General features: G+C 40.6%; 2 protein-coding genes across 28 annotated transcripts; one reads left to right on the top strand and one right to left on the bottom strand.

The window, feature by feature from the left end:
* The first annotated feature begins 30,782 nt into the window (after positions 1-30,782).
* On the top strand, positions 30,783-86,143 carry FBXO38 (F-box protein 38). 9 transcript variants are annotated; one of them, XM_014852574.3, is made up of 24 exons: positions 30,799-30,901; positions 36,281-36,357; positions 36,668-36,774; positions 39,740-39,930; positions 43,702-43,835; positions 46,722-46,885; positions 47,091-47,256; positions 50,011-50,148; positions 51,355-51,492; positions 53,971-54,064; positions 55,077-55,207; positions 58,689-58,859; positions 60,697-60,839; positions 61,650-61,860; positions 68,181-68,300; positions 69,711-69,890; positions 71,407-72,141; positions 77,324-77,424; positions 77,896-77,998; positions 81,231-81,397; positions 83,023-83,168; positions 83,808-83,911; positions 84,407-84,520; positions 85,265-86,143. In XM_014852574.3, exons 4-24 carry the CDS (start codon positions 39,803-39,805, stop codon positions 85,441-85,443), a joined length of 3,567 nt encoding a protein of 1,188 aa, XP_014708060.1. In that variant the 5' UTR covers positions 30,799-30,901; positions 36,281-36,357; positions 36,668-36,774; positions 39,740-39,802; the 3' UTR covers positions 85,444-86,143. The 9 variants fall into 9 exon arrangements, with proteins under 9 accessions (XP_014708066.1, XP_014708061.1, XP_014708069.1 ...); XM_070517228.1 differs by having other exon boundaries at positions 30,806-30,901; positions 71,407-71,916; XM_014852577.3 differs by lacking the exon at positions 36,668-36,774.
* A 116-nt stretch (positions 86,144-86,259) lies between these two features.
* Positions 86,260-258,912, bottom strand: HTR4 (5-hydroxytryptamine receptor 4). Of its 19 annotated transcripts, XR_011505780.1 has the most exons (11): positions 258,314-258,652; positions 234,333-234,405; positions 167,000-167,125; positions 165,499-165,699; positions 148,317-148,470; positions 147,348-147,389; positions 145,540-146,108; positions 91,461-94,410; positions 90,846-91,050; positions 90,229-90,353; positions 86,959-88,169 (listed from the first exon to the last, which is right to left on the bottom strand). XR_011505780.1 is itself a non-coding variant. In XM_070517238.1 (10 exons), exons 5-10 carry the CDS (start codon positions 167,056-167,058, stop codon positions 120,547-120,549), a joined length of 1,164 nt encoding a protein of 387 aa, XP_070373339.1. In that variant the 5' UTR covers positions 167,059-167,125; positions 168,915-169,093; positions 171,092-171,249; positions 234,333-234,405; positions 258,314-258,653; the 3' UTR covers positions 116,415-120,546. The 19 variants fall into 19 exon arrangements, 12 of the variants coding, with proteins under 12 accessions (XP_070373336.1, XP_070373339.1, XP_070373340.1 ...); XR_011505777.1 differs by adding an exon at positions 86,260-86,938 and having other exon boundaries at positions 87,789-91,050; XR_011505778.1 differs by having other exon boundaries at positions 86,954-90,353.
* Positions 258,913-267,989: the final 9,077 nt, after the last annotated feature.

Below are 267,989 nucleotides of genomic sequence, written 5' to 3'. Positions count from 1 at the left end.
AATCTCCTATGAATACTCTTTGAGAATTCAAAGAAATGGAAGAAACCATCCTGACTTTATGGAGTTTGCATTTGGGTTTGGGAGCCAGGTATGTAGAAGGTATTTGCAAAAACAAACAAATAATACAGGAATCCACAGGATGAACACCAAAGAACAGACATTAAATCTCACAGGCGATGTGAGCAGAAAATAATTACTAGGCTGGAACACTGTGAGAATGCTTTTGAAGTACCTGGGCCTTACCCTGTAAATGTGACTAAAGACTTCTTACCCATCCTTCAGCTAGAGCCCCTTCTTTGGTGATTTCTTGGCTCACTCTCCTCCAACTATATTTCCTTTTTCCATTTTTGATGTTACCATTACACGTTATGTATTCTTCTACGTCATTTGCTGCATTGAAATGAAATTGTCTGCTGATAGGCAAAACTCTGCCACTAGAGTATGGACCTCTTGAAGACTGAGATTGTGTCTTAATTATCTTCTGCCCTCATGGCCTAACAGAATCTAAACACACATATAAGTCATTTAATAAGTAAGTGTTGAACTAATGTTGAAGGTTACCCTAGAAAACTCACCATGAAACCACCACAGTGCATCACTGAACCCAGCTGTTTATTCAATATCCTGATAAAATAATCTCTCCCTCCCTCCATAATGGTTTCCTAAACAGTGGTCCCGGGTAAAGAACAAGCTTTAGTTGCTAAAAGGACTAAGAGTGTGATTTTTTTTTTTACTTGATTTCCCCACAGGCAAGAAATTGATATCAGAGTCTGTGATAAGGCAAGGTCTCCAGAATTACGGTAGGTCTAAGAAAAAATAATAGCTAGTAGTATTTCCTTCTTACCATTTGTCATGTACCATGCATGCAAAAACTTTTCGTGCATAAATTACTTAATTTGTAGAGCAATTCTAAGAAGTATATACTATTATTACCTCTATTTTTAGATGAGGAGAATGAGGCTTAGAGAAGAGATTTACCCAAAGTCACAATACCAGGAAGTGATCTAGTCAGGGTTTTACTTAAGGGAATCAGACTCCAGAACCCACCCTCTTAACCAGTACACCAGCCAAGTCAGCGGCCAAGCATGAGAATGGGGAAAATTTGTTGTAGCTGCATCTGGTGCATAATTCTACTCTGAGTGGGAAACATTTCCAAAGTGTCAAATAAATATTAGATGCAGCAACCACCAACTTTTTGGTGGGCTATTTCTTTTCTCAGTCTTTCTCTTCCTTCTCCAATATCCTTAGGGCTTTGGACTCTCATCTCAGAAGGGGTGGAGACTTTTCTGAGGTTTTCCTATATTGACCAGCAGCCAAGATTTCTCCTTAGGAAAAATGTGGTCACCTCAGGCTAGAGAAGCTTACTGTGAATGATTTGGGGTCAAGCAATAAACAGATGGCACACTCAAATGGTTTACTGTGAGGAGAACTGAATTAGGGGATTGTTTACTAAGGTGCGGCATAGTGTACAGAAATCACAGGGAACATTCCAATAATCTGGAGCTAGCGACCATTACCAGCCCGAGGCCCAAATAGGAAACAGGAGGGAACCCAGAAAGAGGGAGGCCTATGTAGAGAGGATGGCCTGACAGAACCTGGCATGCTGAGGTTTGTGGAGACCCTACAGAGAGAGAGCCTCCCTCCTTGATCCTCTGCCTGTACTCCCCACTGGACAAATTAAGCACTAGCTACAGGGCAAAGGGGCAAAGGATCCCTTTGGTGGAGTCCATGCCGCTAGTGTCCTAGGGCACAAAGCAAGTGAAGAAGGGAGGAGTGGACTGAGGATATCCAATGCAGCCCCTGAAGCTGCTTGGATTTTTCCACTTACCCTGGAGGTAGTCTTCAACTAAAGGTCATTTGGTTACAGAATCAGAGTATTAGAATTTTTTTTTTTTTGAGGAAGATTAGCCCTGAGCTAGCACCCACCACCATCCCCCTCTTGTTTGCTGAGGAAGATTGACCCTGAGTTAACATCTGTGTCCATCTCCCTCCACTTTATATGTGGGATGCCTGCCACAGCATGGCTTGATAAGTGATGTGTAGATCTGCCCTGGGAATCCGAAATGGTGAACCCAGGGCCGCCAAAGCAGAGCATGTGAACTTAACCACCACACAACCGGGCTGGCCCTGGTATTTTGAATTTCTAGAAGGGATTTCAGAGAACCCTGAGGCATCCAGACTATGAATGCAGAAATCCTCTTTACAACATCCCTGACAGCTTCTGCTTGGACACCTCTAGCAATAGAGAACTCATTAACTTGACATGGACACAACTGAAAGCTTCTAATGGTTGGAAAGTTCTTCCTTATGTTGAATCCCAATCTCTCCCTTTAGCTTGTACCCATGGGTTCTAGTTCTGTCTTGCAGTGCCTACACAGGCCAAGTCTGTTTCTTCTTCCCAGTGACAAACTATCATAGATTTTTAGATGACTTTCAAGGCTCATTCTCAGTCTTGTCTTTTCCAAGTTAAACATTCTTGGAAATATTCCCATCATCTCAGCACAACATGTGACAATACTTACCACTTTGAGCTCTTGACCTTTCTAAAAGTTACTTATAGAACAATGGAAAGTGTATTAGACTTGGAGCAAAAGGATGAGTTGATGACTGCTGTGCCATAGGACCTAGGATCAGTTATTTCAGCTCTCTGAGTCACAGTCCTTATCAACTTGAAAAAATGGAAATGGAAGTGACCTCACTTGACAGAACTGAAGTGAGGGTCATGTCAGAATATATGTGAGAGGAAACATGGCCTGGTGGCAAGGGCACAGACATTCATATTAAAGACTGCGGGCCTCAAATCTAGTCTCATTTTTTCATCATAAGCCAGTCACTTGTCATCTCAGAGTTGTTAATACATTTTTTAAATCGAAGTAATATCCGGGCCCATGCATAATATTTGGGGGCTCAGGGCAAAAACTAAAATGGAAGCCCATGTACTGTATGTCTATGATTTATTTAGTCCAACTACTCAAAATTTATAGCTAATTCACTTTTAAATAAAATTATATCCTCCCACTTTGGCAAATATAGCTTCATTGCAACATGAAAGTCCAGATTGAAATTTAAAATTCTCAGACTCCTCAGAGTTCCTTGCTAGAATGTAGTCACATGCAAGAGGTTGGTGCCAGGGAAGTGCTCCCTCTCCTGGCCTGCAGTCTCTCCTCTCTCCACCCCCAGTTCTGGCATGCCTCATGAAGAGCTTTGTGCACATGGACCTGCCTCCCAAAGCTTGTATGTCCAAACATCACTTAAGCCCGGTCAAACAGTCACCCCTAGGTCACATCTTCAGATGAAGGGTGTGCCAACCAGCAACACAGGCTGCCTTGAAGGAATGGACCTGAGGAAGAAGTTTACATAGGCCCTGTAAGTGGGATCAGGTCTGCTTGGAAAGGCAATTCAGAGCTTCAGTGTTCCATGGTATAGTCTAGAAGGAGATTATAAATTGTTCAGGACAGAGATCTTTCACCTACAAGCTCCTAGCACTATGGGGAGAGGCATGGCTAGAGAAAAGCCAGAAAGAAGCCCTCTAAAACTTGGGGGTCCAGGGCAAAGGAGACTGCTTTTGCAAATATTTAAAGATGGTACCAGTGATACCTACTTTTCAAAACTATTATAAGGATTAACAGACAACATATGAAAGGGATGTGCCCAGAACATGTAACAATGTTAAATTATATAAATGTTGTTGCTGCTGTTATTATTATTATTATTATTAGAATATGCTTGGAAAACCATTAAGTGCTACAGGAACATTGGTAGTATTTGGTAATGCTGACTCCTTTGAGCCTTATAAGACCTTTTCATTGATTACTATATCAAGGAGAGTCCACATTTGTCATGAATGTGAGTTTGAAGAAGCTCTTCTGGGCTTATGTGTTTTAAAATCAAGACCAGCCATATTGGGGGTATCCCTGAGGGGTCTGAGGTCTTATATCACTATTTCTACTTTCTGGCTCCAAGTCTTTTTTTGCTAAATGAAGCCTTCTCACAGCTCATCAAATGTTTCCACCATGCTTTTACCATCTCAGATCACTAATAGATGATTTAACAATCAAAATGAATTGTCTTGCTTGAATATAATGCAAGTACAGGTGACTCAGCAGACACCACTACATCACTTGTCTTGACTCCACCTCACTGCCCTTGGTCATCTCAACCCCACGAGAACAGCACTTGCCTCTTGTCCCTTTGTCCTTGCTTTTGCCTTCCTCTTCAGGGTATATCTCCCTTTCACCGTTGCCCTTACCTGTGCCCCAGGCAACAACAGCCCCATGACCATCTTCGGCCCAGAGAATTCTGAGATACTGTCACCTCACAGATGGGCGGATATACTTTTCACCTGGAAGATGGTTGTGACAATGCCTTTTTAGGACTATCAAGAAATCGTAGAATCACAGAATCTCAGAGCTTGCAAAAGACAGAATCTTTTTCTTCAATTTTCCATTCAGAGAAGAATCTTATCCATATCCCTGAGAGATTGTCATTCAACTTTTGCTTCTGTCTGGATAGCTCTGAAGATAGGGAAACTGGGACTCAAAAAGGCAACCTGTTTCATTGTTAGGCACCTTGAGTTTTCAGAAAATTGTTTTCTCACCATCTTTTAACCAACGTTTATCAGTGTATCATGTACCCAGCACTGGGCTAGGGGCCCAAGATGCAATGATGAGTAAGATCATCCTTATCCTCAATGAACTCTTTATGTTGAAACAAAATGCCGATTAATAGAGTGGTTAAGTTAGTGAGTTCTGGAGTCAAATTTCCCAGGCTTGAATTCCGCCAAAAATACAAAATTTCAGCTGTAAGATGGATAAAGCGTGAGGAGCTAATAATGTAAAACACAGCGACTACAGTTGATCACACTGCGTTGTATAATTGAAATTAGCTAAGAGAGAAGAACTTAAATGTTCTCATACACACAAAAAAAATAGATAAATATGTGAGGTGATGGGTATGTTAACTAACTAGATGGGAGGAATCCTTTCCCAATGTATACGTATATCAAATCATCACAAAGTACTTTTTAAATATCTTACCATTTGATTTGTCAATTATACCTCAATAAAGCTGAAAAAAAATTTATTATCTGTGTGTTCTTGAAGAAATTCCCCCACTATTTTTTTACCTCAGTTTTCTCACCTGTGGAGTGGAGATACTAATAGTACTAACTGACAGAGTTTTCATGAGGAATAATGTAAATGTTCGCTATTATTAGTCCTATTCTCTGTCCGGAGACATAGAAAACAAGTTTCTTCTTCTACTGCTTGAAAACCCTAAGGAACTTAAGGACACTCATGTCTTCCTGAATCTTCAATTTTCCGTAGCAAATCATCCCAGTTCTTTTATCCATTCATGGGATTTGGTATCCAGATCCTTTACCACCCTGGTCTCCCTACAGAGTCCCACTTCAAGTGTGATATCTAGAACTTAACATAGTAGCCCCAACTCTGGTCTGACTAGAGGATCTTTTCCTAAGTGTTCTGTACCTTATGCCTTAAAATCTAATAAAAAGGACCCTTGGGGTCTTTTAGGGTGGCTGTTTGTTTCAAAGGTGGAAAACTGAAGCCCTGAAATAAAGCAGGACTTTCTTGTCCCATGAAGTACTACCAGCAGAGACGGAAGAAGAACTCGGGTCTCTTGACTCAGTTTTGCTTTTTATTCCACTGCTTTTGTCAAAGAAAAACCAGACCTAGAAAGTGGTTAAAGTGGTAAAAACAGATTTTGTTCAGGAATATTGCAATAGGGGAAAAGAGACCTCAGTATAGAAATGGACTCAATTTTGAAGGCACCATGGGCAAGTGGGACTTTATAGCCAAGGACGAGGGCAGGGGGCAGTGGATGAAAAATTCCTTAGAGGAAACATCACGGGTAAGGGGGATTCTGGCTAAACTGATCTAACAGGATTCTTGCGGAAGGCAGGCCAAGGTGATCAGACATCACCTGAGGCATGGTGGAGGATAAGGAACCTGATCAGATATTTAAGGTGATCAGATATCACAGAGGCACAGGGGATTCTGATCAAACTGATTTGGCAGGGTCCTTGCCAAAACTAGATTTTACAAGGAATTACACAGACAGACCTAAAAGAAAGTTCACGAGCCTGACTAAAGTTTAGTCACAAATCTTTGTCACTCTATAGAAAGAATTGTCTGTTCTAAGACTGTCCATCTTTCTTATTCAGACTCTAGCACTGAGAAGAATCTGGTGTCCCTGGGAAATCTGAGAACTGGTGGTACTTTTTCAATAAGACTTCCTTCCTTAAGAGTTGGGCCTAATTTTCTCATGTCTTTGTTTTGGTAACAATATGTTCTAAGCCCCACGCACCTGGTCGTAACACAACCTACAGTATAGAGTTACTGATTTTTTATGATCTCCAGGCCCCCTCCCTGTTATGCAAGCTAGATATTATCATAGAAGTCACACATAATGGACTTGAGTTTCCATGTATGCCTCCTGGTTATTTCTTTACGTTTTATGTTAAATATGAGATAGTAGATGCTATGATTACAGAATTAGGACTAGGGATAGTAATAATAAAGGATAAAGAGATTGTCTAACAGAATAATTGCCTTTAAGGAGTATGGGAGGAAAGGACCCAAAAAATTAGCCCTTTAGTATAAAATTGTGGTCTCTTAACCCATTGGTTCCCAGCTAAAAAGGTGAATTAGACTCTACTATGCAATTTAAGTGTGTGTGTATGTGTGTGTGTGTTTTATATGTCTGAGTCACACTCTGGATCAGAATCTTTGGGTTGAGGGGAGCAGGTGTTGAAGGCAGACATGTAAATTTTGAAAAAGTTCCCCAGAATTACTCATTCCCAATTCATCTTTTTCACATTTGTTTCTTCTTGCTAGTTAAAAAAAATAGAATGCATTTCTACAGAACTGAATAATAACAATCAAAAAAAAAAATGTTAAATCATGCCATCATGCTACACTTCGACAGCCTGTTAAGAATGAAATATTTTCCCTTCAATGTCTTCTTGGTCTTTGGTGACCTGCTGACTTCGCCCTTGGTGTCACATGTAAACAGACCACTTGCAAAGTGACTTCATAATGGGGTCTGAAGTTCTCACAATGGGGCCATAGGCCTCAGTTCATCAAGAGAACTGAGCCTTTGAGGATTTGCTAGGAAACTCTTGACTGAAGGGACGCCGGTGGATGAATCACTTTGTTTCTTATGGAAAAGATGAAAACTTTCTTTGTGGTTATCTTGGCTACTGACTATTTCTTACGTAAGAATTTGTCAAAGAACCTTGGGGAGGGAGTAAACATTTGATCTTCCAAGGGAAGGAATAAGCCAACAATAACTGTTTTCTAGTTGTAGAGATTTTTGAAAGTTTGAAGTTTCTTTTGGAGATAAAGCAATCATTACCCTAACTAAAATGAATGTCTAAAACTAAAATGAATGGTTGAATACGTTTTTTAATATTCTAAGAACTCTGCCATAGACGAGTTCTGACTTGAGATTTTGTAAGGGATGATCTATGAAGGGTGTAACCAATATTTGACAAATAATTTGGCCTTTAGAATTGATAACCAATTCCGTTTCATCTCCCTCTTCTTCCTAATACTTTCCCCCACACACTGGTATTCTTTATGTGTGCACACACACAAATTCCTTCTATACAAAGCAGTGTCAGCTTCTGACATGGCTTACTATTAGAGCACAACCCAATCTTATCAAATCTCAAGAGAGGGCTCAGCTCTTCCTGATTAACTCCAGCAAAACGATACCAACAAGAGAAGCCCATGATGTGAAACTAAATCTGCTGGCAGGATGGCACAAGTAGACGGGAGGCCGGGAGGAGGCTCAGTTGCAGCAGCTGAAAGAAGTCAAGGCTGTGAAGTAGAACATAAAATATGAAGGTAATAGGAATCAGTAACAGTTTGGGTAAGCAATTGTTGACACAGAGATCAAATAAAGGAAGAGGCTTCCTTAGAAACAGAGTTTGGAAAAAGAGTATATCTAAGACAGACAATAATCAAAAATGAAGGCAGGTTCTGTCAGCAGGTAGCCAAGATGACTATCGTGAGCTAGACATTTCTCTAAAATGGTTCTACACAAAGTCTAAGCAGCCAAGCAGTGGATGACATGCTGAGCTCCAGAGGATGAAGCTTGAGTTCAAATCTCTCTTGCCTAAGGTCAGCATGAAACCTAGGAATGGTCTAAGGTTGAATTCTCAGGTGGGACATTGTGTCCTAGGCATGAGGAGAGGAAGGAAATAGTATTTGAGAATCAGGCATGCCAAGACAAACCTTGTGTGAAAGAGCCACATGTTTTTCGATGACTTTCATGGTTATCAATTTATATGTGATTACTTAATTGGGTAATTAACTGTTCATATTTCAACACTACATTGTTTGATCCTTTTTTCTAAACATTTTTGTTTCAGATATTTCTGGTAACAATCCATATGCGGTAAGTTTTCTACTTTTTGCATAAGAATACTTTTCCAATATGAGGTTTACAGTATTTCTATTAGGTTGAACCATATTAAACCCTATGAAACCTCTAATCTTCGACCATAATGGCGAAATGGCAATTCACATGGTCCAATCTAAACCACTTTGTCAAAATAGATCCTGGGGAAAGCCAAGACTCATTCCTGTCTCTTACTGCTCCTTCATCTCCTTATATACTGCCATCAATTAAACCTCCTAATTTTTGTTTTTTAATTTTTTTCCTCCCTCTAAATTCATTGTGTTGCCTCCATTCAAGCCCTTCTTACTTCTTGCCCATATTATTGCAAAATCCATCTAATGGTCTCCTTGCATTGAGTCTGACCCAAGGATTGGCAAATTGTGGCCACCTATTTTTGAAAAACAGAGTTTTGGTGGAACACAGTCATGTTCATTTGTTTATATATTGTCTGGCTGCTTTCTGGCTATAACAACAGAGTTGAGTAGTTGCAACAGAGACTATATGGCTTATAACAAATTATGAACTATTTACTACCTGCTTCTTCATAGGAAAAATTTGTTAAAAATTTGCACTAATCTTCTCCACAACCATAAAATGCAATCTGATTGAGACATGTTCCTCCATAAAACAGTGACTACTGGTACCTTCAGGATAAACTTTTTTGCATGCCTTACAACACCCTCCTTATCCCAGCCTCTTTCTCTCTCTAAAAGAAGAACTCCTCTTTTCTCACCTTAGGTCCTAGTTAACTTAAATTATTTTGGGGTACATGCTATTCTAGTTTTGTCTTTGTGCATATAATTCCCTCTAATCAAATTATCCTTCTTTCCATACTCATATCCAATTTTGGAAGTTATTTTCATCTTTTGAGAGCTCACTAAAGAAATAATTCTTTGGTAAAACCTTCCCAAACAAACTGTGTAGGCTTAATCACTAAAAGAGGAGATAAAAAACATAGTCTTTCTCAAAGAGTGATTGGGGTACCTTCTAATAGTATTAGTAATTATTCTAGTTAATATGCCAATACATGTCTTTTATTGCAATAATCATAGCTTTTCTTTAATGTGTGTTAGAAAAAAATAATTACAACTTCAAATCCAAGATATCATGGATATCCATGCTTAGGACAATCTAAGGTGAGTAGTTAAGTTTAAAAAGGCAGCCAATTGAACAAAAAATATTTTTAAAGAAAAACGCCACATGAATTTGGAAGGAAACATGAACCAACAGGAAACATTGCTCTAAGTAATAGGAACCATTAAAGTAGGGCACTAGCCTGATAACCTGGATGTAGGGTTATACTGTGATCTGAACCAATGGAGTAGGAAATTGTGACATTTCATTCTTAATCTGCTCATTACACGATCGATGTTCATGAATTTGCCAAGCCCTCCTTCTGCCTGTAGGCAAATTACTCTGTCACTCAAGGTCCTGAAAGTCCAGTTTACTCCAAGTCTGGTAGTATTGAAGAAAGAAAGATGAAATGGGGAGATGTGGGGAAAATCTGAACCTGGTAGCTTCTTCCCTCACTGTTCCAGCCTCCTAATCCCCAGAGGTCTGACCTATAGTCAGTACCAGAGTGGGACCACACAGGTTGTCCTGATCCAGGAACCACTGTTAAAGGGGGGGTTTGATGAACTGAAATTATGCCAGAGCTCCCTGGACAGTGGTTGTCATCATTCTCATACAGTAGTTATAGACATTTCTGCTACTTCCCAGAATGGTCTCTTTCTCTTCTAACAAGTGACAGGTATATTTTCCACTGTCAAGGATCCAGGCTACACAGTCTCAGCTGCCTTTCAAAGTGGAAATCCCAAAGACTCTGGCTGCTGAATTTAAGACAAGGAGTTTTGATGTTTAAAGTTTAAAATAAGATATATTTTATAATTATCTCCTCTCTGCATAAAATAAAACATCCAAGCGTTTATATTAGAAACCATTAAGAGATCATTACAGGATAGAGAGTTTGACCTGTGAGTTTTGTTTTAGGACATTACATGCGGTTATTATCGAAGGAAGTCTGCACAGGAGAACCGAATATGCTCCCTAACAGTCTACCCATTATGTGCCTCTAATAATGTTACATACTCTAATGCCTGCATGTTCTGCTTCGCTAACATGTAAGTGAAAACACCAAACTCAAAACAGAACCCTCTTTTGAGAATCTAATGTGTAGCTGACTGATAACACTTCTACATATTTTGGAAAATCTGTGTGAACTCTTCAAGACGTGATTCTCTAAACTAAAAACAATGTCTCTGGAGTTTCAGTTCCACTGGCTGAACCCAAGGAGGGTGAGGGTCACAGGGAGTCATCGAGATTCTGTCTCCTCCTTCCAGCTCCAGCGGAGAAGGCTCCCTTTATCTGTTTTGAACATTAGGTTCAATATGAGATGTTATGTAAGAAAAGGTTCTGTTCCTAAAATCTTTGAAAATTACAGCTGTAAGAAAAATCATCCTTTTCAGGACAAAACTAAAGCAACAATTCTCAGCACTCAGTCAGAAGACCTTGGGTTGAGTCCTGCCCCCATGATTTAGTGCTAATGGGAAGTCTCGTAACTCCCCCAAACCTCAGGTTCTTATCCACAAATCTGAGATTATATTTCCTGCTTCACTTGCTAAAGATGCTCTGACCACACTGACTCTTCTTTCCTGACATTTTCAAATATACAAAGCTCTTTCCTGCTTCAAGAACTTTGGGCAAACTGTCCTCTCCTACAAAATGTTTTCCCCATGCTTTTCACAGGGCTAGCTCTTCTTCATCATTCAAGTTTCAGCCTAAATATTTCTTCCTTACAGATGCTTCTCCTGACCTACCGAAATCTACCTAAAATAGATTTATCTCTGATATTTTCCATGTTAATATGCTTCCATTTCCTTCATAATTCTTATCATAATTCCCAGATATTTTGCTCTGTCTTTATTTTTGGCCCATCACCAAACCTAAGCTCCATGAAGTCAGAATGTAGGTTTGTGACTTATTCCTAGCACTTAACATAGTGACTGGCACCAAGTAAGCAGCATCAGTATTTGTTGAATGAGTACATAAATGAGTTCTTGGGGGGAGTGAATTGATACTGGTATCAAAAACATTTTTAAACTTAAAGCATCCTTTATAGGTAATTTTTTAAAAACCATTACTTGTTGTATTGGCTCAATCTCTCAGAGTTGAGTGCTTGGTTAAGAGTGAAGGCTAGGATCTGATAGACTTGGATTGGAATTTCAGCTCTTCTGTTTAACTACATGACCTAGGACAGATAACTTCAGTAATTACCTGAGAGGTTGGCTGTGAGAATTGAAGAAGATAATACATAAAGGGGGCTTAGCACAATGCCTGTCACATAGTAGGTCCTTAGTATAAAATAGCCATAAATGCCCTTTTGAGTTGCTTCCAACTAGAGGACCGACCCTCTCCATTTGCCTGCAACTGAAGGTTCTCCTGGGATGTGAGACTTTGAGTGCTAAAATAGGACAATCTCAGACAAACCAAAATAGTTGGTCACCCTACCATCAACATGCCTTCATATCTGGCCCATAGTTCTCTTTCCATATTTACCAACTCTTTCTTTCACTTAGACCTTATAACCTATGCCATAATTATCCTCAACTAGTACAATAATATCTTCCAGATCATCTCAAAGCCTCATCTCCTGGGCCTCAAATGTAGTGTCATGGTAATTCTATGGCACACTGAGGTTCCTTAGAGGGAAAAGAAACTGTACAGATGAGTGCTATTCCTCTCAAAATTATTATTAGCTCTCCACTTCCATCCTTTCTTCAAACTTGCTGTCTATCCTCTTCCCTAGGATCCCAAGCTTTCAGGGAAATGAAAAATAACTTCTCAATGTTAAGAATTTATCCTTAAGGTTTTAAATTAAAAGCAGAGCGAGTGATAAATTCATTCTTTAAAGTATACAATCCAGTGGTCTTTAGTACATTCACAGAGGTGTGCAACCATCACCACTACCTAATTTTAGAATAATTTTCATTAAAAATAAACCTGTATCCATTCTACCATCCCCCTAGTATCTGGAAACCACTAGCCTACTTTCTGTCTTTATGGATTTGCCTACTCTAGACAATCGATATAAGTGGAATCATTCAACATGTGTTCTTTTGCTTCTGGCTTCTTTCACTCAGCATAAGGTTATCAAGGTTCATCCTTATTGTAGAATGTATCAATTCCTCATGCCTTTTTATGGCTGTGTAATATTCCATTGTACAGCTATTCTACATTGCTTTTATCTAGTTGTCCATTAATAGACATTGAGTTGTTTATACTTTTTGGCTTTTATGAATAATATTGCTATGACCATTCATGAACAAGGTTTTGTTTGGACATATCTTTTTATTTCTCTTGGACATATGCCTGAGAGTGTTGTTTCTGGATCATATAGTAACTCTATGTTTAACATTTTGAGGGATTGCCAAACTGTTTTCCAAAGCAGCTGTAACAATTTACAATCCCATCAGCAACGTATGAGGGTTCCAATTTCTCCACATCCTCACCAACACTTCTTATTGTCCATCTTTCTTATGATAACCATCCTAATGGGTGTGAAGTGGCATCTCTTGCTCATGATTTGCATTTCTCTAATAACAAATTATGTTTAATATCTTTTCATGGACTGATTAGCCATTTGTACATCTTCTTTGGATAAATGTCTATTCAAATCTTTTGCTCACTTTTTAATCAGATTATTTGCCTTTTTATTGTTGAGTTGTAAGAGTTCTTTATATATTCTGGACACAAGTTTCTTATCAGATATTGACTTGCAAATATTTTCTCCCATTCTGTGGGTCGTCTTTTCACTTTATTGATGGTATCCTAAGAAGCACAAAAAAAATTAATTTTAATGAAGTCCAATTTATCTATTGTTCATTGAGCTTTTGTTGTCATATCTAAGAAACCATTGTTTAACCCAAGGTCACAGAGATTCACTCCTATGTTTTCTTCCACGAGTTTTATAATTTTAGCTCTTACACTTATGTTTTTGATCAATTTTGAGTTAATTTTTGTACACGGTATGAGGTGAGAGATCTAACTTCATTGTTTTGTATGTAGATAGCCAATTGTCCTAGCACCATTTGTTGAAAACTATTCTTTATCTGTTGAATTATCTTAGCACTCTTATTGAAAATCAATTGGTGATAAATATAAAGGTTTATTTTTGGACTCTAAATTCTGCTCCATTGCTCTATATGCATATCCTTCTGCCAGTACCACACTATCTTGATTACTGTAGATTTGCAGTAAGTTTTGAAATTAGGAAGGGTGGATTCTTCAACTTTGTTCTTTTTCAAATTGTTTTGGCTATTCTTGGTCCTATCCTTAGAAAGTATTAAAGGTATTGTCATAGAATGATGTACAGATTTGTCCATCATAATAGTTCTAAGAGTAACATACTAGGAAAAAATTAAATGTTCTAATAATGGATGATTGGTTTCAATAATGTATAATATATCTATAATTACTACTGCCTGGGAAACAGTTAGGGAAAGTAACCATGCCACTGTTTATGGTAATACTACAAATATCAATGCTCCAAAGCCCTCTGACTTTACAGGCAAGAAATTTAGTATTTTCCAAGGCTTCCATGTCCCAAATAGTTTTCAGCATTGCCAAAGACAATAGCAGGACTAGAGGGAAGTGCAGCGTTCTCACATAAAATCTGCTCCTTTTCCCATTGTAGTACTATCGCTTAAATATCCTTGTCCATGCCTCTCACTGATGTTTCGTACACCTACGTCCTACCGTAAATCTTCTTTCTGTCCCAGGCCAGTTGAGAAATCCATTCCGCTTCTCGTGCTCAGCCATTTCAGAGAGAGTTCACACATGAGAATTATCTGAGCCCCCAACTTTCACATTTATCTTTTTTAGTCTGCAGTTGCTTCCTTCTCAGACTATCAAGGCATTCCAAATGTAGGGCAGGGCATGCTCATGACAAGATGACAGGGCCAAGCACATTCTTACACTAACAGCCCATGTCCTCCCTCCATCCTTCAGGCTTCAATTCAGGTTCTGCCTGGTACTTTGTTTCTGCATCCTGGGGCAGTCAGAGGTTGATCTTCTTGAGCACACCAAAAACCTCCAACTGAACGTTTTGCTTGAAGGCTCACCCTTTCAAAGTCACATATGATTAAAAAAAGAGATCCTGCTAGACATTACATATTAAGTTTTCTAAACATAATCATGACACCATGCTAAGTTAAAAAAAGGAAAATATAAGGATATAAAATGATGTATGCAGTATGATCAGACTTTTGAAAAATATATTTATTATATATTCACAGAAATGTAAAATATTAAGGAGACTACATGATGAGGATATTTTGAAAACTTATAAATACATCTGACTTTAATTTAGTGCTCATTATATGCCAGGCACTGTGCTTGATGCTAATAGAAATGACCTCATTCAATATTAAAAACAATCCTGTGAAGTTGGTATTGGTATTAACTGCCATTTTATTGAAAATGAAATTGAAGCTCAGAGAAATTTAGGGACTTATCCAAGATATCATAGCTCATGAAGGAGAAACCAAGAAACAAGTGCAGGAATCTGACATCCAGAACCCTCAAGCTTAACTTCGCATTATCTTATCTCATGATTAGAATCTCATGTTTGGCTAGAGTTTTTAGGATTTTTCAAAACAATTTATCATATTTATCCCTTTGTCCCATGAATGTTTAATGAACATTCAGTAAGTTGCAGACACTGTGCTGGGTTCAAGGAAAGCAAAGAAAAAAAAATGAGAGCGAGAGAAAGAGAATAAGATACTATTACACTCAGACTATTCCTATAAATAATATGTGACCATAAGCCTGTTATAGCTCAGAAAGTTCTGTCTCAAACAGGGCACCTATGAGACCCATACCAATACTGCAAGGAAGAGAGAACTGAGATTATTTCCTATTTACACAGAAAAAGAAAAGACTCCAAAGTTAATTGCTTTCCTAATGTCCTATAGTAAGTATTTACAGAACATGAATAATGTTTTTATTATTTCAAAGTAGCTCTTATGTGGCTATTGTTAAATTTTTTAAAAACTGGACCACTTTTCCATGAAAAATGTAATAGCAAAAGTCCATTGACTATAAGTTAGCACAAAATGTAGTAATTGGCTTGCAGTTATTATTACCTTTCTGCTGCAGAAGACAAATATTTTCACTTATGTTTTCCATACTACTATATTTATCTTACTCTTGACCATCACGCTCTTTGCCCCCAACAATAAAAATGCCTCCTGGCTGCAGTTCATAGAGCACTTTCACAGTGAGCCTCCAACAGCCCATCTCAGTAGGTACCATAATTATGGTCATTTTACAGATAAGGCAATTCTGGTTCTGAAAAGTTAAAAGATTTTCCCAGGATTCCTCAGCAAGTCATTGTTTCCCCCTCCCTCTACTTCTTAACATACATATTTACACATTCGCTAAAAGCTTTAATAATTTTTGACGATGATTAGAAAATAGAGGGGTCCCCAGGGTGAAAGGAGTAGGGAGGGGAGAGGCAAAGTTTTGGAGCTATGGTCCATTTGTAAGTTAGGGGTTTACAGATCAAGAGCTCTCTTTCCTTACAATCCCTATTAAAGTACAACCAGGCTAGGAGGAAGAAAGGTTATATTTCATACAAATGGTCTCTAAATATTTATATCAATTTCTCTTAGAGCTATGCACCTCTCTCTTAAAATTCGATACGATGGAAAATGCGGAAAGGCCAAAAGTCCTGAACAGAATTTGATTTTCCTTCCTTCATCATAAGTGAACTCATTTGAATTAAGCATCATCCTTCCTTCAAAAAGCAAAATTCATTATATTACCTTATTTTTTAAAGATCAATAAATTTTATTCTACAGAAAGCTCTTCTTTAACTCAAGACATATTTAATGACATGCGCCAGAGTTGTGTTTGGTTCTAGAAATGCAGAGTTGAGTAGGAAGTGACCCCTGACTTTGTGCAACTCACTGTCTGATAGGCTAATTGGACAACTCTTTCATTTATTCAGTAAATATTCTTTAAGGACTTACAAGACTGAGAGACTTGGATAGACTCTGTGTCCTCAGTAGTAATCAAAACAGGTCTGTGCCCTTGTGCAGTTTACAATCCAGCGAGGGAACAAGAAAACATATGATTATTAAAAAATGTGATAAAATGTGAGAAAGAGAAAAACAATCCATGACATCCAGGAGCCAACCTCGGCACTGTTACAGGTTGGCCTCCTACTCACAGCCAGGCCTTGATGTTCTCCTGTTTAACGAAGACAACTTCACATTAACATCTGAACACTAACATCCAACAAAGCCACTCTATAAACATGATGAATCAAGACAAAGACAATACCACTCCAGAATCATCTCTGAACACATGGCAAAGTGTCAATATTATCCAAACTACAAAATGTCAAACATATCCTTCCTATGCTAATGTGAGTGACCGCTGCTTCTTTCTCAGTTACAACTTTAGCATTTGGCTATTTTTCCCTCCTCCTAAATAAGACTTTTTAAGATACCAAATCACAGAATTACTACCACTTCCTGAGGGCATCCAATCCAGAGCAAAGCCAGTCTTCCTTAAATTTTCCCCAAATTAACCTAACAATCCTACATCCTACAATGAATCCTTTCTAATGTCCTTTTACTGAGATGCCCTATGACTTCTGATGTGTGTTCTCCCTCATGGCAATGAATAATAAACCCAACTTGTTCAACTAAAGTGCTCCTAGTGGTCTTTGGCTGGAGGGAATGGACAAATGCCAAACTAAAAAGTAGGAACAGTATCAGGCCTGTTGTTCAAATCTTCTTTTCTCCTTCCTCTCTTCAGGGGCATTGACAGGGGCATGAGGAATATGAAAATAGGTGATACTTAACTCTTAAGGAGTAGGCAATATTTTATTCATTTATTTATTCATTCATTGGCTCATATGCTACCTCCAAAAATAATTTAAAATTGCCATCATTATTCAGTGGCTTCAGAGGTACAGTGTGAAGGGCACCTCTCTGAGAATTGTCATATAAAGAAAACACTCTGGTCAGAGAAACACCTAAAGACAATGGCATCCTCAAATGACACCGATGTTTAACAGACACCCCTTCCCCCACAGCTGAGGCTCCCTGTACATTTTCCTCAACCAGGGATGACATATTAATCACCTGCTGTCAGGTTCTACCTGACTCCCTGTCCCCATAAGCATCTCCTTCCCTTTGCTGGAGACTTTTCATTCCCATCCCCATTCTCAATTCCTACCCCCTACTGATGGAAAACTCAGTCTGGTTTCAGAATCTAAAAACAAATCTTCGTTTTTTTCCCTTAGTCTTGAAGAATTTAAGAAGTTCTAGTTCAATCCTCAGGTAAATCCAAATTAAGTCACTCTTGGCAAAACCTAATGATTTTCAAGTAGAGCAGTACTATTCTCATAAAAGGCATTTAAAATATGTGGGGACTTGATTTTTACTTGTCGTAAAGACTGAAGTGGTGTTACTAGCATTCAGTGGACCAAGGTCCTGCAATGCACAGGACAGTGAAGAATTGACCCATCCAAAATGCCAATAGTACTCCTATTGAGAAACATCTCACCCGTAGACAGAAATTATCCACCACATCCAACCAGCCTACTTCTCCCCATACCCATACCATATATCAGTAATCAATGATAGCACACTCCACTGAGCTGGATGTGGCCTCAAAATCTTTCTCAACATAACAATGCAGGTGTGTCTTGTCAATCCAATTTGGCATGGAAGACAAAACCTACTTGCCATTCCTACCCTTATCTTTTTCTTTTTAAGACAAGGAAGCTTCATGGTTATTGAGATGAAGTCTTCACCCGGCACATTAATCCTGTTCCATTTCCTATGCCTTGTCGCAATACCTAGGTCATCTGATTGCTCTCCCAGTCCTTCTAGACAAGGGCCCTATCAGGGACATGAGCTCTGTGGCTGGGACCCTGTACCACACCAACAGGTCTGACAGTAAATACTTGCCTGCCAGTATTAGTCTCTGAACAATGCTTGCTCCTAGTGCATGAGTAAGCTACACCCTCTAGTGGGAAAACCACACATAGCATATTGAACTTCTGTGAAAGAATAATACCCCAAAGAAAATCCAACTCAAAGTGATTGAAGTAAAAAAAGGGGAGGGGGAGCAGATTTCCCTGGCTCTTGTACCTGAAAAATCCAGAGGAATCTCTGAATTCAGGCATGGGTAGATCCAGAGTCTCAAAATGTTGCCAGAAATTTTTCTCTCAATTTTTTGGATTCATCCCTGTTTTCCTTGAGGTTGTCTTCATTCTCAGATGGGCTTTGACCACTCCACCCGACTCACATCCCGGGGGTAGACCCTGCTAGCTCTAGAGTTATGATTTCAGTAAAAGAGAGCTTTCCTTTACCAAAACCTCTAGCGAAAGATTTGAGGCTTATTAGATCAGTTGGGATAAGATTCCTAAATCACTTGTTATGGCTACAAGCATGCTGAAATCTCACTGAAATCAACTGAATTACAAGGCACAGCAGGAGCCAGAGGTGAGGCAGCCCTACCATATGGACTAGAAGAGGATAAAGAATTGTTCCCCAAAGGAATACTGAGGCACTATTGCCAGGAGAAATGAGTGCAAGTCAAGCAAAAACAACAGACACTTTGACACTCCCCTCTCTGGATGCCATCTTTCCCTCCTCTGAATCTGAGGTTGTCCTCAGGCCTGCCCAAAGCTCAATCTCCAGCCATTTTTCCTGCCTTTACTACAATTAACCATATAGCCTACTTATATCACAATAAGTTATGATACTCCCAAGAGCCAAAACACTCTACTATCTTGGTAGAAAACAAGGAGATATCACCGAGAGATCTAAGCTTTCTGGAAAACACACGTTCATACCCATACAAAATGATTTGACTTCCCATTGCACAAACCATGGGAAGTCTGGTGTCCTCTCAATTTCAGAGGACCCCAGAGCATTTATGCACTCATGGTTACTACTTGGTCTGTATCCCTAATTTACTGTTTTCCACCAGCCTCTCATTTCATCTTCTGATACCAATGCCTCACACTCTACCACTTTGGTGCATGTTAGACTCTCCCCATCTTCCTTCATTGCTCAAGCACTTTCAAGGTTACTCAGGGTAACAAACACTTTCTGAAAGTTTGGGACAATAGAGGAGGATAATGGCTAACACAGCATAGGAAATATATCAGGATTCTTTTGGTCAAGAGTGATGAAAATCCAACTAAAAGTTGGCTTAGACCAAACAAGAAATACGTGGGTTCATGCAATTAGGAGGATCCAGGGTGGTTCTTAATCCAAGCACAGCAGTATCCACAAACTTAAGCAATACCAGGAGTCTTACTCTCCACCTCTGCCCTCTACTAGTCTATGAATTTCATTAAATGCTGGTTTCATCATCTCCCGTACAGACTCCATCTACATGATGAGATAATGGCTGCTATCACTCTAGTCGTGCATCCTTAAAGCTCATGAGCCAAAAGGAAAAGCATTAGGGGTGGGAAGAAGGGAATCCTGGGGCCCAGTCAAACATCCCTCCAATCAATACACAACTGCAATCCCCAGATATGGAAAACAGAATAGTTTGTTAAGTGATTGTCTTATAACCTCTAAAAGATTAAATTTAAGCATAGAAATGAGGATTGAATCACATCTATATTATTTTGTGTTAAGAAACAGTACATAAATTATTTTCATTTAAAATATGTCATATTTTAAGAAAATAGATCATATTAAAGAATATGATTCCAATTTGAAAATTTTAATTGAGAATTGATTTAAACTTAGAATTTTAAGTTGAAAGAATAAGAATTTTATTAAGACTGCAAATTCACATTTTGAGAAGTTGTCATTTGCCATATTTATACATTTAACTGAAGAGAGTTTTAACATTTACTTATTTGGGAAAGTTTCGTTTATGAAACAATTGATGTGTGTAAAAAGAAAAATTTAGTATATTGGATTTATCCATTCATTCATTAATTCCTTCATTCAACAAAACTATGTGTCCACCTGTTTATTTTTGAGAAATTGATTCACCTGTATGGTTATTTGATTGTCTGTCTCCTCTTACCAAACTGAAGGTAGACACATACCCACTTCTCAACACAATCATTTCCTTGCACCTAGTCCAGTGCCTAACCCCAGAGCAAGCACTCAGGAAATATTTGTTGAATGAATGAATGAACCATTTAAGGCTCAAAAGGCAACCAGCTTTTGAAAACTACAACTATTTTCTCCCTGTTACTTTCGGAATGTAAGGTCCATCAGTTTCTGTCCCAGTATTAGGCTCACCTACATGCGCCCAATTCACCAGCATCTTCCATTTCTTTCCTTGTAATAGGTGAATGAGGTTGATTCAACTTCTTCCTATAGGGGGTAACTTGTTCACTCAGCCAAGGGCAGGAGAGTCATACAGAATGTGAGGGGAAACTGAGTCCTGAGTGCAGCCGGGACATGCTCTTTGTGGAGGAATATGAGACTGAAATGGTGGGCTGCAACCAATGAATATTGGGCCTTGGGAGTCAGATTAACAAATTACGAATGTACGCTTTAAGGTTTAAAGTTTAAGCAGAAAGGAGCCATTCTCACAATTCCCAGAGTGATTAAGGAAAATTAATCAGATTGTCAATTGGAGGAATAATTACAAGAATGCACAATTTAGTAATTAAAAATTGGCTTTCGAAGTCAGATAGTTCAAATTTCACAATGATTCTCTGCAATTTACTGGCTGTGTGACCTTTAGCAAAATACATAACCTGTCTTAACCTGAGTTGCATCACCTATAAAATGGAACAAGTAATACTTATCTCACAGAGTTCATAGTGATTAAATCTGATGATGCATTTAAAATGATTGGTAGAGTGACATAGTGAATAAAAGAAGGCAAACAAATAAACAAACACAACAAAAATAAGAATTTGCAAGGGAGAGGCTAGAACTAGTTTGATGAGACAGAGAGACAATTAAGAAGTGGTGACAAAATCGGAAAACTGCAGCTCTCAGTCAGAAAAGGTTAGCAAACTCTTAATTATAACATTAAAGATAAAGGGAAGGAAAGCATGAAAAACAACTATAGTCACTTCATTTTAATCACAAACTCACAACAAAATGGAATAAGTTGTGACAATAATTTAGATGAGGAAGAGGAATGGGATGGAACCTGCTCAGGCCAAGGAGATAAGAGACTATCAGAAAATGAATGGTCTCATCTACTAGATATTTTATACAAACCTCACGGTAACCACCACACAAAAAATCAGAACAGAGACACAAATGATAAATAATGAGAAAGCCATCATAGCAAATCACCAAACTGAATTGGCAATCAGAAATACATGGGACGAGAAACGAGCGAAATACAGAACAACCAGAAAACAAGAGAATGGCAGTATTAAGCCCTCATATCTGAACAATCACTCTGAATGTAAATGGATTGAATTCTCCAATCAAAAGACACAGAGTGGCTGGATGGATTAAAAACCAAGACCCAACAATATGCTGCCTCCAGAAAACACATCTCAGATCTAAAGACAAACAAGTCTCAGAGTGAAAGGATGGAGGATGATACTCCAAGATAACGGCAAACAAAAACAAGCAGGTGTTTCCATACTTATATCAAACAAAGTAGACTTCAAGATAAAAAAGGCAATGAAAGATAAAGAGGGGCAGTATATAATAAAAGGGACACTCCATCAAGAGGACATAACACTTATAAATATATATGCATCTAACACAGGAGCATCAAAGTACATAAAGCAATTATTAACAGACCTAAAAGAAGAAATCAACATCAACACAATAATAGTAGGGGACCTCAACACCCCACTGTCATCAATGGATAGATCATCCAGACATAAAGTCAACAAGTAAATAGTGGAATTAGATGAAAACCTAGATCACATGGACTTAATAGGTATATATAGAACATTCCATCCAAAAACAGCAGAATACACATTCTTCTCTAGTGCACATGGAGCATTCTTAAAGATAGACCATATGTTGGGAAACAAGGCAAGCCTCAATAAATTTAAGAAGATTGAAATCATATCAAGCACCTTTTATGACCATAATGCTATGAAACTAGAAATCAGCTACAAGAAAAAAGCTTGGAAAGTGACAAATGTGTGGAGACTAAACAATATGCTACTGCACAACCAAGGGACCAATAAAGAAATTAAGGGAGAAATCAAAAAAATATCTGGAGAAAAATGAAAATGAAAATACATCGTACCAACTCATGGGATGAAGTAAAGGCAGTCCTAAGAGGGAAATTCATATCAACACAGGCTGACCTTAACAAATAAGAAAAATCTCAAATAAGTAATCTCAAACTACACCTAACAGAACTATAAAAAGAAGAACAAATAAAGCCCAAAGTCAGCAGAAGGAGGGAAATAATAAAAATTAGAGCAGAAACATAAGAAATAGAAGCCAAAAAACAGTAGAAAGGATCAATGAAGCTCAGAGCTGGTTCTTTGAGAAGATAAACAAAATTGACAAATCCTTAGCCAGACTCACTAAGAAAAAAGAGATAAGCTTCAAATAAATAAAATTAGAAATGAAAGAGAAGAAATTACAATGGACAAAACAGGAATACAAAAGATTATAAGAGAATAATATGAAAAACTATATGCCAACAAATTGGACAATCTAGAAGAAATGGATAAATTCTTAGACTAATACAAACCCACAAAAATGAATCAAGAAGAAATAGAGACCAAACACAAGTAAGGAGATTGAAACAGTAATCAAAAGCCTCCCAAAAATAAAAGGCCAGGAAAAGATAGCTTCTCAGGAGAATTCTACCAAAGATTCAAAGATTGAATAGCTATCCTTCTCAAACTATTCCAAAAAATTGAAGAAAATGGAACACTTCCTAACTCATTCTATGAGACCAACATCACCCTGATCCCAAAGCCAGACAAGGACAACACAAAGAAGGAAAATTACAGGCCAATATCTCTGAGGAACATAGATTCAAAAATCCTCAACAAAATATTGGCAAACTGAATACAGCAATACATTAAAAGGATCATACGCCATGATCAAGTAGGATTCATACCAGGGACACACGGATAGTTCAACATCTGCAAATCAATCAATGTGATACACCATATTAACAAAATGAGAAATAAAAATCACATGATCATCTCAATAGATGCAGAGAAAGGATTTGACAAGATCCAACATCCATTTGTGTTAAAAATTCTCAATACAATGGGTTTAGAAGGAAAGTACCTTAACATAATAAAGACCTTATATGACAAACCCACAGCCAATATCATCCTTAAGGGTGAAAAACTGAAAGCCATCCCTCTGGGGACAGGAACAAGAAAAGGGTGCCCATTCTTGCCACCCTTATTCAACATAGTACGGGAGGTTTTGGCAATTAGGCAAGAAAAAGAAATAAAAGGTATCCGAATTAGCAAAGAAGTGAAACTCTTGCTGTTTGCAGATGACATGATTCTATATATAGAAAACCCCAAAGAATCCACTAGAAAACTGTTAGAAAAAATCAGTTACTACAGCAAAGTTGCAGGGCACAAAATCAACTTAGAAAAATCAGTTGCATTTCTATACTCTAATAAGAAACTAACAGAGTACTCCAGAATACAATCCCATTTATAATCACAACAAAAATAATAAAATATCTAGGAATAAATTTAACCAAAGAGGTGAAAGACCTATGCAATGAAATGTATAAGACATTATTGAAAGAAATCAATGATGACATAAAGAAATGAAAATATGTTCCATGCACATGGATTGGAAGAATAAACATAATTAAAACGTCCATATTACCTAAAGCAATCTACAGATTCAGTGCAATCCCAATCAGAATCCCAATGACGTTCTTCACAGAAATGGAACAAAGAATGCTAAAATTCACATGTAGCAACAAAAGACCCTGAAAATAGCCAAAGCAATTCTGAGAAAAAAGAACAAAGCTGGAGGCATCACAATCCCCAACTTCAAAATATACTATCAAGTTATAGTAATCAAAACAGCATGGTACTTGTACAAAAACAGACACACAGACCAATGGAACAGAATTGAAATCCCAGAAATAAAACCACACATATACAGACAGCTAATCTTTGACAAAGAAGCCAAGAACATACAATGAAGAAAGGAAAGTCTCTTCAATAAATGGTGTTGGGAAAACTGGACAGCCACATGCAAAAGAATGAAAGTAGACCATTATCTTACGCCATACACAAAACTTAACTCAAAATGGATTAAAGACTTGAAGGTAAGACCTGAAACCATAAAACTCCTAGAATAAAATAAGATGGTACGCTCTTTGACACGGGTCTTAGAAGGATCTTTTCAAATACCATGCCTACTCAGGCAAGGGAAACAAAAGAAAAAATAAACAAATAGGACTACATAAGACTAAAGAGCTTTTGCAAGGCAAAGGAAACCAGGAACAAAATGTACAGACAACTCACCACCTGAAAGAAATCATTTGCAAATCATATATCCGACAAGGGGTTATACTCCAAAACACATACAGAACTCATACAACTCAACAACAAAAAAGCAAACAACCTGATTGAAAAATGGGCAGAGTCTACGAACAGACATTTTTCCAAAGAAGATATACAGATGGCCAACAGGCTCATGAAAAGATGTTCAACATCACTAATCATTAGGGAAATGCAAATCAAAACTACAATGAGATATCACCTTATAGAATGGCTATAGTTACCAAGAAATATAATAACAAATGTGGAAGAGGATGTGGAGAAAAGGGAACCCTCATACACTGCTGGTGGGAATGCAAACTGGTGCAGCCACTAGGGAAAACAGTATGGAGATTTCTCAGAAATTAAAAACATAAATACCATATGACCCAGCTATCCCACTGCTGGGTATTTATCCAAAGAACTTGAAATCAACTATTCAAAGAGACATATGCACTCTTATGTTCATTGCAGCGTTATTCACAACAGCCAAGACGTGGAAGCAACCCAAGTGTCCTTCTACGGACGAATGGATAAGGAAGATGTGGTATATATACGTATACAATGAAATACTACTCAGCCACTAAAAAAGACAAAATTGTCCCATTTGCAATGACCTGGATGGACCCAGAGGGTACCATGTTAAGCGAAATAAGCCAGACAGAGAAAGACAAATACTGCATATTTCACTCATATATAGAAGAAAAACAAACACATGGACAAAGAGAACAGATTAGTGAGTGATTACCAGAGGGGAAAGGGGTTGGGGGTGGGCACAAGGGGTAAAGGGGCATATATATACATGGTGACTGACAAACAATAAAGTACACCTGAAATTTCACAGTGTTATAAACTACTATGACCTCAATAAAATTTAAAAAAAAAGAAACGGTGACACAGAATGCCATGCGGGGAGGAAAAGTGCATTAAAGAGGGTGCTTGCAATTATTTAAAGTGTAGCTGCATAGAGCGTGGACTCATTCAGTGCTGCTCGGGCAGCAGCCTGGCATTCTACTGTATCGGGATTTCCCAAATTTCCCTCAAGTGTTCTTTGTAGATGATGTCTCCCAGACAGCCTAGGAGCAGAGACTGTTTCCTAATCACCTCTGTATCGCTGGTGTCTAACATATTCCCAGGTCCCACAGACTCTTTTAGTAAATGTTGGCTTATGGTAAATAGCTCTTGGCATTTTGAATGATTTTCTTTTTTAAAGAGTGACTTCTTAACTCTCATATCTCTAGAGACCAGGCTAAAAGATCTGCACTAGTGACAGGGAAAACACAATAAGGTTGATCATTAAAAAGAAAGCTTGTTGAGTGTCCTAAGTTTCATCCTTAATCTTTTCACTTTCTTGTGATATAACCTTGATCTTGTGCATTATGGTCCAAATTAAAAATGGAAAGCAAAAGGCCTTGTTCCTTAATGCTCACTCAGAGCTCATGTTTATAAAAAGCTTCCCATGTTGGTTTTTCTTTCTTTGTTTGCCTAATCTACCACCTTGTGTTTGGTTTTGAAACTGCAATTCTCTACGCATACACCGACATACAACATCCTTTCACAGGATTTCCTTCTGTAACTTGAGAAAACTTAAGATGCTTTGAAAGTGAACTTCAGAAATATCACGTGTTCATAATCCAGCCCTTGTAACTTCAACTATAGCTGGAAAAATAGGAAAGTGAAGAGACCGCTGATCAATCAAATAATAACAACTAAACTTTGTGGAGTTTTTGCTGCATGCCAGGTACTGTTCAAATAGATTACAAACATTGCCTCAGAAAAAAAAATACAAGAGCAAGAATGTGGAGAAACTGGAACCCTTGTGCACTGTTGGTAAGAATGTAAAATGGTGCACTGCTATTAAAAAATTAACAATAGAATTACCATACGATCCAGCAATCTCACTTTGGGGTATATATCCAAAAGAATGGAAATCCAGATCTAGAAGAGATGTTTGCACACTCATGTTCACTGAAGCATTATTCACAATAGCTAGGAGGTAGAAGCAACCCAAACGTCCATTGATGGATGAATGGACAAACAAAATGATGTATATACATACAATGGAATATTCTTCAGTGGTAGAAAGGAAAAGTATTCTGACACATGCTACAACGTGGATGAACCTTAAAGACTATGCTAGGTGAAAGAAGCCAAACACAAAGGGACAAATATGCATGATTCTACTTATATGAGGTACCTAGAGACAGAAAGTAAAATGCCAGCAGCTGAGGGGCATTTAGAGAATGGGGGTTGTTGCTTAGTGGGTGTAGAGTTTCAATTCGGGAAAATGAAGTTCTGAAAGTGGATGGTGGTGTAGTTGCACAACAGTAGAAATGTACTTAACGCCATTGAACTGTACACTTAAAAATGGTCAAAATGGGGGGCCGGCCTGGTGGCATACTGGTTAAGTTTGTGCACTCTGCCTCAGCAGCCTGGAGTTCACAGATTCGGATCCCAGGCACAGAACTAGTGCCACTTGCCAAGCCATGCTGTGGCGGCATCGCACATAAAAAATAGAGGAAGATTGGCACAGATGTTAGCTCAGTGCCAATCTTGCTCACACACACAAAAAAGTGGTTAAAATGGCAAATTTTATATTATGTATATTTTGCTGCAATTTTAAAAAGTCATGTAAAGAATCATTCATGTGCAGACCCAAGACTGTACTTGTGGGGCTATCAGTCTTCCTTTTTTTTTTTTAAAAGATTTTATTTTTTCCTTTTTCTCCCCAAAGCCCCCCCCAGTACATAGTTGTGTATTCTTCGTTGTGGGTTCTTCTAGTTGTGGCATGTGGGACGCTGCCTCAGCGTGGTCTGATGAGCAGTGCCATGTCCGCACCCAGGATTCGAACTAACGAAACACTGGGCCGCCTGCAGCGGAGCGCACGAACTTAACCACTCGGCCACGGGGCCAGCCCCCCCTTTTTTTTTTTTTGAGGAAGATTAGCCCTGAGCTAACTACTGCCAGTCCTCCTCCTTTTGCTGAGGAAGCCTGGCCCTGAGCTAACCTCCATGACCATCTTCCTCTACTTTATGTGGGACACCTACCACAGCATGGCATGCCAAGTGGTGCCATGTCTGCACCCGGGATTCGAACAGGCGAACCCTGGACGCCGAGAAGTGGAACGTGTGAACTTAACCGCTGTGCCACCAGGCCGCCCCCTGGTCTTCCTTTTTTTAACCTGTGCTAATAAAATCTACATACGCTCAAAAAAATTTAAAAAACAAACAAATGAGGTAGTGTGGTAAATCAAATTCTTTGCTGCTCCTTCAATTAAGAGGTGGAGTCTTATTCTTCTCCCCTTGAATCGGGGCTGGCTTAGTGGCTTCCCTGACTAACAGAATGTGGGACTTCTAAGGCTAAACATAAGAAGTCCTGTCGCGTAGCTTCCTCCTCTACTGCTTGGAACTGCTTGCTCTCTGCACTCTCTAACTCTTGAGTGTTCCCTAACAGAACCCAAGCACTTTCCTGTGAGAAACCTAAACCAGAGGGAGAGGCCACGTGTAGGCAATCTTGATGGAGCTAGAGGACTTCCAGCCTAAACTGCCAATAACCTAACATCCATTTGAGCCTGAAGTTAACTGCAGTCTCAGCTGACATCTGACTGAAAATACCTAAGACACCTCAAGCTAGAACTGCCCAGCTGAGTCCAATCAACCCATAGAATGATGACAGATCACAACAGATTGTTGTATTAAGCAAATAAATTCTTCAGTAGTTTGTTATGTAGGTACCATAATAATGCCCATTTTTCCTTGACAAACCTGAAGCTTAGTTGAAGTGCTTGCCCATAGTCTTTCTGCCAGTGCATGGAGGAACTCACACTTGAACCAGATCTTTCTGGTTCTAAAGCCTACATTGCTGATCACTAAATACACAGTTTCTCACTCAAAACAGCTGTAATAGGATTTTTTCTTTAAAAACCCTGTAGTTAAAGTCATCGTTGAGTCCTCCCACATTACTCAACTCCAAGGGTAACGATACCAACGTGCATGGCGGCCCCTCTACTTGTGCATTGCACAGGCCCCATAGCCATAGAAGTGACCCAACAAACCCCAACCCCAATCCTCAACCAGACCCTGTTCTGTTAAATGTCAGACCTTCTAAAAAAGGGATTATCTGTCATCCAAGGGCCTAAGAAGTTTCAAGGGAGAAAAGAGGCTTGTGCTAGAACCTATGAGAGCATGAGAAGTAAGAAGTATTTAAAAATTTCATTAAAAAGTGGGGATTAAGAATTCAAAAAATCTCACAGTGGTTTGGGGCCATTTAGTGTAGGGCAAATTTCTCTGTAGAGCTCTGTAGAGCTCAGAGCCCCCCTCATGATGCCACTGTATGAGGGTGTGGAACACTAACTCAGAACCCTAATGAAAATCCACATCACAGGGAACAAAAAAATCTTGGAGATAAAGGGACGCACCTTATATATTCTACCTAAAACGTTTAAACTAGTTTTATGCCTCATTATACACAGCTGGCACTCATAGCGCTCAGAATCTCTCTTTAGCATTTATTAGAATGATTTGTAGGTATGTTTTTGCTTCGCTTTCTAAACTTAAAGTAGGAAACAGATCTTATTTGTATTTCTAGCCCCACCTTAGTGCTTTTTACCAAAGGAGGAATACTAATCAAATGAAGGAATATATTCAATTAAAGATTCAAACCAATTACACTGAAATAAACCTTATCACGTGCCTTCTATCTATGCCAAGCCCAGTGCTAGACTTTCCTATACAATTCCTATTTCTTCTTCAGAACAATCTAAGAAACAGAAAAAGCCAAGAAACTGCTTCATTTAAGTTCAAATATGAAAGAAATTGACAAAAGCAAGTAACATGGGAATAGGAGTTTATCTTCCCTTACAAGAAGAATGTAATATGAAAGCTGCGATTAAGGTGAATAGTACATAAACATGATGAGGTTTTGTTGCTGTTGTCGTTGTTTTGATTTTCTTCTCAGAACCCCAAATCAAGATATATGGTTTGACATATGGAATGAAATGGCTAGAACTGTGACTGCCTAAGGCAAGCTGAAACCTGTGGCACCAAACCATAGTAGAGAAGGAGGGAAAACCAGTGGGTTTGATATCAATCAAGAAAAGAATAGGAAGGACCAGGGGAACCCAAGCCACCGTCAGTCCTTTGTACAGCAGAATCGTCTAGTCACCCGTGTCTTGTCAAATCATGTCTTATGTAGCTTCAATGCACACTAATGCACACTAAGTTTCCTAAGAGGTATTTGTATCATTTCAACACAGATATTTTGCCCATTTTAATTACATGTATTGTAGGGGCAAGAAGGCGGGATCTGGAGGGTAAAAAATCTGGGTTTCAGTCCAGCTGTGTGACATTGAACAAATCATACCTCTGAAGATGGTTTTCATCCCTCAAAAACAAAAACGATTAAGCTGAATCCTGCCCATATGTCAGAGTGCTAGGGAGTTTTTAATGAGACACTGATGTGAAAGCCCTTTGGAAACGTTAAAATACGTTAATTACCTGCACAGAGTTCCAAATGTAGAGAAGAGCTGATTTAACATTATCATCTTACTGCCCTCCCTGCCCCTCAACCTAAAGAAAAAGAAAAAAAGTTTTCTGTTTTTAGCTGGGTGAATTCTAACGACGTCTCTACGGGAACCGGGCCACTTTGCAAATCACAAACTCGAGGTCCCAAAGCTTATCCAAGGCCAAAGAGCATCAGCGGAGCCAACCACGAAACCACAAACCCTTGGATCAAACACAGCACTTCCGGCGCGGCGACGCCCTTACGTAAAAGAAAGCCCAGCCCCAGCCCTTCCCGAAACGCCACGCTTAACATGGCTGCCGTGTCTCGACGCCTCCTTCCCACACTCAACATGGACGCGGGGTGCGCGCCCGGCCCCGGAAGATATCTCTCCGGAAATGCCCGAGCGGCGGCGGAAGCGGAAGCGGCTCGGCGGTGGGGGCGGTGGGAAGTGTCTGTCGCGTTTCTCCCTCCCTCTCAACCACAATAACAGACGGAGGGCCGGCGTAGGTGAGGCGGCGGCCGAGGGCCGGGGGGCCGTGCGGTGGGGCGGAGGCGGCCGGATGGGGGCTTCGGGTCTCCCGACCGCCTGGGCTCTGGATCTCGGGCCTTCTTCGGGCCTAGAGCTCCCGGGAGAGAGAGATTGGGCTTGTGGTTCTTGGCCTTTTAGGCCCTGGTTGCGGGGTTTGCCAGTCTGAACCCTGTCTGAACCCTGGCCCCGGATTCCAGTATACAGAACCCCTTCTGGGCCTCGCTTTCCTCAACACAATGGGGGGTTTGGCCTGGGTACCTTCTGGGACCCCATCCCACTCCGGGCTTCAAGAATTCCACGATTTTAACGTAAGTCAGTGTTTAAGGCAGTAAATTGAGGAAGGCCTGTAGTCAGCGTACTGAGGGGATGTCCCTGAGTAAGACGCCGTGAATACTACGTCTTTGAGAGGCCGCCAGCCCTGGGATCAGGAGCCCCATTTTCTAGTCTTTCCTCATTCACCGACGCACTGTGTGACCTTGTCTAAGTCCATTACCCTCTCTATGCCACAATTTGCGTATCTGTAAAATGAATGTATTTGATGCCTCTGATGCCCCTCGCCCTGAAAATCTGATTCCAAACTCCCTTACAAAAAGTCTTTCCTTAGAGACAGACCTGAAAAGCATGTCTTCCCTGCATCCTGCATAGCCAGGAGTTGACTGACAAGAGATGTGTACCATGTTCCTTTCCAGACACCAAGCCGGCCAAGGGCAGCTGGGCACTTGGGAAGATTCTTGTGCTTCCTGAGCAGTGGGAAGCTCCGTCCCAAAGCCTTTGTTATATAAACCCACACCAGCCGTGTAAAACACCCCACTGTGAAAAATAGACCTTGTTTTTTATCCTAAAGCTGCTGTCAGCTTGCTGGTTCTCTTTGAGCAAATCCTTTCCTCTCTCTGGATTTAAGATTTCTCATCTGTCAAATAAAGGAGCTGGATTAGGTCACTGGTTCTTAATTCCCTTTCCCATCCTCCCAGCACAACTGAAGAATAAAATAACGGCTCTATAAGGCCATGATTTTCTCGGTGAGGGAAAAGGTGGAATGTGGAGGGTACGTATTATGTATCTAGTTGTATAGGCTGAAAAATCTGTGCTTGTAATTTTTAAGTTTCTTTTTGACAATTACTGGTTTAGGTGATCCCTAAGTCTCCCTCCCTCTCTAAAATTTGTGATGCTGTAATTCTGATGCACCCTTTGGGTAAAGAATATAGACGTTTTTATGTGTGTTTGTTTAAATGACTGTGTGCCTAGGGGTACACACTTTAGGAACAAAGATACTAAGGCACAGAGTAGGAGAAAAAGGAAAAACCAGATTTCAGTAAGGTACAGCGATAGAGTGAAATGAAATTGGACTGGAACTGGAGTTGAAGACCGGAATCCTTGCTTCAGCTCTGGTACTTTCTGGCTCTGTAATTTTGGACAAACCAGCTTACCTCTCTGGGCCTCCGTTTCCTTATCTGGAAAATGAAGAGTTGGACTGGATGATTCCTAGACGCTTTCAGCACTGTAATTCTGGGAGGTTTTTTTGCCTATTTATTTATCTGAACAGCTTGGTGGGTGTGGTGGGCGTTTCTTGAGGCAAGAGAGGCCGTCCTGTCATAGATGTACAACATCTGTGATGTGAGGAATGGGGTCATGTTAAGTGGCATGCAAGATTACTTTGCTATGAGCAAGCTGAAGCCATAGAAGCTAAAAAAAGGCATTAGAAACCTGAAGGGCAGGGAAGCCCTTGACCCTAGGATGATTGAGGACATTGGGAAGTTTTAAATGGAAGAGAGCTATTTTTGGTGAGGGTAGTGAGAGGTAATTTAGGTTTTAGTAGTTGAAATGACTGACTTGTAAGAAACTGGTGGTGGAATCTGTCTCCACTCTGAGACTGTGAACTTCATGGGAAGAAAGACTGTCACCGCCTAGCACTTAGTAGGCAGTAAATAAATAATTGAGTGAGGGAATGGATGGATGGGTGAATAGATAATAATCAGGAAAAGAAGGAGTTTCTCCAGAGAATTGTTATTAGATATAGAATGAAAAATTGATTCAGAATTGTGAAAATTTTATAAGAGGTCCCTAAGTTTTCTGGTTAGTTGTAAGAAAAGTTGGTTCATCTCTGCCCTATAAAGTGTGTTAATAAGAGACAAACACATACTCTGGAGGGCCTGGTGTGATCCTAGGAAGGGAGTAATTGGTAGAATAAGTCAGGGATGGAGGAGGATGTTGACAGGATGGAACAGGTATAGGAAGATTTTTAGTTGTGACATTTAGGGAGTAAAGGAATGGATTTATATACGACTTTTGTAGGTATCAGCAGCTGTCAGCATTGTGGGCAATAAGTGTTAAAACCTATATCGTGGAAATAGAGGATTAAAGGGAAAATTACTTGATTTTGCAAGCGAGGAAATATTGGTGCTATCTTACAAGAGGTGGAGACAACCATGAAGGTTAAGGATGAAAAGATAAGGGTAAAGCTGAGAGCAAGCAGAAGGAATTGAATTAGTAGAGGATAGTGTTGTTTTGTTTGGAATGGGAGGAGATTTTTACTGGCAGGTTGGAAGAGCATGCCTAAGAGAAATTATGTTGTGGAAGGACCCTGATTTAAAGAATACTAACAGACAATTCAGGCTTGTTACTTAGAATGTATGGGCTGCCAGGGCAAAAATGATGCTTCCTGTGGCTAAGGTCTGCTAAACAGAGTCACAGGATGACTGGAGGATACCCAGGGCTGCTATAGGCTAGTGTGTGGGAGCCTAAATTAGATGGACCACAAACCCTATTTTGTGAAGGAGGGTGCGGTCAGCAGCAGTTCTGTCAGCATCCAGAAGCCTGTCTCCGGCGCTGGGTATAGCTCTGGAATGCAGGGAGACAGCCCAGGTACAGATGACTGGCCTGATGATGGGGTGTATAGCGTAGGCTGGGAAGTCTGGATCCCAGCCTGAGCTCTGACACTTGATATGTGCCCTTGGGCAGGTGACTTGTCCTCTCTGCTTCTGTTTGTCCCTATGAAGGTTGAGGAGCCAGTGTTGGACAGGGAACTGTGCATGAGCATTGATGGGTCTGTGAAGCCCCTGAAATTGTATCTGTAATATATGTAATTCCATGTGCATGAGTCTGGGTAGTTTTGTTTTTCTCTTGGAGAGATGATGTGCAGCTTTCATCGTAGTCTCAGGTGGGTTCATAACCCACAAAAAATTAAGACTGTATGACTAGATAGTCCCTGGGGCCCTCTTCAACTTTTAACATTCTGGGATTCTATAATTTGATCAGACTGACATTTCTTTGAGCTTTACAGTCTGAGTCTCCAGAACTTGCTTACCCTAGGAATAACCTAGTGCTGCAAAATAAAATCTTCACGTATTTATTTTTTGTTGTTAGTGCTGTCAAGTCGATTCTGACTCCTAGTGACTCTGTACAGCTGAATGGAACCCCGCCCGGTCTTTTTGCACCATCCTCTCATCTTCTGGCACTGTATCAGACAATGCTCCACTGCTTCATAGGGTTTTTATGGCCAGTTTTTTCAGAAGTGGGTGGCCAATTTCTTCTTCCTAGTATGGAAGCTCCACTGAAACCTGTCCACCGTGGATGACCCTGCTGGTATTTGAAATACCACTGGCATCGCTTTCAGCGTCACAGCAACACGCAGCCACCACAATATGACAGCTGACAGATGGGTGGTGTGGTTCCCTAACTAGGAAAAGAATCCGGATGGTGGTGCCGAATCTTAACCACTAGACCACCAGGGCTGGCTCAGATATTTATACTCACCTGTTATTTATACTCACCTCTCGCTTACCCTCCATGACTCCTCTGTTGGGCCCATTTCAACCGGTTCATCTTTATCTACTGCTGATAACTGGAATTTCCCTCCTTTCCCCCTTCCCTTCTAACCTGCTGCTGCTTTGGACTTTCCTTACCTTGTTGAGTTTCTTAGGTGACAAACGGTGATATTTTAGAGATGGGGTAGGAAGAAAGCAAGACATAGAAGGCTAGCCATGGCAATTTTTTGTTCTTGTTGCTTTTATCCTTCATCCCACTGAAAGAAAGTTGGTTGAGAGAAAGAGTGCACATAAAAGAGAGATACCGTCGTCACTTGGGACTTTGCATGTCTTGATTGCTGGGTTTTTTCCCATGCAGGGATACCAAGCCTCTGTTACTCAGTGGCCAGGATGAAATGGTCAGCATAGCCTAGCTAGATATTTCACTTAAATGAAGATGAAGCCAACTTTACTGAAACAATTTTGTTGTGCTTTATAGAGTTTGAGTGGCGGTGAGGGAAAATAAATGAGTTCTTTAATGAGGAAGCTTTTTATCTGCCAGACATTTCCGGGGGCACCTACTTGGACTGGAAAGAACTGATGGATTTCCCCTGGCTATAGGTCCTGAGGTGTTAAGCCCCTAGATGTAAGATGGAGATCTTACCTTTTACCCCTATGTTCATCCCCACAAGCCCTTCCCCACCAAAGGCTTAGAGCAGGGGAGTCACTACCAAATGAACAGATCTTCATTTGTAGGCATGATATGGGAAATATGTATACAACTTCACCTAAAATTTTGTTAGTTAGTCCTGCTAATTTAGGCCCTTTGGTAGTTAATATTAGTGCATATTGTAGGTTAAATGGATTTGTGTGGACTTGTTGGAGACCCAACCTCAGATAATGTTGTATAATGTCATATCTGTAAGTAAATATTTTTCCGAGTTCTAAACAAGTGAACTTTTATAAACTCAGTGATATTTAAGGTGCAGTCTGTTTGGTTTAAAACTTCAAGCATAGGTTGTACACTGGGGCTACTAAGTCTGATTCATACAAAACCACAGCATTGCAAAATAATAAGGAATACTAAAAGGTGGAATCATAAAATGAGGGTGTAAATTATTAAGTGATGTGGTTTCGCTTTAGAAAAACAAGGGAGAAAGGTTGACAAAGAATTTTCCTTGACTGCATGAAAAGTCAAGAACATGGTATCCATAAATAGTTGGAGTTGTCAAGATTCTTAAAGGTGAAGCCTGTGCTAAAATGTGATAGCTGGAGAATTAATTTGTGGTTGGATTGTTCTATACTGGTTATAGTCTTGTTGAGGCATTTGCATGCTACAGGGTAACTGTTATGTGTTCTTATTGGAGTAAAATCTGATGGCATTTTTGCCAGGGTTATTGGCTTGGTGCTGCGATCACTGAGTGCTGTGGTAGCAAAAGCAGTGCTCAGGGGAGCATGAAATGGTTCTTAGCAGCCTCGAAACTACTGGATGCATATGGAATAATGGAAAGACTGAGGGATGTTCATGCATCAGACACTGGAAGACTTATTATGAGCAAGGACTTGTTACCACCTGGAGGCAGGAGACTGAGATTCTTTTCCTTTTTCTGGCAGAGACATGACCGATAAGATTCTACACGAGGCGCTGTAGTAGAAGCGTATGTTAAAGCTCACAGGGAGCTCCGAAGGGGGTGAGTAGGAGTTTTTCACAGAGGACTTAACATTTAAACTAGATTTTGAAGGCAGATTAGAGGTTTCCAGGCAAAAAAGGGAAGGGAAGGATGTTCCAGTCCGAGTTAATAGCTTATTAGGAATGAAAGATCCGTGTTAGTTTGGGGGAACAGAGGATACTGGTGCAGCCGGAGTGAGTGTCCTGAGGGGCAAGTGGTAAGGATGGAGAGATAAGATTGGAAAGGTGGCCTGAGACTGGATTGGGAAGATGTTATCCTCTGGAAACTAGAATTCCTTGTAGGCTTAATTGGCTTTTGATGTTTTTTTTAGGAAATATAATATACATGACCAATCTAAAATCTTCAAACAATGGAGAAGGATAAGAAAAGTAAAAGTCTCCTTTCTACTTTCTTAAACCTCTGTTCTCACTGCCCAAGGTAACCACTGTTAATGTTTTGTTGTGGATCCTTCCAAAAATTTCCCATGCAAACACAAGCATATTTCTCCTTTTTCTTTTATGCAAATGGGATAATACTTTTGGTGTATCATACCTCTTGCTTTTGTCACTTTATATGCAATCAGAGGAATGCTTTAAAAAGTTAACTCTACCTTCAATGTGGAGTGTGGTATGGTAAGCATTTATTCAGCAAATTACTTATTGTGGGCCTACTGTGTGGTAGGCTTTGTTCCAGGCCCTGGGGATACCGTGGTGGACATCATTTAGGAAGCCATTGCAGTAGCCCGGATGAGGGTTGATAAAAGCCTGAAAGCCAGTAGGAATGGATGCAAAAGTAGTATCGTGATAAAATTGATAAGAAGAGCCAATCAAGTGGCTGTGGGAAGTGAGAGATCATAATATGTTGAGGCTGATTTCAAGATTTCTAATTTGGGAATCTGGTAAACTACAGTAGGGGAAACAGGTGTGTGTGTGTGTTTTGGAAGGGGGGCAGTGTTTGTGGTCGTGGAGACAGTTCAGTTTGGACATAATATTTTTCAAGGATGTTCAAGGTTTCTCATAGCTGGAGGAAATAAAGGTCGGAGCTCAGGAGAGAGAGGAACCAGAAGTGGATATCTTTTTTTAGTGTATTTGTAGTAGCCGAAGCCTTGAGAATGGATACGATTCGCCAAGGAGAAGGAGGTTGTAGGGTGAATTGGCAAAAGAGGCTAAGGAGTAGTTATGGAGGAAGGAAGAGGACCGAGAGAAGATCACTTTAGGAGCCAAAAGATGAGAGGTTTTCACAGGAGTGGTCAGCAATGTCCCCTACTACAAATGGGTCAGATGGGGGAGCACCCAAGAGAGGCTATTGGGTTTGATGCTTAGGAGGTCAGAATAACCTTAGAGCAGTTTCAGGAGCCATCAAAAATGGAAAGATCCATTTGCAGTTTCAGGAGCCATCAAAAATGGAAAGAGGGAAGTAAGTAGGAAAAGATGGGCAACAATATAATCAGAAGCAGACGAGTATAGTTATAACTTTTTTTGTGGAGAATTCTGAGTATAAACTTTGTTTCTGCAGAGGTCTGTTAGCCAAAATGTGCTGGACAACATATAAATAAGCTTCTGAGAAGGTAAAATGGGTGTCACAAATTCAGTGCACTGTAGCTCATGTACCTACTCTTTGCAGAATTCCTTCGGCCCATGGTACTAGGTACCTGTTGATACTAATCCACACACAATTCTAAAAACTTACTTCTTTGGTTTTCCAGGTGATAGCTGATTAGAAGTAAGAAATTAGAGGTGGTAGGGGTGGGTGTTTCTGGGTATGGGTGGAGTACAGGGAGAAGCAAGCATGCTGACACCTGCCAGAAGTAACAGCACATAACCTTTCAGTGAGGGAAGAAGAGACCAGAACACACACACAGCACAAGAAATAGGAGAATTCACTTAGCTTTGTAGTTTTCTCCCATTTACTGCTGACGCAAAGGAGCCCCAGGAACTCTGCATACTTCGGTAGCCCCTGAGGGGAGGCATCACAGAATATAATGTATATTCATATTTATAACCGGGTCATCGAGGAAAGGTTAAGCTTTTATTGAGTCAACTCTGTAAGAAAATAGAAGCCTGCAGTCCGCTTCAGAAAGCTTTAACAGTAAGGATTATAGTCAAGAAAAAGAAAAAAATTGGTGCATAAAATGGAGCAAACACTATTTAATCTAGAGATCCACTGATCTGGAACAGCAGTTCTATGCCTCACTATCACATGGTTAAGTTTAAGCTCTCAACTAAAGTTCTCTGAGTTTGAGTCCAGATACTTTTTTGTTTTAGGAAGATTAGCCCTGAACTAACTGCTGCCAATCCTCCTCTTTTTGCTGAGGAAGACTGGCCCTGAGCTAACATCCGTGCCCATCTTCCTCTACTTTATATGTGGGACACCTACCACAGCCTGGCTTGCCAAGCAGTGCCATGTCCGCACCCGGGCTCTGAACCAGTGAATCTCAGGCCGCCAACGTAGAACGTGGGTGCCTAACCGCTGCTCCACCAGGCCGGCCCCGAGTCCAAATACTTTTTCAGAATTTTACCAGTGATAATTGATAATGCTATTTAAAGGACATTATTTTCACTTAGTTTTCTCTTAACCTGAGCAACAAAATAAAACAAAAAGCCTCTGGGTCCTGGCTCATCTGACTTGATCTCTTCCCCTCCCCTCTCCACTCCTCCCGCTTTCTCTCTCCTTCCCTCTCTTCCTCCCTCACTAAAGCTTATTTTAAAAATAAACAAAATGTACATTTGACACAAAGTGAATTAACCTCTGCTCCTTAGTATTTGCAGGAGAGGGAGAAGGAGAAGGCTGGTTTTATTCTCCCTCTGAAATTGCACATAAAATTCTTTCTTTTTTGAGGAGAAGGTCTATAGTTTTATCAGATTCATAAAGGGGTTTATAACCCACTAGTGGAGTTTAATCCCCTCATTTTATAGGCAGGAGAATGAAGAATTTAAAAGGTGACTCAAGTTCATAGAAGTAGTTTGTGGCAGATCCAGGAGTCCTCTTCTCCCTTTTGCTGTGTTAGGAGCAGTCCTAGAATCACAAGCTCCTGGAGTTGGGAGGGGGTTTGTTTACTTAGTTCAATGATTTTGCTTTACACACGAAGAAATTGATGCATGGAGAAATTGAGTGAGTTAGCTGGGAAGCAACAGAGTACAAATTAGAATCCAGGACTCCTGATTCCTTGGATTTTTCACTCATTCTGCATAATGCATTTTTATAGTATTCTCTATTGCTCTTCAGAAAAAGATGTTCTGTGCCTTTTATGTAATATTTTTATTCATTTGAGTATGGTTTGTACTGTTGTAATAGCATTACCTTTGTATTTTAAAATAAACATTGTTTTACCTAGGTTTTATGGGGATGATTTCTGTCTGGGCTTGGTGTGCTTTAGTCTACTCTGTTCTCTGTTTGCCTTCAGGTGCTTTGAACTCAAGTAACCAAGAGGGGAGATTTGGTCTTTGATACTGGAGATAACGCAGCAATGGGCCCAAGAAAGAAAAGTGTTAAAACATGTCTCGTGAATAGTGAACTCCCTGAGGAAGCAATATCAGATGAAACGAAGGACTATATGAATCAACTTTCCCATGAAGTGCTTTGTCATATTTTTAGGTAAGGTTTTGTTTCATTCACTTTACCTACCTGGAATGTGTCAGTAGGAGCAAATCCTAGAGCTGTGCTGTCCAGTATGGTAGTCACTAGCTGCATGTGGCATTTAAGTTTAAATAAAATTAAAAATCCAGTTCCTCAGTTGCACTAGCCATATGTGGTTAGTGGCCACTGTATAGGACAGCACGGACAATGAAATTAGAGAGCATTTCTTTTGGTGCAGAAAGTTCTATTGGACAGCCATCTTCTAGACTGTCTTAACATTCCAGGCTTCTTGGAATTCTTATTGACTAATAGATTTGTTGACTCTTGTTACTACAGTACAGTGCATGTATAACATAAGGCAGTGTTTCTGAGTTTTTTGACTACAACCCACAGTGAGAAACACATTTACTCCATCTATACATATATGTAAGTGATTGAAACAAAAGTTTTGTGAAATAATATCTATCTTTAGTATATGCAGTGCACACATGAAAATTGTTTTGTGATAAATTTTTTCAAAATCTTTTTTAAAATTATGTTTTTATACAAAGTGCATTATAACAATGGTTAAATGAAAAAAAAAAACCCACAAAAAAACCCAGAAAATCCCTGTCGTTCCAGTTTCCTCTGTTCTCTTCTTTCCTTCATTATCCATTCAAATAAACAAATCCTAACATACTTTGTCTCTGGAGTTAGAGACCTGAGTTTGAATCCTGAGTGTTTTTACTAGCTGTGGACCAATGATAGATATAAAGATATTATTATAAGGATTCAATGAGATAATGCTTTTAAAGCACTTAACATGCTACGTGGCGTAAATGCTTGGGAAGTGTTAATGGCTATGATTGCGTTCTGCCTTTTTTCGTATTGGTATGTTGTCTTCATAGTTATCCTTTTAATCATTGCTTTCTATTTCGTTGAATATGACACCGTAATTACCTTTTCCCTTGTAGGCTGACTTCTGGGTTGTTTCCAGTTTTCCTCTTATGTAATTGCAATTATCTTTTCTAAGCGTCTGGATTTTCCATTAATTTAGATTATTTACCTGGGGGAAATTTTCATATATAAAGTTCTTAAAAATATTTTGAATTTTTAAAAATTATCAAATATTTGCAGATTAAGAAGTTTTAAAATAGTGATAGCAGAGTTACTTTAGGGAACCACGGGCACTTTATTTTTCCTTTCTAATGTAAATTTGTATTGGTCTTTTATCTTCTGTAGTTTGTTATTCTGTGACCTAGTGTAGTTTTTGTTAGTTCAGTTCTGTCTGGGAATAGAAGGCCCAACTAAAACAACTTTTTTTTTAACGTAACAAAATGATACTAAAGTTCATTTGGCAGAAAAAAGTCTTCCAGAATAGCCAGAATTTTTCAGAAAAAGAATTTAACCCTACGAGATGTTCAAATATATTCTAAAGTGTACAATAATTAAAGATTTAGTGCTGGAGAAAATAGTCAGACAGTTGGGTAGAACAGGCAAACTCCATATGTAGGCTCCTTATGTGGATTCAGATATATTTGGGGATCTAGTTTATGATAAGCTTGGTATTCACATCGATGAGGACAAGCTGAGTGAATTATTCAGTGATGATGTCACAACCTAAAAACCATTTGGAGAAAATAATAAAAGCATGTTCTTGTCTCTCATATCTGATGACTAAATTCTAAATGCATCAATGAATTAAACAATAAAGCTATTAAAATTTTAGAGGAAAGCATCGGTAAAATTGTCTCTAGAGATGTGTGTTAGATGTTTGTTGAATAATGGTAAGACATACTGTGAACAAATCCGACTGTTTTAAATGGAGAGAGGGTCAGATAACATTTGGCAGTTCAAACAGAGTATTCAAATTGAAGGAGTGGAATCAAGTAGAAGGCTGTTACCCTGATTATAATGAAAAAATGAAAAAAACATGCAGCAAACTGGCAGAATGTAAGAAGACCTGTGAACCAAGCAGAGTACTTGAATTTGGTATGAAATATTTCCTCTAAAAATAAGGTGTATTAGGCTTCTAAAATTTTTATTTGAGGACCCCTGATGTAGTCGTGTAGTAACTACTTGGCATGTTTTCTAAAATGTATTTGATCTGTCTTTTGTACTCTGGCTCTTTGACTATATACTTATGAAGAAAAAATACATTTCTTTTTCTGAGGGCAAGTATGATGTAAGATCGTCTTCATGTGGTTACTGAACTGTTGGTATTTAAAGGGAGTGTGATATTAACTCAGGCAAATACTTTGGATAACAATGATTTGGGGAAAAAGTGTTTTAGTGGCAAAACTTGATTTAGAAAATAAATTCAATATTTTTCATTGTTTATAAAATGTGTAGTCATGTGTTTCTGAAAATTATCCTATTTATATCTAAGTTATGGAGACTGTAAATTAAGTTAGTAATGCTGGTTTTTGTAGGAAACTTGATTTGATTCTCTTTATTTAATTAGTTTTAAAGGGGAAGGGAGAGGGGCCAGAGGCAGAAAAGAATGGAGCAGGGAAATATTTAGCAGGCATACTTGCATTTTCTTTTTAGAGTTAGCTTAACTTTGAGGAGTTAGAGTCAGACCCAACTGCTCTTCCTCCCTCTTACCTAGCTGTTGACTTTTTGCAGGTTAACTATTCTGAGCCAATTTCACCACTTGTAAAATGGAGTAATAATAGCACCTACTATAGCAATGGGGATTCTAGCCGGAAACAAGGTACACTTGGCTGGAATTTGAAGATAATTAAATGAGGGGATAATTTAGAGAGGCGTAGGTAGGGTTAAGGGAACCAATAAGGGATGTTGAAGAATTCAGCTAGGGGACTAGAAACAGCAGAAAGCCTTTGTTCCATCGCCAGTCAGGTGCCAGCCTGAGGGCAGGGAACAGCAGCGCAGAGAAGGGAAGAGAGGATGGAGGGAGGGCTGCGTGGCAAACAGAACAACCTGCCGGGAAAGCTGTGACACAACGACTGCAGCACAGTGTCTGTGACAATACTGCAGTCTAGGGTAGCTTCTACCTTTTTTTGTTTTAAATTAGGTGTGCACAGAGGGATGTTGAGAGAGAGAGGAGATTTTCTGATCTTTGAAAATATATATTGGTGTTATTGGAAACAGAACAGAGGTAGGGGTTAGTTGAAAAGTTTCAGGAAGGAAGAGATACCAGGGGAGGTTGGAAAAGAGGAAGTTGTAATTTAGATGAGGTGTTCTCACTTCATGCTTATGCAATACTTTTATCAGAGTGTGTGACCTAAAAGATAAAAGATTTAGGAGAAAAATTGTACACTATAAAATTAGTATACATATTTGTTGACAGAGAAGGTACTATAGTTTCTAGAACAGGGATGGTGTTGAGAGGGACCAGAGAGAATTTGTTTAGCACTACAAGAATGTTTTCTATAAAAGCTATGAAATATTATTGACCATGTTCAAATTGATCAGTTCTCTCTTGTCTTTCCCACATTCCCTTATCAACATACCTTGAAGTACACTAAGATTTTTTTTCTTTCTGTTTCTTTGTTTTTGTTTTCGAGATTTCATTAGTCCACAAAAACTTTTTAAAAGGAGCAAGGCAGGTTTTATCAAATGCCCTATGGATGGAGCTCAGTACTTTATTTGGATATTTAAGTATTTGCTGACTTACCTGTTTTTAGTAAAAAGCTACGTATGCATGTTAATCTTAAAACCCTGTGAATATTCCTAAAGTCTCATTTCATTTGAGGGGTGGGTGAATGGAGGAAGGAAAAACATAACCTGTCAGTGAAAGGAAGTACTTACCCACTTGATAAATATAGGTTTCTTTCTCTCATAAAGGTACCTCCCTCTGCAGGATATCATGTGTATGGAATGTCTTTCTCGGAAGCTAAAGGAAGCGGTGACCCTATATCTGAGAGTTGTGAGGGTTGTGGATCTCTGTGCTGGGCGGTGGTGGGAATACATGCCAAGTGGTAAGTGGATTTAGCCTGTAAGGTACAGTGGAGCCCTGCCCGAAACTAATAATAATGTTCCGTCAGACGTTACTTGCTGTCTTGAGATAGGCAATCTGTCACCTTGTAGATCAGAAGGCAGGATTTTATCTAAATTATTTAGGTTGGTTTAGGTTGATAAAACGCATTTTGCCTGAGGCTTTACTATTGTAGTAGTGTGTTGTTTTCATTTCCTCCTCCTTAAGAAACTGCATCAGCCCAGTAGTCCACAAATATATCATTAGAGAATACTTATTGATTAACTAAATATATATCTGTCACATTAAACCAAGTGTCATTTGTCCTACGATGCAGGTTGTCATAGTTTTCCTGTACCCCTTAATGGCACTGTCTAAGTAAACAAATATTTATCTAATTTTGCAGAGCTGTTCTAGTAGGCCACAGAAATTACAGTTCTGGAACTTTCATTTATTTTAAAAGGCCTGTACGAGGTCTTGGAGATTCTTAAACAAGGCATTGGCCTTGCAGGTGAAGAACTGAGAGTTAGCGGCCTAACCACAACAAATGGATCTCAGGGAAAGAGACCATCAGAAAAGAAAGTTGATGACTTTAATTAAGTAGAACACACCTGAAATGGATTACTCTTCTTTTCAGTTAACACCAGTCATTAATTAGTGCCCTTTAGTTACAGTTGTTTAGCAATTTTAAATGTCTTTTTTAACCACCTTTGTTAACAATATCTAGATCCTGATATTTCGAAAATGTGATGAGTCTGGGTGGGGGGTGCTTAATAGAAATGAAGAAATGCTGAGGAGATCATTGTTCTGTTCTGTTGTGTGGAACAGGACAGACTACCTCTGGAATAGTGGAATATTACAGTTTGGGTTGCTATAGCCTTTCAAGAGGGTCTTCAGTCAACTGATAACTCTTATCTGTTGGCCAGAGTTAGTTATCAATATATACCTTTTTGTGAAGAATATTGCAAAGACCTGAGGCTAGAACTTAGCTTGGTGGGAAACAAACCACAGTTGTCTTCAAATTTTTTTTAAAAAAAACTGTCCTAAAGGAAAAGGATTCATCTTATTCCAGAGAGTGATCATTTATAGCAGGAAAGAAAAAAATTAGAGCAGTGTGAAAATGACTGTCATTCCTTATATTAGATTTCCTATAACAGGTTATGCCAGCAGGAATTCTGGAGGTGGGATTAATGCACTAATAAAGAGGCAGGATAGCAGACCTCCCCTGTGATGCTATCTTAGCATTAACATCTCTGCCTCTTATCAAATTAGCGAAGAATTTGTCTACAGGTTGCTGACTTCTTTTAGACTGTGATACATATTTGTGAGCCCAAGCCTTCCCATCCCTGCAATGAACATAAAAGGGAATCAAAGCAAAGAGTCTCTAGCCTAGAGTAAGATCTCACTAACGCTGCTTACTAATGCTGCCTGGCCCGTTCTCTAGTCAAACCCTGATTCGCTGTATGGTGATGCTAACTAAGGTTTTTATGTAGTACTTTATGGTTTACATATGTGATCTCTTTGGATTCTCACACTATCTCTGAAAAGAAGGTGGAAATTTACCCACTTTTTGGTGACAGGCAATGTGTAATGTACAAGAAAAGAGCATGGACATTGGCGGTGGTCAGACTTGGTTTTGAATTCTGGCTCTGCCACTTGGTAGCTTTTAAACTCTTTCAAGTTCATTTTTTACATTTGTAAATGGGTGATAACCTTTTTCGTTGAGTTGTGAGAAAAGATGAGAAAACATGTAAAATGGTTAACACGTTGAATGGCTCAGTCAGTAAAGGTTACTATACAAGATATTAAGAAGAACTGTTATTATAATTAGAGACTGAGTAGTCTGAAGTCCCTTCTTACTCTTCAGTTTTGTGATTCTAAAGTTAACATATCTGAACTAGCCCTATACAAATAGAACAACTTTTGAAAACTTTAGTGATTTGGGGCTTTATTTTTAGCTTGAGAGTTAATATTTTTATTTGTCATTAGTGAGCAGATAGTTGGCTTTCCGACAGCCTTCATTAAAAACAAAAAGCCCCAGTGATAGATAAAGCGTCATCTGGATGAAACTTGTCTTCCTCTTTATCTCACCAACAGCTCCTGCTGTGGAAGTCACCTGCCTCTCTCTCTTCCCATCTGGTTGATTCCCACTATGGAGCGCAACTCCCCTCTCAGATAAAGAACTTTCTGTCAGCTCAGCATCCTCTCAATTTGGATCACTTATGTTCTGTTAACTAGTTTACATCTATCTCTTTCGGAAGAATTAATTGTCTAAAACGTCCAAGAAGTGATAGTTAAGCAGAGGATAGTAATTGTTAGGAAATGGATGGACTAAGAGAACCTAATTTGAGATGGTTTTTAGATTATAACTGTGAGCTTCCTGAAGATGAGGATCATATCTTCCTCATTTTTTTTAGTTGTGTGCAGAGCCCTAGAGGTTTTATGGACCAGAGAACATCTTTAGGGGAGGAGGAAGTTGGTGTTGATTAGGTAGGTAGAGGAAGGTGGTGTTGATTAGGTAGGTGGTCCATCCTCACCCACCACTCAAATAGGTCCAAGTTATCTGGATTACAAATGTATTGTTCCTAGTCAAAGATTTCAGTGCCTTAAAAGCAGCAGCAGCAACAAAAAAGGCAATAATAAATTAAAAGCCTCAGTTGTAAGGTATTAACTCAGATTCTAAGTGGAGTTTCTGACATATTTCCTCTGTCGCTAAAGGGATATATTTTCTTTTTTAACCATTTGTTCAGCTGTAGTGTCAGCCTTATGAAAATTTTAAAAAGAAACCTCTTTTTTCGTTGTTTAAACTTTTCATAAAAATTACAAGTGCCTAGTAAATGTTGATGAACAGAAAGATGAACTTGGCTCTAAATACTTTTGAACTTCTCAGGCTTCACAGATTCCAGTTTTCTAACACTATTGAAGAAGATGCCAGACGTCGAACAGCTATATGGCCTTCACCCTAGATACCTTGAGAGGCGAAGGGTACGGGGCCATGAGGCTTTTAGCATTCCAGGAGTTCTGGAAGCTTTGCAGGCGTGCCCAAACTTAGTGGTGAGTGCACCTGGTTGAACATTTGACGTTAACTGATTGATAAAATAATAAATCAAAAGAATGATAGAACATGTTCACTCACATGCACATCTCATCCATAACAAACTTAAGTTCCATTGCATACTTAGCATCTTTTATACAGAAATAGAAGCTTTGAATGCTAAATTAAAGCCTTTCTTATGCTTGCTTTGACATTATTTTCTAGGGTGTGGAAACTTCTCATTTGGAATTGGTAGAATCCATTTGGACATATATGCCACATGTTCATATTTTGGGGAAGTTCCGTAATCGTAATGGAGCATTTCCAATTCCTCCTGAAAATAAACTGAAAATTCCTGTAGGAGCCAAAATACAAACTTTACATTTAGTTGGTGAGTAGATGTTTCTTGGGTCACTTGTGACTCCTTGAAATGCCCTATAACAGAATATTCAGTGAAAGGGAATGAGAATTTTAGCAATGGCTTTATTGATTGATTGATGATGGCAAAAGAAATGCTTGTGAGACTTGTATAAAAATTTAAATTTCTCATTAAAGAGTCCTGGCAGGGGGGGAGGGGTGTATTTGAGAGAAATGCTGCTTCACAACCAGTCTGTTCCCTTTTTGAAGACAGTTTGAGTGGTTTTGAAAGTTGTTGGGTTTTTCTGTTTTTTACAGTGAGCCAGAATCCTGCTCTGTTCTCTAATATCCACTTTTGGTCCTACTTCTGCCCTCTAGAGGAGAGTTCTCCAATACAACTTTCTGTGATGATGGGAATGTCCCATATTTGTACTATTCCTTATAGTACCTACTGTGGCTAGTGAAACAGAGGAACTGAATTTTTTATTTTATTTTATGTTAATTTATCAAATAGCCACATGTAGCTGGTGGCTACTTTATTATATAGCTCACCTCTAGAACATTGCAGAGTGAAAAATCCTAGATAGCTCTTAGTTTAGTTGTATTTTCTCCAAACAGAAAATTCCCCTTTCTTCTACAAACCAGATCCAACGGAAAACTCTGCTACTTCTCTTTTTCCCTGAGAGATGGGGATGGGGTGGTCTTTTTCCAAAGCCACCTTATTTGCAATGGTCACAGTGTGCATTCTCCATCTAAATATTCTCTGAAATTATATCCCAATAATTCCAACCTAAGTAAATGATAATTGGAGATATTTTTTCAAATTTAATGTCATCTTTGGCTTAGATTGCTGAAAGGAATTTGGGGGGAATCCTGATACTATCGTCTGAAGTTTTATATTTATTTATTAAATATTTTATTCAAAATATGCATATTGAGTGTCTGCTATGTTCCAAGCATTATTCCGGGTATTGGGGATGGTCCTGAAGAACTGGAAATTTCTGAAACTGAGTCAGGTTGTGAAGGGAGAGCAGTGGGGATGATAAGGAGTAGGTCTTAAATCAGACTTCTGTGCACCATTATGGGCGAAGAGTGGAGCTCTCTAGCAGCCCTTCATTTAGAAGATCAAAGAGTGGTTCTGATTAGGGACTTGGATATCTACTTTGAAATTGCATTTTTAGTTAATAAAGGGATTCTGTAATATCTGAAGTTTATAATATAAGCTCTGTAAAATCCGAGACTGTTTTTGTATCTTTATATTTTCCATGATGCCTGTCACAGTTCATTGCAGATATAAGTACTTGGTAAATTTTGTTGAAATGCATTAATTCAATTTGATTAATTCAACAGTTTTAACACTGTGATGGTGATACAAACATGTATAGTAAATTAATGAACATGCTGGGGAAGACAGGTAACTGTGTCCTTTGTTTACAGAATGGATTTGGGGCAAACTGTGGATTGGGCAATAGGATATAACTGTCTTGTCTGGGTGTATCTCACCCTTGGTACATTGAGTTTCCCAGTCAGAACTACCACCATCATAGTAGACGCTAAACGTACCTTTGTGAGTTCTTCATCTTGAGTCTCAATCTCTATCTTGCTTCCTATACTTTTCCTCCTTTGATTTCATCCCCAGTTTTACTTCCCATCTGTTGCTGTACAATGTGTATGCTTAGGTCAAAGCTAAAGTTAACTGTACTGTTTGGGGAGGACCAGGGTAAAGAGTAATCCTTGTAGTAGAAGCATTCTGCAGAATTTAGCTTTTAAAGGACCAAACATTCAAGTACTCCAATTTTGCTTTCTCTAGTTGCTGTTGCTAACAGGACTACTGATTCAAGTTTAAAAGTTACATTAAACTGGTTTTACCAGCTACTTCTTGTTAAATGCCACCACCCTGGATCCTTTGATTTCTCTCAGAGACTTGTGTCGCTTGCTTGGCTTTTCTGTAGCCCATAGTGCTTAGAGTCTTAGGCAAGTTCCTCAAACTGCTTCCTTTCATTTAGAATTTACAAGTCACTGGTCGTCTGTCTTCTTCCATATCTCCTGACTTTCCTCCCCCTCTACTTCCCCTTTCTTGCAGACGTAGTCCTCTGTGGATCTGATTCCTAGTGTTAAGCCACTTTTGGATCAGAAGGATAAAATACCTTTACCAATTTGAAATATTAAAATGGATGACTGATATGTTTCTCACTTTCTCAGAGTCATGCTGACTAGCTTCTACCACACACTTACAAATCTTAAGATTCATATATTTGTTGAAACAGCTTTAATCTCTGTCTCTGAATAGCATCCAGAAACCATGATATTTAAAGCCAGCTAGCCTGCCTTTGTGCTGAGAAATTTAGTTTTCCCACTGGTGGGACAGTGGGCGTTGGTAGCCAAATAGTAATTTTGTGTATTCTTTCCACATCTTCATAATTTTGATTTCAGTAACCTATTTTCATTTTACATCTACTGGGGAAATACATCCTGGAAGAGTTATAGAGATATGAGAAAGACTTATGTTTATAAAATGTAGAAATACTTTTAAAATCTCATCTTCCCGTGTGTCTTTTCTAAAGAAATAACAAAGTAGTCTGTTTATAATTTGCTTAAATTGTTCTTTACATGCCTATTTTAAATGAGCCAAACTTAATAGACTTTAGGTAATTTGTTCTGATGAAGATATCCACGAAGGATAAATTATCACCTTGAAAAATAGACTCTTGAACTTATCTACAGAATACAGAGTCTTTCAGTGATTTTCTTGTTTGTTCTTTTTTTTTTTTTTGTATATATGTTTTAGGGGTGAATGTTCCTGAAATTCCTTGTATCCCAATGCTAAGGCACCTTTATATGAAATGGGTAAGACTCACTAAACCACAGCCATTCAAAGACTTTCTTTGCATCAGCTTACGAACTTTCGTCATGAGGAACTGTGCAGGTAATGGTACATAGTTGTGGTGGAATTATACATATGCTATTTTGAAAATATTCTAAAGCAAACTCCATGGCAACATTTGTAAATGAAGTTGTATTATGCTATTATTACTATTTATGTTTTGTAACTTATTCACCTTGTGAAGGTAAATGTACTTTTTGTTTCTAAAAAAGTAGACACATGATTTGTGTTTGTTAGGGAAAAAAGAAAAAAGCATCACAGTATCTCTATATATTTCTTATAGACGCTTTTGATTTTTTATAGAGTTGTTTTAATAGATTTCTGTCTTCTGTCTTTGTCTCTGTTCTAATCATTCTGCATGTAAGTAGTTGTCTGACTTGATCTACCTTAAAGCATAAAACACTGAGTTATGATACAACTATTCTGGTGAGAAATCGTCAGTGTCTCTGTTGCCCTAGAGTGGCAAATGGGAATTCTGCTTCAAAGTTTGAAATAGCTTTGATATCTTTATTTCTTGATATCCTTATTTCTGATTCATTTCTGAGATACACCTTTTATCATCAGGCCTGCCTCTTCACTGTCCCCTAGGCAACCATATCAGCTTTCACCTCAGTGTCTTTCCTTATGTTATATTATTGTTTCCTGGTCCTGAGATATACACTTCCTTCCTCCTTTTTACTTGTATACATCCTTCAAGTACTGCCTGTTCCAACTTAACTTGCTCTTCTCTTTCTTTTTTATGTCATACAGCAAATCTTATTTTTGTACTTGATATATTCTGCCTTTTTATCTTTTTATAATTGAGGTTAGTTTTATCTCTGTGTCAATTACAAGCTCTTTGAGGGATAGAACCTTATCTTTTGTGATCTTCCATAACATCTAATACAACACTGGTCACATACAGAGATGTTTAAATGATTGAGCTGTTTACTTGAGTGAAGGATCGAATTTTCAACTTGGCTTTTCCCTTTCAGTTATTTTGAGCTCAAAACTATTGAGACTTCAGGGAATTTACAAAAAATACTAAATCTCTCTCCAACAGTACTAAAAAATCCTTATGCTGAGTAAGTATATGGTTAACAGGCTAAGGCTTTCATTTCTTATAGGAAGTGTAAATTGCAGAGAGCCAACTACTTGGCTGTCATTTTCAAACACAGAATTTCTACGTTATTCATTTCAGCTGGTGATTTGCAAATTCATTTTTAAGGCAATTTACATTGTTTCATTGAAGTTTCTTTTTCCCCCCAGGACCCACAAACTCCTTGAAATACGTCCCTTTAGTAACAGGTTTGGCCTCTGCCAGAAACTTGGAACATTTGGAAATGGTTCGAGTTCCCTTCCTTGGAGGTCTTATCCAACATGTAGTTGAAGACAGTTGGAGATCAGGTATTTGTTTTTCTTTAAGGTTACTGAATATTTTAAAAATCAGTTTAAAACATTCATTAAGCTTTTATATAGTTTCTCTTACGAGTCTTTTTAAAAGAAAATGCTTGTTAGTAATTGCACTTTCTGTCTGGTGTATTTGGTGGAGAATAAGTAACCATGAGCATGGGCTAGTATTCATTTCCTTTTATGCAGTGTTAAACCTTCTCAAAATAAATAGCAGAGTGATAAGGCATGTGTTCTGGCTTGTTAGTACTTTTTACTTAGTTAATAATTCATGTGTTATATTTGGAATCTTTATGAGAAATGCTATCAGGGATTTCTAGTGCCCGTTGATGATAAGATGTGTTTTTTGACTTGGACATCTTAGGCCTACAAAAGAACTTAGGCATTAGGACTGTTAATATTTAACATTTGTTTATTACTTTACAGTATATAAAATTCTTTCATGTTTATCACTTGGATATTAGATACATCTATCAGATGATGGCTTTTAAAAGAAAAAAATATTTACTCTCTAGGTCCCTTAATTATAGTTTAAATAATGGTATGTAATAGAATGCACTCCACGTTAATCATTTCCTCGTTGCAACAGAAATACCAAGAAGTTTAGCTAGATAGATAATTAATAGTTGAGAACTAAAAATCTAACATTGGATATCTAAAATGTAAATGGAAATCATCAAATACCATTGGTAACAAATAGACATTGTCATTAACACCATTAAAATATGACTCGGCACTACATTTTTAGGTGTTTTGTTAATGAGGTCTGGTGTAAGTGCACTTAGTTACATTGTGTGAAGGGGCTGGAACAGGCTCCCTCACGATCAACAGCATTATTTTTATTCCATGACTGTAGCTAACAGGATAAAGTCAGAAGGGAAAAGAAGACCACAGTGGAACTACTCATTAGGGAGAAGACCTAGAGAGAGGTGCCAAAAGCTAAGAGTTTGTATAATGGTCCTAAAAGAGAAACAGAGACTTTTCTTCTCTAATAAATGTTTAAAAATGACTCTGCATTATATTTTACTTACAGAGTCAACATACCTCACACAAAAAAGCTAATTCCAGATGGATCATAGATCCAAAGTGAAAAATAAAAAATAAAATTTTTGAAAGAAAAGTTATGAGAATGTCCTCTTGACCTTCGGTACACCAAGATTTCTTAAACAGGATACCAAAAAGCCCTTACCATAAAGAAAAACATTGATAAACCCTACTAAATTAAAATGAAGATTTTTTTGTTCACCAAAAGGCATAATTAAAAGAGTGAAAAGCCAAGCTACAGAGTAGGAGAAGCTATTTGCAATACAGATATCAGATAAAGGACTTGTATCCAGCATGTGTGAAAAACTCCTAAAATTAATAAGAAAAAGGCAGACAACTCAATAGGAAAAATGGGAAACAACTTGAATAGAAAAGACTTCACAAAAGAAGATATCCAATTGGCCAATAAATGTGAAAAAATGAGAAATTTCACTAATCTTTAGGGAAGCACAAATTAAAACCACAGTATGATACACAAGCACTGAAGTGACTCCACCTCTTCATGACTAATATGAAGAAGACAAACAATAGTGTTGGCTAGCCTGTGGAACAGCAGGACCTTTCATACACTGCTGGTGAGAGTATAAATTAATAACACCACTTTGAAGTATTATTTAGTATTTATTAAAGTTGACCATACACATATCAACAGTTGCATTCCTGGCTTTAAACTCAGCAGAAGTGCATACATATCTTCACCAGGAGACTGTTCAAGATTGCTCGTAGTAGCACTGTTCATAATAGCCCCAAAATGGTAACAACCCAAATGCCTGTCAGCAATAGCATGGATAATTAAAATATGGCATATTCATTAATGGAATACTATGCATCAATGAGAATGAACAAACTACAGCTATATGCAGCAATGTGGATGAATCTCATAAACAAAATACGAAAGCCAAATACACAAGTGTACATGCTATGTGATTGCACTTAGAAAAGTTCAAAACAAACAAATTAATCTTTTTTGAAAATTCATTGATCTGTATACCTTAATAATTTGTATACTCTTTTTCTCTGTATGTATGTTTCAAGAACTTGGGGAAAAAGGTGAAGTTAAAGTAATGCTGATCTCATTTTATATGATATATTGGAGGTTCAAACTTTGGCCAGAAAATATCAGGATGCCTTCTTTAGAATTTCCGCATGAGCTTCTGGCTGTCTGAAAATCCTTACTTAAAAGTCTAAATAATTTGGAATAATTTTCAGATGCCATCAGAATGTCTTTTTAGTGTCAGTATCTGTTTCATCTCTTTTTAGGAAATGACTAGTAGTCATAATTCATCTTGAGATATTAATTTGAATGGAAAACAACTTAGATTTACTTTTAGACAAATAATTGTCGTCTAGAGGGTGAATACATGCTTTACTGAAAGTGCTGTAGTCAAATGAAATGCTTATTGCTTTTGCCCCTTTCGTTCCTTCTCTTAGGTGGTTTTAGAAACTTGCACACTATTGTTTTGGGAGCTTGCAAAAATGCTCTTGAAGTAGATCTTGGTTACCTCATCATCACTGCTGCCCGTAGGTATGTTTCCTCTTCACATTTTGTCTTTTGTGCTAGAATTGTATGTTTTTTCTTGTTTTACAGAAATCTGGAGGAATGTGTATATGAACTTTGATCATGTCTTGTTCAGCTCTAAAATATAGAGGAGTTGTTTAAATATCAGTGGGGCATCACTTAGTGTAGTCCTGTATTATAATGATAACCAATTGAGCTCTGCTCCAGACCCAGCAAGCTCTGAAAGGCTGTGGTCTCATGAGAGAAAAGCAGTCAACTCTCTGGAAGTGCCTGAGAGTCCAACAGAAGTCAGCATCAATGGTCTGGTCCATGCAGCCCTCTCAGAAACCAGTGTCTCAACCTCTACAATTTTCTAAATTGTTTTAGTTAGTTGGTGATATTTGCTATTCAGAAATCAGTATTTTAAAACAGCGTTTTCAGAGTCCTGACCTTGTAACACCTTTCTATTTTTAACACATCTTCATATTACTTTATACCACATTTAGTTTCCTATGTATCAAAAGTCTACCTGTACTTTTACTTTTGTAGTATCTTATTTAAATTGAATTAAACATTTTTTCAATTTATTCAAAAACAAAACTCCTACTTTCCATCAATAGAATATTAAGAATATAAATAAAACAAAACTGTTTCTGAGTTTAAGTAAGTAGATGTTGTTACCTACTATAGTACTATACTCTGTTAAATTGGGACTTAGCTCGGATAAAAAAGATGTTAAAGAAATAGCAGCACCAGATGCAGATTCTTACCTTGACTTAATCAGGTTAAAAAAGCATATAACATTCTTGCTGTATAATTCATTGTTATTTAATGTAACTTAATGTACTGCCTAAGATGTGCCCACACTTTGCAAAATGCTCCTTTAAAGGAAAGATCTCTGATATTTTTTAATGGAGGGGGGAGTAGTAGTTTGTGTATGACACTTCAGTAAGATGAACTTCTTTCAGAGCCTTACATTAGGAAGAACCTTTGATTCTGAGGGCTTTCGTTTTACTCTGATATGTATCTCTGTTCATAGGTTACATGAAGTTCGGATCCAGCCTTCCCTAACCAAAGATGGCGTCTTTTCTGCCCTAAAGATGGCAGAGTTGGAGTTCCCCCAATTTGAAACCCTTCATCTGGGATATGTAGATGAGTTTTTGCTGCAGAGTAAGACTTATCCCATTTTATTCCCTAGAATTGCTGAAGGGAACTTACTTGACAAACTGAAAGCTGAATTGGGCTGTGCTGTGTTTTCCTGGCGATAAGACAACTTAAAATCTTAGGTGCTCTCACTTCCTGAAAAAGAAACCTTTAATTTAAACTTGAAGTGTCAGTGATTTTTCTTTCCATTATTGCCTCTGATTTAGCATATTATAGAAAATATAGTGATTAACATATACCAAAAAGGATCCTCATCTACATTTGCTGTTGTCTCCACTTTACTGCCCGAGTTTCTCTCCCATTCTGCTTCATTTTTTTCACAGAATGTCATCCTTGGTTCCATTTGTTGAACTTGATCTGCCACACTTCTTGAAGCTTTTGATGGTCCTCTCAGATGAGGTCCCATTCCCTGCCCATGCTCTTCATTTCCATAATAAGTCCGCTGGGGGTTCTGGATTTTCCAGATAGTGTGAGCACATAATGGTCAGTATTCATTTAATGATGATTGCTGTTGGAAGGCTTGTTCACAGCATTTTCTGGAATGTATTTATAGTTGGGGACTCATTCCTTTGGGTTTGAATGCATGTCAATTCATTATTCAAACTTTTTTCCCACATGATATTAGTCAGACATCCTAGAACATTTCCATCACCAGCATGTTTTTATTTCTGCAAGAATTAGTTTCTTCCCCATGTAATTTGCAACAAGTCTTCCTTAAACTCTCCCTGTTGTACCAGATGGCATTTTTTCTTTAGATCTAATTTGCATTCTAGAAGAACAGAAGAAGGCTCAATTCCTCTGGTCAGGCAGTCCAGGTCAAACAACATGACTGTTGCCCATTTTCATTTCAAATATGTCACAATAGTTGTTGTTTTGTTTTTTTTACTTTTTCCTGCTTGCAGTTCTCATTAATACAGGTGAAGGATTAAAAAATCAAATTATCATCTTCTAGCCAACTTAACACAGGAATCACTTTTAATCTGTATAGTTTTGAAAAAGATCAGCTTTTCACCAATATAGCTTTAAAATGCTAAACTAGTATGGTAATTTCATATAAACTTAATATATTTGAAATCGACCTTTTCTGGTTTTGAATGAGGTTGCTAACATCCTCTCTGTTTCTACAGTATCTTTCTAGTAACTTAACGAAATTATTAGGTTGATAATTGGTGCTCTTTCTATAATCTTGTTTTTTGTTCTTCTCAAAAGCTCAAAAATTTACCAGTTTTGTGTCTTCAAGATAGCCACATTTAGGTCCATGGAAAGATTGTCTTTGAGAGTTCTCCAGCTATTTCCCTGTAGTGTTTATTTCCCCTCAATACACAGTTTTAATAGGAAAATATTGTGCCTTTTGACTACTATTATCTTGTACTTTTCAACCTAACTTGTTTCATAGTCTTTTTTATATTTAATGGTCTCCTAGTTTTGACGTTTTTATAAGCCATTCTTTTCTTCATATTTGTTGCATTTCACACATTTCTCCTATATGCTTACTCTCCTCTGTTCCTCCAAAGACAGCCTAGGATTCTCTGTATCCGACTAGGTGCCAGATGCCTCTAACAGACTGTCTAGATAAGAATGAGAGATCCCTGCTGACACTCTTTCACTTTATCTCTTCTCAGTAATTTAGATTTTGAAGCATCTCTCCAGGGGGTGTGGATGACCCCTGGTAAAATTTGTGTCACCTTTTTGTTACAAAAGGTTTGGAAAAATATAAATAGAAACATCGCCTTTGTTCCCTATACATTTATGGTAAAAGCGGCAGTCCCAGATTGGGGAAATGTAGGTGCTGAAAAGCAGATGCTGTGTATTGGGAATATAGGAAAAGTGACTCAAGGTTGGATACTTAGAGAAGGGTTCTTTGTTGATGTAGGTTTGTGATCTGAGAGCTCTGTGTGAAGGTGATAGGGATGTCACACTCATTGGAAAATAGAGGTAGTATAGAGTAGTCTTCAGTGCTGGGGCTTTGGAGCTAGGAAGAGAGATGAGATTGAAGCCTGCCTGTTATTAACCTTGTGACCTTGGGCAAGTTACTTCTGAAATCCATGTTTTTTCATTTGTTAAATGGAGATAAGACTACTTGGGAAATGGTCTCATCTCCATTTAACAAATGAGAAAATGTGGACTTTTGTTGTTACAATCTCTAACACTTAGAAAACATACAGTAAATGCTAACTTTTACTTTTAGCTGATTTATTGGGCTGAAGAAAAAAGAAACAAAATTGAGTCCGAGATGATGTCATCAGGGTTTTGAAGGAGGGTGACAATCAAGAGACCCCAAGAGCAGGAACGAAGTGGTAGTCTCAAAGGGATGAGTGTAAGACATGGATTTGTCAAGTTAGGCTGCAGCATTTCTGCAGACAGTGCCCAGGTTACAGGGTCAGTTCAAGATTCACCCAATCATACGGCAAGTTTCGAGTCCAAAGGGCAAAAAAAAGATTTTTACCAGGAGGCTAAAGAAAATTGCTCAGCTAAGTTGTAAAGGATGGATTAAGGTATAATCTGCAAGAAATGCCTGTAAAGACCAAAAATGGGGATTATAGGAGAGAATCCGTGAACTATATGGAAAGTGACATTGGGAGAGTTTGGAGTAGATTGGTTGTTTTAAACATGTTCTAAGCTAAAAGTATAAACCTCTGCAACATGCAGGGCAGCTTCAGCAGAGCAACAGGATTTCCTGTGTACTTTGCATCAGTTGATTGCAAGGACTGTGAGGGACCTCTATTGAGTTCCTCTATCCCCAGCACCATTCTGGACATTGAACATATAACTGTAAACTAACTCAGACACAGTCCCTTTTTTCCTTCAAATTGCTCATAGTCAAGTGGACTGTCTGGAGAAAAAAGGACAGGCAGATGAGAGAAATGATACTATGATGAGGCAAGGAATGAGTGTGATTTCCAGTGGCATCATCTACAACGGAGGGTCCTCTTTTACTTATACCCACCCCACTAGTCTCTGACAAGACAATAGGCACTAAAGCCCAGTGGCAGGAGAGGGTGTCTTTAAGTTAGAACTCCACTTTCTGAGGATAGACACGTATTTACTTACTGATACCATGGGCCCTAAAAATGAATCTGCGTTCTCAAAGTTTACTCTTCTCTCCACATGGCCACACCTGACTCCAAAAACATGATCCTCATACTGTGAAAGAGTTACATTTTTTTAAGATTTTATTTTTCTTTTAAAAGGTAAAAATAAAACTTCACCATAAATGTGAACCAATACAATATATCCCTCGTTTTGCTTTAGCAATTTTTGCTTTCTTTTTTCATTTTCTAAATAATTGAAAATAATTTTTTCCTACCAGCTGTCCTTTGACTTTTAATGTAAATTCTTATTTTGCTACCATTCGTACAGAATACCTAACCTAAAATGTACCTGAACTTGATTGTGGACAGATGACACAGAATGATCATAGAGAGTGATCATACTGGCTGGGATGAAGACACTGAAAGGTCTTTTTTTTTTTTAATTGATTTTCTAGGCAGAATGGCTAATGCAGATCTGGTGAAGTACGGTTTGGCTGATGTGGTAGAAAATCCTGGTATCATCACCGATATAGGGATGAAGGCGGTCAATGAAGTTTTTTCCTGTATCAAATATCTTGCAATTTACAATTGCCCCCATCTACATAACCCGTACAATTGGATCTCAGGTACTGTAGGCTTGCATATGGCTATATTTTATTGGTATCGAAATGATATGTATCTTTGTTTTCTGTGTATGGTATGAATTGCATTGCTAATGTAAAATGTAGATATTTTATGTGGATTGTTCATACAAGTTTTGAGAATCTTTGATAACCAAGTTGGAGTATATTCCGCACCTCTTTGAACTCCTGAAATTCTCTGTCTAGAACTTTGCAGTGTCCAGGTTATGGATTCCAGGCCCTGATCCTTATATATTTTTCTATGGGCCAGGCACATAACATTAAGTGTGGGAATTGTTGCCTGGGATATTATAGTTGTTTTCTCTGAATTACTTTCAAATGGCACATCATCTGAAAGGACAAAGTGGGTATGTATAAAAAGACTTTAATTAGGTGACATAGTAACATTAACTTGTAGTGAAATGTTCTATTGCCTTAAAATCCTAGGCTATTTCAGGTCTCTGCTCCCCACCTAATCCCTTGTGTTTAGAAGTGTGACTTGTGCAGTTGGTGTTTTTCCTTATGGGGAGCGTTCATATTCCTCCCTGAGAGAGTAATACTGTTTCTCTTAAGGTGCTTCTTAAATGCCTAAACTCACAAACCTTTAAACAAATTCAGAGCTAGAGAATTTTCACTGTGACATCCTCTTTAACTGAATCAAGCCCCCCGCTCACTGACACCCTCAGAACAGCCTCCTCTGCTGTCCAAGTCACCTCACAGGGCTACGTTGGCTCCTCACAAAGCCTGTCTCCAGGCAGTTTTAGAGCTCAGGGCCTCTGCTGAGGTCACTCATTAGAACGGCTATGTCTCACCCACCAGAAGTGGAATTCTATTCCTGGGCCAGCTGCACCAAGAAGTTATTGTGAAATACAAATTTTAGATTGTAGCAGGTGTAGATCACTTTTAAAAAATAACATTTAGGGCTGGCCCCAGTGGCCTAGTGGTTAAGTTTGGCATACTCCACTTCAGCAGCCTGGGTTCAGTTCCTAGGCACGGACCTATACCATTTGTCTGTCAGTGGCCATGCTGTGGCAGCAGCTCACATACAAAAAGAGGAAGATTAGAAATGGATGTTAGCTTGGGCGGATCTTCCTCACCAAAATAAATAAATAAATAAATAAATAAATAAAATACCACTTATTAGGTTTTTGGTTTTTCTTAAATACAGAAGAGTATAAAGAAGAAAAAAAATGACCTATAATCTCATCACTCAGAACTCCTCTTAACACTTAAAACTAAAACTAATAGAAGCACTTGATAAACAATATCAAACAGTACAGAAAGGTACAAAATGAAAAGTCTCCTCTCTTCAAGGGTAACCACCATGCCTGGTTTCTTGTCTATTCTTCTAGAGATGAGTTTGTCCATATTACACCCTATACATGTATAGCATTTAAAATGATTTATATATACAAAAGGACCTTACTATGTATACACTGTCCTGTAGCTTGTTTTTTGCAGTAAGAATATTTTGGAGCGCTTTCCATATCAGTAGGCATTTTCAGTTCTCCTTCATTCTTTTAATAGCTGTGTAATGTTCTGTTAATGAGCATTTCTTTAACTAGTGTTCTGTTGTTGAATAGGCATGTAGGTTGTTGAGGATCACATTTAAATCAAGGCTGACTGGATTTCAAGTTAATGATTCCCTAGCCATCTGGTTCTCACAATGAAATTACGTAAGGAAACGTCATAGTTTAGAGTCATCAAGCTTTAGAGAAGATCATAAGATAAAAGTTGTTTAAAGAAAAAAGGATTTGAAAGTCTTTGTGACCTATAGCAAAATTCATCAGTAATGGAGAAAGTATTACTTAAATTCTCTCTGGCCATCTCATTCCTTCAACAGACCACTCAAGATGGACTCGGTTGGTTGATATCAACTTAGTGCGATGCCATGCTTTGAAATTGGACTCTTTCGGTCAGTTTATTGAATTATTGCCCAGCCTGGAGTTTATTTCACTGGACCAGATGTTTCGTGAACCACCCAAAGTAAGTTAGATTTGAGAGAGCTTTTGTTTATTTATTTTGATACTCAAGGAAGAAAACAACCTGAGTGATTTTTTTTCTTTCTAATAATATGCCTTCACAGTGTTATAATTGGACTTTTTACTTCCAGCCTCAGTGAAGGCATAGGTTGTAATAACACATGGCCTCTTGTTCTTGTAAATGAGTACTAAGGGATCTCCAGAGTAGGGAAAGAAAAAAGTAAGTGGACAGCTGTCTCCGTCAGTTCTGTAAACTGAAGCTATGGTAAGAGCAAAGGTGAAAATTTGACCTAAGACAAAAATTATTACTCGGAGTAATTAGTTGGGAGATTAAGTCTCTAATTAGGAACCCAAAATATGAATAAGGATGAGAAATTTATTTTGGAAATGCTTCAGTTTCCTGCTATTGGTTGTATACCCTGGGAAATCTGAGGTTGCCCAGTTGTATAAAATGTTATTTTAAAACTACTTAGCAATAAAACTTTATGCTCCCACTCTCACTGCAGAAAGCTCGGGATTTGAGGTCAGAGTGTACTGGGTTTCAAGTCCTAGCTCTACCACTTATTAGTTGTGTGCTATTGGATAGATCTCTTCCCATTGTGCATCTCATCATCTGTAAAGCAAGACCAATAACACTATCTTGCTTGAAGTATTGTGAGCCTTAAATGAGGTCCTTTATGCGTATGTGAAAGTATTTCATAAATAAAGTACTATATATAAATATTCTTATTTAAAGATGAAATGAAGGAATATTAAAAGTGAATTGTTCTATACTAACCCAAATTAATAAGCTTGTGGTTTTGTCTTGCGTTAGGGCTGTGCTCGAGTTGGTCTGAGTGCAGGCACAGGAATTGGGGTTTCCTCAGCCCTTGTGAGTAACCAGAACTCCAACAATGACAATGATAATAATGCCCAAAATAATGCCAACATCCATGACAACAATCACCATCACCCAGATGACTCAGATGAGGAGAATGACTTCCGGCAAGACCTGCAGCCAGGAGAGCAGCAGTTTGCAGCCGACGGTAACCCAGATCTTTTGTGAGCTCCAGATAGAAATGATTTTTACTTTGGATCATATTTCTCTGACTTTTCTGTTCCCTTCTCCCATTTCAGTTTGTCACTATACACATTGGGGGACCTAGCTGGCAAGGCAAATGAGAGGATAGATGACATTTCCCTGTCTGCTTGCTTTAAAGCTATCTTTGTGATGCCACTTGTCCATAGAATCTCTAAGGGTACTTGAAGAATGGGAAAGACTCATAGATGCTCTGGGAATTAGGGTACAATGAGCCCTAGAGGCCTGGCTTCAATGAGATTTAACTTTCAGGATTTAGGCAAAGGAGCATCTTTAATATCTCCCTGACCAACATGAGTGCATTGAACTTGAATGTGAAGACAATGTTTGGATGTTCCGAGAACTCGAAAAATGAGTACCAGTCATGTGCTGGACATTGTGTTGGGCACCTTTCACATAGGTTTCATCATCAAGTCTTTGCAACCACCCAGCAAATTCAGTACATGAGTAATAAAGATCCATTGGCCTTCGCTTATGTAGTTACCCATCCAGTTCTTTAATAGTGACTGAACACCTGCTATATGCCAACCCATGTGTTATTGGGCTTTAACTGCCCCTCTATTGATGAGTGAGGATGAAGTGAAATTGTTTCCTTACCAAATTTTCCAGTTTCCCAATTGACCCTTAAGAACTGGAGAAGGAATCTCTTGTAACCAGTTTTTTGTTGTTGCTCCTTCACCCATTCTGTTGGGCACAATAATTAATGAGAAATAGGGTGTCCTGATGTTATGTAAGTGCTTTTACGATGGAAAGCATACCGTGTATAGAGCGTAATTTCCTTGAGGGTAGCTCTGACTATGCAGGTCCTGACCTGTAGGCATTGTCTTCACTTTCTCACCTCATGGGTTCTCCAGAGAACTCTCCATTTTGGCTGTTGGCAAAGTCACTGGTGACTCCCTTATGAAAGCTAGTGGTCATTTCTCTACTTTCATCTTATGTGACATCTCAGCAGCATTTATCATTGTTGCCCACTTCTGCCTTCCTGAGATATTTTCTTCTCTTGGCATCTCTGAAACCATTTTCCTGCTATCTCATTGGACATGCCTCCTCAGTTTCCTTTGCTTGCACCATGTCTTCTGTTCCGCTTTTGTCCTTGATCTCCCTTGTTCTCTCTATACATTGTCTCTAGATGAGTTCATTCAATCTCATGGCTCCAGTACTAACTATATGCTAATGAATTCTAAACCTTTATTTCTAGCTTTGATCTTTCTACTTTTTGAAGTAGTTGCAGTTATATCCAACTTCATGTTTTTTATTTCCACATGATTACTCTTAGGCGTTTCAGGTTTATGGCTAAATCTCTCCCTAACACCCTCCCCACAAAATACAAAAACAAGAGTGCAGAGGCAGCAGGTGCTGGGGTAGAGAAGGGGGAGTGAGGTCAGGTACTCTCTCTTTGCTTTGTTGTGACCTGAGTGCCTTATGGTCACTGGTACCATAAGGATCTGGACTTTAGAGGATACAGACCATCCATGGGAAACTGTTATAGTAGCTGCAATGCAGAAGTTGCTTAAATCCTATGAATCCCCAGCTGTGGTTGGAATTGATGTACTGGACAGATTATAGACTCTACTGGAAATTTACATGGCCGTAGGCTTCTGAGTACAGCATGGAGAATGCTTTGCATTGTGAAATCACATATTGGTGCAGCAGGGACCAAAACGTGCAAGAATACTGTATTTGATTTAAGAGAGAACACTGGAACTTAAATCTACTAACATTTGAAACTAAGGTTTCAGTAGTTGAGAGACTTCCATACAAAACAAATACTTGAGATGTACAGTATTGTCAAATACAGTATCTTCAAATGCTTTTAAAGGCTGAGAAGCAAAGGAATGAACTACCTAAAAGTCAAGATTGAAGAGTTAAACAGCTTCAACAAGAGGAAGCTTAAGAATACCAAAGATCATGGCAGCATTTGTAGAGAAATGAAGATTAGATTGCTGTAAAACCTTAGGTTCCACAGGTCTCTTGAAGTTGGCAATATATTTATCTGTATTTATTATTACATACACATCAGATTGATTCTTTTGAATAAAAGATAAGGAGCTAGAGAATGGCTATGTGACTTTTGATCAAAACTACGAGTGGAAAGAATTCAAATAAAAGAAAGAAAAATATTTTTAAAAAATAAATGAAGAGTGGTACAGAGATTCAAAATAAAATGGATCAATAGGAATTAATGTTAGTTAAAGTGACTAACATGGATGCTACTACTCTTTGGGTACCAATTTAACAATATTTTTTTTTTTTGAGATTTTATTTTTTTTCCTTTTTCTCCCCAAAGTCCCCTAGTACATAGTTGTATATTCTTAGTTGTGGGTCCTTCTAGTTGTGGCATGTGGGACGCTGCCTCAGCGTGGTTTGATGAGCAGTGCCATGTCCGCACCCAGGATTCGAACCATCAGCGGAACGCGTGAACTTAACCACTCGGCCACGGGGCCAGCCCCAACAATATTTTAAAAATTAGTTTAAAATTGGTATTGACATCTTGACTTTCCTTAATGTAAAGTTTTAAAACTTTTCATTCCTGGGCCTCTACTTGGTTTTGGACCAGTCCCAGAATGAAGCACCAACCCACTCTTTATTGCTCTGTTGTGTTTTACTTCAGCAGCTCACGTGATGTAACTCACTCTAAAAGAAGGGCATTGTATAATTTTAAAAGCCGTTTAATTTGTGTAAGTTAAGTGGCTTTACTTACAAACTACTGTAATAGCTCATGGTGTTTTTTGGTGAAGATTATCATTAAAGTAATATGTGACTCCAGCAAAAATTGATTTCATTTTTACAGAGTACTGTATTAATTTACAAAAATTGTATGATTTGGTAAGGATATAATCTTTATTAGATTTGTACGCCAAGAGTCTTAAGATTTAGAATGCTTCCCTGTGGGCCACTTATGTTAACTGAAACTGTAGGTTTATTACCTGCGTTTTGCAGCACTCTAAAACAAAGGAAGAGGTGTTCATATTTTTTAACAATTCATATTTGCCTCACAGAAAATTACCGTGTGTCAAAATCATGCCTCTGTAATTGCTAAAGCATATTGCCAAATTATTTTAACATAATTACTTTTGGAGTAATTATAACCACAAAGCATAGTTTTGCCTATATGTCATTAACTAATTTTCTGTCTTGATTTAAAACATAAATCCCAGGTACTTACTGCTTTTAAAATTGGCATGCTGCTCCCTTCCCTTTCTACCACCCCCCAAATTAACTTACATTAACCGGTAAGTAAAATTGCTTTGCAGCTTTTGTTTTTGGCAGTAGTTCTCAAGCTTGAGTGTATCAGAATCTCCTGGAGGACTTGTTTAAAACACAAGTTGATGGGCTTCCCCCTCAGCGGTTCTGAGTCAGTGGGTTAGGGAGGGGCCAGAGAGTGTGCATTTCTAACAAGCTCCCAGGTGATGCTGATGCGGCGGGGCTGGGACCACACTTTGAGAACCTCTGATTTATGGAAAACTCTTATTTTTGAAGTCTGAGAGTGAACTACAATGTGAAAAAAATCCCGGTAAATGCATTTTGTTTTATGTGCTGGGGCAGATAATTGTCAACCACTAAATGGTGTTTGTGATCCTAGAAATTGTTGCATGCAAATTATTTTGTTAAAAGGCAATGAGTTCTCCTTTATTTTACAATGTTTAATGAAAGTTATAAATTCCTAATCAGGTTTTATATAAAAGAGAGCAGTTAATATATTTGTAAAACCAGCTCACATCCATTAAGGTTTATGATTATATTTTTTTTACAACTGAAATTACATTTCAGCTGAACAAAACATCAAGTAAACATTGATACTAGGTTAAAAGATAGCTTAGATAATTTTGGTAAGTTAAAATTGTTCTGAAAAAGGTGTACCGCCCTCATGATAAAATATTTTAAACAAAGAAAAAAATCAAAACCAAGAATCACTTGCACCTTCCCTAGCCCAAAGGTACGAGCATCTCATTTAATTATTGGAGGCATAAATTAAGATGTTTATCCTTTTTTACTACCACCTGCCTGCTCTCCACAGCATCGAGTCCTTTAGCAAGTCTTGTGACCATCTCTAAAACATCTCTCCAGTCCTTCTACATTCTTCTTTTCCATTGTACCATGACTGTACCAGGCCCTTTTTACCTAAATGTTTTAATAGCTTTCAAACTGGTCTCACTACTTTCTTGCTCAGCTAAAACTGGTTCTTAGAGCAGCCAGGGCGTTTAAAACATATACCAGACAATGTTGCTCCCTTACTTAAAACTTTGCACTAGCTTCCCACTATCTTAGAAAAAAGTCCAGTTTCTTGATTTGGGCCATAAAGTCTACATGATCCAGCCTGTCTGCACTTTGTACTGCTCCCAAGCTCGCACACCATATTTGAACATGCCGCACTGGCACCTACTGTTACACTTAACTACTGCCTCTTCTTAGGATGTCCCTCCCTCCATCTTTGTGTGGCTGGCTCCTTCTTGACATTTAGGTCTTAGCTTAAATGTTAATCTCAGAGATGTCTTTTCTTACCACCTTACTATTTTTTTTTTATTGAGGAATAATTGACATAAAACATCATATTAGTTTCAGGTATACAATATAGTGATTCGATATTTATATATTTTGCAAAATGATGACCATGATAAGTCTAGTAAACATCTGTCACCATACAGAGTTACAATATCTTTTTTTTCTTATGATGAGAAGTTTTAAGCCTTAGTTTCTAAGCCTCAGTTTCCTCAACTGCAAAAATGAGACTAGTAATAATGTCCTCATAAGATTGCTTTGAGATAAATAAGGTGTATAAAAGTATTTAGCATAGAGCCTGATGTACTCTCTGTATGAGTATGTACACATTAATTACTGATTGTTCGTAATTATTCATAAGAATTGAATGAAAGAAGAAAATTGATTGGCTTTTATATGGAAGGTTTCTAGGCAAGGTCAGTCCTCATTTTGGCATTAAATGAAATGTAGATCTTGAAGGCTAGAGCTGGACGGGAATTTGGGGTGGAAGATCGAACATAAGTGGGGAATGTGCTGCTGTGTATATTAAAGACCAAAGCACATCCCATTGTCTCCATGAAGTCTCAGACCTTTCCATTGTAGATTCCAGTGGCATTTATCTGAATGATGTCTCTCTGGCTTAATCATATTTTGCCTTGTTTTCTTTGTTAACTCTATGAATTTGTCTTGTTTCCTTAAGTAAATTCTTTAGTTCTTTCAGAAACAGGATCTTGTTTTCTCTTGTGTTGGTTTATTCATTTCACTCACAGGGGTGGGTGGGGTGTTTCCAGCAGTAGTTATTGGGCATCCCTAGGCCTTGAGGTGTAGCGGGGAAGAAGGTTGACACAGTCTCCGCTGCCCTCTGGGTTGTGAGTGAGCCGTGCGGGGGAAGGATAGTATTGGTGCTGTCCTGAGTAAACTGAGCTCAGGCTCACAGGCTTAGCGAGTAGGAGGGTGCTGGATTTAGCACCTTGAGTACTGACTTGAGGGATTTGGATTTAATCTTGTAAAAAGCTGGCAAAGCCAGGAATTATTTTATTTGGGGTCCTCTTGGAAAAGTGACCATTTTATCTTAGGAAGATATAGTAAACTGATTGAAGCTGAAATTGTTCGCTGTACTTATCCTCTGCAAAAATATAAATAAAATCGTATGTTCGTTCCTATTCAGTGATAGGCACCGTAGTGAAGACTTTGGTGCAAATAAAACATTTGAGTGATGTTAAAATGTTAAAAATGTACTTAGTGTATTTGTTAATTATGCTTGCCACACATTAGCCAAAAATGATACCGTAGCGTCTAGGGAGTAGGAAAAGAAACATACAGTTTGAACTTGCCTGCCCAATACATCCTGGTTTAGCTAGCAGACTCTACAAGATTAATTGCTTATAAGATGATCATAAGGTCTCCAGTGGCTGGCTGTCACTATCTTCACGCTAATAGCTTAGAGGGAGACAAACAGTTGCCTCATACAGCCCTCCCTGGTAACATCTTCAGGAATGAACATGGTGCTCTCTTCTCTCAGCTGTGTGCCTTTCTCCCTGCTTTCATCCTACAGTGATGAAATTTCTCCACCAAGTGGTCCTTTCCCATCCATGATTTCCTCTCTTATAGAATAATTGGACACTTCTTGTTAATGTCTGTTGTTGCACAATCATATGCTATTCTTCCAGAGTGGGGCTAATAATCACAGAGCTGTTCATTTCTCAGGGGTGTCACAGCTTTGCCTGCCATTTTGGTTTTTGTAGACCTTTCCTGGTTTTACTTTGACTGTTTTTATTTTTCTTTAAGCATTGAATGAGATGGAAGACATGGTGCAAGAAGACGGAGAGGTGGTGCCTGAGAGTGGACATGAGACTCCAGCTCACAGCCAGGCAGTTATTCCTGTGGATGTTGACGAGGAACAAGCAGGTAATCATGTGATTTCCTACGTTCACGGTTCTGAAAACTAGGGCCTGACTCTAATGAAGAAGTAAAACACTGAGAATGATTGTTTTTTGACATTACAGCTAACGGTGTCTTACATGCTTTCTATTATGGAGGCCTGTATTATATTGATGTTCGCCTTGCTGCATGTGGATGTGTATCTAATTAAAGCTTGGTTTTGAGTTTTTGTAACTACGGCAACAACTCCTTTTTTTATATTGGCATATGCACTTGCATGTTTGTGTGTGTATAGAAAAAGACAGCACTCAAATTGTTGATGGGAAAATAAATAACCTGATTAAATATTCTGCTTGTCCTCTCCCTTCATTTTTGTGGGGAGGAGAGGTTGACCTGGTTTAGTAAACAGACCAAGATCTAGTCTCCGTTTGCCATTAGGTGACTTATGGCACACTATAGAGTCATAAAGCTTTTAAAGATTACCTAATACAGCCCTTCGTTTTACAGATGGGAAAACCAGTATTTTTTCAGAAATTTGAATGATTTGCTCAAGACTACTCAGTCTATGATCAAGGGACAGAATTGAGATCAGAACTCAAGTTTTCTTACTTTTAGTCTGTTGGAAATCTACCTTGTCTTTGAATTGAAAATAACTACCCTTGTTTTAAGTATCTTACAGATGAAGTCACTTATTCACCAAGTATTTATTGAGTGCCTACCCTGTGCCAGGCATCGTACAATGTGACAGGACAAAGACAAGCAAGGTTCCTTGGAGCCTTACATTTTATTGGTGGAATGAATATCAGTCACTTGTCGGAGAGAATTGGGTCATAAGAGCTAGAGGCTTACAACATGTACTGCCAAGCAGATAAAGCATAGCATTTTTTGCATGAATAGAAATACTCAAATAAACAAACTGTAACATGCATCTAGCCTTTCAAGAACATATCTGCTACAGCCAATGAGATAAGACCTTTACTCAGTTAAGAAGAGTTCTCACCAGTCCCATAGATGTCTGAGGTTCACTTTCATTTGCTTTGCCTTCATTCATACATTTATAAAATTGGGAAAATATCTAGTTCATTTTTTTAAATGATTATTATGACTGTGATTTTGATTATTTTTAGGATGATTTATGTGACTTTTTCAAATATTGAAGGTCCCGAAGAGGGGATGCCATATGATGTTCTATTTTAACTTGCCTTTAGAAATGTATAATGTTGGTTGGCATATTAGTCATACCTAAAGTTTACATAATGCTTTAGAGTTAAAGTGCTTTCACAGTATCTCATCCAAGTATATATTCCATTAAAATGAGTGATAGGGGAGGCTACATACAGCTAAAACATTTCTGTGATCCCAGATCCCTGGAGACAGCACTGTGGGCGAGAGCCTTTCTTGGGCAAAAAGTAACTTTTGGCCTGTGCTTTGTTTTAGGACCCAGTGGTCTTCAGCGTGTAGTAAAACCAACCCCAGTTACTGTTCACGATTCAGAGAGTGATGATGAGGAAGACAGTCTGGAACTCCAAGAAGTCTGGATTCCTAAAAATGGTGCTCGGCGTTACTCTGAGCGTGAAGAAAAAACAGGAGAGTCATTGCAGTCCAGGGAATTGTCAGGTGAGAGGCTGTCTTACTCTGGCCTGTTAGTGGGAATCCTCATGAGAACTGATACGTTGGCCTTTATATAATGTGTCCCTGCCACAACTTGGGGTGAAGTTAATATTCCTTATGAAATGTGACAGGAAGCAAGAAAAGCAGTAGCCCGAGGGAGAGGGGACTGTGAATGGTGCTGTCGAGAGCAGGTGGAGCACAGGAAAAAGACTGTGGAGTCAGGGCTCGGAGAAGAGAAGACGTGAGCATTGTGAGCCCCACGCTGGAGGCTTTAGGAAGTTGTGGCATCAGGGCATCAGGGCTTAGGGAGAGGCCTGGGCCTCATGTGAAGGATGACAATTGAGGCCTCCAGAGCAGTGAGAAACCACCTTTTCCCAGGTGCCCATCTGTCCAGTGTGCTCAAGGAATGATGTGGCTAGCTGTGCTTGAGGGAGTCCTAAAGTATGTTCTTAGAAACCTCTGTCTCCCTTGAAATCTAGTCAACAGCCTTCTGCCATTGGCCTCACCGAGAAACTATAATTCTCTTAACTTTTAGGTTCATGCTTCTTCCTTGTCTTGCCTTCCCTTCTGTTTCTCAGAACCATGTGCTTACCACTTTTCAGCAAAGGATGAGATTTTTTAAAATCGTCCACGCATTTTTCCTTGGGTGCCCCACTCCTTAATATGTTTGAATGTTCAGTATACACTTAACACTGAACCTGAAATATAGATACACTTCTGTATATGGAAAGCTCAATTCTTTAGATCTAGAATAACTTACTAACTGACTGATTACTCAATTCTTATTTTATTCCTGTTAAAAAGTTCAGATATCTTTACACTGTGGTTGAAAGGAGCTTTTATGGAAACTGAAATTTAGAAAAGTAATGTAAGCAGCTGACTAAACCTAATACTTCCTAGAAAGTTCAGTTTCTGAATTTAGAAACTAGATCACCTGTCAGCCAGATTTAACTTTATTGAAGTATTCCTATATATGTCTGTGTATTGAGCCTTACTGTGCCCCAGGTACTGTGTTAGGTGCTATGAGGGATACAGAGATGAGTAAGTCATGATCTCTCTCTAGGGCACTTGTAGTCTGGTTAAAGAGGTCAGAAACATAGATAATAATATTATAGGGCATATACTACAATGGCTTTGGGGTGGGGGTGCAAAAGAGATTGAACAGAAGTCCAAGGCTGAAGAATTGCTGGGAACAAAGGCCCCAAGGTGGTAAGGCAGGGACATATTCAGAGAAAAGTTTGGGCTGGAGTGTAGAGTGCGTGCGTATAGAGGGGACAGGAATGGAAAGTTAGTTTGGAATTAGATTACGGTGAGCACTGAGGGCTGAGCTAAGGAGTATAAACCAGGTAGGCACGAGGGAGCTGGAGAGAATTTTTGAGCAGCTGAGTGATGTGGTCGCCATTATACTTTAGGAAAATTAGTGTTCATTGTGTCCTGTTCCAGATTTACTCTTGCCTTTTGTCCAGAATTTGTACTGAAATCTTTTCTTTTCCTTGGGCCATTCTTCTTTTTCTGTAAGCAGTAAGTGGAAAAGGCAAGACTCCACTTCGAAAGAGGTACAACTCCCATCAGATGGGCCAGTCGAAGCAGTTTCCCCTCGAGGAAAGCAGCTGTGAGAAAGGCTGTCAGGTCACCAGTGAGCAGATCAAAGCCGATATGAAAGCAGCTAGGGATATTCCTGAAAAGAAAAAAAACAAGGATGTTTATCCCAGCTGCAGCAGCACCACCGCCAGCACAGTGGGAAACTCCAGCTCACACAGCACTGCTTCTCAAAGCCCCGACTTTGTAAGGACGGTGAACAGCGGCGGCTCTTCCGAGCCTAGCCCTACAGAAGTGGATGTGTCCAGGCAGTGTGTCTGCTCCCCCGGTGGGTCAGAGGACTCTGAGGCCATGGAGGAGGGAGATGCAGAGAGTTCTGTCTGCCCCAGATGCTGCTGTCACAGGCCCCAGGAATCCCAAAGGAGAACTAGCAGGTGTTCTGATGAGGAACGTCCTTCAACCAGCCGAGCCTGTGTTGTGAATGGCCCGGATGGTACGAGATCCGCCTTTTCCTTTAGGACTCTGCCACAAGGGGGGTCTTCAGGCCCAGCACATGATGAGAGGACTAATGGGAGTGGCTCTGGGGCTACAGGTGAGGACAGGAGGGGGAGCTCCCAGCCTGAGAGCTGTGCCGTGCAGTCTAATGAAGACTACCCTCGGAGGCCCCTAACAAGGGCCAGGAGCAGACTCTCCCATGTACCGCTGGTATCTGAGTCAGGTATGACAATGCTGCAGGCTTAGCAACTGCAGGTTAGGACTTGAGAAGGGCATTAGCTCGTGCCATAAGTTTTCTCATATAAAGCCAGTTTGGCAGATTGAGTTCTCTGTTGGGGTTTCTGTGATCATACAGATTTTGAACTAATTTTCTGCAGTGGGGGGTTGGGGGACAGCATGCAAAATAGCTTGTAAAACAGCCAACCCAGAAAAACTCAAATAGTTACGCTTCTAAGAAAAATATAACTGTATGTATTGACCCTAAATATGATACTGATTCTGTTGTCTTAAGTCCCAGTAGGTAAACTCTGCTCCCGTCCCACACTTAGAGAAGTCTTAACTCTTAGTGAACTTTTAAACCTTAGCCAAAAAGTGAGGGCCTGAAGTGGCTGGGGCCGGGTGAACATGTATGGGTGTACCCCTATATCTGCCTGTACAGTACTTAGTAATTTTTTCTGAAGTCTAGTTTTGCTTCCAGTTAGGTTTGCCAGGAGATAAGCAGGTAAGTAAGTAGTTTAGCTGAGAATTATTTTGGTGAAGGTATACTCAAAACATACATACCCGTATAAGCTCATTAATGATTTATAATGTGTATACCAAGGCATTGGATTGGGTGGGGGGTAAGTACATTTCTTAATCATAATTCTGTTTATATTTCTGACTTTATTTTAAAGTAATCTCTCCTGCCTTTATTAAGTCATGAATACCTGTCAATGTATAATAATATATTTTAATTTTCTCCAAGTCTCAATTTTAAAATCTTAAAATCAGCCCCAGAACATAGAGTCAATGCTTTTTTATATACTAAATAGAGCTGATTGAATCATGTGCTCTTAAACTAATAAAAATAAGCTTTTATAGGATAAATATGAGACCTTAATTATGTTTATATTATATCATAGTAGTATAAACTCGTATTAAAATATGAGTTATATTTGAAGATTTTGTTATGCTTTGCAAGGACTAGTTCTGCCATACGATGAAAATACTTTTCCCAGCTTGAATTTTAAATGCTTTAAGATACCCTTTTTTACATATAACATAAAATTTACCATTTTAACCATTTTGAAGTGTACAGTTCATTGGCGTTAAGTGCGTTCACACTGTTCTGCAGCCGTCACCACCATCCATCTGCACTTTGTCATCATCCCAAACTGAAACTCTGTACCCATTAAACAGAAGCTCCCCTTATGACACCTTTTGTTGCATGGTTTTTCATATTTGTAAAATCAGATCTACATGTTTACCTTTATAATGTCTTTATTTTTATGCTGTAGAAGGCCTTCCCTACTCCTGGTTCAAATAACTGTTCACATCTTCTCATTCTTTTATTCATTTATATTTTACGGGTTTTTTTTTTTTTTTTTTTTTGATGAGGAAGATTGTCCCTGAACTAACATCTGTGCCAGTCTTCCTCTATTTTGTATTCGGGATGAGCCCACAGCATGGCTTGACAAGTGGTGTAGGTCCGGACCTGGGATCTGAACCTGTGAACCCCACCCCACCGAAGTGGAGCACGCAAACTTAACCACTGCACCACTAGGCGGGCCTGCCCCTTGGGTTCTTTATTGTAATCTGTGGAAACTAACTTTATTTTTTTATTTCAAATTGTCACCAAGTTGTCTCAGTAGTATTTATTGACATCTATTCTCGTGTCCTTATTTTGAAATGCTCTTTGATCATGTACCTGAGATAGACTTAGGTTTATCTCTGGGCATTCTATTCCACTCCAGTGTTCTGTCCTCTTTCATTATTGTTTTTCAAAATTTTCTTGGCTTGTCATGCATTCATTATTTTTTTAGTTGTATTTGAGAATAATTTAGTCAAGCTCCAAAAGCAAATCTTCTTGGTTTGTTTGCAATTCTGTTACATTGATCAACTGAAAAGATAATTGTCATTTTTACAGGATTGAGTCTTCCTATTTAGGGACTACTTTGTCTCCAAGTTTGTCTTATGTCTCTTGGTGAAGTTTTACAGTTGTTGCTTTGTTTTGGTTTGGTTTACTATAGATCCTTCACATTAAACCATAGGGGCTTTGACTTCTTTTTTGCCTTATGTTGTGCTATATCCCCTTTACCATTTCCTTCTGATTTGTCTCATCACTAGAACTTTTTCTCAGGACAAATAATTCCCTAGAATTAAAAAGAGAAAAATTTCATTTATGTAGTTCTTTTTACTTTTTTGGGTAAATTGCATCTGTTATCTTGTGACTTTTTTTTTCAATTTGAGAAGACTTCTAATATATGTAGCTAATGTGTGTATAGTAGGTAAATTATTTCCGAATATTTTTTAAACACAATACAAATGTCCATTTACTTTCAATAACAACTCTTCTGGAGAAATGTCCAAGTACTGATTTTTAATAGTATCCAGATCTCTTTTGGAAAGAAGAAGTTATTTGGGTGGCTTTCAACTGGTTATTTTTAATGTTATCTAGCATGTTTTTGATATCCATGGGCCATTCTGCTTTAAAAGTTTTAAGGAGAAAAATCCAATCTAATAAAGGAACAAACTTGGTTGAATGTTACGGATTTTTTTAAATCACTTCAGAGAAAACATTTGAGTTTTTTAATTTGGTTTTCAGTGTATGGCCTTATGTAGTTACTTGTCTTGTGAATTCCTATGTGGGGAATAAATGCCTGTAAGTTGTTCTTTTTTATCCTCATTATATAATACTTTATAAAATAAATACTGCAAAAATAACTAATGGGATTGTCAAAGAATAGCATTTAAGGTGAATATGGTATGGTTCTCCTAAATACTAACCTCCTTCCTTGACACCCTAAGACTGGATTGGTCTACTTTTCTGTATTTCTCTAGCACTTCTGCACTAATGCTAACTACACTGTGTTGTGATTCCATGTTTTACTGTCTATCTTTCCAATAGACTATGAGCTCCATGAGGGCAGGGACAGTGTCTGCTTGTTCACCATTATATTTCCAGCCTCTAGCACAATGTCTTACATGGTATGGGGCTCAGTGAATAACTGTGAACTTAATAAGTGGTAGGAACCATCATATGAGGTATGTTAATACTGATGGATATATGAAATCACTAATAATTGTCCCTAAACAAAAGGGAGGCATGAGAAAATAACAAACACAATGAACTCTTGTTTTCCTTTTACGTTGGGAAACCTTTGTTTTGCAAGGTTATCTACATATAAAGTGTGACTTAGCTTTATAACCTTTCTTAGAAGACATAAACTGCCAATTTGGGCACTCTGGAGAGCAGGAAATTTAACTTTGAATACTATATTCTGATCAATTAAAGAGGAGTGGAGAGAGCTATCTAGGAAGGTGAGAAGTTTGGAAATTGGATCAGAAAAGGAAAATGCTAAAAAAGATTTTTATTTGAACACTGTCACGAAGGAATGGAGAAAGACCTTTTTTTGTTTTTCGATTGTTTTTATTTTCATGGTACTGGGAGAGGGAACCAGGACCGATTATTGGTTCTAACATGTGTGTGAATTTTGGCTGTCACGTGAAAGGTGCTGCATTTAGAAGATTCTTTGTCAATGAAGATAATTAGATTTTGCATCAGGTTTCTTCAGGAATAGTTTTCATGTTTTTCCAGAACCCCAGGGTTTTGCTTGGGTTCAGGGTCCTTGGAGGAAGTTTGATGGGTAGAACTCTTGGGCTCCCTTTTAGGCTTCAGCCAAAGCAGCTGCTTTCAATTGTTTCGCATAGTAGGGTTTCACAAAGATTTCAAATGGTGGAGGAAAGGGTTCAGGTGTGTCAAAAAAACAGTTGGACTAGGTCTCTAGACTTCCCATCTAACCCAAAACCATTGGAAATTTGCAGTATTCGAACCTTGTATCCCTGTCTTTCTTTGTAATCTTTCATGTTCGAAGTTAGAGATTTACCAGGCGGAATATTTGTAATCTCGTGGTGTATCTGAAAGAGCACCATGGTGGGATTTAATCTGTGAGGGTCAACCTTATTTCATTCAGTATCTGCTCTGCTACAGGCTGATTATAAAAAATGAGGACAGGGACTTTTAGTGTCTTGTTTTAGAATATATGTATGCCTGTTTAGTCTTCGAGATGAATTTAGAACGTGTATTTAAATAAACTCAACATAATATTTGCTTTTATAATTAAACTATAATATTTTAGAACAATACTAGTAAATGAATTAGAGCTTTACTAACCATGGTTTGGCAGATAAGAGATTGCAGGTTTTCTAGCATAGTGACTGGCACCAGATTGCCTGGATTTGACGCCTAGTTCTACCACTTACTCCTTGGCAAGCTATTTTACTTTCCCATGTCTCAGTTTCCTAATCTGTAAAGTAAGGAGAATAATAAATCTATCTCAGAGGGTTATTATAAGGATCACATTAGTTAATACAAGTAAAACCCTTAGAAAAGTGCCTGACACACAGTAAGTGCTCAGTAAATATTTGCTATTATTTTTATTCCATTTATGTAACTGTGATGCATTCATTCATTCATTCAGTGAATGTTGAGTGCTAGTTCATTCAGTAAGTGTTCATTTTAGCTCATTGCTAGTGGCTGACATTGATACAAAGATGAAATAAGACACTGTTGCCTTCAAGAAAGTTTTAGCTTAAATAGCAAAACAAAACAAATATATAGGGGATTACAGAACCATATATAATGTTTGGGGATCCGGATGACTTGTTAGAGCAGGTGGCATTTGAGCTGGACCTTTCAGGGATGGGTGGTATTTCAAAAGGTGAAGTCAGGAAAGGTGTTCTGGGCAAGAAGAAGCTAGAATGATTATTGGCTTCAGAGGTATTGTCAATGGGAGATGACTAGGATATGGTATGGAATAGTTGAGAACAGGTGGGACTAAAGCACAGCTCCAAATGTCAGGCATTGAAACGTATGTGCTAAGAGATAGTCAATAATTTAAAGTTGTTTAGCGGGAAGGTAGTGACCTTAATCGGAGTGACTAGAGATGAGAATGTTAATTAGGTTGTTGGAATGGCCCAGGTATGAAAAGGGATATTAAGTTTGATGTAGATGTGTTTGAGATAAGGGAGGGCGATCTTGCTTTGGAACAGTCTGTTGGAAAGAGCGATCTGACTGTATTCCATTGGGAACCAAGTCACAGATTTGAGAGTTGCCTTGATGGAGTTTATACATATGCAGTTGAATGTGCTCTCTTGAAGGAAAGAAAGCAAGGCTAAAATCTGGATTTCCCTGTTGCTTTTTCTAGAGGTTGCCAAAACAAAGTCACGTCATGCCATGAAGCGGAAGCGGACAGCAGATAAGTCTACCAGTACCAGTGATCCTGTGATTGAGGATGACCATGTCCAGGTGAAGGGAAAGACTCTCACTTACCTTTCAGTCTAGCCAAGTTCCTGAATGATGGAAAGAGACTCAAGTTTCCATTCTTATATAATTTCTTTGCCCTAAAGGGAAGAAATTGGTAACAGCTGCTTATCACTTGTGCCAGTGGAAACATTTGAGCTTTAAAAACAAAAGTCGGCCTGTGGCTGAGTGGTTAAGTTTGCATGCTCCTCTTCAGTAGGCGGCCCAGGGTTTCGCTGGTTTGGATCCCGGCTGTGGACCTAGCACCACTCATCAGGGCACGCTGAGGCAGCGTCCCACGTAGCACAACCAGAGGGACCTACCATTAGAATATACAACTATGTACCAGGGACCTTTGGGGAGAAGAAGAAAAGAAAAAAGATTGGCAACAGATATTAGCTCAGGTGCCAATCTTCAAAAAAAAGAAAAGAAAAGTATAGAGTGATACATCTAACTTTTTAATTTTTCTCGTTGTAGGTCCTTGTATTAAAGTCCAAAAATCTTGTTGGAGTTACTATGACCAACTGTGGAATCACAGATCTAGTGCTAAAAGACTGTCCGAAGATGATGTTCATCCATGGTAGGTATTTAGGTCCATGTCATTCAAGAGCATCAAGAATGAGTTTAAAGAATTAAGGACTCATAAATACTACAATAACATTACTATATATAACATTTTTTCAAAGGAATCCTTATGTTGGATTCTTTCTAATTCTGTCCTCATTCTGTAGTTCTCAAATAATTACGCCATAGTATTTGTGAGGGACCATGTGCAGAGACTTGGTTCATCTTTTAAAATAGCCTCCCCTCCCATTTCTTCCAAATGGTGACTGCTTCCTAATCTGACACAGGAGATGAACAACCTGTATGGGCTTTGGAGTCAAATAGACCTCAGCTTGCATCCTGCCTCTGCCATTTGCTAACAGTGTCATGTTGGACGTGTTTTTGTAAATGTTTTTTGAGGGGAGTGATGACTGGGCCTTAAGTGCTTAACTGCTGTGTATTTGATTGATATGATCAGTCATAACCACAATTCATGGCACATTATCATTAGTCCAAGCCCCACTTTGCTTTTTTGGTCGCATTTGTCCTACACTGCCAATTCCACCAGCTCCCACCATCTATACTTGTGTATTTAATATATGTCTCTCCGGTCTATCTTTCGTATCTTTACTTGTATACATATTTCTCTCTAAACAAACAATAGGGTATTATTTTGTGTGAGCTTTAAAAATTTTAGATACATAGTATGTCCTGTACATGATCTTAGTTTTCCATTTTCACTCAAAATTATATTTTTGATATCTATCTGTGTAAAATTATGAAAATCTGACTTGTTTCTTGCCTTGGGCAAGTTATATATTCTCTGTGTTCATTTTTTTCAATCTGTAAAGTGCATAATTGTACCTTATAAAGCATTTGTGAAGGTTAAATGCAGTGATTGGATATACAGTAGAGGGTCTGACCTCTAGTAAAAAGCCTAGTAAATGTTAATTTGTATTATATTAGTATTGCAAAAAAATATTTAGGAACCTTCTTTTCTTTGCACTTCTACAATACTGGTAGTAAATAAAACATAGAAATCTTTATCAAACATGTTGTCTTAAACTAGGAGAATCCCAGAAAGGAGAGAGAAAACTTAGATTTAAATACTACCTCTCTCCTGAATTCTAGAAGACTCCAGTCCTGGGGGCCCTAGACCCCATGTTCACCCTTAAGGGGTGGTACTTTACTCAATACCAACCAACAGGGTCTTAAAACATCTAATAAATGACTATCTCCTACTAGAATTTCCTCCTGAAACAGAACAGGAGCCCCTCAAAAGCTCAGCGGTCGAAACAGCAGGGGAGCCCAGCCCAACTTCAGGCAGCATTGTAAGAGCTTGCAGGCTGTCAGCATCTCCCCTCTGAAAGTCTGAGACTCTAACTCTCAACCTTCGGCCTCCGCTGGTTGACTTCTCATTCCTTTCTCTGCTTTGAGCTCTGAGAATCTGACTGATTTTCACCTCTGTGCTTGACTCTCTGGTGATTGTTTCCATATTTTGTCTAACTTACTAATGGATCACATGGCCTCAGGCCCTGCCTTTTGCCCTTAAACCAAATTGTTCAGCTCAGCTTATCATGGGACAGAGGATCTTAGGTAAGTAGCTCAGTCCCTAGACACCCACTGACCAAGTCAATGGTGGATGAGATGACTAAATGAGATTAGAACTGACCTTAGCCATGTCTGGTTTTATAGCAGAGAACCGCTGAACCATATCGCTATCTAGTCCTCCCTCTCTCTCCTCCTTTCCTGTCCCCAGCACTGCTTCCCCTCCCTCCTGCCATGTCACAGAAGGCGAAAATGAGTCTGAAAGGCAGGAGACTTGCTCAGTGTTCAAATGTCAGAGTTAGTTACAGGCCTAGATTGCTCAGGAAGATAATGGCATTTGAGTCAAGGATGTTATAGTAGCTGTCTTTGTGAAATGTTAAAAAGATCAAGTATATTGGCCTTATGGTTTTATAATATCTTTCTTCTGATTCTCTCTCTTGAGTTGGACCAGGTTGAAATCTATGATAAAAATTGGAGCAGATTGAAATTTGAGATTAAAAAAAGGGAAGGAGATATTTTTCTGAAGTTGGTATACTATTGTAGTTAAATGTGTTTAATCACAAGCCAAATACTGTAAAATTTCATTCCCCATAGGGAAGATAGAAAACAACCAAACACACGGACACAAAGAATAGATTGATGTTACCAATCTATTACCAGAGGGGACGGGGAGAGTGGGGAGAATGAAAGAGGTAAAAGGGCACAGATGTATGGTGACAGATAGCAGTTAGACTTTGGATGGTAAAGACAATGTAGTCTACACAGAAATCGAAATATAATGATGGACAGCTGAAATTTATAGAATGTTATAAACCAAGATTACCTCAATAAAAATTTTTTTAATTAAAAAAATATGTTTATTATATCACAGTTACTTTTGTCTATAATCCCACATTTTATATGTTAAACAGGAAGAATATTTAGTCATGTTTCAGACCAGCACTTTGAGTAGAACTTTGTGCAGTGACAGAAGTGTTCTGTGTCTGCACTGTTCAGTATGGTAACCATTGGCCACATGTGACTGTGGAATACTTGAACTATGGCTCATGCCCGAGGAACTGAATTGTTAATTTTATTACATTTCAATTAATTTAGATTTAACCAGCCACAGGTGGCTAGTGGCTACCACATTGGACTGTACAACTTTAGACCAAAGTATCCAAATAGTTCTGGAACTTTATTTTTAAAGTTCTGCTTTTATACTTAATAGGAATAAAATTAGGAAAAATAGGAAATAATAGGAATTAAAATTAATTCTGCTCATTTCCTGTGGATGAATGAAAGATAATATATGTGAATTTTTTCAGATTTATTTACCCATTACTGTTAAAATTGTATAATTTAATAGTTACCATTTTTCATTCTTTTCAATAAATATTTCCTAAGAAATTCCTATGTTTATCCAGGTCATTCTCTGGGTGTTGGATTCCTTGCCAGTAAAATCTTAGCTAGGAAAAGATACCTTAACATCCCTTCTAGCATGAAGGTGACCCCCTTTTGAACAGGACAGAATCACATTTTCCAGATCGTTCTGATGTGTCAGTTGTACTTTATGGTGGTACTTGACCTATGTGACCTATGTGAAAAATGTTTATATCTGCAGTAATTTATACTAATAAAAGTTAGGCCAGTCCTCCAAAGATGATTCCACATAGGCTATTCATTGGCCTATTAGTTTGTATAACTCGTTTGTAGAGCTTACCGTTGTCTTCATTTTGTAGCTACCAGGTGCAGGGTACTGAAACATTTAAAAGTAGAAAATGCACCAATTGTAAACCGATTTGACTATGCACAATGCAAGAAGCTGAATATGGATCAGGTACTAGACCAGATACTAAGGATGCCTCCAGAGCGGAACCGCATCATCTACCTACGGCCAATGCAGCAGGTAACGAGCTTGCTCCTTTCTTATGACACACAGTGCAGTGGTTTTTTGTTTTTTAGTCTTCAGCCTGTTTAGATTTGGCATTCATTCATACACTCAACCCACAGTAATGAGTCTTTAGATTCTCCAGAGTTCTTTTGACCAAGCTAGACTGCCTTGCCAGTTTTCCTCCTTAATGCTTCTCTGCTAGACTTTTGGGGGTTTTTAGCAAGTTATATGATGAAGGGAGTTGTTATTTGACAAGTTTTTATACTTGTTAAAAGTTGCCTGTGGTTAAGAGCACAGACAGATTTCAGACTGCCTGATTCAAATTCTAGTTCACTGACCTGCAGCAGATTACTCAACTTCTGTGTCTTAGTTTCTTCATCTGTAATGGTGGAATAAAAAAACCCTACAGTTAATGTGATGGTTAAATTAATGCACGTGAAGTGTTAGAACAGTTGCTGGCACATAGTAAGCAGTCATATGATAGCCACTATTATTATTATCATTATCATTATTATTAAGAGTAAACATTTTCTTTTTATTCTATCTATTTGAGATGACGGATGTTGGCTGAACCTACTTTGGCAGTCATTTCACAATATGTATAAATCAGACTTTCATGCTGTACGTCTTAAACCTATACAGTGATGTATGTCAATTATTTCTCAATAAAACTGGAAAAAAAAAAGAGTAAACATTGTACTCTGTACTTGATGCCAAAAGAAAGCTTAAAGGAAATATTAAACAACCTTTGCAGTTAGTCTTTGAGCCTGGCCCCCAAAGAGTCATTTCAACACACAAATAGGGGCTGGTCTGGTGGCGCAGCGGTTAAGTTTTCATGTTCCGCTTCAGCGGCCCAGGGTTCGCCGGTTTGGATCCCAGGTGCAGACATGGCACCACTTGGCAAGCATGCTGTGGTAGGCATCCCACATATAAGAAAAAGTAGAGGAAGATGGGCACAGATGTGAGCTCAGGGCCAGTCTTCCTCAGCAAAAAAAAAAGAAAACAATGGAGGATTGGCAGCAGAAGTTGGCTCAGAGCTAATCTTCCTCAAAACAAACAAACAAATTGTTTGTTGGCTGAAAAATACACAGGACATCATCCTTCCCTCAAGAAGTTTGCCTTTCAGAGAAGGAGGTAGATGTGTATGCCACAAAGATGGCAGAGTGGGCTTTCATAAGGAGAGATAGGGAAGAGGGGTTCCATGAGAAGAAAGCAGTGTCATCAAAGACTACAAGGGGGCAAGGAAATGTGTCTTTAGGAATGGGCAGTAGTCCAGTCGATGAGGGTGTATGGTACTACACATTCACGGTCCCATAATGTGGTCAGTACCTAAACCTATAAGGGGCATGCTCAGAAGTGGATTCCTGGGATCAGTTACCTGAGTCCAGATTCTCTAGTTTAATGGGCATTTATATAACAGTGAGATGTAAAACGCTGAGCTTGCTAGACCGAAGAATTTGCTAAGCCTCAGCCCCAGCATGGCAAGCTATGTTTAGGGCTGAATGTGACTGTTTGATTTTCAAATCAGCAAAAGATTTTAAAACGGAAATCCCAAGGGAAGGTTGTTCAAGGTCTGGGAGATAGATTTCTAAGGCATTCTCTTCCTTGGTCCAAAGCCCTCTCTGTGATGTCTTCACTAGGTGGACACACTCACACTGGAGCAGAAGCTATTTAGTGGTCCCTACCCCTATCACATCTGTATCATCCATGAATTCAGTAACCCTCCCAATGTCCGGAATAAGGTGCGCATTCGCAGCTGGATGGACACTATAGCAAACATCAATCAGTAAGTAATCTGCGGCCCCTGGGGGCCCGTGGTGAGGGAAATGACTGAAAATTAGGGAAATCCTAGTTGTTCTTTTAAATAATTTCATCTGGGCTTTTTAGGCACTGAAACATATAAAATATAAGTGGAAAACTCAAGAAATGAGGACTTAAAACTAAAAAGCGTATGTGTCTATTTATAACTTTTTATTTTCAAACTTAGAAAACTTAGGGGAAAAAATGCAAGAACAGACTGTACATGTGCATTTGACTTCATTCCTTTAGTCTTGGGGCATGGAAAAGAGTTAAATCGAGCTCTTAAACTGTGACACTTTACATCATCGGAAAACTGGACTTGTTATGCATTCGTTATATAGACATTATATATTAAGCACTTTATATACATGAGACATTTGTTTAGAGAGTAGCTTGCTTTCTTTACCTAATAGGATCTTGAAGATAAAGAAGAAAGTAATCTTGACCTGACTAGGTCTGTATTCTCTAGTTTGAGTGTACCCTACTTCTGTTAGGTATTTAATATTTTATCTGAGATGTTCATTAGAATCTAGGCCTGACACAGTTTTGACAGTTCCTTTCTACCCCATACCCCAGCATTATTTCCAGTTTTGTAATTTTTCTTAATTTTTCTTGTTGCCTCCAGAGAGCTTATTAAGTATGAATTCTTCCCTGAAGCCACACGAAGTGAAGACGACTTAAAGAAGTGCCCCAAGTACCCCTGGGGCAGGGAAATCTACACGTTAGAGGGTGAGCGTTTACAGTGCATGGAAAGCTAAATACCTCTTAGCTAGCTGGTTGGAGAGACATGTCCTAGGGAAGACAGGATGGGAACCTTAGAATTCATCCAAATAATGGGTGTTTTGAATATCCGCAGGTAGCAGGGACCAGATAAATATTGCTTTCCCTGTATGAGTCTTTAGCATCCCTAAAATAATCAGCAGCCGTGTTGAAGTAAAACTTGCTACAGTTGAGAGTTGGAAGTGACTTGAGGGTACCTGTTTCAACCTTGTTGTTTTAGAGAGAGGGAGGGAGAAGTTGAGGCTTAATGACAGCAAATGATGACCAAGATCACATGACCGAATAGGAGCAGAGCTAGTCCTGGAAGCTACGTCTCCTGGTCCAGTGCTTTTCTACCATGGGGGATGAAAGCACATTGTACATTCTGCTTACAAAGTACTGCACTGTGTGATCCTGTCGTTACTTCCACCCCAGTAGCACAGCTCATCTGTCTTCTTGTTTTAGGTGTTGTGGATGGAGCCCCATATTCCATGATTTCTGACTTCCCTTGGTTGAGATCATTACGGGCAGCAGAACCCAACAGCTTCGCCAGATACGATTTTGAAGACGATGAAGAAAGTAATTATGACCTGACTTGATTTGTATTCTCTAGTTTGAGTATATCCTGCTATACTTAATGTTTTGTTTGAGAGTTAGGAGCAGTGTAGCTTTTAAATTGCTTCCCATGTAAGTGTTTTTGTTTGCTTTTTGTTATTGTTTGGTTCTCCCCCCACAAAAAATAGCTCTAAATTTGTACAACAGATCATCAGTTGACTTCCTGGGAATATATGGGGGTTGGTAGGAAGGATTCCTTCAGACAGACTTTCCTACCTAGATATTTTTGTTATTTAAATGTTTATAATTTTGTTACTCATTATTGAAGAATTTGTCAACTGCATTGTTTCAAAATTGTTCCAGTTATGCTAATTATTCTCCTGCTTCTTGTTGAGTAGTATGTAGGAACTTATGATTTAGGTATAGATATTTGGGGAGAAACTTGAAGAAACTTTTGAATATAATTCTAAGTGTTAGCACACTTGAATATCCATTTGTGGGAGTTTTTTAAAAGTATTTTATGAGGAAATGGATTTCATGGACTACCTCTCTGGTACGTTTTCACCGTGGGCCTTTAATCATGTGTGCTGTTTTAGGCATCAAATTGGATGTAACTAAACCAATGGGGACCCATTTCATGAGTTCTATGTACATCAATAGCATCGCATTACAGTATATGGCATATCTCATGGACCAGCTCAATCAGAGTGACTTTCCACATGATTCTGGTAATCATACATGTTTCCCCTTTTCTTTCTGATTTCCAAGGCACCATCTATGCTCCTCGAAGGAAAGGGCAGCTGTCTGCAGACATCTGTATGGAAACGATAGGAGAGGAAATTTCAGAGATGCGTCAGATGAAGAAGGGTGTGTTTCAGCGAGTAGTGGCAATTTTTATCCACTATTGTGATGTCAATGGAGAGCCAGTAGAAGATGACTACATTTGACTGGTCCCTCCTACTTTCCAGCTATTCTAGCAGAAAGCTGCTGGGGCCATCAAGCTGCCAGAGAGCTCACAGGGACTCGGGGTGTGCCGTTTGGGGGCCCTGGCTCAGTTTGGTATATAGGAAATGTATAAGGAACCTTGAAGTTATATACAAAGATTTGTACATAGAGGAAATATACAAAGACACTTCCTAAGTACCAACTTTATATCATATGTTTATACAATTTAATTTAAAAATTCATTTTAATGAAGGCGGATAATTGGAAAGAGTTCATTTTCTTCATTTTTCCTGACAGTTCATAAAGTGTCACTTTTTGGCTGAGCCCCCATTTACCATATTCTTAATAATCACTGTCATCCCCTTAAAATCTGTGCCTTTTTCTTCTCGAGCGAAGCTGTTTGAGTAAATCTGTTGAAGAGTTTTTGTGTCTGGTGTGTTTTTTTGTGTGTTACTATTAAAACACCAACTAAACCCTATAGTCAGGCGGCTATATGTTTCTGTACAAACTTGTGTTTTTTTTCTCTTGGTATTATAGTTGCCATATTTCTTAAAATAAGTAAAAAGACTCATGAGTTTTAAAAAAAATTGAGTTTGAGGGGGAAATGGATAAGTTTCCAAAGCATTTCTAGTTATTTATTTCCACATTCAATTGTGTATATGCTTTATCTTGAATATAAAAATAAAAGTTTATTAAAAACTTTTTCTTGCCTTCGATTTGAATCCCTCTTTTTAAAGAAGAGTAGCAAATACTACATAGAAAAGGAATATGTAGAATTGTGTCTAAATAAGAAAGATTCTAGCGTAATCCAATTTCTGACCTTTCTCGTTTTTAAAATTCTGAGCTGCAAGATGATCAACTCACAGAACTCTATCCAGCAGAACACTGGGAACAGCAGAACTTCCCGAAATAGCTGGGCACCGGGAGATGGCCTTTCTCAAGGAGAGAAATAACCCTAAGATGGCAGTGACATAAGCAGTACTACAGCGTCAGGGTCAAGAGCAAAGCAGCTTAGAGCAACACCTGCATTTGAGGGATGGCTTTACCATTTGCCAGCTGAGTGACCTCACCAAATTGCTTAAACTGAAGGTCTCTGGAAAAATTTTATAAACGCTTTCCAAATAAAATAGGTAATTGTGGTCTCTGTGAGGTGTAAGGGCCTTTAGAGATTATCTAGTCCAACTGCTTCATTTACAGGGGAATAACTGAAGCCCAGAGAAGGAAAATTGCTCACTCCGGTCAAGTCAGGCAGGACAAGAATCCACGTGCCTGATTCCTGTTGGGCTGCCTCCATATCATTAGTGTCCATAGAAATGCAGGGATGCCAGGGGCCAGCCTGGTGGCGCAGTGGTTATGTTTGCAGATTCTGCTTCAGCAGCCTGAGGTTCACTGGTTCGGATCCCAGGTGCAGACCCACACATTGCTTATCAAGCCATGCTGTGGCAGGCGTCCCACAAAGTGGAGGGAGGTGGGCACAGATGTTAGCTCAGGGCTAATCTTCAAAAAATAAAAAATAAAAATAAAAATTTTTAAAAAAAGAAATGCAAGTATGCCAGCAAGTTTTCCCACACTAAAGTAGCATGAACCATAATCAGTGTCTGTCTTCAAAGTTCTCTCTTCCAAGACTGAAAATTCTTCCTATTACGTTAGGAAGACGGTTAGCTACTGCATTCACTCATCTCTTCATTACTTTGTTTTTAACTCAGCTAACCCCCCTTTTAACTAAAAGAATGTGTTCCGCTCTCCAGGTTAGAACTGTGATCAGCAAGATGTAGGAAACAAATTATAGAACATTCTAGATATTTCAAAATAATACAGAATCCCCAACCCTCAGCTAAGACTCAAACCCTGGTTTTTCACTGTAACCATAAACAAATCCTCTAAATAATGCTTAGAACAGCCGCTAGAGGCCGCTGCTTTGTAACTTTTGTTGCTTTCTCTTAGTCTCAACCAACCCTCTTAGAAAAAGTAGAAGTGCGGCAGAGAGCGCTAAAATCATTCTAAAGATGCCCAGACTGGAACAACTGAAAAACAAACAGAACTTGGAAGATGCCCTCTGCAGTAGGCATTTGGTAAATTGTCTGTGGAATGAATGGCTGAGTAGTGATTGCCCTCTGGCAGAAGTCAGCACACTTTCTGTATAGGGCCAGACAGTAATATTTTAGGCTCAACTATGACAACTACTCAACCCTGCCGTTGGAGTGTGAAAGAGCCATAGAAGACGCGTCAGTGAATCGGTGGGGCCATGTTACAATAAAACTTTATGTATAGGCATAAATTTGAATTTCACATGTCACAAAATATTTTTTATTTCCCAACCGCTTAAAAAAACAAAAACCATTCTTACTTTACAGGCTGGAGGATCTGGCCACCAGGCCGCAGTTGGCCCACGCTTGCCATAGAGAATTGAATTGTCCTGTTTGTCCACTCAATTATGTGTCCCTGGCCTGTGGCGCAGTGTCTGGCACATCTTGAAAAGGACTTAAGAAACGTTTCCTTGATGGATTACTGAATTAATGTCACTGTTGGAGAGAGACTCATGTCTCTCTCATGGTGCTGTCAGGTGTATGAGTCCTAACAATCTCTGAACAACAGCTGGCACCACAGTTCTTACGGGGTCTTCATATTTGGAATCAGAAGACCTGGCTTCAGATCTGACTCCCTCAGACGACTGCTGAGTGACCTGGAGGTGGTCGCCGCCTCTATTCTGGAGCCTCAGGTTCTTCATCTATAAAATGGTAACAACAAATAATATATCCACCCCCCAGGGCAGTTGTGACGGTCCAATGACAGCCTTCAGTAAACTGGAAAATGTGACGCGAGTGGAGGTAGTATTGCTTCCACTGTAATTCCCTCTATTTTTGTTTGTTTTTTAACTAATCTTTCCATAACTTTTATGTTCCTTAGACCATATCCCAGGATGCTAGGAAGCAGAGAGAACTGGTGAGACCTTTAAGAGGAAATAAAGAATTTTTGAAAGCGTTTACCAAGTGCTTTCCGTACATCCTCATGCGAACACTGTAAAGTGTCTGATCACTACGTCCCCTGCTTTACTGTTGGGGAAATTAGGGCTTAGCAGGTTAAAGATCCTGCTCAGAAACACACATCTCAGAAGGGGTGTGGTGGAAGCAGGATGTCATCAATCTGACCCCACAGCTTGTGCAACTTGAGCAGAGTCTCGGTCCCTCAAAGGGAGGGAGGGGGCCAGGTGAGGCCCATGCAAGGGCTGGCCTTCCCCACAGGGAAGCCGCCAAGTCACAGTGGCTGCTGCCGCCTAAGCTTGGAACCACTCCAGCTGACCCTCAAATGGTTAGCACAGTGCCAGAAAAACGGAGGCTGCTGATTTTCTGCTGCAGGCTTCAAACGCCCCACTCAGACGTGGGATGCTGCTAGAACATAAAAGAAATAACACTGCAAACTACACAACGTCTATCCTGTGAAATGCACACACAACTAAAAAGAATGAAGAATCACGTGTTGATGTGAAATGATGTATAAGGCGTACTGTTGAAAAAGGCAAGTTGCAGATTATTATATACAGCCTCATTTATATATAAGAACCAAAGCAAACATATGTGTTTAGATGTATATTTGTACATATGTAAATATGCAGAACACGTTCTTGAATTATATAAGGCAGGTGATAAGGGCAATTCTTGGGAGGGGCGTGGGATTCAGTTAGAGTCAAGGATATTTCGCTGTATCTATATTATTAGAACTTTTTATAACAGAGATGGATTGCATAAATACATTATTTGGATAGCCCATTATTTATATAGTCTAAAAATAGATAATTTGTATATTTAGAAATAAAATAAATTTAAAGAAGAGGAGGAAGAAAGCACTCTGTTAGAATAGAGAGATCAGAAGTGGTTTCAGCCCTGACTTCGGCCCCACATAAGCTCTGCGTCCTTGGGCAAATCACTTTTCCCTGACAAAGTCCGTTTCCTTTTCTATAAAATGAACTCAATAATCCCTCGCCCGAAGTTGCCGTGAAAGGCTCAGAGAGCTTGCTGCAAAAGTGCAGAGAAACTGTAAAGTGCCTCCCATGGTGAGCTGATGGGGCCACTGGGAGCAAAGCCAAACAGTGATCCAAGTTCCAACTGAAAAACAGGGAAGTCAAATTCCCTTCTATTGGGACCACTGCTGGTATGCGCAGCCCCAGCGATGGTCTGAGATAGAAAAGACTAATGCTCTCTTTGGGCTCACACATCTGATTTTCAGGGGCCGTTGCTGGTTATTCAGTAACTCCAGGCAGCTGAATACTGGAAACACTATGAAAGATCAGTGCAGAAGGGCCTTTCCTCCCGATCAGTCCTCTACCTGAATCCCTCCATTGTTTAAACATGGAAATTTTGAAGCTCAGCAAGTGGAAGGGAACAGAAGAAAACAACAGAGCAAGTGAGCGGCAGCGTTTCACTCTGGAATAGGCATGTCCCAAGTTCCTCTCCAGGTCCCAAGCGGACGTGGAAGGGCAATTCTTAGGTAACATGAGGGAAGGGACACCCCGTGGCTTGTTCACTGTTCTCTCCCAGCCGAGGGTCCAACACGTGACTGTGGAATAGAGGAATCCCGATCGTGAACAGTGTTGCGCACACTTAGGACTGTGGGCTTTACAACCAGGCAGCCTGAGTTCGCATTCCAAATTCCCACTTCCTAGGTCTCTTACCTTGGGCCGGTCACCAGATCTCTCAGCTGAGCTTTGCTCATCTGGAAAGCAGGGGAAATTCTGGTCTTTGTAAGGATTTTATGAGGATTAAATGAGATAAACCACGTAAAGCACTTACCACGGAGCCTAGCAGAAAGGAGCTCATCAAATGTTCGCTTCCCTTATTATTGCTACATTGTTATTATTATTATTATTATTATTATTATTATTATTATCATCATCTAAGATATGTTCTGAGATGAGCTGAAAAAAAAAGGAAAGGGAAAGGAGAAACCTAATTTGAATTGAATATAATAGTAGTTAAAAATAAAAGCAGCTTCGCTTCCCTTCTCTCTACGTTTCCAAAACGTGTGGAATGCAACTTGTCATTAAATCATATTAACTCAAGGTTTGGCAGTTCATCTCTGGTAAATTCTCTTTCAACCCCTCCTAGCTTACATTGTCCCTCACGAGAGGTGGGGTGACCCTGACAGCTCTCCAACACCCCTTATCTCCCTTTTGAACATGGAAGCATTGGGCAAGCTCTGAGCATTGGCTTCCAGTTAGACCTTAATAATTTTGTTGTATTTTCATTTATTTATCTCTATGGCTGCTTTCTATTTATGCAACTAATACTGATTTTCTATTTTAGATACTGATATAATGTTTCTTTCTAAAATAAATTTATGTAAGTGAAAACTTGAATTGACTTAAATAAAAATGTTAAGTAAATAACAGTATAGGCAGGACACATACTTGGTAAAAATCCTAACAGTGGCCCTTGGATGACGCATATTGGAGCGCTCACAACAGTCCCACCAGCTCAGAGATTCTCTCCATTTTGTAGATGAGACGATGTTGCGTTAACACCCAACGCAACACAGTGTCCCAAACTTGGGCCTTCAAATCCATCCCTGATTTGTTTAAATTAAAACCAAATATTCGGCCTCAGTTTCCTAGACTGGAAGGAAAAGAAATTGCAAATTACAGCTGGAAGAGCTAAGTGCCTTAGTCTTTTTTCCCCCTAGATTAGCAGTTACAGGAAGAACTTTGACCAGAGGAAAGCCAAGTAACAGAGAAAAAGAGAAAAGCAACATTGATCACTCACCAAAGGGAGAAAAATGGGTAGACAGCACAGCACCAAGGAGATAATATTTTTGTTCTTACTTGAAGACAATATTAAAGGCAATTTAGTTACAGCCACTCCCCAGCCCCTCCCTGGATCCCCTCCCTCATCCATCCCCACGCCCACCCCACCATGCCCCAGCTAGACAGCAATTTGCCCGAGAACAGAGCAAGCTAGCAGCATGAAGTAGAAAGGTCGGTGAGATGACAAGGTGAATCTCAGAAAGAACCACTTTTTCTACCAACCCGTCCTCCCGTCCTCAGGTGTCAGTTGAAGAAGTCGGTTTTTCTCACTTTTGCTTTCTAGCTGCTGATCGTGAGCTGGCTGGGGAGTTTCAGGGCTTCTACCGGACGGCCCGTGGGCTGGAGAGTCAAGTTAAGAAGAAGCACGGGTGAAGCCCCACTATCCCAGACATGGGACAGTCTGGCTGCAGCATCCATCACTCCAGGGATTGTCAAGGCTAATTTAGCAGATGTGGCTGGGAGCACATGCCCCTCCTCCCCCGGGGCATCTCTTCTTCACACTGCAGGCTTCGTGGAGGAGAGTGGCCTTCTCAGAGAAGAAGGCGAGATATAGGTCTCCTCTTTCCTTGAACAAGTTCTAAGGCTCCTCCTTCTGAGTCTTCCATACACATGTTATATTACCTGGATTCCTGGAAGCCAGAGATGTAATTTATGCCAGGCTAGCAGCTGTCCAGACAGAGCAAGTCTGGTCCTGTCCTGTGAACCTCCAACAAAGCCCTGGTCCGAAGAGACAACCAAGTTTGCTTGTGAGGTCCTCTCTGCAAAGGAGCTCATCTTCTTGACAATGGTGAGGGGTCCTATTCCTACAATTGCTGTCCTTTCCCTGGTTGGGGTGCTGGTGACCTCTACAGACACCAACGATGGGCTGGCCCACAGAAGCATGTCCAGAGAGTCTGGAAGATTTGGACCCATGATATGGTAAGAACTCATTTTCCCACCTATGTTGTAACCTGCAGATCCCTGCTGAATCCAAGTTACCATTTAATATGGGAGACCTGCCACTGAGAAATTACATTTTACATAAGCAGATATGCTTGCTAAGCTCCTGGGAAGAGAAGCATTTCATAGGGAAGAAATCCTCCTGTATTTGTGTGTAAGCATGCATGCATTAAATAGTAGATCCTATCGACTTTGGGGGCAGCGAGCAAAGTTTACCGGCTGCCTCAAAGCACTAGACCTGTTTCTCTTTGCTGCGATCTGGTTCTGTGATTTCTGTCTTAGTCCTTCCCTAAGAAGTTCTTTGTGCTTCGAGAACAGAGACCACATTCAGACAACATGTGGAGAACTCTGGACCCCCAAATTCACTCATCTCTGCCTTTCCCATGAAAAAGTGAAAAAGGGGAATGCAACTCTGAGGAGGCTTATTAATCCTCAGCACACGGAGGGTCCCATCAGTGGGGTGACCAACCAGCCTGGTTGGCCTGGACTGAGAGGTTTCCTGGGATGTGGGACTTTCAGTGCTAAAACCAGGGTGGTTGGTCACCTGAGTCCTATGTGGAGTCTGGCCATTCTTCATCATATCTGGGGACAGAGAGAGGAGGAGGGCTAATGGATTCCGCCCTCCCAGATGAAGTAGGTGATGAGGCAATTGTGGCTTCTAAGACCACTTAGGAAGGAAAGCAGGGTCAACAGACCAAGGAGAAGGGCAAGGGGAACTGGTGAGGTTAGAAAGTTCTGGCATATCTATGTCTGTAGTGTGTGTGACATATACATGCCGCCCACCACCATCCATATCGCTGTTTCTTAGGCTTCCCTATAAGGACCAGCAATCAATACTTTCAACACGGTTTTTATCAGCAGCCAAAAGAGAGACAACTGAAAAAATCTGCCCCCAGAGTCTCATCCCAGGGTGGAATAATTCACCTCAAGACAAAATAATTTGCTGGCAGCTTTGACATCAGGGAAGCATCTCATTAGGAACTTGGAGGAAGTGAGATGCTGGAAAAGATGTAGAAGAAGTGGTAACTCCAGGAGCTTCACTGGAAGGGGCCAGTGAAGTTTCTCAAGAAAGTAAGCTGGTCTGTGGTTAAGTTTTTGCCCAAAGGAGCAGGCCACCCTGCCTGAGACCAGGCACTGCCTCAGCACAGGGCCCCAAAAGCCCCAAAGAGGGGTCTTATTGGAGCAACTGCGTTTCCCTCCCCAAATCTGAGCTGTCACTCTGGCCATTCTCCATCAACATTCTCAGTGAAGGTCGAAGTCCTTTTCCCATTGTCATAGGAGGGGAATGAATCTTGAGCAAATGACCTCAACGCCAGTATGCTAATGAGAAAATGTCATCTTTAAAGACACGAACACACATCTCAGACCAGCTGTAAAGCTGCCTTTTGGTAATGGATCCAAAACCAAAACTTAAGCAGAGTTTCCAAAGTCTATCCTCAAGAAAAAGGAAAAGAAAAATGTTCATATCTATAAACCAAAAAATATTGATGCTTCAGTACTTGTCAGTATTTCAGGGCTTCTGGACAGACATCTTGGCATCGATAACCCAACTTCATTAAAAGAGCCTTGATTGATTCACCCACCAAAGCACATCCAGAAGAAGACGGCCAGAATGGAGAGGAAATCAGAGCTGTTTAGTTTAGAGAGATTTAAAAGGTTGGGTGGGTGGCAGATCATTGTCTTCCAATATCTAAGGGCTCTCAAAGGGAAGAGAGGGCCAAGTGCATGGCCCCAGAAGGAAGCTGGAGCAGTGACAGATTTGTGTTCCAACAAAGGAAAGAACGTCTTTATAATTAAAGCTTTCCCACAATAAAAGAAACTGTATTAGGAGGTAGTGAGCTCCTGTCCCTGGAGGTGTGCAAGCAGAGACTGACCAACTTCCAGGAATGCTATGGAGGATACTACCCTTGCGTCAGGTGGGAGGCTCGATCTGACGATGCTTGAAGTCCCTTCTCAACTCTGAGATCCTCCATGCTCTGGCCTGGGGTCCTGTCCAACGCTGACCTCCATGTACCTTCCCTGGGCCCTCGGCCCCGCTGCCTCATGCCTCACTGGTGGTGATGAGGGTCAGGAGAGATGCCAGGGTGTCCTTTTCATGCAGACACAGATGGGAATGAATGGCTTAGTTGTGAGCCACGTCTTCAATCAGAAGCACGATTCCAGGGATTCTGGGTCATTGTGTATGGGCAGTTTCTCAAGTTCCTGGTGATGTCCACTGTGCAGAACTGTATACCTAGGGAGGAAGAAAAGAAAACGTGAGAATTCAACAGAAATCCTTCAAATGCACCAAAGAGAGCACTCCCACCACTCTTGACTTCCTTTCTACTGCATGCTTCTCAGAGCATGGCGAGGTGGGACGGGAAGCAGGTGGGACTCCATCGAGAAGGAAAGCCAAAGAACTACACCCAACTTGCTCATGGTAAAGGTGAGGAACGAAAGGCCTGGAGGAAACGACAGGCCCAGGGTTACACAGCGAGTGAGTGGCAGAGCTGGGACTAGAACCCAGATTTCTTTCCTCCCAACGAAGCCTGGAGCTCCTGTGTTACTCATCAAAATGGACCCTATGTACCACCTCAAGCTGAACCTCAACATGCTAAGTCCCCTCCACCAGCCACGGTTCTGGGTTCAGCAATACCGGAGTGCTGACTTTAGAGAGCGATAAACCACTCAGAGCCTGAAAGACAATGTCACTGTATTTGTTCCTTTGATTCCTTTTGGTGACATTTTGGAAGAGTAAGTCAATTAGATGAATCAAACAGCAAGTTGACTCTAAGCATCTCAGTGAAATTTACTACTTGACAAATGTTTATTATTTCTCTGCAGTACCACACAGTTGCGCTCAATATGTTAATTCCATTTAATCAGTCTCAATTGCAAGTAGGTCTTGTCATCAGTAACCCAGATTCCAGCATCTGGCAGTTACTCTTGTGAAATTTCTACAGGATTTAGGAACGCTATCACCACTCACTTCCCTGAGGCCAGTGTCAAGCCCGGTCAGTAAAACAATTAAACACACAGTCAGTTATTTGGCATCATATGTTGACAACCAGCTTGTTGGTAGGTTCTCATGAATTACATTTATGAGGTGCTTTGATAAACTAATTTAGTGCTCACTTCTCTCGATTGGGTGGTATGAACCAGGTACTAGACTAAGCCCTCTCCAAGCATTACCCTATTCAATCTTCACAACAGCCCTGGGAGATAGTATTATGGTCATTTTTCAGCTAAGCAAAATGACACATAGCTTCAACGACTTGCCCAAGGGAATACGGGAAATGTGCAAAGATACAGCCAATCAAACCCAGTCTACTGGATGCCAGCACCCACGTGCTTAACTGTTCTCACACAGCCCATGACCAGTATAAATTCAGAACTGTGGGTCTCAACAGGGACAAGTGGAGGCATTTTTGGTTGTCAAGGCAGGGGCGGTGCTATTAGCATCTAGTGCATAGAGACCAGGGATGCTTCTAAACGTTGTCCGATACACAGCATAGTCTCCCACAACAAAGAATTATCTGGCCCCATACACCCAGAGTGCCAAGATTGAGAAACCCTGATCTAGAATAAAAAGTCCCCTTAGCTGGCTAGAAGCAGGTGTCAGCTGAGGAACACAAAGTGAAGGGCACCAGTCTGAGCTCTCACAGAACCGTCCACTGCCACTGCTGCTGAGGTGCGGGTGAGCCGAGGGGATACGACTGGAGGAACCCCAAGCACCTGCTAGATGAGTGCTGAGGAGAATTAAGTGGGAAAGGCTCTAGAAAGGGTCAGATCATGCACTCTTAATGAGGGTGGCCAAGGAAGGTCCCAGTGAGACACGTGAGTAACGACCTTAGGGAAGTGAGTTTTCCACCTATTCGGTCATAAACTCTCAGCCTCAAAACTGCCCCTCTGTGTTTGGCTTTGTGATGCTGCAAACCAAACGTGGGCTCTGCAGGCTGGCTTCTATCAGGATCTTCCAACAGGGGGCGCTGGAGGGGAACTGGAAGCCTACGCGAAGGAAATGCTTCTCCTGTGAGCTTCCTGTCTGCTTGTGGTGCCTGCGAGCCTTGCCCCAGAAACGCTTCTTCAGCCCAGCAGAGATGGCGCCTTTCTGTAGCAGCAGCTGAGTCTCGTTTACAGTCTTCCCAACTCCTGCTTCATCAGCTTCACGGCAGCCCCTCAGAGACATCAGCTCTATCGGGCCAGTGCCTCCCTGTCAGAGATCTAAGTTTCTGCTCTGTGGGGCCCCTCCTCTAATTTTCTAAGTTTTTGTGGTTGTTCCCCTTGGTCCCTGAGCCCTAGAGGCAGTAGTTGTGTCCTGGAGTTTCTACTTCCGTAATATCTTAGAGTGTTCTTTTATACCCTTTCAGTAGTTAACAACTATATGCCTAATTAACAATTTTTTATATTAAAATATTGTTTCAATAACTGGTGTGGTTTCTGTCTCCTGACTGGATCCCATGAGATAACAGTGGGGGACAGAGGCATGTGCATATCTGGGAGAAGAACCTTCCAGATAGAGGGAACAGCAAATGCAAAGGCCCTGAGGCTAGATCCTGTCTGGAATGTCTGAGGAACAGCAAGGATGCTGGGGGCTGAGGCAGAAAGAATGAGGGGAGGATGGAAGGAATTGAGAAATGAGGTCTGTATAGGAGCCAAAGCCAGAGTGTGTGGGAGGTGGGGGCATGGCTTGTAGATCCCCATAAGGCTGTGGCTTTACTCCATGTGACGGGGGCCATGGTGGGGTTGAGCAGTGCCCTGACATGATCTGAATGCCCTCTCAGCTAGCACTATTGAGAGTAGATGGAATGGAGGTGGGGTGTAGACAGGGAGGCCAATTAAGAGGTTACAGCAATAATCCGGGTGAGAGAGCAGTTTGCTGTTGTTTTAATTCCACCAGAAGGTTTAGCCTTTACAACTTTTCTCAGATTCTGTCATGTGTGTCTATGTTTCCCTTGCCTTGTCTCACCAACTAGAGGCTGTGTCATGTGGCACTGTGACCTCAAGCGTGACTTGAGCCAGACAGACCGAGTTCCCCCTCACCAGCTCTGTGATACTTAGCAAGTTATTTAACCTCTCTGTGCCTCACTTCCGTCCTCTGTAACCAACAGTGATGATACCCACCTCACAGTATTGGCGTGTGGATTAAGTCACATAGTACATGAAAAACATTAGCACAGGGTCTGGCACACAGTAGAATCTCAATATATTGAAACCAGAATTATTCTATTTACTTCTTTCCCTCAATACCTCATCATGAGTACATAATAACAACGACAATATGTGTACAGCAGGTTACTGTTCAGAAATGTTTTCCACCTTACTTGTTTGATAGGTAAAACCTAAGAGGACTCAAGAAATAGAAGGCTCCCAGATCTTACCTTTCTCCCCCTTTTCAGAATCACAACCCGCTTTTGGCAAGCATACACACTAAAGCAGCAACAACCGACTTTCCCATCCACGGTTCCTTTTGTAAGTAGCTCTACAGGCCAGGAGATGAGACTGATATCATACAGAGAGGGGAAAAGGGAGGCTGGGAGCAGTTGCCTGAGTATCTGAGCATCATACTAAGGGAGTGGCAGAGCCTGGCCAGGACCACACTCAGACTCCCACCTGTTGCTCTTGCCCCTGAGTGGCATTGCTTATTGACTCAAATATGGGTCTTCAATAAAGGACTCAGAACCAAACACCCCCATGAAATGGGCTGCACTCCAGTGTCTGAGGTGTGAGGATATGCCTGAAGTGGATGCTTGTGCAAGAGAAACTTGAATGATAATCATAAGAAATCATACATAGCTCAATTTATTGAGGAATTAGGATGTGTGCCAGGCACCATTTTTAGTAATCCCATACATTGTGTCATTTATATCATACACTTTTCACAACCCTAAGTGGTGGCTACTATACTTAGACCTACTTTACAGATGAAAAGAAGCTCAGAGAAGTTAAGCAATTTATGTCAGGTCACAGCGCCCATGATGCTCACACTCAAACTCAAAACACACTCCTGAACCTTCCCCCGCTTCACGGCTAAGTCACTTCCGCTGGCGATCCATGGCACCTTCTCCCACATCACGTTCAAATGAGATTTCTGATCACGTAAGATTTGCTGCCATGGAACGCAGGCACACCTCTACAGCTGCCTTTCACTCTTTTCTCCTAAGTGTCCATTTCTCACGTGCTGATAAGCCAGTCGCTCAGGAAAAACTGGAAGAGAGGTGTGGGGATGGAGTGGATATTCCGGCAGAGTGTCCCTTTATCCTGAGTGCAGCGGAAAAGCAGCCACTCTCATTAAAGGTGGGGTGGGCAAACAGCACGTCTTCTAACGACACCATTTGGGTGGGTGCTCTTGCCGTGGTATGGTGGTGATGCACACAGAAAGGAGGAACTAGTCTGGGATTTCCCTGGCAGGACTCAAGCAGAGGGCAGTGCCTTTCAGATGGAGTCTGGCCTGCAGAGGCATTCCCTGGGCTTAGGAATTCCCAAGGCTCCGTGAGACATATGTTTTTAATTTGGTATTTTTCACTTTCATGGTAAATAACAATTCATTCGAGCAGATTTGAGACCCTCTCACACTGCCTGGTTAATTCAGGCTCGCATTTGCATTCGGGTCCACTCTGATGCTGCAGGGACCATGGCTAACTTCACGCAGCATTTCTCAGACTAGGATGCATGAACCCCCAGCAGCCTACGGGCATATCATGGGGATCTACGCAGTCTCAGCTTGAGGAACACTGAGGAAAAGAAAGCACATGATACTGAAGGCAAACAGCACACCATTCAAATCCTCACTCTACCGTTTACTAGTTGTGTGACCTGGTCCAGCAGATTAGTCCCACCTACCTCACAGCTTTGTTGTGACGATAAAATTAACATCTAGACAGGGCTTAGAGAGAGGATGGACAGAGTGGGTGTAGGAATCTTCACTGTTAAGAAAACCAAGGTTCAGAAAATGTGACTTTCCCAGGGTCAGAGAAGGAGTTACGCAGGAATGGTTAAGAATACAGGCTCTTAAGGCAGGATGCCTGGGTTAAATCCCGACTTTGGTATTGAATAGCTCTGTGAATTACTCCAAACGTTCTCGGTTGTTGTGGGCATTAAATGAGATAATCCACAAAATTGCTTATTAGAATAGCGCCTGCCAAGGAGTAAGCACACCGTTAAGGGCAATTAGTACTGTTGCTATTTGATGATCAAGGTAAGACTGGAACTCAGTACTTTATTGCTGATTCAATGCAGAAATCCATTCCTTAGTAATCGACCAGATGTTTGTTCACTCAGCAATTGATCCCAGGGCTGAAAGAAACCTTCAAGATGGCTTTACAGACAAAGAAACAGCCCCAGAGAGAGAGTATCTGACAGAAGGACAAAAGTCCCCTGGTTCTGCTGGTGTAAGATCTTACTTGCGGTCTCACAGCTGCACTGGTGGAAAGCAGACCCCAGATGTATGGGTGTACCCAGGCAGTTCGAGTCCAGATGAAAAAACTCACTGCTGTTTCCCAAGCAACAGCAAGCCAGGAGGCAGCTCCCCTGAAGCTGGGTTGCTCCCCCCGCTCGGCATGAATTTGCTCAAACAGGACAACAGGAGTCATAATAGCTTTGGTAATTACCTGTGTCTACAATTCATTCACTGAGCAATTAGCACGCTGCTCAGAATGCCGTCATCAGCCACACACTAACAGCCCATCCGCCTGCCCAGCCGAGCACTATGAGGAAATGATCAGACTTCATTACCCATCCCCTGCCCTCCGCTGCACAGCAGTGCTCTTACAGGGGTGTTTGCAAGAAGATGTTTTAATTATTAAGATATAAGGTGCATGGGTTTGAAGAGAGTTTCACAAAAGCTGGAGCCCCATCACCTGGAAACAAAGCTCTCGCATCGGGTGTTCTCTCGATGTTCAGGGAGGAAGGAGACCTTCAAATCCTAGGCATTTATTCATTCAGCCACTTATTTAAAAACATACTTTGAGTGCCTACCACAGTCCAGGCACTGTGCCATGTCCTGGAGTTATTGGGGGGGTGGTGAGGAAAATCTACAGAGTCCCTGTCCCCTTGAAGCTCGCAGTATAGTGCGAGAGACCCACAGTTAGATGCAAAATTACAGTCACGAGAAGTGTTAGGAATGAGGAATTCGGTGGTGCTATGAGAACGCGTCATAGGGGGACGTGACCAAGGAAGTGAAGATGAGAAAGATGGGTAGGGGGTAAGCAGGCAAAGGGGAGACGGTGCTGGCAAAAGGACCCACAAGCGCAAAGGCCCACTGTGGTGGGGGCAGGAGCTGCTGTGAGAGTGAAACAGTGTGAGCGTCAGTTTAAGACGTGGGCGAGGACTCAGTGAGGTGCACCATGCTGTGAACTTTGTGCTCATCCTGAGAGCAGTGGGAAGCCGGCCAAGGTTAAAGCAGAGCTGCTTCATGAGGACTTCTTGTTTTAGAAGAACATTCTAGCTGCAGTGTGTAGCATGGACTACAGTGAGGTGGGAGTGGGAGCCCAGAGGCAAATTAGAAGGACTGAGAAGAGTGTCCGAGGGAGTGTGGGTTTAGCCTGGGCAACTAAGTGGATGCTGATGCCATGAACCAGGGGCCCCCAACCACCTGGGGCTTCTCCTGTCCAGGAGAAACCCCTCCAGTTCTTCAGAGTCCTCATAGAACAGAGTTTCAATTCTCCCTCAGCTTCTTGGTTGTTCCACTCTGGACTAGCTTATCTTCATCACTAGAAAACAGATATTCTGAGTGGTTGAGGGATCCTGGCCTCAGGTCCTCTCTTTGGTTATCAGTGGATCTACACCTTGTGATCCATTGTTACAGGGGCATTTATAACTATTCCAAAACAAGGGATATTTCCTTTAAGTGTGCTCCTCCCCCTACCCCATGCCCTCAGGGCCTCAAAGTCTCCTAAATGTGCTTCCTCACTGTAGCACCACCGGTGGTGGTGTTCTCCGGTCCTATCTCTCTCTATCTGAGGAGTGAGCTCCACCCCAGCACCAGGCTCTACCTCCCGGCCACAGTCCAGCAGGAGACGTCAGGCCCAAGTCAGAGCACTCTACTTGTATCTGCAGGGACTATGTGACCGGGGACTGGGGACGCTATCAGGGTGTTAGTGTTTGAACTGAGAATGGGTAGGGCTGTCTGGGGGAGTCAGGTTTGGTCCATGTTTTCATAGAAGCAGAGAAAGGTGGTCCAGAAAGAGAAAAGAATGAAGATGATGTGCAAAGTAAGCAAGAGATTACGGCCTCAGAAAGAGGAAAGCTAGTCCCCGAGAGCACCCCTATTCCTTACTTTAGCCCCAGTGAAGTCCAGTAAACTTCCTGCTCTGGGGATCCATGGGATAGCCCTGTATCTTTCCAGTAAATCTCCCTTTGTTTTTCTTTAGGAAGCATGAATGGACTTACAACTTGTGGTAAACACAGAATTACATACCCAAAATCTCACACCCACTCTCTCTTCTTTCCTTCTGGCAGAGCCTGTCTCCTAGTAGAGGTGAAAATGTCAGATGCACTGCAGCTAAGGGCTTGGCCTATGATCCTCTCCTGGCCAATGGGACCTGAGGGTCTGCTAGGGAAGTGTGCTGCTAAATGTTTTCCTCCTGAATCAGAGAAGTGCAAGGAGAGTCTACCTTGTCTTCTTGCATTTGGTTATGTTATGTAAGGTGCGTGCCATGTTTGGAGGTGTGGCAGTTATTTTGTGACTCTGAGAGGATCATCCCAAAATGAAAACAATAGGCTGAGAACGGCAGAACGGAAAGAGGAAAATCATCTGGGTCTTCCTCAATGTTGTTGAATCACTGAATTAACCAATCTTGAAACTACCAAACTCTGGACTTTCTTTCTTATAAATTGATAAATGACTTTATTGTTTAAGTTAATTTTAGTAAGGCATTCTAATGCTTTTAGGCCAAAGTGTTACTAAGTGGCATGGTCCCTGGCTTTCATGTCTACAATGGTCCCTGGTCATGGTGGCATGGTCCCTGGCTTTCATGTTTACAATGACTTCCAACACTCTGCCACATCCAAATCCCACCCACCCTTTAGGACCCCACTCAATGTCCATCTCTTCCTGAAACCTCTCCACTACCCTTCAGCATTCACTGTCTATACGGACACAAATTACCTGCTAATGTTAGGTATCTGGTCGGGCATGTGTCTGGCTTCCTGAAACTCTTGGAAGGCAGAGTCCATATCTTCTGTTATAAGAGGTAAAATCTTTCAGCCCTCTCTACCAGACCCTGCACTATGTGCTTTTCAATATTATTGCACTTAACGCTTACAATGAGTCTATGATGTCAGCACTATTATTTTATATGTCTCCACTTCACAGATAAGAAAACTGAAACTCAGGGAGGTTAAGATTTGCAAGAGGTCACACAGCAAGCAATTGGCAAAGTCAGGATTCAAACCCAGGCATGCTAGAACCCAGAGCCCTTTTTGCTATTAGAACTTGTTTCTTTTTAATAGACAACCTTATTTCTTTTTAATACTTGTTATGTAGCTCACAACACCACATAGAGTATAGAATATCATAAAATCTATAGAAATATTTACTGAATGGACTACAGAAGGAGACAATCTTCCCCCACATTGCCTGGCACCGGTATTGATTACAAAGGATGTTGGCAACTGTTCTCTCATTGGTCTGCACAGTAGCCCTGTGCTTTGCACCACTCAGAAAAGCTCTGCATGTGCAATGTTGCTTTCCATCTTTTATGTTCAATTCCATATCTTCTGGAGGGGGAGGGGAGGCGTAACCCCCTCCACACATCCCTCTTTCAGAAACAGCCCTGCTGTGGGTATTTCTGCTTCTCAGTCTCTCCATGGGTTGGAGACTGAGAAAGCCACCATAGCACAAAAATCACATCATGGGCTGGGGTCATTCCCATGGAAACCCCTTGGCAGAGAAGCTGGGAGTCTGAAGATGAAAAAGGGATATTTTCCAGCTGGTATAGGATAGGAAGGGGTTATGGACTGAATGTTTGTGTCCCTCCCCAAATTCATACATTGAAGTCTTATCCCCAAATATGATGGTATTTGGAGGTGGAGACTTGGGGAGGTAATTAGGTTTAGATGAGATCATGAGGGCAGGACTCTCATGATAAGATCAGTGTCCTCATAAGAAGAGGAAGAGAGACCAGAGCACTCATGCCCTCTCTCTTCCTCCCCGCAAGACTCTCCCTCTCTGCCATGTGAGGATACAATGAGAAGGGATCTGTCTACAAGACACGAAGAGGATTCTTACCAGAAACTGAATTTGCTGGTACCTTGAGCTTGGACTTCCCAGCCTCCAAAACTGTGAGAAATAAATGTCAGTGGGTCAAGCCACCCAACCTATGGTATTTTGTTGTAGCAGCCCAAGCTGACTAAGGGAGGAGGTCTCAAGGAGTCAGAGAAAGAATGTGTGTGGAGGGAGAAGGAAACACAGTTCAGGTTGTGGAGATATGACTTTTTTCCCTTTAAGCCATTAATTTAGGAAAATCTGAGGAATCAAGAGAAAATGAACTCCCAGAGGGGCAGGTGTTTGCATGTGTTTCTGTGAATCTTTCACTCACAACACCTCATTTATCCAAAGGTCAGGCATCCAGTGACCTTAATATCTAGAAACCCACACGCCGTGTTTTTGTTTGTTTGTTTGTTTGTTCTTTTTAAAGGCCTCTGAATCATGAGAGTAATTGTTACAAAGGTGTCGATTTTTCTCGTAGTCTTCCTTGGCTTTTTACTCAGAGAATATTTAAACTTAGTTTGCATACAACTCTAGAAAACGTGGCTCTTCCACACGCGGAGGAACAGAGACTGGAAACCAGAGGGGAAGGGAGATGTGCATGGCTAGTGGTAGACGAAGTGATTACGGGAAAAAATGACAGCTGATGTGTGCAGAGAGAAAACAAACAAAAGACGGTCAACAAAAATCAACACAGCGAAACCAACAGGGGCCATTTAGTGCAGAGGAAAACATTTCAAACATCTCTCAAGGCCATTTCTGTAATGTAAGACAACTTAATAAGGGAAATTCAAAATAACAACTTTGAGCAAAGTTACTCAAAATCTGATTTGATACTGGAGGAATCCAAATAAATTCTGTAGTACTGAATAAATGCTAATTTCCCAGCATTGATAAATGTTCCATGGTTCTGTAAAATGTTAGCATCAGGGGAAGCTGTGAGAAAGGTACATAGGAGGGCTCTGGACTTTCTCTCTACTAGCCTTCCATAGACAGAATAAAATAAAAGGTTTCAAAATAAAACAGTTTTAGAAAACTGAAACAAAAAACAAACCCACCCTGATTTAGTCACAATCATTTGCTTAGGAAACATAAAGGGGTTCACCACTTAGGGCCAAGGAAATACAGGATGAACTGGGGCCTGGGATGACCCAGATGAGAGAACCTCTGAGGACCGTGATTCCACTGGCTGAATTCAGCTCCATCAAGTGCTCATCTCCCAGAGGACTTGAGAAAGCTGTGCTCCCAAAACAGGGAGGAAGCCTAAGACAACGTTTACAAATTAATGAATAGAAAATAAAATAAAGCCTCCAAACCATATGAATCTTTGGACTTCAGATCCATGGCTATCAAGATCCAGAAGGAACTCTGGGCTTAGCAGGTCTGTGTCAACAACTGTGATGTTTCCGTTATTTGATGTGTCCACTGAACTCAACCTGGTCCAGTGACGACAGAAGAACAAGCAGAAACCAAGGACGTTTTGTAGGAAGAAGTGCATGGACAGACATAGACTCATAACACAGGCAGGGACAGACTTACAGAGCACGTTCAGAGTTAGACAGGAACTGGTCTATTGCAGAAGAGCAGGAGGAAGCTGGAGACAGAGGAACAGCCACTTTTAGGTGAAACAGAAAACAGCCACAGATGAGGGAGAGCCAAGCAGAAGTTAGGAAAGAAAAAAGGAAAGAAAACATAAAGGTTAGTGGACAGGTAATCTTAGCCTTAATGAGCATTCTAGTAGACTCAAAGTGTCTCGTACACTGCTGGTAGGAATGTAAACTGGTGTAGCCATTATGGAAAACAGTATGGAGATTCCTCAAAAAATTAAGAATAGAACTACCATGTGATCCAGCTATTCCACTTCTGGGTATTTATCCAAAGGACACAAAAACACTAACTTGAAAGGATGCATGCACCCCTATGTTCACTGCAGCATTATTCATAATAGCCAAGACTTGGAAACAACCTAAGTGCCCATCGACGGATGAACGGATAAAGAAGATGCGGTATATATACACAGTGGAATACTACTCAGCCATAAAAAAGATGAAATCTTGCCATTTGTGACAACATGGATGGACCTTGAGGGTATTATGCTACGAGAAACGTCAGGAGGAGAAAGACAATTACTATATGACTTCAGTCATATGTGGAAGATAAAAAAACAAACACATAGATAGGGAGAACAGATTGGTGGTTATCAGAGGGGAAGTGGGTGGGGGAGGGAAAAATGTGTAAAAGGGCACATACATATGGTGATGGATAAAAACTAGACTATTGGTGGTGAACATGATGCAGTCTATACAGAAATCGAAATATAATGACGTATACTTGAAATTTATATAATGTTATAAACCAAAGTGACCTCTATAAGATTTTTTCAAAGAGCCTTTAGGGAAGATAGGGAGGGGAATATAATTATATCACAACATGGTTGTACCACACAGTACATCTAAAAAGCACTTTTACAGCTAGTATCTCATTTGAGTCTCACGACTACCTGAGAGGTTCATAGTGCAGGTTCCTACCTTAATTTACCAAGTCAGGACACAGACACAGAGAGGACAGCTACCTGTCCAAGGGCACCCAGATAGTTAGCAGCTACGGCAGAATGAAAGCCACGTGTTCTGAGTTAATTTCCACGGTGTTGTGGCCAAGGTATGTACAGAAAGCCACCCCCGCCCACTTCCTCTTCCTCAACACTAGCTGCCACTTATTGAGTAATTAGTGTGTGCCAGGTCCCATCCTGCATTCCTCACATGAGTAATCCCGTATACTATTCATGACCACCTTGTGAAGTAGGTAGTATTAACCCCCCATATTCTGATGAGGAACCTGAGGCTTAGATGCAACGGGACCAAGATAATCTAGTTAGTAAGAAGGAGAACTGTGACTCAACCCCAAGGCCCTCTGACTCCGATGCACACACCTTTAAAATGTGAGCATCATGATTCTCAGAGCCTCGCTTCTAAAAGCTCGAGCTTCCTGTGCTCCCAGCTCGTCAGATTCCAGGCCAGGCAAGCAATGAGGCTCTTTTCTCCTAGAGCTCCGGGTCCCATTTCAAGAAGGAAGAGCCATCCACGGCTCCCTCGTGTTTCCCAGAGATGCCCCAAACCCCTGTATTAGGAAAACCCATCCCAATGTCCCCTCCACCCCCTCAGGGCTCCAGGTTCTAAAAGGCTCTCCCAACTCTGTCCACCTCTTCCCTTGTCAAAACATCAGGTTCTACTTCAGATGAGGCAAGAGGCCAGGCACAAAGCCAGGATCCTGGAACTGGAATTTTTCAGAGCAATCTGATTAAAATAATTCATTGTAAGATTAAAAAGCACAGACCACACCCTCTTCTGCCCTCTTCTCTTTCTTTAGCTCATCACTTATGTCTTTGTTGAAGAATCTTTGACAATATGGTTGGGTCTACATGGCCACGTCCTCCATCCAGCCATCCCTGACCATCTCAATATGATAGTCTCTCTCCCTCTTTTAAACAAACATAGCACTTTCTGCTTCTATAATTTATTTGACAATATAAGCTGCCTATAAATGCAACTTGTATGTGCATTTAAATAGCATATCTCCAGATAAATTACAAGCCCCTTGGGTGGAGGAATCATGACTTATTCATCTATCCCAGTTAGGTTTTTTACTGACCATTAGCTAGGCAATGGTGGGTGAGAGCCAAACGTTCAAATTCTAATCTCAGCTCCATTACTTAGAAGCTTTGCAACCTTGGACCTCCCCATGCCCCAATTTCCTCACTGACAACATAGAAATAACAACAATGCCTCCCTGGGTGAGTATGGTGAGTGTTAACTGGAGCAAGGCGAGCTCATCCTGTGCTCATCGTGCCTGGCCTGGGGCTTAGTGAATGTCAGCTAGTACTACTGTAGGCAAACTTTAATTACGTGATTAAATGGTGATGTGGACCCCCAACGTTTTCTTCCTTCAACTGGTTCTCTCCAGTCCTTCATTAGTCTGATGATAGGCCTTGATATCCTTCACTAACAAAGCTCTCTAAGGGTTACCATGTGATCACCATGTACATTCTGTGAATATTTCCAATCACAATAATTCACACGCTGGTGTGAAAATTCAAGAAAGAAACTCAGAAACTTTCAGTGGGCTAGAAATAAACAGTTGAAGATTTAAATATCTGGGAATCTGTTTGCATGACATGCTTTCCTGGAAATCAGACAATCAGGACCCAGCTATTCAAATGCTAGGAGCCACGTTGTATTCTAGAGCAAGAGGAGCTGAGACCACACCTTCGCCCTGGGTCTGCTACAATTCGGCAGTTTCAAGTATTCCTGTGGGTCTGGGATTACACGTGGGATACTATAATTATAAACTATTACAAATAAGTAATACTTAGCATATATAGAAATATGTGCCATTTTATTAGACCTTAATTATTTAATTAAAATTTTAACTGCTCTTATTTATTTACTCATACTTATTTATACATTTCCTTTTAAATGCAAATAACACTATTATTTTTCTTGGCTATAACCCTTAGTGAGTCTGATGAGTGAACTTTCGAGAATGCAATGTGTAGGTAAGTTAAAGACATGTCTGAAAGTAGTGAGCAAATTCTGGCATAAAAGCTTTTCCTTGTGAAAATCTCAGAAGAGGATATAATTCTTACAAATGCTTTTTTGTGCTGCACTGCACTTAAAAATGGGAGATGTGATCAATGTTACACATTGAAGTAATGTTAAGATAGAATTTAAAAGATTAAAATAAAACTTTAGATTTTCAGAAATTTTATAAGTTGTATTAAAGATCTTATTACGGTCCCATGTCCATGTCAACCTTGCTGAATTAACAGTATGGTTTTCCCGTGACCTCTGGCTGGCTGTGTTCTCACTGGCTAGAGTGACTATGTAAAACCATGCCCAGTTGAATCCACGTTTTAATTTACAGAGACCGCTTCTTACATTTGTAATGCAGACCAGGATCTTACTAAGCCCTTTGATGTCCATTATTTAACTTTTTACTTACCGCAAACCCAAGAGGTTAGTGTTGTGAAGGTTGGAAGGGAAAAGAAGCCACACGTCCCCTTCCCCTGCCCAGACAATGTGGAAGACTTTAACTGATCACACTAGACCATGCTAACTGGTCAGTCTTACTTTTCTTAAGTTCAGACATGTTCGGTCCAGGCAGGTCCTTAGCCCCAGCAGCTTGGGACAGAGCTGGGCTAAGTTACAGACACAAGAAGCAGCACAATGCAGGCTGCTTGGGCTGTTGTTTGGATGGTGATGTGACAGGTCAGGGATTGGCTGGTGGGGAACCAACTGCCTGGCAGCAGGTGTTAGGAAAATGAAAGCCAAGAAGACAAGCCTTGGTGGCAGACAGAGTGAAGAGGTCAGGCAGAGAGCTGGGCTCCTAGAATAATGGTTCAGAGTACTTCAAACATTTGGATAGCTCCTGAAACTTGCTTTGACATTCTAAGAGCCCTGGCTTTCCTTATTAGCTCCACCTCTGTTACTCTTGGAGGAACTCTTTGCTACTTAAAACGGTCTTATCCACAAATGTTGAGTTAATACCTTAAAATCGTTTGCCATAGGCTCAGAAGAGAAGGCTATGTCTGGCCCAACATAGGGACCCACAGGATGTCTTTCCCGGGCAGGAAAGTCATATTGTCCTCTTCCTCAGTCTCCTGGACAACAGTTGGGGAGCAAGTCACAGAGCTGTTTGGGAACAAAGCTTACTGCCATAACCACAGGCAGGTCATTAGCTTCCCCTGGGGTGGCAAATCCCTACTTACAAAGTGCACTTCCATATATTCTGCCCTCTCCATCAGGGGCAATGCTGGCGCTTCCTAGGGGTAATTTTCATTATTTCTGCAACAACACCACCAGGTCACACAACTTTACATATTGCCCAACCAAAGAGTCTATGTGAATTTACTGCCTTAAAAAAAAGTCTGAGCTAAAATTGGTTTAAGCTAAAGTCGGCTGGAAATGACAGGGACTGCTTTCACGAGCTAATTTGAAATGTGACCTATTTTTACAGTCATCAACTCACTCTAAGGCTGTACCACTATGATCTTAATAACTCACTTTAAACATCACTTTGAGCGCACATTTTGCTCAAATGTGTTTTGGCCTTTGGCCAAAACCAAATAAAATACAGTTCTGATCTGACCACACCAGCTCTGCTGTCAAAAATGTCCTGGCTCCTCGCTTCACACTTCCCTACTCCAGGTACCTCTTCTTGTCCCTAAGGGCAGACTAAGCTCTGGCACCTTCTGGAGCCACCTCTGTCCTGGATAGGAACTCTCAGAAGGGTATTGGCTGCTGTTAATGAATTTCACTCTCTGCAGCATAAACAATGAGGTCCTGCAGGGGGGTGGTGTTTGTTTGGTCACGGCTTTTTCCATTAGGCTTGGTCATCAGCAGTTGGCTAGTTACAAATGCAATCCTAAGACCGAATGGCTGGAATCCAATTATCCCAGCTTCCTGTCTGCAGAGATCTGCCAGGGAAGAAGGCAGTCATGTTTGCCTGCCTTGCCAGGCTCCCAGGACTCAAAGTATATCATTTGGAGAAAACTAACAAGCAACAGATATTCAGATGTTTTGATGGAGAGGCAACGTGGTGGAAAGAGGATGCACTGGCCCAGAACATGAAATTTATTGCTGATCCATATTCTGCCTCTTCCTGGTTCAGTGTCTATCCTGTTACTTCTCTGAGCTTCAGTTTCTCATTTATTAAAGGGAGGTCATAACACCAACCACCGGATTGTTGGGAGCTTCTAATGAGATGATGTATGTGGAAGAGCTTTGAAAACTATAATGATGATGGCGATGGTGATAACAATAAAAGATGAGCTGATATTGATTGGGGGCCTACTGTGAGAGGGGCCCTGTACTGGGTCTTCATGAGACACTATCTCATTTAATATTCACAAACATCTTTTGAAGAATTGAGGAGGATGATAATAATGATATTAGGAACAATAGCTAACATTTATTAAGTTTTCACCATATGCAGTCTCTAGTCTCAGAATTTTATGCATGTTAACACATGTAACCCTTACATCATGTGAAATAAGTACTATTATCATCCCTATTTGACATATGAGGAAAATTAGATACAGAAGTTGAGTAATTTGCTCAAGATCATGCTGCCGGTAAGAGGCCACAAGGATTCAAATGCAGGCAGGCTGATTCTAGAACAGGAGTCGGCAAACTGTTTCTATAAAGAGCTGGATGTAAGTATTTCAGGTTTTGGGGCCACACACAGTCTCTGCTGCGAATTCTTCTCCTTTGTTTTTTTGTCTGTTTAGTTCTTTTATTGTTGTTGATTTTTGTTTGTTTTTACACCCTTTACAAATGTAAAAACGATTTTTAGCTCAAGGATCACACTAAAATAGGCCAACGGCTGGACTTGGCCCACCGTGGTTGCTGACCTTCACTCTAAAATAATTTCAGTTTTGCAGATAAGAAAACTAAAGCTCAAGTGCTTGAGTAACGGAAACTAGGATTTGAATCCAGTTTTGTCTGCTTCCAGAAACCATATCAACTCACAGCCTACTGCTTTCATGTGTGCTGTTAAAATGTAAGATATTATCACTGGGTTAGGGCGCTGTACTTATTGCAGTCAATTTCCAAAAAGAATGGGGTTTTTCCTCTTGCAACAGAGTAGGGGACATGACAGCAGTCTGAGATTTAATGGACTCAGTGCCTAGTACAGTGCCTGACACATAGTAGGCATGCCATAAATCTCTGTTGAGTGAAATAATTCTGATTTCTGATTGGATTCAGCAATTCACCAATATCTCAGCCATTTGCTAAAACTCTTTCAGACTTTGCATTAGAGTCTGTACAGGAAGGCCATGACATATTCCTTTATCTAGCACATAGGCAACCTGTAACTATTTATGAGATAATTTCCATAGAGCTGTTTGGAGGAAAGAAAGATGTTATGTGAAGAAATATGATCTTTACAATGAAATCGTTCTTTGACAACAATGGCATTTGGAGACTGCATTTATGACTTTGAGATAACAAAGAGGCAGGACAATAGGGAGGACTCTGTGGCTTATTTAAGTCGATATTGTCATATCCATCAATTCAGTCTCATAGGGATTTTTAGTTTCACCATGGGTTTTTATTTCCGGGAATAAATGAATTCCTTGGAAATGTATTAAAAATTCTGTGCATATGTCCAGATTTTTAGGAGAAAGGCTATAGATTTTATCAGACTCTCAAAGAGTTTTATTAAACCCTAAATGTTAGAACTACAGTAAAATTGTTGCAGTGTAGTTTACACTTGATGAGGAAAAGGGAAAGATGAAACTTGCTGGTGTGTAGTGATCAGTACTGGGTTTTCCAGATGCCCTAGTCGGTATGATGCTTTGTTATACCCTAAGAGACTCACTAAGGGTCGAACAGCAACTCACCAGTTCCCCATTGGCACAGGCATCTGGGTCTGTCACCAGTGCAGGCTGGCTGCAGTGACCAGCACTCAGGGAAGCCAGCAGGATAAAAACAGCCACAGAATGCAGCCATAGAGTCTCAATCATGTTATCTTCGACCCTAAGATCAAGCCCACAGACACTGCCATAAAAAGCTCCAAGGCTTTTTTTTATGTTATTAGCACCTGGCACAATGCCTGGCACTCAGCCAATATTTAATAAAAGTTCGTGTGAATGAAGATCAAGATGATGATGAAATTGGTAACAATTATTCCGCACATTCGTGGGATGATTAATAAGGTTGTTTCATTCTTTCATCTCTTGAGATGCTATCTCAAGTATACTATTTATATGACTTACAGGTCTTGTCAATTACAGAGTGTTTGCACTGTTTGTTGTTGATGGTGGTTTTATGCTTTGAGATGTGTCTCTTTTGCACGTGGCCTGAGAGCATCCTTCCTTGGAGATTATGGTTGTTGCTCCAGGGAATTAGGTCCTGTGGACCCAGACCAGTGTGGGCTGGATTGGGCTTCACAGATGAGGTAGGCCATGAACTAGGCCTTGGCTTTAAGTGGCATGTGGTGGGAGAAAAGCAGAGTGGGCTGCAGCAGAGGGGGGAGAAATCACAAGCGGACCTGAGAGCTGGGGAAGGAAGTGGGGCTGGGCCATTTGTCCTCGTTCTATTGAATTGGGTATTGTGTTGTGGGCGTAGACAACATGTCGATGAGTAACTGGGAACCACTTTAAGCTTTTGAGTAGAGTTGTTGAATATGGAAAATTTTAGGGGGAGGTGTTAATTTTATTTTTTCTTTTTGTTAGTTGTTGTGTGCATATGTGTGATTTAAAAAATAGACTAACATAGACAGATGTAAAGAGAAAAGAATTAGAAGATAGTGGTAATTATCTAGTATGAGGTGATGGGGAAAGAGATCTAAGAGGTGGCACTGAAACTGGAGAGAAAAGACTAGATAGAAGTCTTTTCAAAGGAAGAGAATTTGGAGACTAAATGGAAGAGGCACAGAAGGTAAAGAAATCAGAGATGACTCCCCATCTGGACAAATAATAATAATGACACCATTAATAATACTTTGCATTTTTTGCCCAGTCCTCTACATTTTAGAATACTGTGTCTTAATTAACCTCATGGGCGTCACTTTTTGCCTGGCTTTCTAGTTTTTGTAACTATATCTTTTCCCACTTATTAAGTGGAAGCCATCAAAGGCCACTGAACAAAACTGATTTCTCTCTCCTCTAGCAGCACAAATCCCTTTGTCAAGTGAATAAATGAAATTTGGTATCTGTGAGATAGGCTAGGGCATTTGTTTCATGAGAAATTTGAAAGCCAGAGGGTAAGTGGCTTGCCAGAAATCACCCAGCTGGTGAGGGCAGAATTCGAGGTGGAATCAGAATGCATGTTTGTTTCCATCATGCTGGCTACCACAAGTGAAACCCTCAGCTGTTGTAGGAAGGTTTGAATAGCAAATAAATCTCAGGAAATTAGAAAATAAATAGAAACTGTTCTCCACTGAGAGGGCTACTATTAGATGAGACAGAATTCTGGAATGACTTTGCCCTTTTACTTTTATAAGCTCAATGTTTCCGGAAGGCTCTGTGTTGAGCAGAGGAGATGCAGTAATCAGGATGACCCTGATAAGACTACTCTTTCCTGGTTCCTTCCATTGACTCACATCCCCTCCACCAACCGCCCACTGTCTGCCCAGCTGGGACAAGAGGTCCCACCAGATAAGGTGCCTTGACTCAGCCAGCGGGAGCTTTTCACTTGAAATTATGAAACCCTGGCTTGACTTCTCTTTCACAAAGCCTTAGTAACAGATGACTCACAGTCTCCTCCATGGCAAGATCCTAAGGGTGATAAAGAGAGATTGCTCTAAGGCTTTGGAGAACGAATGTGGGATGGAAAGGCGGTGGTCTGTGTTCTGGCCAAGAATTTCATTATTAAGCAGTGGCATATGGGCCCCCATTTGGGCCCTGTTGATGAGAAGATCATATACTGATGATGACCATACTAATTCAGGGACCAAGGCTGGAATGAAATGACGTAACCCCCTAATGGCATTTACACTGAGAAAGACTCAATTGAAATTAAATTATCTAATCTCAACCAAGTTTTTTAAAAACACAGATAGTATCTGACCTTTCATCCAAGGCTCCAGACCAATTTAAATGGCTATCTATCCAGGCTAGCAGGATGCTCACGTGTTTATAAAAATGTCTTCTAATCTCAGAGGGAACGTCTCTTCAAAATTGTATGGCATTACTTCTGTCTCTTACCTTCTACAGAGGCACAAGAATAGAGTATGGAGTCTCAAGATGAGCAAATTAGGTTTGTATCCCGGCTCTGCTCATTATGACTTGTATGACCTTGGTTCAGAAACTTAGTCTCCTTAAGCCTCATTTTACTCATCCATAAAATGGGGGTTATTATATAAAATAACAATGAAAATAAAAATAAAACTACCAGTTTTCTGCCTGGTGGTGTTTAACTGCTACTATATACACAATTTTATTTAAATTACACAACCTCATAAGTTAGGTAGCGTTAACACCTCTATTTTATGAAGAAACTGAGGCTCAGAGAAGTTAATTAATTTGCCCAAGGAAACACAGCTGGTAAATTGGAAAGCTAGGATTCAATCCAGTCAATACTTCTTTTAAGGATGAACTGTTATAAGATATGTAAAGTGTCAAGGTAGTACAGTCACATCTTATGGGCTCAATAAAGTTGTGTCTCTTGGCCCTATTAGAAGGTGAAGTGTGACTACTGCTTAGGAAACTCATGAACTGGAGAAGATAAAGAGCATTTTGGGAGTTGCATAACAAGACACTGAATGACAACTAGACGCCATTTCCCGCCCGTGCTCATCATCTATAGCTCCTCTGACTCCATAACCACATCCCTTAGCATCTCCATCTTCTCCTGGACAGTGTTCACAGCCGGCCCCTTTCTGGAGCGCACAGCTGCCTCCGAGACCGCCTCCTTCACCACTTCCCCACCCCTGGCTCCTCAAGACCTTTCCCATATGACTCTACATGTGGCTTCAGAATTTCGAATGTCATGGAATCCAGATTAATAAGAGTAACAGCTACACTGCAGGGTGCGCTTACTGTACCCCAGGGACTGTACTTCACTGTTTATGAGCTTTAACCCACTGAGGCCTCGCAGCAGCACTCTGGGGCACATGCCGTCATTATGCCTGTGCTAAGAAGAAACTGAGGCTCAGATAGTCAGGAACTCGCCCAGAGTCACACGCAGTCAGTACTTGGTACAGCCTGAATCTAAACCCATGCCTATTTAATGACAAAGCCCCGGCGCTCATCCACGGAAAGCTTCTCAATTTATAGATGGCAAAACTCAAGCCAGAAAGGGGCAGGAACATGCGCAGAGCCACACAGCAAGTTAGTCAGGATGCTAGAAAATGCTCTGTCACACCTTAGCCTGAGCAACACTCTCTGTGTCCATTCCACATCCGTGGCCATCATTCACTCCGTGCTCTGTGCTGCCTCAATAAAGGCCATTACTGGTGAAATGGTAGCCAACGTTCTCTGGGACTATACAGTGTCAAGCAACTCACACAACTTCAGTCTGATTCACCATTGCATTCTATAAATATAAAACTTTAAGCTGAAGTTCTTTTTCAATAGACAGACAAGAACCAAAAACGAAAAACAAATCTTGCCATAAATCAGGGAACTAATGGTATTGTAAAACTCTAATCCTTTCGCTACTTGCAAGAAATATGATAAACATCTTGATTTTATTCAAAACTGTCACAGAAAGATTTCCCTCTTATCAGCAGGCTGCAGCTTGCGCAGAGGGTGGAGTAATAAATGGCAGAGCAGCAGCGTGATTTGGGGACTGAAAAAGCTAAGTGGATGGTGCAGTGCGGATGCTGTAAACAATGAAAAGCTCCAAATTCTTCCAAACAATTCAGTGAATTTATTGGGCAGCTCCAGTGCAGAAAAAGCTATGTTCGGCACAAGAAAAAAAAAAAGATGATCCATAAGAATTGGCTACTGTCCTCAAGAAGCTCAGAATGGCCATAATTAATGAACCACACTGAAAAGCATAGTAAAATGTCATAGGAGAAGAAATAAAGTGCTTTGGAAATTGGAATAGGACAAAAGCCTCATGCCCTCCTGGAGGTTGGAAAGACTTCAAGGAGAAGGTGGCATTTGAGATGGACCATTTAAGTGATGTTGGAGATGTGTGCCCAGTGGAAAGAACAGCAGGACCAACAGCCTAAGGGGAAACACAAAGAGAAAGTGGACACTGAGTGGACACAAAGCAGAGCGGACTGCCTGCTTTGCAGAGATAAAGAGGTCCAACTGTAAACAGTAGACTTAGAGCCCAGAATTTGCGAGGCAATGGGGAGTCCTTGAGGGGTTTTGATCAGGGAAATGGCATGCTCAATGTTGTATTTTAGAGCCAGACGCCCCAGTACAGATGAAGATAACATCAGTTGTAGAAGGATGATGTCAGGAAGGATGGAGACAAGGAAATGCATGAGAGAAATCTACTGATTATATAACCAGATTGGATTTCCTCTTATTTCTGCCAAAACTAATAGCTGGTCAAAAATTGGTTTTTACTTCCAGTTAGTGTTAGTTGGAATTAGTTTGCTTAAAATCAATGCAGAACCCCTGTGTAAATGCATCTTTATTTGTTTACAGACAGGTAACACTCCATGGAGAAAGAAGGGAGGCAAAAAGGAAAAGATAGACAAGAAGAGATTTCATCTGTTTCAGAGATGGTTCTTGCTGTTAAAGAGAGCAGGCCCGAGATGAATCAAGTCCCCTCAGCAAGTGACGTAAGGGAGAAAGGCTAGACTTAGCAGGGTCTGGGTTCCATTTCCAGCTCCAGGAGTCTCTGCATCCTTGGGGCAATTCCAGGTTAACTTCTCTGAGGTGCAGCTCAGTTTCTTCATCTATGCGATGGGAAAATGATACTTATCTTGTAGCGTTTCATATAAAATTCTTCCCACCAAGCCTGGCACATAGTATGTAACTGATGAACAGTATCTAAAGCTACTGAATTATTATCAGCTTTTACTTACTTCTCTGATCCCATCTCCTACCACTTTCCCCACATTCACTGAGCACCAGCCACACATGGCAAGCTCATTTCTGCCTCAGAGTCTTTGCATTTGCTGTTCCCTTTGCCTGACCGTATTCCCCTGGATCAACACATGACTGACGTCTCTTCAGAATTCTTGTCCCAGATCACAGGGTTGCCCTCCTCCTTGAAGCTTTCCCTGACTATCCCAAATAACATACACACTCCTGCCCCACCTCTGTTCATTATGTTCTTTATGGCGCTTGTAAGTATCTAAACTCGTCTAATTCATGTATATATGTCTCCTTGCTTTATTTTCTGGCTCCCAATGAGAGAGCCAGATTGTCAGTATTATTTATTACTGGGCCTCTGGCAACAGACCCCGGCACATAGTAGGTGTTCCAAAAATATCTGTTTCTCTGAACATTGTGGTGCTGTTGACAGAATCAAACTATAGAACACACAGAAACCACCAGCACACAGTGAGCACTAAGTCAATGTTGTTCCTCTCCCTTGCTTGGGTCCAGAGAATGGCTGCTCCAAAGTGAAGGAAGACAATTTAGAAGGAAAGCAAGAAAGGGGACAGTTGTCAGGCTCAGTTAGTTGGGTTTCAATGGTCTAGTTCTCCGCCTGGACACCGCAGATTCTTGACAGTGGAGGAAGGCTCAGGTTGTCATTCCAGGATGGAAGTTTCACGAGACGGGGCACTTTCTATATGGAGGAAGAACTTTTGTAAATAAGTGGACAGGGTTGTGATTCTGAAGAAAGTCATCTGGAGAAACAGCTCACAGGAGTCCTATGAATGCTTTAGAAAAACTAAGGAGGGAGAAACCCAGCAGCATCATGGACTTTTGGAGGAGAGTGCCTGGTTCAGCTGCTTAGGGTTTCAGACGGCCAAGAAGGCTCCTCCCAGGGATGGATTACAATGAGGAAGATGGAGGATCCACATCTACCTGTTCCCCATCCTATTTTGACTTATGTGCAATGGGGTTCCAGGTAAATTTGTGTATGAGGAAAAGATTCTGAAGTGAAAATCTAATTCTCATCCACTCCTTGCATTTTATATTTGAGATGATGGAGGCCCCGAGGGGTTGAACAGAAGGGCTAAGACAAGTATCCTGTCCCTGCGTGCCCATGGGTGTCTTTCCATTGCCCCAAACTCAGAAGAGGTAGGGCCTGGATTTCATTGACATGTACTCTGGGCCTAACATCGCAGGGGCTCCAAGGCAAGGGAGCTGGACTCCAGGCTCCTGAGTGGTTCATGACATCAAAAAAGGTTTCAGCAAGGAGGCACATGCTTAATAACCTCAACCCAAGACCTCTGGATATACAGCTGCCATGCTGCCTTGAATGGCTCCTTTGTGTGCACCTGAGAGTGGCTGGGCCAGATCCTTCCTCATCCTCTGCTCTTGAGATGACCAAGTCAGAGAGATCTATCCTAGGGCTTGAGGCCCTGATGAAGGTGGCAGACAGACAGGTAGAATCACATTATGTAGGAGTCCTGGGCTTCTGACTTTACCTCGAGGAGAACCTGATACTGGAGACAGGAAATTCTCCAGCTTACGGAGAAGCTCTACAGAACCGAGGCATGGGATCGACTTCGGCATTTTATTGTGTATTCAAAATTCAGTTACTAGTTTTAAGACAAGATTTCTCTCAATATATAATTTATATAAACATGTACAGAATGCACAAAGATAAACATATGTGTAATTTACCAATGTTTATCAATAAATAGAATTTATCAATTAAAAAAACAAGTCTATGTAGGCTCCTGTTTTTCTCAGAACACATTCCTGGGAACTGCATCAAGAAGTAGATCAGAAAACCAAGGGTGCTTTCCACAGAAGCAAATTAGGACCGGGGATCCAAGCAGTTTCAAAGCTTTAGCTTCAAATAAATCATAGGCATAACTAACAATTTCATAAAACCAAAGATACAACCATCATTAGAATCTGTAATCCTTTGAAATTATATAATTAAGTTCCATGTTCTATAGAGTGGGCACACATGTACTTTATATGTCAATTACACAAGAGGACTCAGCATTATAAATGGTATGAGTGGTCCCCCACTTGTAATTCTACTTCATTAAAAATGTAAAATGAAATCAAGGTGGTAGCTAAATAACATTAAACCATAATTAACAATTGTTTACACAGACTATCAGATTAGAAAAAAAAAATCTCAAAATTATCTGGTTCAGTATCTAATTAGACTCTATGTAACATTCTTGTCAGCTGGTCATTCATAATCTGGCCCATGTTTGAGGGTTTTCTTTTAATAGAATTTATACATATATAAAATTTACAGGGTGGGGATAATTTCAATGACTCAGGTCTTTTTTCTCCAAATAAATGTTTTCATGGCGAAAAGGCATTTGAATTTATGCCATGTGACTGAAGTTACATGAAAAGTTAGGCTCATTCTTCCCCAAAATTAGCCTGTAGTCCCCATCTCTCTGCACCCACTCCTTTACCTTGAGAACACAAAATCTCTTCAAATGAGAGTGTCTGTGACGTATAAATTTGCAATGTTGGTGTGTGTTGGGCAACTTGGAGTAACTGAATGAGGAGGGGTGGATTTGGAGGAATGGAACCAGAAAAGGTGTTCCCTTGGTATTGTTTTCAATAAAGAAATCTCATTCTCTAAATTGGTTTACCTCTTGATGAAGAGATTCTTAGTCCTTGAGAGCTCAGGAGCATCTAAAGTAATCCAAAGTAATAATAAACATACAAAATGGCATTTTATGATTTACACAATGTTTTCACAATAATTATCTTATTTATCTCCACAAGAACTTTGTGAAGTAGGCAGGAGAGATTTTCTGAGGCCAGAGAGGTTTAGGTATTAGCTCAGGGTCACACAGTAAGTCAGCAATTGATTCAGTGCACATGCTGCTTCTTGACAACATCCATCTTTCTCGTGTGCTCACGGAGGCGGTGGGCAGCGTGTGCAGTGGCAGTCAGAGTAGACAGTTTGGGTCTCATCACTAGGATCGAGGCCTTGGGACTCAGAATTTTGATGCTCCCTCCTTTATATTAGAAAAGGACCATCCTCAAAATGGTGGTTTCCTTCTAAGCCCCCATCTAGTAATGGCACAGGAACAGCGACTTGAAAAAGCAAAGGGGATTGGTCTAACCAGAGTCAAAATGCAAGTTAGGACATAAATACACTTTCTTCATATCTGATGAGAATAGATGCCCAGTTGAATCTGCTCCACTGATCAGAGAGTCCCGGTCTACACGAGGAGCATTTCAGCCTGCTGGTCCAATATTTCTCAACAGCATTCAGGAGTTCTAAGTAGCATTCCTCTCTAGAGGCTTTTTCGCTTCCCTAAGGCATGATTTCTCCCCAGTAAAATTAAGCCTTCACAGAAAAGAGAAATTTTTTTTTTTTTTTTTTTTGGCATTTGGATGATTTAGGGCAATCTTCTCTTCCTCATTCCAAAGTCTCTTTCCTGCCCAATTCAATTCCAGAACTAAAGTAAACATCAATGGAAATTATAATTGACACTTCTTAAGCTGCAAGAAAAAGTATGATAAAGTCCTGAGATGCGATCAAATCACAGCCAAGATCAAAGTTAAAACTTTACACGGCTCTGGGACGTGGTGGCGTTTACCTCCCTGGGACCTTCATTCTGGGGCAGTTGGCAAGACCCATGGACTCAGCTTAGAATGAGACATCCAGGTCATCTGAAGGGCAAAGCTGGCAAGGTCAAGGGTCTCGATAGCCCAAATGAGGCGGCTAGTTCCTTTGAAACAAAGTCAAAAAGCAGGCAGGCCATGGCTTTTCGAGGTAGCTGATGGCTGTAGCAGCATCCCGTTGTCCTAGAAGCGAAGAGGAACCTTAGAGACCCCATAGTCCAAACTTCAGTTGACAGATGGAGAAAGCGAAGACCAGGGATGGAAGGGCTTGGGTCAAGAGCTCACAGCATGTTAGGAGCACAGCAGGGCTGGAATTCAGGTCCCCTGACTTCAAATCAAGCACTGCTTTCCCACTCCTAGCCCTGCTTGGTCCTGCCTCCTCCACCTGGGGACTGCAGTGACAAGTCTTGGCAGTGTGAGCTTCCAATGGTTCCCTCCTTTGGGAGCAACAAGGCCAGATTCAAGGGTTATAAATTGATACCTTGGGCTTCACCACAAGCTCACAGGAAAGATTCCAGTCTTTTAATAAACACGACGATGCCACCGGCCCTGTCCAAGGCTTTTTAGGAGAAGATGCTGTTCTAGTCCAAGAGGAAAGCGAGCATCTCAGAGCAGAAGGGCCTGAGGCCACGGCACTAAGGGGAAGCTACCTGTCCCCGGCTTCCCTCCAAGGTTGCTGTGGAGACTGTTTTCCTCTGAAAGATCTTTGCCCCCGTTTCTTCCATGGTAAATAAATGGAGCATGTCCTGAAGAGAAAGACTGACCATGGACATAAGGAAGAGCAAGTGGAAGCCTGTGACTGACACGGGGGCTGGCCAGGAGGATGCACATTTGGACCCAGACACAGGGAGGAAAGAGTTTTAGTGTCTGGCACAGAACAGGACGGAGACAAGACAGTGAGTAGTTTGAACGTGGTTGTGATGGACGTGAACAAGCAAGGAATGTGTGCTTTTGAAATACGACTCTGACCAAGAGAGGCATGGGCAGGATGTGTTTTGACAATGTCTATGAGTAGACACAGCAAAGAAGGCATATTTGGAGACATACACGACTCCGATAGGACACAGTGAGTGATCATGTTTGGAACATGAGTGAGACAAACCAGGCACAGTAAGGGGACACATTGGGGACAACAGAGAGTGTGAGACGCCAGGAAGAGGGAGTGCTGGGAAATGAAAAGATCCCTTCATGGGGGATCTCTGGAGAAGAGCCTCCAGTGAACAAGCTGGCGTCCTGTCCCCTGACTCCTTTGAATGACACCTGCTGGAATCCCGGAGCAAAACCCCGCTGGGCATGGGGTGCTTGCACGGATGGACGGAATGCTCGGGTGAAGAGAACACCGGGTGTAGTCACGCACAAGCAGCAGCTTAGGACCTGGCCCTCTCTTGGAGGGAAGGCTGTCTTCTGAGTCACTGCCCCAGGGGCCTAAGTGTCCCTGGGCTGAGCTGCCACCAAAGGAGAAGTTGCTGGGGGGTGGCACTGACTCTCCCATTGGCCACCACACTCCACTGCATCCCTGGAGAGGGGAGAAGATCACAGAACCTCAGAGTTGCAATGGACGTCACAGGCGATCTCCTGAAAGAGCCCACCCAGCGCCAGAAAGCCCCTTGTGCCATGCAGATGGGGGGTTGATTAGCCCCTACTTAGGAACCTCCAGTGGCCGGCCAGGCCATGTTACTTTTCAGCAACTTTAATTACCAGGAAAACCTTATTAATGTTCAGCCAAAATCTGCCTTTCTACAACTTCAACCCAGTGGAACTACTTTGCCCTCCAGGCCCACTCAAAATTCTTCCCTCTACTAATTATATCCTCCAAGTTTTATCTTCTCCAGGCTACATAGTCTCATTTTCTGTAATAGTTCATTATATATTATGATTTCCAGACTATTGCCCATAATGGGCACTGTCCTCTGAAAACCATCCTTCTCATGATTCTCTTTCTTGAAATACGGTACCAAGAAAGAGCACAAACCTTCACAGTGAGCCTGACTTATATCATGTACTTTCATCCTCAATTTAATTTACGTCTATGAATGTGTTTAACATTTAGTTCATGTCTGACAATGGTGATATGCTATTGGCTTATATTGAGTCTGTTGCCAACTTTTATCTTTTTGACACAAACAGCTGTCAATTCCTGTGCTACTCTATTACATTGGTGCAGTTTAATTAATTAATCTACTTATTTATTTGAGCTGAAATATAGGACGTTATATTTGTCTCAGTTAAATTTAATCTTATTGGTATCATTTTAGTCAATTGCAATCATTCTAAATCATAACAATTTCCTCATTCAAGATATGATTATTTAGCATAGACTCAAAATAGACTCTAAGGATTTTACAAGCACAGAGGAAGATCAGATCATCCATTGCTACCTAGAGCTTTAAGTTTAGTGTCATCTGTCTTTTAGGTCGTCAGTTAAGGTAAAAAACTCTTGATCAGGACAGGGCTAAAACAGAATTGTGGGATAGCACCACAGACCGCCTTCCCAGCAGATAGATAACACCTGGTGTGTCTGAGAATGGACCCACCCGTGGAAGGCTTTGTCCAAAGCCTTGCTGAAATGTCTCTGCTGGGCAGTAAATCTGTCCCAATAGGTAATGAAATTAGTTGGCACAAATTATTTTTTAATGAAACAGCACTGACTCTTGCTCATAAATAAACTGTGTATTAACTGTCTTAGAATTTAGGTAAGGTCTATTTCAAGCTATGAGTCTATAGTTTCTGGAGATTTCTGGAGTCTAGCTTTAGCCTTTCTTTAAGAACTGGGGCAATATTTACTGGTCTCCAGGCTGCCAGTTCTCAAAAGAGCACCAGTCAGAGATCTTATCAACCCAGTTCCTTTAATTCCCTGAGATATAATACATCTTGGCTCAGAGACAGTTAAAAGTTTTCCATTAATCCCGGATACCAACTTTCTCCCTATAATATTCTCTTCTTTCCAGTTGGAAGACTATTCTTATTGCAGCAGAATATGCAAGATTTCTTCCCTCACTATTGAGATCTAACTATATCTCGGTTTGCTACTTGCTCTGAACATAGCTTCTGATTCACCCTTGGTTATACCTTCCTTCTTCCAGATTTTCCATATGCCATTTTCAAGTGTAAGCTCTCTAGATAACTCAAGATGTGGCCTCATGTCTTTACATGCCTCACTCTAGCCCCCTTTTTTATCTGTCTTCTTCATTGAACATATCTATTTAAAAGAAAAAAAAAGAATGAATAGAAAGGAAGGAAGGAAGGAAGGAGGGAGGGGAAGGAAGAAGAAAGGATTTCTCATTTTTCATTGGCCAGATTCCCTTTATATCATTATTATTATCATTACTGGCAACAATAAAAACAACCACCCATTAGGACAGCACACACGTGCCAGCTGGGCTAAGTGTGTTACATGCATTAATTCATATATCTTTCTCCCACTTACCAGACAAGGAAACTGAGTTTAAATAATTTGCCCAGGTTTACTCTGTTAATAAATGGTGGGATCAGACCATACACTTAGTCCATTTTTGAAACCAAACTCTATGATCTTAATTGTCCTGATATTTTGTCACTTGTCATCTTGAGAACTACCACTGCTAAGTCCAGTGTTCAGGTGCTGCTGTCTCTAGCATTTCTTTGTCCCACTATGATGAACTTAAGGGCGAAAGGAACATGTACAAGGGTGCATGTTATATCTGTTCCACCTATGGGAATCCTACAGTGTGATGTGGCTCCTCCATTTATTGAAACACAGTGTGACAAGGACGTTAACACAGGACTCTTCCCTGCTAACCCTTCCTGCTCACTAAAGGAGAATCTTTGCCAAGTGGCATGTATATTTTCTGTGACGCAGAACTGGAGAGACTAGGTGGAAAAGGAAAAGAACCAGCAAAGGCAGGAGGAAAGTGGGGAGGACACAGAGAAAGGGGCTAGGTATATAAACGTAGCAAAAAAATGAGGAGGGAGGATGGAAGAAAAGGCAGGAAGACCCAGGCTAAAGACAGCCACAGAGGTGGGAGTGTGGAAGGCTCCAGAGCAGCTGGAGAGAATAGAGGAGGGTCTTTCAGAAGCATTTCCAAAAGGTTATACTGGCTCTCTCCTATCGTCCTCCCAGAGATCCAAATAAAGCTTGAGACTGCTGTGCAGCTGCTATTGGATGCCTGGTGCCACTCCCTTTCATTCAGGCCACATCAATACAGCCCTTGCCAAGAGAGGAGCTGTGGGGAAAGGAAAATGGCCCAGCCTCTAACTCCATGAAGGACTCACAGCCAGCTGCCTCTTGGCAGAGCAAATGGGGACTTGAGAATACTGACAGGGTGACCCTGTGTCCCAGCTGGCCTGTGTAAGTCTCCGTTTACAGTATGGTACTTATTGAGTTGCTACCAGTTTACCATTTAATGTCATCTGCCTTTTAGGTCTACATTCAAGATACAAAATTATGGTGCAACATGCTGCACCCCAAGAGACCTCCTTCCAGTGCAATACATCACACTCAACGCACATGGTTTTAACACCCAGTGAGCCCCTTTCACTTTCAGCTACGAGGTCACCCTACTAACTCAGCAGAGGAAGCAATAGAGTGTAGTGCCTTTGTAGCCACCATCTGTGCATGCCTCTGATGACTTAGACCTTTTCCTGTGCCTCAGTTTCCCCATTCGTTAAATAAGGAGGAGGATTATCTATAAGATTCTTTGCAGCTCTGCCATTCTGGTTCTATGAGTAGCAAAGATGGTGGGTGACAGATACAGACCTTCTGATTGGGCACCAGCTGCGTGTGACTGTTCTGGAAAGCTGTGGGTAATTGCTTCGAATCTGGCTTTTAATATTCTATTGTTAGTATCTGATACTTTATATTCCGTGTGGAGGAAAGAGGTTTTGCTGGAAACACAGTGAGGGTAATTTTTGGATTTGTATTAAAGAATCTGAAAGACCTCAATTTCTGAATCTGTGAAATTACACTCAAAGCTGCTAAATGTATCTGGGCAGGATAAGCTAGGGAGGGGCTGAGATGCCACAACTTAAAATGCAGCGAGATCACAACTGCCTCTCCTCAAACATATGCTTGATCAGAAACATTGGCAGAGCCGCTCAAAATCCCTGATGCAAAACATCATTAAAAAAGAATCTCCGATATTTTAACAGATCAGGGTTTTTTTTTTTTAATGCAGTTTCCTGTTTTAATAGTTTTAGTAAAATCCTCTACAATTTATGAAGCATTTTTGTATCTTTTTCTACATTTAATCGTTAACGCAAATCTATACGGCAGACGGGTACTGAGTATTATTTCAATTTTAGAAGAGGAAGAAAGGCACTGTAGGAGCACGGATTGATCGATGGGCACGGTGGATCCAGTGCTGTAAAACAGGCATTCTCCTTCTCAAACCAGGAGTTCTGTCCTTTGGGAAGCATGGAAATCATTTGCGTAGTAGGAAGAGTTTTGTAATGAAGATTAACATTAACAGTTGATGAAAGAGACAATTACCTGTGTTCTAAGAGAAGAAGGGGAGGAGGAGGAGGAAGAGAAAGAGAGGGAGGAGAAAGAGAAGAGGAGAAGAATCATTAGCCAAGTCATATTTCACAAAGTTGTCCAGAGACCATGTGGATCAGAATTATCTTGGGTACCTATAACAAGTGCAGATTCCCAGGATCCACACCAGACCTCTGACAATGGGGTGGGGAGAACAGAAACCTGCATTTTTAGAGAGTGTTCTCAGGTAATGCACACAGGAGTACGGGATTCCCTGAGTAGGTGGAGGTCGAGTTATTCTACTCACATCTGAGGCAGAGCTTAGAGCCGGAGACTTAGAGGGCAGCAAAGAGAAAGTAGTGGCGAGTGGGAAGGGCCAGAGCTAGAAGTATGAGGCATTCAGTGATGCTCCACAAGGGATCAGGATGGAAGCACTGAAGGATAGGCAAACAGCGCATTTTAGCAAAGTAGACAATATTTTTTGGTTTTTATGACACTGACAATGAAGAACTGAGAAAAGACTTGGTGGTGAATCATGAATATGAAAAGGCAAAAAATTTAAGGAGATGCACAAAGCAATAATTTTTAGGTGTTCTTAATGTGATGAAAAAATAGAAAGCTTGGGTACAATTAGCTGATGAAAACTAACTGAATTCTCTATAAACCGTGAGCACATAGACTTGTAGTAAGTTATCAGTAAGTTCAATTACTCAAAAGGAAATGCCCTAGGCCAATTTCTTCATTTATCTTTAGATTCGCTATCCACTAGAATAGAATATTGACTCTTGAAGATTCAGTATTTCCCAAACATGGGATGTGATCTACAGTTGATATGCCAAACAATGGGCACAGGACTAAATAATTTGAATCACAGTAAGGGGATTTGAGATTTCTTGCACTCATTTAGCTTAAAGAGAAAAACTCAGCTTGGCCCCATTCTGGCTTTAACCAAGTGTCTAAACCTAACAAATGGAGAGCAGGCCTTAGGCTCAGAGACTGCAGCAAGCAATGGGATCAAGTTAAATGTTAATAATAATAATTTATACAAATAAAATAATTTGTTTTGTTTTCATTGCATTTATTTTTAAAATCATCTTTTCTATATGGTTTTTCATTTAAGGTCACAATACAGAATTTCCTTTACAACTAGATTTATTTAGATTAAAAATGTATTTAAAGAAAAATGGTAAATAAATAATAGCATGAATGGAATGCTGGATGGTAAAAATTGTGAAAGTAGCAAGCAAGTGACAAAAAATCCTCTCAGACAGTTGAGAAAGCTGAATTGCAGTGTCTTGTCAAGGACATAAAACAGCTCATCCGCAAGGCAGAAGCTCCGGGAGTTTAAGCCAGTGCCCTGCCGACAATTTTGTGCTGTTTGCAGAATGGACCCCAAACAGCTGAATTTGCGGTTTGGAATGCCTAACGTGCATTCCAGTTTAATAATGCAGTTTGTGGCCTCTGGACAGAACGTATTCTCAGGGGCTCTTTAATTCTATCACCAGCCTCTGATATGTCCATGTTTCAACACGCCAAAGTGCAAGATCAAATCGTGGGTGTGGCTTATTCTAATCCCAATGCACCTCTTTCTCTGCTTCTCAATACGTACCTATAATTAAAGTCAGATTTTTATAAATAAAAATCTCCTTATGAAATGTTTTCCATTGTATACTACTGTTCTTAAACGACAAATAAAAGATTGGAACTTTGAGTCTTTGGGGATCACACTATCTGCCTGCTTTTTCTGCTGACCTATTTCAACGTGACTGAACCTAAAAATATCTAAAAGCAAATGCCTTAAGAGTATGGATCCATAAAAAAAACAGTCAACATTTACCGAGTGTTTATTATACGCCGATTACTATGCTAGACAAATCATGGATTGTCTCCTATAATTTTCACAATAATCCTATCACATAGGTTTTACTATTTGCAAGCACTAGTTAAGTGAAGTAAAACCTAGTAACTTGCTGAAGTCAAACATCTAGGAAGAGGTGGAGCCACAATCTGAACCAGGCAATCCAACTCAGAGTCTCATTGCACCAGCATCACTAAAGTACACCTTCACTGAGCAGGCCGCCTTGACTCCTAGACACTGCTGCTGGGAAGATGTCCTGCTCTTGAGAAGCTCCAGTTGAGCAAATAGTGTGTCAGGTGCGAAAGAGTACTTAAGATCCCACGGGATGAGCTGAGCTTCCAAAAGAAGAAGTAGGTGGAAAGAGAGCCCAGGGGAGGAAGTGATTAGTTATTACTTGGAGATTGAGGCGGCAGGGATCAGGAAAGTTTAGAGAGCTCATACTGAAACTGTGCCTCGGTTCACAAGCAGTAGGCTTATACCAGGCAGGAAAGTGAGAAAGAGCATTTGAGGCAGCAGACATAATCCCGAGGCACGAGAATTCACTATTTATTTGGGGGAAACTGATCAATCTTGCAGGCTTATTGCATAGAGAGTTAGGTCAGGGGAGAGTTGAGGGAAATGAGCTGGAAAACCAGATTGGGTCAGGCAAGAAGGACTTTATATGCCCTTCACTAGCTTCCCGCTGCAAGTCACACTATAATGCTCAAGGTTATTCTATTACAACTCAATCCAGCTGGCATTTACAATTTAAAATCCCACATGCCTGAATGGCCTTTTCATCCTCTTGAATGATACACATGAAACAGCTTCTCTCTCCACAGTCGTATTATACGCACAGTCCCAAAAGAAAACAGGAGGCAGAAAAAATAAATTACACCTTGCAGCACTGTCAAAGAAAGGGCACCTAAAATCACCAAAATACGTGAATAGCCCTGAGTCCATTTCTAGAGCCCACCCTTTTGGAAAGCCGTTGACAAACTGAACTGAATACAGGAGAAATTCCCCGAGATCCTCTGATTGTGTGTGTGTGTGTGTGTGTGTGTGTGTGTCTTCCAAGGGTAGGGCTCAAACCACCAAAAAAAAGTGGGATGGTAAAATCTTGACTGTGAGCTCCTTAATTGCAGGATCTTGTCTGTCTAGATCTCTGCTGTATCCCCAATGCCTAAACAGTGCCTGGACCATATTAGGCACATAATCAAAGGGCAATGGATGAATGAATAGGTGAGCATCTGGGCTAGTAGTTCTGAGGCTTGGGTTCTGGTCTTTGTTCTTCTTCTATTTAAGCAAACATCTTAAGTCCCTGAGTCTTTTCTTGTCTATAAAATATTGGGTTCAGCAGTCTATTTCAAGTTATTCTTAACAAGACTTTAACAAATAACCTCATGGAGTGGTCACAGAAGACATTGGAGGAATGGGTCAATAGTCAGATTGTGTGCACACACACACCCATACGAACATCTTTCTTTTTTTTTGGAGGAAGTCTGGCCCTGAGCTAACCTTCATGCCCATCTTCCTCTATTTTTTTATGTGGGACGCCTGCCACAGCATGGCTTGACAAGCAATGTGTAGGTCTGCACCTGGGATCCAAACTGGTGAACCCCGGGCCACCAAAGCGGAACATACAAACTTAGCAGCTGCGCCTCTGGGCTGGCCCCTGAACATCTTTTTTTGGCCAAAGCAGTTCTTGCTCAGACTTCCAAGTAAGATTCCATTTGAACAAAAGGTTTCCACACCAGAAAGAAAAGTATAAAACCACTGGATTGCTTGAGGTCTCTTATCACTTCCAGGTATAAAACTCTAAGCTTTCATGATGTTAACTACAAGGAAGTAAAATTTGACCAAAATTTGCAACAACTAAGGCTGTTCAAACAACAGAATGCCTTGCCTTGGATAATAATGAGCTGCCCCTCATTGGAAGGAGAGATAGACAACTATCTGCCAGAAAAGTTGTAGAAAAGATCCTGCATTGGTTGGGATATCTGACCAGATCAGTTCTGAAGCCCTTCTGTGTTTAAGAATCAAAAGTTCTGCATTCTTTCAAGAGTTTTCAATTAACCAGTAAGGAGCACAGCTTAGTGGTTAACAGCAAGGGCTCTGAAATCAGATGAACATGTGTTAGAATCCCGGCCCTACCACTCACCAGCTATAGGACACTAGTCAAGTTATTTAATCTCTCTGAGTCTCAATTTCCCGATCAGTAAAATGCGGATAACAATACCCGCTCCATGGAGAATATTAAGGATTCAATGAGGCGACATATGTAATGCACTTAGCTCATGCCTGGCATGTAAACCCGTGCTCAGTAGATGGCTGATGCTAAGATGTTGGTGATGAAGATGGTAACCAGGAAACCAAATCATTCTTAAGGCAACTAGCTATTATACAGGACAATCACTCACATATAGATACACACACAAATATATATGTGTGTGTGTACATATGTATATACGCGCGTATGTGTGCACGTGGAGATATGTACACACACTCCTTCCCCCAAAGTCAGAAACTCAAAGCAGGCAATGCCAATTCACAAACAGAGCAAAAAATTACATTATACCAGCCAGCAAAGGAAATAAAAGCCTGAAAACAATAAAAGGAACATGAGCAGGCACCCAACATATTTGTTTGTCAGGTTTATCAAAATATAGATTCACTCATTTCTTAGAGAGTAAAAATCTCTCCAAGAACAATTCTAACTGTGAAATGTTTCTAAGAATCTTATAAGAAATAACCTGAAAAGGTAATGGGCATGAGAAGAGACAATTTAGAAACCATTTTGTGAAAAGTACGTTCTTGGTTCTTTGGCTGCATATAACCCAGGGCACACTCAGTTGTTTGTTTATGTAACCAGAAGCCATTCATTGGGTTTCCTCGCTCAAGGATTGGCAATGATGCCTCAGCACTTCTAGCAGGACAGCAGCTAGAACTTTCTGCATTGCTCCTTTCCCCACACTTCCCCCACCCTTGCAGTTGAAGTACTTTTCCTTCTTCTGAACTTATTGCTCAGGAACAACCGTGTCCATCAGGAGCATATTATGGTGATTTTGATACCAAAGGCTTTCTCTTCAGATCCTGTTCTGACAATGAGCCCGTGTTATAGGAAGAGGAGCCTTGTCCTACTAAGCTGTGTTGCTGCCTTTTTGCCTAATAAGACCATGACTATGATAATAAGAACATAATTTATCAATAACTTGCTTGTTCCAGACTCTATATGTACAGAATCTCACACAAGCCCCCCAACCCTCCAATGAGGCAACAACCAACTTTACTCCCATCTTGCACAGGAAGAAACAGAGGCACCAAGAGGTCAAGTAACTTGCAAGGGAACTCACAGCTTCAAAGGGGCAGGACGAAGTCAAACTGAGGTCCATCAAATACCAAGTCCTACACTTTTAGACATAATACTAAACTGCTTCGCTAGTACTCTGGCTTCTCCTAGATTGGGATCCTGCCTTGTTATTTCCAGAGCCTGAAGTCCTGGTCCTGACTGTCCATTTACAAAAAAGGAAGAACCTGAAAACCAGACTGAGATGCTTCTTTAGTGTCAGCCTAGGGCTCCCTTCTCCCTACAAATCTTTAAGCAGCAATTCCTTTCAAATTAAAGCCTCAAACAGCAGAAATTTATCCTGATGGGTGGGTAGGACAATATTTTCCTCAAATGGAATCTCAGGCATCACATCAGCTGGGCACCACTGAGCATCTACAGAGCCCAGGGACGGACTTCTTCCTTAGATATGGCTGAGCTCCCTACCAACCACAGACGGCGAGAAGAATCACAAAGGAAAGAGAATGGCCCCTGATATTGACAATACCACCTCTGGCACTTCTCTTCCCAATGGCAATCTTTCCAGAAGGTCTCCAGCTTCAACCAAAAAAAAAGCTAGGCCAGCTGAAGTAGGTTTTGTTCTCTCTTGTGTTTGCCTGCAACTGTGGGAGGACTTTCACAGCTCTGAAACTCACACAATCACAAAAGAAGGGTCTGAGAACACCTCCTTCGACCTCCCACCCCTTCCTCGGTCATGCTGACTTATGATCAGCTAAGACTTCTAAGCAACTGGTGGTCATCCAATTTTCTCCTTCTGCTTTATCAGGAACACCCTAGTAAGACAGTCCATTCCATTTTGTGCTGAAATACATACTCTTAACACTTCAAACCTGGGTCCCTACCTCTCTCTTGGCAGCTTACAGAACACGTCAGACCCTCTTTCCCATAGCAGTTCTTAGACATATAAAAACAACGCTACGACCTGAATCTTCTTTAAGCTCTAAGCTCAGCATCCCCAGTTTGTTACATTGTTCTTCATACGTCATAAATTCTGCCAAGAACATGACGGTGTTTACCCTTTTCTGGACACACTCTAGTTTGTCGACACCCAGTATAAGATGAAGCTGTACCACTTCTAGGGGCCAGGGACCTGCAGCATTACACTGTGGACTAAGCACGCATTTACATGGGGATATGGTTTTCTGATGGGTCTCTCTTAGCGTGCTTTGGAGGCGATTCCTTCCTGAACAGCTGCTCTGACTAAATTGGGAGGGCTGTGTCCCTGCCAAGTACACACTGTAAGAGAACAAGCGCATAGAGCCTGCCTTGTGGAAAGGGCTTATCTGCAAGGTTACTGCCGGTATTCTAACCACAGAAATTTGGAGCCCTTCCTCTCAGAAACAACACCAATTGCCTTCTCCTGGGCTTTTTCTTTCCCTTGTCTTGCCTTGGGGATGGATGTGGATTAAGAGGAGCCAAATGGTGCAGGAGCTGCACTGAAGTGGGCAGGTAAAAGCACATATACCCCGGTGTTGTTAAAAGACCACCTGGCAGTAATAAGAAGGTTCTGTGTTGCGAAGCCCAGAAGCTTAGTTTAAAGCAGTTTCTCAACTTCAGCACTCTTTTGAAATTTGGGGCCAGATAATCCTTTGTCGTGAGGGGGCTGTCTCATGCATTGTCAGACGCTTAGCAGCATCCCTGACCTCTTTCCACTGGATGCCAGTAGCACCCACCAGTTGTGAAAACCAAGAATGGCTCCAGTCACTGCCAAATGTCCCATGGGAAACAAAACTGACCCTACTTGATAATTAATAGTATAAACCCACACTATCTCAGTAGTTTAAGACATGGGAGCTAGGCCTAAACTTGAAGCACTATCCACTTCAACTTCCTCGTTTTATTGGTGCTGAGAGAGATGATGGCTGCTTGGTGAGCAGCAAGGGATTAGAACACAAGCTTCCCATTCTCTCCACTACACCAATGGGTCCGAATCCTGCTGCATATTAGAGCTCCTAAAACACATGCATTTCTGGTCCCCAACCAGACCAATTAAAATAGAATCTTTACAGAGGCCAGCCCAACGGTGTAGTGAAGTTCACGTGCTCCGCTTCAGCAGCCCAGGGTTCATGGATTCAGATCCCAGGTGCAGACCTACACTCCACTCATGGAGCCATGCTGTGGCGCTGTCCCACATACAAAATAGAGGAAGATGGGTACAGATGCTAGCCCAGCAACAATCTTCCTCAAGCAAAAAGAGGAAGACTGGCAATGGATGCTAGCTCAGGGCTAATCTTCACCACCAAAAACATAAATAAGTTAAATAAAACAGAATCTTTATAAATGGAATCCAGGCTCAGGTATTAAGAGGTCCCAAGTGACTCTAGCGTGTAGCCAGGGTCAAGGGTGAGAGCACCACACCACACTGCCTCCATTCTTGACCTCAGATAAACCACCTTGGGCATCTCTGGAGCTGGATATGGCTTGGGGGCTTGCCCTGCAGGGTAGCATATCTGTCCCTCTTTATTGTGGGCACCAATCTCAGAGGGCTGGTACACAGAACACTAACACCCTAGCAATGAGTGCACCTACAGAGAAAAAGGGGAAAAACAAATACACACAGAATGGACCCAACTTGTTCACTATGGTTAGCATGTTTTATGTTGGGTCAAAGAAATGCCTACAAGTAATTTAAAAGCCAGAAGCCATATTCAAAATAACAGTCTCAACTGTTCAGCACAGGGCATGATGTACCCAGGAAACAAATCTTGTCTCATGTTGCTTAAACAATTATTTACAAATCAAACAAGTGTGGTTAATTTAATTTAATTCATTCTGGCTTTTCTTCTAGCAGAGGGAGCTCTGCTTCCTTGTTTAAGGAGCAGTGTTTAGAACATAGAGATTTCCATTGACTCATTTTTTCAGCGATGCTTATCAAGAAGCTGAGAAAATAACTGGAGAAGCTTGTTTAACCAAGATATGAACAATGTTATATATACAATTATAATAACAATTGTACCAGCTTCCGTTCATTGAGCGTTTTCTGTGTAATACGAGCTGGGCTCAGCTCTGCACATATGTTATCCTATTTAACCTTAACAAAAGCCCTAGGAGATGGGTTCTAATATTATTCTCATTTCACAGATGAGGAAACAGAGACCCAGGGATGTCTGATCACATGCCAGAGGTTTACCAATAGTAAATGACAGATCTCAGACAGGACTGAAACGCAGGTGTGCCTGACTCCGGCACCTACAGCCACTAGGCTACCCTGGGTGGGAAGCCCCTTTGGCTATGTAAAAAGTTCATCCTAACCTAAGTCAGAGGCAGGAACTTTTCCTTGACAACATGTCTCAGTGTAGGGGATAATGTTTAGACCACAGCACTTTAGCTCAGAAGTGGGCATCCTGGAGGGTAGCTTAAGTCACTTGACTACCAACCTTTTCCAGGTAGATTCTGCAAGGAGACTAACTTTTCTAATCCTGAGTATCTGGTGAGGCAATTGGAACTCTTTGGAGATTGTTATTCTCACTGTTTTCCTGATGTGATCTCAACAAGAGCAATGCTTTCTGAGAGGCTGCTTCAGGCGGGGTTTGGGGCAGGCCTTGGGACAGGGCCAGCTTTATGGTTGTGTGACCAACGCAGTCACACAGGAACCCTGAGCTTGGTTGAATGCTCTGCTTGCTGCCATCTTGAAATTCTTAAAAACTTTATCTTTGAACTTGTAATGTCTGAAGGGACAATGGAGCACACACGTGAGCAAAGGTGACATGTGTACACTGTAGTTCCTTGCTGCCCCATCCCATTAGTGTTGTCCCATGGGCACAGAATTCTGGTAGACCCACCATGCATAAAGAGTTTAGCAAGACTCAAAGCAAATACTAGGTAAATACATTGTATGTATGAAGCATTTTCCTTTCTCCCATCATCTCTCTGTTGGCAGCTTCTATAACATGCTTGAATTCCCACAGATCATGGGAACACTAGAATTCTGTGCTCATGTTTCATATCAACACATCTATGATTAAGTAACTGGGAACGCTGATGGCCCTAAGAGGCCACATTTTCCATTTGAACAAGAACTTGCCAAATGCAGGAAGAAGGCAGTGATGTTCTAAGAAATAAGAACCACCTATCATGTCTTTTCTCACTTGTGTTGCTTCCCTGTATTGGCCAACCACTTATGCTGAAAATGTTGACATAGAAAGAAAGGAGAAGATAAGGCCAACCATGGTTCTCTTCCCTTTCAGTCCTTTTTTACTCATCAGTAAGCCAAAGGGAGAGTATGTTAGTAGAATGTGTGTGTATCGAGAAGTGAAATAAAAACAGTTGCATTAGTTTTGTGCACTGTATAAAAAAAACAAAATACATAAGCACATCTGAACTAAAACATAGGACTGGTGTAATTTTGGCGAATCCACATATAAGTTAAATGCTCTTACTTTTGCTTTTAAAACTGGCATTGCACAATATAAAGATGAATGGTAAATTTAATGCCAATGATTTAAAATTGTATTTTATTTTTCTACTACAGAAGAGGTAAATAGTAAATAAAATATACCATAACAAGTTGAAAGAAAAACTGCAGATGAAAGGAAAAGGCTTTACATTTTAATACTTTTAATGGCAATTTTTACCTGACCTTTGAACAAGGGGACCCACATTTTCATTTTAGGCCAGGGGCCTGCAAATTATGTAGCCAGCTCTGGAGGAGGTTGGGGGAGATAAGGCAAGGTCATCCTCATGCATCTTTGATTCACTCAGAATAAGTCTGCTTTGGCTCAAAACAATGAGGTAAATGTTGAATCCAATTGTAACCTCTGGAGTTCAAGGTAACGGCCATAAAATGGCTTTTAAATGTCAAACAACCTTCCAACATTAGCAGAAAGTTCTAAGGATCCAAAGTAAATCACACTTAAATTATTTTCTCATCCATGGGTAATCTTCCAACCCACAGCATGAAAACCTTTATTTAAAAGGGGAATTCTGGTGTGTTGAAATTAAAACTTGGCATGTAGTTTCACAGTGAAAAGACAACTATTCTAGTTATGGAATTAATAATTTTATTTTAAAGACTGGCCCTGAGCTAACATCTGTTGCCAGTCTTTTTTTTTCTTCTTCTTCTCCCCAAAGCCCCCAGTACATAGCTGTACATTCTAGTTGCAGGTCCCTCTAGTTCTGCTATGTGGGACGCCGCCTCAGCATGGCCTGATGAGCGGTGCTAGGTTCATGCCCAGGATCCGAACCGAGGAAACCCTGGGCCGCTGAAGCGCAGCACGCGAACTTAATCACTCAGCCATGGCGCCGGCCCCAATAAATATTTTTTAAAGTGGTGAAAACTTATTTGAGTATACACCATCCAGGTGAACAATAAGCTCTGATAAGAGCATCCATTCATTCAACCAACAAATACATTAATTGAGCAATGTGCTACAACCTGGGGGAACCTTTGGGAATAAAATGGACAGGTTACCTGCTTTCACATACTGCCAGTCTGGCTGAAGAGACAGACAATAAACAAGTAAACAAAACATAAACACAATTATAAATTCTGATAATTGTCATTCATAAAGGAAATGACAAAGGGCAATAACCCGGAAGAATTTTTTTTCTTCTACTGTTTTTTGTGGGAACCTCATTCTCTTCACTTCTTTCTCACTTCAATTTTTCTTTACCCTTGTATTTTCCTCCCCTACTGATTCCATACATAAATCTGAATATACTAATCTTGTGCATGGAAATGTCAAAGACTTAGACAGCGCATCCACTAGAATTGGTTTATTTATGAGTGAGCTTTGATTGATAAGAGTTAGCAAGTCTGAGGGAAAGCATGCATGGTCTCCATCCAGAGAGAAGGCTCCTATAGCTCTAGAGCTGTTTGTCCAAAGGAACTTTTTACGACGTGGAAATACTCTACACCGGCACTCTCTAACCGGTAGCCCCTCACAACATGTGGCTACTGACCGCTTGGAACGTGCCTAATGGTTACCCTACCGGACAGCACAGTTCTAGAGATCTCTAAGTCAATGGAAAATCTGTTTATCAGGGGGATTGGGGGGAGGATAATGGAGGATGGTAGCCAAGAGCCAAGTTAGATAGACAAGAACTTCTTCGGAAGGTGCTAGCAGAAGTTCTCGGCCTTCTCGGGAACTGGGTGAGTCTCCTAGTTTTGAGCAAGGTCTAAACTTGGAGAACCAGGGAAGACACCTAAGCCTGGCATGACAGCAGAGAAACCCATCCCCAAAGCTAAAGTTTGCCCGCAATCTCTGCCTGTCTTACCTAATTTATAAATAGTCTCTTCTTATAACATAATTCTCTCTCTCATGAGGGCAGAGCTTTGCAGTTAGCAAAGCAATTTCATATCCATTATCTCGTTTGATTTTTACAATGAGGGAGCGAGATAAGCAGGACAGGGATTATTTACCCAAGAATCCAAAGCTGGAATCCTCAGTGGATTTCACGTAGAGAAAATCTCTTTTCTAAGGTTACCATCAGCAGCTCAAGTCCCTACCCTGCCTTGGATCATCTGGGCTAGTATTCATAGAGACACTTAAACAGAAGAGAAGTTAAGCCAGGGGAGAGGGGACAGAAGCATTCCTTCATTCCCTGGTCAAGTCTCACAATGTTCCAGGCACTTCACTTGGCTCTGAGGATACTGCAGTGAACAAGACTGGAAAGGTCCTTGGCTTTTATCCAGTGGACAAAGAACTCCAGAGTCAAATCCCCAAACAACTCCAAATCAAATCGATATGGTTTGTTCCTATCACTTATCATCCATGTGACCATGTGGCATCGTCTGTATTGCCACACTACGCTTCCCAAGTGGGAAGAATCACTTGGCTTGAAGAATGACTGAGCTAAGGCAAGCTTCCAAAGGTATATTCTCCCACGTTTTACTATTTAAAGTCAGACAAATTATTACCCTTTAAGAGACCCTAAAAGAACCTAAGAATTATCATACGTGCCGTAATGCAGAAGCACAATCAATCCCAGTACACATTAGACCATTCCAATCCAGGAAAGTGTAGGACTGTGGTTCTCAAAGTTTAATATGCATAAGAGTCATCTTGGCAAAAATATCATTTTCACTAACATGTCCCAGTTCAGTGAATGGGGGCTAGGAATCCATGTTTTTACTAAGCTCCCAAGTGATTCTAATGTGAGTGGTCTCCTGACCATAATTTGAAGGAAAAATGATCAATAAAAATAAAAAGAAAGCCTGCAAATAAAGAGACACAATTATGTTCTCCAAACTTTCAACAATACTGCATGGAGAGTAATGGAAGAAATTGGGAAATTTAGACTGTAAAAGAAAAGCCTGATAAGGGACATGTAACAAAAATATACAGAAAAGGTTGTATCAATATAAAGATGTAGCCTTGTTTTCTCTTGCTCAGGACAGAACGAGGGCTAGTAGGTAAAAGTCATAGTAGTGGAGATTCCAACTCAATATAAGGAAGACCTTTTAAACTCTGGAGGTGCCCAACCATCGAGCAGGCTCATCAAGTGGTAAGATTCTTTTATTGCAGGAATTCAAGTTGTGATGGGACGGCCATCATCAGTGATGACAAGGAAGGACTGGAACAGTGGTGACTATTATAATGATGACGGGAAAACTGAAGGTAGCAATCCTTCAGCTCCCATTAAACCTGTGTACAACTCCAGTGATGTCCACTGTACTGTGATTATTTGCTTATGTGTCTCTTTCTTCAGTTAGGCTGTGAGCTCAGAAAGCCACCAACTCTTGGGGCTGGCCCCGTGGCCAAGTGGTTAAGTTCGCGCGCTCCGCTGCAGGCGGCCCAGTGTTTCGCTGGTTCGAATCCTGGGCGCGGACATGGCACTGCTCATCAAACCACCCACAACGAAGGATATACAACTGTGTACTGGGGGGCTTTGGGAGAAAAAGGAAAAAAAATAAAATCTAAAAAACAAAACAAAACAAAAAGAAAGCCACCAACTCTTGTTCATCTTTGTATCTACCACCTCATACACAACGCCTGGCTCGTTTGGTGCTCAGGCCACAGTTACTGTGAATCAAACCTTAGATCCTAATAAATCAAGTTCCACAATCTGCAAACCTGGACTTCTGATGACTATCCTGTAATTTTACAAGAAAAATTTGGATTTGACAGCAATCTCTTCCGCTATCAACAGTGAACCCTTGCCATATTCCTGCTTGTCTCTTCCAGGAAAGTCTTAAAGCTTTCGTTGATAAAGGTCTTATACATTTCTTTTACATTTTTTTAGTAACTTTAGTTATTGCTTCTGTGGACGGTAGAGTTTTTCTTAATTCACATTCCACTGGTTACTTCCAGTATGTAGGAGTCACAGAATGTTAAGTGTTATCTAACATCTGGATATCCTTGTAAAATATCTTAATTTTCATAGTGTATTTCATAGTGTATTTCATACAGTGGATTTTCCTGGTAGATGAACATATTGTTTATAAATAATGGCAGCTTGGCTCTTTATTTCCCAATTTTTATACCTCATATTTCTTCCTTCCGCCATTTGCATTTTGCTTGTATACTGTTGAACAGTAGAGGTGACAAGGCATCCTTGTCTTACTCCTGACTTGAGTAGGAATACAGGTTATTTCTTCCCTGCTCTGCCATTATGTTTGATGTGAGCTTCCTGGAGTGGGAAAAGTGTCTTCTAAAAGACTAAGAGAGATATTGGTGGATGGGGAAAACATAGCTATAGAACCAGGTGAAAGATGTGACAAGGAGAGAGAAGCTGGCTCCACATTCACTAAGAATCAGTTCACACACACGAGAGACCTCTTAGAATCCATTGTCCACCCTCTTTCTAATATATCTGTGCATACAAATTAAAGCTGCCTGATGAAACATTTACATGGCAATAATTCATGTTTAGAAACTATTTCTTAAGAGGCTATGCAACTTATATATCTAGACAAACTATTTCAATCAGCTAACCAAATGGTATCTCCACTTCCATTTTGATTGTGGGCTGATATTCCCAGAAAAGATCCTTATCCAACAGATAACAACCAAACACAACTGCAGACATCTCTGCTACTGTGTCCATTTGTTACTACCATCTGAGTGATCAAAGTCCTCTCAGAATGTCTTGCAAAAATGCATTTTATTTCATTGGCTACCCATCTCCCTTGTTCAATAATAAAATGTAATGTAAGTCAAAGGGCTATAAGGAGGGGCCTGAAATTAGAAGACCACTATTCTAAACCATTGAGGCCAGACTGGCCTGTTTTTAATTCAACCCAGAAAAGTAAAATTCCATTTTCTTAAAAAGGCTTTAAGAGGAAAAAGGTTCCACAATTTCAGTGTTTTCATGACCTGCCTCTCCCCAGTGTGATTCCCAGGCTGCAGACTAAGTCTCAGGGAAGATTTAAAAAAAAGAACCCAGATAATTTTCAATTTTTAGCATTTTAATCCTTCATAAACCTGAAGACATTTCATTGGCAAAAACTGATTGATCATTTGATCATCTACTCCTTTGCAGACACTGTGTGAGACTATATAGTACATAGAGAAGAGAAAGCCAGAGTTTCTACCCTCAAGGAATATTTGGTTTTACAGAAGTTAAGTAAGGAATTCTATAGTCTAAAGCAACACAAATGCCATGAAAAATAGTACTGTAAGCAGGCCATTGCCATCTAGAGAAAGCAGAAAAGAACAAACGCCCCAATTGAAGAAATGTGAAAAGGGTTTGTTCTCTGCAAACTATAGAAGGAAGAGTTCAATATCAATGCTGAGGTAGACTTCTTTTAAATTGATTCTTTCTTTCTTTTTGGTGAGGCAGATTGGCCCTGAGATAATATCTGTGCCAATCTTCCTCTATTTTGTATGTGGGATGCACCACAACATGGCTTGATGAGCAGTGTATAGGTTTGTGCCCAGGATCCAAAACCACAAACCACAGGCTGCCAAAGCAGTGCATGCAAACTTAACCAGTATGCCACCGGACCAGCCCCAATTATTTCTTTGAATAGTCACTGGGTACCCAGAGATAGGAATCAACATGAGATTACTAAGAATAGACCCATCTGATCTAACCTTATTTTATTTTTAGAAAAGGAACTGAAAAATGCCTGGATTTCAACAAGTTACTAGTCTTCCATGGTTCGTAGACAAGATAGAGAAACATGAGCAGGATGGCAGAGTTGATAGACTGATAAATGGCTCCCCAAATTTATCCAAAGAGTCAAGATAAATGTGAGAAATGATAACCCCCAATTCTGACTCTGTGTGGCCTGGGCAAGACTGAACTCTGGAGTCAGAAAGACTTGGGTCTGAATTCTAGCTCCATCGTTTACTATTTGTATGACTTCAGGCAAGTTCCCCTCTCTAAACCTCGGTTTCCTCATCTCTAAAACGATAATAATTATAATACCAACTTCTCTGGTTGTTGTAAAAATTAAGTGCAATGATGTATTCAAAGTTCTTAAATACAGTAACTTGTACACTCTTTTCTGGAGTTACATTAGGCATATAATCATAATCATTATGATTAATAACCTAGAGGAGGTCCCTAGTGACCTGTCACTTTGCCAATGGATGCTCTGGATGAGGAGAATGAAGCCACAGCTATCAAATTCCAAATTTTACACAAGCAGCTATAAATTTGCTCAGGCATCACCCTACATTTCTGTGATTTATATTTTGCCCCATGGCTAGATTTTACATTTACCTCGATTTAACTCCATACTTTCAATACCAGCCAAGTGGTTTTTCTTTTTAAAATCTTTAAGTCTGTCTTCTAACGTTAATTCTTCCTCAGAGCCACAGAAAAGAGTGTAGATTTAGTAACATGGTAGATGATGGTTCCATTTATGGACACAGGGAAGATTCAGGCCATTCGTGGTTAGGGGGCAGGATATAGAAGAACTCTGTTTTAAATGCATTAAATTTTAGATTCCTAAGAGGCACCTAGATGGAGTAGTCAAGGAAGCAAATTGGATGTGGTGGTCTGGAGCTCAGAGGACAGCTATGATCTGGAGACATTAATTAAAGAGAGGTCAACAGCACGAGGATGGTATTTAAAGCTATGGATGGTTAAATCACATAAAGTGAGAATGTGGTCTGAGAAGAGTATCAAGAACCAGGCCCTGAAGAATTCCAACATTCAGAGGCCAGAAAGAGAAGGAAGAACCTGTAAACGATACTAAGAAAGAGTTGCTGGTGAGTTAGGAGGAAAACCAAGAATGTATGCTGTTCAGGAAACTTAATGCAGAAAACATTTCAAGAAGGAAGATGGGACAAGTGTAAAAGGTCAAACAAGAAGAGTGCTTTCAAAATTTGAAACTTCTATACGACAAAAGTTAACCAAAGTTCAAAAGCACGCAGAAGATGGGGAGGTGCACCTGCAAATTATATAAAAAGAACTAGTATTCAGAAAATAATAAAGAACACCCAGAAATTAATAAAAAAATACAACAAGGTTGTCACATAAAGCACCAAACATACAAAGATGCAGTTCACAAAAGGATAAATATACATCAATAACCTTTAAATCAGTCAATAATTAATTTAAAAGAGGTTCAACCTTCCAAATCATCTGGGAAATGCAAATTAAATCAAAGAGCATTTTTAAATTAGCAAAACAAAAACAGATGTATAACACTCAGTGTCGGCGAGGGGCAGGAGTGGGAGCTACCTCACGCCCTGCTGATGAGAGTGCCAATCACTACAGTATTCTAGGAGGTCAATTTTAAGGTAAACATAACAGTTTTAAATGTACATATATGTCAATAGAACAATTTCTCCTTGGCTAGCTACCTGAAAGAAATACTAGCATAGACACAAAGAAATGTGTTTAAGAGCATTCAAAAGAGTACAGTTTGTCATAGCGAAAGACTGGAAACACCTACACATCCACTAATGGGAAATAAGTAAAGTTTAACATGTATTTTTAGTATAGAAGATTATTTAGTACAGAACAGTTAAAAAGAATGAGTTAGACCTACATGTTCTGAGGTAGAATGATCTCTAAAATGCATTGTTAAGGGATAAAAAGCAAGGTGCAGAAAAGTACATAGAGAATGGCCCCCTTTATATAAAATAAAGGGAGAAAAGTCCATGAATTCATACATTCACTGTATTCATACGTACATTCAATTCATACATACATTCATTCTATGAATGAATTATTCTGAATGCTTGAAAATGCATTGAAAAGACTAACGCTAACTGTTGACTCTGAGGCTAGCGGAGGATTAGCGGGATAAAAGCTGATTTCACTCTTGATTGTTTTGGTTTTATACTTCTTGACTTCATCTGAATTTGTTGGTGTTCTATTTGTGGGATTTTTAAGAAAAATACGAATTTTTCTTCAGCTGTGTTCAGTTAAAACAGTTGATCTGGAGAATTAATTGTATGATTTGTTCATTTATTCAAGAGTTTAAGTCCCTACTATAGATCAGGCAACATATTAGATATTTGGTATGAAGCAGTGAAAAAAACAGGTAGGATTCCTGTCCTTCCGAGGCTTACCCTCTAGTGGATTCAGGTTTCAAAGTCTTCTCTTCTCTCTATAGGCTGCCCCCACGCTTAAAGCTTCCTCACCTCCACAGAAAAATACCTCAGACCAATTTCCTGCATTTTTCATGACCTCATGAAGAAATGCAAAGTATGAAGAACAACATATAGAAATTATATTCATCTCTAAACTGCTATCTCTGCTTTATAATCACACTGCAGATTTCCAAAAGCAGCAAGGATAAAACAGTACAGTATGAGTAAAATAGGATTTCTTGGGCTGCTCTAGAAACCCTCAAACTCTTCCAGTGACTGTTTCTATGGGAAAAGGCCACTCAGTTCTAAACAAACTTAGCAAATGCACTGCTGGAGCATATTCTGCTTGTGAGTTGTTGACAGCCTGTACTCAGGCAACTGTTAGCTTAAATAGCTAAAAACTACCTAGCACCTACACAGAAGTTCTTGTACACACTTTACTTTATGGTTGGGTCCTTTCTATGACACTTGCTAAGGCAAAATAATTAGGAGAGAATGTCAGCCTCTAGGAGTATCCTTTGAGGCCCTCTCACCAGCTGGAATCTCAACACCATACTGGGCTGTAGCTACAAGTCTGCCCACACGGGTAGCAGAAAATTGAATCCATACTTCTGTGCAGCCTCTGAGGCAAAGCATTTCTATTTCATAGCAATTCCTATTTTCTCTTCTTTTCTTACACATGCAAATGAAAATTCCCCAATTTTCAGCCACCAGAACAGCTGAATACTGTCATCATCAGAAAAATTAAATGTTTGTCTCAAAGAAAGAATTAGTCTTTAGAAATTCCTGTGCATCTCAGGGCAAAGAAAAAAAATGTCATTGACAATTCATCTTTGCTACAGGATGAATGTACCTCTCGCATATGGCTTTTCACAGCTGAGAAAAACTGTAGCCCAGGGGAGTTAGAAAATTCTCAGGTTTAGAGAGAGGCATCATGACCAGTCACTGAACATTCAACTCCAAAGCCATTCCCACCTCCATCAACCTGTGTGACTTGGGTAAATCACTTGACCTCTCTAGGCTCTTTCATATTCCATTTCCTTCCTCATGCTGTTCTCTCTGCCTGGAATTGCTTCCTTGACATCTCCTCCAAGTCTCGAATTCTTTTAAAATGCTGTTTTGTGAGACCTTCCCTGATTCCATGAAGCCAGATCAGCTTCTTTCCTACCCACCTCCCCATTCTAGATTGCCCTCATCTCCATTACATTACTTAGCACACGGCGTTACTCTTGGACATTTATTATTCTATTTATTTCAGCCTATCATGTTATTTTATGACCATCTTAGAGTATCAGGCAAGATGCTACTACTACTAATCCTACTAATATTAATAAGAGTATTAGCAGTATTATGAGTGCTCACTATGTCTCAGGCCCTATATGAATACATTATCTCTGTCACAAAAACTCTATGAAATGGATATTATTGTTACCATTGTTTTACAGTTGAGGAAAATAAAACCAAGAGAGATTATACAAATGGTTAGTAGTGGCACTGAGAGTCAGAATAAAGTCTATTTTACCTTAAAGCCCATGCTTTTAACCACCATCCTAAAATACTACCTTGTGAATAATAGTAGATGATATTTACTAAGTGCTTACTAGGCGTCAGGCTCTGTACTACATGCTCTATGTACAGGGACTAATTTGTTCCTCACAAAAACCCTGGGATGGAGATATAGTGATTACGATCTCAATTTTTTAAAAAATGAAATTAAGGTTCAGAATGGTTAAATGACTTGCCCAAGGTCATAGAACTATGGAGACTGGATCTGAATCTAGGTCAGTCCTTCCCCAGAGCCTGAATCCTTACCCATGACTATTCCATGACCAGATGGTAGAATTTTCCTTAATCTTTGCAAACATTCACAGGTTTTCAAGAATAATCCCTGTGCAAACAGAAAACTGGAGAGTTAACTCTTCTGAGTCATGCAAATGAACAAACTCTCTCAAGCCCCTAAGTACTCACCTTAATACATGTGTGGATCCATTAATGGTTGTGGTTGAACAGGGGACAGTCTGGCCCAGAATAGAAGGTCTTCGGTAGCGTTCATCATCACAGCAGAGGACGATGAGGAAGGCACGTCTAAAAGACTTATTCAAGAAGGCGTAGAGAAAGGGGTTCAACCCAGAATTGATGTAGCCGAGCCAAAGGAAAGCGGTCCACAGCTGCCCGGGGACAGTGTAGTCTATGAATGGATCCACAATATTGGTGACAAAGAATGGAGCCCAGCAGAGGCAGAAGCAACCCATGATGATGCACAGGGTCTTGGCTGCTTTGGTCTCTGTCCTCATGCGATGAGTGCTATGCTGGTCTGCCGGCTGAGGCCTGCCCTCTAAGGGGGCTCCTGCCCGTTGTAACATCTGGATCTGGTGGGCATGCTCCTTAGCTGTGACATAGATGCGATAATAGGCCAGCACCATGAGGAGAAATGGGATGTAGAAGGCCACCACAGAGCAGGTGATGGCATAGGGCTTGTTGACCATGAAGATACAGTACGTAGAGTTAGAGTTGTGGTTGAACTTCCTTTTTTCTATCTGAGAGTTGGAAGAAGAGGGGAAATGAGGAAGTGAGGGAGAAAGGGACGGAAAAAGTAAAGAGGCAGAAGCAGGAAGGGAATGAGAAAAATTGTAAGAAAAGAAAAGGGATGAAAAAGAAGAACAGAAAAGGAGGGATTGGAAGATAGAAAGAAGGGGAGGTGGACAGGGAAGGAAGAATAAGCAAAAAGGGGAAAGGAAAGAAAGAAGAAGGTTTATCAGCCAAGCTTTCATTTTCTTATAAGCCTACAGCACACAGAACCACGATAGCAGAAAAGGAATATAACCATATCCCAGGCTCAGAGGGCTTGTCCGTCCACAAGGGGCTGAAGGCCCCAGGAAAGAGTAGAAATAAAACAGGGACAAAATCATTCTTCACTCTACCTACCCGACCAATAGTGGAGTGAGCCTCTCCTCCCTTCCCCGTCTGCTTGCACACAATGTATCTGCTGGTAAAAGTCTTCAAGCTGTGGCTCACCTCCTCTAAGACTGTTTGGCTATTCTTCTATCTCAGCATTTCCTCCACAAAATTTAGAATTAGCTTATCAATTCCCATAAACATTTTCCAGGACTTTGATTGGAGTTAGAATGATTGAGGAAGACTGACATCTTTACAAGGTTAAGTCTTTCAATTCACAAACATGGTAATTCTTTCCCTTTACTTAAGTCTTTTAAAATTTATTTCAGTAATATTTTATAATTTTTCATGTAAATGTCTAGCACATCTTTAGTTAGATTTATTTCTAAGTATTTGATATTTAATTCTATTGCAAATGGTACCATGTTAAAATTCTTAATCCTGTTTGTTGCTAGTATGTGGAACTCAGTGAAAATGTTTAGGAAGCCTGGGCTTAGGTATAGTCCCCACCACTCCCTAGCAACGTGACTTTGGCTAATAACTTAACTTGTCTGATCCTCAATTTCCCGGGGACGATAATGGGATTTACTTCATAGCACTGTTGTGAGGCCTGAGTGAGATAATGGTGATTAAATTAACATGGGGCTCAGCACGCAGTAAATGTTCCACATTTGTGGCCATTATTATTATTATCCTACTGCCTGTTGGAAACTTGAATTTCATTTCCCCCAAGAATGATAAAACTGAAAGTTTGAAAGAAGAGGGATAGGATTCAAGAAAACATCCATACAGTCTCCCTTGTCCGGACCCCCTTTCACTTCTCCACTCCTTTGTCCCCAGCATTTCTTTCAGAAGCCCAAGGAACTCTTGGTCTGACATACCACATGCCAATCCTGGCCCAGGCTTGGTTTGGATATCCTTTCCTGGACAAAGAACAAGGCAAGATTAGGGGCTGGGAATGGGGTGGAGAGAGGAAGGGGCAGCTGCTGCTCTAACTGGTCCCTTTGGGCCAGAGCTCGCTCTCAATCTCTCCTCTCCATTCCCCCTCCTATATCCACACAGTCCTGAGATCAATTTTAAAGTGACTGCCTAACAGCTTCCTAGAGAACATATATTCCCGCTAATGAATCCAGACCATAGCTTTTGATCTTCAAGTCCGGTATTACAAACGTAGTATGTCAGAGCTGGACGACGCTTAAGGATCATCGAAACAGGGGATGGCAAATGCCTGGCACACGTGCCACAGGCTGTTCTCCTACACCACTGGAAGATGCTATTCTCCACTGTGGACCAAGGGATCTCCTCACACAGCCCTTCAGGAAGTGGGTCAGTGACAGAGCTAGGCTCAGGGTTCAGTACTCTTGACTCCTGGCCCAGGGCACTCTTCATTATCTAGAAGCCTCCACCCACAGGTTTTCCGTGGGTCACTGTAAGCCTCGTAGACTCGCAGCATGAAATGAGATGAAGGCCTCTTGCGGCACATTGCATACCTCAGGCTCTGGAGGCTGACTGCTAAGCTTTGAACACCTGTTCTGCTATTCACTAGCTGTGTGACATTGGGCATATTACTTTACCTTTTTTGAGCCTGAGTTTTCTCATCTGTGAATGGAAAAATTATAATTTTCCCAAAAGCATGTTGTCAGGATTATATGTATTTATTCTACTCTCTGGCATACAGCAAGCTTTCGAAAATGTTAGCCTGCTTTTTTTAGTTGTTGCTGTTGTCACTTAGACACTATCAGAATCTTTCTTAGAATATCCACCTAACCTGATATTGCTTGTTTATGTAGAACCCCAAGCAAGAAAAGTTAATCAGACAGTAAACCAGTGGGGTCTGCGTGGGTACTCACCAAATCAATTATGCCAATGTTATTCCAGCCTTGCATTATAGGGAGAAAAGAGATAAACATGGGGATGACCCAGCAGCCTCCCAGCATTAATGCAATGCGCAGAGGGGTCATCTTGTTCCTATAGACCAAAGGCTGGCAGCAGATGGCGTAATACCTGGGGAGAGAATAGAGGGGGTGGGTGTCATGGGAAAGAAGGAATGAGGAGGAGGGGGATAAGAAGTGATGAGAGAGAAGAGGGGAGAAGAAGAGGGATGGAGAAGGAAGAGAGAAGCAAAAAAACAACAGAGGAAAGAAAAACAACAATTATACAATAAAGTGTTATATTGGCCAATGAGTTTCTGCTAATATAAATAGAAACGTTAGATCACATCTGAGAATCATTGCCTGGAGTCGGCTCCACCTCCCTCTTCATCTCCCAAGGAAGCCAGATGCACACTTGAGGGTCTGCTCTGTTTCAGGCACAGTTCCAACACTATCTTCATGCTTGGGCATTTTACCCTGGACATGTCCAGCCCCCTGGGCCTCAGTGTCCAGACATCTGTGGCCTTCTTTGATAACACCTTGAGGTGGCCCAGGCTTGGCCCTACATCTGAGCTCTAAAAACTGTATCTCAGATTTGTCTCTGTCTTCTTGATTACCTGTCTATACTGAGGTGATGCCCTAAGTCAGTGTGCCTTAAATTGTGGTCCAGGGATTCTTCCCTGGTCCTCTGCATCAGACTCATCTGAGGAGGCCTACTTAAAATGCAGATTCCAAGGATGCCCTGAATCAGGAGGGAACTGGAGTTGATGAGGGACCTGGAGTTTGCATTTTGACAAGAGCAATTCATTATGGCTGTTTGCTAAGTATGTCCAGTTCCCCCTTCTGGGCACATGCACTTCCTGGCCTCCTTGTGGTTGAGTCAGGCCAAATGAGTGGTCTGGCTATAAGTCATGAACAGAAGTGACATGTGTTACTTCTGGGCTGGACCATTTAATTGTTTCTCTGATGCCAAGAATGTAAAATTTCAATATTCCTGTTCCATCATTTCCTACCACTGGTAGAAACCACCTCACCTCCATTTATCAGGGTCTGATCTTCCTCATGGGACCACTGTTCATCCTTTTTTGAGTCCATGTTCTGCCTATGGTACTAGCTTTCTTCTACCGCACTCCATGATCTAGTCTCCAGGTCCCAGTCTGCTTCTCGCATGTTATTCCATCCTTGGAGATCACCACTCTCATCCCCAGGCAGTTTATGGAATTTGACAACAGGCAAAAATACTGCAGTAGGTCTATCAGCTTCTTGTCTTTGGAAGAGTCAAAGAATAAGTACAAAAAGACAGCCTAGAGGCTAAGTCTATTTAAGATTTTATACCATTTAATGATGAGCCACCCCCTTATACTCCTCATTTTATGCAGTTCTCTTTGTTACTTTTTCCCACCTCTTCTTTTCTTTTCTTAATTCAAAGAATAACTAACATAACAATAGCTATATTCTTTGAAGAGGTGGTGGTAGGATGAATTGGGAGAGAGGGTGGAACGAGGAGAGCCCAGTATTGCAAGCATGGGATCTTGGTGCCTCAGGGCTGGGAGGGGAGGCTATGCCCTTCCCTCCAAGGCATCAAGGAGCAGCTGACCACACTGTGCCAGGCAGCTTCCTGTGGCCAGAGAGACAGTGAGTGTCCTGACCTGGACCAAAGTGCAAGGAACAAGACCAAAGAATGGGAGAGGGGCTAACTCAGACACTCATTTTCTCCATCTATAAAACTGACATGGTAGCCAAATCTAACTAAAGAGAACTCCGTAATGGAAACAACCATGATCAGCTGCAATTCCCTCCATGTTCTTGACTTATAAGAAAGGCAAATTGTATCAGAGTGGCAAATTTTTCTGAATGGCTATATTAATAAGCATCAGGGGTTTATTATTCACACAGAGTTAATGAGGAATTTGGAGTATATGAAAACATACTTTTTGTTCATATTTTGCTCCCTTCCTCGTTTTCTGCTAGAGGGCCTAGATTAGACATTTGCTTTTGTACATTTAGCATCCTTCCCCCTTTCTCTTGGTAATAACATCCCAAATCCTTTAGGAATTCTCTTTCCTGTTTCTGTAGTGTTGTTAGGAAAGCAAACGATGGGACTCTGATTTTTCCAGCCAGGGAGTGACCCAATCAGACTTTCTCCTGGAACTCTGCACATCATGCAGAGTGATGCGAAGATGGGAAAGTCAGCCGAGGTCCCACAGCAGCCTCCTGGTGGGGCTGGGAGCAGCTCTTGCTCCTTGGATCTTTGGGGCAGCCATGCTCTAGTCCCTTCAAGTCCTCATTCTTTAGCTCTTCCTTTAATTAAATAAGCCACCTTGTATCTTTCCAATAAATTCCCTTTTTGCTTAAGGTGTTGTTATGAGTTGGATTGTGTCCTCCCTCTCCCAAAAGATATGTTGAAGTCTGAACCCTCAGTACCTTGGAATATGACCATATTTGGAAAAAGGATCTTTACAGAGGTAATAAAATTAAAAACAAGGCCATTAGGGTGGGCCCTCACCCAATATGACTGCTGTCTTTGTAGAAAGGGAAATTTGGACACACACACAGATATACTCAGAGAGAAGATGGCCATGTGGAGACGGATGATCGGAATGATGCATCTACAGGACAAAGAACACCAAGAATTGCCTGAAACTAGGAAAAGGCAAGGAAGAATCATTTCCCGACAGGTTTCAAAGGGGGCTTGGCCCTGCTGACATCTTGATTTCAGACTTCTAGCCTCTAGAACTGTGAGAGAATGAATTACCTGTTGTTCCAAGCCACCCAGTTTGTTGTACTTTGTTATAACAGCTCTAGAAAACTAATAAAGTTGGCTAAAGGCAGTCTCTGTTACTTGCAACCAAGGTATCCTGCCTCAGTAAAAATGGTTTTGAGGGGCTGGCCTGGTGGCGCAGCAGTTAAGTTTGCAGGTTCCACTTTGGTGGCCCGAGGTTTGCCATCTCGGATCCCGGGTGCGGACCTACGCAGTGATTGTCAAGCCATGCTGTGGCAGGTGTCACACATATAAAGTAGAAGAAGATGGGCACAGATGTTAGATCAGGGCCAGTCTTATTCAAAAATTAAAGGAGAAAAAACATGGTTTTGAATGTTGGACATGTCCTTCACGATACTTTGTTCTGAGTAAGAACATCTTTGTTTTATTCAACACACTTCCAGATCACAGCTCAAGTTACAGCATCCCTTCATCCACCACCCCAAAGAAGGCAATGGACGGATAAGTGAAGAATAGATGCTGCCCTATCTTTGCTGCATAATTTATGATTTCTGAGGTTTGGAACAGGTGCCAGATTTGAGTAAAGACAGGATTTCAGGAATTTTGGTTGGATCTCCAATGTCACATAAATCCAAAAGTTCATAAAGACAAGGCTGAATTAAATATCTTGCGGGACAAAAGGTAAGTTTGAGGAAGCAGGATGTCTTACCTAAGAAGATTCTTTCAATCTCCATTAGTGGGTGTGGATGTTTAGAGCATTATGTTGGGAACACAATAGAACTCACAGAAGAGGACTTTAGAATATATGGTTATATCGGTGCTCAGAGCATTTTAATGAAAGCCTTTCTTTCTAAGTCTAGCTTGGCCAGGGTGATTGCCTGATTCCCACGGCACGATGGATATCCTGTGGACAATAAGATGGTCCCATGTTCTGCTGTCCAAATGTTCTATGATTTAATCTGCATTACCCTAGGTTACTAGGAGCTGCCTCTACAGACAAGCAAACAGTGGTGACAGGTTTCCTCTTGAAATTCAACTTCAAGGGGGATACTGTGGATGCAGCACACATTTTACAATCCCTTGCACATTTTACATATACGGTCAGTGCCCTGGACAATGAATGCCTGAAATAAAGATGCTTGGACAGCTCATTCCATAGGGAGCTAAGCTCGGACACATCCATGGCCTCTTTCACAGACAGTTGCAGAAAGTTACTCTTGCATGATGTGGGGTGGTTGGGCAAGCCTGGGAAAAGTCCTTTATCTCCTACTTTAAAAATTAGCAGGACCAGCCTGGTGGCACAGTGGTTAAATTCCCACACTCCACTTCGACGGCTGAGGGTTCGCAGGTTTGGATCCCGGGTGTGGACCAAAGCACCGCTTGTCAAGCCATGCTGTGGCAGGCGTCCCACATATAAAGTAGAGGAAGATGGGCACGGATGTTAGCTCAGGGCCAGTCTTCCTCAGCAAAAAGAGGAAGATCGGCAGCAGATGTTAGCTCAGGGTTAATCTTCCTCAAAAAAAATTAGCAATAAGTGAAGGGAAAAAAAAGAATTTTATTTTATTTTAACTAGGTTGTCTGAACTGTGCATGAGAGGTAAAGATGAATAAGAGAAATACCAAATTGTGTCTAGGTACACGTTTTACTTAAATCCTCTCCTCTACATCTTCCATCTGGTGCTCTGTCTTACTATAAACATAATTTGATTTTTAAGCGGCATGGAGTAGACACTGTAAGGTTTTTATTTGGAACTCAGATTATATTACTCACTTGACTTGATGGCTTCAAGATTCTTACCAAGGCCTTGGCCCTCTTGAGGCCGCTGCCCTAAATAAGCCACCTCACGTCTTTCAACTATCTTTCCTTACAACTTTCTAATCTTTGCTTTCTAGCAAAGAATTTAGAAAAACAAACATCCTCTTGAAGCCTGCGCACAAGAATCTAAATTCAGTAGGCGAAAATAAACACCACTGAACAAAATGATTAATAAAAACTGAGTTCTAGTGTTAACTGTCCAATGAAACTTCCTTAAAATTCTAAACTTGTCTAAAGATCAAAGACCAGATAGAAATCTGATAACTTGATTTTTACCTTTCATGGTTACTTTTTAATTCCTATATTTAGATTATAGTACCCCTTCAAATAAAAAAAAATATTTATCCTATCATGAACTGCCCCCAAAACACGTACACCACCACTAGGCAGAAGTAGCTAGTGAAATTTGCAAGTTCTTTGGAGGTCAGGCAAAGGGCACTGGCTGAGTTAATAACAACAGCTACTCTTCATTTACTTACCAAGGGCTCTACTGTATTATCTCAGAGTCCTCACAACTACTTTTGAGACAAGAACAATAAATGCACCATTCCACAGTTGAGGAAACGGACACACAGAAGTAGCAGAATCTGCCCAGGGTCCCACAGGTGGTAAGAGCCAAGCTGAGATGCAGCCCAGGCAGCCTGACTCAAGGGCCGGGGAGTTAACCTCCTCATTGTCACTTCACTCTGCTACCCCTCCTAAATCCCCAAGGGATTATTCTAATTCTTTAAAAGCCACTTTAGAAACAGAACACTGAATCTCAGAACCTGAAGGATGCTCAGCATCCTGAAATCCCTAAATCCCCCTAAAACGAAGTGTACCCAAGCCTGCAAGAATGAACTAGGGGCCAGCAACGCACCAAATCCCACTGCAGTACGTTCTAAACTTCAGGCTACCCTCAAGTTACAGAAAGTTTCCTCCCACAGGGATTTTCTGTGACTTCCAGTTTCACATTCTGGCTCAATTTAAAACTTCGATCTCTAATTCTTTATCTGCATAGTGCTCCTACAGACAGCTGAAGAGAGCTTTTACGTTCCTCTGAAGCCTTACTTTCTGTAAGTAAAAATGTTCCCAGTTGTGTTTAGCCAGAGTTGATTTTGCTCACCAAGGGATATCTGGAATGTCTGGAGACATTTTTCCCTGTCACAACTTGGAAGGGTGAGGTTGGTGGCATCCAGTGGGTAGAGGTTGGGGATGCTGCTGAATGTCTTACATGTACACGTCAGCTCCCCCACAACAAAGAATCATCTAACCTAGTGTCAGCGGTGCCAAGGTTGAGAAACCCTGGTTTAGAGGAGGTGATTTTCACCAATAGCAGGGGCTCCATGTCCTCTGTATGTGCCACAGTATGCCATTACCTCTTAAGAGTGGGTGCCACAGGGAGAGCACAATACTCTGGTGCATCCTTTACAGACCAGAGAAGACAAGGGCATTACCCTCCACCCTGCCCACCTTACCTTAGTACAGCCTGGGGGACACCCAAAATTACAAGACACCTGCACCACCTCAAAGAGCTACGACCTAGGATGGGAGGTGAAAAAGGTCTACCCTCACTGATTTATAAGTTCCAGAGATGTTTGTCTTGTTCACCACTGTATCCCCAATGCCTAGTACAATGCTAGATATAGCGTGGATGCTCACAAAATGGGTTGAATAAATAATAAACCCTTAATCACTACCAATTAAAATAAATTCCACTAAAATATGGGACCAAGTTTTTGGGATGTGAAAGGTCATATCTAGTAGAGGGATACAGAAGAGCTTTCTCCAATAAGTGTCTTTTAGACACTGGGTAAGGATGGTGGAGGAGAAAGTGTAATCCAGGTGCTATAAACAGGACGGAGAAAGGCCGGGAAATAGCAATTTTATATATATGAAATACATATCCATAAATATATATCTACATAGCCATATAAACATAAAAGAGTACAAGTTAGCTAGATCGTAGAGTGTTTGTAAAGAAGAAGGAAACAAGCCTAAAAAGGCTGGTGGAGGGGCAGGTCTCAGAGCAGTGGTTCTCAAACTACGGCGCGCATCAGAATCGCCTGGAGGGTTTGCTGAAACACAGATGGGGGGTAGATCCGGAATGGGGCCTAAGAATTGGCACTTCTGATATGTTCTCAAGTGATGCTGCTGCTGCTGATTTGCAGACCACACTTTGAGAACCACTGTCTTAGAGGTTTTTGAATGCAATGCTAGGAGTCACCAAAAGTTTTCTGAACTGGAAATTGTCCATCACAAGGAACACTGCTGCAGGCTCTACCAAAGGAGCTGGATTGCAACAAACTCAGGAGAAAGGGTTATTGGATCACAAGCTGGGTGGACAGTGTTCATTAGCAGAAGCAATTCTGTTACGTGTCAGGAATAGACCTATCTGCAAAGTCTGCTGTCTAGACTTCCATTGGACAATTCCGAATCTTCTTTAACTAGAAAACTTTTACAAAGTAGTTAAATGAATGTTCAAATGACAAGTGAGATTCCAGATGGCCAGGATTAAACTAGGATGTAGCAAGGGTATTCACAAAGCAACTTCTTATGCAAAACATTTCAAAGCATTGCTCTTAAAACTCCATTAAAATCCCCTTTGGTAGACCAGCCACCAGCTTCCCCAACCACAGCCATGTGTAAATGTGTGATCAAATTGCTTTTAAATGTCTCTGGGGATACAATTTACTTTGACAACTCTTAGAAGACAGTTGTATATTTTAAGATCCATGATAATCTCTTCCTTGCTACTCCTGCAATTAAGGAAAATTCTTCCTCCTCACTTCCTGCCCGCCCAACCACAAGGAAGGCAGAAGGAACAAGGAGAACAACTTGGAACCCTAGACTCAGAATTAGAGGAGATTTAAGCAGTCTTCACATCGGGGTACCAACTCTCTCTGCTTTAACCATTTATTAGCTCTGCAGCCTTAGATCAGTTACTTAACCTCTCCAAGTTCCAGCTTCCTCATCTGCAAAGTGGAGATCATTATGTCCACCTCGTTGATTGACTGTGAGAATTGATGAAATAATATGTTTAAAACTTATGAAGTTCCTGGCACATAAAGCTTGATAAATAGCAGTTAGTACTTTTATTCCCTTCCCCTCTGATCTTTTCTCTCTCTCTCAATATATATATAACAAGAAAATCAGTAAGTTCTAGTCCCAGTTCTTTCATTGGTTTTCCTTCTGACTTTGGACAAATCACCTGGTGTCTTTGCGTCTCTGTTTTCTTCTGTGTAAAAGGGAGATTAATTACATCCGAATTTTTGTAAGAGTTTGTAGTCATGGATTAAAGATAGCCACAAATTATCCAACACTCCTCCCATCCAGAGGTGGGGAGTGTGCCCCTTCTCTTGGATCTGGGCTGCCTTGTGACTGCTTTGATCATTGGAAGTGTTGTATGCCAGTCCCAGGACTAATTTTTAAGAGAGCTCTTGGTTTCTCAGAGCCATGAGCTGTCATGTGTGAAGTTCAATATGAGATCATGTATAGAAGACCTGAGACCACATGGACAGGAAGACGGGCCCAGCTGAGCCCAGCCTTCCAGAGGACCCCACCAAGGAACCCTGAGTGTGATGAACTGCCTTAGATCCTCCAGGAAAGTCCAATCTCCAGCTAAATACCATCAAGTGACTTCAGTCATGCCCAATTTCCTGATGCACAGAATTATGAGCTCTGATAATAATACACAGCTGTTTAAGCCACTAAGTTTTGGGGCAGATGTTATATGGCAATGGATAACCCCAACAGGAGTATATAGGTACTATACAGTCTGGGCTAACCACAGGGTTCACTGGCTGGGGAGTAGTCCCCCCTCCAGGAGGTAATCCAGCCATGTTTTGTGGCAGAGCTCTAGAAAAAGAGACTTATCTTTCTGCTCTCAGTAACTGGTTTTGTTTTAATTTAGTTCGTCTGGGTCCCCTTTGAGGAGGTGGAGAAGAGAGAAAAGCAGCAGTAGCTTCAAGAAAAAACTAAAGGTCTTCCCCTCTGGTTCCCAAGGGGCTTGGCAAGCTGCCAGTCACCTGGAGGATCAGTGAGGAAGATCCCAGCAGGGATATTCAGCAGGAGCCAGGGACAGGAAGAGGGTGCTGAGAATGTAGCCAAGAGCGGAGGGAGAACTCTGGGTTCCAGGAAGGCAGAACTGCAGGGGCGGAGGGACAGGGAGAGACTCCTTTCTGTCAGAGATCTGGAGGACATGAGATGGAGCTTTTCGGGAATCATAATCCCATGTGCCATCCGCAGGTGCAATGTTCACTATGTTCCTCTCTGTGAAATATCCGTCTGTATCTTCATGATAAGAAGACCCACAAGCAGGGGAATATCAGCTGTCTAGAAAGGTGTCTTCCTGAGTTGTAAAAGAATAAAGGAAAAAAGGATAATCTGCCAAAAATGCCATCTGAAAACATCTTGGCAGGGCTTACTGGACACACACACAAGTTACACTTTGTGACACTTTGTGACACGTATGAATTGATCAGTCTGCCAGCAGGCACTACATGACTGTGCCACTGACCCTTCCAGACTCAGCTGAAGGGTCACATTCTCTGGAAAGTTCTCTTGGGCCCCGAAAAACACAGGGAGAGACCCTTGTCTGTCAGAGATGTGGATTGATTCCCCATCTCTGCCCTGGTGTTTTACAGTACCTTGTATATATCTCTGACACGGCATTTCTCTAATTGTGTTGTAATTGTCCACTTTCTTCTCTATTGCTACAAGTACTATTCCTACTACTCACACTACCCATTTTTTGAAGGCCCACTATGTGTTAGAAACTATATTCTACGCTTTATCTAATTTCTATAGCAACTCTGCAAGGCAGCTCTCATCATCCACATTTTGCATATGAGGAAACTGAGGCCCAGAGACTTTAATCCATGTGCCTAACATCATACAGTCGGGATATGGTAGCACTGGGACTTCAACCCACATCTGCCGAAGTCCATACCCTGGTAATGCTGGTAAATAGACAAAAGTAGCCGTAACTAGCAAGAGGAAGGAGAACAGCAGTGCCCTATAAGCTTTCTGAGCTGAGGACACACAGACAAAAGACATATTTAAAGATGAACTTGAGACATTAGATAATATACAGGAATAACAACTAAGAAGCTACTGCAATAATCCAGAAATGGGATGGGGGAGAAAGGAAGAAGGTGGATTTGAAAGATGTATATGAAAATGTAACTATGATTTGGCATCCAGCTGGTCACAGTAGGTAAGGAAAAGATGACCTCACAGAATTACATTTAAATGACTAAAAGATGACTAATAAATGCAACTTTGATGTACAAAGTGGAAGAGAGTATTAATTTACAATGGAAATTTCCACTTGGAGCATATTGGGTTTAAGGAAACAGAACTATGCTTAAGGCAAGATAGTGAACAGGCAGCTATTTTCAACAGAGCCCAGAGGACCCCAAAACCCAGCGAGGGACAAGATTGCAGAAGATACAAGATCAGAGGTGAAGATGAAGCCACAGGATGGGTAGGTTCCCCAAAGGAGAGAAGGAAGATACCCAGGGCTGGAAAAGTTACAAGTCACATGTTGGAGCATTCTATGCTTAGCTAAACATGCATGGAGCAGCCTCTGTGGACTTGCAAGAACACAAGAATGGATGAGATAAAGGCTGACTCTCAAGGAGCTGAGAGTCTAGGGTGAGACAGACACATAGACCAATTAGTAAAATGGGTTATAACTCTATACTTATATTTAACGTTCCTAAGGGAGCTCAGAGGAAGAAACAAGAAATCTTTGGAAATGAAGACTGGCCAGTCAGTGAAGACGGTCACCAATCTTATCCGAGTGTTAAAGAAGGGTGGATGTTCACCAGGAAAAGGAAATCAAGACACAGATAGCAACACGGAGTTAGGAAGAAACACATCAGATGCAGGAAATGATAACAGATCACTCATGGGTGCGAGGTGAGATAGGAAAGACAGACTGAGGACACGTTGGGAAAAGCACTGAAAGACAAGCTAAGAATTTAGCTTATAGTTGATAGTGTGTCACTGAAAGACCTCTGGAGCTTTGCACTTGCTGTTTTCTGGAACCGCCACCCTCCATACCTCACCCTCTTTGTCTTCACCTACTGACATCCACATCATCCCCAATCCCGGCTTCAGTACCACTTCTCCGGAGAGCTTCCCTGCCCTGGAGGCCACCTGCTCCAACAGCTCCTTTGACTTCTCCTTATTCTATTCCAGCAGCCACCAATTTTACTATAATTCCCTATTTACTATCTGTATTCTCCACTAGACTAAAATCTCTGTGACTCAGAGCTTTTTGTGATTGTTCACCACTGTACTTCCAGTGCTCTGCTTAGCTCCTGGCAATTAGTAAGTGCTCAATAAATATTTGACAAAATGAATATAAAAATGAGTTAATATCCTCTAGCAGGCAATTCAACAAATATTCCTACTATGTACAAAGCATGAACCTGTCCTCAAAGAGTATGTGAGAAGGGCAAACTTATAATATGCTTTCCTTGAAGAAATGTATTTCAATCCTTTTGGAGAAACCAATGCAACTGTATGGCACAAGTTCACAATGACAGATACTTTTCATTTATACATTACAAAATTGAGTTGTGCTCCAGGAAGTTCATTAAGAAATGTAGACATATTATCTCCAGCAGAGGATAAAATATGCATCCTTTGAGGCAGAATTGAATGTTTTATAAGTAAACCTGCTTTAAAAGAAAATCTATGACTGAGAAACTGTTGGAGGATTTTTGCAGATAAAACACATAAAGTTTCATCAAGCTGACAAGAGGAAGGGTGACAATTCAGTTAGATATATCAAAGAGAAAATCTTGCAAATGCTATAGAGAAGGATATCTTCATTAAGGTGAAATAGCTTTTTTTAAGGGAATTGCATTTGATGACAAATATAGGACAAAGTACAGCATGATCAAAGGGGATCAGAATGGTTTAAAGTCTGAAAAGTATGGCATATGAAGCTAGTGGAAGGATCTAGCAATGTTTGGCCTAATAGAAAGAAAATGTGGGGATGAAATACCTCTCTCTTGTTGTGGAGGCTCCATAAAGATATCTTTAGGCCCCTTGGCGAGCCTAAGAGAAATTGATGTCTGCCATTCTTGTCTGCCCAACACCCCTCTTTCCAGTGGGAACTGCCATTCTCCAGTGCCATATCCTTCTTTAAAGCCAATAGTCATAGTACCTCACCTCTGCCCAGCAACCAGATGCATCATCCCCACACCACAATGATTGGTCAAGAGAAGAGTCTTTGACTCGAGAAAAGCCAAGCAGACTTCTTCCATGAGAAAGAGCATTTAGGTTTCTCTTTCTGTGCACTCATGAGTCCAGGATGTTTTAAGACTCATGTTGTCTGTGGCTATTTTTAGGAACCCAGCCTGAGAATGAATCCAACAAGAAAACAGTATAGGGACAAAGAGGGACAGATATAAAGATGGGAACAGACATAGAGAAATAGATACAGAAACAGAGAGGGAGACAGACAGAGAGAAAGGGAAGGAAAGACAGAAACAAAGAGGAGAAGGAGACAGAGACAGAAGGAGAGAGCTGGACTAGGTGGCATTGTTCAAACCCTGTAGAGAGCCATGTCTGAAGCCAGACTTTTCAGCTAATGGAACCATTCAATTTATTTTCTGTCACTTGCTGCTGCAAAAGAACTTACTAATATATATCCGATAAGCAAGTTGGTAAGAACACTACATTCAGACAATTCATTAGGATATATCCAGGGAAAGCCTTCTTCAAAGGCTTATTTAAAACATAAACCCAAATGTATTCACAGAACAAGTCTGCTTATTGCATATGAAATGACTGGAATTCATAGGGGGCTACTATCTAGAGTTGTTAACTCCAGAGTACACAGCTGTGGAGATAGAAAGGGAGAACTGGGGACATTTTTATATTTTACTTGTGAAATGATAGCATTGTTTTACAATGCTCAGGTATCATCGGTTCTGATTTTTGAAAACTATGATGATTAGAAAAGATCTTATTGAAATAGATCAAACACAAAGTTGTGAACTGGGGTGGGGTCAATAAAGATGAATGTGAGGGTCCCCAGGGTGAAAACTCCCCTGACAGGAGATGGTGAGGGCTCCCTTAGAGGGAGGATCCAGGGCATTTTGTGAAAAATCAGAGAGAACACACTGGTCAGAAAGATTTTCACACTCCCCACCTTGCTGCAACCTCAGAGGGAAGTCCTAACACTAAAGTCAGATGCTCTCAGTGAATTGAGGAATGTGTTGTCCCAGGGGCGCGTTCAGCTAAAAGATTATTGTGGATACTCTTGCATTTGAGAAGCGTTCACTTCTATAAAAGAGAAAACTGAAGTTTAAAATATATATTTCAGGGGCCAGACCGGTGGCCGAGTGGTTAAGTTCATGTGCTCCGCTTTGGTGGCCCAGAGTTCACCAGTTTGGATCTTGGGCATGGACCTACACACCACTCATCAAGCCATGCTGTGGCAGCATCCCACATAGAAGAACTAGAATGACTTACGACTAGGATATGCAACTATGTACTGGGGATTTGGGGAGAAAAAAAGAGGAAGATTGGCAGCAGATATTAGCTCAGGGCCAATCTTTCAGAAATTAGTACAAATGAAGAATCCAAACCAAAATCCAACTGACCATCCAGTCTAGCTAGGACCATGCCCTACCCAGCCCCCACCACCCGCCCCCCCCCCCCTCCCCGCTCCCTACCCCACCCCATACAACCATTGTTAATGGTTTGGTGCAATCTCATTGATATTCTTTCTCTCACACTCACTTACATACACCCAAATACAAACATCTATATATTTATTTTACAAATGTGGAATTATTCTAAACATTAAAGTCTGAAACTTGCTTTTTCTTCACTTGAGACAACAGAGATATCTTTCTAGCACAACACACATAGCTATTTCTCATGGTTTTAAATGGCTGCATTATACTCCACTTTTAAAACCACTACTCTATTATAGATATTTGGTTGGTTTTCATTCACTACGGAAACCTTAGGTTTAAAATAATCAACTGTACCATAAAGCTTTAATGCAGTTTTTGACCTCCCATGACCCACACTATATGATGCATGTATTTTAATTATCCTTTGGAAATTATTTTTAACGAGGCAATAAACTTTCAATAATAGGATCCAATTCTCAAAGCACCAGGAAGCACAGTGGATGGAGATGGAGAACGGTAGATATATTAATGGAGTCCTGCAGTTTGCTTTGATCCAGGGGTCTGCCATCTGGGTGGAATGAGGAGTCACAGTGAGCATTCTTGCTCAAGAGGCACTACCCTCTATCAATCACCCCCAAAGACTCACGACAGCTCTAGAGAGGAGGACAAGACATCTTGTCAGGAGTCACTGGGCAAGCGATGACACTGCACCTCATTGAGACACTCACTCTGTACTTTGGCCCAGGCTGGCCTAGCCCACCTGTCGTGCTGGGAGGGACACAGCAAAGCAGAAGCTGGATGATAAATAAAATAATACTCTTCTAGGCTAAAATGTGGCCCTGTAATGTCCAGAGTGGAGTTTCCAGCCTGATGAGAATATCACTCTTGGGACAGGGAATGCTGGAGATAATTGGCAAGTTTCCCAGGTTCCCAGAGGAAAACAAAACCATTCGACTCCATTTTACTTATGGTATTGGAGTTTTTGATGTCCACTATCAGAGAAGGAAATGGAATTATTGGCAGCAGTGCTCAAAAAGCAAATGTATTGAACACTCCACTTGTTCAATAGTGTTTATCAAATACCTAAATCAGTATTTATGTAATTATTGGTTAATTGTCAACCTCCCAATTAAAAGGTCAGTTCCATGAGGGTGAGGACCTTGTCCTTATTCATATCCTGGTATTTTCTCCCATCGGGGGAGAGAGAGACATTTAAGAAAAATTTTTTTTAAATTAATTGTGGTTTTAATCACAATTGCACTAAGTCCTCAAAGGAGAAGAATGGATTTGATCAGGTCAGAGAGGGCTTCTGCAAGGAAGAGAGGACTGAACCAAAATCTGGAAGATAGGCAAGTGAGGAGGGGGCAAAAGAGATTTCCAGACAGAAGGAGAGCCAAGGCCCTGAGGAGACTGAGCACAGAGCACTGGAAAAAGAGAGGGAAGATCAAGGCAGCTGTAGCCTAGAGAATGAGGCTGTTGAAGTGCAGGAGGGGAGGCTGGGGACACAGACAGGAAATAGATGCCACAAAACTACAGGCCAAGAAGTTTGGTCTTGATCCACAATGCAATGAATAGCCATTGAAGGATTTTAAGCAAAAGAGCAATAAGATCAGAGTGGCATTGTTAAAAGACGGCTGTGAGATCTTGTAAGTGGAAAGTAGATTGGAGGCCGATAAAATAGATGTGAAGAGAACAGTTAGGAGGTTATTGCAGCGACTTATCCAAGAGAAGATGTTAGTTGGACTAGGATGATAGAGATAGAGAGAAATAGACCAGCATCTGTTTAGGAAAGAAAATCAATGGGATTTGCCATTATTCAAATGTAGGGGATAAGGAAAGACCACATTAAAAATAACTACCTGGTTTCTGGATGCTGCAGCTGCTGGAGCAGCTATTCGCTGAGAAGAAGGTCCAAGTTTGGTAAGAAAGACAATGAGTTGCACTGATAGTTACAAAAAACTGAAATTAACATCCACTAACACTGAGTCCTGTGCCAAGCTGGGCCAATGCTATGCCTTCAGTGGATTATCTAACTTAATCTCAAGTGCAATCCTATAAAATAGGTGCTATTGCCCCCATATTTAGAGATGAGCAAACCGAGACTCAGAAAGGCTTTGGAATTTATCGCCATTCTTAGAGCTAAAAATTGGCAGAACTGGAATTTGAACCCAAACCTCTTCCGTTCTAAAGCAGATGGCTCTTAATGACCAACACACATACTGCTTCATGACAGCTCAGGCCTACTCAGGGAAGATTTCATAATTTCAAAAGAACTTAGTAGTTAATCTGGAACAAGCCAAATCTTCCTTGGAAACCTTCTCTCAGGGCTGCCCAGAGTAAGCTCTCCACATCAGGAAGACGATTGTACACTTTCCCCCACCTTTCACTCCCCACCCGGCTTATTTTCTTTCCCTTGCTTTTTGCCCAGACTTTAAGGTTCCCTGAAGTTGCCCTGATCTCCTCAGCTTTGCTTCCTCCAAGTTCCTGTAACACTTCCAGGCTTGCCCCTCATTTTGGCAATGATCACATGCTGGCTACCCTGCAAGATTTCCATATATTTTCTACTCCCTTACATTTGATTTTTTCCAGTGTGAACTTTCCTACACTATATACTGAGTATCTTAGAAAGTCCTTCATGTGCTGAAGTCACATTGTTGTAAACAAGCTAATAAACACCAATTTCAAACTCTAACACACTATGGGTCTGGCTGCCAACCAAGAGTTCAGTTTTACCACCGGCATTATCTCTAGCTATAGAGCATAGTCTCATTATACACGTGTCTGACTTAAGCATATTCAACTACATGCTCTTGGCAGAGCAAGAGAGAGCGAGAACTCATGCAATTTAAACAGAGCACACCATGACACCTGCCATTCCAACCAATGAGCACCCATCCGTCTTAGGGGACAGGAGATGAATCTGCTGTTCCCTCAGCTGGTTTCAGTTCCTAAGGACCTTTCCCAGTGTGAGTAATTCTCTGGGGAGACTCTGATCTTAGAGTTTAAAGACACATATTTTAGATATATCACAATCTCTAATTTCAGTCAACTACTTTCCTATTCCTCGATTAAAGAAACAGTGACCTATCCCAAGATTGGCGAAAAATCTGGGTCTGTTGAACTACACAAGAGAGTGAGAGATTGTCCTTGCTAATTCTGATGTCATGTAATTTCCACCCTACACTTTCTTTTGGGAACTATCCCTAAGATATGACTACAGTGATGGCAGCATATGTTTGTGTAATTCCGCTGACTTTTCAAATGCATTCTGCCTTTAGTATAGAATACAAAGGAGCAGGAATTGGAAAATAAAAGTGCTGACACAATTGATAAACATACATCTCCAACAAAGGAGGCAAAGATGGAAATCATTAGGCCTCCTGAAGTCAAACGCGAAGAAAAAGAACAAAATTATGCAAGGGGAATGAAATGCTATCCTTGGGTCCAAAAAACAAACAATTATTGGGGATTTTATAATCATCTTTAACTTTCTGGAAAAGAGGCTCCACAGCCACAGGCACATATCTAAATACACATATAAAATTCTGATGCAGACACATTTTCAGAATGTCATGTTCAAACATAGACACTATCATTCTGAACCACCCCTGCTGCCTACTGGGCAGATATATTCATTTTTGCCACTCAGCTCCCTTAGATTTTTGTTCACATCATCAGTATAAAATCTAAAGCTCTATGGTAAACTTGATTGCTGGTACCTGTCGCTATCTAGATCGTAAACTCCTTGCAGGCAGGTTCTAGGCCTTACTAATCTCTGTGTCTGCCGGGCCTTTGAGGGTACCTCACTACAAAGGGGCCATCTGTAAAGACTGGAGAGAGAATGAATAAGTGGATAATCAGATTTACCTCTCTGAGATTCATTTCTTCTAATGGATTAGGGAAGAAAGAGAGGGGCCCATAGCCGTCAGGCCGTTGTCTCCAACACGGAGCTCCACTATGCACTTTGCTCTGTCCTTACCTATCCAGAGAAATGCAGCACAGGTGAAAAATTGATGCCGTTGTGAGCAGGACGTCTAGAGATGTCCGGACGAGGCAAAACATCTCCCCATAAATCCAGATGTCTTGAACCAACTCAATGGCACCAAAGGGCATCACCAGCACCGAAACCAGCAGATCCGCAAAGGCAAGAGATACAATGAAATAATTGGTTTTTATTTTCCTGTGAGTGAAAAGTATAAAGGAGAAAGTAGGGGCAGGGATGATGGAAGGAGGTTAGAGAGAAAGAAGCAAGAGAGAAAAGAGGAGGAAAAGAAAAGAAGGAAAGAAGGGAGAGAGGAAACGGAAAGAAAAGTCAATATGTAATAGATTTTATAATGTTCAGTTTCCCCTCTGTAATAAGGCTGGAAAGACCCTGTGTGGTCCAGTCACTTCGGACTTCTCCAGACCTCCCTTGCACCAAAAGCCCTCTCTTCCTCTCCCCTCGGGCCACCCTGGCCTGATTTGAGCCCTCACCCCCACCCTGTGCATGGAGCCCCTCCCGAGGGCTTTGCTCTCTCGTCCTACCATTGGCCTAGCTGCACCTCACCCACCCTTCAGGCCTTGGTCTGCTCATTCTCAGAGAACCCTCCTGAGGTTCCCCCTTCACAAACGGTGTCAACTCCACCCTTCTCCACTCATAGACTGACTGCCATGTGCCTCACATTTGTGTCACCTTGCAGAACTGCACTCTTAGACTTTCTTTGCATCATCACTAGATTGGTGTGTGTCTTGCTCGGAGAGGAAGGCAGGAGATGAGGCAGGACTGTAGCTTTTATCCTTTTTTATGGCCTGGTGGTTTCAATCCAGGCTGCATGCTAGATTCACCTGGTAGATTTTTATAAACATTGATGCCCAGGTCTCACCCCAGATCAGTTAGTTCAGGGATTTTCAGTGATTTAACACACTTGCCCACCCTCCAGATTTGCCAGATAAAATACAGGACACTCAGCTAAATCTGAATTTCAGATAAACAATGAACAACTATTTAGTATAAGTATGTCCCAAATATTGCATGGGACATACTTATACCACACAGTAGCAATTTTATAAAGGTCTTCAGGTGATTCTAATTGCAGCCAGGGTTGAGAGCAAGGAAGTGGAAGGAGCAGAAGACCCAGGTTTAAATCCTAGGTCAGTCATGAGGCAGCCACCCCTTCTCTGAACCAGTGATAAAGCAGGGAGATTAGATTAGATGTGCTCTCAACAACTGTATATATAGTCATCACAACTATTAAAAAAAAACAGTCTAATTAGAAAAAGAAGGGATGGAAACACAGTGCTTCTTCTGGTTATGTTGGAGTTGTGGGATTAGGTGTAATCTTTTTTAACCTGCTCTATTTTCCAAACATCGTCCCCACGTATTTTTTTTTCCTTTCATAATAACAAATTATAGTGAAACATCTGTGTTCAGACCCCAGCTCCCCAGGGAGAGCCCAGAACTCCAGCCAGGTTTCCCCATGAGGTCCCCTCCTGCTACCCACCTGAGCTGCCTATCCCTGCACACAGCCACCATGACCAGCAGGTTCCCCAAGATGGCCATCAGGATCACCGCCGAGAGAAACGTGAGCAGCACAACTTTCTCCACTGACCCGAAACCCTCCTTGGAACTGTAAGACACACACACACAAACACAAAGAATTCAAGGAAACTCTGAGACACAGGAAAGAAAATCAATCTTTTGCTCATTCATCTTCAGGAAGGAAACTTCACCATCAGCAGCTACAACACACATTTACTGCACACCAATTGTGCCAGTGTCTGCACTTGTCACTTCACATGTTATCCTAGTTAATTTCTACATAAGGAGGAGGAGGAGGCTCAGAGAGGAGAATTAACTACCCTGAGATTGCACAGTTATTCTCCATCAGAGAACTCGTGGCTCTCCTTCAGAGCACTTTCCTCAGCTTGTTCTCAGAAATGCATTAGCTTGATTTCTGTTTTGTGCGCCTACCCAGCTATGTTGTAGGCTCCCTGAGGCAGGGACCTCATCTGTTTTATCCATTGATAAATTCAATTTCATTGTGTCAATCACATTTATCAGATGAAGAAAAGATGGCATCAGATGAATCAATGACGGTAACTTGAACCAGGCTCTGCATGAATACGAAGGCACCCTGTTTTCAGTACCCCATCCCAGCCCACGAAGAAGCTGCTGGGTACAGCTGGGCCATCCAGGGGACAGGTCATGGCTTGAGGGTTGTTCTTATATAGCTGACCTGGACGAATGGGTCTCAGATTCTGTGAAGTCCATTGGAAAGACGGCAGCCAATCAATAAACTCAGGGACTCCTTTCAGTGCCCTGAAGCACATTTCTGTTGGTGCTCGAGATAACAGTTCAAATTTGTGTTGCTGTCAATTTCAGCACCTGATTTGATCCTATAAACCCTGCCCTGCTAGTGTAAATCATTTCGTTTTATTAACTTGGAAGTGAATGTCTCCTGTCAATAAAAGCATATCTGCAGGTTATTCAGAAACTACAGGAAAAAGTTCTGGTTTTTTATTAGAGCAATAAACAGTTCTTTTTAAATGAAGTTTCAAAGGATCTTAAAACTCTCAGACCCAAACCTCACATTTCCATATGGAGAAACTGAGGCCCAGAGAGGGGAAGGGGGTTGTCAGAGCTTATTAGTGGCTGGTCTGGGAGAGGCTGCTTGTCCTGTGAGCCCACCACTGGGAACACAGGGTCCCAAGAATCAAGAAATATCTGACTTTACTAAGCTCCTTTGACTGCAAACCAAGATGGCTGCCAGCCCCAAATGGCAGCAGCCCACCAGGTCCTGGCTCTGGCCTTGTCTTTTTCCATTAGACCTGGCACAGAAGACAAGGTGCTGATTGGAATAAGGAACCAGTACTAAAGTGGCTGGAAAATCAGAAAGTCCCTCTGCTCTGCTGACAGGTATTTTTATTGAGTGAGTAATTGATTAAAATCTTTATGGCTAGGGATAAGAAGAAAAGAAATTCAAGGTATGTTTATCTAAATCACCCTTCCACACCTAAATTCTAACTATCAACAGTACAAATATTGGACAGGGAAGATTTAACTCAATGAGGAAAAAGAACTTAATAGGGTAATGTGACGACCCAAAACTAATTTAGTCTTAGGTCATGTTAATGGAGGTAAAGTGTCTACCAAAGGAGGTGATGGAGGTTTTTAACTTGCCCTTCTCAAAGGTTTTGACTCAGAGCCCTTCTGGAACTTGTTCACCCCTCAAGCCCTCTGTCCTGGCTATACCTTCTTCCTGGAATGCTTCTTCTCGCCTTTCAGGTCTCAGATTAAAGTCAACCCCTGTTTAATGTGCCACAGCCAGCAAACAGTTCTCATTTCCTTTATAGCATCTGTTGCTACCTGAAATGACTTCTGTTATTGATCCTTGTCTGTGCCCCACCCCAGATTACCTTTTCCACCACAAGTTCCAGTGCCATGCGCTGTCTAGTCTACAGTGTGTAGGTATGTGCAGTACATAGGAAGTGCTCACTTATTTGGTGATTGGGTGGGAAAAAGACATATTGTGTTCAAAATGGTGAGGGTTATTCTTCAGTGTCTTTGAGGTCTGGTTGAAGGTAGAAGATTTTACCTAGAGAAGAGAAGACCCAGTATGAGACAAAAAAGCTATTTTTAACTATCTGAAGGGTTGCCATTTGAAATAAGAGTAAATTTATGCATTCATTCATTCAACGATACTTTCTGAGCACCTACTCTGCATCAGGCATTGTTCTCTGCCCCAGGGAAGCAGAAATAAGCAAAAGAGAGCGCAGGCAATGAATAGACAAACAAGAAAACATGTAAAGTGTCCCCTGGCAATTCACACTATGGTAAAAAATCTGAGAGGGAAAGGAGGACAGGAGTGCGGGCGGGAGGGGGGGGTGGTGATGAATGGCTGTCAGAGAAGGCTCAGGGAGGGGTTGTCCCGCTTGACGCCCCACAGGTTGTGTAACTAAGGGGCCCAGTGAGTAGGCTTCAAGCAGCGCTCCCCAACTTTGGTTGCGTATTGGAATCACCTGAGGAGCCTTAGAACCCGCTGATGCTAGCACAACACTCTCAGAGATGCTGAGTTAATCAGTCTGGATTGCAGCCTGAATATTGGAATTTTTTAAAGCTCCCAAGTGATTCTGATGCGCAACCAGGTTGCGAATCACTGCTAGAGGGAGGCAAGAGCTAGTGATGGATAACAAGAACTTTCTAACAACTAAGGATGATGCGCAATAGCTTCCTGGTGTTCTTTTGAGCTCCCTGGCTCAGGAAGTGTTTAAGAATACCTAGATGTCAATGAGATACCACTTCGCACCCATTAGCACGGTAATTATCCAAACAAAACAAAACCTAAAAATAACAAGTGTTGCTGAGAATGTGGAGAAACTGGAACCTCTGTGCATTGCTGTGTGGTGGAAATGTAAAGTGGTGCAGCTGCTGCGGAAAAGAGTTTGCTGGTTTTCAAAAGGCTAAATACTGAAAGGCCATATGATTCAACAATTCTAGTCATAGGTATACACCCCAAAGAACTGAAAACAGGGACCGGAATAGATACACATACACCAATGGTCACAGCAGCATTATTCACAACAGCCAACAGGTGGAAACAACCCAAGTGCCCACCAACAGATGGACAGAATGGGGTGTACACCTACTGTGGAACTTTATTCAGTCACAAAAAGGAATGAAGGTCTGATACATGCTACAACAGGGATAAATCTTGAAAACGTTATGCTAAGTGAAATAAACCAGACATAAAAAGACAAATACTGTATGATTCCACTTACTTGAGGAGCCTGGAATAGGCAAATTCATAGAGAAAGAAAGTAGAATAGTAGTTACCAGGGGCTAGTGGGGGAGGGCAATGGGAAATTATTTAGTGAGCATACAGTTTCTGTTTGGGTGATGAAAAAATTCTGGAAATGGATAGCGGCAATGGTCACACACCATTGAAAATGCACTTATTGTCACTGAATTGTACATTTAAAATGGTTATTTTATGTACTAATGGTAAATTTTATGTTATGTATATTTTATCAGAATGAAAAAAAGGACACACGGATGACCATATATCAGGACAGTGTATAGGGCTCCTGTATTGGAGGCAGGTAGGACTGGCTGAGTTGAGGCACCTTTCCTGTCTGTGGACATTGATAACGAAGATATCTTTAGAATGTGGATTGTCTGTCAACTACACTCCTGCCATTAGAGCCATCTCTCCTGCACTGCCTTTCCTCTTGTAGGAGAAAAAAACAGATTGAGAGTCTGTGCTGAACTTTCCTGGCTCCAGAGAATGTCTATTTCATATCAAGTGGGAATGTCAGGGTCACAGAACCCCACGTTCAATGTTGTGGTTCCTTTGTGGCACGCTAATTAGGAGCTAGAAATAGTTAAACTTTAAACTGTGAGTGACAAGCAAAATTTAACCATAGAAAGAGCTTTTTTAATTAGGCAGAACCGTCCAATGAACAAAATGTTACGTCCAGCAATGATAATTAAAGTAAATTAGGAACCACTTCCCCAAAATCCATGTTAGTTAGATCCTTGGGTTACCTCTGATGCCCTCCAAGAATATTGTCAACCACTACCAGACAGTTCTCACCTGGTCAAAGAGCTGTCCACTCCACTAAGTTGGTTCTTTGACAGTTATTCTCATGAGAAATTTTACTTTCTCTTCTCTTTTGCTTTTACAGTGATCTCTTGATCCGTTAATAAAGAAACTCCACAAACTTGCGGGCTCTGTTTACCATTTACTCTGTTCTTAAAAGAAGACCTATGACAATAATTCTGGATAAATTTCTACATAGGTTAGTGTATGTGAAAGTGGATCATAAATGACAAAATACAACATAAATAAGTAATCATTGCTTCTCGGCCTTTTGGCTAAGATCAAGTGTAATAAGTGATCATTGTTATTAATATCAGAAGCCCATACAGAGAAAATAGCTAAGGAAGTTTTAGATTATGCTTTGTTATATCATCCAGAACAACTGGTTTCAAGGTCACACACACACACGCAAAATAAACTTTCTTAGGAGTCAAGAATACTTTTTTCTTTTTTTGTACTGGGCCTTGTTAATATTAACTACATAACTTCAAAAAAAAGTCACTTGCCTTCTCTGAGCTCAGTTTCTTCATGGATCAATTGAGGAAGTTAGATTAAACCTCTCACTTATCAAGTGTGTATTGATTGTCAACCATACGCCAAGAGCTATGCTCAGCACTGAGAAACAAGAGCAAAGAAGGTGGACAAAGTCTCCACCTTCATGGAGTTCACACTACTGATGGAAACAGACAGCAAGCAAGTGCTCAACTAAAGAAATAAAGATAGCTAGTTTGTGATCAGTGTTCCAAGTCACAATCTCAAACTTTAATACTCATACGAATCTACTGGGGATTGCACTGTTAACATGCAGAATCTGCTTCTTTTGCTCTGAGGTGGGGTGTGAGGTTCTGCATTTCTCACCAGCCCGTAGGCTCTTGAAGAGCATGAGTGATGCTCATGCTGCTGGTTCGTGAGTCACACTTAGGGTAGTAAGACTATAAAGGGCATCTACACGATGGTGTCATAGAGAACAACTGGGTTAGAGGGAAATGTTAGGGAATCAGGGAACACTGGAGGTCACATTTAGCTGAATTCTGATATACGCGGAGGATCTATGAGTTAGAGGAACCAGGAGAAGGGCAAGTGCAAAGGCCCTGAGACAGGAAAGACTCTTGTGCTCACAATCAGAGGGGAATGAGCAAAGGATGAAGAATCTGAGATGAGCTCCAAAAAGTAGTCAGGAGCCAGATCCTGAGGGCTTTGTCTGTGCTGGTGAGAAGTTATGTTTCATTAGACAATAAATGAGAATGCAATGAAGTGATGTAAGCAGAAAAGTGACACTGCGGATGTAAATGGGAGAGAAAGTAAGTAAACCTATCAGCGGCCCTTGCCAGAGTCCAGGTAAGAGAAGCCAGTGGCTTGCAGTAGGGTGGTGGCTGTGGAGATAGAGAGGTGGGTGGAATAAAAGTATATTGGGGAAGTAAAGGGAGAGATAAGCACAACAGATTCCATGGGTGGATGGGAGGAAGCAGAAATGAAAATAATAATTCTGATTTGCTTATCTGAGTAAACGTCGGTACAATTTAATGAGACTGAAAACATGTTAAGTGTGAGATATGCATAAAACATTCAAGTAAAGATGTCAAGGAGGCAACTAGATACTCGTCTGGAGCTCAGAAAGGATGACTGGGCCAGAGATACGCACTTGGGGTTTCCAGCATTTAGATCAGAGCCTGGGGGAGGAAGGCCATCACCCAAGAAGAGGGCCAGGGTCTTGATGAATTCCAATATTGAGACCTGCAGGAGAGACAGAGGAACCAGCAGAAGAGAGAGAATGTCCAGGGATGTCTGAGGAACACCAGGTGAGCATGTTGTTGTGGAAGCACAGAGCAAAGAAAATGTCGAGTGAAAAAAAAAAGTGTTCCTTGGTAGCTCCCCAGAAATCCCACAGGGCCACCTCTGGGAATGAAGGGAGGCAAGGAGGTAGCAACTAGAGCAGTTCTTTTCCTTGTATGTATTGAACTTTGCAGGGAAGTTACATTTGACAAGAGGACTCCATCATCAGACCAGTGATCTCCACAGAACGGCTCTCCTCTCCCACCCACTGAGAGTGCAACCACACGGGAAACATTCTTCGTGAAGATACATACAGCACATCCACAAAGGATCCCAGGCAGTTGGAATATTCCCCATACAAGTGCTTCCTTCACCCATCCTGCCTACCGCTGCATAGTCCTTTGCAAAATAACTGCATGTAAATTCGAGAAAAAAGTGTTCATTTTCTTACCAATCAACAGTCCGGCACAAAGAATGCAAAGGCACTCCGGCTTAAAAGAGACAGCCTGCCTAAAATGGGATGGTATTTTGCTAGTGTGAATTTTATTAGCTTTAAAGTGTAAGGTCCCTGGTGTTTTCTATAATAATAAAAGATTGGGTATTGACAAAGCCGTCCTTAACTTTCTCCTCTGCTTGATTTAACTTTAGACAGACTTCTTCCTGATTCTAGGCTCTGGCCTCACCTTTCTTAGAGCATTTTCTTTAGAAAACTTGTAAATTCTTTCTCTGGTCCTTTGGAATATAAATCTTATTAAAAGCCTCTTGGCAGTTTTATAAGCTAGGACTGTCTCCTTCTAGGCCCTGGTAGCCATCCCTCTGAAATATAATCATCAAGGAAGAAAAAGCCCCAATCGCCCAGCCTCTGTGGGAGGGTAGGAGCCTTTCTTCGGTGGACACATCTCTCCCAGTTGCACAACTATCTTCTGCTTCCTTTGGATAAGGCCCATTAGCAAACACGGACGGCCTATGATCCACGCCCCCACTCCATTTCCAACAACCTCTCCTGCCCTTTGTTTCAGCAAAATTGAATTCAGACTGCATCCTGGTCTTTCTTCTCTATTGCAACGACCCTGAAGAAAGTCATCCTTACCTGTTTAACTTTGTCCAGTGCAATTTTTGCTGTGACAGTATACATAATTTTTTATCACTAATTATGTCGTGTATGCACTGTCTTCATTACCTTTATTACTCACCATGAACAAAATCCATGAGAGCTGGAGTACGTATAGGAGAGCTAAACTCAGATAATATTTGCCTTGGTCATATTTATTATGTAATTTAATTTTTAAAATGCCTTTTTAATTAAAGTAGAAATAGTAGTATCCATGAGTCTGTTCATTGTTTTCCCCTATAACCAATAACTTGAGAAATAATGTAACTGTAACTTTTTTAAAGCATACGCCATTTCCTTTAAATATACCCACTTTTTTTTCTGTTTCTTGAGAGACTAATATACAATGGCCAGACCCTATATAACAATAAAACTCTGACAATCTGTGCAGCAACCAGCCCAGAAAGGTGAGGACGTGTTCAATGACTGCCAGCTTTCCCTCCGACCTGCTTCCAACTCAAGACCAAGTAGAGAAAGACAAATACGCCGCCCAACCAGTTACATAAGACGCCCTACTTTTTGTTAGTGCACCTTCTGCATCTCCATGTCAACAACCTCCAGAAAGAGCACAGCTGAAGCCCTGTTTTTTTCACCTCGAGCTTTTCTACTCCTCCACCTGACTTTGAGACTTTGCTAAATGCAAGTGATGATGGCTGACCTCTTTGCTATAGCAAGCTCTAAACAAACAGCCTCTGTTCTCATTCTGGTGGTCTTCATTTATTTCCACATTCTAGATGTGTCTCGATGTTACACTTACCTGGAATCTTATATTTTCAAATTAGTTAGAAGTCTTTCCTGGAGGAGAGAGTGTTTCTTATTATTTGTCTTACTTACAAATACTTACTTATTTGGCTTCTTAATGGTAAGTTTTCAGGTCTCCCTAATGTTTTTTTTTATGGTACGCTTTTTTTTCTTACAAATGCCTTTTGTTTTAACAGAAGGATTAAATAAGATAATTCATATAAAACTGTACCATAATAAGGGCATCAGAGCAGTGGTGCTCCAGAATCAACAGGGAGCATCATGATCCCCTGGAAGGCCTGGTTAAAACACAGACTTCTGGACCCACTTGCACAGTATCTAATTCACTACATCTGGAGTGGGACCCCAAACGTGCATTTCTAACAAGCTCCTAGTTGATGCTGATGTGGTCTGGGAACCACAGTTTGAAGACCAGTTGACCTAAAGCATCCCAAAGGATGTCGTTGTTTACCCTAACCCTCATTTCTCCATTGCAAATTACTTTCTTTTCTCCTAGGTTTGGAACTTACTCCTTGGAAGTGGGAAGAGTTTAACATTGATTTATCGAGCACCTACCATACGCCAAACAATCCACTAAGGAGGTTTTGATGTTGGCTCATTTCCTCCTCACAATTACCATGGAATCTAATATCATGATGCCCTTTCTTCAGAAGAGACTGGTGCTCACTCAGCACACTCAGGAGACTTAAGATTCTACCACTATCAAGTAGTGGACCTGGGATGTAAACTGACACGTTCTGATTGCAAGTCCAATGCTTTTCCCACGAAATTTTAAAGGTGCTCGTTTGAAATTGAACAAATTTCCTTTAAAAAAAAAAAAGACATGCAGAAGTTTTACTTTTTGTCTAAAAACTTAATATCCAAAACATTGATGATGACAGCTTAATTTGCCTTGTAAAAATACGCTGGCTATAGAAAATGGTAGGGAAAAAAAGAAATCCTTACAGGATGGAAATTATGCATAATGGAGTTTCTATGCAACTCTAAAAGAGCTCTTTTTGATTGTTTTTGAAGACCCTATAGAGGAGAGTGGGAGGGTGGGGGTGGTGGTTGGTGCACAGATGATGAAAGCTAAGTATTTTTCAAATGCAAACATATGGAGAAAAATTCTTGTGGTAAGCTCTTAATAGACTTGTCGAGGGCCTCAAAGATCACACATATTGGGCATAAGAAAAACTTCAACGCCAAAGAGGATCTGTCTGAAGAGAGTATAATGGAGTTCAAAGCTGCAAGGAATACAAAGGATGGCAGGATCAAAGACACTGTTCTCTGAGACCATGCCTGAATATAAAGCCAAGCCAGAACCAATGGGACCAGGTGAGATCTACATTTAGGAAGATTTTCCCTGCTGCACCGTGTTAACTACCAGGGCTTCCATTTTTCTTGGAAATAAAATAATAAAATGATAGTGACAGTAAATTATACCTTAGAGGTAAGTCTCTGTTTAAGAAAACTCATTCCTCCAAAATTGGAGGCAACACTTCCAGAGATAAATTGTTTTTCTTTGCAATGTATTTTTTCTCTATATGCAGATTTAGCATAGGGTCTCTAGTTTGTTTTGCAAACATCTCTGCCCACAATTGTTCAGGATACAGAAATGCCCATCAGCTACAGAAATGTCTTCCTTTGGAATAAAACGCATGGCATGTTTTCAGTATCTGGCTGATCATTTCCTTGAAATTATTCTTCTGGTTATGAGAAACCTAGCCTAGGGGAAAAATGTAGACTGCAGTCAATCATTTACTCCAAGGATAAGGGCTCAAGCAAAAGAGGAATTTCCCACACTCTGATAACAACCTGCCCCATCCATTTACTATAATTGGCCTTTGTCACTGGTTCCAATTGCTAATAGATCCAGCTCTGCATATTTTGCCAGGGTCCAGGCTTTCTGTTGCTAAGTATTATGATTTCTCTTCTCACCTCTGCTCTGACAGTGCAAAAATCTTATGCTCGGATGAAAGAAGAAAACTATTTAGTGTTGCTCTACTGCAGAGGTAGCCAAACAACGGCCAGTGGCCAAACCCAGCCCACTGCCTGTTTTTATAAATAAAAGTTCACTGGAACACAACCACGCTCAATTGCTTATGTACTTTCTATGGCTTCTTTCCACTACAAAGGCAGAGTTCAGTAATTATGACGGAGCCTATATGGCCTGCAAAAGCAGAAACTATTTGCTCTGACCCTTTATGAAACCAGTTTGATGATCCCTGCTCTTTTGGAACCACAGATAAGTTTGGCCCAAAGAAGAACATGGTATAGAGACACTAAGATCTATAAGAGCCAACTAAAAGGAACCTAGTTAACAGGAGTCATTCATTCCTCTGGATTTTCTAAGTGGAAAGTAGCATCATTCCAGTTGACCAAGCCAGAAACCAGGCATCTTACTCCATTTCTCCTTCTCTTTTCCCTAAGCCATTATCTACTTTGAGTGTCTCTTAAATCTCTTCACTTCTCTCTGGTCTGCTGGCAATACCCTCATGGAGGCCTTTCTGTGAACTTTGTCTAGCCTACTGCAGCAACTCACATCCTACGGCCTACTCTGTCTTCAGTTATCAGTCTACTAGACGGCTTAAGTTTAACATGCCTAAAATGGAACTCTTGATTTGCCTCACCTCAACCCTGCTTCCCATCTCAATAAGCAGCAAACCTATTTTTCCAACTGCTCAGGCCAAAAATCTTGCAGTAATTCTTAATAAGCCTCTTTCTTTCATATGTCACATACATCAACAAATCCTGTTAGCTCTACCTAAAAAATGTCTTCTGAGTCTGATCCTTTCCCAACTCCTCCACTATGACCACCCTAGTTTAAACCACACCATGCCTCACCTGGGTGATGGCAAAGCCCTTCCAACTGGTGTTCCTGCTTCTATTGTTTTCTATAAACAATCCACTCTTCAGCCAGTAGACAGAAGGAGCTTGGTAAAATCTTTAGGTTGGAACATGTCACTTCCCTACTCACTGCCCTTGAGATGGTTTGTCATCACACTCAGAGTAATACTCAGACTTACTATGGCCTAAATGGCTGTACAAGGCTGGTTCTTGGCTGCTTCTACGATCTCAACTCTTACTACTTTCTCCTTGTCCCATGCTGCTTGCTCATCATTCCCAAACGAGCTACCCAAGGTCTCTCATTTGATCTCCATCTGGATCTCTCTATTCCAAGGGATCAAAACTACTCACTTCCTCACTTCATTCAAGTCTCTGCTCAGATTCACCTCTGAAGAGAGGGCCTTCCTGACCACCATATCTAAAACAGGACCTCTCCTCTCACTCTCTAGACCCCATCTTGCATTATTGATTTTCACAGCTGTTACCTCCTATGCACTCCTAGACACTAAAATGTCTTGAATGTAATCTTACTAAAAGCAGAGACTTGGTCTGTTACGTTCACGGATGCATTTCTAGCACCTAGAACAGTGCCCGGCACATACAAGTACTCAAAAAGATGAATGAGTGAGTAACCTCTTAATTGGTCATCTGCCTTGACTCTTCCTCTTCCCAACCATTATCAGCACTGAAGCCAAAATGTTTTGTTTTGTTCTTCCAGAAGGAATTAATTCATCTCCACCTACCTGTCCAAAATCCTGTAATGTCCTCACATTGCAATTGCAATTGCAATTACAATTTTGGTAAAATACCAAATTTGACCTGGTTTAACCTGGTTCCTACTTAGCTCACCAGCTCCACTTCTGACACTGCTCCATAACTAACTCTACTACAGAGAAGTACCCAAATGTCCATTCAGGGAGGTGGGACACACTTGTTAAACCCTTCCTCCCCCTCCCTTTCTTTACCTGGCAAGCCCTTGCATATCCTTTGTCCTCAAACAGCTTATTCCCTGGGAAGTCATCCTGTGTCTAAACCACTCTCTGAGCCAGATGTATTGGGGCCACCAGTCATCTCTTTGAGTTACAACTTATAATTGTCGACATCATATGCAGACTACCAAATAGTTAGCTGGTTTCTCCAAAGAATATCAGAAGCCTTTCCCAGGTTCCACTCTGAAGGCTAACAACACTTCTAAATCTATTTTCTGGTCACCTCCTTTTACTGAAGTTGTTGTGAGGACTAATTAAGGAAATAGATATAAAACACTTAGAATACTGCCTGACATATACAACATGCTCACAAATGCTAACTATTATGATTCATCCTTTCTGTTCATTTCAAATGTACACAAATGGCATTCACATTTGTCCTGGTCCTCTCGCTCATAGTATAGTAAGAAGCTCAGTCTGGTTGATGACTGATCACTATGACAGCATGCTGTAATTTGGCTGGGGGCTGTTGAAATAACAAGCAAAAATAGAGTCCAGAGAAGAGAGGGAGTGAGTAAGAATACATTGGAGTTTTTCCAGACATAACTAATAGAAGCAAACGTGATAGAGCAGAGGGGGGAAAATGTGTGCTGAAAGTTCATAGGAGTGGAGATGGAGTTTTGAAGGTGGTATAGAAACGTAAGGGTAAGAATTTGGGGGCATATCGAGTGCCATAAGCATGAGAAAAGTGGAGAGTACTCAATATCTTGATGGGGAGTGAGGGTTTTGAAGAGAAAGGCTCTGCACTGAAGTTCACCATCAACACTCACCAACACTACAGACCCTATCTTGCATGTGAGCTGTAAGAGCAGGCTGGGGAGCGAGGGGCATGGAGGAAGGCAGGCGGAGAGTGCCTGTGGTGTCACCCAAGGTTGGCCAGATTGAAGTTCAGATTCTCTACCCGGATGGTACCAGGCATCCCTAGAGACTGGGACGGAATCATATAAAGTAAGCTCATTAAAAATGACTGCCGTGGGGGCCGGCCCCGTGGCCAAGTGGTTAAGTTCGTACATTCCACTTTGGTGGCCCAGGGTTTCTCTGGTTCGGATCCTGGGCATGGACATGGCACCACTCATTAAGGCCATGCTGAGGCCACGTCCTACATAGCACAACCAGAAGGACTTACAACTAGAATACACAACTATGTACTGGGGGGCTTTCAGGAGAAGGCCAAAAAAAAAAAAGAAGAAGATCGGCAACAGATGTTAGCTCAGGTGCCAATCTTTAAAAAAAAGAAACGACTACTGTGGCATTCCAATCTGGCAAACCTAAGCACTGAATTACAGCTCATAAATGTATATCCAGACATTGCTTATGACAAATGTAAAAAGATCTTAAAAATATTCATGCTCCAATAATTCCATTTCTAAGAATCTAACTGAAAAAATAAATTGTTAAAGGTGTTCATAATGACACTTGACTCATAACCATATTGCTTATAATTGGGAAAATTGGAAACAACCTAAATGTTTAAATTTGGATACTGGTTATATAAACAATTTCATATTTATTTAACATTTACACAGCCATTAAAATCCAGGTTTGAAAAGAATATTTAACGAGGGGCCAGTTCTTATAAATATTGTTCAATGTTAAAAGCAAGTATGAAACAGCAAAGCACAAGCCCAATTTTCTATAAAAATGTGTATTTACATATGGGTGCAGAAAAATAAACTATTGAGGGATTAACTTGTGACCTTTTTCTTAAAATCACAAAGAAGACTAGAAAGAATGAGTGGTTATCTTCCTCCTCTTTTCCAACAAGATAACTAAGATTTGTGTTTTGAGTTATCAGCAATGTTGGTTATGGGTTTTTCAAGTTGCAGGACTGAAGGCAGAAGTTTCTGGCAACAGAACATAATCACCTGACCTAAAGGTGGAAGCAGCTAACTAAGGCGGGAGGTTTGAAGAGCTATGACTTGGAGAAAGCAGAGGTTTGCAAACTCCAAGAAGAGCAAGAAGGAACACCACACTCCCGCTCAGCAGTCACAGAGACCAACTGCTAGAATCCAAAACCCCAGTGCCGAGCTTGGCGTGGAAGCAGCAGCGCTTCCTGCCTCCCAGGGACCAGGTAGAGGTGAACAATGAGCCTGGTGGTGGTGACCAGCATGGACTGAAAAGTAAAAGGTCCAGCTTGACCCAGAAAGAGGAAGAGGTCCACCAAATGTCTGAGACTGAATGTCCCCTCAAGACCCAGCTTGAAGGGTTCACTAAAAAGTTAACTAAATTTAGAGATTTAAAGAAATGTGGCATTTCTTACACCTCAATGTTGTAGAGTAAAATTCAAATGCAAGCTTGGTAGGTATATGCGATATACACACACATACATACATACTTACGTATGTGCAGTTAAACGATCCATATATAGTACCTAACATTTACACACATAATAATATATATTATATGTAACCGATATATGAAAATTAAATGCAGGCAGCATAGTTATCTCTAGATGATGCCATTCTAGAAAAACTTGAATTACTTCTTTATATTTTTCTATCTTTTCTCAATTTTTCACATCAAATGTGTATTACATTCGTACGACATGAAAGTTATTTTTTCAAAATGCATTGTCTATATTAAGTTCTGTTCATAAAATTGCCTTGATAAGTATATTAAATCTGCAAGAATTGTTTCTCCAACCAATTATTAATCTACCAATTGGTGTGCTTGATTTTTTTTTTTTTTTTGAGGAAGATTAGCTCTGAGCTAACATCTGCCGCCAAACCTCCTCTTTTTGCTGAGGAAGACTGGCGCTGAGCTAACATCCATGCCCATCTTCCTCTACTTAACATGTGGGACGCCTGCCACAACATAGCTTGCCAAGTGGTGCATAGGTCTGCACCCAGAGTCTAAACAGGTGAACCCCGGGCTGCCAAAGACGAAGAAGCAAACTTAACTGCTGCGGCACCAGGCCAGCCCCTTGGTGTGCTTCATTTTAAGAGTGTTTAATTGCAAACACAGCTGTAACCTATGGAGCTTAAGAAAATGGATTCTCACTTAGTGCTTGCCTACCTACCTGAAGCTGCTGTAAAGAAAGAATGGTTTTAATACTCTCTAAAATTCTAAATTCTAAAAACTTTAAAATTCTTCTCCCTCTCTATGTGTTTTGGCATTTCCAACTGCATCTTGAATCTAACCACTTCTCATCAGTGGCTCTACTAATACCAGTCCAAGCTACGATCATCTCTAACTTAGTCTCTTGTCTTCAATCCCCAGCTCTTCTGGCCTATTTTCTACACAAAAGCCAGAGTTACAGCTCTGAAACGTTAAGGAAGACAATGTGTGTTCCCTGCTCAAAATTCTTCAACGGTTTCCCAGCTCATGCAGAATATCTGAAGTTCCTACTGTGACCTCCGCAGGTGTAGGAAATCTGGCATCAACTGCCCCTTTGACCTCAGTTCCCACTGTTTCTTCTCTTTATTCTGCTCTGGGCACAACAGCCTTCTGGCTATTTCTCTAATATGTCAAGGGCACTATGACCTTTGCACCTGTTGTGTTGTCTTCCCAGAAACTCACCCCCAGATATCCACTGGGTTCCCTCCTTGGCTTCAATTAGTTCTCTACTCAAAAGAGGGCTTTCCTGACCATCCTAATTAATGTAACACACCCTGTCATTCTCAGATTCCTTCTGCTGTCTTCTTTTTCCTCATGGCATTTATCTAACATAAAGCATGTTTCTTTGTTTTTTGGCGTCTATTGACTACCTCCCCTCCAATAGATGGTAAGCACCAAGAAAACAGAGCCTTTGTCTGTTTTCTTGGTACACAGTAGATACTCAAGAAACATTTGTTTAAATAAGTTAAGGAATAAATGATGCCATTATAGACTATCTGAGAAATCATGATTATAACATCTGTTATATTACCGTCTCAGTCCACTCAGGCTGCTATAACAAAATACCACAGGCTGGGTGGCTTAAACAACAGAAATCTAGTCTCTCACAGTTCTGAAGGCTGGAAAATACAGGATCAAGATGCCGGCAGAGTGGGTTACTGGCAAAAGCTAGCTTCCAGGCTTACAGAAGGCTGCCTTCTCTGTGTGTCCTCACACAGCAAGCTCTCTGGTATCTCTTCTTATAAGGGCACTCATCCCATCAGGAGAGCCCCACTCTGATGACCTGATCTAAATCTAGTTGTCACTACCTCCCAAAGGTCTCATCTCCACATACCAGCACACCTGGGGTTGGGACTTCAACATATAAATGGGAGAGGGGAGACACAATTCAGTTCATATGTAGCCATTTATCCCTTTTGATCAAAGTACTGCTTTCAGATACTTTAATCATCTACTTATAAATTACTCTGTCTTTTCCACAAGACTTTACATATTTTATATCCAACAGAGACAACATTAAGTCTGTCCTCTCCAGTTCCATTGCCTTTATAAAAACTGAGTTGAAATATTTTTTGCAAAGTTTAGGGTTCTTAACTACCCTTAGTTCCACTTTTTTGTTCTTCCATAAGTGTCACAAGACTCATTTTTTTTTCACTGAGTATTTCTACTCAGTGAATATTTTAAGTATAAATGTGAGTCTGGTAATCAATTAATCTATAAATCAATCAACTAACCAACCAACCAAAATTCATTATGTATCTAACATGTTTGACCTTGGGGCTACCATGGAGAATGGGACAGAAATGGTCTCTGTCTTCATGGAACATGTGGTATAAATTGTATATTGTAAAGCCACTCTTTTTAACAAATGGTCCGTGAGCTTGCCTAAAGATGTATACATGATAAGTAGTTAGGAAAATGTAACTTAAAACAATGAGAAATCATTTTCACCCATCAGATTAGAAAAACACTAAATTGGCCATCTTTTGAGTTGATAAGGACGTGCTGAGCTGTGGGAAGAAACATTGGCAAAGCTTTGTGGATGCTAATTTGGCAGTATCTTCGAAAATTCTGAATGCACCTTTTCCACGTATATACTCTAGGGAAATGCCTGCACGCTTGCTTAGGTGTAGAAGGATGTGTGTTGCTATATTGTCAGTAAAAATGAACGCTTGGAGACAGTACAGATGTCCACCAGTCTGGGAGTGATTGATTAAATCACAGCACCTTGGATGCCCTTAAATATTATGCAGATGTTAAAAAGAATGAGAAGGAATTCATATACACGTAATAAAAAGTATACAGACATGTGCTGGGTTGATAAACAATGGAACCAGGGGAGTGACTGTGGGATGGGGGCAGGAAGAGGTAGCTATTTTATCAGGAGGAGATTGTGACTGTATTTGCAATATCTTATATATTTATAGATATCCTTTTATATATACACAAATAATAGAATCTTTTTATATATATATAAACACTAAAATCATAAAATAATCCAAGACATATGGTTAAATGAAACAAATCATAGACTAATACACATAATATGATGCTATAAGAGTTTGAAGGAAAATAAAAACGGAGAGAGGAGAGGAGAGATATGCATGCATATACATGTATACATACATGTAAATTCAGAGGTTATAGCCATCAGAATGCACAATCAATGGTTAATCATAAATATTTGGGGCAGGAGAGTGGAAGGTGATGGGAGACTTTCTCATTTGGGGTATTACTGGAATTTTAAACTACAAGAATATGTTTACGTATTACTTGTTCAACTGAAAAATAAGGAAGAACTACTCCCTCTCCCATCAATTCCACCTTCTCTTGCACTTCTAGCAAACCCACAATACTTCACGCTTCACACTAGAAGGTTAAGGTATTGTTCTTGCCAAACAGGTCATCCATGAGAGCATTAATTTCTCTAAGCAGTTGGGTGTGAGCTCTGTTCTAACTAGAAAACAAACTCACTCACTCAACGAGGCTTGGCCAAGAAACATGAGCTTAGCTGTAGGCATGTTTGTTCACTTGCTCATTCAACCATCCCTCTGTCAACTCAGTCATCTGTACAGGCACTTGACAGAATATTTGAGGATCTACTCTATCTCAGTCACTGAGAAGAGAAAAGAAGGCATGGCTCCTTCCCTCGGGAGTTCAGAAGCTACTGGAGTGGACAGACATGAATCCAGTAATTGCATACATGTGAAATTACAGCTGTTGTGGAAGCTATGAAAAGAGGTACACGTACACGTGGTAGTGTTGACCCTGATGGGAGATCAGAAAATACATTTCTGAGGGAGTGATAACTGAGCTGTGATTTAAAGGAGGAATGAGAGTTGACTGAGAAAAGGCAGGAAATGTCAGGGGCCTAGGCTTGAAGTGCAGTAATAGGAACGACATCCTTCTCCAGCAGTTGAAAGAAGACCAACACACGTGGGACGCAGGGAGCCCGGGGAGGCACCATCAGCTGAGGCCAACAAGGGTCAGAACGGGAGGGGTTGGAGGCTGGGCTAAGTATTTAGGTCTTCATCATGAGTTCAGTGGGGAATCACAAATTGTTTTAAGAAGGTTGGCATTGGGGGTGACGTGATCAGCTTTGCATTTTGACATGTCTGAAGTGTAGAGGATTTTTTTTTTTGAGGATGGCCTTGGGCCGTAGTAATTTAAAAACCTTTTCCTTGTTTGTACTCCAGTCAAGCTATCTAGAACACAGTCTCAATAGAAGTGGTACCACCCCCAGAGGCTATCTGAGATATTTGTGGGGCATTGGGCTGTGGTTACGATTGGGGAGCACCACAGGCATTTAGGAGGAGGATGGCTGACATTACAATACAAGAGACGATCTCTCATAAAATCTATATCATGTCACATTCTCCATGATTTTAGAATGTCCTACCAGCTATTTGTGTAAGAGAAAATTTTGTTTATAATTACCTAATCTAGAACTTAACTCCTTTTACATATAAACACAAATAATATGTGCATGGTAATTTACATACACTAAATGAAGGGAAGACTATGCTTTCATTTTGTTCAGAACAAATATTCCCTATATGTCACCAATGGCAATGCCACTCACGGTACTGGAACTGCCAACACAACAGGCCTGTGCTGGACTCCGCAGGTGGTTGTTGCATGCATGGTGATTTAATGTACAAGTGCACGTCTCTGACTGCTTATTATGTTTTCTGCTATAGACAAGTCTGAGCATTTATATAATGGAATATATATTAATTTATCATAAATCATTTTCATTTTATTGCCTTCTTGTATTCCAGTTAAGGCATTATGTGGATAATTTTTAAACTGTGTTTGGATAGATTATATTACTCATGGATTTCATTTCAGTATAGTCAAGGAGTACTACAAAATATTGGTTTGAAAAAAAGGCAGAGTAGTGGTTGATTTGATATGATTGACAATCAGTGGTCCAGAAAAGCATAATGACTTCCAAGAGCTTGGCTGTTCTCTTTTCTTGAACTTCAGGTGTCTTGTCTAAAATGAATGCACTGAAAAGTTCCTGATTTAGCAATCCTGGTCACATGCAGTTAAAGATCAGTGAATGTCAAAGGTTGGAAATAGAGGAGAGGCAGAGGCAGCATACTACTTCTCTATCAAGAAAATTAGAAAGATCTGCTCTAGCTCCAAGCTTTTCTCATTCACATCCCTGAAGGATTTTTAACAGGCGCAATACACATCTTTCATAAAAAGCTGTATTTCATTATCTTTTGAATATCTAATTTGACAATATTTGCAAATCAAGTTTATGGAATTCTGGGGGTGGGGTGTGTGTGTGTGTGTGTGTGTTATTCTTTCTCAGAATACTTCATGAGGTAGAAATGCTTCCATGTGCTAGAAGCTACTGAGATAGAAAAATTAATTTTGTGGTAGCTTGAAAATAAACACTAGGCTGCAATATGTAATGTAATGTAATTAGGGTATCCCATTAGGGTTGACGGTGGCAGCCTTCCAGTTCTTCAGGGCTCTTTGGCCACTCTGCTTTTGTAATAATGGGATAAAGAATAGTCAATATAATGATCTGAGTGCTACCACGTACCAGGAAGAATGCCACTTTTCAAGCATTAACTCATTCTCTTGTCACAACAAGCTTTTGGAGATAGCTGTTACTACTGCATCCAATTTACAGATGAAGAAACTCAGGCTCAAAGATTTGAACTGGTGTGCCCAAAGTCACATAACTAGCAAGTAGTAAACTCAGGATTTGAACCTAGGTCTTCCTAACTCCAGAATCTATGATGTAGTAGGATGAATGTATCAAAATATTACAGAAAATTTAGTAATCAGTGGCATAATTTATGAAGATAATTTAAAAGTTCAAATAGATAAGCTGGAATACAGATGAATGTGAATACTTAGCTCTTAAAAAATGTTCTGAGAACTCCATTGAGACCTACAAGTTCCTAACCTGCTCTCCTCCAATGAGCTTGTGCTCCATACTTCCTCAGTTACTCACTCCAATGTTCAAACCTTGAACTTGTCATTATCAATAGCTGTAACTCCCAACAATCTTAATTTCAAATATCTCACTCTTCAACTATAATTTCCTATCTTTAGAATTCATCCCTTTAGCACTCTGACTCCAGAAGTTCTTTGACTCTCTGAGGATATCCAATCCATTGATCTTAACATTTTTTCACTATCCCTCAGCCTTCTCACCCTAGAACATGACACACCCTAGGTAGGTTATGGGATCTTAAAGATATGAACACTAAAGTTGCTAAAAGTCTAAGGATATCCTGAGAATTTTTCTGGATAACGATTACCCAGAGATACTCAAAAATATCTAGACAGAGTTAACTAGAATAGAAAGAGGCCTTCAAATTATTCCCTGCATCACAAGTAGAGTAGTTGAAGAAATGGGGATTTCAGCCCAGAGAGCCAAAAGCCCCAAGGTGCTGGGATAGTGGACTCCAACCTCCAAAACACTGTCATGTAGCTCTGAAGAGTGTGACTGGGTCCACTGAGGGAAAATACCGGAAGGTAGAATTCAACTCAAACAAAGAGAAAATGACAAACACTTTTCTTCTCATATTACAAGTTCAATCCACTTGTATAATTAAAATGCAATGCTGAGAATGTTTCTGAGAATGGGTTCTCAATCATGATTGTATCAGTCAGAAGGGGCTAGATTATACTCTGGTAACAAACAATCCCCCGTCTTCAATAGTTAAAAGAACAAAGGTTTATTTTTCACTCATTGTACCTGTGCATTGTGGGTGGTTCTGCTCATCATGTTCACTTGGGAACCCAGACTGATAGAGGGACCACCATCTTAAATGTTGCCAGTTACAGACACTAGAGGGAAAGAGAACTCAGGGAGTGGGAGGGCGTGCATGTGTGTCACAAACTGATAATGAAATGCTCCTGCCTGGAAGTGACTCACATCACTTCCACTCAACAACTCATTGGCCAGCACTAGTTACATGTCCCCACCCAGCCATAAAGGAGGTAGGATATTCAGACCTACAATGTGCCCAGAAGGAGAGAAGAAGAGTGAGTAGCATAATGAATACCACAAGCAGCTGAGTGAGCAGTAGTGTACCTCATGGGTCCAGTTAAGACCTTCTGGCAATTAAGCTGGTACTTTTCATTCCTGCCCTAATCATCAGAGATGCCCTGCAAAGCCTCACAAGGTAGTGAGCTCCACAACACCAGAGGGGTACAAGAAAAGGTTAGAGGATTCTAGGTCAACGACACCATAAAGGCTATATTTTTATCTAATAGACCAGAGGAACAATAAGGAAACCCACAGTTCTAAGGTTCTACATGGGTCCCTTACCACGCTGAAATGAACAGAATTAGGCACCGTGGAACCCTTCACCAAGTGCAGTCAGATCTTTAGAGAGAAACAACTAGTTCTCAGACCAGCTAAATGACCCAGCACCGGGGTGATTTTACTCAACTAAAATAGCCCAAAACACGGGCTGACCGTTATTGTCATGTCATTGCTTCTCTTCTCCTTAAGATAGTCAATCACATTACCTCTCTCCCTAAGGAGAGAGGATGATCAGAAAAATCAAACAGAAACCAAAGCAAACGATTTCCATTGGGAGAAACCCCTGTAGCAAATTTGTAGAGCTGCCAATATTTCTCTATAAAAACCAGAACCTGACCAGCAGACTCCCTCTTCAGCTACAGACAGGACAGCAAAGGGTTAGGTGAGAAAACGAGCGGTTATTCCCCCAGGCCCATTAGCAGCCAGTCAGACTAGTCAGTGATGGATAAAACATCTGAGAAAAGGGCAAATACGCATTAAAGACTGTCAAACACACTCAGATGATAGATTTTTAAGATTAACATCTGAATTCAGCCTTCAGTTGGTAAAAGCTTCCCTGGTTATTCCCGTTTAATCCACACAATTCAAAGGTTAGGATTATTATTATAATTGATACTTTCAGATAAGGAAACTCCCAGAAGATCAATTTCACTCACTCTTATCTAGGGAAGTCTATACATGTGGTGCGCAGGAAAGCACCTGAATGGGTGTGTGCCAAACACTGACTCCCTAATCTGTCCGAGTGGGCAGAATGGAGAAAGGAGTCCCTCACCACCCTGCCAGTGCTTCTCCACTGCCAGAGCTGGTGATGGAATCTTGGGCTTGAGGGACCATGAGTCCTGTAATATGCGACACTTCTTATCTTCTCAGGGAAATTATTTATCTTTGGCATTTGACGTTAAGTCAAATTTTCACCCACCACAGAATTTATTTTATTTTTTTCATAAATTGCCAAGTGACATAAAATAATTTTCTCTGGTTTCTGCTGTTAAATGTCCTCATAGTAAAGTTGATTATAACATCCCAAGAGGAAGCAAGCACTATCGGATAACAAGTGAGTATGTCCAACTGTGAGTTAACCACCAAGCACCCTAGAAAATAAGCCAAATCATCTGTAGGTACAAGGGCTGATTGGCTGATGGAACTGTGGCTCACTGGTCCAGTCAAGAGAAGAGCTTCTGGGTACATCTCCTCTCTTTCTTCCTTTTCTATCTGTCTCTTCTTACCAACTTGGAGCAACTACAGGCTCCTCTCAACTTTCACTTCTGGGGTTAGTATTGCCCTTAATAGAAGGAGAAATAAGCATCCCCTTGTCAGTTACATAGAGGGCTGAACCTCAACTCAATATGTCTGTGACTCCAGTTTGGCCCTATCCACACACAAAGTTGCACACTAGCTCAGCAACTGGGTTCCTTTCTTTTCCCATGCCTGACTTCTTTCTCCTCTTCTCCCTCCCCTTCCATACCCCCTGCTCCCTTTCTTTTTTTTTTTTAATTACGTGGGTAAAACATGAATACATTCTTAAGTTAACGAAATTGCATTAGCAATAATTAACATCTGACATGGCCATGGGTTGACAGAGATCTGGAACAATCAGGCTTCTTATGAACTGCTGGTAGAAGTACAACCACGTTGCAGAGGATTTTGGCACTAGCCCATAAAGTTGAGATGTATACACCCTACATACCACTCCCAGGCACAGAAAGTAGAGAAACTCACTCATATATCCAAGGTGACATTATTTATGGAATAATTTTCTGTAATTGCAAAACACTGGAAATTATCTAAATGTTCATCAACAGGAGAACCAAAAAATAAATTATAGTCATAAAGTATCCTACTAAACAGGAGTGAAAAAAATTAAACTGGATAAACATATCAGTATCAATATATTCTGCACATATAATGCTGAATTTTAAAAAAGTAACTTGTAGAATAATATATATGGTATATTATTTATGCAAAGTTAAAAACATGAAACATAACAATATTTTAACATAGTGATAATATTATTTTGAAATACATGCTTATGTACAAAAAAGTATAAAGAAATGCATGGGAACAATAGATTCCAAATTCTGAGGACAATTACCTCTGTGGCAGAAATGAGGGGATGCAAACATGGAAGGGTCAACCATATTTGTCATGCCTTATTTCCTAAGCTGGATGATGGTACACAGGAATCTGTTCCATTATACTATGTGCTATTTTGTTAGTTTGACCTATTTCATAATAAATTGTCAATACTCATGAAAAAAAATTCAAACATTTCAAATAAACCTAAACCTCACTTTGACTCCTACCCAACGCCCAATCCCAGGCACACTCCAGAGGTATCTACTGTTTTAATTATTAGTTCTTTTCTACTCAATATATAGCATTGTTTGAAAAAGTATGTCTTCTCTTATTATATAAGTGATAATATACTATGTATACTTAACATTATGTCTTGGCTATATAAATGTACCTCCCACATATCAAATATATATTTTCCTGGAACTTGAGCATCTTTTCCAGGGAGAAGTGTATAGCAGTTAAGAAAATAGCCTTTGGAGACCTTCCAGTTAATGCTTAATATTTACCTAGGGCAAGTTATTCAAGTTTTCTGTGTTTCAGGCTTTTCATCTTTAAAACAAAGATAATCACAAGTATTAACCTCTGAGGATTAGATGAGGAAATTCATGTAAGGCATGCAGAGCAGCATCTGGCACATAGTGAACCCTTGATAAATACTATCATTATCATTATTTATAGCTGCAGTCTATGCTTTATGGGGAAGGGTCCTTACAATGGCATCCTAATGCCATGCCCAATTCATGGCCACTCCAGAGAAGAATTATGATGTTCCTTCGCCCATCTCTGCTAATTGTACTACCCATTAGAAATCAGTTACCCTGGGGCCGGCCCCGTGGCCGAGTGGTTAAGTTCGCGTGCTCCACTGCAGGCGGCCCAGTGTTTCATCAGTTTGAATCCTGGGCACGGACATGGCACCACTCATCAAGCCACGCTGAGGTGGCATCCCACATGCCACAACTAGAAGGACCCACAACTAAGAATATACAACTATGTACAGGGGGGCTTTGGGGAGAAAAAAGAAAAAAAATAAAATCTTAAACAAAAAAAAAGAAATCAGTTGCCCTTTGAAACACTGTAGAACCCATGGCAACGTCCAGTCTTCTGGTTCCTGCACACCAAGTTCTATTTGTCCACATTTCAGGCATTACTTTCTTACAGGAGAATTTCTTCGACTCACTCATAGCTGTTAGTTCCTGCCAAGTTAATGTGACATCTAGAGAAACACACTCAAAAATTTTCACCTCACCATTCTTTCTTTAAATTTAGCCTGGGGGCATGACCAATCTTCCTTTTTCACATTCATTCTAATAATATTTTATATTGTGTTACACATAGAATATGTAACTTCAGGCAATTTATTTTCCTCATAGTTCTCAGAGTTTACTCCAAATTCAACACATCATGTATGTGCATTTTACACATGCACTTAGCAATTTAAAATATCTAAACCTATCTCTTGCCTAATGTAAAATTTGGGATTTGCATAATTCCCCAGTATAAGACAGATTCAAAACAAAAGCTTTGGAGTCAGCCATCCTGAGTTCAAATCCTAGCTCTGTGTCCCCAAGATAAGCATATTAGTTTTCTATAGCTAGATAACAAACTACCTCACCCTTAACGGCTTAGAACAATACTCATTCATTAGCTCACAGTTCTGTAGGTCAAAAGTCTGGGCACAGAGTGACAGTTCTCTGCTCAGGATCTCACAGGTTGAAACCAAGATGTAGGCAGAGCTCACTGCTCATCTCACCTGGAGCTCAGAGTCCTCTTTCCAGGTCATATGGTTGTGGGCAGAATTCAGAACCCGGCAGGCGGATCTGAGAATGAGGCCCCCATTCCTTGCTGCTATCAGCGGGGGCCACTCTCAGCTCCTATAGAATGCCCACATTCCATGCCTCATGGCCTTCTCCATCTTCAAAGCCAGCAGGGGTCTTCCCTCTATCAAACCCCTCTCACATGTCAAATCTCCAACCTCCCCACCTCTTGCATTTAGACCTAGACTTAGAGGACTCATGTGATTGGTCAGACTACCTGGATAATCGCCCTATTTTCAGGGCAGCTGATTTGGAACCTTAATTACATCTGCAAAATCAGTACCTAGATTCACAGCAGTACCTCGATTCGTGTTTTACTGAATAAGTATGAGAAGGAGTGTGTACTCCAGGGAACAGGAAATCATGGGGGGAGTCTTGGAGTTCTGCCACTCACAGCAAGCCACTTCAGCTCCATAAGTTTCAGGTATACAATACGGACAATGGTGCTCACTACATAGAAAAAGTCAATTGGATACAAAGAAACAATAATAAAAGCTTCCAAGTACTGACTATGCTCAAGGTTAGGCTCCTTGTTTTCATTATTTCATTTAATCTCTGAGCAGCCCTTTTGAAATGAGCCTAGTACAGAAACTCCATGGGTGACTAGTGCTGATTAGGTTCCTAATAATTATTCATTATATGAGAGAATGAGGCAAAGACAACTATTACCACATTTTACAGATGAAGAAACTGAGGCTTAGAGATAAGTATCTGTAAGGGAATTATCACAGGCTCTGGCACATACTGAGCACTCATAAATACTAGCTGCTACCACCACCACCACCAGCATCATCATCATCATCATCACTTGTATATTAGAAAAGAGAACCCCAATGCCTACAGTAGCACCTACCACACACCCATTCGTCATGGAGGCCATGCAAAGCCCGTGGAGATGTTGAGCACTTTGCAAGGCATTTCTGAAGAGCCACTGCTCCCTGGGAAGATGCTTGGTTCTTTAACACCCCAGAGACAGCTGCTGTTGAACCTCTAGTTCTGGAATGGAGCACACCAGAATCCAGAAGCTTCCAGTTCCTTAGCACCAGCTTGATGATGGAATTTACATTGCCTAGTGCAAAAAGCATCCCCTTTAACATTTACATTTGATCTTTGTTTTCTGGTTATACAACTTCTTTTATCTAATTTTACCTGTTATTTATTTTAAAGCTTTGACCTCATCTTACCCAGCTTTCAGTGAAGACAAGTAGTATTTGAAAGCTCTCTCAAATCTTATAACAGCACATAAAACATTTGTGCCTTTTAAAGATTCTTCATTCTTTTCAAATGTCAATCCATAATTGACATAAATAAGGTCAGCAAAGGGTCGTACTCTAACAAGCTTTAGTGTCATCTAGTTCAGACTCTTCATTTTACCGATGGAAAAACCGAGGAAAGGATTTTCTTAAAGTCAGGAGGTAATGGCAGAACCAGGGCTAGATGGACATCAGAGGTCCACTCACCCTGTGCCACGCCCTTTCCAATTACATGACTCCCCCTGGCTTCTGGGTCTAGTCCTCAAAGCTCTGCTTCATGATTAGCTTCTTTGATCCTGTGTGTGTGTGTGTTTATACATAAAAACCCAAATAAAGAATTATAAAATGAAAATAGCTCATCACAGCTTTAAAGTACTACTGAGCAAGCAGAGATTTTCTATGACGACTCAGTGGCCGGGCTGTCTACACAGGTCCTGTAGACACTCACAACTACCTTCCCAGTTGCCATCCTCTCCTTCCTCCTGGGTGGCAGAGCCTCAGTTTTGTTTAGGGCCACCAATATGTCCAGCTCCACCAAGCTACTCTCTTTTCCAATCTCCCCTGCTGCCAGGGTGACAAGATACCATTTTGGCCAATAAGCAGAGGTCAGCTAATGGGTTAGAGAAGGCTTCTACCCTCCTGAACAAAAGGATGGACGTTGCTGGCATCATCCCTCCCCCACTCTTCCCCTTGAACTTAAATTTGATGTCTGGAGCAATAGCAGCCATTCATAACGGACAACAAAATGGAAAGCTAGAAAGAGCATGGATCCTTGATATTACTGACCTCATTAACCAGCACTGAAGTACTTGTGTATTTTGTTCAGGACAAGAAACAACAATTCAGAAAGCTCTATATTATAGTGCGTAAAGGCACTGCCTGAGACAGACCTGGGTTTGAGCCCTGGATTACTGTCTGACGTTGAGAAAGTTACCTAACTTCTCTGAGTGTCAGTTTTCCCAATTCAAATGATTGTTTTAAGATTAAATAAAATAATGTATATAAAGTCTTTATAAGGTGCCAGGCACATTGCAAGCCCTCAGTATATGGTATCCTGGTCAAATCCAGGAATAGACCTCTGAAATTACTTTATTATTATCAATGTATAACCAGGGGATATATGCAGAGTCGATGTAATTGGTCAGCAAACAACACATATTACTCTCACAACTTTATGTCTAGATTGGTTGTGGAAGGCAGAAATTACCAAAACAAGACTAATGACCATTCATCAAAGATTGCCTCAGAATCCTGGAATGCTAAAGCTAGGAAGACTGCTCAGTGTTTATCCAACACACATTTACTGAGTGCCAAATAGATGTTCAGCACCATCCTAGTCATTGTAGATACACCATCAAATAAGTGAAATAAGATCCCTGTTCTCATAGTGCTTATATTCTGGTGGGGGAGCACTCCATAAACGGCACTTGCTATGACTGTCTCATTTTACAGATGAGAAAACTGAAGCCCAGAGAAGTGAAGTGACTTGCAGACTTGTCTAGATCACACAGCAGTTAGCGGCAGATGTTAGAGTAGAACTCCAGCCTTCTGACTCCTATTGCATTGAACTTTTGTCTGCATCTGCATGCCCCTGGATTTAAATTTTTGTATTCCATCAGAAGGCATGCCTTGCTATCCACCATGATGACTGAGAAACAAACTCGGCTCCCTGTGTTCTCTTCATTTCCTACCACCCTCACTCACTCTCTCATACTCCATTAAGTGTGGTCATGGCTGTATTTCCTCAAACTTGTCAAACTTGTTCCTCTTTCAGGACTTCTACACTAGCTGCCCAAACTGTTTGGTTGTTCATCCTCCCTAGTTTTATCTGGATGAAATTCTTTCATTATTTAGGTCTCAATTTGAATGCCATTTTTTTGACCGCCCCCTAACACTATCATTCCCTATCCCACCAATTTATTGTTAGCTCATATAACCAGCTGAAATTATCTTACTACTTTTTTTTTTCACATGCATGTTGCTGGTCTGCATAAGAATAGAAATCATGCCTGCCTTGCTCACTCCTGCATTCCAGAAGCCAGAACAATGCCTGGAACCAGAATTGGCACCCACGAATATTTGTCAAATGAACGTTGAATAATACTTTCAGCTCTAGAGTTCTAAGCCCCTGAGGCAATCTTCTCTGATGAATAATTGTGAGCTATGCTTGGCAATTTATGTCAAATGAATGAATGAATGAATCCTGAAGCCATTTCATATTTAGCTTCATAGAAATATAAGATGCAGAAGAGATCCTAGAACAAAGCTACCCCGACCCTTTCATGTGGAACATGAGGAAAGTGAAGTCCAGGACTTGCCTCAAGATCCAATTGACTGAATCCATCTGATGTACACAGGTGATGATGTTGGGGGTGAAACCTATCACAGTGCCTATCTAAAGAGTTAGATGAATGCTGGACGAAACAGCAAACAATGATGGATTACATTATGCCCTAACCTCTCCCCCTCTCCACTCTCTGCTGCCCCCAATCCTCTTAAACCTCCTGTGATTGATGCCTGAAATTCCATCACAGATTTTTCCTTTATCTTGGCTCAAATCCAGACCCAGAAGATTTTTGTTTGTTGAGCACAGTGTTTATGAAACATTTTGCACGTGAATGCCTTTGCGTAAGCAGACACTCTCTAGTTCCTCAACACCCACATGGGTCCCTGTTATGTCACACCTGCCTGCCTCAGAAATTTATGTTACCTCTCTGGTCCCTGAAGATATCTGAGTTTGCTATCTTTGTATTCAAGCTAAAATGTAATTTCCCCAGCTGTTAGCAGTAGATTACCCTTGACTATGAGCCAATGATCCAGAGTTAACTTTATGACACGGAGAACCATATGTTAAAGATATTTATAGTTCAATAGGACATCAGAGGTAGAAGAAATTCAGAAACAGTCTGGTTCCATTTCTTTCATTTGAGAATGAGGAAACAAGCTTAGAAAAGGTAGGTGACTTGTTTAAGGTCACAGAGCAAAGTAGTGGCAGATCTGGGATGGGAACTCAAACTTGGTTGTATCACCTCAAACTGGTCTGCTACAGAGCAGGGATGCTGGAGGCGGGAGGAAGCTGGGTGGTGGGTGGCAGGTTTTCAGAACATCACCAAGATTCTGCCTGGGCTGAGCCCACCTTTTTCAGGCTTTTCCTCCCCGCAGAACTCCGAAAGGTGGGCTGCTTGCTCCTCCCGCATAATGATACATTTGTGCCTTCATTCTCCTTCACTAATTTGTATCTGTATCTTTTCTGTCACTTTATATAACTAATTATTGTTTACTCTCTCTCAGAGCAGGTTGTGTGGGGATCCAAACTGTGGGAGAGAATGATGTTCCTTTAACGAAGACTTTGAAGAAACAAGACAGTCGGGAGCAGAGGGAAACTCAGGCTGCAGAATTCTCTTCTCTTTTCTTGCAAATCCTCCCACCTGGGCTCCAGGGAAAGTCCTATCAAGAAGCAAGAGTCAGTAACTCGGACTCAGCATCTCTCAGCAGATATCAAAGCTGTGCCTGGAAGGCATCCAGCTAGTTGTACTGGAAGCTCCTCAGCCCTACACCTCCTCTGCTGGCCACCCCTGCCTCTGCAGGGGGATGACCGCCCCCTGCTTTTCGTGCCTAGCTCCCTTCACCATCAGCCTCTCCCTCCTGCCCTTCTAACTGCATTTAGGGACCTTTGAAGTAATTTTAACCGCATAAGGAAGCAGGGTGATCAGTGGAAGACATTTAAAAACCAAGACTCATAGAAGACTCGGATCTAGGCCTGTTTCTGCCACCCACCAGCTCTGGATGCCCCCTGCTACACCATCAGTCAGCTCTATGATTATAGGACCAACAGACTTTTCTCAGCATCGGTCGGATTTAACGCGCTGTACCACTTGGCATTGTTGATTGAGCTCTTCTTTAAAAACTTTTAAAATAATTTCTAATTATGAAATATTTCAAACATTCCAAAAAGTAAAGAAAATAATACATTGAGTTGAGAGGGGAAAAAAGCTAGGGAAAAGCTCTCAGGTCCAGGAGCAAGTGTGAGGGCAGGGTCCTAGCACAGCTGACTGGAGGTTAAACTCTAGGACGGTCTTGGACTTTGACAACAGGAACAACAAGGGATAGCTAGAACCTCCATTCCTTCACTCTCTCCCTAGAAGTTACCAGTACACTAAAAGGGGGTTTATGTCACTCACAGGTATGTGTTAGTCCTTTTATAACGTTGGGTACAGACAGAAACAAAATACACTATTTTCTACATTTTTTTATGTTTTAGATTTTTTTTACGTCTATAAGAATAAGGGTATCGTGCCAATTGTATCCTTTTTTATTCTGTGTCATACTTTGGAGACTTATCTGTAGTATATATATAGACTGAGTTAATTAATCTTAACTGGTACTCCACCATATGAATAAACCACAATCTATTTATCCATTCTCCTGTGAGGGACGGATAGTTTGTTTCCACCATTTTGCTATTCAAAGCAAGCTTCTATAAACATCCTCATGCACAAGTTCAAGAGTTTCTCTAGGGCAGAAACCTAGGAGGGGAATTGCTAAGTTAGTGGGTATGTGCTCCTTCATTCTACTGCTCTCCAGAAGAGTTATACCAAAATTTTGCAAAATACATGGATGAAAATTTTGCCAAATGGCTCTTCAAAGTCAATTATACCATTTAACCCTCCCATGAATAAGAGTTCATGTTTCTCTACATTCTGCCACTTTGGTGTCTTTGATTTATTAAATTTTTTTCTCCCCAAACTCCCAGCACGTACATCCTAGTTGTAAGTCATTCCACTTCTATGTGGGACGCTGCCACAGCGTGGCTTGATGAGCAGTGATTAGATCTGCACACAGGATCCAAACCAGCGAATCCTGGGCTGCTGAAGCAGAACACACGAACTTAACCACTTGGCCACAGGGTTAGCCCCCTTGATTTATTAATTTTTGTCAATATGGTGAGTATCAAATGGTATCTCATTGTGTGATAGCACTTCCCTGCTTTCTTGTGAGATCATGTAGCCTTCCATTTATTTCTTAGTCACTCAGTTTTCCCCTTCTTTGAATTGCCTAGTGTCTCATTTTCTGGCTTGGTTGTTTGTTTTTTCCCTCATTATTTTGTAGGGGCTCTATTTATATTCTGGGTACTAACTCTTTCTTGGTTATATGGTTTACAAATAACTTCTTTAGTTTGGCTTGTCTTTTTCACTTTGTTTATGGTATATTTGCCAAATAGAAGCTTTAATTTTAATACAAACATAGCAATCTTTTATTGTTGGATTATGATTTTTTTGTTTCATTAAAGATGCTTTTCCTACTCTAATACCATACTAGGTCTTTGTAATACCCCTCCAATCCAAATGCTACTTTCCCAGGATTTTAGCTCTACCTGGTTTTTATTATTTCAAATCATTAGTATTATTTTTATTTTATTTTATTTTTATAGAACAGCAGAAGAAATACTTGCTTAGCATTATCCATATGCTCATCTAATTCTTTGGTTAATATTGCTTTTTGCATCATATTTCTACTTTCTGGTCAATTTCCTTCTTCCTAAATTCCAAATTAAATACCATAAATTGCTTTCAGTCTTGTTTGAAAATGTGTTTGTTTCAAAGCTGATACTGAAAGATTTTTGACTGGATATAATGCTTAAATTAATAATTATTTCCTCTCAGCTCTTTGAAGATAATAGTCATGTGTCTTCTGGCCTCTATTGCTTAAAGTTTGCTGCAGTTCCATAGATAAACTTCTTCTCTCTGATAACTTTTAGTCATCTATATGTCTTTGATATTGTGTGGTTTCACTGAATATGTTTATAAATGGATTCACTTTCATTTATTCTACTTAGGACTCATTGTGATTCTCATGCATTAATATTCCTCTCCTTCATTAGTTCTCGAAAAATGTCAGCCATAATTTCTTTTATTATTGCCTCTCACTCATTCATCCTATTTGCTTTTTTGTCTCATACTAAATGCATATTAATTTTTCCCTCTGTTCTCCATGTCTTTTAAATTTTCAGATATTCTCTATCTCTGTGCTGCAATTGTACTCATTTCCTCACTTCTTCCTTCAGTTCATTAATACTCTCATTGGCTGTAGTTTATTTCACATTTAATCTTCCTTTGAGGACTTTTAATTTCAATTACTGTATTTTTCTTTTTAGAAGTTCTACTTGGTTATATTGGCTTATTCTTTATCAGAGTGTCTCATGATTGTCTTATGGTTTTGATTCTTTCTTTTAAAGCTTTATTTTAAACAATTATTTCCGTAGTTTCTATCAAATTGATCTACTATCTGAAGTTCTCAAAATCCTGCTGATTTGGGGGTCTGCTCACTCTCACTGAAAGCAATTTTTTCTCTCATATATTTTGCAGTTTTGGACTTGAGTGATTCTTTGGCAGGACTTTATCTGTGAGAATTCTAGACAACCTAGGTTCAGCATGTGTTTTGAATTTTCTTCAGGCAAGAGACCCTCCAGGTCCAACTTTATGATATTTTCTTGGCTTGACAGTTCTCAGACCACACAAGTAGAGGAAATTTGAATCCCACATCTACATTACAAAATAGGACTTTTCATCATTTGTTCCCAAATCTACTCTTCCTTCATTTATTCCAATCAACTAAGAAAACAACACAACATCATCCTTAATGCCTCACATTTCCTTACGTCTTCATCCAAATATGAGTCCTATGGCTTCTGTTTACTTTTTCTACAATACATCTACTTCGTCCACCTCTAATGCAACTAATTTAGTTCTTTAATCTCATACCTGAACGTCTCTCTGCCATAAGATTGGACCTCATCTAATTCATTATCTATATTGCAGCCAAACTAATCTTTCTAAAATTCAAACCTAACCATGTCACTCTTCTGCTTAAAAACCTCTACTGCCCTTCCATTGCCTTCAAAACACAATCCAAAATCTATGATGAAATTCAAGGCCATTAATAATTTAATCTCTGTTTTAGGCTTTTATCTGTTACCAATTTCTCCTCAATGCCTCCAAATGACCAATGCCACAGCCATGCTAAATTTTCAATCTACTTCAATTCCCCAGAATATATTTTGAATATGCTAGAAAAATCAATGAGCTGATCCATTAAGTCCAGGGGCAAGCTTCTCAGCATGAATTATTATCACATCTTTCCTGATGATGAAATTGTTATTCTTCATTATGCTTAGTAGTGAGAGCATATTAAATTGTAGTCAGTAACAATATTCTACCTTTTAAGTACCAGTGGAATTGCATTTATTTATTTATATTCCAGTCACAGAATAATATATATTCCTAATAATAATATATGCTATATCCTATAAACATATTCTGAATGACAAATCTAATAATAGAATCCTCACAAACAGATAAATGGTTGTCTTAAGGCAAGTGAGCTCTTAAAGAGGAACTAGCTTCTTAGATAATAGGATCAGAAATTATAAGAGTAAAGAGTTGAGGTTAAAAAGTCTTTTCCAGTTTAAAATTCTGTAATTCTATCGTGTGTGTGTGTGTGTGTGTGTGTGTGTGTGTGTGTGTGTGTGTGAAGCTACCTACTATTATAATAGGAGCAACTCAGTAGAAAAAGTAATGAAATCACAGAATATTAGGGCTGAAAGGGACCTTAAAGATAATTTAGCTCCATGGTTTCTCAAGTTTGTTACTAGCCAGAAAACTGTTCTTCAAAAAAAAAAAACCTTTAAATCCAACATGAGAGACATGTAATGTGAGTCTCCTCTGGTTTAATTTAAGGCATAGGACACTGAAGCCTTAGTCACATGTAATCCTTCTCTCCTTTGCCAGAAGCGCAGAGGCCACACAGAGACAAGTTGAAAAGTCACTGATCTACCCCAAACCAGTCACAGTGCAAATGAAAGAATGGAAGCCCCAAGAGGTGACAACGTACCTAAGGTCACACAATTAGTCGGAGGCAAAGCTGGCACTGAACCTGCTCTCCTAAATCTACATGAAGTGCTATGGCTATGACTCTTATTTTTGACAATAATTTCAACCCAGTCTCAGAAGTCAATAGAATTTCTCATTTCTCATGTTTTACAGGTGGGTTAATGCTACAAAGTAATGTTTTCCCATGTATTTACTCCCCAGAAGCTTTGACACAAGAAATAGTTGCTCATTGTAGAAAATTTCAAAAATAAAGAAAAGCAAACAAATGAAAGCTTGAAATTTCCAGAAATCTCACCTGGCAGAAATAACCACTGTGACATTTTTCTCCTACACAAACATAATTTCTTTTAACCAAATGAGATTATATAAGGGGTATTAGTCATCATTTTTAGCTGCAAATAGCAAAACCCTCTTTGGCTAATTTAGAGAAGACATTTACTAAAGGACATTAGGAAGTTTTAGAATCTCTAGGAAGATCAAAGAATCAGAGTTTGAGTCAACCCAACCAGAAAAACATTCAAACAACATTATGGGACTGCTCCACAGGAAATTTCAGCACCACTACCACCATCGGGCACAGAAGCCACAGCTCACACTCTGGACTCTGGGGTAGGCATCAGAACCAACACCACCTGTACTGTCCCTCTACAGCCAGATCCTCTGCAGCCTCCCAAAGCCAGAAAATCGATTTCCCACAGCACCTGTGTCCTCACACTCCTCTCTTCCAAACATTTCACTGAGGTGAATCTGAGTGACAGCACCCAGGACACAGGACGTTACCTACCCACAAGGAGAAAAAATGCCCCAAACACAACATAGCTGTTTAAAGATCTTACAATGCAATGACACAACATTTGTAGCAGGAGAAATCTTCATATATTTTTGCTGCTTTGATTTCTAGTGACACCATTACATTAATTATTTGCCTGACGAGACTGACACGTCAACCCTTCTATATGAATCACCCTGCTGAAAGCAATTAATATTGATTGCAAATGTAATGAATAATTCAATTTGTCCTTTCCTATTCCTTTAGGTGAGATGTGAATGATAATTTCCAGATTTGCTATAGCCCCTCCCCACTCCACCCTCCAGCATTCTCAAAAAATTGTTTTAAAAATCTTTCCCAATTTAAATGATATAAATTCTAAAAATGATGCAACCCATTTATAGGGATGAAAATCTATAAAACTGTGGGCTGCATGAGGAGTTAGAGTGGTGAAATACTTATTTACTGCCATGACTAATAATCTTTGCAACATCGTGTTTTCATCTCCCCAAGTTAGTTAAAAATATAGTACAGAAGATCAGTTGCTTCACACACCAATCAGCAGCCCACAGACTTCCGACCAAAGTCTGTGGTTGCAAACCAATCACAGCATACGGCATTTGTGCTTCTATTATGAGGACACAGTAATTAAGCAAATGCTAATAAACAGTCTAACAATCCAAGAATGTATGGATTATAGCTATTTGAGACCCATTTTAAGTGACAAGCACGACCTGTGTGAAAACGTGCTGATAAAAGCCTTAGGATGTGATGATAACGGCCTACTACTCGTCTCTGAACATGTCCCAAGGAACTCCTTTTTGTTGTTGCTGTTGAAATAGTACAATTACTACTAACTCATTAACAAGTAATCCTGACTCATCTTTCTGAATCTCAAATCCAGTCACTCCCCAACGTCAACCCTGGGTTAGCTTTCGTTGTGTATTGTTCAAAGTCCAGTTCTCACCCAAGCATTCAAAGCTCTTGATTAAATGTCATTGGAGGCAGAAGATGGTTCATCTGAGATTACCTAAGTATCCATCACGCTTGAGTCCAGTGAACTCTGAGGGAATATTCTAAGATTAAGAAGAAACAGTAGGATCAAGAAAAGTGTAGATGAGACAAGACAGAAGGAATGAGGAAAAAATGAGGGAAGAACAGGTTGGGGGAAGGTGGGAGGGGGGATGAAGAAGGGGGACAGGAAGGTGATGCTCAGAAGGCCAGGAGCTGAGATCAGAACAAGTGAAATCAGTGAAGGTTAGCAGTCGGTGAGACCTTCAAGCCAAGTGGTTTAGCATTTTTAAAAGCGCCTTGGCACATAGTAGGTACTAAATAAACATTTGTTTAATAGATGCTGACCAAATCCCCTTCTACATAAAATAAACCTGCTCTTTAGTAGTATGGTGACTATGCTTGGATTGCCTGCCTACTAGCCTTCCTTCTAGTAACAAAATTCATGTCGAGTGGCAGAATGAATCACTGGCAGAATCACTCGTGGGCAATCCAGAAACTGCAGTTTTAAGACACAGACTTTAAAATAACTGTAATTAATACGTGCAAGGATATAGATGACAAAATGGACAGAATTTCACAAGAAATTATTTAAATATTTTAAAACCTCAAATGGAAATTCTAGAACATTAAAATATAGTTATAGAAATTAAGAATTTAACAGACAGGTTTAATAGTAGATTGGATATGGATGAAGAGAGCATTAGAAAACATGAAGACGGGTAAGTAGAAAACACGCTGCTGACTAAATCATGGAGATAAAAATAGAATGGAAAATACAAAATAAAATAGCTAGTGGACAGAAACGACACATTGAAAAGTCTAAAGTGAATGCAATCAATATTCCAGAAAAGTGAAGAGAAGGAAGAGGCAAAGACGGAACTTAAGGAAATTTCTAAAACTGCTGAAATACATCAAACCTCAGATTCAAGAAGTACTAGGAAGCCAACTAAGATAACTACAGAGTAAAAAGCACACATGCACACAATGAAAAATAAAAACTTGAGCCAGCCCTGATGGCCTAATGGGTAAAGTTCGGTGCTCACTACTTCAGCAGCCCAGGTTCACTTCCTGGTCAGGGAACCACACCACCCATCTGTAGTAGCCATGCTGTGGCAGTGGCTCACATAGAAGAACTAGAATGACTTAACAACTAGGATATACAACCATGTACCAGGGCTTTGGGGATTAAAAAGAAAAAAAAAACAAAACAGGAAGAGTGGCGACAGATGTTAACTTAGAATGAATCTCTCCCTGCCAAAATAAATAAATAAAATAAAAATAAAAATGGCTTAAAACTCAAATACAAATAGAAAAATTTTAAGGAAGCTAGAAGGAAAAGCAGACACATTCCTTCAAAGGAGCAGCAAGACTTACACCTGACTTCTCAACAGTAGGTATGGAAGTCAAAAGACAATGAAATGATATTTCTGCAGTGCTGGAAGAAAACAAAATTGTCAACCCAGAAATTCTGTACCCAGTGAAAATATCCTTAAAAAATGAAAGAAATAAAAACACTTCCAGGCAGATAAAATGAAGAGAATTCACCATCATCAGACCCTCACTAAAGGTAATCTTAAGGAGAGTTCTCCTTATGAAGGAAAAGGACCTCAGAGGAAAATAAGAGAATGCAATAGGAATGAGGAACAATGGAAAGGGTAAATATATGTGTAAATCTAAATTACTTTTTACTACATAAAAAATAATATCTTGTAGTGTTTACAATATATGTGGACTTAACAGGCAAAACATAAAAGAAGAGAATAAGATAAATGGAGACAGAGTATGTAAGAATTTACAGTTGTCTGAGAAATGGTAAAAGCACAAATGTATATTAAATTCTAATAATACATGAATGCATATTTTAATCTCTAGAGTAACAACTCAAAGGATATAAACCTAACAAGGTAATAAAGGAAAAAGTATCATAATAAAAAACTAAATTATAGTCCCAAATAAGGCAAGAAAGCAAAGAAAATAATCATAAAATAGGTGGGACAACTAGAAAATAAAAATATAGTAGACACAAATCCAAATATATTAGAATGTAGTTTAAATATAAGGACACAAGTAAAAGAAAAAATATATATATAAATATACAATATATGATAATACATATATTAATAGAATATACTGTAAACATTAACTAAAAGAAACTGGTATAGTTATCGTACTATCAGACCAGATAAACTGAAGGCGAGAAACATTTCAAGCCTTAGAGGTAAGGTAAAAAGGAATATTTCAAAATGGTAACAATGTCAATTCATCAGGAAGATATATTTATTACCAATTTTATGTATTTAATAAAAGACCTTCAAAACACATAAAGAAAAAAGAGACAAAACTAAAAGACAAAATAGACATACCCACAAAGTCAGAGACATTAACACAACTCTCCCCGGAACTGACAGAAAAAACAAAGAAAAATCAGTAAGGACAGAGGGTCTGGATTAACAGATGAGGCCCAACTGACACATAAAACACTGTGCCAAAGAATGACAGAATACTTTTTTTTCAAATATACATGGAAATTTACCAAACTTGACCATACGCTGGCCAAAAGTATATCTCAAGAAATTTTCTAAAAAATTAAATCATTCAGAGTAATTTACTGACCACAGTGGAATCCAGCTGGAAATCAGTAACAAAATAAGTAGGAAATTTTAAAATCTTTGGAAATTAAGCAGTATACCTCTAAACAAACCATGGGTCACAGAAGGAATCAAAGTGGGAACTGAAAGTATTTTGAACTGAATGATAATTAAAATATGATGTATTAATTCTTGTGGGATACAAATAAAGCAATGCTTAGAGGTAAATTTATAAACTTAAATGCATACATTGTAAAAAAAATTTATGGAGAACATAATTTTTAAAAAAACTTCTTAAATTATTTAAATATCCACTTAAGAGTTTAAAAGAACAAGAGCAAATTAATCCCAAAGAAAGTAGAATGAAGGAAATAGAAAGGGCTAAAACGGAAACTCATTAAATTAAAACAAACAATGCAGAAAATTAACATACCACAACTTCCTTCTTTGAAAAGACTAATAAAATTGACCCAAGACAGACATTATTAAAAATTTTTAAAGAGAAAGATAAGGCACAAATTACTAGTATCAGGAACAACAAATGGAATATATCAGAGATTCTACAAACATTACAAAGGTAATAAAAGGATAATATGACAACTTAAAGCTAATAAATTTAAAATTTAGATGAAATGGACAAATTCCTAGAAAATTATAATTTACCAAATTGACTCAATAAGAAATAGAAAAATAATCTGAACAGTCCCAAGTCTGTTAAAAAAAAATTTGAATCTATAACTAAAGACCTTTCTACAAAATCTCCAAGCCCAGATAATTTAACTGGTGAATTCTTCCAAACATTTAAGAAATGAATAACACTAATCTTACACAAAAACTTTTAGAGAACAAAGGCCAGAATGACATTGGTACCAAAATCTGAAAGGACATTACAAGAAGGATAATTATAGGCTGATTTATCTCAAAAATATAAACTCAAAAATCCTAAAAAAAATTAACAAACTGAGGGTAAAAATATCCAAAACAACAAATGAGAATTATTCTAGTAATGTGAGGTTAGTTTCTCATTCAAAAATAAATCAATGTAACTCTCTACATTAATAAAATAAAGGAGAATACTCTTATCGTTTCAGAAAAAGCATTTGAGAAAATGTGACACCCATTCATAATTAAAAAAAAAAACTCAGCAAACTAGGGATTGAGAGAAATTTTCTTGATCTAAAATAATATCTTATAAAGAGACTGCATACCAAATATCATACTTAATAGGGAAATAGTGAAAGCTTTTCACTTCAAGAAGGAGGCCAGGACGTCCACTTTCACCATTTCTGTTCAACAGTGTGCTGGAGGTTCCAGTCAGTGTAATAAGGTAAGAAAATAAAGTACAAGAATTGGAATGAAAGAAACAAAACTGTCATTATTTGCAAAGAAATTTGGTTATATATATGAAGAAAACCCAAAATAATCTGAAAACAAACCGTTGGAATTAATCAAAGAATTTAGCAAATTTGCTGGATACGAGATCAATTTAAAAATAAAACTTATCTCTACACAACAGCAACAAAATAGTCAGTAAAATTTTAAATGATGCTATTTATAGAAGCATAATAATAATTCACATATCTTGAACTACAGTAATAAAGACAGTATGGTGTTGTCATAAGAAGACTAACAAACCAAAAGAACAGAATAGGGACCAGAAACAGACCCCCGCATATCATCACTGACATAGGATACTGAGTGCAATGGAGAAAAATGGATTTTTTAATGAATGGTTTTGGGTCAATTAGATATCTATATTGAAAAAATTCACCTTAACCTTTACCAGATACCATATAAAAACTCAATCCCAAATGCATTATAAATCTAAATATGAATGATAAAGTAATAAAGTTTCTAGAATAAAATTTAGGAGTATATCTTCTTGACCTTGAGGTAACCAAAGAATTTTTAAATAGGATATAAAAAAAGTACTAACCATAAAAGAAGCCATTGGTAAAGTGAATTGCATTTTTAAGAACTTCTGTTCATCACAAGTCACCTTTAAGAGAGTGACAGAAGGTATTTACAAAACATATATCAGGAAAAAGGGATTTTAATCCAGAATATAGAAAGAGCTCCTAATAATCAACAAGAAAAAAGCAGTCAATTCAACAGTAAAATGGACTAAAGAATAAAAACTGCACTAGAAAAGGATATCAAATTTTCCAATACCAGCACGGCAAGGATGCGAACCAATTGGAGCTCTCACATGCTTCCGGTGGAAAACTAATAGCATCTTCTCAGGCTGAACAAACTCACATCTTGTTATCCAAGCAATCTCACTACTAACTCAATGCACAGCAGAAATAGTTACACATACACACAGACACACACACACACAATAAATCTGTGGAGCACTAATCATAATAGGCTAAAACTAGACACAACTCAAAGGCCCAACAAATAAAATAAATTGTGGTATACTCATACAATGGAAGACTTAACTGTCATGAAAAAGGACTAAGTACTTCTACAAGCAACGAAATGGATAAATCTCAAAGGCATAATGACGAGTGAAAGAGGCCAGATACAAAGAATATTGAACGTATGATTCAACTGATATGAAATTCATAACTAATCTATGATGTCAGACATAATGGTTACCTTTGCTGGGGACAGGTAGTGACTGAGCATTCTGACGTTGGCAACATTTCTTGATCTGGTGTTGGTTACATAAGTCTTCTCAGTTTGAGAAAATTTATCAAGGTGTGGTATTCTTATCTAGGCACATTTCCAGGTGTATTTTATACTTCAACGAAAAGCTTACTTACAAATAATTAATTAACGACATTTGCTTTTCTCATCAGGCTCTTCCTTCATCTGTTTTTTCTTATGCAAGTCACGTCCTAGTCCTCCTGATGTCTTTCTTTGACTTTATAATCCAATTTTCATTTGACGACATCACAAAAACACCTTTATCAAAACTGACATCTTAACAAGATAATAATGCCACTTACATAATATAGAAAGTTAGAAATACAGAATACTTCATCCTTCCTATTGTTGCAAATGTTGTAAAAACAGTGAAATCACAGGCACAGCTGTTCCAAGAATAACACTTCTATCACTTCCCTAGGCCAGCTGGGCAGGAACACAGAGAAGACGGCTGGCCACCTAGCGTATTAAATGATATGATGGAGGGAAAGCATTTTGTAAACTGTAAAACCATCATGTACAATAAGACATCACTATACCCACTCTATTTTATAGCTCGGGTAGTACAGAAACTCACTGAAATATCTCACAGAACCACAATAAAGGGTGTTGGCTCAGCTGGCTTTTAGGGCCAACAAGAACCAGGGAATCTAATGTGGCCAGGATATTCTCCTGTGTGTTCTCTTGGGTCTCTGCTTTTCTCCATATATTTGATTCTTTCTCTGCTACTGCGAATTAGATTTCCCTACTTGGGGAAAACAAGCATCTGACAGCTTCTGATCCTCATACTCCACAGTTACTACTATGAAGGAGAGTGACATACATATTCAAGTCCATATGTAATGACGATTAAAAATAAGCTTCTGAGTTACTGTAAATTTTCTTTAAATTTGTGTACGTGATGCTGTGGCTTAAATTCATATAAAAATATTTGGTGATAGGAAGGGAACCTTTTTTATATATATAAAATAAATCTATAACTCAGTTCCACCCGTCTGTCAATTGTTATCCTGTGGCAGGTGCATGTTGCTGTGCCACTGAAAGCTATGCCACTGGTATTTCAAATACCAGCAGGGTCACCCATGGTGGACAGGTTTCAGCGGAGCTTCCAGACTAAGACAGACTAGGAAGAAGGACCTGGCCACCCACTTCTGAAAGAAATTGGCCATTAAAACTCTATGCATAGCAGCAGAGCACTATCTCATACAGCAGCAGAGGGTGACAGGATGGCACAAAAAGACGGGGTAGGGTTCCGCTCTGCTGTACACACGGTCGCTAGAAGTTAGAATCAACTCGATGGCACCAACAACAAAAATAACTCAGTTGTCACTTCCATGAACTAGCCTCATATCAAAAATAACAGCATATTGGGAGTCCGCAATGTTTGACTGCAGGACTTGGATACTTTGCTATGAAACAGTCAGCATTATTTCCAAACCCTGTAGACACAAAGCCTAATATTTTTATGCCCCTCTAACTTAAGCAATGCTACAGTAAACCACTTCTGAAGAATAAAGCCCATCCTTTCTCAGGTAAACCCTCCTCATCATGGTGGAGTAAAAAGGTCTTGTGGGGAAAGCGCTGGCCCTGGAGTCGGCTTGATCTGAATTAGAGTCTCAATTCTATTCCTTCCTCTTTGACTTCAAAGAAGTTGCTTAATCTCTCAGGCATCCAATCTCTAACTTGTAAGCTGAGATAAAAATACCTATGTTCTTAACACAGTGACTAGGCACATGATATTTACTTCTTTTCATGTTCTCGGACCACCACACAAGCACTGTGAAAAAAGCAGTGGACACAGCCTGGACCAGACAACATGAGAGACTTTTCAAGTTCCAATGCTGGCCTGGCCCATCCAATTCTCTGCCATGAGCGACAATACTGAGTGCTATACAGGGGCCATGAATTGATTGATGACAGTTGAGGGATATAAAATTAATCATTTTTAGTGGGTCTTTGTTATTTTTATACCCCTTCTCCCCAGCATCCTTTCCCCATTCTTCTCCTAACAGGGCCCTAAATCATCTTTGATAGATCTCTCCATCCTCACTCATCATCCAAGTGGCCTAGGGGAAGAAGCACCTCTTGCCTCCACAGATGAAGCATGTGACCCAGGCCTGGCCAATCAGAGAACTGAATTCCTCTGCTTCATCACTGCCCGCATGATCCAAGTTGGCCCAATCATAAGAATAAGGAGATGTGTGTAGGAGCAAGCAGAAAAAGATTCTCTTTTCTCTTTCCTACTGGGTTAAATAGTTAGAATCTGAAACATAATTTAAGTCCCATGGATTAAGCCCATTTTTACTCAATGACTAAAGTTTCTAGCAGATTTAATGTGGAAATAGAGAAAACATAGAAGTTATTTAGACCATTAAAGTTAACTTGGCAAAACTTTATACTGCCAAGTCCCTGATCCCTAGTGGATTCCAGGTAGAGTACTGGAGGGTGACAGCAAGGATTAAGAATGGTCCAGAAGCCTAAACCCTTACTCTGGACTATCTAACTACAACTGGAAACTTAAGTAGTCTGGATCATACCCCAAGAGCTGCAGTCCATCCAAAATATAGGCTATATAGACTTATCTGGATGAAGAGCTTTCTTATCAAGAGGCAGTTGAGGCTGTGTTAGAGCCTAAAGAATAAACTTAGCTTTCCTTTGCACTCATGCAAAGATTTATTGAGCATATACTACGCTAAGAAATTGTGTAAGATAAGACAATGTCTGCCTTCATATATCTTAAGGTCTTGTAGAGGAAATAAACAGGCAATCATCATATAAAATCATAAATGATATAATGAAATATATGGGGACACCATGGAAGGTCATCTAATCCAGGCTTGAGTAGTCCACAAAAGCTTTTTGGAGAAAGTGACACGTAAGCCGAGACCCGGAGGTTGTGACACAACTAAGCATGTGAAGAGATGGAGAAGAATACTCTCAGTAGCAAGAGAACGCAATATATGGAAGATGGAAGTACTACACCAGGACTGAAATGCAAGGAGTAAAGTGGAGACTGGGATGATGCAATAGACAGACCAGGGGCTAAATTGCAAAAACGCATATCACCTATGTTAGCAAATTTGGATTTTAATCTGAGGACAATAGGAAACTGCTAAAGGCTTTTAAGCAGGAAAGTGGCATAAGAAGATTCACATTTTAGAAATGTCACTCCAGATGCAGAATGCAGAATGGATGTAGGGAGATGAGGGGAGAACGTTTCCATCAGTCCCTCAATGTGACCAATGCGGAGGCTGTTGCAATAACCCAGGTGAGAGTTGATAGTGTTCTGAATCAAGACACTGTCAGAGAGACATAAAAGGATTTCAGAGGGATTAAGGAAGTAGAAGCAGTAGGACTTAATATTGTACTGGTTCTTGAGCTTGCCTGATCTTCAACCATCAACTCCTAGTTGGCTAATCAAGATAATAGATTCTATTAGGGATGTTAATACAGAAGGGACTCTAATGTCAGGTAGGGGACTGGTTCATATCACTCAGGATCCCTTTCAAGTCTGCTGTACTTTGGTTCTGTGCTGAAGAGAGGGAATAAGCATGTCATTGTTTATTCATTAATTTCTTGAATAACAGAAGCAGGGATCCACTTGTTGCCTGAAAATTGGTAAGATATTGGACATAAAAATAAAGCACTACTTGTAATGGAGTTGTACTGTACACTAATTTAGCCTACTCTGAGAGCAAGAGAGGGACCAATTTAATATTGCAGGCATTCTGCTCCCTGCTCCACTGAATGACCCCACGCCCCCAAATAGGCATGAGAAGGAAACTGGGCATCAGCTGTGCATTCAGTCACCTCAGCTCCCACTGTCCCTCACTGGGTACCACCCTTGCCTCTCTGCTAGTAATTCTTGTGATCAAAGACATGCATTTTTAAATTCTCAAACAACATACCTCTGCAAAATATAAGAGAACTACCTCATACAGTTCTTAAGAGAAGTAACAGTGATCTGTTCCAACACTAGACAAATGGTGATGTGGGTTTATTGAAAGGCTGCATTAGTCTCCACTTTTGTATACTGTACTTTATGCATACAGTTTAAGGAATTTTCAAGGGTGATATTTCACTATGTGAAAATACACCTTAGGTACTGGCCTTAGAAAGCCTTGAGTGAGATTAGACTCCAGGGAAAAGTAAATTAATGGAATTCACTACCCCAGAAGTTGTAGAAACTAAAAATACAAATTTTATGAGTTGCAGGAGAATTATAAGGGACACTAGAGGGGTTTCAGAACAACTCTAATATGGTGTTTTCCTTCCAACAAAACATTGCTCATCACAACTATCCAAGAGAAAGAATGAGCGGGGCCTTTCTTCAGCTCTCATGGCCTTGTAGATGGAAGTTCCTGACGGAAAGATTAAGTTCCTGTGATCTCCTTTCTTGCGGACTGCTCAGGTAAAACGCTAACTCAGGACTTTGACGAGTCAATCAATTCCTCAGGTGGGATCAAAAATATTTTTGAAAAATGTTCACCTGCCTAAATTTAGATGCTATGATTTAATTTGCAGCTGGAAGATACAATCTGGACATTTTCTTTTTCACTTTGTTTTCCATAGTCTTTTTCTCCTTTTCCCCTTTCTGTTTTTTGATATAAAATAAAGGACAAGACTTGACAGTGATTAAGAAGCACATGTAGCAATTCCACTACTGTTGCTAGGGAACAAAGGCCATGGATGAGCTCGAGGAATGGATTCTGAACATCTGCACGACGGAGAAATAGAAGGAGCCAGTGAGTGAACTGACTGATAACCACAGGGGTTAGTACTTTTTGACACACATGCTCCTGGATTTGGCTGAAAAAGGAAAAAAATCACACTTATTTTAAGCCTTTCTGGTGGTTTATTTTTCCAAAATGTGTTTAAAAGTCTCTTCGATGGAAAGTTGATTTCCCTAGTTTGGGGCTGCATTATCTGTAGCTTGGGCTATTTCAACAGCCTCCAATCTGATCATAGAATGTTTTCCCCCCCACCTCAATCAGTTCTTCTCATCTAGCTCATTAATTACAGACGTATTTTCTATCTCCTAGTCAGCAACTCCCATCCCCTATGACCAACATTTACCCTCTTCAATTGCTTTGAAAAATATAACACTGTTGACTATAACTAAGTCTGTTTGGTTACATTACAAAGCAATGCATGATTATTACCAAAAAAGCAGAAAAATATAGACACATAAACGAACATTAACATCCATTATCCTGTTCATGAGAGAAAAGCAATGTAAATAGCTTAGTGCATATCATTCTAGATTATTTCCCAAGCATACATAAACAGATATTTTTCTTACAGAATTGCATTACCCATATACACGAAGTCATAACTTGCCTTATAAATTCAAGAATAGTCAACATAGTTTCTAATAGCTTCTACGCTATACCATAATTATTTAACCATTTCCATGGACCTTGGGATAATTAACAGAATAAATGACCAGTTACGAGATAATTTTACTAATTTTATTGCATCTTCCTGTTTATCCTCTGAACCTAATCATAGCTAGCTTTATTAATTCCCCACTCTTACACCATTATTTCCTCTCCATTTCTACTAGTAATGTTATCAGACACGGACCCTAATCTGCTTCTCTTGTCCTGCCAAAGGGACTCACATTTGGTCTGGAAACAGTATTACCCTAGTTCAAGTCTCTTACCTGGCCTCTTACAGTAATGAATTAATTAGGACTCTTTTGGTTTGAAATGTGTGAAACCCCAACTCCAAGTGACTTAAGGAAAAGTGAATGTATGGCTGTATGGCTGAAAGTGTCAGTAGTAGGGGCTAACTGAACACGCAGTGGGATCCACGCACTCAGATAAGGTCAGTGGGACCTGGCCTCACTCCCTCCACCTCCCAGCAATGCCATCTTCTCCAATGGCTTCATTCTTGGGCATGCTCTCTCCTAAAGGTGACAGTTGGCTGTCAGCATCTCTAGGCCTCTATGTTCTCAGGAACTCCAGGGGAAAGAGCATTCCTCTGGTTTAGTCCTGGGAGTCACTGATTGTACTCACCTGAACCAACCACCGTGGGCAGGAGTCAGGCACTCTGAGGGGGGCCAGGCCTAGAGAACATGCCCACCCAAAACAGAAGAACCCAACAGTCAGGGAGGGGTCATTCCCTAAAGCAAAAGCAAGGTGCTGTTACCAGGGAAAAGAAGACCGGATCTGGGCAGACAGAAACAATAGCTATTCACTACCATTAGCCTTGTGCTCCAGTTGCTCCTTCAGATTCATTCGCACCCTTCTCCACCTGGGCTCTGCGTAGGGACCATATCAATCAGCTCCCTCTGCCTTTGGCTTCTGGTTGGGTTTAGCCAACAGGGGACATCAGCAGGCGAGTGAGGTCAGAGAATTTCTCCATCTCCTTCTTTGCTGAGCTATAAGTTGGCAGTAGCTGTGTTCCTGTACTGAAGACCATACCTCCTATCGGGTGATTTTCTACAACCAGCTACGGACCTCTTTTCATTCTGGTAATACTCTCTCCCCTTGTCCTTTCAGGCACAGGGGACTGAAGTGCTGTTGTGAGCTCCAGGGTACTCCACCATCCCTTGTTCTTCTAACCCTACACACATACCTTTACCCCATTTGTATGTGCCTTCTCTTTCCTGTGGGACCTTGACAGGTGCAGCCTCTAACAGTTTGCTCAGCCTATCAGTGCTCCTTCATATCAACCACAAATCTGGTTAACCATTGAAGTCCTCCTTCAAGACAGGATGTGAACACTGGAAGTTCAAGGCTAAGGGCTACTGTCAATTTAATACAAATTACCAGCCACTATTACTGGGCTTTGGTGACCACAGAAGTACACTTAAGATTGTGACACATACTAGTGATCCTAACTGCATCCCATCTGGTTGATTTAGTACGGTGTATCTGGAATATACCCTGCGAAGGTTATACTTTAATGCAGTTGATCCAGCCTCCCTAGTAGGAATTGAAAGAAAAAGGAAGAAAGGAAGGAAGGAAGGTGGGAAGGAAGGAAGGAAGGAAAGAAAGAAGAAAGGAAGGAAGGAGGAAAAAAAAGAAAATAGGGATGAAAAGTTCTGACCTTGGAGTCAGGTAACCTGGAAACTCAGTCCAGCTTTGCCTGTGGTTCATTGTAGGTGGCCTCAGGACCACTGGGTCTCATCGTCCCAATCTGTCAAACACTGGGGTTGGACCAGATCATTTTTAAGGTCCCTTTCAGTTTTATAATCTATTAAGTTCTAACGAACTGCAATTAATGAGGCTTGCAAAATAAATGCACTTACAAATACTTCCAGTTCAAAGAAAATAAAGATATTTTACTAAGTTGGATAGTAATGTCTCTCCTGACCAAGAAAGCAAATTTATTTTGAAAACTAGTCAATCAGTGAAGTTAATAAGGAAATGGAAACCTAAGGCACTGACCTCGATTCAAACCAAAGTTGTTTTTGTTCAGATTCTTGCTGCAGACCAAATTTTATAGACAGACAACGTGGGGTTATCAACAGGGATCTGCAGTGAAGCCCAAGAAAAGCACTAATGAAGCCAGCAGGAGCCCACACAGCCTGGCCCTGGGTGCAGAGCAGGATTAGAAATACAGCTGAAACCCGCAGAGGAGGGAGTCCCCACACTTCTTTGCGTAGTTTGCCTGGTCCAGCCAAGATCGTGGAAGCTGTAGGAGGAAGATCAAAAAAAGGCCAAAGCAGGAAATGAGCTGTAACTTGACAGAGTCACAAAAGAAAACAGAAAAGCATGAGACATATCAGGCGCAAAGAAGGAGCTTGGAAAATGTAGCCTGTTTATTCAGAAATGAGGCAGTTGATAAGATGAAAAAGGATCAAAAAAATTTTAAGCTCAGTTATTTCCTTCTAAAAATATCTATTATAAATAGCCAGGTATAAGAACAGGCAATAGACAAACAGTGTGGGAAACTAAGCTTGTTGGTATATTGTGGGGAAGGTGGAGAGACTTTGTTCCTGAGGGCCTGATGTTTACTCAGGGCAAGGTAAGACAGGGACAGAACGCCTGCACCAGGACCCAGTGAGAGCTCAGCAGCCTCAAATAAGAAGGTAGAAGAATATGCAGGAACAGTCAGAGGCTGAACTACCTGCATTCGCAAAATGGTATGAAGTCGCTTGCCAAGTAACTGATCACTGGCAGCAGCTGCCTCAAACGTGGTATCGAGGAGGATGGTGACGTCATAAACCCAGGACATGGGAAGAAAGAGTGATAGATTGTCAGTGTTTGCAACTGGGGTGGGGAGTGGAGGTAAAAATGGGGAGTCATGGCCCCTTCCAGTAATTTGCTGACCTTGGAACATGTGTTCTAGAAATAGAATGACCATTAGGGTCGCCATTAGCCACACGTAGTTATCGAACATTTGAAACGTGGCTGGTCTGAATTCAGAGGTGCTGTTTTGAAGGCTTAGTATACACATAAAGAAGTAAGCATATCATTAATAATTTTAGCTTGATTATGTGCAGAAATAATATTTTAGATGTGCTGAGTTGAAATAAATTATTAATTTCACTTGTCTCTCTTGCTTATTTTTAACAATTACTAGAAAATTTAAAATAACATATGTGGCTCACATTTGAGGTTTGCATTATATTTCCACTGGACACAGCTGTTGCATTCAGTCCTTTCCTCTGTCCCCAGGCGTCTGTCAGTTTGTAATATCGGGGACGTCTTGACTTATCTCTCACTGCCTTTCCCATCTCAAGCACAGCCTAGTTTCAAACTAAGTGAAAGAAAATCACATTGAGACTCAACAGCTGCTGTATCCACACAACAAGTCACACCCCCCAGGGAATATACACTTAGAACAGTCACCACTGCCTCCTCACATGTACACCCACTTACCATATATGTATGAAACCATATCTGCATGTGTCAGAATAATACCCACAAATAGGGAAGGAATATTAGCAGAATCATTAGTTACAGTGAGATTTACATTTCTACTGTCAACTGCAACCATTTGTTTGAATTAAGTAGAGTCATTAGTACTTATTAATAAAAAGAGGTTCTTTGAAACTGAAAAGGATTGTTTGAACTTCACATCTTCCATTTCCTAACAAGAAACCAGTTCGTTGATAGGTAATTCTAGCATAAGTCTCCCACTTATAATCAAGAGTTCCAGGGCTGCCACACATCATACTGAGTAAAAACCAAGCTTTCACCTTGGGATGAAAACTTCTACTGTGATCTACCAATCAGCACAATGGGTTCCCATTCTCTTAGCTGTCTTCTCTGGACTTTTGCTCTCTCCAAACCCTAAGAGCGACCTTATCCTTCTAGCCTTGTCAATCCCACTGGAACCTACCACCTGGCACACCCATCTCTCAGTACCTGCTAATTGCATCAAACTCCTGGTCCAAACTCTATTGGGTCAGTCCACAGTGACACAATAATTTTACATGATGATACAATTCAGATCTTACTTAAGTGAACAAAGGATTTGCTTCAACTTCAAACAACTGAAGTTCAAAGAACTCTAACTTTTTGAGGTTATTCTCCTCTAGGTGAGGAGTTTGGCCCTGTATTGGACAGCTGCACTTGTGGGATATCGAGCATTCATCCTACGTTCATTTGGTAAAAGAACTCCACTTTCCATGGGGGAACCATCTCATCCCTACTCTAGTCCATGTGGTTTGGGTGGGGCTGGGCCTATTCCACCCCATCTCATCTCCAGGGACAGCACATCATCTAGGCCTGGCCAATCACCATACTTAATTCCCCTGGAAATTTCAATAGAAATATAATGCAAACCACAATGCTTCAGAGATGGTTGTATGGATACAAACTGGTCCAATGGAATTCTGGAACTTTGTTGGAACTACTGGGACGAGATACCTTTGTTTTGCCTGCATTTGAGGCTAATAGGATGTAAGCCTGGAACCTCAAGGCATTGTTACATGGAAAGACTCTGTTTAAAGGATGGCAGAATAGAAAGAGAGACCAATTCCAAGGATATTGTTTGAGGCCCTGGTCCAGCAAGTTGCATGCCCGAACTTTTCAGTTTGGTGAGCTAATAAATTCTCATTTTTGCTTAAATTACTTTGAATTTGCCTGAAACTGGAAGAATCCTAACTAATAGCGCTCTTCAAATATTTAGCCATGACCTGGATAATCTGTATTTTTCCTATACTTCAAGGGGCAGCTTCTCATGAAGTCTCACTTTGAATTTTCCTTTTATTTTGCCATTTTTAATAAATAGTCTGTAAGGCACATTATCCATTATTAGAACTTGCCTTGGAGATCTGGTCCAACCACAATCAAGAGAATTCAAAGGTCACTTCAATATTTCATGCTGAGTTACTGACAATACTCGACATCAAGGCATCCTTGCTGCTCATTTGGATTATATCCCAACTCTGGACTCTTGGCTTCTGTATGTATCCTGAGACCTAGCTGCCAATTTGCATTCTAGCTTTGACTGGTATCCAAACACATCCCTATGTTTCTGACTGCTTCTTGTAATAATTGCCCTAAGCCCCAGTCGCTTCAGCATCATAAGTCTACCTGACCATTCCAGGCAGCACCATTCTGATCCACTCTCAGAACTGTAGATGGGTTCCTAGTACATTTTGGGAAACTTCCCTAAAGACAACAATTTATGTGGTTTAAATGGTCAACTTCCAGATTCCCCATTGCTGTGGTCTGAATATTACCATTTGCTGGATTTGCCTGATGCCAGCTGCTTGTTATAACATCACTTTATACGCTAATCTTTCCATCATGTACCTCTTATATTTCCCCAGAACCAACCCTATCCTGATAGATTGGTCTTCAGATCTCCGCCACTTCTCATCAAACTTCAGTTAACCTTTCCAAATATGTCAACCTAGCCCAAACACCATAAAACCATCATGCCTGTCTACCTACATTTAGTATCTTATGACATCACTGATAACAAACCAATGTACTTATGATATTCCTGTGTTCACTTACTGCCACATGTACAGTGAAAAAAACACTGGACTCAGAATCAAAACATCTGGATTCTAATCTTTGTTCTGTCATATACCAGTAGTGTGACTTCAAGCATAAAAAATCTCTTTCATAACTCTCAAATTTTCATTTCCTTTACCTGTAAGCTAGGTTAATAATACTTTATTTTGCTGGATGCTGTTAGAATTAGACAACAATGCATTCATGAAAGCACACTGTAAACTTTGAAATATCATGTAAATAAATTATTAATAGAAGGTCTTATCACTAGCCAGAACTGTTATCTCATATTTCCTTTTAAACTCAAACAGCCATACATATTGTAGACAGTTAGTAAACACTTGTCAATTCACAAATACATATGCAAGTACTCCTAAAAAGTCATTTATAAAACAAGAGGGAAATTTCTGCCAATGAACCAAGTGATGGGTTAGGGGAGGTAAAGACGTTGAGAAAAAAGAAGAGGTAGTTTACAATATTACAGATTGTAAATGAGAGTAGAGTGTCAGGCAAGTGGAAAGGCAAGAGAGAAAGAACCAGGGGAGACAGGAAAAGTGGGATGCAAGAGGACTTGCCAGTAACACAATGTTGGAGAGGAAAAGGGTGAGAGGAACAGACAGCAGGAACAGGGAAAGGTGACAGAGCAGAAAAGGCACAGTCATTCTTAAACAGGAGTTATCTGCTTGGGAAAAGTGCAGGGATTGAGATGGAAATGAGCTCCTTGCTCCCTAGTGGCTTCCCGTTAGGTAGGAAAGCACCGGCCATGTGAAGTTGTCTTAAAGAAAGCCACCAAGCCCCGCGTGGAGGCTGAACCTCCTCCCCAGAGGCAGATGCACACAACGTCTACTATGTGGGAAGAGACGGGGATAGCAACTGGACAAATGAAAACCTAGGATGCTGAAGGGCAGCACAGAGAATGAAAGAAAGAGTAAAGGGGCAGAGAGTGAACTTAACAGTCGGTAAAATAACATCTGTTGCCAGACCCAACTATTGAAATATTGCATAATTTGACACAATCTCACCGTGTTTGCTTTTTTCACTGAAATACCTAATAATCTAGATTGAATTGATTAAGTCCAGTTTAACCAATTACCTGGACATACTTAAAAAGAGGAGTGGAATTGCTAAGCAGAAGCAGGTGGCTACTTTCAGGACACGGCGCTGGGGATTCTGACACACGGGAGAGGCATCATCTCTCCTAAGGCCTCTTCAGGACCATTACCGTGCTAACATTCTAGGTGCCCAGCTGATCTCGGTCACCTCTGAGGAGGGAAAAAGAGGACAGAGGTAAAGCAGCCAAAAGATTTCTGATTGGAGATGAGGGAGAATTCCTGGAGAAGGAGGCAGTCAAAGAAAAAGAGAAAGTCTATTGAAAGGGGCCTACTCTCCTCTGAGGGGCCCTGACCACAGAGCGCACAGGCTCCCCTCTCTGGGAGGACACAGGCTTCCTTTCTCAGAGGGGACTATCTGAATTGCTGCCTCAGTGACACAAGGCACTGTCCATAAAGCCCTTAGCAAAGTGTTCAGAACAAAGAAAGTATCAGGAGCACATAGTGTGGTAGTGAAGACAGTAGAAATAGCAGAATTAATAGTAATATTTTAGCACTAGTAGAAGTTGAAGAAAGGAGCCGAGTAATGGTGGTCTTAGGACCACCAACATAATAATACTGGTGTAATAATACCAGTATCCATAAAATACTACACAGCAGTACAGAATATGAAGGAAGCCGCACGTAGCAGTCAACAGTTGGAGCTCCTAGGTTTGGATCCTCGGCTCCACCATGTATCACTTGCATGAATTTGGGCAAGTTAATTAATCTTTCTGAGTCTCAATGTTACCACCTATAAAACGCAGATGACAAGAGGACCCCCTTCCTAGAATTGTTACATGGAGTGAATGAGAAAATACTTATGAAGGGTTTAGCACAACTCCTGCTCTACTGGGTCTCAATACCTGTTAGTTAGAACTAGCAGGAATGGTGGGAGGTGGGGTCCGCAGCACTGCACAGGAGTCCACCCCAAGTAGGGGATACAAAATACAGGGAGCACCAACCCTGTCACTAGAGGTCCCCTGCCATGAAATCTGTAAACAGCCCCACAGGAGAGGCCTTTCCAACTTCAAATTGAGAACTGATGTTCCTTCCATCCTCCCATCTCCTCTCCAAATCTCACAGCCTCAGAATCCATAGCTACAAGTGAAATTCAGTGTATGGGGGGTGGGAGGTAGAGGTGGTGGCTGTTAATACCCATTAGGTGCAAACCTGTCTATGACAGGCCTCCAATGATGAATAACATCTTGCCTAAAGAGTTGTAAAGTGAAACATAAAGGCTGTCTCATTTTTAGTTAAATTCCTCTGACACTATAATATGTCAGAGAGGGTGCTAAGTAAGGGGCACGTGAGGTCCAGCAGAGGAGGTAGACATGTTAAACAAATAATTACAAACAACTCTGACAATTACAAATAATTGATAACAGCAATTTGTACACAGAGCTCTGGGAGCATAGAGGGGTGGTAGGGAATGCTTAAGGGTCTGTAGGAGATAATTGAGTTCAGATTTGAAGTGTGAACAGGCAAAAGACAGGGGACAGGCATGATCAGACTTAAGATACAGAAAGATGGCCAGTCATCTGGCTGCTAAATGAACTGGAGCTGGAACAGCCCCAGTCAAGAAAGGAGTTTGGCAATAAGCAATCACTCAGAAAAGAGATGGGGAGGGCTACTGACAGCAATGACAGGAAGGATAGGAGAGGGTGGCAGAGTCAAGGTTACATAATTCTAAAGAAAACAGTGCTTAAATTAAGCTGGTATTAAAAGGTTACTAGTTATTTTTTTCCACAGAGTAAAACCTCATCAGTTCAATATAATTGAATAGAAGCATGTCACAATTAATCAAATATGAATTATAGATTTTTTTAAAAATATGACTAACTGCTTAGGGTTTTTTGACTAGATGAGATATTTTAAATACCTTTCAACTTCCCTGCTCTTAATTAGCAGCATCAATGTTCCTGCAAACAATTAAAGTGAGGTTCTTAGAAATAAAGTTTTTTTCTGAAGTGGATTGAATCCTGCTCTCTTCTGATTTTGTTCCCACAAATGTGCCTCCTGGATCCCAAGGCTGATCTCTACCCACAGCCAACGCCTCTTTCACTAGTGTAGGAAGTCATAGCCGTGACCTCAGGCTGATGGCCCAGAAAACTGGTCTGAGAGGCCTACAAAATCTCTCAGCATAGACGACTGGTTGGCTGGTACTTCTCTCCATCCATTAGGGGTGTCAACCTGGGAGACGCTGGCCTGTCAATAACACAACCATAGAAAATAACATATTTGAAGTTACAAACAGAAATCAGACACAATTTTCCTGATTCTCAGGATTCTTTGGGGTGACTCAATTTGCTTTTCAAAACTTTTGTCAGTGGAGCAAAGATAAAATTTAATTCAATCCCAGGACAAGCCTTCAAAACATTTCCTTTTAGGGAAGAGATTTTCTCTCATCCTCTACTAAGTACTAAATCAACTGGAACCCTTATCATAGCTTGTCTAAAACTCACACCAAATCAATGCGCTATTTATTTTCCAAAGACTTGTGCATTTCTTAAATCATAACCCTCATGGAGTCATAAAGAACATATTTATTCTGAAATTTATTGATTTTCACAATCACACTGACTAGAAATGAAAGTACAAAGGAAACAATTTAGCACTTCCAGATTACCTAAAGATACACAACAGGTGGCTTGTTCCTATAAGTTTGCTGAGTTTAGGAGATCAGAAGGGTCATAGTTTTAACTTCTACACATCCTAATTGTGCAAAACTTCCTTAGGACTTGCAAGTTAGAGAATGAAATGATCCTCAAAGTCTCAAGAAGGAAGAAGCTCATATATGGGTGGGCTCCTTGATGTTAATATTTGGAGAGCTACATGCATCTTCCTCTTGTCTAGAAGATCATTAGAGCTTTTGGGAGTCAATGTCTATTCTATTTAATTCATCACACAGCAGATGGAATCAGAATTTTCCCCATAACATTTCCCCACTGAACTCCACACCAATTTAGCCAACTTTCCATTAGACGTTTATCACCAGAATTTCTCACAGTTTTCTCCATCTCAACCAGTTCCAAACCAAACTCTCTCTCCCCGTGCACACTACTCCTCCATGGTCACCCTCAAAATGTCTTCCTCTTCCTTCTCATGGAATTGGTCACCTTCTACCACAAATCTACTTCTTAACTCCCTCTGGAATCTGTGTCCTCTTCTTCTATCCCCACCTCCTCAGTCTTAATTCTGGCCCTTTTCCTCTCTCCCCTGGACAAGTGGAACAATCTCCTTACTAGTCTCTGAGCCCCTAACTCCCGTCATCCACTGTAATTCAGTCTGCATGCACCCAGTGACCTCCCCAAAATACCCGGCATGACTTTTCCCTCTTCTGTGCAGACTGATCGCACTTCTGGGCCGTCCACATCTAGTTTTCCTCATTCACTATTACCAACATTTCTCCAATGCTGAGAAGTTCTTTCTTTTTTCATCTTTGAAAAGCAACTTTCCAGTTTTATAGATTTACACCTACACTTTTTCTGGAATTCAACTTTTGAGGTTTTTGGATTGCAATAATTATAAATAGTGAACAACAGTGACATCTGAGATGAGGTGAGGCTACAAATGTCAGTTATGCTGTTGATAGTGAGACCTTATAATAAATATGCATCTATATCTAATAGGCATAAAGGCATGATAGTATTGAACATTCAAAGATGAGTACTCTGTATAAAACCTTTTGCAAGCACTGAAATTAATAAAGCCATTATAAATTAGGGAGCAAGTGAGTGGGCAGAGGAGAAAGGAAAAAAAGATTATTCTTACAGTTCTTTAGAAACGCAAATAAGAACATTGCCTAACATCATTACCTGACTGATAAAATGGTTATCATTTAACAGGTATTTATTTAGAAACCTGTTCCAATTCTTAACTGAAAGAAGTTCTTAAATTCAACACAACCCTATTTGCTAAGTAGTAATAAAACAAATTTCTAGGGAGAAAATAGCAACTACTAAATGTCATAACAGGGTCTATGAAATTGGAGATAATTCTCACCACTGTTTTCACAATTTAAGTGATAAACTAAAAAGTCTTCACAAGCCTGGCAGGCAGATCCAACTCCCTGACCAACTGGATGCCGTGGCTGTGGGAGGTAAGGCAATAGTTCAAAACGGCTTCTGAGCAGACAGTAGCAATCATTGCTACTCTAGAAAAGTGGAGTGCCCAGCCTCCCTGAAGGCATTTAAGTCAATTTTTAAAAACCTAGGCAGGTCAAACAAATGTATCTACCAAGTCTTCAGTTTGGGAGCCCAAGTCCAAAAACGTCTAATGACAGACCCTCCACAACACAGAAATCTTTGCACAAACAAACTGTGAAGCTCAAAGGATAGATTCTGACATCAAGCAGACTGGGGTGAAAATACAGGCTTCACCTCTAACTAGAACTGTGACTTTAGACAAAAGAACAATCCCTCTCTGCCTCCATCACCTCATATGTAATAACAGGGACACTCATCAGTAAGTGTCTGAGTCAGTTTGGGCTGCTATGACAAATGACCCTTGACTGGGTGACGTCAACAACAAACACTTGTTTCTCACAGTTCTGGAGCTTGGGAAGTTCAAGATTAAGGTGCTGGCAGGACTGGTTCTGGTGAGAGCCCACTTCCTGGGGGGTGCAGATAGCCATTTTCTCACTGTGTCCTCACATGGTGGAGGACAGAGAGCTCTCTGGAGTCTCTTTATAAGGGCACTAAGCCCATTCACAAGGTCTCTGCCCCCATGACCTAAGCACCTCCCAAAGGCCCCACCTCCAAATACCATCACATTGGGGGTTAGGATTTCAACATAGGAATTGCAGAGGGACAAAAAGATTCAGCCCATAATCTAAGGAACTCACAGAGTTGTGAGATTAAACGAGATCAAATAGGGCACGTGCTTAGAGGAACATCTGAACCATAGCAAACCATTCTTGTCAAATGATCAAAGCAGGGAATAACACGTGATTTAATATTTTCCTAATATTGTCTAAATCAATTTTTCAGATTTAGACACATTTAATTAAATAACATTTTAATCTAAATTATATACCCTTTAGGAACTAGCTGGCTATCTTTGATTAGTTGGAAAATAATATGAAAAAAGCAGTAATTTTGGAAGCAAGGACTTGGGTTTGAGTCTCAGGTTAATTACCTGTTAGCTATGCAGGTTTAGGAAAAACTCACTTAACCTCTCTGAAACCCTATGTATTTCTTTCGTGGACTGTGCTTTGTGAGAATTCTAGAAGCTACAAACCCTAAGCAAGGCTCCAGATTATGGAAAGGAGCTTGGAAAAAAATTCCAACTAATTCCCAGCATCGGTCATATGTACCTTGAATCTCATAACGGCCCATGCTTATAAAGAGGAACAAAAAGACCCAGTTTTTCTGGAATCAGGTGACCTTTCAATATAGACCATGCTCTAAATCTATTAAATACAGAGGAAATTCTAACCAGAATCGAGCTGGACTGGAGTTGAGAATCAAATAGATCTTCTAAAATTTTTTATAAAATCAAGCAATGCCTCAATCCTCGCCTAACTATTTGCATCCACTGACTTACACAGGTCTCAAGAAACTATCTAGAAAAATCGTATTGAAACTTGAGATTTAAACAAAGATTTCTGATTGGAATCAGTGAGGAACGACAAGGTCTCATAAGAAGAAGAACCAGATATCCAGGGGTGACTGGACAAGAGACTCAGAATGACACACATTGAGTGACACTTCTGAGAACATGGAACAGTTGATACCAACACTTATCAGGACCCAATCCTTCTGTGCACCCCTGGAAGATTAGGTCTGAGAACTGGAAATGCTGCATTGCTGGCTTCCAAGACACTTCCATCTCAAGCAATTTTAATATGGAGCCCATTTTGATTGAGTATTACCCAGAATGCATATTCTTCTCACTTTACATGTGCAATAATGTGGATTTTCAGTATCAAGAAGCTTCTGTTTTATCAGAGTCAAGGTGCAGCCTTTGAGTCCCGGGGACCGGTCATTCAGCAGGATACGATTCAGATTAGTACCTCTGTGGAACAGTTACAGCTGGAGGTTGCCAGAGTTCAGCTTGGGAAGTAGAACAAATTCAGGGACACTTGTAAGCACCCACTTTCAGTAGTAATCAAATGCCCAGAAGCATTTGAACAAGGTGAACTGGGCAAAAGACAGCTTCCTGTAGTCAAGCAGGTGGAAACTCAGAGACACGGAGGTTCAGATGTTTATGTTAATGTGATCACATGCGAGCTTGCAGGCTCGTGAAGTCCAATACATCAGGTTCCAGAGCTATAAATTCCAGAAGGAACCAAGGTTTTAGGGAAGAAGCTGTATCTGTTATCTGCCACTCTTTTCAGGCACGCATCTCAATTGGGGAGGAGAGAAGCCTGAAAACCATATTTTTCATACTCCTTTGCCCCCTGGCTTCTGATTATGTTTTCCAAAGGGGGAGCTCAGAATGGGAACTGGACCAAAAGAGGGAAAAAAGGATCTTTCTCCTGTATGTGGAGTATCAGCAGTGAGAGCAGCAGCGAATGGTTCCTTAAGCAACAAATGTGATAGAGCAGTGCTTCCAGCAGATCCGTGGCAGGGGTGGGGCTCAGGAAACTTCCCGACTTCTCCTCCTTCCTGCCCTTCTGGGGAGCTTCGTGACCAACGCCCTGCATTAACCCTCCCTTTGCCTGAAATACATTCAACAGTCTCCATTTCCCCAAATGGACATTTGCAGATATAGAAGCAGAAAGAAAAAGTTGGAGGTGTTTTTCTCCAAAGATCATCAAGGAAGGGATTAATTGCACATAAGGGAGAGCTGGCTGTAATGAATAGAGAACAAAACTAGAAGTCAAAAACACATAGGATTGAATCCTGGATCTTCCAGTCCCCAAAGAAAAAAGTGACCAAATTCATGGAAGCTGCAGAGTAAAGAGAAAACAGTGCCGCATAGGATATAGACGAGAAGTGGTCACATCCCAATTATGTCCTCATTAGCCCCAATATTGAGGGTCTTCTATCACCCTTGGAAGCCTTAGTTTCCTCACCAGAGAAGAGCCACAATCAGGGACATATAGCCAAAAAGTTTAAAACTAATTAATAAAGTCAGCCAATTACATGGATGCTGAATTTAAGCAATCAAGAAAACTTATAGAGTGCAGTAATGGGTAGCAGTCCTAGGGGTCATAAAACCCTACGTCTCATGATTGTGATGACTAAGACAATATTGACCATTTGTTCAATGTGGACTATGCGTGAGATACTATGTTAAGAGTTTTACCTACATTGCTTATGATCCTCACAAAAACCCCATTTTCAGATGCCAAAACTCAGAGAGATTAAATAATTAATTCAAGGTCCTACAGCTCGTAAGTGGGAAAGCCAAGACTTGAACCCATCTTTCTGTTTCCCAAAACCCCACTCTTCCAGCATTCCACGGTACCACTAGCTGCAATCATTGTGATAAACGTACTTTGGATGCTGGAGAGTGTGACATGCATGTAGAGGATTGATAGCTTAGCTCCACAACCAGCAAATTTCATACATTGCAAGAGACCACTGCTTTGGAAATGGAAATGTGTCATCATCCCTCTAGTAATTGTCCAGGTCTCCAGCTTGAGGCACCCTGAGACCCCATGAGGCACAGGGGTTTCCACCAAAGTGAGCTCCAGTTCTTATTCACTGTGCTCCCGCCCTAACCAAAAGACTAACTGAATAATCACCATTTTATCAGTCAAGCAACAAAGTTGAGTATTATTCTCATTTACATTTCTAAAGCAACATAAAAATAACCCCTTTTAAACGGTACCCACTCACTTTCTCCTTATATGCTAATGCGTGTCACAATTTCAAAGCCTGAAGAGAGATTTCCTGCAAAACATTTCGTTGCCTTAACGTTGCACATGCTCACAGTTCTGAATGCCAGGTTACAAACACGAATTAACTCTGGTTCCAAATCAATTACATACTGATAAGTCTTCAGGAAAGACAACTTGGATACGTTGATTCCAAATTCTACGGGTTATTTCAAGGCTTTAGAATATTTAACATTAAAAATTTCATTTCATCCTCAGACTTTAGTAAAAAAAATATTGTCACCGATATTAATAATCAAATCTAAAATCAACCTCCTTATTTAAAAAATTCCCCTTTTTCCCTTTGCTAAAATCGGATCATTTCAACTAATTCTTGTAGTCACATTGCTTTCCATTTGATTTAGTTTCTTGATTTGAAGTAATGAGCTGCAACTTAGGACCATGACATATTAAAGCAACTGGGTAATTAATTCAGAGCTGGCTACTCACCTTTGTTACGGTTTTTAATAAATGTTGTCACATGTGCAGAGCAGGTGACTGCATTTACATCAAGAGTATGTATTTACGGGCTGGCCGGGTGGCACAGTGGTTAAGTGTGCACGTTCCGGTTCCGTGGCCCGGGGCTCATCAGTTCTGATCCCAGGTGTGGACATGGCACAGCTTGGCACACCATGCTCTGGTAGGCGTACCACATATAAAGTAGAGGAAGATGGGCATGGATGTTAGCTCAGGGCCAGTCTTCCTCAGAAAAAAGAGGAGGATTGGCAGCAGTTAGCTCAGGGCTAATCTTCCTCAAAAAAAAAAAAAAAAAAGAGTATGTATTTATATTTAAAGTATTCAACTTTAGGTATATATTCAGGTTTTCTGTGTTTTATAAAACTTGCCATCTTGATCTTCTGTTCAAAACTGGTTAGTGGCTCCACAGCACGAGGCATCGTGCCCTACCAAAAGAAGAAGAAAGAAAAATTCTCCTCCTGGAAAAATGGTTCCCTCTTGGATTCCTTTCCCCCTTTCTTTCTTCTTTCTGTCCTTCCTTCCTTAAAGTGGCTTAGAAAAAAAATAATACAAGATCTTATTAAGAAACCAAAGGAAACAAGATGAAGGAGCAAAAAGAGTTAGAAAAATAAAATAATGGCATGCTGGAACCATAGTAAGTGCCTGGAGATCATCTATACTTCTAGTGGTAATTAGAAACTGGGCTCTGACTTTCCTAGAAACCCCAAGCAAATGGAGGAAAATGCTACAATTTATATGATTCATCCTTCCTATAAGATGCTTTTTTGGTTGCTAATGAGAAACATTAACGAGAAACCACAACAGTTATCCTGTAGAAGAGAAACAGGATCTTAAGCCAGGGTGTTCTTAGGAAAGTGAGGAAACACAGCGGCAAAGCGCACAAAGCCCACGGGGCGAGGAGGAGAGCCAAGGGTAGGAGGAAGCCACTGCTAAAAAGAATCAAGATATAAAATAAACTTTTTCTCCACTTTTGAGTGGGTTCTGGGGTCATTATCCTGGGAAATCTTCAAGGAGCAAGTTTGTCTATATTTGGACTTTCCTCCACTTACCTACTCATTTCCTGCCCGAACCCTGTACTTTCTGGAACTAGAAATTAATGGAAAAAATCCTTAGAAAGCAGAAACTTTTTAACTGTAATAAACAGTAGGAAGAAAAGGATGGAGACCTGGATTGCCTTTAGGGATCACACTTGAGCTGAGGAAAACCACATGTCAGTGGGAAGAATCTGGTAGCTAAAACAAACAAAACAAAAAGTGCCTGGGCTATCTCTGGAGTCAGGGCTAAGTGTTCCAAGGCGGCCTTACGCAGCACCCTGGGCTTAGGGCTAGTGTTAGGGTAAGGCACCACCAGGCTCCCTGCCCAAACGCAGACCCATCAGGTTCTACAAAGAGCTTTTGCTACAAAATCACCAGAGCCACTGCTTCCATTTTCCTTTCTTCAACGCTTCAAAAAGAATGAAGCTGTCTCCTCCAGAGCCCCCACAAGAAGCAAACAGACCAAAAAATGACATCAGGTGGGTGTCAGATTGTCTGGAAAAAGCTGCCTGCTGACTGCTAAATCGGTGAGGCACTATTTACCAAAGAAGAGGACTCATCAGGAACTTGCCCCTCCAACCGGGGTATGGTTCACTGCAGGCTTTTCAACATGAGTCAATCCACACTCCATCAACCGCTCTCTGCCATGGACGCCCTTTTGGGAAAAATGCTTGTAATGCTTCTCATATTTCTAAAATCAAGACCTAGTACTTCATTTTTTTGTTAGTCTTATTTTATATTCACAGAGAATATAGCTCATTGTATATCTCACTATTAGGGTTCTTTTGTCACTGTATTAAATTCTATTTGTGTGATTGTCTTCTAGCTAGACCATGAGATCCTTAAGAACAGGCACTTATGTTACTCTTCCTGGCACATAGTTTAGGTGTTTAATCTATAGGTGTTAATCTTAGGTGTTAATGTATATCAAATAAACAAAGGAACCTTCACATTTTATTTACACATGGAGCAACATTACTTAAATATCGGATAAATCCGGGGCTGGCCTGGTGGCACCGCAGTAAAGTTCGCACATGCCGCTTCTCGGCAGCCCAGGGTTCGCCAGTTCAGATCCCGGGTGCGAACATGGCACAGCTTGGCACACCATGCTCTGATAGGCATCTCACGTATAAAGTAGAGGAAGATGGGCACGGATGTTAGCTCAGGGCCAGTCTTCCTTAGCAAAAAGAGGAGGATTGGCAGTAGTTAGCTCAGGGCTAATCTTCCTCAAAAAATAAATTTAAATAAATAAATAAATATCAGATAAATCCAATTGCTACAAAACAAATGGAGTTGGACATTGGTCACATTTTGGCTACCTAGCCTCCATTCACCCTTCCTAAAAAGCACCAACTTCTCTGGAGGGCTTAACTTTCCTCCACTACATGTCATCTTCCTGAGCAGTACCGGCCTCCCATTCTGAAAGCTGGACAGCAAGTGGTCACATGACTTAGCTTGGCCAATCAGATGATATCTCCCAGGACTCTGACTCAGTAGCACATAGAAAGAGGAAATGATTGGACACTATCCATGATGCAGAAATGTACTCACCACTTCTTCTTGTGGTTGGCCATTGTTCCACTTTCTAGCTCTACTCGAACCCTCAAAGTTCTCATTTATTTGCAAGCCTGGTCCTCAAGCATTTTCGCCTTAATTCTTTGAGCCTGTACATTGTAGCTTTCCCCAAATTATCTTTGAATATGCTAGCAAATTAGTCTCTGATGCCTGTAGCCAAGAACACTGATTGATATATAATAGCAAGGACCATGCTGAATTAGCAAACTCAAATAAAACCAAACAAACAAAAAATGAAGTGGCCAGTATGGCTTGGCAAAATACTTAAATGTTAGATATTTTACACCACAAATGATACCTAGGATCTCTCTGTCCCTTGATATGCAGGAAAAATTAGCTGGAGCCTCTCAAGTCTACAGCCCATAGAAGTCTAAAACTTCCTCTTAGATTTCTGAAGTTTCTCCGGGCATTTATACTCTTCTGCTATCCTTTGCCTTTTGGGTGTCCATTTTCACACACGCATTCTCTCTTCCAAATCACATTTACCCAGGCAGGAAGGTCAGGCATCTCACCAACACACACTCACACATATTCCTAAAATACAGCAGTATAGTACAAGTATAGTATAGTAGGAGGGAGTGTGGTTATATGACCTTGAGCAGGTTACTTAGCCTCTTCCTGCCTTAGTTACCACACATTGTAAAACATAACAATGACATGGGCCTCATGGAATTGCTTTAAAAGTTAAATGGAATAATACACGTTAAGTTTATAGCTCACACATAGTAAACATTTAACACTCTTAACACTCAATTCCTAGCCAAGTTAAAAAACTTTGCTGAAGAACTGGGCACTGGGAGAGGTCAACACACACATCCTACACATTTAAAACAAGCTAACACATACAGATATGCAACCTAACTCCTCCCAAAGTCCCTGACAGCCACCAATGCCACTGGATGCTTCGCCCTTTTCCAAGCAGAGCCCAGACTCTCCGTCTTCTCTGAATCTTCTCTCTTCTCCAACCTTCTCCCTCCTCTGTTCACTCATGTTCCTGTCCTCAGAGGAAGTAAAAAATTCCTCTCCTGTTCCAGGGACCTAGGCCCTTCTGCTCTCACTGGACATAGGCCCTTCACCAAGTGATGATATCTCCCTACCAGAAAAAGAATTTCTGGTTCCTGCTCTCAAAATGATAAAATTTACTCAACCTAGTTATACCCAGAACATCAGTTTCTAGACCCAGTTGTTTGCATATCACCCTGTGGTTTTTTTCACATTCAATCATTAATGAATATTTTTAAATTACGTAATACTTTTTCTTTAAATAAACTTACTTTTAAATTTTAAATAAATGTCTTTTAACATGAAATTTTATTTCACCACTATAAGTGGTAAAATAGTATTACTCATCACAATAAGGTTACCTTAAAATAAATATTTTAAAATAAAAAAGATCATATAACACCCAAATTATTATGCATTACTAATGATCCATGCATCACAATCTAGTAATTGTGAGCCTAAAGTACGTCCTTTATTATGAACACCCAGAGGCTGGACTGGGAAGTGAATGGGTGGAAAGTCTGTGGCATTTGCATGTTACTAACATTGTGGGGAGAGAGGGAGAGTGGGTGAGAATGAGCATATGTTGATGGGATCAGGTTAGAAATCTGACGGAGAGGATGGTCCAGAGACAAGATTCTGGGACTGATATCATCTTGTATCCTGCATGGCTGTTCTATGGCACCCAGGAGAACAGCTAACGTTCATTTTAATTGAATTGTATTCCGTCGTTAGAATCCAGTGCTGCTATAAATAAACGTTGAAAAGCTAGAAAAGTGAGGGATCATAATAGCTGAATTATCCAAAAAGAAGTGCATTTTAACCAACTGACGAAGTTTGATACAGTATCTGAAACTCAAAACAATTTCATAAACTATCACCATTTTGCTCACTTGGCCGTTCAATTAACAAAAATAAAATTGATATTCTCTAGGTTCCATTATGCTTTCTCTGTACAAATAATGTCACAAACTTTTAGAGGAAAATTAAACAAACAGCACTGACCTAAAAGTCTGTGTTAAAGTCTTAAGACTCTGCCCCATGTCAATGTGTTAGGTAAATAACAAAGTCCACAATGCTTCCATTGAGAGTGTATAACATTATTGCTAAAAATACAGAGCCTCTTTGCATCTCTAGGTGTTCTAGAACACAAAACTATTTGAAATCTATGTAGTAATAGCAATGACTGGCTGATCACCAATTCTTCAATAAATACCCACCATGTGCCAGGTATTATGCATGAGACACTTTCCACAATTAGGGAATTTCCAGGTTTGAGGTGATAGCACACCTGTGCAACTCAAGTCACTTTACACTAGAGTTGCGCCAAGATATCTGACAGCTCCTCTTTGTCGCAGCTTTCTGCCACCTTAGACACAGAGGCACAGTGCCCCTGATCTATACCCAAAGCTTTTCCACAGGGCTCAAGTGAAAGGGAAACTGCTCCTGCGATTGCACCAGGAAAGTATTTGTTTTCAGAATGTCTTCCAGCTATTGCTACCTACAGCTAATCCTCAGCCTCAAAGGCCAATTCATAACATTTAAACCTTATTGAATAGAAATTTCTTCACACTATTTGGTTGTACCAAATAAAATGCAGCGAGCCTTTAAAGAAAAAACTTCCCTAGGAGTCATCTTACTATTTGATCTCCAAGGGTTGCAGGAAAACAAAACAAAAACCTTTTAGCTTTATATAACTACACTATGCAACTATCATGGCACATAATCCAATGACCTGGTTGAAAAAAGAAACGAGCAAACTAGAACCTGTTATAAAAAGCTATCTGAATACATATCTAAAGTTTAGATGTACAGATGGATATTCTCAAACTATTTTTAACCCATTGAAATACATCTTCTTTCTTCCTATCGTAGAGATGAAGATCTGTTTTAACGTAACAGCATCTCCCATAATGCAGACCTTTAATATAGGCATCTGGAAACATTTACAGCCATAGCATATTTAACACTTAAGTAGAAATGAAAAAAACACTAATAACTGAACAGTACCACATTCATGATTATATATGAAACGAAGAAAATTCATATCTATTAGCTTTGTAACTCAACTAAAACAGATTTTTCAGAAGCCTCATAATTCAAATGACCATAATTTATAGCACAATATAGACAGAAATGTAACATACCTCACATTAGCATCAAGTTCGTCCATTACAGGAAATAGGCATGGGTGAAGTGGATTTCAGTGCCCACAGGGTCCTATAATAAGGGAATAAAAAAGAGGTAATGTAGGAAAATAAAAGTCTAAGTTAAAGGAAAAAATGCCTAATAATCATTGCTTTCTATTTATCAGAATTTTTATGTAGAGTACCAGAAAAGTATTTCATAAACAATACTACAGCAAAAGGCTATTGGCATAGTGAGGTATGGCATAGCTGAATATTGCAAAAAGTTTCTTTACATTTTACTAATCTCCTGGAGATTAAAACCGACAAGTACTTCTTCTCACCTCATCTTAGTCAGTTTACTTGTTATTCTTCTTCTCCTCCCGGAAACATGGCTTGTTTACATGGTCTGCATTAGGACTTTGCCTAAAACAGTCAGCCATCTTGTTTCCAAAAGGATTTTTGGGGTTTTTTTTTTAAATCCTTTTTGAGAGGGGGTAATCATATATTCCTTTGAGAATCCAGTAAACTCTTGAGAACTCTCTGCCCAGAAAAAAATACACATGCATGCACATACACACACACTTTCTGAGGAGCCCACCACTCCTTGAGGCCCATCCATGAACCCCAGGCTAAGAGCTCCCAATGAAAAGGGAGTTAAGTTTCAAACTACCAAAGCCCCTAGCATAGACTCTCAGAAGACCTCACCCGGTTTAATGGATGGGCACTCACTGATCTCCTCCAAACAGGCCCTCTCAGTTGACTGTGCAGTTTCATTTTTCAGAAGAATGCCTATGTTTTTCATTGCATTTGTTCCACAACATGGTGAATCAGAGAACGTGGGGCCAGAGCCTGGTCTGTTTCTTCCAGGGTTACCCTACGCAAGTCCCTTTTTCCTTCCAAAATTCATCACCCACTTCTCAATAAACAGAAGAGATTGGAAGAGATGATCTCTGGGTTCACTTTCAGCTCTGATATTCTTTAATTCCATCTGCTGGCTTTCTAATCGAATCTTACCAAGAAGAAACTGTAAATCTGTTTAGCTACATAACAGAACCGTGAAACTCAGCCTGGGCTCTTGGATGCTTTGGTTGGGGTGGACCAAACACATATGCTGGCAGCCCACCAGAGCTGGAAAGGATGGGATCTCTCTGTGCTTTTCAATATTTGTTCTTTAGAGCCTCTAAGATTAACATGGGCTCCCATGGGCATTTCTGGGTGTTGGGCAGGTGTGGGGAAAATGCAGCCTACAGCATTCTGAACCTCCTATTAACCTCAAGCAAAGTAGCTCTGTCCATTTCTATTTGTTTTATGTTTTGAATTTGGAATGACATTTCAGTTAACAATGGACCGCATATACAACGGTGGTCCCATAAGACTAGTACCATACAGCCTAGGTGCATAGTGGGCTATACCATCCAGGTTTGTGTAAGTACACTCTATGATGTTCACACAACGAAATTGCCTAACAACACATTTCTCAGAACATATCTCTGCCATTAAGCGACACATGACTGTATTTGAAATACTTAAGTACAAAGCCCTAACTATTGAAGCGACAGGGCTCCATCCTCTTTCCTCCTTTATCTGAAATCATTCCTCAAGTGATCACATCCATTCCCATGGCTCAAAATACAGCCTCTTCACTGAACATTCCCAAGGCTACAGCTCTAGCCTAGGCCTTTCCCAGACTCATATCAGCTACCTGACATCTCAACTTGGATGATTAAAAAGCATTTCAAACTGAACTCTTGATTTCCCACTCTCAACACAAAAACCTGCTCCTCCCCTAGTGTTCTGCATCTCAGTAAATGGCTTCACCATTTACCCAGTTACTCAGACCAAACATCTTCTTTTTCTCACACTCTACAACTAAACTATCAGCAAGCTCACGCTCTACTTTGAAAATGATTCTTCAACCTGACTCTTTCTCATTACCTCCAAAACCAGCACCCAGGTCCAGGCTACCATCTCCTTTCCCAGGAATACCATCACACCCTCCTAACTGGTCTCTTGCTGGCTCCACTATCATCTCTTCTCCCCACAGTACCCAGAACGGTATCTTTAAAATGAAAGTTAGATCATTTCTTGCTTGCATAAAATTCAGTGGCTTCCTGTCACACTTGGAATAAAATCCAGACTCCTTATCATAGCCAACCAGACTCTCCATCACATGGTCCCAGCTCCTCTCCAGTCTCAACGTTAGCCATGCCCTACCCCTCCTCATTGCCTTTGAGCTCAATGGTTTTGCTACCTCCCTTGACCATAGAGTGGGCTTTCTTAGCACGTTTTCACTTGTTTCCTCTCCCTGGAACGCTACCATGTAGATCACTCCCTCATTTCCTTAGGGACACTGCTCCAATGTTACTTCCTCATAGAAGTCTTCCCTGACCACCTAAATAAAACTTCAGACTTCATTTTCTAAAAGTGTCTATCCCCTTTATCCACTCTATTTTTTCTTCCAAGTACATACATTACATATACTCAATTGTTTCTTTATTAGTGATCTGTCTCCCTCACTGGAATGTAAGTTTCAAGAGAGTATAGCAATATTTTGATCACTATTATATCCTCAGTGCCTAGAAAAATGTCCGGTATATTATATTGTCTTCATAGATATTTGTTGAGTCAACTAAGTAGCTAGTTAGTTTTGCAAATGAGGAAACTGAGGTTTGAGAGTTTGTGACTCTCTCACTGGGAGGAAATATATGCACTATCCTAGAGTACAATATTGTAATTTTTGAAAGTGGAAAAAAACCTTTCATCTTATTTGGTTACCCTTTACTAAGCATTAACAAGTACCAAACACTGCCCTTTCCCTCCTCTTTCAAACTCTGAGTCTTTACCTCTTTTGTTAGATGAAGAAAATAAGGGTCAAAGAAGTTATTTGTCTTGCCAAAGTTGCACAACTAGCACTTGATCAAACTGGGAATAGAATCCAGGGCTGTGAATTCCAAAACTCAAGCTTTCTCTTGCATAGTTCTTGTCATCATATCACACTTCTTCCCACTAGAGCAAGGGGATCTCCTGAAGAAAGTAGATATAATGCTATATTTTCTGCTGGTAATCGATTCCCTCTTTCTCTGAAAACAGTGCCTTGATTTTCCTTCGTGGAACAACCCCTCCCATGCCTCAATCCCTAGCCTCAGTCATAAGCACATGACCAGGACTGGTGATGGGGTTCAGGGCACATTGATTACTTTGATTTAAAGTTTCTTAAATACTTAAGAAACAGCCAATGCAAAAAGGACTCTCTGACTCTCCTTTGTCCCCCTGAGAGCAGGAAATAAATCTCCCAAGTGAAAGGTACTCTCCTTGCACTAGGAGGTAGAGAGACATCCTTATCATCAGAGAGAGGAAATTCAGAGTCAAGAAGGATGTGCAAACAAACTCTGTTTATTTCTTCACTAGTTACTATCCAAGCTTAAGTTTTTTTTCATCTTCTCAGTTCCTCACAAATTTATTGTTTCTTTGTCTAAAAGGTATAAAAGCTGTCTGCTTTGGTCATTTCTTTGACTCTCATATTCTTATAGAATCCCCATAAATGTGAAATTAAAACTGACTTTCTCCTGTTAATCTGTCTCATGTCAGTTTAACTCTTAGACCAGCCAGAAGAGCCTAGAAGGGTAGAGGAAAACTTTTTCCTCCCCAATGGTTGGCATAGCCAGCAGAATTCACTTCACTGGCTGGACACTGCTCACTCCAAGGCTGCTGCAGCTGAAAGATCCTGGGATCTCTGACAAAAAGCCAGCAGAAGGTAAGAACTCTTACTATATCACTCTCCTGGATCTCTGCTTTCAGGGTCCTATGGAAGCAAGAATAGTAAGAGTCCTTCTTTCCTTTTCTAAATTTAGATTAGCAGGAGAAAATATTTGTGGAACTCATTCCTTAGACACAGCAACTCTGGTAAAGATTTGGCAATCAGTATTGTCAGTTTTTATTAATCCTTTTCCTCCCAGAGATGGTCACTGTTTTTCTTTGTCTCTGTCTATTGTGTCTTTTGTCATAAGGAGAAAACACAGGGCAGAATGCAGGCATAGGCCCTATAAGCCTGCTGTTCGAGCTGGCCTCATAGACTGGTGGGCTCATGGTTCTCACCAGATCAGCATCTATTTAAACAAACTTTGTTGTGGGTCCCCTATGTAAAAACTGGATGAGGTTTTCCCTTTCATGTCGTTCTATGTCTTGAGAGCTTGACTTTGTGACCAGTGAGAATATTTTCTCTGGTCTCCCCTATCTGAGAGATGCACTTACCAGGCCAGAATGCACCTTGGTGGTGAGTTGATGAAGCCACAAACAGCTCTCTTTGTCCAGCCATGCCAGCTCTCAGGGGAGTTTGTCATGAGGGATCTCAGACCATAATGGGCCTTTGTTGTCCCTATCTTGATTGCTTTGTTAATGCTAGAAATATTCCATTTCAGTAGAGCGGGCCCAGTATCACAGGTTAGATGGGCTGGACTGGAGGCATCTCACATTCCCATGAGAGACAAGAGACACTGTTTTCACTACACCATCCTTACTGCCTGTGCAACGAAGGCCTTTACTTTCTTAGACTATCGTTGGGAATAAGCTTTCTGGATCTTATACAAGCGTTGCATATTTTACACTTTCTTGTGGGATGCCTCTTCCATCCTTGTGTTCACTGGTTTGAGCACCTATTGAGATTAATATAGATCCTACTCGTCAATGGTCAGATGATGGATCCTTTAATTGGCTATATTTGAAACAAAAAGAAAGTTTTAGAGAGCTCTCATCCTAAACAATTGTTTTATTGGTACCTATAAGAAGACCAAATTAAAAAGTGGATACAAAGAAATATAATGGCTAGCCTTCAGGACTCCTTTTAACAAGATGAAAGAACGGAAATTAGAACAAAAATTAAAACTCCACATACAACGTAAATTCCTCCTTCTTAAAATCTGAAGAATATCCTAGTACACCTGCTTATTTTATGTCTAAGAACTGCAGTCCCAGAAGCTGTAGATATCTTTAAAAAAAATATTGAAAGCAACTGTCCTTATCTCATAAATCTTTCAAAACTAAAAAGAAAAATGCAGCTCAAGAGGCAATCCAAAATGCATCTATTCCTTTTTGCTAATCCTAAAACCTCCCCTATTTACCTCAAAAGGCTTGTAAATTATTCGCCTTAGGAAACCAAAGTCCTTCTTGGAGGAACTTTCATTCTTTTTCTGTCCTTTAAAGTTATAAATCTTATCATGTCTTTGAAATGTAAACACACCCCAAATTGCCCAAAACTGAAGGGGGAAGAAAAGGAAAAGAAGCCTTTTTAAAAATACAAACTGCTCCACAGCTTCCATAAGATTATTCGTCAAGAGCAAATACAAATCCTGAAAGTCTTCTCTATAAATAGTAGAAAGCTTTAGCCAACTGAGTGGGGAAAACTTCACTTATTGCAACAGTTATTTATAAACAAGTGAGATTTATATTGTTATTCCTGATGAACAGCTGAAATTTTAAAATGAAAGCTACAAGATCTCTGTTTGTGTGTACGTTTATGTATGTATGCTATAGATATGGTATTTTCCTACCTCTGGATGGTATCGCCACAATTAATTTGTAAAAAAGTTTTATGTAGTTGGCTTAAAAATAAGCATTTATGAATTAAGTATTTCTAAATCTCAGAAATATAATAGAAACTAACCTAAATATTTTTCAAGTTCATGCGATTTAGGATAATTTTTGGTAAATAAAATCCTGTTTAAGTTTGTTGTTTAATTAATACAGACATGTCTTTAGAGTTATCACATTAAATATAATACTTTTATTCTACCTAGGTTTGCTAAAAGTCACATAAGCTCATGTTATCTCTGTTACAAAATCTGTCAGCTAAATGAATAAATAATAACTTGAGTTGATGGCAAACTGCTTTAGTCTCATGAAATTTTCATGAGCAATCTAAGCATGATTGTTGAGAACAAATGAATTAAACAGATGTAAATGAGATAAAGAGTTTTTAGATGAACTTTTTAGCAATGATTGTTTTATGATATGTCTACTTAGTTTCCCAAATCCTTTTGGTAACTTCCACCCTAAGAATTTTGCTAAGTTAAATTAAATGAACAGAATTCATCATTTAATGGGAAATGTGATCATTTCCAAATAAGATAAAATACTAAACCATTAATTGCTAACCAAGTCTAAGTTTACCTAGTTGTGTCTTCTTATTACAGAATAACTAAAGATGTTTAGGTCTGTTAGTAAATATGTCTTGTGCCACATTAAAAATTGTGCTATGAGGAAATGTATGCTTCTAGAAATTATGAAATATATTCATAAATTTACCAATTTACAGAACCTGGGTATAAAAGTTCACAAATGCTTACTTCTTAGTTTTCACTAGAAATTAAGATTTCTAAGGATTAAGAATTCTAATTAATATATGCAATTAAAGCTACTAGAAATAGTAAGGGAAACAAATCTGCATACAAGGAAAGTAGAATATATTTTTGGTTAGAAAAGGCATAAGTATGGAAATACATTTTTGTTGAGGGAAATTAAAATGATTTTGCCACAAAGTAAAGCTAGTTATTTCAAAAGGGAAAAAAGAACAAGGGGCAAACTAAAATTGACAAAGTTGCATAAGGTTTATGGAAAAGGAATCTTTAGAAAGGTTTTTTTTTTCTTTTTTTTGGCATGATCAGGGCTGGCTAAGATTGGAGTGAATCTAATCAAGTAGCATCAAAAAGTAAACTGGTGCAAAATTTAAATTTTGGTTTCTCTTTGTTAAAAGAAAAAAGTTTTCTTGGACTATTGGTCTGCTCTTGATGCTAAGAGATTGTCAAGTGTTTTTTTAACATTTAAAATATTTTTCCTAGAAAAAAAATTCTGTGTTATCAAAATAATGTCCTGTGCTTCATGTTGTCTTAATGAAGTCTTTGATTACTTAAGAAATTGAATTTTTTCAATATTAAAAAATATAAGTTTTGATCAAACTATGTAAATGTATATTTGCTAGTGAATCTTTATCACTTTGGTTAAATAGATAATTAAGTGTATTTCATAATGATCTGTGATCCTATTTATTAGTCAAGTGTCCAAATTTTTTTATATTTTTGACAAACTTCCCAAAATCAAATTCTAAATGAAGTCGTTTGACCACTAGCTAACTTTGGAATTTTTCAAGAGACCCTGAAATATCTCAAAAGATCTGCTCTCTCTCTATAAAAGAAAAAAGTCACACTAATTAGGCTTATTTGAAAGATTAAATTACACAGTCAAATAAGAATTAATACTAAGGCTTCTTTATGTTTTGTCTTCATCTTCAAGGAGATTCATGGAAAAGACTTTTGACAACTACAGGTGTTTGATAACTTTAAGATCATAAAACTAAACTGGGTAAGAATTTTCAGAACTAATGGAAAAACTGGATTCAAGCAGAACAAGAATTGATTACATGGGAATGAATAAAACTGAGCTGGATAATTATAATTTTATGACTTTTTTTTTGAAATATTGCTGGATCTTTTTTTGTTTGTTTCTTTTCCAGATATAAGAAAACCTTTCCTCTTAAGCTAACTATGACTCAGAAAAATTTGATAAAATATGCCTTTGTAAACAAAGATGAAACATTTATCTTTTTCTCCCTACCTAATCCCTCCAGAATTTGGAAACTTAGTGAGTATTCTTATTTTCATGGCAATATAGTTGTTTGCATAAGTTCAATAAGAATCTGCTCTCCTTGTAACAGGACACAATTTGAAACGTTGGTTGTATTGCCAAGGTTTGGCTGGAACATCATATCTGAAAATGTGCGTAGGCTCAGATGTGACCAGACAGCTTTAAGGAAGTAAGGTTGACTTTATGGAACTTACAGTAAAGTCCCTTATAAAAATTGTCCTGGTACTTGCTTACAGAGTTCCTAGCAGCCTTACCAGATGAATAAGGAAAGTAACTTCCTAGCAGGCTCAGGAATCTCAAAATATTTTGGGGACCTCAAGAAGAGAGGAATTCACCCAAATCTATAAGTATTGCAGGCAAAGTCTGATGGCAAGTATTTGGCATGGCTTCCTAGCTTGAGAGGCTGTTAAAAGTTCAATCTGAAAATTCCTTATGAAAAGTTCCAGCAGAGCAGATTTAAAAGAGACTATATGATCAATCACTATTCTTCCTGCACTTATGTAAATAATCAACCCAAGTTTATTAAAACTAGACTTAATTTACAAACAAATTAGTCTTACTATGGTTATCTTTGGTAGAAGTTGAGGTGATTGTAGAGAGAAAAATATTATGTTTCAGTACATACACACTTATGGACATTAGATTCTATTTTTCTTAGTTGTCTTTGAGTTTTGCTTTCTACCTGTAAACTGGACTAGATCCTGAATTCTTCTAATTGCATCCAATGTCTGGCTACAACTTTCCAAAGTAATGTTTCCAATTTTTCTCCCACACTTCTGACTTAGAATCATTGAGAACTAAAACTGCCCTTCTTCCTGAAGCCTTGCAAACTGAATCTGAATGATTTCATATAAACTTCAGAGAATCACACACCAATCCAAGTTTATTCAATCTTCATACCTTTTACTATGTAGGCCACTCAGGAAATTTGCCTGACCACCTGATGACATCATCAGAAACACTCAAATTGGAAAAGATGCTTCAACCCAGACATCTAGAAATCTTTCCTACTGGCTACCCTCAGAACTCAGAAAATGATTCATAATTTGCTCCAATCATTCACCATTGTTTTTCTTTTGTTTCCATAGAAATTCTTCATAAATACATGATTGCTTGCACCATAAGCCTAACTTTGGGAGCCTACCTAAATCACCAACTCCTGAAACGAAACATAACTCTTTAACTGAACTGACTTATTTTCAAGACTAAAAGATTAACTCAATGAAATAATGGGAGCAATCTACCAGCTCAGCTTTTAATACACAAAACTTCCAGGGAAGCTTCAGAGGAGGGAACTGATGAGGTTCAGGGAAGGTCACCCCAAAATATGCCACTTTGGTATACTGATTATTTTGAATTAAAGCTACTTAAGAAACTGCCAGTTGTAAGAAGGACATTCTAACTCTCCTTTGTCCACCTGAAAGCAGGAAATAAATTCCCATGTGAAAGGTACTCTGCCCACACCAGCAGGGACACCCTTATTGCCAGAGAGAGGGAATTCATGGTCGAGAAGGCTGTGTAAACATACTCTGCTTAGTTTATTCACTAATTAGTACCCAAGCCTAAGTTTTTTCTTTTGTAAGTTCTTCACAAATGTATTGTTTCTTTGTCTGAAAGGTATGAAAGCTATCTGCTTTGGTCACTTGTTTGGGCCTCATATTTTTATGGAGCCCCCATACATATGAAATTAAATTTGATTTTCTCCTGTTAATCTGTCTTACGTCAATTTAATTCTTAGACCACTCAGAAGAACCTAGAAGAGCAGAAGAAAAAATTTTCCTCCCCACTACTGACCAACCAGAACAGTCCATTCTCTGGCCATAATTCGTTAGCTCACCAGCCAGACTAGTGAAAGCTAGCTCTGGGATTTTTTGTAAGAAAAAGTCTCTCTTTCCCCTGGTGTTGCTAAACTGACAGACTTTCAGTCTGAAGCTATCAGTGGCCATCATCACCACTCTGTGAGGAGAGCCTGTCTGAGAATTAAGCTAACCCAAGGGAAAGCAGACAGAATGCCAGTGTCTTGATGACATAATTTGAGGTGTAAAATCCAGCAGTATCTTAGTTTTACACTTGAACTTCCCAATTATATGAGCTAACAAATACCTTTTTTTTCCTCCATAAGCCAGTTTGAGTTGGGTTCCAGCTATTATTTGCAACCAAAAGAATCCTGAGTAATAAACAAGAAAATCAATATCATGTTTGTATATAGACTAGAAGGAAGAAAAACTGGAGCTAAGAAAACCAGTTAAAAGATAGCTAAAGTTCATCTCACTGAAACTGCATTTGAAAATGTTATAACATTGGGAAAACCTTATATATTCATAGGCAATATATATACTTATATTTTGCTCATTGAAACCCAATGAGCCAATTTAACATGACTGCCATTTAACAAGCCAGTGAGACAGCATGTGTTCTGTAAGAGAAAGGAACAGTAACAGAAGAGAAGTTGATGATTAGTAGCTATCCTGATTTGATTAGTCAATCACAGTCCACTATTTTCTGTCATGCTCACCAGGGACAACTAATCAGAGCCATGACTATAGGGACATCTCTTCTTGGTAAGATTGTATAGAGTGAGAGTGGTGTGCAAGGAGCCAGTGTTTTATCTTGCATACTTATATTTCTGTCTCCTTAACAAACACTATCTAGTTAATTAAAAACAATCAACTGAGAGCATCTCCTATGCTCAGGTACAAGCTACGTCACTTCTAAAAATTCTGCCAATTTGAAATTAAGTTAGACCTTCTGTGCCTGTGTATGTGTGTGTGTGCGTGTGTGTATGTGTGTGTGTGTTTTAATGACACTCATGCTGTATCCTTGTCTAAGCGACAAGGAGAGATACCTTCCATGTTGGTTTCCTTCAGAAAGACAGTCGCAGATCATTATAACCAGAAAAAGAACATGGCAAGTCCTAGGAAAGTGGGAGGAGGGAATCAGACAAGCCCTTCTACCAGGTGACGTACAAGGGGAGGTCTCAGTATTCTCTTAGGGCCAGGACAAGCTCAAGCTACTGGAATTATTCAAAACATTTTGTCACAAAAGTAAAATTACAGTAACCTACAACTCTATCAGATCCCTTGGAGCTTCTTTTCCTCGTTGTATACATTGACACTGATTTTCCTCGAAAAAGGAGGAGAAGAAGAAGGAAGAGATCCTCTGATTTATGCCACCCAATGCTGATTCCAACCCTTAGTTTTCTGGCTTACAAATTTCAAATAACTAAAGGGCAAACCCAAAAGGTAAGCATACCCTATCTTTATCCTTGTTCTTTTATTCAGAATACTCTGAGAGATTGCAGTGGAACAGTTGTTAATGGTTAACAGAAGGTGTGTAGTTGCATCTCTATTAAGAGAAGTGCAAGCACAGGGCTCACCTGTAAACACTCCCCAACTATTGGAGTGAAATATCGATGTAGTTTGGTACAGGGCCAACATCTGCCAACCTGGAGCTGCATCCTAACCTCAGCTTGCTTTGCTGCACTTGGGCGTTCTTTTCTTTGGTTTTGGCTCAATGGCTGGATGTCAACACATAAGTATGCCTGTATTGACCACGTTTCTTTATAGAGCATGCCTACATGGGTTAAATTTCTACAGTAAAGGGCATATTCCAATACTTTTGTTTTGGACAAGTGTCAGGAATAAGTAAAACATTATTTATTTTAATAACCATATTGAGGGTGAGAGTTTGACATAATGGAAGGAGTACTGGACCAGGAGTCACTAGGCCTGGGTTTTCAGCCTGACCCTGCTACTAACTCACTGTTCCCATTCTCAAGCAAGTCTGTTCACCAATCTGGGTCTCAATTTCCCCAACTGTAGAATGGACTGGGCCAGAGGGTGTTGGGCGGGGTGAGAAAAGGGAGAAATTTCACGTAATTAGAGCTTCTCAGAAGTTCAAAGAAATTTTGAACAGGTGAGTTGCTTGTCACTGGAGGCATTTAGGGAGCACGTGACTGTTTAAGGATGTTTAAATGAGAACTGTGATTTTAGTGACTGATAGGGTTTCTTCCAATGCTAAAATTGTAGGACTGTGATGGCCCATGTTAGTTCTGCCTCTCCTATCCCCAGCCAAAGACCAAGTTTTCCAATGATTTTCCAGTTTTACAAAAGGATGCACCCTCAATTCATATACACGGTCTCAAACAGGCTCCACATACTTAGCATGATCACAGACATTTCTGAGCAGGTAGGACAAAAAGAAGAGTAATGTAATATGTAATCAAACACGGCCAAATACCTGGTAAGAGTTAGCTGTCAAATGTCAGTTGTTGGCCTCATCACCTCACTGCCCTAACTCTCTGCCAGCCATATGTCCCAAAACATGCAGCCTCACCAGGATCAAAGACACAAGCACCCCCAAATAGTCTTCTACAGCCCATGGCAGATCAGGTGGATCAGGATGTCCTAGTCTCCTTTACTGTGAAAAAAGTTCTTGCATCATCTGAAAACTTGCAACTGTGCAAATTCTCACTAAATCGCAGAAAAAAATTCTTCTCCTCAGCTATTTACTCGGACTTTGTTTCCTGGAAAATATTTGGAATTTGTAGGATGCTGTCTCAGCAAATTTTTTTACCTCAAGCAGTTAATACATACTCTTTAAAAGAACTTCTCTTTTAAATTAGTCCTGAAAAAGATCATATTAATTGTTTATTTAGACATCTAAATGGCAATGTAAAGTAAAAATGTGTATAAGCCATTAAAAAAAAAAAAAAACAAGAGCCTGTGATCCAGAAGCTGGACCTTCATTTGCAAGTGTCTCTTTCTAGGGCTCGTAATCAAAATGCCATTTGGGCTAAGTTGTCTAGAAAGATTTACTCCTAAATAAAAAGCTTCTAGGTGTTTTATTTCCATGACTGAAAATCCATACAGATGCCAATTCAGTTACGCTTAAGGGACCACCATGCTGACATGTACAGCTAGGATGCAAAATGGCTTTTCACTTTTTTCCAACTAACTAAGAAAATATCCTTCCTGGGTAAATAAACATTTTTCAGCCAGGAACTTTAGCCTCTTTGTCAAAAACTGATTTTAAAAAGAGCCCTTAACCTACGAAAGAATGTTGAAGAGGCATACTCAATCCACCTTTTGGGGAAAAGAATGGATTATAGGAAAAGTAAAGGAGAACCATGAACTTCCCTTTCATGTAGCACTGAACAGTGTATATCTGATGAGGATTTTAGGCTGGTTACTTCTAAAAACTGCAGATGAGAAGGAGGCTCTGAGGAGTGGAATTTGCTTGCCCTTTGATGAGAGACGTTTGCATTTGTGAAGGAAGTCTCCATCTGGGGGGGGTGTCCCTCTCTGCACCAGGAGGAAGGTGGTATGGCCTTATCTCTGGAAACTCTTAATGGAGAAGTCAAGGACTTAAGTTGTTTACTGTCTGGCAACCTCATGTAACTGCCCCCCACCCCCAGCATCCTCCTTTGTCTTTAGCTGAAGATAATATTTAAGGTGGTATATTTAATATTTAGATTCTTATCTAAAAGTTATAGGACCACCCAATAACCAGACCCTACCAGCACTGATACCATTTTAACAACTCTTTTTACATATTCTTTCCTTTGTCTTGTAAAGAGATAACTCACATACCTATGCCTTAAATTCAGCCCTATTCTCAACCCATGTTTGCAGCAGCAGCGGCAGCAGCAGCAGCTCCTCCTGCCCGTGGGTCCTATCCTCACGCAGCAGCTCTGACTGCCCATGGGTCCTGTCCCCATGCTATTCCACACTATTCTCTAAATAAAAGAGCACTACTGCCAGACCTTGAGAGTCCAAGTAATCTTTCTTTCAACTCCTCGGCGCACCGACCCCGCATCATATCTAGAGCATTCCTAGAAATCAGATTTTTTTAAGGAAGAGATTTCCGCCCCACCAAAGAATGTGACGAGGAGAGTGAGGTTACAAGAAATCAGATCCAATTAAATACAGATCTGGATATTTCATGATGGAAAAAAGAAGATTCAGGAGGGATTTATTTATATATTTACTTTTCTGATCACTTGAGTAATGTCTCACTCCCAATGCGGCCACAGATTCTATGAGGAAAGAGATATAGAACATGATCAGTTAATTATTTGTTGAATGACCAGTATGACAGGATATGAAAGTTCTACTTGATAATCAGAGAAGGAATTAGCCTTGTCTTTGTGTCTCCAAAGGAGAGATGTGTGGAAGCCTCAAGAGAAGTTTGAGACTCACTATGAAGTAGCTCCTGCAACATCCAAGCTGTCCAATTATTGACCTGTGTGCCTTGGCAAGCAACAAGGTCCACCTCAGTGGGAGGCTCAAACAGAAGGCAGAAAACCATCAGTCAGTCACGTCTGAGGGGAGGAAGCAAGACTTGGATGATTCTGAATTCTGATGAAATCCAGGAATGCAATGAGAGCAGAACTAAATAAGAGGCTGTTTACTGCAGAGTGCTGGTTCTCAAGTTTAAGCATGCATAAGAATCACCTAGAGGCCTGTTAAACACAATGACTGGGCCCCTCCCTCAAGTTTCTGATTCAGTAGGTTTAGAGTAGAGAATTTGCATTTCTAATAAGTTTCCAGGTATTGCTGATGCTGCTGGTCTGGGGACCACAATTTAAGGTAAAATGTCCTTTCCCGAAGTGTGGTTCTCATGTCACTGGACAAAGCACATGATATTAGGCAGTAGGTGGATACAGCATTAAAGTACGATTGGATAATATGGTGAAAATACGTTCTCTTTTCATTTTCTTTTTTAATCACTGTTATTTACGTTGAAGAAAAGGACTCAAATTAGAGTTAGGTTATCTTTGACACCTTCCTGATATTTGGTAATCTCTCCTTTATAATAAAGAAAAACAGGTCCCAGGCTCACAGTCTTTTGCTAGAAACACTATTGTCTTACTGAGGTCCCCTAAAGAAGTAGATCTTGAGATGAGGATTAAATAAATGAGGATTAAATAAACAAATAGTTATTTGGCAGGTGCAGGTATACTGGTGGAGTGATGAGGAAAGGGCATGGAAGGTAGCCAATGAAAAAGGTATTATTAAGCCACTGAAGCTTAATACCACAGGGAAGTTCCAGGAAATGGTGTAAAACATATGCCTCAGAGTCATCCTGGACAAGTAGGGAGAGAACTGGAGTACTGATACTCCCACACCATCATTTATTGGTCAATGGCTGTCCACAGGGGGACAGGATTCCCAGGCATCTACAGCCCACTGTGCTTTGAGCAGAGTCAATTCCAACAGACTGAAGGCAGCCCTCTAAAAATGTGCATTCATCATTGGAAGTCAGGATATGGTACACAGAAATGAGGAGAGCTGCAGGAAAATGGGAGGAACAATGACAGTATATGCTCCAACCATTTAGCTGAAATCTGATACACTGTTTTGTGTATGTTGCATTTGTTTTTACAATCACCTTCTATTTCTTGCAATTGGTACTGGTTTTCACTGACATTCGTGTTTCTTGTCAAACAAATTTATTTAAAGAAAACTAATTGATCTAAAGAAAAGTGCTATGCAATGTTCCAGATGGCATGAGAAGGTGGCAAGACTCACAAAGGTAGTACTCAAATGACTAAAGTTTGGGAAACACTGACATAGTGGTTTAAAGCAGAAGTTGGCACATTTTTTTCCGTAAAGGGCCATTTAGCAAATACTTAGGCTTTTTCAAGCATAGGATCATTATTACAACAACTCAATTCTGTTGTAGTACGAAAACAGACACAGACAATAAATAAATGAACGAGCATGGCTGTTTTCCAGTAAAATACACTTATGGACACCAAATTTGAATTTCATATAATTTTCACTTGTCACAAAATAGTATTCTTCTTTTGGATTTTTCCAACAACTAAAAAATGCAAAAACCATTCTTAGCTCACAGGCCATACAAAAACAGGCAGCTGGTCAGACAGCCTTGGAATGTGTCCTAGTTCTATCAATTACCAGTATGCCCTTGGACAAATTACTTCTCTTAGCCTCAGTGGCTTCATCTGTATAATGGGGATAAGCATAATACCAACCTCACAAGGTTATTACAAAAAATAAATGAAACTGAATACTTATAAGGCAGGTGCCCAGTGAGTCCACAGTATAATATTAGCCAGCTATAGTAACAAGGTGGTCTCCAGCTTGGCAGTGCCCCAGTGCCTGGAGGCTGGGTGGTCCTACTCCGCTTCTCCACAAAGGCAGCAATGCACCTGGGGGCTGATCTCCCCACCTTTGGGACGTGGTTACAGAAATTATTCCTCTTCTCTCTAGGATAGGTCCTGGAAAGCCAGGTCTGAGAATGCCCAAAGGGTCTTATCACCACTGATTTCAAAGGCCTGGAATTGGGAGCCGGTCAAACCAAAATTTGCATTCCATCTAAATTAAGTCTTCGAAATTAGTGTTTTGGACCTTGCAGAATTATGCTGTTGACAGCAGTGGTTCTCAAACATTAAAGTAACTAAAAATCACTTGCAAAATTGCAGATTCAGGTGCCTCAATCAAAGCATTTCTGAATCAGTAGGTCCAGGAATTCCATTTTAACAAACTTCCCGGTGATTCTGGCGCAGGTGATTCATGAAGAGCAGTATGGGAAACACTTCAAGGATGGATCACAATCCACCCCGGTGAGCACACCCTTCTGAAATCCTCTTTCATAGTTTTCCCTTAGCTGTTTAAATGCCTCACGGGCTAAGAGACCAAGATTACAGTATTCGCTGTACATGCCAAGAGGAAGGTCTCTGCCAGCATATTTACCTCTTCTGTCCTCACCCTTTTCCATTTCGTTGAACCTCCTGGAGTAGAAAACAGTTTATACCAAACTCTCTGCTTCAGATATCGTGTGATGATTATCAAATACAATTAAGCGTGCCAGCACAATCTCAAAGGACATGGGCTATGTAGAGCTTAGATGAAGTTCTTGAGCAGAATCTGCATCTTTATGGGACCAATAAGATGGTACCTCCCAGAAGGCTGCTGCCCACAGTCTCCTTCCACTAGTTCCTAAACACACCCCTCAGGGAAAAGATAAAGTAGTACCTATAGATTTGAGAGGGGCTCATTCAACACAGAAGAGAAGACTCCCAGGGATGAAGCAGGGGACCAGTAATGACACGTTTCCATAACTGATGCTTGGGGAACACATTCCAGGTACTAAACCCTTCACATGTGTTACCTCATTTCATCTTCACATCACACGGTGAAGGACTACAGCAATTATCCCCATTTCACGGAGGAAGAAATAAGGCATAGAAAGGAGATGCTGTCCGAGGCCACACCAGGCCACAGCTTCAGAGCCCAGCCCTTAAACCACTAAGTTATCCCATAAAGGATCCAGATCTCAACAGTCCCGCCTCTCAACTTCTCCAGCTCAGCTTTACTAACTAGATATTTATGTAGCTCCTCAAGACCTACAGAATGTCTACTGACCTTTAAAAGAGGCTAAGTTTGGGGCTGGCACCATGGCTGAGTGGTTGAGTTCGCGTGCTCCGCTTCGGCGGCCCAGAGTTTCACTGGTTCAAATCCTGGGCGCGGACATGGCACTGCTCATCAAGCCATGCTGAGGCGGCATCCCACGTGCCACAACTAGAAGGACCCACAACTAAAAATACACAACTATGTACCGAGGGTCTTTGGGAGAAAAAGGAAAAATAAAATCTTTAAAAAAACAAACAAACAAAAAAGAGTCTAAGTTTTTATCAAGGCCCAACTTCTCTCTTAGCATCACGGGGCTCTGAGCTCCTCTGTTTCTCTAAGCACCAGGTCTCCAGCAGTTCAATGTGGTTAAGATATCCAGCCCACCTGTCTCGCACATCTGCTACTACTCATGAGGCTCAAATAAGACAACACATGTGAAAGTCCTCTGAATGCTGTAAAAAGTTGTCTAAAATGGTTATTTCCCAGCCTGTCATTTCCACAAATTATTTTAAAATGTTGAAAAGTGAGAAAGAGTGTATTCGTTTTGTAGAATCATCCGTGTCAAAATCAGATTTTCCAGAGATCTGGGGTAGGTTGTAAAGTACCAAACCTGCAGATCTTCGTGGAACAGGGGAAATACTAATTCTACTTGGGAAGTAGACTATTTATCATGGCTCAATGTAATGGAAATTTCAGGGCTTGAGAATCAGATGACCTTGGACCTACCACTAACCAACCTTGAGTGAGTCCTTCCTTCTCTCCTTCCAGGAGATACAATGCTGCTTGATGGTTAAGAAAGTAGTTTTGGGAGTCAGACTGCCAATGTTAAATCCATCACCTCCTCATGAGTGACCTTGGGCAAGTCACTTCACCGGTCTCGGTCTCAGTTTCCCAATTATAAAACAGAATAAGAAACAGCAGCGGGGCTGGCCCCATGGCTGAGTGGTTAAGTTCGCGCACTTTGCTGCAGGCGGCCCAGTGTTTCGTTGGTTCGAATCCTGGGTGCAGACATGGCACTGCTCATCAAACCACGCTGAGGCAGCGTCCCACATACCACAACTAGAAGGACCCACAACGAAGAATATACAACTATGTACCAGGGGGTTTGGGGGGAAAAAGGAAAAAATAAAATCTTTGAAAAAAAAAAAAGAAACAGCAGCTTACTTTGTAATCATCCCAAAAACGGATTGATGAATGGATAAAAGATTGGATAGAAATATGATAAAGCAAGTTAGTAAAACGTTACTTATGAGGTGAGTATATGAGTGTTCACTATACAATTCTTCTAATTTTTCTCTTAAACATGTTTTTTACAATAAAATATTGGGAAATTTTCTAAAAAGAGTTGTTAGAAGAGTCAGACAAGACATAGAGCTCTCAGTCATGCTCACAGTAAGTGCTTAGCATACATTAGTAATGATTATTTACTGTACGGGTAAAAGATGGGACAAGATGATAGATCCTTTCAACTCTTACAATCTGTAAGTCAGAGCTCAGCTAGGTGAGCCAGAGACATGACATGCATGAGCAGAACGAGAAGGTAGGCTACATGGCATAGAAACCAGAGGGCCAGAGAGGACCAGGATGCAGCCATAGAAAAATCAGAAATGAGGAGGTATGCACAAACGGAAGCAGCAGGACTCTCTGCAGGGAATGCCTAAGATGAGGGAACCTCGAAAATAAAGGCAAGTGGCCATTATTACACGCCAAATAAATATGTTTCTCTATCAAATCTCCTTTTGGTAGGAGAAATGCACTGGATTTGGAGTCAAATCTGAATTCAGATTCCGTCCCTGCCACACTAGCTGTGTGACAACAGGAGATATTCATCCAAGCATCCACTAGGCCACTCACACTGGGAATGTCTACCTCAACTACAAGAGTGAACCCACGGCAACTATGCTTCCGCTGTGACTTCTTGGCTGCAAATAACTGGGCCAATCAGATTCTCTCTCTTGAGAATTTGAACCAACAGACACACTCATGGAAATGTGCCACATTAATGGCAGAGCAATGGGGAAAAGACTGTGACTCCTGGAGCTGAGTTCTCCGGAGATGGCCTGGTTCCAATCCTTCCCGGGGTCTAATTCCTTGAATTGATGAGAAAAGCTCCATGTCCTTCCAATAAATTCCAATTTCTGCTTAAACAAGCCAGTGTTGGCTTTTATTCTGTATAAGCAAAAATATGTATTCACAATTAGCCTTCTAATAATACAAGAGTTTATTAGTTTCCGGGCCTTGATTTCCGCATCTGTAAACAAGAGAAACACCCCTTCTCTCAGGGGTTAATATAAAAATCAAAAAAGACTAGATGTATATAACTCCACAGTACATAGTAAGTATTTGGTAAAGTATTTAAATTGCATCTGAGTCTCAGAATCACTAAATCTTTCTGAGCAAGTACTTGGAGTCACCTTGTTTAGGTGGAGAATGTGTGGTCGTGCAAAAAGAAACAGATGCTGATAGAAGATCTGTCCAGAAGAAGGAAGGAGTTGCTTGAGTTTGTAATTTGGTTTTAAAAGAAATTTTTTCTGATTGAGATTGTTAAAACTCTAATCAGTTACACAGAAATGTTCTGACGTGAGTTTCTGTTGGATGTCTTCACTGTGCTCATGTCGATTTGAAAGGGAGAAAAGTACAACTACACAGGAAACAAAACCTGGATGCAGAGATAACAGATTTTTCTCAATCTCAGAAGGACTAGTCAGAATTTATCTGGCAGTAGACAAGATATTAAAGGACTTCTTCTTTTTGGATTATCTGGTGAATAATGAGGATTTTATCATCCAAATTGAAGTAGTGGCAGGGGCAGGTGGAAGCAGGGAACATGAAAAGATCTAAGATCAGAATTAATCCAACCTAGAAGTACCATAGCTGAGAAAAAGCAAAGGTTTTTCTGAAATTCAAAATGAGAGGCAAAGCTTAAATGCTTAGTGAGAGATGTCAATTAGTCCCTTAGGAGGTATTGTTCTTTCAATCTTGCTCTATCCATTGATTCTCATAACTCCAAATGTTATCTTAAAAATATCTTTTTGTTAAAAAATCTCAGGTGGGTGGCTGTGAGCTTTATTTAGGCATCTAGATCTTCACCATGTAGTTCTCAGATTCTGGTCCCTGGACGAGCAGCACCAGCATCACCTGGGAACCTATTAGAAATGCAAATTCTCAGACCCCAACTCTGGCACAGAAGGAAGGAGTTGATAAAAATACAGCAACTTTAATTTTGGTGATAGGATAGATATCCAAAGTTTAGATGATGGCAATGACTTAACCGAAAAAGAAATGTCTCATCCATTGTTTGCTCCTTTTCACCATCCTTCCTTTCCCCAAGCCCCTCCCCCAAGCTACCAGCCCCGCCACCACCCCTCTCACTCTGCATACGCCTTGGAGCTATTTCTGAGTAACCTGAAAAACAAAGAGAGAGGAGAAGACAAAAAAGGGGAGAAATCACATTATTTCAATTGAACACAAGTACCAACCTCACAGCCTCTAGCCTTCCTAGAAGCAGACTTCATTCTACAATTGAACTAGATGCTGTTTAAGATCACTTCCACCCAGTAACATCAAGACCCCATTCACAGAAGGCAGTTTAGTGTGAAGGCTCAGAACGCTGACTCTGGAGTCAGACAACACACGCTCCAACCCCAGCCCCACTGCCTCACAGCTGAGAGAATTTGAGCGAGTTATTCCACTTCTCCAAGTTTGAGTTACCTGATCTCTAAAATGGGGGGGACTAAAAGTCTCTCTTTCATAGATTCTTAACAAAAATTAAATGAGATAATCCATGTAAAGCATTTGGAACTGTGCCTGGCACATAACAAGGGCTGGATTAATGCGAGCCATTAGGATTATTATGATATTGTCTCTAAAACGCTTCTCAGCCTTCAGCAGCATCTTGAGCATTTCCAGGCATAGCAACAAGGCAGTGAGAAACCAGGAGGGAAAAAGGTAAATATGTGCAGGTGGCTACCCTGGAAAGGGGTGGAAAAGGAGCTGGCAACACAGCAGTTCATTTGTTTATTATAATACTTTGCTGTAGAATATTTCTGTACAAGGCCCCTACGACTTGTGTTTGAATTACAACAGTGGTTCTTAACGACGGTTGGTGTTTGGGGAACTTGCCAAGAAGACACCGGTAATGTCTGAAGATATTTTTGGTTGTCACAACTGGCTGATGCTACTGGCATCTAATGGGTACCAGAGATGCTGCTAAACATCCCATGATGCACAGGACAGTTCCTCACAAGAAAAAGTTATCTAGCACAAAATGTCAAAAGTACAGAGGTTCGAGAAACCCTGAATTACAACACTGTTATCTTAATAAGTTATCTTAATAAGACGACACATTTTTTTCAATTTTCAGAAAGGCAATGGCATGGAAGATTCTGGCACTCGATGGGAGGTGAAAATGGGTGACCTCTGAGATTCCTTCAACTTTAAGACTTGATGTGTGCAACTCACCCTCAGTCACAAACTTAAGCCAATAGCGCATTTTCATCCTTTTCCCTTTGCCTCGTTCCTTTCCCTAAAGACACACTGAATGTTTTTAAAAAGATGGTTAGATACTAGAACGTAATCATAAGGCATTAGGGGAAATGTTTCTCATTAAAACAAAGAACATCAATGACAATCAGAGAATTTTAGAGCTAGAAGAGACCTTAGAAATGATCTAGCAACTAGATTCTACTTGAAATCTTCCATCACATTTCACAGATGAAGAAACTAAGATTTAGAAAGGCCAAGAGACTTGATCCAGATCACATAATGCTACAACCATCAGAAGGTCTAGACTCTTCCAAAGAACTTAGTTCACTTATTAGTCAGACAGTGATAATATCAAAGGTCTCTTTTTGTGCATTTGCTTTGCATGTTTTTCAATGATCACAGTCCACATCTGTTCTTATCTCCAGAAATCCCTGAATATAAGTCTCACCTGAAAAGGTGGTGGCAGCAGGAATTAAAAAACTTAGATTCAAGAGGCACTGAGGGAAAATGAATAAAACTTGCCTATTGATTAAGCTGTGCCCACTAATGATGAAGGAAGAAGAGAAATAAAAAGGTGTCAGCCAGGAGACTTGGAGGACGGTGGTGGTTCAAACAGAGATGGGAAAGTCAGGAGGTGGTCTGGGGTGTCAGGTCGCTCATGTTGGGTTTCAGGTGCTTTCCTTAGTTGGTGAAGTTGGGGAAGGAGTGAGGAGATGAACAGTGTCAGGGAGTCCAGTAGAACTTGAGTGGAAGAAAACATTCAATTTGTTGGTTCCAAGACCACTGTGGCCTCTCGAAGGACCAGCTTCAGGAGTGAAATCCAGGTAACTCAGAGGAACGAAGAGCACCACTGTCTTCTGGGCCCTGGGACCTCTGTCTGCTCAACATGGGCTGAACTGAACACTCCTTGAAACTCCTACTAGCTCTGATGTGCTACAGTTCTCCTGGTGTTTAAATAACAGCCCACTAAACTGTATAATAATAATTATAATAAAGACATTTCCCATGGGAGGACATGATGCAAACACAAGAGAGAGCTTAGGGTAAGGGTGCATGGGAAAAATAAACATAAGATTCAAAAATGACTTGAGAATGCTGCAAGCCCTTTTCACTTTCTACTATTTTCTTCCACCCTCATCATTTCCCGGGTGAGAGCTGCTCCTCAGAGCTCCATGTGTCTCGTGCCCTGTCCTGACGCTTTCCTTGTTTCTGGAGCACCGCATCCATCACCAGTGTCCTTTTCCTTCACCACCTGTGCTCGCCAACAGCATACTGCAACTCCTCCTCCATCACCTCTGAGACTGAAGTTCCACACCTGGACGACTAGGCAAACACCGCCCACTGCCCCTGGGGTCAGCCACAGCTTTATGACCTGGAGAGTCCGTCCCAGCAATATCAAGACAAGGAGGGCAAATTTTCCTCAGTGTCCTTCCATCAAAAGTCACCTTTGGTTCATGCCAAACCTGAACCCTAAGAAACATTTTTTGTTCATTTTAATGGACCAAACTCGAAGTCAACCCAACATTTTCTCTTAACATTGAACTCTAGGAAGAGGAGCCCATGACTTTTCCACCTCTGCCAGCCACCACTTCCCTGTATCAATGGCCACTTCTTCCAAAGGCAACTAACAGCACAGTGCCACACAGTGGGTAGCAAGCTGAGGGGAAATGCATCTTACTCTGGGGTTGGGATTCTGTGACAGACAACTGCAGAAAGCTTGTACTGGCAGGGACTGTGAAAGCTTCATGCAGCACAGCGTGCCCACACACATGGTCACTTACACACACAGCCAGTTATACACTCAGGACATGCATATCTTGTCACACACACGCACAGAGTTAGAGAGAGTACACTCTCTCATTTACACATCCAGGACCATCCATACAGTCCACACATGTATCGGGTGACATATGCCCTTAAGGATGCACAGCCTGTGTCTCTTTCACGCTCTCTCTTCATTCTCCCTCTCTCTCCCTCTCTCTCACCTTCACACACACACATCCTTTACACGCACAACCTCATATAGTCAGCGAACACACCAGCAGTTTCACAAGTACTTACGGACACAAGTGCAGGGCACTAGCCCCAACCCTACAGTGGTCCCACGCTGGAGACGTGTCTCACACCACCAGCCAGCCCACCTACACCCTGAGACGCCACGCAGCCCATCCCTGCGGCAGAGCCCGGGCTCGGGAGCCCAGGACCCCCAAGTCCCGGACTCGGTCGTGCCGCCCAGCCCCCGCCGCGTCCCCCCCCCGGCCCACGTGGGCTCCCGGGGTCCTGACCCCGGCGCGCTGGCCGCACCTACCCGCTGCCCGAGGCGAGGGAGCCGGGCGCCCGGCAGACTGCAGCGGCCGCCCCCAGGCGCGGAGCCGAGCTGCCGCCGCCGCCGCCGCGCGCTCGCAGCCACTGCCTGCGCCCTCCCCGCCGCCCCCTCGGGTGCCGGCGGCAGCCCCCGCGCAGGAGGCCGGCGGGCGCCCGACCCCCGCCCCAGCTCACCTGGCGGCGCCGTGCATCGTCCTCTCGCCGGCCGGCCGGGCCGGGCTCCGCGGGCTCACCAGCCCCCAGCCCGGCGCTCCCCACGGCCGCCCCCACGGGCGCCGGCGACGCGGGGAGTGGGCGCAAAGGCGGCCCTAGGACCTCACCCGCTCAGGGCTGGCCAGCTAGCCCCTCCCTGGCACGAGCGCTGCCCATCCGATCGAGGCAGGGGGCGAGCCCTGGGCTCCCTGCTGACTCCTGGGTGACCTTGGGCAAGTTGGCTAACCTCTGTGAGGGCCCATTTCCTCTACTGAAAGATAGAGCTTGTGGTGCCCGTGCCGGGGGAAATCCCACCCCTGAGGAGCTTACTTCCTTCTCACGCCTCTGACTCGGCGGCGAGGGCAGAGTTAGTGCTGGAGCGGGGCTCAGAGGGAGCTCGGTAGTCCCTTCGATCCATGGCTCCCAAGTTTGCCAGAGGCAGCGTTTCATTTGCTTGAAGTCTTCATCAGTGATCCTACCAATATTTAGTAGTCTACTATTGCTTCCCTGATCTGGAGGCAGCCTATTCCCCCAGCTCTGTCCACTTGTGACCTTGAGCATGTGGTAGACTGTAGCCAAGCCTTAGTGCTCCCATCCGTAAATTGGGGACCATAAACGCACAGTTGTGTCGAGACTTAACCAAAGCTCCTGCCTGTGTGTCACTAAGGGTGTTGTAAAATCTGTGAGGAACAGTAACAGAATGCCACACATTTTTCCTCAACACATGTGAGGAAAGGCCTCAAATTCCAGGGACAAGACAGTTCAAGAATTAAACATAGCATGTCGGGAAGGCCAAAGGAGAACCCCCCTTTGGTGAGACAGGTGAGGGGAACAAAGGGCCTACTCAGTGGATAATTCACCCCCCCAAGGACGACTCAGGCTGCCCAGAAACTTGACAAAACAGAGAATCTGAGACAGTAATTAACCTCTGAAAGCAAATGTCTTCTAAGACAATCTAAAAAATTATTAACTTACAATTGTGAGCACAACCTGAGTGAACTGGAAATTTAAATCGACCAACCTATTTGTGCCAGAAACTCTGACCTTGTCCCTTTCTCAGCTTCTCTCTCTCTGATATTCCCGCCTCTCATTTCCTCCTTCTTTTGCCAGGGACTGTCTGTCTTCCTCATGGTCTGTATTTCTTCCACATAATACTCATACACTCTTTCTCTCTTCTTTCTCTCTCTTCCCATTTCCATCTCTCTCCATCCTGTTATCTCTTCTTTACCTTCTTTGTGCCATGTCTGTCTCAACACCTCTCGCTCTCAGCCATTCCCACCCATTACTCCTTTCCCTGGCGTGTGTTTGTCTTGAATCTTTATTCATCTTATAACCCTCATTCAAATTTTAAAAGTGGAAAAGTTATAGGTTATTTCTCTAATGATAAGAGCCAAACTTAAATTTACCACCACCCCACTTCCTAAACCAAATACTTCTGATAAATGACACCATTGTCTTCACACTCATGGGAGCTCAAAGCCTGAATCATCTTTGACGACTCTACCTTACCTCTCTTCCCCTTCTCCCCACTCCCCAGTTCCCAGGGAGTCTGTCCCCACTCCGCCGCTGGCATCTGTCCTTTCCTCCCTATTCCCACTGGACTGAATCATGTCTTTTCTGAAATCACCAAAAAGGTCTTCTAACTAGTCTCTGCCCCTCCAGTCCATCCTCCTTCCTGACGTCAGCATGCTCTTTCTCAGGCAGATCCCCAGTAGTGTCATTCCCTTGCTCTAAAACGCTAATGCCCACGGAAGGCAGAAAACGGCTCCCCAAAGATAGGCATGTCCTCATCCCAAGAGCCTGTGAGTATGTTACCTAATATGGCAAAAGGGACTTTGCAGATATGATTAAGTTGAGGACCTTGAGATGGGAGATTATCCTGGATTGTTCAGGTGGGCCCTTAAAAGGGTCCTTAAAAGTAGAAGAGACAGGAAGTCAGAGCGATGCAGTGTGAAAAGGACTCTACCAGCTGTGACTGGCCTTGAAGATAGAAGGAGGGGTTCTGACCGGAGGAATGTGGACGGCCTCTAGAAGCTGGGGAAGGCAAGGAAACCGATTCTCCCCTAAGAGGAGAATCTCTTCCAGAAAGGAAGGCAGCCCTGCAGACACCTTGATTTTAGCGCAGTGAGATTCGTATCAGACTTCTGATCTAGAGAGCATTCGATAATAAATTTGTGTTGTTTTAAGGCACTAGGTAATTTGTTGCAGCAGCCATAGATAACTAATACAATGCCTCTCTTTTACTAGTGGAGGCACACGTGAATGCCTTAACTTAACTTGTTACTGACGGAAATCCAAGGTAGCCCCTGCTTTCAGCCATCTTGCTATGCCCACAGCTTATCTTTCAAGCGGTCTGTTCCCTGAACACTTTCTTTTCTTCTCTCCTCCGTATCGGTGCTCCCGATGCCCTCTCCAGAATGCCCTTCTCCACATGTCTTGCTGGTCCTACGTCTCTTCAACGCTCATTGATTCCATGGAGCTGTTCCTGACCTCTCCCTTGTTTGATTCTCCAGAATTTTGTTTGTATTTCCCGGGTTATATCTCCTTTCAACTGGTGCTTTCTAATGGGAGAGCAGGGAACAAGAGAGAGGAGAGAACTCTAAATGCACAGGTTGAAACTGTTCCAGGCTGTGTTCATCTCCCTACTGTAGCAGTTACCACCACACTGCGCTGTTTGTGAGTTATTTACGGGTATGTACAGCCCACTGGCTGGTGAGCACCTCCAAGGCAGAGACCAGGTCTCGTCTTCCCTTCTATATCTCAGCCCCTAGAACCATGCCAGGCACACAGTAGGAACTCATAGCTGTTTTTTGAATGAATACATGAAGGGAGCAAATGCAATGTCTTGTGGCGCTGAGCAGACAGGGCTATTAATCATGTGTTTTGCACTATCTGTCTCCATTTAGTTGGGCTGGTCAAGTGATGCACCATGCAACATGGTTTTAAATGGTGCTGCTTTGGCGCATAGCTTGAAACATAGACTTTTCTTTGTTTTATGCTTGTTTTTGTTTTTGTTTGCTTTTGCTGAAGAAGAATCCCATAATAAAAGGGCTATTCTTTTTTTTTATCAGCTTTATTTTAAAAGGGCTACTATTGTAAGTAAAATCATCATAAACATACAAACTCTTTGGCCCAACAATTCTGTTTTTTAAAATGTATCCTAAGGGTAATAAGCCTGTGTACCCAAAGATTTACCTAAGAGATTGTTCTTTTATAAGAGTGCATAATTGGAAATAGCCCAAACGTCTAACAATAGAGGACTAGCTAAATATATTATCCCTACCATGAGATACCATTCAGGTATTAAACATGATTTTGTCAAATGATATTTATTATATAGAAAGATGTTTATGAATATTTTTGTATTCTTTTTATGCTTATCTGTGTTTTCTAAATACCATACAATAAGCATACATTTAAAACTTAGGTTTAATTATCTTTTAAAAAATAGCTTTGCCTCCAAAAGTTAAGTCGTATAAAACTTTGGAATTTTTCCAAGCCCCAAGAAAACCCATCTACAAATGAGATTCAATTCTCTGATGATGACAAAAGAAGGGAAAAGCCAGAAAAGGCTTGAAATATAATCTGGGCCTATCTTCATTCTATTAGTTCATTCATTCTAGGAACATTTATTGTACCATCTCAATTAAGACCTTTGATAACAAGCAACAGAAAAGGACTCTAGCTAACTTAAGCAAAAGGGAAATTGTTGGAACTCTACTTAGCGGCTCAGAGAATCACTAGGATGCTGGATGCCAGACTTGGAGAGGCAGGTACCGGAAGAGCTCCAGAGAACCAAAAAGCAAGCAGTGCATCAACTGGTTCACAGAGAAACTCCACCAGGACAGTGCACCATCCATCTTGACGTAGTGACCGGCCTCTACCAGTTCTCCATCCTTGGGTCACTCACCCAAGTTCAAAGTCACTGGAGAACACACCAGGCTGGCCAGGATTAGCTCTGTGTCTCCTCCTTCCCCCATTCTGAATCCAAGAGTGAGGAGGGAAAGGATCTAGTCCCTCCGCCGAGACTACACACAGTAGGGGAGATCTTATTTCTCCAGTAAGTTTAGAGCGCTGTTAGGAAGGTCAAATGGAAACTAGCAGCCTGAAAATAAGAATTGATCACTAGGAGCCCCTGCGATGTGCCAGGCATCAGACTGTTCCAGCTTCCAGGTCCAGTTTCTCTTCCAGGAACCCTCGGGTACAATTAGCTCAGTGGAGCTAGCAGGCCAGAAACATCCCTCAGAGGAGATTAAGAAGTCTTTGATTCTATTATTTCTGTTATAAACTTGAAACATTTTAAGGTTTTCTACTGCTAATTTCTTCTAGACTGCAGAAATAAATACTATTTTCCCCCTTTGCTTGTCCACACTTGGCTTGACTGATACAAATGTCCTGCTATATACTTACTGCATCGCAGCCTGCCATGGACTGCAGCACCTTATCAGCACCACACCATGGGGGTTATCTTAAAAGTCTCAAAACTTGTTTTAAGCTTATTTTACTTTGGGTGGCTTTGCTGCTGCAGAAGGGAGCCGTGTGTGTGTGTGTGTGCGTGTGTGTGTGTGAGGGAGAGAGAGAGAGTGAAAGGAGAAGTAGAAAGAGGACCAAGAGGAAGGAGCAAGCAAGATGGAAATTAAATTCCAAATCTAAATTGCTGAAATCAATCAATGCTTCTCTTAAACTCACAAACTTGAAGCTTGCATACCTTCCATCCACTTAAGAGCTGCTAAAAATTTAAACATAAGGACAAAGAGTTTTAACGCAGCTGTAAAGGAAAGGAAACCAAACTGTGAATACCTTTCCTATAATGAAGCCAAAGGTGGCTGGCTTCATTTTAATAAGCTCCACTGAATAACTAAGAGCCCAGAACCAGACGCTGGGGCATTCATGGGCACTTGGGTCATTCACAGGAGTCCTCAGTTGACCTCACAGACTATCATCCTATGTCAGGAAACGACGTCTAGTCTATGTGTAGTAAAAGTTTCTTTAAACGAAGTTGCAAATGGAGAAACTTTTGCAATTTGTTGCTTCTAAGAGTTAAATCTCCCCTGGAGGACCACATGTATTCTTATTTTGCTCCCCGGCCTGGAGTACATGAGGATCTCCCACTCCCCCAAATGTCAATCAAACCAAATGAGCCAGCGTGTGGCTCAGACTCCTCAGCTCGGCCTCCAGGAAGCTCCCATCCTGGATTCTGCTTCCTCTCCTGCCCCAGCTCACAACACACTCCTCTGCAGCCATGCTGGGCTGTGGATTTCTAGTCACACACAGCTCTGTCTGGCCCCGGGACTTCTGCATTTACTGTTTCACAGACCTAACATGATTCTCCTCTGCTTCAGCCTAAATATGTGTCTTACAGAGAGGATTCCTCTTGACTACTTTTCTCCCATCCCATTAATTTCTGTCCTGGCACTCTGCTTATGTCCCTTGGGACCCTCATCTCTCTCTGTAACTAATTCATTGATGTATTTGTTTATCTGCTTACTCTCTGCCTCCTCCACTAAAACACAAGCGGCTAAGGTTCAGAGACTCTGTGCTTATAAGGAGCCTGGCTTAGAGCGGACACTTTCTCGGTAAGAGCTGAATGGATGGATATGTGAACCAGACAATTGGATTTGCATTCAGAGTGTATGTGCTCTCCAGGGGGTCAGAGTTGCCCAGGAAACATGAGCCCTTGGAGGCCAAAGGAAGGCAGATTCATGTGGATGAAAGGATGATCCCTCACTTCTAAGAGAGGATGTGGCTTTGGGAGAAATAGACTCATGTGTAGGAGGGGTCGTGAAATGGAACAGGTGGTTCAGATGGAGTGACATCATATGTCTGCAACTGAAAAGGGGGTGAGGAGCTAGAGAAGGAGGAGAGAAGCTCCAGGCTGCCTCTAACTAGGAAAGAGCTGTCCAGGAGTCAGTCTGCTCTGAAGAGAATTAACAGGATTGAGCAGAGAGTATGAGACCACATAATTTCAAGATAGGGTGTTCTTAGGAACTTGCTGTGTGGCCAAGTCTGTAGGAACCTGCTGTTTGAACACTGAAAAGCCAACTGCCTGAAAAAGCAGAGAATAGAGGCAGATAAAGGGCTGCCAGGCAGAGTTATTGCTGTCTAGATAAGAGGCTCCTGGTTCTTTTTTCCGCTGAGCTGTTCTTTGTCCTCCAGCCTTCCTGATATTGTTGGGTTTCACCTCTTTCTGTTTGAAAAGGCCGTTAACTAATTCACGTTTTATTACCAATAAAAATCAGATAAATGAATATTCAGCCTATCAGGAAGGAAAACTAGAAAATAAATTCTTCCAGGAAGAGCCAGATCCATGAGACAGACATCATGAGTGTGACCTGCCAGGGAAAACTCTGGCACAACTGAAATTTCACAATTTATTTTTAAATTTCTATATAGTAAAATTCAGTGTTCTTTTGGTGTACAATTCTGTGAGTTTTGACAAGTTTAGAGAGTTATGCAAACACCGCCACATTCAAGATATGGCAAAACTGAATTTTAACATCAACAAGGCTCTTTGGGGATAAAGTTTATATTACATATGTAATGGGACAGTTTTGCCTAGCTTCAGCTAAAGTGAACAAGTCCCTTTCTCCTCCACACTGCCCATCGTCCCCTACCCTAGATGGATTTGTCCCATTCTTTAACCTGGCAGCTTTGTCCTGGAACTGAGAGAGGAAGCTCTGAGGAGGGCAGGGGCCACAGCGGAAAGAAGAGAAAAGTGGGCAGGTATGGAACGGCCTCTGACCCCACCAGATTCCTTGGACTGGTTTGAGCTGTAGAGAGAAGGGGTTAGAAGCAAAACCCAATAGGCATGTTCAGGAAGGATCCGTGAGAGGCTGGGCACAAGTCAAGACTCTGTATTCAGGACCCAACTCATGAAGCAGGGCTCAGACCCAGGGAGGAGGCCGTGTCCTTGCACCTGGAGAGGCAGGTCTTTGGGTCTTTCAGAGCCAAACTCCTTGGCACAGACACTACTGGTCTCATGATGCGTAGAGGCAGCAGGGACCCATCACCGAGCAGCAGTGCAGGCGATGAAGGTGGTCAGGGCAGAGATGGACAGGGTGAGTATGGCTGACGTATTTGGATTGTGGGTGCGTGTGTGGGATCCCTTTGGAGTCTGCTACAGATAATCAGGGACACTTACAGTAAGATGGTTAGTGGATAATTTGAACCATCATTTCATGTTTAAAGAAGGGCAAACTGGGTAGCTAGGAGGTTGGCAGATTCTGTCCCGCAAATGGCTTACATGTTTTCTATGTGGCAGGCCCTGTACTCAACCATGGGGATTATGATGCATAAGAAGATAGGTCCCACTTTTCAAAGCCCTCAGAGCCAACTAGAGGGGCGAGAGTTGGACACAGATAATTTGAGCACATTGTGAAAGTTAATAAGGCAAGCATAGGTGGTGAAGGGAGCTCATGACACCTATTATTGTTGCTGTCATTATTTTATTATTACACAACAAACATTTATTGAGTGCATACGGTTTGCTAGTCACTGTGCAAAGAAAGGTTAAGGAACTTGGTATTGAGATGACATGACATGGCTAGAAAGGGTCAGACCCAAGATTAGAATGCAGGCTTTAAAGCCTTTGCTGTGAGCAACCATGAAATGAAAATCACGATAACAACAACAATGTATAAACAACATTAACAGTTGATCACATTACATGTATTAGGCACTTAACTATTCCACACTATTTCAAGAGCTATTATGCACAAGCAAACAATAAAATCAGGCTGGATTTCTGACGCGTGAGAAAGCAGAACAGGGGCCAGGATATTATAGAGAAACAATTCTGCTTGGTATAAGACTGTCTCAACATTTGGCACCGTCTAGCACTGTAGATGTCAAAGCACAGGCTGGGCGCCATCCGCCAGGAATGCTGAAGCAAGAACCCCTGTTCCAGGTGCAAGGTTCAACATCACCTCTGCCACTCCCCCAACTCATTGATTCTCTGATGCCGAGATTTAAAAAGCTCAGTCGTTTTTACCAGCTCCTTCTCCAGCTTAAATGTCAGAGCCCTTCCTCTTTTTCCCCTCTCAACAGGCACCCGTACAATTTCATCCACAATGCTTGCTTTAATTATCATGTGTATGCTAACAAGTCCCAAATTTTGCACTCCAGCCCAGACTTCTTTTCTGAGCTCCAGATCCGCCTCTTGGATGTAAGATATCCATGCCCTGGTCTTGGGTGTGCTTGGTCTAATTTGGCCTGGATGACCATGGAAGAGAGATCTCTATGGAAAAAACAAAAAGAGGTGAATTGGTTTAAACAAGATCTTAGAAAACTTAAAGAAATGGTGAAAGTGTTTGGTGTTGTTTAAAAACAGGAGGATTTGAACTTGTTTTTCTGACCACCTGGAAAGGAAGTGTAACCCAGCATACCCCTTAGGCTAAAGGGATAATAGCGATAATGTTATAATGATTTAAATGCTGTTTTCTGTTTTAAACTTCTAGAATCAACCTGTGGACATTTAAGAAGACTTAACTAGGATAGTCATAATGTATATTTCTTAATTTCAGCATTATATAAATGGAGGTACAACTGGCAAGATTTGAGAGGTAAAGGTGGGAAGGTGTGATGAATGGGTGAAGGAACTTTAATGTTCTCATCATACAACACAGGAATCAAGAGATGTCCATCTCTGTGGTTAATGAAATGAGTAATGAAGGTTTAATTATGCTATTTAAAGTTGCAGAGGTGACCACAGAAGGAACTGAGAATATGATATAGGGAGCTCAATAAACAACACAAGTGAAGAAATAGTTATGTAAGCCTCACATAGAAAGAGGAAGGTGATTTCCAGAAGCCCTGTACTGAACACTGGTTTCTCCATATAAATACACCATTTTCATGACAATAGTCACATCTCCCCATCTAGCCAGTCTATGTTTTAGGGAAGCTAAACCCATTGCCAGCCCTAGGGATGCCCTTGATCGGCCTAAACCAACCAGCACATTCCATCTACCACATACCTAGTCACAGTGATTGATCCAGGCATAAGCAAGTGACCCAATGTGGGCCAATGGTACACAAAGAGATTTGCTAGGTGTCTGGAAAGAAAATATTTTTCTGCTCTCCTGTGAGAGGTCTCAGAAAGAATGTGTTCCTCCTTCTCTGGACAGTGAGATATAAGGATACAGTATTCTGAAATGCTGTAGCCATCTCTGCCATCCTAGAGAGAACCAGTCTAAGGGTAAAAATAATGCATGAGGAAGATGAGCCAGAGAATCTCTGAGAACTGGAACAAAAGTCCTGAAGATGTTGTCATCAACTGGATCAAACTGTACCTGAAGCCATAGATAACTATGATAACCCTTGAACTATTCAGTTATGTAGAGCAACAGAGTTTCTGATTGCCTACTCAATATTCTTCATCTACTCAACGGGTAGTAAAGACCCAGTTTTATTCAGTGGTGCACTGATTCCAAAATAAATGACTACATTCCCAGCCTCCCAGCACATGACTGAGCTGTGGCCAATGCAATTTACACAGATGTGCTGTATGGAACTCACAGAAAGACTCCTGCGAGGTCTCTAATGTGGCCAGAGGGTGCCACATTTCTTTTGCTCCCTTACTCCTTCCTGCTGTGCAGACTGAGGAGTTCCAGCAGCAGGCATTTTGAAACCTTGAAAATGGAAGCCACAAGGGAGCAGG

Source organism: Equus asinus, chromosome 9, assembly GCF_041296235.1.
Source record: "Equus asinus isolate D_3611 breed Donkey chromosome 9, EquAss-T2T_v2, whole genome shotgun sequence".
Lineage (NCBI taxonomy): Eukaryota > Metazoa > Chordata > Mammalia > Perissodactyla > Equidae > Equus > Equus asinus.
This window is presented reverse-complemented; position numbering and strand designations above follow the sequence as displayed.

Bases quoted from the DNA above. Each gene is read 5' to 3' on its own strand.
- HTR4 (XM_070517232.1), bottom strand. From the start codon at position 234,358: ATGGACGAACTTGATGCTAATGTGAG. The intron at 147,390-148,316 runs GTGAGTACCCAC...TTCTTTGTCCAG, and splicing joins ACATTGGCATAATTGATTTG to GAAAGGATATCCAAACCAAG. The intron at 120,686-145,539 runs GTGAGTACTTAG...CTTCGCTTCTAG, and splicing joins GGATCCACACATGTATTAAG to GACAACGGGATGCTGCTACA.
- FBXO38 (XM_014852575.3), top strand. From the start codon at position 39,803: ATGGGCCCAAGAAAGAAAAGTGTTAAAACATGTCTCGTGAATAGTGAA. The intron at 68,301-69,710 runs GTAATCATGTGA...GCTTTGTTTTAG, and splicing joins TGTTGACGAGGAACAAGCAG to GACCCAGTGGTCTTCAGCGT. The intron at 77,999-81,230 runs GTAGGTATTTAG...TTCATTTTGTAG, and splicing joins GAAGATGATGTTCATCCATG to CTACCAGGTGCAGGGTACTG.